General features: G+C 39.7%; 1 protein-coding gene across 1 annotated transcript; it reads left to right on the plus strand.

The window, feature by feature from the left end:
* Positions 1–99,636: 99,636 nt before the first annotated feature.
* Positions 99,637–229,858, plus strand: LRRC1 (leucine rich repeat containing 1). The gene is made up of 14 exons (XM_090280483.1): positions 99,637–99,853; positions 149,304–149,421; positions 180,797–180,875; positions 183,990–184,079; positions 199,857–199,913; positions 200,180–200,243; positions 200,575–200,649; positions 203,016–203,160; positions 205,357–205,475; positions 206,952–207,035; positions 217,896–218,011; positions 225,807–225,976; positions 227,104–227,240; positions 229,447–229,858. The coding sequence occupies exons 1-14, from the start codon at positions 99,695–99,697 to the stop codon at positions 229,603–229,605; spliced, it is 1,572 nt and encodes a 523-aa protein (XP_090136609.1). The 5' UTR covers positions 99,637–99,694; the 3' UTR covers positions 229,606–229,858.
* Positions 229,859–288,358: the final 58,500 nt, after the last annotated feature.

The raw sequence follows: 288,358 nt of genomic DNA on the forward strand, positions 1-288,358 counted from the left end.
TCTGGGTAGACGCGGGAAGCAAGGGTCTGCAGGCGGGCAAGAGCGACCCGGGCGAATACTTTGCCGACGACGCTGAGGAGAGAGATGCCCCGGTAGTTGTTGCAGTCGCTGCGGTCTCCTTTGTTCTTGTACATGGCGATAATGTTGGCGTCTCTCATATCCTGGGGGATGTAACCCTCCTTCCAGCAGCGACAGAGTAGATGGTGGAGCGGCTGTAGCAGGACTGGTTTCCCGCTCTTTAGGATTTCTGGAGGGATTCTGTCGCTTCCTGGTGCTTTCCCGCAAGCGAGGCGGTCGATGGCTTTGCCGAGCTCTGCCGCAGTAGGTGGGGTGTCTAGCTCCTCCATGACTGGTAGGTCTAGGATGGCGTTAAGAGCAGTGTCTGTTACGGTGTTCCTCATCGCGTACAGCTCGAGGTAGTGCTCGGTCCACCGCTGCATTTGCTGTTCCTGGTCAGTGATGACCTCACCTGTCTTGGACTTAAGGGGGGCGATCTTGGAGGGGATTGGGCCTGTTGCCTTCTTCATACCCTCATACATTCCTTGTGCGTTGCCTATATCGGCGGCTTCCTGGATGCTTCTGCACAGGTTTAGCCAATAGGTGTTGGCACAGTGGCGGGCGGTCTTCTGGACTTTGTTCCTGGCAGCCCGTAGAGCTTGAAGTGTACTGGGAGTGGGTGTGGCCTTGTAAGCCAGTAGGGCCTTCCTCTTAGCCTCGATCACGGGTTCCATTTCTTCCAGTGAGCCTCGTACCAGTCAGCGTTCTTCCGCTCTTTCTTCCCGTAAGCAATAATGGCGGAGTTGTATATGGCGTCGCGGAGACGTGACCAATTGGATTCGATAATGTCGTCTGCCGCCATTCCCTCGCCGAGTGCATCTTCCATCCTGTTGATGAATTGCTGGGTCTTAACTGGGTTGCTGGCACAACTGGTGTTGATGCGTGCGTGACCCTTCATCTTGGAGTGGTGCAACCTCTTCGACGTTATGCGCACCTTGCTTACCACGAGGGCATGATCCGTGTCGCAGTCTGCACTGTGGTAGCTGCGGGTGAGGAGGGTGCTGCCAATATCCGTTCTTCTGGTGATGACGAGGTCAAGCTGGTGCCAGTGGCGGGAGCGGGGGTGCCTCCATGACACCTGGTGGATCTCTTTGCACTTGAAGAATGTGTTTGTCACGCACAGGCCGTGGTGACACAAAAGCTCAAGCAGTCGCTGACCATTCTCATTGATCTTTCCTCTCCCAAAGTTTCCGAGGCAGGTGGGCCAGGCCATGTGGTCGGCTCCTACTCTTGCGTTGAAGTCTCCAAGGGGATAAAGAGCGTTACTTCTGGGGATCTTGGATAACGCTTCGTCCAGTGCATGGTAGAACTGTTCTTTCTCTTCGGTGGTGGCGCAGAGGGTTGGGGCGTAGGCGCTAAGAATGCTGACTGGGCCGAAAGTTGTTGACAATTGGAGGGTAAGTAATCTCTCTGTGCCTCCTGTGGGTGGCTCTATGGAGTTAACAAGCGTGTTCTTCACAGCGAACCCAACACCGTGCTGTCTTGGTTGGTCCGGAGACTTCCCTTGCCAGTAGAAGGTGTAGTTGGTTTCTCTGATAGTTCCGTTGTCGGCCAAACGGGTCTCCTGTAGAGCCGCAATGTCGATGTTTAGTCGTGCCAGTTCCCTGTCGATGACGGCGGTTTTCCTGGCATCATTGATCCACGGAAGGTCTGCAGTAAGTCCGGGACACATGGTCCTGATGTTCCAGCTAGCGAGGCGAAGAGCTGGAGGCTTCTTTCTTGTTTTTTGCTTGGAATTGTCTGGTGCAAGTGTTTTGTGGCCCACTTTTCGAGAGACGCCTCTCTGATCCCCACGCACCCAGTGGGGCAGGCGAGCCATGGCGAGACGGCACCTAATTGGCTGGGGGCTGCCCAGCTTGAGGCGGGCGGTAGCTGTCCAGTGAGGTGCGATGACCTCTCCCACTGTCAGAGGAGACCCCTGGCGCTCGTTTCCTTCGCCAATCGGATGAGCTTATAACCGGTATCTGTCTCCTCCCGTGTTGAGTCGACATCTTGCGATGACGCTGGAGTGTCCTCTCCAGTGAAGCTACAAAGCCTGGGCAGGGTGATATGGAGGGTCTACTGTTGCCCATGCAGCAGACCCCCCCTCTCTTCGCAGCTGAAGGATCCAAGGGAAAGACGGAGTCAATACAGCTTGGCTTCAGGTGCGCCGCAGGAGTTGCCGGTGTTGACTACAACGTCAAACCGCCTTAGGGACTCCGGCTCCAGATTTTCTGTCGGGGTTTACTCCCTTAGCCTTTCCCCTGAAGAGGTATGCCGCAAGGCAGCGGAGGTTTTTTGGAGTCAGAGTTTTCCTTCTCTGATGTGCCCTGACTGGAAGATCGAACCAGCGACACTTAGCTCGCAGGCCGACGCTCAATCCACTGAGCCAAACCAGCCAGGGCTAAGAATATAATAAATAACAAAAAAATCATGAGTTCATGAAGCTACAAGTGAACTGCATGATGTAACCTTAAAAAATGAATTGCATGAGAGATTAAACTTCAACAGAAAATGATGCTTTGAAGGAAACTTCTTGGGTGTCTCATCTAGTTAGGGGAAACAGCTGGTGTTCCTGAGAAAGAGATGTTTAAATAGATAGCTGAAGGACCAGTACGAGTCCACAGGGCAAAACTTGGGGAGAAAGTCCCAAGAAGAGGGAAGGGGACATGCAAAGATTGTGTGGAGGGAGACACTGGGGGAAATGCGAGGAGGGGAGAGTGTGATTGCAGTTGAAATGAGATCAGAGAGTTAGGAGGTGGGGCTAGACTTCATGCAATACAGACAGGAGGGGCAAAGAAAAACAGACTAAGCAGAATTTGAACATAAACTTCAAAAGACATCTGGGTGAGAGTTGGGGAAACTGGGATTCTTCTATAATGCTGGAGGGCACCCTTCTAGAGTACAAAGAGGCCAAGCATGTTACAGCCCTTTCCCTTTGAAACAAGAGCTCTACTTCTAGGAACTTACACCAAGGGAATAATCAGATAGGGCACTAAGACAGTATTATTTAGACTTTGCACAAAAGAGAATTTCACAAATGGAAGATTGTTATTTCTGTTCTGAAGGAGTTCCTCTTAATTTTTCTTTCTGTGTATACAATCAATTGATTTGTTTGAACTTATGTGTTTTTTCTGCCCAACTTCATAATGAAGCATTGTAGTCTCACAGTTTTTTCGGGGGAGGGGGTAGGAGTGGGGATAGCACATTCCCTTCACTTCACCAAAAGAATCATAATTTAATGCCAGTTCCTTGGGGAACTGTGGCTTGATGGATTTACTCCTCAGCACAAATAAAACATTGTCAACTTGGTCAGTGTTAGGTGATGCCAAAAATAAGACCATTTGTTAAGAATGTACACATTTTTTAAAACAATGAATCCAAACCACATGTCTTGGTGGATGTTGTTATTTAAGGTGCTGTTCAGGAGTCACAAATCACTGCCTGTCCATGGCAACTGTTGAAGTTATGTGACTTTGTAACACGGCAACTTGGACACTAGCCTGCTCTTGCCTGCAAGTGATAGGGGTCATGTTTCCTGCCTAATACGATATGGTGCTTTGGGGAGGTGGATTATGAGCCTTCAGGTCTACAAATCTGACTTTTTAAATGTGGTTAAATGGGGTCCCATGCTTTTTGCAATGTTCTCAAGAAATAGTGCTAAGAGTAGATACATTTATGTTAACATTCAGCATTGCAGGTCTCAATGGGATGCTAGCAAACCGTAATGAGCCCTAACTCAACCCTGGGATTGAACAACAGATTCTGCCCGCTTCCAAGATATAACTAACCAGGAGACAAGAGATAAATTAACATCTCTGAATCTGTTTTCTTAACTGCAAATTGGAGATAATAATAGTATTCTCCCATCAGGTTATTTATGGAAATTAAATGAGCTAATGCAGGGTTCCCAACCCTCAGGCCGCAAGCAAAGCACCTCTGAGCTCTGTCTCCACCCCCCATCAACCTCCCACTTTCCCACCCTCTTCTTCCACGAAACTGGTCCCTGGCTCCAAAATGGTTGGGGACCAGTGAGCTAATGTACCATAGGTCCCAAACAATATGAACTGCCCCTATCCGCAACAGAGAGACACCATGAGAGATGATTTTTTCCAAATTAAAATGTCTTGAATCCACTGGGAGAAAAATGTTGTGATTAAAGAAAAGGGAGCCATGTCTAAGTGTACACTTGAAATTCCTGCTCTAAGCATCCTGATCCTTTTGTTGCTAGCTGAAAAGTGACAGAAACAGAATTACCAGTTTTGGGGAATGAGAGGAAGGTAGAAGCCAGGAAGGCACGGGGGTATGAGAAGTCACCAGGGCTAACAATATCTTCCCACTAAGGGGGCTGTAAGAGACAGTTTGTGAAGGCAAATTTGAAGGAAGCAAACTTTAACTAGACAGAACTAATAAATAGTTCTCTCTGAAGATGTCATCTCTAGATAGTCCTGGGCTCCATGATTTTCCAGTAAACAGAAGCCTCCAAAATCCTAAAGTCTTCTCTTGAACAGTTAGTCCCTCCTTGACTCACAATGAACACATTTCAAGACCCCCCAATGGATGCCTGACATCTCAGATTATACCCAACCCTATATATACCATGCTTTTTTTACATGTACATACCTATGATAAAGTTTAACTTACAAATCAGGCACAGTAAGAGATTAACAGCAATAACTAATAATGAAATAAAACAATTATAACTATACTGTAATAAAATTTAAGTGAATGTGCTCTCACACTCTCAGAATGTCTTATATTACTGGACTCACCCTCCTTGTGATGTAAGATGACACCAAGCCTACGTGATGGGGTGAAGTGAGGTGAATGGTGTAGGCACTGTGATGTAGCGTTACGCTCCTACTGACCTTCTGATGGTAGGTAACAAGCACTTCATGGCGTCTCGAAATCACCAGCATTTGGGGGCCATTATTTAATAAAATAGCTTGATTTGAACACAAGCACTGTGACACTAGGACAGTTGACCTGATAACCAAGAGGGCTGCTAAGTGACTGAGCGCTGGGTAACCGTATACAGTGTGGACACTCTGGAAAAAGAGATGACACCTCTCAGGAAGCACGGCATGAGATTTCACCATGTTACGCAGAATGGCGTGAAATTTAAAATTCATGGATTTTTCATTTCTGAAATTTCCCATTTAATATTTTGGACCATGGTTGACCTTGGGTAACTAAAACTATGAAAAGTGGCATTGCAGATAAGGGGAGACTAATGTATTGGAAGGTCTGTCTTTTCCCTGTTGTTACTTCACGTCCTTCAGGTGGACAGTTTGTGGAGGTTCAGCGCATAGACTGTGAGGTTGGAAATGCCTAGATTTGTAGCCTGATCCTGCCATTCTCTTGTGATCTCTATGTGATCTTAGGCAATTTAATTAACCTCTCTGTGTTATGGGTGGTATTAATTACATCTACCCCATTCAGCTGCTGTGAAAGGAGATAACTTATGTAAAGCATTTCACCATTGACTAGCATTTATTAGAATGCTAACTGTTATTAGTCATAACGTTATTTCTTTTTTTATCCTCCATCACCTGGACCCTTCACTATTTTTATAGATGCTCAGTGCCCGTTTGGGTTGTCTTTTCTCCCCAGCAAACCTGGTGCTCAGACTGTGGTTTTGTGGTAACATCTTCTAACACTCTGGAATGTGCCACCATGATCCAAAGGTTAGCTGCTGAAATAGGTGCTGTGATAATTAAACTGAATGTCTGTGTTGTCAAATGGAACATTAACATTTCTGCAATGATGCTGAGGCTAATACTATTTGAGAGCTCCAGCTATGGAGTCACATGGACCTGGGTTCAAACCCTGGCTCTGGTATTTGCCAGCTTACATGAACTTACACTACATAGTCTCAGTTTGCTCATCTGTCAAATTGGGCTACAGTATGTGCTGTGCTGGACATCGCCTATGTGCTCCAACAGAAGTTGCTGTACCCTTCTCAACCCTGTTCTGTGTCCCAAAAGTCATCAATAAGCACCCTTGACTTCTGGTTTCCATATGGGAGCACCCAGTGGTCAGTTCACACATCTGACTCAAGGGTGTGGGGTGGGGGTGGGGCCACACATTTGTTCAGACTTCTTCAAATACAGCTGTAATTTCACTGGTTTGCACAAAAACTTGAGCATGGAGGAAGTCTATATTTATAGCCTGTAACTGAACATATTTCCTGATCCAATAGGCATGTAAGCTTGATCTCCTCCTATTTCTCTGATGCACCCTCATGCTGATGAAACAAAATTACTCATTCATTATTTCCTGAACATGTCCATGCAATTTCCTACCTTCATACCTCTGTTTCTCTGCCCCCTGCCAGGTCCTGAATGTACCCCACCAAATGCTACGCTTTGCTCAAGGATTGGTTCAAATGCCTTCAGGGCATGCCCTTGCCCAACTCCCACACACAGGAAATTCGTTTCTTGCAAGAACTCCCGTATCACTGTATGTGTATTTTTCTTTCAGCATTTTACCACTTCCTTCTTGTATTATAATTTCACGTTTTATTTTCCACTCTGTTTTCTAAATTCTGTGAGGAAATGTCTGTGTTTTATTCATCCTGGGCCCCTCACCTTTGCATGCCCACAGAGGCTGCTCAATAAACATTTCATGAATGATGTGTGTGGTTTTTGTTGGTGAGTAAAGACCATAAGCTGGTTGAAAGAGTGATGTGAACTCATGTTAAGGATGTAGTTAGACAACAGTTTCTAACAAGCCTTCTTTTGAGTGTTCTTCATCTATGTAAGTATTGTGCTTCCTTACAATACTGCTCAGGGTGGAGGAAGAGGATGAGTAAATTAATCTCTAGTCTCTCTTTTGGATCATTGCTACTTATAGGTCATGACAAACAACTGTCTCATATAGCTCACTAGGGGTAACCCTGAGTGAATGATGATACTCCAGAACAGATGGCAGGTGTTGGGTGACGCGAAAGTATGAAGGGAGAGTATAAATGGAAAATTTCACTCTGCCAACCAGGAAAATAGAATACATCCTCTACCTTGGTATCTCTGATTCCACTCTTAACATAGGACACTGTGTGATGAATTAATGTTTATGCCCTGATAAATTCAGCCAAAATATATTGATGAATTAAATTTGAGCTACATGCCCTGGCACTGCCGTGTGCTTTGAGGGATATCAAGGACTGGAGGCAGAGTCTCTGCACATATTTTATTGCTCAAGCTTATGCGATCTAAACATTACCATCCACAGTAAGGAGGCATATGGGTGGGTTCATCATTTGATAACTCTCTGACCTCAAGCCTTTCATGACTTGAAAGTATTTTAATATAATTTGAGTCACATTATGTAAGCATGCCTGAGTTACTCTCTGCAAAGAAATGAGGTTCCTTTAAGGCAGCCAGGGTAAAAATAGATTACCATGGACTTGAGTGGGGGCCAAATACTTTACCTCTTATGAAGCAAGTTTCAGTGGCTACCTGCCTTTCTGGCACCAGACTGGCCCTTTTCTTCTGTCCCTCAGCTCAGAAACTCACACTGACACTGTTGGTCTTGGCTGTTAGAGGGACGTGCCGGAATGGTCTCAGATCCTATGGGCAGACTGCAGAGGCACAGGGGGTCCGCGGGGGCTGCTGCAGGTGGCAGAGAGGAGCAGGGTCGGTTACCAAACACCCAGCAAGTAGAGCCCATGTCCCCCTTTCCTCTGAGTTTCCATTTAACTTGTATTTCAAATTGACTTACATAGTCTATGACTTGGGAACAAAGAAATAAAACTTCACATTTCCAAAGGTCACTTAATCTGCTGGTAACCTCTTGGTTCTCTCTGTCCTTGCTTGTTTTCCCAGCAACCCACTTCACAGGGTGCTTGGGCAGCTGGGCTAAAATAAGCTAACTTGCTTCATAGAGTGAGAGCACATAGTGGGCACACAAAAGTATTAGGCTTCATATAGAAAACTCACTGCTTGCCCCTGTGTCTCAATGTGTTAACTCCTTCAAAACAGCACATACATTTGAATCCTCCTTGATTACAACCTAGTACAAGGCATGAATCTACACTTTACTTCTATTAAGTCTTTAATATTATCTGATGACATATCTTAAAGAAGCAATGTTTAATATTAACTGCTATAAATCAGGGCTCTTCCTTTGTCACACCTACATTTTGCTGGTGGCTATCCCTCAATCCAGCACCAGCTGATTCAGGAGAGGGGACCCTTGATCTGTCAGCCAGCAGGGCTCAGCTGCATAGCGCTGTATTCAGAGTTGCTCAAGGACGACCTTGGTGCCCCCTCACTTGTGAAGGTGTTTTAGTCACAGAAGACCAGACATCGGCTCTTGCAGCTGCTCTTGTGGCCCTGTCTAAAGGGAAGCCATTCTAAAAATAGAACTAAAGGGAATAACAAATGGTCTGTCTGATAGACTCTTCTGAGGGGCAGGAGGTTGGAGTTTTGAAAAATGAAAGTCTGTTATTAAGCATTAGGATAAGCATATGGAGTTTGAAGAAGTTTGGGGTGTGATTTAAACAAAAAGGCTCAATTAGCCAAGTTTATGGCTATGTTCCACCTGGAAGTATTAGTTTAAACACATAAAATTGTCAATATGAGATACGACTTAAAGTGACATATTTATAGTAAAAAATGATCTGCTATTGATCTCACATTCAATTTTAACTGGGAATCTTGTCTACAGTTTACAAACATGTTTCAATATCTGTGCATTTAGATGTCCCTCCATTTGTTTAAGATGGCTGTGTTCTACACACCTAAATACAGCCAGGCAGTATCTCTTGGTCATAGAATTACAGGTAATTTTTCTCTTCTTAATTTTCCTCATTTGTCATTATTAGTTTATCATTGTAAGTGCCTTATAAAGAGAATAGGTCCTGCTAGTTAGAAGGCCTCTTTGTCTGTACCTTGATTGGTGCGGCCAGGAAAGCCTGGGAGTGAGACTGTGCAACATCCAATTACTTTGCTTTCTGGAGGGAGAAGACTCCTGGGCAATCCAGAAGGAAGTAGGTGAGAAGACCAATCCAGCACCTCAGAGGGTTCTGCACTCCAGAGACATTCTCAAAATCTTCTAAGCAGTCCTTTAGTGCCTGGGACTGATGGGATGGCAGGATCTTGCAGGTGGGGTGCCCTGAGGCCAGACCAGGATTTGTATGGAGCCTCAGGGTCCCTATGGGTCCTGGCCCCTATTTATCCTTCTGGGGACACTCCCCAATCCTCTAGATTGATTGAGTAGATGCCATGAGGAGCTTGGGGAATTTCATGCCACTGGGGCTTTGGGGCTTGGCCCTAGTTCAAGAAAGGAGGCTTAGCAACTGGATCACCTCCATGGTTCACTACAGTATTTCCGACATGAAATTGCATGAGAATGGGCAGCCATTGTGGGGCTGACACAATACTGAGTGATTCAAATTGTTTATATATACAAGGCCTTGGCCAAAATTATTTGTCCTCCTCCTGCCAACCACCACCCTTGCTAGGAGTGGCCCTGGAGAAAACAAGTGAGAGGAAGGAGAAAGAAATGGGAAAGCTAGAACAAAATAGGTTCCAAATTGACAAAGGACCTGAGAAGAAACCCAGCTGTGAAGGATTTTGGAGAATGTCTAGTAATAATAATATATAATTAATGATAGCCAATAAACAGTATCCTTATCATGGCCAGGCATTTAAGAATTTTGCATATATTAACTTGTTTAATCTACACAAACTTAGGTGGTAGGAGCTATGACCACCCCAAATGAAAAAAGAAAGGGGTAAGGAACACAGAGAGAGGGAAGGAAGAAAGGAAGGATGAAAGGATGGAAGGAAGGAAGGGAGAAATTGCGGCCTAGAAAGATCAGGCAACTTTCCAGGGTCGCACAGGAGGTAGGACGTGGCAGAGCTGCACTTTGGCTCATTGGCTTGACTCTAGCATTTCCGGTCCAAAACATTTGGCTCTCTGTGTCTAGTTGGGATTTTTAAGCTGTCGACTATATGGCATGGGATATAACTACTTCTCTTTATGCCCAATGTTCCAGTAAACACGCATCAATGACTTATTTTTTTTAAATGTAGCTTCATTTAGAAACCAGTAAAGTGGCTATTTCTTTTTATTTTTTAAGTATATTTTATTGATTATATTGTTACAGTAGTCCCAATTTTTTTCCCCTTTGCTCCCCTCTGCCCAGTATGCCCTGTCCCTCCAGAAATCCCACCCCACTTAGTTCATGTCCATGGGTCATACATATAAGTTCTTTGGTTTTACCCTTTCCTATATTATTCTTAACTGCCCCCTGTGTACTTTGTACCAACCAATTATGCTTCTTAATCCTTGCACCATTTCCCCATTCCCTCTCCCTCCCCCTCCTAGCTGATAACCCTCCAAATGATCCCCATACCTATGATTCTGTTCCCATTCTGATTTGTTTAGTTGGATTTTGTTTTTATTTTTTAGATTCAGTTGTTGATAATTGTGAGTTTGTTGTCATTTTAATGTTCATAGTTTTGATCTTCTTTTTCTTAAGTAAGTCCCTTTAACATTTCATATAATTATGGCTTGGTGATGATGAACTCCTTTAGCTTTACCTTGTCTGGGGAGCACTTTCTCTGCCTTTCCATTCTAAATGATAGTTTTGCTAGATAGAGTAATCTTGGTTGTAGGTCCTTGCTTTTCATCACTTTGAATACTTCTTGCCAGTCCCTTCTTGCCTGAAAAGTTTCTTTTGAGAAATCAGCTGATAGTCTTATAGGCACCCCTTTGTAGGTACCTCTCTGCTTTTCTCTTACTGCTTTTAAGATTCTCTCTTTAGCTTTGACCATTGGCATTTTAATTATGATATGTCTTGGTGTGGTGCTCTTTGGGTCTAGCTTCTCTGGGACTCTGTGCTTCTTGGATTCATATGTCTATTACCTGCTCCAAATTAAGGAAGTTTTCCTTCATTATTTTTTCACATAAGCTTTCGATTTCTTCCTCTTCTCCTTCTGGCACCCCTATGATTCTGATGTTGGCACATTTAAAGTTGTCCCAGAGATTCGTAAGCCTCTCATTTTTTTCAATTCTCATTTCCTCATTCTGTACTGTTTAACTGTTTTTTTCTTCCTTATGTTCAAAATCATTGATTTGAACCCTGGTTTTCTTCCCTTCACCATTGGTTTTGTGTGGATTTTCCTTCATTTCATTTAGCATAGCCTTCACTTCTTCCCTTATACGTTTGCTATAGTTAAGCATATCTGTCAAGCCTGTGATCATCTTTATCATTAGTGTTTTGAACTCTACATCTGTTAGGTTGGGTATCTCCTTGTTTGTTAGGTTGGTCATCTCCTCATCGCTTAGTTCTCCCACTGGAACCTTGATCCATTCCCTCTTTTGGGCCATACTTCTCTGTCTCCTCATCTTGACAGGTTCCTGTGTTTGTTTGTCTCTGTATCTTACATAGAACTGTCACACCTATTACATTTTAAGGGGAAGAGCCTTAGGTATTCATCAGTAGGGATGACCCGTTTCACCACGTTATGGCACTGTGTGTGGAGGAGGGGCCTGAGGGGGAACAATGCCACTTGTTCAGCACTCACCCCTTTTCCAGGCACTTCATCCACTTCTGTATGGGACTGGCACCCATCTAGCTATTGCTCTGGTCATCGTTCTCAGAGTGGGTGGGTCTGCGGACGTTCTAGGACCATGGGGCCCTTTAAACAAACAAACTCTGCTGAGAGACCAGCAGTTTCTTCCTCCACCCCAACCCCCACTGGCTTGCACAGCCAGAAGCAATGAGGCTTGATTTTCCCCAGTACTGGAACTGTGAGCTGTGTGGTCTGGTCTGGTGCTGGGAGCACTCCCCAGGTGTTCCTCCCTACTTTTTAAAATGTGTGACTACACTTTCTGCTGGCCTGCTGCTGCTGCTGCCGCCGCCACCACACCACATCCTCTCTGCCCTGTTTCTGCCCCTCCTACCTGTCTGGATGAGTATTTCTTCTTTATATCTTTGTTTGTTGGACTTCCATGCAGCTCAATTTTCTGGAACTTCTGGTTGTCTCTAGTTTTGATGTAGTTGTATTCCTTCTTAGTTGTGGAGGGAGACACAGCATGTCTGTCTAGGCCTCCATCTTGGCTGGAAGTCCAGGGATTGAATCCTTTTGGGTGCTTTATTCAGATGGTCAGCAATATGAATAGACAGTGGGTATGTACCCTAATAGACTGTCTTCAAAGTGACCATTTCTTGTTTAGATCTATAAAGGAAAGAAGCAGGAATGCCTGGGCAGCAATAAACATGTGACCATATGACTTTCTGGAGTCCAAAGAAATCTTTGGGAAGGCCTATATATCAGTCAGGATATTAACAGGAAAAGAAGGTATTCTTCAAGGGTTTAACTGGGAAGAGTTTAATGGGGGGGGGGGAGTAAAGTTAAGAGGAAAAGCAAGGAAAGTGAAGCCCTCAGGGACCAGCAATAGAGATAAGCCTTTAAACTTCTAGTGCTTAAGGTGCAGAAAAAGAAAACTGTGTTACCTGAATCCACAGAGTGCTTACAACCTTGGAAGACACACTGTCTTCCCAGACTGTAGTATATAGAGCCATGGCAACACAAGAAAGAAGCAGAGAGTGTAAATATATATTCCTCTTTCTTTTTCCACTCATTTCCTGCAGGTGTTTTTTTTTTTAATTGAATTTTATTGGGGTGGTATATGTTAATATAATTATATAGGTTTCAGGTACACAATTTTATAATACTTTCCCTCTGGTAATCACCATAATGTTTTCTGTTTCTATGAGTTTTGTTTTGTTTTGCTTAATGTCTTTACCTTTTTCACTCAGGTCCCCAAGCCCCCTTCCCTCTGACAGCTGTGAGTCTGTTGTTAGTTTATTTTGTTCATTAAATTCCACATATAAGTGAAATCATATGGTACTTGTCTTTTTCTGACTGGCTTATTTCACTTGGCATAGTATTCTCCAGGTCCATCCAGGCTGTCACAAAAGGTAAGATTTCCTTCTTTTTTATGGCCTAGTAATATTCCATTGTGTAAATGTACCATAATTGTTTTATCCACTCATCTACTGATGGGCACTTGGGCTGCTTCCAAATCTTGCCTATTGTAAACAATGCTGCAATGAACATATATCCTTTAGAATTAGTGTTTCAGGTTATTTTGGATAAATTCCCAGAAGTGAGATCACCAGATCATAAGGCAGTTCCTTTTTTAATCTTTTGAGATAACTCCATACTGCTTTCCACAGTGGCTGCACCGATTTGCATTCCTACCAACAGTGCAAAAGGATTCCCCTTTCTGCCAGCACTTGTTGTTTGTTGATTTATTGATGATAGCAATTCTGACAAGTGTGAGATGATATCTCATTCTGATTTTAATTTTCATTTCTCTGATGATTAGTGATGTTGAGCATCTTCTCATATGTCTGTTAGCCATCTGTTTATTCTCTTTGGAGAAGTATCTATTCAGGTCATTTGCCTATTTTTTAATTGGTTGTTTGTTGTGATGTTGAGACTTAAAAGTTCTTTATAAATTTTGGATATTAACCCCTTACCAGATGTATCATTGGCAAATATGTTCTCCCACTCTGTGGGTTGTCTTTTCATTTTGTTGATGGTTTCCTTTGTTGTGAAAAATCTTTTTAGTTTGATGTAGTGCCACCTGTTTAATTATTTTTTCTTTTGTTTCCCTTGCCCAAGGAGATATATCAGAAAAAATATTGCTACGAGAAATGTCTAAGATTTTACTGCCTGTTTTCTTCTAGGATTTTTATGGTTTCAACTCTAACATGTAAGTCTTTAATTCACTTTGAGTTTATTATTGTGTATGGTGTAAGAATGTGGTCTAGTTTTATTTTTTGCACATATCTGTCCAATTTTCCCAATACCATTTATTGAAAAGACTTGTTGACTTTCTGTCTGGAAAAATCTATCCATCAATGTTAATGGGTTATAAAATTCCCTACTATGACTGTATTACTGTAAATCTCTCCCCTTATGTCCATCAAGATTTACTTTACATATTTAGGTGCTCCTATGTTGGGTGCATGAATGTTTACAAGGACTATTTCATCCTGTGGAATTGCTTCCTTTGTCATTATGTGGTGTCCTCCTTTGTTTCTAACTATAGCATTTGTTTTAATCTATTTTGTCAGATATAAGTATTGCTATTTCAGCTTTTCTTCCCTTCCATTTGCATGAAATAACTTTTTTTATCCTTTTACTTTTAGTCTGTGTGTATCTTTCATTCTGAGATGGGTCTCTTATAGATAGCATGTATATAAGTCTTATTCTCTTATTCATTCAGCTAACCAATGTCTTTTGATTGGAACATTTAAGCCATTTACATTTAAAGTGATTATTGATAGGTGGATATTTATTGCTATTTTATTCTTTTAACTATCTTCTGTTGTTCTTTTTTTTTTTCTCCTTCTTTTTCTTAAAGAAAGCCTTTTAGTTTTTTCTCACAATATTGCTTTGGTGCTAACCAAGTCCTTTAGCTTTTTGTTGTCTGAAGAGCTCTTTATTTCTCCCTCAACTTTAAGTCATAGTTTTACTGGATAGAGTAGTCTTGGTTGTATGACCTTGCTTTTTATCACTTCGACTATTTTATGCCAATCCCATCTGGCCTGAAATATTTCTATTGAGAAATCAGCTGACAGTCTTATGGGAGCTCTTTTGTCTTTCTCTTGCTGCTTTCAGGCTTCTATCTTTGTCTTTAACCTTCGCAATTTTAATTTTGATGTGTCTTGATATGGGCCTCTCTGGATTCCTCTTGTTTGGGGCTCTGTGCTTCCTGTACTTGTGTATCATTTTCCTTCACCAGGTTAGGCAAGTTTTCAGTCATTATTTCTTCAAATGGTTTTCGATTCTTTGCTTGCCTTCTTCTCTATCTGGTACCCCTATGATACAAATATTGGTACACTAAATGTCCCAAAGGTCTCTCAAACAACTCTCATTTTTAAACTTTTTTTTTTTCTGCTCTGATTGGGTCTGTTCTGCTACTTTGTTCTCCAAATTGCTGATTTGATCCTCTGTTTCATCCAACCTACTGTTTATACTTTCTAGTGTATTCTTCTCTTAAGATATTGAACTCTTCATTTCTAACTGGTTCTTTTTTATGGTTTTCATGTCCTTTTTCATGCTGCTATAATTCTCAATAAGTTCCGTGAGCATCCGTATAACCATTCTTTTGAAGTCTCTAGCTGGCAAATTGCTTGCCTACATTTCATTTAGATCTTTTTCTGGAGATTTATCCTATTCTTACACTGGGACATGTTTTTTGCCATTCAGTTTTAGATGCCTCTTTGTATTTGTTTCTACGTATTAGGTAGATCTGTTATGACTCCCAGTCTTGGTAGGGTGGCCTTATGTAGTATGTGTCCTGTAGAACCAAGCAGTGCAGTCTATTTGATCATCTGAGCTGGATGCTCCAAAAATGTCTTTTGTGTGGGTTATGTTGTCCCCCTGTAGTAACTGAGTCTTAATTACTACTGGCCCATTTGTGTGTAGGGTCAACCTTCAGGCTGGTTGACTGTGAGAATCAACCCTGACCACAGTATAGTGCTACCATGCAGGTGCTGGTACTAGCTGAGATATGTCTTGAATACACTTCTTGTGAAGCTAATTGGATCCTGCTCTGATGTTATCTGAAGCAGGCCACAGGGTGTGTTTGTTCTGGGCTTCTTGGAGGGACTCAGGTATAGACCAATGTCAGATACAGCCTGTGACTAACCCTGGGCAGCCTATTTGAAGTTACAAAGTGATCCACAGTCAGTGGCTGGCTCTACTGGGCCTGGGTGTGTGTGGAAAGGAACAAGATGTACACCACACTGGCTATTACCAGCACTGGGCCCAGGGCCAAGTCAGCAGAAGTCCCAAGGCACCCCACAATCTGCCTCTGCCTGTCTCTGCCTGCCAACTGCCTGTGAGGCTCAGTCACTGAAAGAGCCTCTGGCAGTACCAGAGTTGCATGAGATAGGTTCTCAGTGAATCACCAGGTAGGGGTGAGTGGTGTGCACTGGAGTGATACAGGTTCACACTTGATGCCAGTGCTGGGTCTCAGGTGACTCAGCAAATGTCCTAGGGCATACCAAATGTAGCTGCCACCTGCTGGGTGCTCGCACAGTCATTAGGATGAGGTCAGCTGCAGTTGTTTCTATTGGCCAAACCCAAGCAAGGAACCGGAAGGCAAGGACCCTACAAAGGTCAGCCTCTGAGAACACAGAGCAGTCAGAGAAGGATGGAAAAGAAGAAGCAAATAAAAATAACTAGTCCAGGAATTGGGACTTCCACATGCTCTGGAATTGGAGGTTCCAGAAAATTTCCCCATGTTCTCAAGGAGGGAGACCCCAGCTGATACCTAAGTTAGACTTGTCTTCTTATATTTCTACAGTGAACATATGTGTGTGTTTGTGTGTGTGCTTCTGTGTGTGTGTGTGCCTGTGTATTCATGTATATTTCTGTGTATATCTGTTTATATGTCTTTGTGAGTATGTGTAGAAAAATGGTAGTTTGGGTGTGAGTTCAGGCTCTGTCTAGGTTGGGTTTCAGATGTTTCTATGTTTCACTAGAAGTCCAGGTACATCCTAGGAAGACTGAGCTCTCTGAAGGGATGTGCTTGGACAACTGCAGGAGCTTGCATACATCCTGAGGTCTCTCTGTGACCGAGAACACCTCTTGTGCTGCCCTCGTCAGGATGCAAACCCCAGGGCTTGGCCTAAACCATCGGGCTTCCTGAGGCCATAGCCAAGCTCACTGGTGTCTTTCCCCCTCTTGACTGGACCCACTGTCAGAGCGCACATTCCACTCAGATGCCAGTGATACTGATGAGCAAGGCACCACAGACCATTTCCAGCTGTCAGTCAGTGTTCTCCAAAACGCTGCACAGCTCATGTAAGGGACACTACTTTTTGACTCATTATTTTAATAAGTACATAATGGCAATTGTAATCTTAACATGTCATGTAAGTGACACATGATTGTCATTGGACTGGTTCTTTTAGGTGAAAACTTCATTGAATATAGTGGTTACCTAAACAGTTTCACTGATCTTAAGACAAAAAGAACTTTTGGGGGCTGTGGTTTCATTCAGAATAAATTTCTCTTGCATAAGCCTTTATTTATTATCTTAAAAGTTCTACTTGTTTGAACTTTAAGCCATGTCATTTGAAATCATTATTGCCATCTTGTGGAATAGGGCCAATATTCTATTGAGCACAATAAAACGTGACTGCCCCCTTGTGGTTTTCTCTCTACCTTGGAAACCTGAAAATTGGAACAGAGAAAATTCCAAACCAGCTTTCGGGAAGCTAACTGTTACTAAAGCCACAGCAACTCATTGGCAAGAACCTATTTTACCAGAAAACGTCAGACATGTGCTGGCCATCTCTGTTCATTGGAGTAGAGATGAAGATTAACTCCTTGAGGGTGGAGAAGGGAAGGATTGAGATGGGAAGGGTGACGTGTTGATGTGGATTTTATTGGGGATGCTTAGTCCAGATTCCAGTGACAGTATTGGCTTCTTGTGGCTTTGCTGAAGCCTTCTAGAACTTTCTGCTATTACTGTAACTAATCTATGTAAGAGGGTGTTTCATTCGATTTTGATCTGAATTGCTGCTTGATGCAGTGAAAAATCCATGATAATGTGGCTAATGTGATGTTCAGAATTTTGTGGCATACTGTGATGCTGTACTGTGTGTGCTCTATGAGAACACCTTAGAAGTGCTTGAAGTGTCCATTCATTCTTAGCTTTTCAGAAGAGAAAGGTTGGCCCTTTGTATAAGGGATTTTTTTTTTTTTTTCTTTTAAAAAATCCCCCTGTTTTTCAGTGCTCCTTATCCTCTTGGCTTTGGCTTTGTGGTTATTTTAAGGTCACATGTGCCCAAATACTTCTCAGTGAACTGACCCAGCCTCTTGGTATCATTGCTTAGGCCTAGAGAGCTCCCAGGGGACAAGGAGTATAGAGCAGGCCAGAGGAGCTAGGGGCGGGAGGATGAGAGGACCAGGTGTTCTGAACTGCCACCCCACTAAAACCATCCATGTGAGGGATAAATTACAGCAAGTGTACCTTTTAATGCATTGCTGAATGTTCAAGATATTAAGGCAATCCCCAAGGGCAAAATTCTAAAAGATAAAAAAACAAACCAGAAATGAGCATGGAAGCCAGGGCTGTTTTGGGAGCCAATACTTCCTACACATGAGTCATCTCAGACAACGTCTGTATGTTACAGAAACAGGGGAGTCCAAAATCACCAGAGTTGAGGCTGGGGGGTGGGGAGAAGGAAGCAGCTTTCAGAATGCCTCCGCATGCCTGAGGCTGGTGGCTAGAGTCTTTGTTATGCAAAATGGCTTTAATGCATCCAAGGACTCAGGTAGATGGGAAGGGTCTTGGGCCAGGGGATGGTGTGGAAAAGGCACACAGAGCCTGCGTGAAGTTCTGTGAATGGTCAGAACTGGTTACCACACCCACTGCATCAGAGGACGTAGTCAGGGATTTAAAAATAAGCGGCAGACATCTTAGCCAGGCTGACTGTGCGGTTTTAACTGGGGACAGGCTGACTATGTGAATTTAACTGGGACTGATGATGCAGTTTTAAGGAAGGGACGTACCTTGCTGCTTTGAAAAGGAACAGACTGACCATGTGGATTACAAAAGGACTAACTATACAGTTTACAAGGAGGCTGAGAATCCACGAGGTTCTGGATTAAAAGCTGGTGGGCCCCATAACACAGACAAGGTCTCCCCAATCAGAATTGAATGATTGGCAGCTACTGGTAAAGCTGAACTGTGTTTGGAAAGTAGGGAAACGGTTTCTCTAACTTTTCTAAAACTAGCCTGGTTTGGTAGGGGGAGGCAAGGATATGTGTTTATGGGTGTTTTAAAGAACATAAGACTTAACAACAGAAATCCGCAAATAACTAAATCTATATAACTGTTAAGTAAACAATTTTTCTTTTCACTAAACTCTGGTATTGAGAGTTATAATTCTGGTGGCGGGCAATCGGGCCCCTAACTAAACAGCCCGTGGGTTCTGTTTCAGTTGGAGTAGCCCAGGGGTTCTGTAACATGCAGACAGAAAAATGTCAGTGAAACGGAGAAGTCTCTTTGCCTCATACATGATTATCCCCACCCCCCACCCCAGAATGTGAATGCTTTGTGTTGCAAATAACAGCAGCTTCCACTGACAGTGATGGAGGAATTCTGTGGTGTGCATGGAATGCATTCACCTCAAATTCTTCCTCTTGGATCAGTTTGGTCATTTGTTCTGTCATAGAAGTCCTAATTGCACAAAGCTCTTGATCTTTGTGCACAAAAAAAAAAAAAAAAAAAAAACATGCTAGACAAAGACCCAGAGCATCTGCCTCTGGCAGCCCCGCGCTTCACATAGAGCCTGCATCAGCTTCTGAGAATGCGGGCTTTCTGTTTTTGCTCTCCAGATGCAGCCTGTCTTAATCCTTCCTCACTCTCTTGTGTCTAGCTATTTTCACTTCTCTTCAACTAAAGCCCTACATTTACTGTAGTATTTCCTATTTGTTTGGCATTTAACATGTAGTTCTGTTAATTTTTCAAAAGATTTTTAAAATTTATTTTTAGAGAGATGGGAAGGCAGGGACAAAGAGAGGGAGATAAACATTGATGTGAGAGAGAAACATTGATCGGTTCTTTCTTACATGCACCCTAACTGAAGAATGAACCTGCAACCCAGGTATGTGCCCTGACTGGGAATCAAACTGGCAGCCTTTTGCTTTGTGGAAAGATGCCTAACCAACTGAGGTGCACCAGTCAGAGGAGGTTCTGTTAAATTTTTATAAAAATTTGTTTGTTTCCAGGTTATGGAGTCATATTTATTGAGTTGCTTATTTCTCCCTCCATCCTACCATAAGCCATGTTGTTTTAATGTATGATATTATCAAATGTGAGGTGCTTATTTTTAAAAATATACATAATATATATATCAAGTTTTGGTAGAAATAAGGAATTAAGAATTAGAGTGTTGTGGATGAAGGACCATGGGTGGGAGAATGGGAGGACAGGACTGGGTCTACTCGAAGTGGGGAAGCTGAGGCTGAGGACCCCACACCACTGTACAGTCAAGATGCCACATTGTCACTGAAGGTGTAGGCCTGGGAAAATCTGCCATGCTAGAAAAGGCACCAACAAAGGAAACTTTGGTAGAACAAAAATGGTGATAACAACAATAATATCCACTCTAACCTGTAGTCAAGGGCCTGCTCTTTCAGGGATCTGGGATTCCATTTCATACCATGTACTCAGTCAGGGATGCCCCATACGTAGAAATAGAAGTGACCCCAGGATAGTGGTACCCTGGTATACATGCACATCCATCTGAAGAGAAATATTCTCAGTAAAATCCCCAAAAGTTATAAAAATATGAACTTATAATAAAAAGATTACCAAATATTTTAGGAAACAAGACGCCATGAGTGAGACTCAGCAGAACTGCAAGAAACAGTTCTAGTCCTCTGTAAGGTTGCAGATGCTGAAATGATCAGATATAGAACATAGAATAATTATCCATGAAATACAAGTGCCTATTTTCATGTATCACATTTTTAAAGTATATTTTATTGATTATATTGTTACAATAGTTCCAATTTTTCCCCTTTGCTACGCTCCTCCCAGCACCCCCCTCCCCCAGCAATCCCCCCCAAATTCATGCCCATGGTTTGTACATACAAGCTCTCCCGCTTCACCCTTTCATATATTCTTCTTTTTTTAATTAAATAAATGATTAATTAATTATTTTAATAATAGAAAATAACAATCCCTCCCTCTCAGATATTAAGACCCTTTATAATCTTATAAAGGACAATGGGTGAAGGTCTCAAGCTCCTCTAGCTGCTTCAAGCTGGACATGGTCATCATCTTACCTACCCTTGCGTCCAGAAATCCCTAACAAGAGTGAAGGTGTGGAGGGGAGGGTGGCCTTCCCACAAGGGGAAGGATCATGCAGACTCCAGGTCAGTTGGCTGTCCCTGGATAACGGCGTGCTTAGTTTAACAGGCTGGCATCCTTGTTGTATTCTGGGGGCAACAGATTTGGCAAAAGGGTTAAAAGGCATCATTCACTCCATAACTACTAGATGACAAAAGCCAGGGATTAATTTTTCAATGTCCCACATTAGGGGAAAAAAAGGGCTTCTTTGGAGCAAGGTGTCCCAGGCACATCTCACCTGTCTAAAACCCTTTTGCCCATTATACTTAGTTTGAGCTGAGGGAAATATTTTAGGTTTCCCCCCTCTCAGGCCTCTGGGCTCTTTCTGTCCAAGCCATTAGGATAGAAAAGAGAAGCCAGTTTTAAAGTGAAGCCCACAGACCACCCCATTCTTCAACAACCCAGCCACTTAGTTCAGCCAAATCATTGAGTCTCAGGAGGCAGTGATGCAGACAGGATTAAGTGAGGCCTATATGTACAGACAATCACTCAGGTAATGAGATCATAGGCTTATGCCCTTTGAAAACAGAACACACATGTTAATTTATATAACATAACCCACAAACAAGTCTCTAAATCTGTAAGACTGTCTTATTGGAAAGATATCCAGTTGCAAGGCATTTGACATTCTTCTTGCCTGTAAATTAAATATCTTTGATGATACCACATAGTATAACTTTCAAGTGAAAATGTATTTTAAATGAAAAGAAACTTTAAAGACAGTTAGCTGCACTACTTTATAGTCTACCACTGATCATTGTGATTTTCCCTGAATAATGATTTTTCTCCCTAAGATTACCCTCCTTGTCATTAAAGGGACTGCATTAAGTCCATTTTTAATGTATCCTGTTCATTTGCATAAACACAACAAGAGCAGCAAATGATTACTTATGATCTTTAGTTCTGCTTTGCTGGAACTTACGCAAGGACCATTTAGGGTGACCTTCAGTCTGTCCTTCAGGGCACAGAAGCTGAGCCACATACCTGGCATTCAGTCTTGCCTGTAAACAGCTGTCTTTTCCAAGTCCTTCTGGTTTTCCATTGTGCCTTAAGATCCCTTCCAGCCATCCTTCAGGAAAACAACCTTCATTCCTTCCCTGGAAAGATTGCTGTGGACTGCACAACCAACCACGGTACCAGGCCTGTATCACATTTTAAAATAACTACTTTCCAATGAAAAAGACAGAACCAAAAATACTAGACAATAATAATAGTACATCAACTGGGAAGAAGTGATTGGAGTTTAAAGCAATGTAAGATCTCTGTATTGTTTGGGAGCAGAATCAAAATTATTTATTTTATACACATATTTGTTAAATTATATAAAACATTTTATGTGTAAACAGTAAGGTGAAAAGAAGGCCAAAATACATCAGGAAAAAAAACCCAAAACAAATGAAAAGCACAACAAAGAGATTACATAGTAAGATAGCAGAAATAAATATAAACTTACCAATGGTTACAATAAATATATACCAAGTGTTTACAAACCTCAAAAATAATGTTCTAATTGTGAAAGTGCCTTCGCCCCCTGTGTGTGGCCTTGGAGGAGGCCACACAGACGGTGATGCAAGAGCACAGATTGCTTCTTCCCACACCCTGGTCGGTCCCCTGGCTGTCAGTTCCTGAGGACCAGCCATCACCTCAAGGTGCCTGGACTGAGGTAGCCATGAGCTGCAGCTGAGGTATTCATATTGGTGGCAGATTACATGGCGGATGTCCCTCTATTATAGCATCTCTTACAATGCTTGTGCATGAGGCTAACTCTGTATCCAACATAAAAAAAAAAAAAAAAAGGAAACCTGCTTCAGAAGAACCAAGGGAGGCTGAGGCATGGAACCTCTGTTTCCAAGGATGAGATTCTCCAGACAGGTGGGAGCAAACACTGAAACACACAGAGTACAGAGAGCCCCTCAGGATTTGAGAGCAAATCTCATTCTAGTGCAGATGATAAAAATGAAGGGACAGCAGAGCTTTAAAAGGTGGAAGGATTAAATGTTGGCTATCCAAAACGTTAGGAAAAAGAAGAAGAAAAAAATTAAATAATCTTCTAAAAATTCTCTGAGAGAATTAATATTTTAGTGGAGCAATTTGGAAGAATTTTCCCAGAGCTGTTACATGCATTTTAACACAAAGAAAAGCAATACTTTGCTGATGCTTTCCCCTTTAATTCACAAGATAAGGCTTCTAATAAAATGAAAAGGACCGCTTATCCACGTTTAGGGCCGACATGAGGAGTACTGCCCACCCCATTTTAATGAACTCACTTCCAACCGGCCTGCATTACCTGGCGAAGAGCAAGGCTGCCACCAGCTGGTGGACCACGTTCATGCCTACTCTTGTCCACTTAAGCGTACTCAGCTTTTGTATTTCTAGTGCTTAGTTTTTGGAAGTTTCCTCTCTTTTGAAACAAAAGCTCAAGTCTACGACCATACTTTAAACATTCCAACGAACTGTCTGTTGCTATTTTCCACCAAATACAAAGGTTTTAGAGCTCAACGAAGGCCACTTCTGACATCTAGTAACCGTCAGATGACCTGAGGGTCCTTGTCATGTAAGGTAAGAAATTCAACTCAAACTGGCTTACATCCCAAATTTGAATTTATTTGCTTCTGCAACTAGAAATCCAATTCTGGAACTGGTCTCAGAGGCCCCTGGGCCCAGAGACACGTGCAGTAGGACAAACAGGGTGTCGGAGAACCGGGTCCACTCTGTTGTCCTTTCCTCACACTCAGCACTCTCAGTGCCTCAGAGGTAGCCTTCCCCCAGGAAGGATTGGGATTCCTGCAGGAGGAATGCAAAGAAAAAGAGGCAGTCACTGTTCATCTTTTCAGCGTCCAATATGAAAATCTCATAACAGAGACTGTAAAAGACAGAGCTTTGGATCTGCAAAAGCAGACCATTTCTGAGAAGAGAAAGGCTTTTTACCATCAAAAGAGCTAATCCCTGAAGGGGTACGGGGATAGGGTCTGTGTCTTAACAGTATGTAGGAGAGGAATTGTTAGTTGTTCCTGGCCTGGCAGACTAAGTCAGGACTGTCCAGATGTGGAGGTGGAGTTGGGGGGTTGGGGGGTGGCATAGATGGACTGTGATCTGGAGGAAGGCTGGCGACCCCATGGAGGGGGAAGTGCAGCTGGAGGGATTTCCCAAGGGGAAATGGGGTCAGCACAGGGAGACTGCCCAGGCTCTTGCTCTAGCAGGATTAGAGACGAAGTATCTGGATTGAGTCTTTCACTGGAAAACAACAGCAGCAACAATGGCAACATATGTTTTAAACAATCTTCTTAAAAGCATTGATTTCCTGGAAGAAAATAAAAGATAATTGGGACAAAAGGTACAACAGGAACATAGAGTGATAAGTACACAGAAGCTGTTCTTATCAAACACATAAAATATAAGCTTTGAGTTTTAATGGGCTTACCAGTTACAGGGTACAAGAGAAAAAGCCCTATAAATTAGGAGACATCACCCTATAAAGCTGAGGTCCCTAAAGAGCCACATTCTTTCTAGAACCAGCTCCATAACTGTTGGGTCCCAGTACAAAATGAAAATGTGGGGGTTCCTTGTTCAAAATTATGAAGAATTTCAAGACGGTGACAGCAGAGCATTAAACCAAATAAGGGCTCTTCTGAGCTCATTGCCCAGTGCAACCTATCATTGAAGGGCAACCCTGATGCCCACAAACACCAGCAGACTACCCAGCTTTCATGTGGGTTTTCAACTTAAAATCATACTATATGGATAAACCAAAAATACCTCCAGCCCAGAATTTAGTATAGAGGAGACCTGGGTTGGTAGTACCATAAAAAACCAGTCTGGTGTGCTTTAGCAAAATGTCTCATTACTGAGTAGTGAAGGTGTTCTACTGCCTGTTGTATTTTTTTTTAAATCAAAACATTAATTTTCTTAGAAGTATTCTATCTTCAATTTTTAAAAATTTATTTGGAATAAGTATTTATGTGAAACAATTTTATAAAGTTGCAAGGCCACTTTTAAGAAAATAGGATTAAGAAATCTCTTTTTACATGTACAAAGGATGGAAATGTACTATTTCCATAAGAATGTGCTAAGGTCGTACTGTTTTTCAGTATTGAAGTACTGTTATCAATCTCCTCTGAATTTTCAAAGCAAGATGACTTGGCCTCCAAATACAAATGGGTTTGGCTCAAAAACACAGGTCTTTGTTCAGAATACTCTGGGAACACTGAATGCAGAATTATTCATTTTAATGATGCTTTATCAGAAGCCTGAGGTAGGAAGACTGAATCATGAAATTTTTTTCACCCTCTTTACTTTTTCTGTTTATCAAAAGACTATTTGTAGAAAAACCTTCAAAAGCAGCTTTTACAAAATGATTTTTAAAACAATGAATATTAATTCAATCGTTCAATCCAAAGAGGTATAAAAACAAACAAAAACATGAACTTTATATCTCCACCACTTGATTCACTTATAAATTTAATCTGTACTGAACAGTACAAAATGAAAAGTGAAAGGATTCTCCCCAATCTTGCCCCCCTTTTTTTGACAGTATTCCATGATAAAAAGCACATATCCTAAAATAGGTATCTATTTTCAGACATATACTGATTTTTGCACAAAAGCTGTTACAGTGTTCTGCACCTTACTTTTTATATTTAATAGTATACAAGAAAGGTTTAATACCAGGTAGTTCTAACTATTTGAGTCACGGTTTTAAAATAAAAAAGAATAAAAATTTTAGGATGCTTACAAAGAATTTTTGGCCCAGCCTGAAAAAGTCAGAGGGAAATGGCATTTTAGATAACTTTATGGACTGCCTTTCTGGCAAGAAGAGTATTCTCTGTCATGGTCCAGAGTACATGTTTTGGAGGTAGACCTTTCTGTATTTGAACTGAAGCTATAGAATTTACCAGTTATGTGTCCCTGGGAAAATAACAGCCTCTCTAAGCCAAAATGTCCTTACTCCACCCTCCAAATGCAGCAAACATCACCTAGATTACAGGGTTGTTGTAAGCATTAATGAGATAATGTACTTAAAGTATTCAGTGCTGTGATCACCTAGTAATCATTCAGAAACTGTAGCTCTAATAAAGTGTAAGTGCATAGGAAGCCTCCAGTTTCCACACTAGTCTTACATCTTCTAGGAAAGCCATCTGGGTCCTTAGCAGTAAACCCTTTCACATTTTGTGTCATAAGTGAGTATCCAACATAATGTTTTTGTCCACCATAGAGCAGTTTCCTGTGCTCTTCAGTCATGACTAAGTCTTGATCATTTGCATCTGAATTTTCTTTTTAACATTTTTTACAAGAAGCAATTCCTCTTCTTTGGCAGAGCACTGACAGTACCCATCAGGAGCCTTCAATGAGTGGCCGGTCACAGAGAAGCCCAACCCCAACAGGTGTCTGTCTGGACATGGCATGGCTCACACTGACCAGCAATACATGAAGAAGACCAGATTTGGGATAGAGAACATGGAAGCAAAGCATAGAGAAGGTAGATTTCATCTTAGTGTGTTGTGTTTGATGTATCAGTGGGGAAATGTCCAAAAAGCAGGTGGATTGTGGTCGTTCAGCCTAGGAAAAAGACCTGTTTGGAATTTAATTTAGGAGTTATCAGTACACTGAAGAACATACTTAGAAAAAGAGACCTGGATAAAAATTCTAGATTGAAAAACATAGGGCAGAATCTGCAAAGGACTGGAGAAGATAAAAGCAGAGGAAGAATGAAGAGCAGAAGTTTAGTTCTCAGAAACCAACAGATGAGAGTTTTAGGAATCAAAAATGGTCAACAATGTCAGATGCTGCAACGAGGTCAAGTAACTGAAGAACTAAAAGGTGTGTGCTTTTTATCACCCCACAGAAATCCCTCATGCTCTGTCATGCTGATGGTGTATACGTTCTGACACCACTTCTCTGACAGCAACTGGATTTTCAACAATTCTATTCTGAAGTTAGCATGGACCCATAAGTTAAAGACTCAGTTCCACAAGCCCCACTTCAGATGGCAGCTGCAAGTCTCAGTTATCCAAGCTACCTGCACTTCTGCCTGCAGCTGACTACAAACTGGGGAGCCCTCATGATTCCCCCCACTAGGTGCAGTAATTCACTACAACACTTCACAGAACTCAATGAAAATGCTATACTTATACAACTAAAGGTTTTATTATAAGGGATCTAACTCAGGAACAACCTAAAGAAAGAGAAATAGGGACAGGTGTAGGAGCAGGGGACATAGAGCTTCCAGGCCTTCTCGGGGTGGGCCACCTTCCCCATAATCCCCATCAGACTCCACCAACAGGACGCTTAGCCTTATTTTCCAGGGTTTTATGCATGGTTTCACTGTATAGGTGACTGATTGAACTCAATCTTTACACCTTCTGTTACAGGAGAAACTCCTAGAAACTCGGTTCTTCTTGTCAATGCAATAAAGAATTACAGATCAGTGAGTCTATTATCGTGTAACCAAGCAGAGTTTATTGGTGATATGTTCTCATGGAAGAGAATGGGCCTTGCCAAGGTGGGGGAGAAAGGCAAGCGAAAAAGAGAGAAGGGCAGGGGTGAAGAAGTTACATATTGATTGACAGGTAAAGGTAGTGCTAGTTTTCCAGGACTGGGGTGTGAACACCCAAAGATGTTAATGGGCTTCTTCCTTTAGGCCCTATGGGACCTTTTCAGCCTTTCAGGCCTTGGTATGAAAGCACCGTTTCAAAGGCTTTCCTTCCCAGGTAATGGAAAAGATAGTACTGCTGATCAGTGGGTGGGCATGTATCCCTCCTCTCTGCCTAACAGTTCTCCCCTCTCCTTGAAATCAAGAGGTGAAGCTCAAAGTTCCAACATTTTCATCATGTGGTTGGCTTTTCTAGAGACCAGCCTCCCAACCTGAAGTTCCCTACAGACCCTGCCATAAGTTACCTCATTAGCATAAATTCAGGTACCATCAAAAGGGACTTGTTATGAATATCAAAAGACACCTCTACCACTCAAGAAATTTCCAATTCCCAAGCTTTGTGACAGGAACACAGGAACAAAGATCACATGTATTTTTTTTTTTTTTTTATTATTACACCACGGAGTTGTTGATTAAAAGTCATTGAACTATATACTTAAAACAAGTGAAGTTTTTGATTGCAAATTATAGCTCAATAAAGATCTTTTTATTTATTTTTTAAGTCATAGGAAATGTTACAGAACAGAAAGTGTTCATCTACCTGGCAGCAGCAGAACCAAACAGCAGGCACTGAGAATTGTAGTGGAGAAACACTGGCTATTTTATAGTGAATGGCTCCATCCAGGAAAACAGGAAGCCAAGACTAAAAAGCTGGAATACTTTGATGGCACGTAGGTTACAGGGCAAAATGACAAGATATTGTGGATGAGGGGATCAGGGTCCTGTTGGGAGCTGATTGGCTGGAGGTGAGGTAAGGGTAATAAATCATTTCTTCAGGTCTTGAGGACATCTCTGAAATTTTCTCCCAGTATTTCTTTGTCCAATGTCATGAGAAATTAGCCAGGGAATGGTTCCACCTTAGGGCTCAGTAACTACTACACAACTTAGGTCAAGATGTTATCTTTTGCCTCCAGAGATCTGGACCCTGTGGCCATTAGTCAGGCGTGGGCTACACTCTGCTGCTGCCTCAGGTGTTGCTGATTATCCATGGGCAAGGCTAGGTCTCTGAGGTGAAGGGGAGGGGAGATTATTTCTAGAATTAGGATTTAAAACTAAATTTAATCCAATTTATAAGGACCCTCAGTTTCAGAAACTCCTATTGAAGGTTGATTTAGCAATATCTATCAAAATTACACAATTATTTTTTTTTAAGAGCAGCTCAAATAAAGTCAAGGCCTCTTACTTTAAAATAGGGAGGTCAGGAATTCCAAGAAAAACTCACCTAAGTTCACCCAGTGCAAAGCACGTAGCAAGTGGGGCACAATGGGCCTTTCATGGTACCTAGCACTAGGTCCAAGTCCATAGGGTGGTCCTGGGTGGGCCAACTAAGCCAAGTTACTGTCAGTGTAAGAAACGTCCAGCCCTAGCTGGTGAGGCTCAGTTGTTTGGAGCATTGTCCTGCTTTGGTTACAGGTTCCATTCCTATTCAGGGCACGTACCTAAGTTGCAGGTTTGATCCCCTGTCCAGGTGCATTTATTCAATCACTGGTGCAGGGACGTAGAATTCCTGGTCTGCGAGCACATGGGAGGCAACCAATTGATGCTTTTCTCCCGCATGGATGTTTCTCTTTCTCCCTTCTTCTCCCTCTAAAAAAGTTATGAAAAGACATCCTCAGGTGAAAATTTTTTTAAAAGTCCAAACCTATAAGAATTTTTATGAGTTTATTTGAGCCAAACTGACAAGGGCCAGGAAGCAATATCTCAACAGATGGAGGAACTGCTTTAGAGAATGGCAATTATGCAACATATTCCATACATTAGACCAAAGGAGGAGAGTGGGTTACAAGAAATCCACTAGTGGGAGGTTAAAGGGGTAGGAGAAAGCAGAGCGGGGTAATCTCTAAGACTGGATAAAAAATAAAATGGAGAGACATATACTTCTTTTACATTGGTGGGTAGGGGATAATTAACATTTACAGCACACAAAGATGGTATTTGGGGAACAAGATAACAATGAGGGGTTCTGCAGTCTTGTGCTCAACACTTCCTTGTACTTGCTCTGAATTCCTTTAAGTTTCTCATTGAGGTTGGAACCATTCTTAGAAATCTCGGCATTGTTGCAGCACACCGATTCTGTCCTGGATCTTTCTCCTCTGCTTCAGAGCTCTCCAATCTCTTCTGCAAGTCTTGCAAAATCTCTTGTAGTTGCTGGATTCTGATATCGCTGTCAGTAGTGGATTTACTCAAGGAATGGGTTCAGGCAGGTGGAGGGGGTTTGGAGTCGGGGAGCTGGCAGGGGAGGGGGTTTGGAGTCGGGGAGCTGGCAGGGGAGGGGGAAACGGTTCACCAGGTTTGCCCAGGAGGGGGCCAAGTCAGTGTGAGTGGAATGGTAAGACTCAGAGCTCAGGCCAGCTTCAGCCTCCTTGGGTGTTTTGGCCTGTAATTTATCACAGATTTTGCTTGCAAAAGAAAAAGAATATTTTGTTGGTGCACTTCAGAACCTGTATCCAATAAGCTATCAGCACCTGTAGTGCTGTCACTCAGTCTGTCTTTGCTCTCCCGTCATCTCAGCCTGGGAGGTGCTTCAGTGAAACATACTGATTCCAACCCGAGGGTGGTGAGATGTCACTGACCTTGGGGAAGACACATCACTCAGCTGGCCAGGACTCATAGGACTCATAGGTGGTGGGGCTTTGCAGTTTTTGGAGTTCCACTGCTTTCTGAGCTTATATTAAATATTAGAGACTTGATTGTGCTGCTTTGGTTTCAATACCAGAGTTTAGTGAAAAGAAAAAGAATAGTTTATTTAACAGTTATATAGATTTAGTTATTTGCGGATTTCTGTTGTTAAGTCTTATGTTCTTTAAAACACCCATAAACACATATCCTTGCCTCCCCCCTACCAAACCAGGCTAGTTTTAGAAAAGTCAGAGAAACCCTTTCCCTACTTTCCAAACACAGTTCAGCTTTACCAGTAGCTGCCAATCATTCAATCCTGATTGGGGGAGACCTCGTCTGTGTTATGGGGTCCACCAGCTTTTAATCCAGGACCTCGTGGATTCTCAGCTTCCTTGTAAACTGTATAGTTAGTCCTTTTGTAATCCCCACAGTCAGCCTCAGCCTCAGTCAAATCAGCACAGTCAGCCTTAGCCTTAGTTAAATCCGCACAGTCAGCCTGCCTAAAATGTCTGCCGCTAATTTTTAAATCCCTGACTATGTCCTCTGATGCAGTGGGTGTGGTAACCAGTTCTGACCATTCACAGAACCTCACGCAGGCTTCTGTGTGCTTTCTCTATACCATCCCCTGGTCCCAGTCCCCTCCCATCTACCTGAGGCTTTGGATGCATTAAAGCCATTTTGCATAAAAAAGACACTAGCCACCAGCCTCAGGCATGTGGAGGCATTCTGAAAGCTGCTTCCTTCCCCCGATCCCCCAGCCGCAAACTCTGGGGTTTTTTGGAACACCCCTGTTACTGTAACAACATCACAATACAACTTCATATTATCAGACATAAAGAAAAGTTCTTAAAAGCAGCAAAAGAACATATAGATTACCTACAAAGAGCTACACTTACACTGAGAACAACCTCTCAGTACCGTGATTCCTGTGAAGAAGCGATTCTCACCCACCCGCCAGCAGCCCTCACATTCTCTGGCGACTGTCCAGACCAGCCTGCTGTATTCCCTGGCACACCTCTGCACACACAGTGGGAATGACATTCAAATGCTTATTTCAGGTTAATGGGATCATCCAGCTTGATGTCTTCCCCAGAAGTCTGACCTGAGAGGATCCTACCAACCGAATCCATTGCATTCTGGTTTCCCATTGGGCTCAGACAGTGATGACCACAAAAGGACCCAGAGAGAGGGAGGACTGTAAGATCAGCATTTTCACAGTCACATGCTACGTAATGACAAATTGGTTGATGATGGGTGGCCCCATAAGATTGCAATGGCACTGAAAAATTCCTATCGCCTTGTGACATTGTAGCTGCCATAATGTCACAGCGCCACACAGTACTCACGGGTTTGTGGTGATGCCGGTGGAAACAAACCTGCTGCGCTGCCAGTTGCATAAAAGTACAGCACATCCAATTATGTACAGGACATAGCGCTTGGTAATGGCTGACTATACTGCTGGTTTATGTACATCCAATACTACACTTTTTATTGTTATTTTAGAGGGTACTCTTTCTACTTATGGAAAAGAGTTTGCCATGAAAGTGTGATGCTGGCAGTAGCCTCATGCATCTCAGGTTTCCTGCATTCCTTGATTGCATAATTTCCTCTTGTGCTTGCTTTAATTGCATGTTGATTTGTACAGTAACATGCTGTACAGTCCGTAGTCTAGGAGCAATAGGCCGTACCATCTAGCCAATGGGTGTAGTTGGCTTTATGTTCTAGGTTTGTGATGTTTACACAACAATGACATGGACCGAGGAGACATTGCTCAGTTGCTGTCTCCAGGGTTAAGCGTGACTGTATTCCCCTGAGCTCCCCCTGAGTCAGCTGGGGCCAGCTGCAGCCTAAGGCAGCTGCTCCTCAGAGTGGGCCTTCTGTGCATGACTCTCTCCTTCAGCATTCCCATTACTATTCTCTTAGTCCTGGATTCAGGGGTAGTGACCCCTCTACTGCTAAGGCTCTGTGTTACTTCCTGCATGAGCTCCTCTGGGTCCACTACACCTTCCCCACACATTAGTAAGTAAACCCTCCATGAATTACCCCAACCTGGGCATGCCACCTGTTTCCTGTTGGGGCCCTGCCTGAAACACTCTCCAGCTTCTCCAAGACTCTATGGAAACTCTTGGAGAGTAAGAACACCCATTTCCTTGCTTTTGATTCTCTTACAAAGCTGTGTGCTCAGGGGAGAACTGTTAAGGGTGGACTAGTTCAAATGTAAAGCAAACCTTTATGTCTATGGTTTCCTTAGGGTTTGCTGCATGAAATTGGGGCAAGTGAGAGGAATTGTTGAGTGTTTCATGGGACCCAGGAAGGTCAGTGCATCCCCTGGGCAGCTAACTTTATATCTCTAAAGTGGACATGTGCCAATCTCTATTAAGGTAAAGCACTTATACAATGACCTCAAAATTCCCTTCTCTCCTTACCTCTAGAGGTGCCTATGGTCATGTTCACTGCAGGAAAGTCTCATTACTCAAACGCTGTTCAAAGCAAATGTCACCTTTTACCTTTAGTTTCTACTCTTCTCCTGGTGAAATTCCAAAGGAACCTTCCTTGCTGGATACTTTATTTTGTGCGGGTCACTGACAGCTACAGCTACCCACATAGGGAGCCCACAGCATCCTGTGCTTGAGCTGCTGCTCTGCCTTGCCCTCTAGTGGCATGAAGGTGTCAGAGCAGCGGCTCCTCTGTGAGGCCGTCAGTGATGAAATGTTCAGCGCTCGCTATTCCTCAGTAAAGCTCTTGCTAGGGTTCTTGCTTGTTGCATCGTTCTTGCCAGCAGCAGCTTTCTTGCCAGGAGAGGATCAACATTAATGAACAGCAGCTGTCCTGGGACCTAGTTTCAGTCAAAGTGCCCAAGAAATGCAGGACTTCCTGCTGCACAGAACATGCCACTCTGGAGTAACAATGATCCAACCCCTTAGCCATGAGCCTCGGATTCAGTCAGAGAGATGTCGCAGGGCCAGATGTCCCTTCTTTGTCACCGCCTGTATCTTCATCCTCCTTTCACATTTTGTCCTCATGGAAAACATATCAGTCAGGGGGCGGGGCTGGGAGGGAGGGGGTTCAACCTACCCCTGTCTTTTTCTCTACTCTGCAGGTTGGATGATGCCCACCCACATGGGCAGGTCATTCTCCTTGACTCAGTGCATCAAATCAAATGCTTATCTCTCCTGGAAACATCCTCACAGACACCCAGAAATAACATTTAACCAGATTATTTGGGCGTCTTATGGTCCAGTCAGGTTGACATATAAAATTAACCATAACAGGCAAAGATTATCTGAAAGACAAAGTAACATGACAAATTCAAGTGTTATGTGTTAGCGTTTTAATGAGAGCGGGTAAATGGCAGCAAAAGAAAGTCTCGTAGATGTTCTAAGATGAAGAATTCCACATTGCTGTCCACATGTACTTAAGAAGGAAGCACAGTGAGGGCTGCCACCCAAAGTCCAAGATGAAGCCAAGAGGAAGCTTCAGAGGCCAGAGCATCTCCCTCTCCTGTCCTACCCCCAGGGGCGGACAGAGCATGTGGAGGGAGGAACTGTCAGGCGCCCAGTGGAGTGGGAGCTCTAGAAATTAGGAGGTGACTCATGAGAACCGTAAAAATAAATACTTTGCAGCACCCTCTACTTTATTCATTTTATTTTAATATTATTTTTCGTTGTGATAAGATTTTACCTACACACCATTCCAGGTATTGAAGGTGGAAGGGAAAGTTATATGGAAGTTTCAATTCATTCCTGGGGCTCAAGAGGAGAAAGTGATAATGCCCATCCCTAATTGGAATGTTTTGGTTCACCTAATGAAATATAATCAATAGGCCTCCACTCTTACTTCATATAAAAATAATCTAGAGAATTTTCAAAAATTAAATCTCAGTTAAGTAGGGGCAGTGGGTCTGGACATTTGTGTTTTCCAGAAGCTCCCCAAGTGATCTGAAGGTGTAGCTAGGATGAAGAACCCTTGTGTCAGCACATAGCTCTCCAAACATACAGAGGGATGAAGTCAAGAGGTGCAAAGATATCTAAGTATACAGGTCTGCCCAGCATTTAGCCCTTAGTTCCTTATAACTTTCCTTAAAATTTTTTTTTTTGATTGATTAGTGAGAAAGAGGAAAAGGGAGAGAAAGAGAGAACCACCAACTTGTGGTTCCACCCACTGACGCATCAAACCCACAACCTGGGTGTATTGGGACAATGATCTAACCAACCCAGCTATATGACCAAGGATAGTTCCCTACAACTTTCAGCTTCACCTCTGGAGGAAGCTCCTGAAAACTGAAGTGCTTTGTTCCGCCCTCTAGTGGTGATCATGTTGCAGACCACCCTCAAAGAATAACAGGGCATTACTATGTAAAAGTTCTCCAGAATGGTACAGTATTCTCTCACTTATCGTGGGTATTATGTTCTAGACCCACCCGCGATAGGTGAAAATCCTCGAAGTAGGAACCTTACATTAATTTTAGTATTTACATGTATTTTAAGGCTTTATAAACCCTTCCCACACACTTATAAACCGTTCCGTCCCTTATTAACCTTTCCCACTCCCTTATTAACCTTTTCCACACTTTTATAAACACTGCTTATGTTCTTAAACATTTTCTACACTCTCAAACCTATGTAAATTTAACAACATACATATATACAGTACCGCAAAATCCGTGATATAGCAAAAAATCCGCAATAAATAATTAAATATAATATTTTTTAAAATCCTGCGATACAGTGAAGCCGCAATAAGTGAACCACGATACAGAGAGGGACTAGTGTACTGAAATGCCAGCCTGTATAATAACCTGTGTGTTACATATCCAGTTGTTTTCTCAGCCTCCTTTTGCTATTTTCTGTAAGAAGTTTGTGATCCTTTGGTCCAGGGTCTGTAGTCATGTTTATTAAGAGTGTCTCCTAATGTATTTAAGAATAGATTCCTCATCACTCTAAACGTTAGGGTCCCAGCAGCATCCCAGAGGCCACTTTAAATAGTTCTCTTTTTTCTGCACCCCAGATATTTTCCCATGTGGGATAAGGGCATCTGTACAATCCAGCTTTCCAAGGCTCCAGGTATTATTATAACCCCTTAGGTAAATATTCAAATAAAATTCTACAGTAACAAAGCAATGTAGCTCAATACAACTTATCCAGTATGCATCTGAGGTATTTAATGAAGCCTCATCAAGATAAAGACAGTTACTTTTGTTTCTGAGTATTGTTGTTGATAGTGGTGGTGTGGTAACTTTTTGGTGGCTGGATTTTTAATTCATAGAAAGCTATTGATGGGACTTTGGGGAAGAGATTTGAAATACTACTAAAGCCCACAGCTTTATGGAACCAACTACACAAAATCTGATCTGTTGATGAGGGTAGAAATGTTCTAATTTTGATTTGACTTTTCTTCCTTCCTTCCTTCCTTCCTTCCTTCCTTCCTTCCTTCCTTCCTTCCTTCCTTCCTTCCTTCCTTCCTTCCTTCCTTCCTTCCTAGATAGGAGCTATGTAGAGAATGAGGGAAAGAAGGGGAAAGAACATAGTATCCGCAAAGAGAGTATGCCCACTGCCGGTGAACAGCGCTGGTTCCCACAGACTGCATTTTATCAGCTAGTTACCAACACTCTCCAAATTACAGGCACATTTTTGAGTCCTGACAATGTGGTTCAGCAAGCAATTTGTCACCACAGTTTCTTTTACAAAATGATGATGTTTAAGAACATCTTATAATTAGGTCAAAGGAAAACAGTGTTTATTCTAAGAGCTGAGGATAGGATGCAAGTCTGAGTTCTAATTAGCTCAGTGGTTGATTCGCTAATGCCAAGAGTCTATTGTCAAAGAATACATGAAAGCAGTTCCATAATAACATTTTGCAATGGGTTTCTTTGTAACAGCAGGTCACTTGGGCAAATGATGATGACAATCCAAACTCTAATCCAGTCTGATGAAATGTGTACCCATTAACTGGATATTTTTCACCCGAAACCTACTTGGGGGAAAATAGAGATTTCCCCCACAAATGTGTATAGTGAGGTCCCTGAAAACAGGCAAGTTTTCCCAGATGAAAGTATTAGATCATGCACTTTAATGAGCACAAACAGCAAGGCTCTAGAAAGAAAGCTATATTTTTCACTGCAAGATCACAGTCGACGTCTTCAGAGCCCCAGAGAGCCGAAGTCAGGACAGGCTGCCTGGGGAACTCTGGTTCCACATTATGCTTTCTTTCTGCAGAGTTAAGACTTTGACTGAAATGCTAATTGTGAAAAAAAATCTCCTTGGGAAACTTCAGGGTTCCATTTTGTCCCAGCCCCAGGGAAATTAAAATGTTATGACAGTTATGAATTCTTTTTCTGGTAAAACTCCAGTCCTGTGAAAAGTGTCAAATGAGATTAATTAATGAAAAAAAAAAAAAAAAAAAAAGAACGAGAGTGAGAGAAAGACAGAGAGAGACAGAATTTTACCTTATAAATCAATGTTGAAGGCTGGAGTAGAAAATTAACCTTAGTCATTCCAGGGTGGCAGAAAGGCTAATATTCCTGCTGCCCAAATTAGTCCATTCTCTTTAGTTTTTCTCCAGTTAATTTTTTAAAATATATATTATTGATTATGTTGTTATAGTAGTCCCAATTTCTTTTCCCTTTACTCCCCTCTTCCCAGTACCCCCTTCCCTCCAGCAATCCCCCCTCCCCTTAGTTCAAGTCCATGGGCCGCATATACAATTTTTTGGCTTCACCCTTTTCTATACCATTCTTAATTCCTCCCTGTCTATTTTGTACCAACCAGTTATGCTTCTTAGTCCCTTCATCATTTCCTCATTTCTCCACCTTCCTGCTCTCCCAGCGGCTAACCCTCCAAATAATCCCCATACCTATGATTCTGTTCCTATTCTGGTTTGCTTAGTTGGGTTTTGTTTTTATTTTTTAGATTTCAGTTGTTGATAATTGTGAGTTTGTTGTCATTTTAATGTTCATAATTTTGATCTTCTTTTTCTTAAGTACGTCCCTTTGACATTTTATATAATAATATTTGGTGATGATGAATTCCTTAAGCTTTACCTTGTCTGGGGAGCATTTGGTCTGCCCTTCCATTCTAAATGATAGCTTTGCTGGATAAAGTAAATTTAGTTGTAGGTCCTTGCTTTTCATCACTTTGAATACTTCTTGCCAGTCCCTTCTTGCTTGCAAAGTTTCTTTTGAGAAATCAGCTGATAGCCTTATAGACACTCCTTTGTAGGTAACTCTCTGCTTTTCTCTTGCTGCTTTTAAGATTCTCTCTTTATTTTTCACCTTTGGCATTTTAATTATGATTTGTCTTGGTGTGGTCCTCTTTGGCTCTAGTTTTTTTGGGACTCTCTGTTCTTCCTGGACTCGTATGTCTATTTCTTTCATCAAACTTGGGAAGTTTTCCTTCATTATTTTTTCACATAAGCTTTCGATTTCTTGCTCTTCCTCTTCTCCTTCTGGCACCCCTATGATTCGGATGTTGGTACGTTTAAAGTTGTCCCACAGGTTTCTAAGTCTCTTCTCATTTTTTTCAATTCTTGTTTCCTTTTTCTGTACTGGTTGACTGTTTTTTTCTGCCTCATACTCCAAATCATTTATCTGAACCCTAGTTTCTTTCCCTTCACCATTGGTTTTGTGTGGACTTTTCTTCATTTCATTTAGCATAGCCTCCACTTCTTCCCTTATGCGTCTGCCATACTTAAGCATATTTGTCAAGCCTGTGAGCATCTATATCACCAGTATTTTGAACTCTACATCTGTTAGGTTGGCTATCTCCTCGTCACTTAGTTCTCCCACTGGAACCTTGATTTGTTCCCTCTTTTGGGCCATACTTCTCTGTCTCCTCATCTTGACAGGCTTCTGTCAAGGTGTTTGTTTGCCTCTGTGTGTTAGGTAGAGCTGTCACACCTGTTATGTTGTAATGGGCAGAGCCTTTGGTATTCATCAGTACAGGGTGACCCATTTCATCATGTTGTGGCGCTTCGTGTGGGGGAGGGGTCTGAGAGGGAACAATGCCACTTGTTCAGTACTTGCCCCTTTTCCAGGCACTTCTCCCACTTCCATATCGGACTGGCACCTCTCTAGCTGCTGCCCTGGCCGTCATTCCCAGAGTGGGTGGGCCTGTGGACAGTCTAGGACCATGGGGGCCCTTTAAACAAGTGGACTCTGCTGAGAGACTGGCAGTTTCTTCCTCCACCCAACCCCCACTGGTTTGAACAGTCAGAAGCAATGAGGCTTTATTTTCCCTGCACTGGAAACACGAGCTGCATGGTCCAGTCTGGTGCTGGAAGTGCTCCCCAGGTGTGCCTCCAGACTTTTTAAAACATGTGGCTGCACTTTCTGCCAGCCTGCCACTGCCACTGCTGCTGCCATCACCACACTATGTCCTCTCTGCCCCGGTTCTGCCCTCCTACCTGTATGGATGAATGTTTCTTCTTTATATCTTTGTTTTTTGGACTTCCATGCAGCTTTATTTTCTGGGATTTCTGGTTGTCTCTAGTTTTGAGGTGGTTGTATTTTTTCTTATTTGTGGAAGGCGATGCAGCATGTCTGTCTAGTTCTCCATGTTGGCCATAAGTCCTCCAGTTAATTTTTTGAGGTAATATCCTTGGTCTATACTTTATAACACATTAAACACACATACACACACACACACTCTCTCTCTCTCTATTTTATTCTGTCTGTCTCAGGCTATTTCCTTTCTGATGTTGCTTTATGTGGGAGACAGGTCAAGGAGAGAAAGGATTGATTGTCTGAGTGAAGGAAATAGTCTGTACTTAAGAACTTGAATCCTTTTGCCAAAGGCATATACCTGGATATAGTGTATAATTACACTATACCTATACTATACACTATACATTACACTTTACATATCTGCCTCCATAATTAATCAGTAAGTTTAGACATGAACTCAGATCGGAGCTGTCACCTCAGTGCCTCCCTTCCCCTCCTGTTCTGAGTTGTCCATCCTCATTCCTGTCTTCTTCTTACTGCCTTTTGCTACTGTCTTCCTTCTGAAGGAAAGATGATCTTGGAATCATTTTCTTTCTCTACCTGCTTCTCTCAGGTCTTGACTAGTAAGAAAGGAGTGGAGAAAACACTACATGGGTAATCTAGCTTTGAGTTTGGGATATTCTCTCTAACGCAGTTAGTTGTCTGAAGCCCATCAAAGAATCTCAAGAGATCTTTCACTTCATAGACCCTCTTTAATCTTATTGTGAGATAGGGGAAGGTCAAGTATGGTTATTTTCCATTTTAAAATGTGGGTTATTGAGGCTAAAATTCTGAACAGAGCTAGCCTAAGCGAAACTGTGAAATAGGTATCTGGTATCTTCCTTTACTTTTTACCTTTTGGCTCCCCTTCCTCCTCCCCAATCCTCTCTTGATTATTCAGTGCAGAGCCTTCTAAGAGAAAATTCTCAGCTATTTCTCAGCCCTTCCAACCTTTCACCTCTGTAGCTGATCACCAGTAAGGTCCAGATGCACACTGCATTTTATTGGATCAGCCAAAAGATTTGTTTGGTTTTTAAGTAAAAATAAAAGGCACATTTTTCATTTTCACCAATAACTTTATCAAACATCATATTCATTGTTTTGTTCCACTACCTTCTGCACCTTTCAGATGACTTCATAATTCCATCTTCCCAAAATTTTTTATCTGTTTGATCAAAGAACTATTCCAGGTGTCTTTTGCAGTCTTCCTGGGAATTGTCTTTTTTTTTTTTTTTTTTTCCTATTAAGAGAATTTTGTAAAGAATAAAATAAGTGGAAATCCAAAGGTGCAATCGCTGGTGAATATGGCAGATGAATCAGAACTTCCCAGCCAACTTGTGACAATTTTTGCCTGGTGGCAGATTATGCATTTCCCGTTGACTAATTATGGATGCTTTTGGTCATGTGCTGCTTTCATTTGGTCTAATTGAGAGCAGTAATTGTTGGAATTAATCATTTGCTTATTTTCTTCCACCTTCAATATTAAAATGGCTGCACAAAAAATTCACCAATTTTGATGTTTTTTAAAATGCACGCTGATATGACAGCTGTTACAATACAAATCTAAGAAAATTGTTTCAAATGAAGTTAAAAACAACTAAGTGCTACTAGAACCATATTATACAGAAAACAACCAAAAAACTTTTTGGCTAAGCCAGTACAAAGGGGTCTTAGTTCCTAGCAGTGACAAGCCAGAGGGTAGGGACCCTCTTTGTCCCCTGGGATCATGCTCCTGTATGAAGAGGCTGGCTTGGAATGGATATAGTCAAATTCTCCCTGGAAAATTCAGTCACTCTGAAAACCTGTCCTTGGACTCTGCTCCATCAACAGCATAACCTGCAAAATGGATTTTCTTTAAACAGAAGTTTGACAGTAGCTACTGATGTGACATTTCTCTGTCTAAATTTGCTTTTTGATCTCAGAGGGATTTCTTACTGCTATAATCAAACAGCTACTCTTTCACAGGATTCAACATTTGTTTCAGGTACAATTTTTTGGGGGTTCGTTTAAATTAAGGAACAAGGCTAGGGGTACAAAGATCTGGGTTCCCATTCTTATGTGCCTCTTGGTATCTGAGTGACCTTGAGCAAGTCACATCTATTTATTCTACACAAGTGGGAGTGTCTGCTGTGTGCTAGGCACTTGGGGTATAGGTGAGGAAGGCACAGGAGATCAACTGAAGAGACAGGTCATTTCAATTTGCTCTAAAGGAGGTTTGTCCATGACACCCAAGAACAGAGAGGAAAGCACTTCTGAGTTTGTTTGGAAGAAGAAAGGACCTTTCATAAAACAGGTAGAACTTCAGCTCTAGTGCTGTGAAATACTTTGTCACCTCCACTAAACCACAAGCTTTTTGAAAGCACCTTATTGGTTTGAAAATTATGTTTCATTTCTATTGGTGGTGATGATTACAATTTGATTATGCATATGTGATTTTAAAAGTCTAAAGTTAACAAATGTCTCTACCTCCTAAATAACAGACTTTAGAACACTCTAGGTCTGTAATCTCCTTCATATTGTTTGTATTCCATTCTATTTTTATAACCACAAATTAGTCATTATTAAGTTGGTTTATATGATCAAGGCCTATTTAGAATTTTTTAAGTATTTAGTTATTTCTTTGCTTACCATGTCTTTTTTGCATCTCACTTCTTCCTGCTGAGTTCAGTTTTGTTTTTCCTGAAGTAGTACAGTCTGTTAGGGGTGCACTATCAATTATTATTATTATTATTGTTATTATTATTATTATTATTTTAATGATAGTGGGGCATAGAATTTTAGGTTGATGGCTATCTTTTCTTAGAACCTTGATGACATTAGTGCATTGTCTTTTAACTTAGGGATGTTATTAAGAATTGTTATATTTATTTTATTTTTCAAATTGAATTTATTGGGTTGACACTAGTTCACAAAATCATACAGGTGTCAAGTGCACAGCTCAACAAAACCTCATCTGCACACTGCATGTGTGCCTACTGCCCCAAGCAAAGTCTCATTCCTTCCTCATTTCCCCCCACTTTGCCTATTTAGCCTCCACCCCCCTTTCCCTCTGGTTATCACCACATTGTTATCTGTGTCTATGTGTTATGTAGATAAGCTACTTGGCTATTCCCTTATTTATTTATTTTAAATTGTGATAAAATTGACATATTAGTTTCAGGTATACAACAAATGATTCAATATTTGTGTACATTGAGAAATGATCACCATAAGAAGACCAAATTAATATCTACCATCATACAAAATTACACATTTTTTCTTCTAATTTTTAACATTTACTATCTTAGCAACTTTCAGATATGCAATACTGTATTGTAAACTATAGTTTCCATGCTGACTGTTACATCTCTAAGACTTTCTTATTTTATAACTAGAAGTTTATACCTTTTTATCACCTCCACCCGTTTCACATCCTTCAATTACCACCTCTGGCAACCAATGATATATTCTCTGTATCTATGAGTTCATTTTTTTGTTTCTTTGTTTGTTTTTGCTTTCTTTAGATTCCACGTATAAGTGAGATCATATAGTATTTGTTTTACTCTGTTGACTTATTTCACTTAGCATAATATCTTAAAGGTCCATCTAGGTTGTCGCAAATGGCAGGATTTCCTTTTTTATAGTAAATAATATTGCATTGTGTGTGTGTGTACACACACTTTGGTTGCTTCCATGTATTGCCAATTGTAAATAATGTTGCAATGAACATAGGGGTGCATATATCTTTTGAATTAGTGTTTTTGTTTCCTTCAGAAACAAAAGTGGAATTGCTGGGTCATATGGCAGCTCTATTTAAAGTTTTTTTAGGAACTTCCATACTGTTTTCCAGAGTGGCTCCCCCAATTAACATTCCCACAAACAATGCATGAGGATTCCCTTTTCTCAACATCCTAAAATTTTTTATATTAATCTATTCATTATTCATTTTATGTAATATGACTATCTGACTTTGCCTGGTAAAATCTTTGTTTTGATATTCTGTTTTGCTACAGTGTATTTAAGAACAGATTTAGTTTTATCTTTTTTTGTTTGTTTTTAGTATATTTTATTGATTATAGTGTTACAGTGGTCCCAGTTTTTTCCCTCTTTGCTCCCATCCACCCAATATCCCTTCCCTTCAGCAATCCCAACCTCCTTAGTTCAGGTCCATGGGTTGTGCATATAAGTTCTCTGACTTCACCCTTTCCTATATTATTCTTAACTTCCCCCTGTCTATTTTGTACCAACCAATTATGCTTCTTAATCCCTGCACCATTTCCCCATTTCTCCTCCTTTGCTCTCCCAGCTGATAACCCTCCAAATGATCCCCATACCTATCATTCTGTTCCTATTCTGGTTTGCTTAGTTGGGTTTTGTTTTTATTTTTTAGATTCAGTTGTTGATAGTTGTGAGTTTGTTGTTATTGTTATATTCATAATTTTGATCTTCTTTTTATTAAGTAAGTCCCTTTGACATTTCATATAATATTTGGTGATGATGAGTTCCTTAAGCTTTACTTTGTCTGAAGAGCACTTGGTCCGCCCCTCCATTCTAACATTCTAAATGATAGCTTTGCTGGATAGAGTAAACTTGGTAGTAGGTCCTTGCTTTTCATCACTTTGAATACTTCTTGCCAGTCCCTTCTTGCCTGAAAAGTTTCTTTTGAGAAATCAGCTGATTGCCTTATAGGCACTGCTTTGTAGGTAATTCTCTGCTTTTCTCTTGCTGCTTTTAAGATTCTCTCTTTATCTTGAACCTTTGGTATTTTAGTTATGTTGTGTCTTGGTGTGGTCCTCCTTGGATCTAGCTTGCTTGGGACTCTCTGTACTTCCTGGACTTGTATATCTATTTCTTTCACCAAACTTGGGAAGTTTTCCTTCATTATTTTTTCACACACCTTTTTTTAAAAAAAATATGCTTTATTGGTTATGTTGTCACAGTTGTCCCAATTTATTTTCCCTTTGTTCCCCTCCACCCAGTGACCCTCCTCTTTCCAGTTGTCCCCCCTACTTAGTCCATGCCCATTGGTTGTGCATATAGTTCTTCTCAACATCTTCCTGTCTACTCCACTCCCTCCTAGTATGCTTATTAATTCCTGTACCATCTCCCTCCCTTTACCCCCTTCCCCCTCCCCACTGACCTCCCCCCAAAATGTTCCCCTTACCTATAATTCTTTTCCCACTCTCATTGCCTACTTTGTTTGCCTTTGTTTTGATTCCCTAGCTTCTGTTGTTGGTTGTTGTGATACAGTTTTCATTTTAATGTTCATGGTTTTGATCCTCTTTCTCCTAAACAAGTCTCTTTGACATTTCATATAACGGTGGTTTGGATGTGATGAACTCCTTCAGTTTTATTTTGTCTTGGAAGCACTTTCTCTGCCCTTCTATTCCAAATGACAGCTTCGCTGCATAGAGTAATCATGGCTGTAGGTTTTTGCTTTTCATTGAATATTTGAATATTTCTTGCCAGTCCCTTCTTGCCTGCAGAGTTTCTTTTGAGAAATCAGCTGATAGTCTTATTGGGACCCCTTTGTATATAATTCTTTTCTTCTCTCTTGATGCTTTTAAGATTCTCTCTTGATCTTTAATTTTTGACATTTTGATTATAATGTGTCTTGGTGTGGTTCTGCCTGAGTCCAGTTTTTTTGGAACTCTCTGTGCTTCCTGGACCCGTAATTCCATTTCCTTCCCTAGGGTAAGGAAGTTCTGCTTCATTATTTTTTCACATAATTTTTCAATTCCTAGTTCTTCTTCTTTACCCTCTGACAATTCTATGATTGGGATGTTGGCCCACTTATAGCTGTCCCATAGGTTTCTGAGCCTCTCCTCATTTTCCTCACTTTTCATTTCCTCTTTCTGTAGTGGTTGACTGTTTGTTCCTTCCCAATGTACCAATTTGTTGATTTGATCTCTGGTTTTCTTTCCTTCACCACTAGTTTTGTATGTTTTTGTTCATTTCAGCAGGACTAGCCTTCATTCCTTTCCTGTCTTGTTTAAGACCTGCTATTAGGTCTGTAAGCATTTTTATAACCAAAGCTCTTAACTATGCCTCAGAAAGGTTTCCTTTCTGCTGAGACATTAGATTAGATATTTGCTGTCTGGTCAGCTGCATGATTGGGATCTCTATCATGATCTGTGCCATCCTGACCATTTTGTGTTTACCTTTGCTTCCTAGGTGGGGCTGTCACACCTCCTGTGCTATAGGGGGCAGAGCCCCGTGCATTCATCACAACTGGGTGACCCTTCTCACCACACTGTGTCATTTTCTGTGGGGGTGGTGGTCCAAGATGGATTCCTGCCATTCACTCTCTGCTGAGAGACTGGGAGCCTCCTCCTCCGTCCCCACCCCCTCCTGCCCTCACAGTGCAAGGCAATAGGGGTCTGTCTTCCCCTGTGTTGGAATCGCAAGCTGACAGGTCTGGTCTGTAGTTGGGGGTGCTCCCCAGGCGATTCTCACCTCCCCTTAAATACGGGTGTCTGTGCTTACCGCTGTCCCACCATAGTTGCCGTTGCTGTCGCTGCCACCACAGTTTGACCTCTCTGCTCCGGCTTTGCCCCTCCTACCCATCCAGATGAGCACCACTTCTTTATAACTTCATATGTTGAACTTCAATTTATTTTCTGGAACTTCTGGTTATTTATGGTTTGCAGTAGTTGTATTCCTTCTTAGTTGTGGAGGGAGATGGAGTGTGTTAGTCTAGGTCTCCATCTTGGTGAGAAGTCTCCTGTGTGTGTCACATAAGCTTCTAATTTCTTGCTCTTCCTCTTCTCTTTCTGGCACCCCTATAATTCGAATGTTGGTATGTTTAAAGTTTTCCCAGAGGTTGCTAAGCCTCACCTCAGTTATTTCAATTCTTATTTTCTCATTCTGTACTGGTTGACTGTTTTTTTCTTTCCTATGTTCCAAATCATTGATTTGAATCCTGGTTTCCTTCTCTTCACCATTGGTTTTGTGTGGATTTTCTTTCGTTTCACTTAGCATAGCCTTCATTTCTTTCCTTATGCATTTGCTATACTTAAGTATATCTGTCAAGCCTGTGAGCATCTTTGTCACGGGTGTTTTGAACTCTACATCTGTTAGGTTTGCTATCTCTTCGTCTGTTAAGTTGGATATCTCCTTATCCCTTAGTTCTTCTACTGGAACCTTGATTCATTCCCCCTTTTGGGCCATACTTCTCTGTCTCCTCATTTTGAGAGGCTCCTGTGTTTTTTGCCTCTGTGTCTTAGGTAGAGCTGTCATACCTGTTATGTTGTAGGGGAAGAACCTTTGGTATTTGTCAATACAGGGCAACCCATTTCACCATGTTGTGGTGATGTGTGTGGGAAAGTGGTCTGAGGGGGAACAACGCCTCTTGCTGAGCACTTGCCCCTTTTCCAGGAAGTTTTCCTGCTTTCCCTATGGGACTGGCGCTGCTCTAGCTGTAGCCCTGGCCATCGTTCCCAGAGTAGGTGGGTCTACAGACCAGCTAGGACCATGGGGGCTTTTTAAGCAAGCAGACTCTACTGAGAGACCGGCAGTTTCTTCTTCTGCTCCAACCCCCACTCAGTTGCACAGTCAGAAGTATTGAAGCTTTATTTTCCCTGGTGCTAGAAATGTAAGCTGTGTGGTCTGGTCTGGTGCTGGGAGTGCTCCCCAGGTCTTCCTCTCTACTTTTTAAAACATGTGACTGTGCATTCTGCCAGCCTGCCACTGCCGCTGCCGCTGCTGCTCCCACCACCACACCATGTCCTCTCCGTCCCAGCTCTGCTTCTCCTACCTGTCTGGATGAGTATTTCTTTTTTATATCTTTGTTTTTTGGACTTCCATGCATCTCAATTTTATGGAACTTCTGGTTGTCTCTAGTTTTGAGGTAGTTGTATTCCTTCTTAGTTGTGGAGGGAGATGCAGCATGTCTGTCTAGTCCTCTATCTTGACCAGAAGTCCTAGTTTTGTTTATCTTGATTAGAATATCTTGAACTTCCTAAATCTGACAATTTATGTGTTTCATAAGTTTTGGAAAATTCTTAGTCATTGTATCTTCCACTATTGCCTTTCCCCTGTTTTTTAAGTATATTTTCCTTCAGGAAGTTTTTATAGATATTTTTTCATCCTATCCTCAATGTTTCTTTATCTCTCTTCACATTTTCATTTCTTAATCTCTCTATGATTCATGCTCACATCTATCTTCAGTTTGCTAATGCTTTCTTAGCTCCTTCTAATCTGTCTATCAGGTTTTCAATTTCAGTGAATGCATTTTTTATTTCTCAATATTGTATTTGTTTACTTTTTGTCATTTTTGCCATTTTATTTTCTCCTGTTTTTTTTAATTTTAATTTTAATTGGTTTATATCTTTGATTCTTAGGCATTCAGTCATGCTGTTTGGAGCACCTGCTGAGTCTGCTCACTGTAGCTTGTGTGTTTATAATTTTAGATTGTGAATTTAAACCCAGTGAGCCTTTACCTGTGAGCATCCTGTGAGGCCTGGACTAGAGGTGTGCTCTTCAGCAAGGTTTTATAGATGCCTCTGTCAAATGCCTTGGGATAAAAAAATCTGGATCAGTTTTTACATGAATTGCTCAGACTGCAAATTCTTAAGCCACAAGTGTGAACCCCAAACCCATATTAGGGCAGGTCTTGATTATGAATTTTCAGAAGAAACACTCTTTCTCTTCACTCAGACCAAAACTGAAGTAAACAAACTTCCTAGTCATCTTCCAGTGATTTGATGGATTCATTTATGGGCATCTCAATGACTGAACATAGAGTTCTTCAGGTCCCATTCCAACTTGCAGCCTTAGGTAGACCCAAGTCTCAGCTTCTGTCTCCATGTGTGTATTTACATGCCATGCACTGGGCTAGGCACCATCTTCCTGTCTCCCTCCTTCTCCCAGGACAACCACATAGTTACCTCCTCCACACTGCTCTGGTTTTCAGTTTCAGCTCCTGAATATTTCCCATACCTTCCTGTAACTTCAGCTTTATAGTTAGAAGAATGTTTGGTATAATTCCTCCAGCCTTTCTAAGACTTTTATAATCAAAGGCTCTACAATTTTCTATGCTGTCAGAAATGTACATCTCTATATACTCTAAGGAACAGATCACAAAATAAAATTAACTGTATAAAATCATTTTGTTATGGGAAAGAGTGACCATATTAACTGCCTAATGTGCTAGAGTATTAGGCATGGTTAACATATTGTTACCTAAAAAATTGAGAATGGGGGACTAGTAAATAGAAAACAAAACTAATCCTTTTGAGGAAAGAGACAATCAAACAGAAAATTGTACAACTGAAGGGGGACTTGAAGATTCATTTGTTCGTTTGTTCATTCATTCATTCATTCATTCATCAGTTTACTATGACCCAGAAATTGCTGGAGATGCAATCCCTCCATTTACATACTCTGGTTGGCAACAGTAGCACACAGTGGACAGTAAACAAATGAACAAGTAATATAGTTCTAGATAAAGTTGGTGATGAAGGCTGGGAGGAATGCAGATGGAGAAATTGAGAGGTATTAACTTTCAAGAAGAGTAACAATTGCGCTGACCCTAAACAATGAGAAGGACCCAGCTATGAGAAGAGCTAGGGAAGAACTCCCAGCATGAAGACATTAAAATGCAGCTAGCAGACAGGAAACTTAAGTGAGAAACCAGAGCAGGAACACAGGAACCGGCTTTGCCACAGTTGGCTCCAGTGGGGAGAGCTGGGCATATGACCACACCTTTTCTATTCTCCAATCCCCAGCCTTTCACATGCCTTTAATCCTTTTGCCAGCTGTCCTGTTCAGCCACGTCTTTAAGTAAGCTGTCATCTACCACATCAAATAATTCTAAGTGCTCACATGATCCATAAAAATACCTAGAACACCTGCTTCTGCGGGTATTTTGGACCTTTTGCTCCAAATACTCAGAGCCTCTACAATTAATGACTCTATCTATGAGTTCTTGCACCTGTTGTTTTATATAATTCTGTGCCTTATATAATTATGTTTTGGTATAATAAATATGAAATATGCTATTATGGCTTAAGAAAACAAAGAAAGTGCTTGATATGTTGACAGAAAAATCTTTAGATTTAATTGTAAAATTCTCATGTACTTTTGTTATGTATAGATTTATACAGCTCTGCTTTAAGTAATAACAAGAGCTAATATATACACATATAAGTATACATATGTATTTATTAATAGTACTAAAAGGAAACACTGGAATTTTATTGCTTTCCTTCCCTTATAATATTACCGATTAATAAATGTATACTCTTAATAGTTTTTAAATTATTGTTGACTTGATTTTACTTTATTTTTATAATAATCATGTAGGTTAAGTAATATTATTTCCCATCTTTACAAAGACTTGAGAACTGAGTCCAAAATAGATCTGATTTGTCCATAATGTCTCAACAGAAAATATTGCTGAGAAATGAGGATGGGTAAAATGTGCAGTCTGTTTCTGTACAAAATGAACAACATCAACATTTGTACCTTAATTAGCTATGTAATTTCCTACCATTAGTAGGGAGGATGCTATGCACGAGTTTTCTGTTAAAATAAGCATTCATTGACCAAGATTCATTATTAGCTACAATAGCAAAATTAAAATTTCCATTTTTTGAACTCCCAAGCAAAATAGAGACAGACTCATAGATAGAGAGCAGGATGACAGCTGTCGGGGTTGGGGAGCAGCTGGATGGTGGCAGTGGAGGGAGAAAACTCATGGACATGGACAACAGTGTGGCGATTGCCAGGGGGAGGGAGGTAGAGGCAGGTGGAGGATGGTATAAGGGTATAAATAGTGGTGGATGGAGACTTGGCTTGGGGTGGTGAACACAATGCAGTGTACAGGTAATGTGTTGTAGAATCGTGCACCTGAAACCTGTATAATTTTTTCAACCAATGTCACCCCAATAAATTCAATAAAAAGAAAATTTTTTCCATTTTTTAATACTTAGACACGTATAATTTTATGTGTTTATTTTTTAAAGGCCTTTCTATAGAAAGTCAGGGTCTCCTATGAATTCTGGGGTGTAATATATTTCTGAGACATTAATTACCTTAGATGGAGTTACTGTCATTCAACTTTTGTGTAGCAACCACAATGGACCTAGAGCTGAGTGTTAAAAACATTAAGCTTAGAAATGACAAACATTCTGTAGGAGGAGCAGCCCAGCATAGTTATGTTTTCCCAGGGCACAGTCTTAATTTAATCTTTGTATCAGTGCCGCAAACCAAGCCGCTCTTTGCACTATTAGCATTTGTCAAGTGGCTTTTCTCAGTAACAGTGTTGCCTCCCTGTTGTCTCTGACCTGCCCATCCTGTAAAACTCTTCAATATGCATTTCAGGACAAGTTCGAACACAAACCAGGGACTGAAAAGCTTTCTGATGCATCTACATTGCATTTTGGGTTTCACTTTACTTGCTCTACTTAAGTCTCCTTACATTCGGTCCTTGATGGCAATGCACTCAATTTCATGCTAGTTTTCCATAAAATGTATCAATTGGGAAAATAAATTGTTATGAATTATACACATCTGATTTCTAACCATCCTTTTGAATAGCTAAGCTTTGGGGGGTGAAAAAAAACTTAAAAGAAAAAACAGCTCTTAGAAGTAAAGCAGGGATTAGAATATAAGGTCCCCAATCACCCTTTTCTTAATCTTAATGAGTTTTAGGTATCATGGAGAGAGATCAAAATCCCAGCAGCCACTGCTACATTGTCTCTCGATTGGACAAATTTTTGGAAACAAAGACAATACTTGTCACAAAAAATTAGAGAGGGCAGTGGGTGGGGGTGTAATTACTAGGCTGGGTTGGCAGGTAAAAGTCCTCTTGTTTCCTACATCCCTACATCTCTCTTAGGGCAGAATTTTGAATCTTGGATTATTAGAAAATATAATAGAAATCAGAAATTTTCTAAATTAATAATAGCTAATTTTTACTATGTGACAAGTATGTACCAAGAGCTTTACATGTAATGTCTTGTCTAATCCTCACAACAACCCAGTGAGCCTGCAACCTCTATTAGCCTTTGTTTACAGGAGAGGAAATGGAGGTGGAGAGAAGTTAAATACTTTGCCCAAGGTCATATACTCAGGAAGAAATGAGGCAGGATTTGAACCCAGACAGTCTCACCCAGGGCCTGAGTGCTAATCACCAATAAATGCAATGTTTGTCCTTTATGTGCAGGGCATTGTTCTGGGTACATGCTCAGGAATCTTACATTGTAGTCAAGAGGGAAGTCAAGAGAGGAGGCAGGATGCAATGTCCAAAATCCTTTGCCTAGCCCTCACAGTTGTGATTCAACTTATTTTTCTAACCCAATCACTACCATGTACCATTTTCTCACCGGAACCCTGACCGCATGATGATGCACCCCGGGAAGCATGCGCCTTCACAGTTCCACCCGTGCATGGTGACCCCAATGGCCCTGCATGGGGCTCTCCTTACATGTGAGCTCACAGTGCTCCTCCCCACCTCTTACAATAACTCCTACACTGCAGGTATTATTCTGTACGCTTCATATCTACTTCTGATGCAAGCCTCAAGAATACCTAGAAGAAAAGTGTTTTAGGGATACGCAGTGAAAATTTCAAAGGCCCCAAGGCAGGAGTGTGTTAAGCACGTACCAATAGCATCTAAAATAGCAGAGCAAAAATGAGCCACATGCATGCTCAAGGCCAGCAATTTTTCCATCATCACTCCAGGCCTGCCTTGATACCTCAACACTCGGGCTTGCGTAGTGGAGTGAGTCTTTGAAATCTTATGCTATAATTTTCCAACATCACATGTAACCAAGATTGGTCCCTCTCAGGCTGGTAGAGAAAGGATATTGGAAAGTGATTGGTGCTCAAAGGAAGAATATAACTGAAAGAGGGGAAAAGGAAAAAGGGGCAATTTTATCTAAATAAATGCACAGAATAAATATGAACTAATGAGCAGAATCCTTATATAGACCTATTCAACATAAAGAATTAAAAAGCTTTGGCCAGGTAGCTCAATTGGTTAGAGTGTCATCCAGATACGACAAGGCTGTGGGTTTAATCTCGTGTTGACATAGTAACATAACCTCAAAGTATATAAAATAACATTTTTAGAACTAAAAGGTGAAATAGACAAACCCATAATCACACTGAGAGATTTTTTAACACACCTCTTTCATTAAAGGGTATAGATAGAATGAGAAGGAAAATGTAAAAATATGAGAATTTGAATATGATGAACAAATTTGACATAATATATACATAATGAAAAGTAGACCCCAAAACTGCAGACTACACATTTTTTCAAGTATATATAGAACATTATAAAAATTCTGACCATATACTGAACCATAAAGAGAGTCTTAACAAACATCAAAAGCTGAAATAATGTAGAGTATGTCCTCTAACCATAATGTAATTAAGCTACTAATAAATAACTAAAATATCAATACAAAACCCCCACAATTTTAGAAAACTGCAAGACATTACTAAAAAACCCAGTGGGTCAAACATAAAAATAAAACACAATAGAAATTAAAATATAGTTTTAATTAAATATATTGGAAATATGACATATAACTTTGAATGTGGGCCGCATCCAAAGTTATGCTGCAAGGGAAATTTATAAACTTAAATGCATTAGAAAAGTGGAAACACTGAGAATGAATGACTAAGTATCATTTCAAAAAGTTAAGAAAAGAACAGCAAACTCAAAGAAAGTAGAGAAGGTAAATAACAAAACAAAATAGAAACTAATAAAACAGAAAATAAACATATGACGAGGTTTAACTAATCCAAAAGTTCTATCTTTAAAAAAATACTACTTAATTAACAAACACCTGATCAAGGAAGGAAAGAGTGAGGAAGTGAGACAGAGGGAGAAAGAGAGGGTTAGAATTAATGTGCAAATAACTTTAGGAATAAAAGTAATAAAAAATATTATAGGATGTCCATGTGAATAGTTTTATGCCAATGATTTTGAATATTTAGAAAAAATGAACAAATTCTTATAAGATCCCAATGTTCCAGAATGGACACAATAAAAAAAAGGATTTAAATAGTCCTGTATCTATTGAAAAGTATTAGGCTTTAATTAAAATCTTTTCCACCCTAGATGCTTCACTAGTGAATTCTAACAAATATTTAAAGAAGTAGCTACATCAATCTCATACAAACTTTTCTCGAGAATAGCAAAAACAGTATCTTTTATGATACCCACCTAACACTGCTACTCAATCCTGACAAGAACATACAAGAAGGAAATTACATGCCATTCTCTCTTATGAACGTACATGTAAAAGTTCTAAAAAAAAAAAAAAATCAAGTATAGTGATAGGTAAAAAGAATAATATGTAAGGGCCAAACTATATTTAGTTCAGATTTGTGAGATTGATTTTAAATTTAAAAATCAATATAATTCACCACAGTAACAGATTAAAAAATCACATAATCATCTCAGTAGATGTAGGAAAAGCTTTTAATAAAATTCAACGCCCACTTACATTAAAAACTCTTGTCTTCTGCAAGGTTTCTAGAAAAACCCACAAGAAATATCATACTTAATAGTTAAACATTGAAAGCTTTTTCCCTGTAATAAGAAACAAGACAAAGATGGCTACTTTTATTTGATATTATATCAGACATTCTAGTCAGTACAACAAGAAAAAAAAAGAAAAGAAATAAACTCTATTATGATTGGAAAATAATAAATAAATCTGTCATGATTCATGTATAAGGTGATTTTATACACAGAAAATTCTAAAATATCTACAGATAAGCTATTAGAATTAATAGGGAAATTGACAGTACATGGCCAATGAACAAAATCATGTATTTTGTTTCTATATATAATTAGATTTCTATAAACCAGCATCAAACAATTAGAAAATAAAATTTTAAGCATAATATCATTTATCAATAACATTTAAAGCTTACATGTTCAAGAACTAATCTAAAAACAATGTGCCTCTTACCCAGAAAAACACAAAAGATTGTTGGGAGAAACTGAAGAAGGTTTAACTAAAGTAGAGATACAGCATGTTCATGAAACAGATTGACAGTATAATAATGTTTTGTTACCACTCCAAAAAGTAGTGGCTTGAATCAGCAGTAATTCTATCACTGCTCATGGTACCAAGGGGTGACTAGGCTCAACTGGGAAGTCCTGCTGGTCTCACTGGGCTCTCTCAGCTGCAGTTAGATAGCAGCTGGGACTGGGACATGCAAGATGGCCTAACTCACGGAGACCTTGGGGCTCAGTTGGGATGACTGGACTTCGCTCTCTCTTTTCATGTAATTTAGGCTTTTCCCTCTCCACATGGCCATTCTATATGGTCTGTCCAACAGGGTATCTGAACTTATATGGCAGCCTGGGGACCCCAAGAGTGTACAAGTAAAAGCTGTCTGGCCTTGTTAAGGCTTTTGCCCAGAACTGGTATAATGTTATTTCTGCCATATTCTAATAGTTAAAGCAAATCTTAAAGTTAATCCAGATTTAATCTGGAAGGGGATAGACTACATAAGGGCATGAATACTGGGAGGTGTGGTTCACTGGGAGCTATCTTTACAGATTAGCTTCTACAATGTACTTTCTAGTCTTCAAGGATTCACATGTCTCACAGGTAAAATACACGTATACCTCCCTCTCTCTGGACCCCCAAAACCTCATCCCATTGTGGCATCAGCTCAAATCATGCCATCTAAATCATGTTCAAATTCAGATGGGGCTCCTCAGATGTTTTCCCTTGGTATTGCCCTTCAGGTGTGTTTCCTGAGGTACAGGTTCTGAATTGTGCAGATTGTGGATTAAAAAGACAAACAGTTTTTGCCCAACCCCGCCTCTGCACACATATGTACACATTCAACACAGAATCACAAAATAGGGATAGGATAACCAAAATAGACAACCTGCCCCTTTCATTAGAAATGACCCATCTGCCCCTGAGAAACTTTCTTTACCTCCTTCCTTCCTTCCTAAACAAGTTTAATGACCCAGAGACCTCTTTTCATTTTGAAGTGTCTCTGCCTAAGCTGATACAGTTCTTTAGAAAATTATGTGCATTTTTGATATATCAAATGATAAGTTGACTCCCTTAGATAAGTCTCTCTTCAATTTTCTGCTTCACTTACATATCGCTCTGTAACAAACTGCCCAAACTAAGTGGCTTAAATTAGCAATTTATTTCTTATAATTGTGTGGGTTATCTAGAAAATAATGATAAGTTAGACTACATTAAAGTTCTAAAGAACTCCTAAAAAATCAATGAGAGAGATAACCTTAGAAAAAAATGGGAAAAGATGTAAACAGTTAACTTCAGAAAACTAGATACTTAAATGGCCAATAAATATATAAAAGAATGTTCAACTTCATTAGTCATCAGAGAAGTTAAAATTAAAGCCACAATAATACCACTGTATACTCCCAGAATAGCTAAAATAAAAAAGCTGATTACAAGCAAAATTTGTACAGCCACTTTGGCAAACTATAGTTACTGAAGTGAAGCATCTAATATACCTTATGACCCAGCAATTCCACTTTTAGGTGTATGTCCACCAGAAATGCATACACCTGTGCACCAAAAGGCATGTGTATAATTGTTTGTAGCAGTTTTATTTGTAATGCCTCAAGGTAGAAACTCTAATATCCATTAGCAATTTAAAAAATATCCCAGATCAACACATGATGAACTCATAAATGTGATACTATACAGTAAGGAAAATTAATGAATGCTATATAAAATGGCATGGATAAATCTTACAAATATAACAGCAAGGAAAAGAAGTCAGGCACAAAATGCACATATTTTTGTATGACTTCATTTATATCAAGTACAAAACAACAACAACAAAAAGACTAAACTAGTTAGCAGGGAGGGTAATAATAATGTTCTAATTCTTGACCAGGGTAATGGCTACAACAGTCATTTGTAATAATTCACCTTGATCTATTCACCTTGAAGAGAAGTTTATTTTAAAAAGGAAGAAATGTTTTACACTTTTAACTTATCAGAGCATACAGCAATCTATTATCCTTGGGAGAGGCTTCCTGGCAGAGTTAGGAGGGAGCAAGAAATGGGTACCAGGCCAAGCAGGGGGAAGAAAATATTCTGGGAAAATGAATTCCTTGAGTCCCAGAATGAAAGTATGACACAGTTTGCCATAAATTTGGGCTCTGCAAGAAATTTCATATGGCGGGCTAGGAGGAAGGGAAGGTGAGATGGAAGAGAAAGGAAAGGTCTATCTCAAGTGATTCGGAGTTTATGATGCTGCTCAATGAAGATTTCAAGAGGTTTTAGTGTGGAAGCATAGGTTGCAATTTGCATTTTTAAAAATCAGCTGACTGCAGGTTGAGTTGATAGCGTTTGCCTGGTAAAGCATGTCCACCTCCATACACCTGCTCCCGAGTTCTCCTTTCACTCAGCTCCCGAGGATGAGTGAATGACGGGTCAGATAACAATAATCCCAGAATATAATGATGCTCACAGAGGCATGCTCAGCCTCACTCTGTGTCCTTGATCATTAGCCCTAGAAAATCTCAAGACGATCAGAACTAGATGACATGCTTAGAATTCTCTGTGAAAATTGCTCCACTGAAGTGTCTTCATGGTGATGACTGAATGATTGTCCCCAAACTGAAATACCAGGAAAGACATGCATACACTGAAGTAACTGCCTGGGCATTAATTTGCTACAACTAGCTTTTCCTGTCCTTATTCAAGTCAAAACTAGCTATTCTTAGGCTTTTCCTCATCAAAACCAGTTAGACCTGTTACAATACTTTACCTCCTATAGCTAGATTGTTAAAGACATATTTTCCGCACAATTGCAAATGGAGAAAATCCGCCTTGTTAAAGTCACACAAATGGCAATCTAACAAACCAATATTAATCAGAGAAATGCTAATTAAAAGGAAATAGTTCACAGCTATCAAAGTGGTCAAAAAGTAAAAGTCTAACAATGTAATAATGGGAAAAAGGAAATTTTCTTGTGCTGCAGATGAGGTTGGAAATTGATCTGACCATTCTGGAATGTGAATTGTTTATACAGAAATGACACTTTTAGGTAGAAACTGTGCAGAGATTCTCAAACTGTCTATAATAGAAACCAAGTTTATTTTGTTTAAGTTCCAGCCTATTGAGGCTCAATATTTTTGTAAAATACAATAAAAATTATTAAACAAATAAAATTAAAAAACAGACATGTAAAATACAAGCCTGAGTACTTTTTAAATTATTTGATCCAATAGACATTAAAGTATTCAGTTGAATTGCTTTTAAACTTTCTGAATGTTTATTCTCAATTTCTGTACTTACCTAGTCATGCACCAGAAGTAGTGAGCTGTCCACAGTTGGAGGAGCAGGGCTATAGATCTCTCCAGCCCACAGGAACAATGAGATAGATGCATTTAAGGAAGAATGTTCATTGTAACACTTTTAAATATAAAAATAATTTTTAAATCACTATAATAGGGGAAAATAAACACTATAGCCATACAAAAAAATACAACACAATAATGAAATGAATAAACTAGATTTACACATACTAACATGGATAAATCTTGAAACCAAAACATTGAGTGGAAAAAATTGTCAGAAGAATATTTCTTGTGTGGTGCCATTTATATAAATTTCAAAAATACTGAAAGTGACATTATATAAAGGTCTTATGGATATTAAGGAATAGGAGATTACAAACCAACTTCAGGTGAATTATTTTCCTCTAGGAAGCGTGAGAAAGAATATGAGACTAGGGAACTTTGATTTTATCTGTAATCTTTTATTCTTATAAAACATTAAAACAGATATTGTACAATATAAATATTTGTTTAATCTAGGTATTAGGTACATGGGTGCCATGTTATTTCCCTTTCTAAAAATGTTTTAATTATTTCATGATTTTTAATTAAAAAAGACAATGAAAACAGTTCAAAGAAATTCACTACATCTTTGAAATATTGAAACAGTTTTAAGTGTCAAAGTTTATTTTGCCAGACTATGTGTAGCTTTAGAGATGTAAACTTTACTTAGGTTAACCTAAACCTTAATTTAGGTTTTTGGCTCACAGAAAAACTGAGGGGAAAGTATAGAAATATCCCATATATGACCTGCCCTACATATTCCTAGCCCTCTCCCATCCCCCAGCCCCTTCCAGAGTGGTACATCTGTTACAACTGATGAACCTAGACTGACACATCGCCCCAAGTCCATAGTTTAAGTTAGGGTTCACTTGGTGTTATTCAGTCTACGGTTTGGACAAATGTATTAATTATGCAGTTTTTATTCCATAGTTCTGTGTTAAAACTGGAATTATTCACAGACTTAATGGGCTAATAGGAAAATTTGCTCCCTTCTGAATACAGACAGTCTGTGTCCCAGTCCCAGCTCCTCCTGCACCAATCTGTGTGAGTATCAATGTCCCAGATTACAGAGGGAAACAGGTCACCCGCTCCACCTCCTCATTATAAAAGAAACTAGCTCAGAGATGCAGTGAATTGCCATAGGTCACACACTGATTGTTGGTGAAACTAAGACTAGACCTAGACATTTTCTCCTTCAGGAAAGTCACCAATCATTCTGAAACCAACAGAAAGCATGGTATTGCAAGGGCTCCTTGTTTCTACAAGTCCTGATTTTAAATCCATGGAGCCCAGACTGCTGCTTTTTGAAAACTCAGCAGAAGGATCTCTGGCCCATGGGAAGCAGGGAAAGAGCACTGACTTGGAGTCAGAAGGTCTTGATGTGAATTCTAGCCCCATCTTTTGCCATGAGCTATGTGACCTTGGCCCCACGTTTACATATCTCTAAGCAGGGGGAAGAATAACTTACAAATCACATATAGAGTTTCTGGCACATGATAGACACAAAGTGTGTCTAGTAAATATTATTTTCTTTCACCATTCTTAACAACTAAGGCACAGAGCATAAAATGACTCTGTGCTGACCTGGAGGTGGTAAGGTAGATATGCCACAAACAATTGCTATGGAGTGAGACAAGGGCCAATCTAGATACATTCTGAGTACTCTGAGGTAATTGAAAAAGCAGCAAGTTAGTGCTATGCTGTGTTGCCAGTGAACAGATCTGGATTTCAATGTATTTACTCATAAAATAGTTGCCTGCTTACTGTTCTATTGATTCAAAAGTGAGAACATAAAAAATGAAAGTGTCGGCATGTCATAAAGCATTATACTAATATGAGGCATTGCTCATTCTGCCCTCCCACAGGCCCCACCCAAGAGCCACATGGTAGGGAGACTAATGGCCTCTCAAAGGTGTTCACATACCTATGCTACATGGCAGGGAGGAATCAAGGTTGCAGGTGGAATTAATGTTGCTTACCACCTGTTCTTAAAATAAGATCAGCCCGGATTATCTGGGTAAGCCCAACAGAAAAGCAAGCATCCTTTAAATGTGGAAGAAGGAGGGAAAAGTTCAGAGTCAGAGAACATTTTGAAGATGCTCCACTGCTGGCTTTGAAGATGGAGGAAGGAACTGCAAACCAAAGGAATGTAGCTGGCAAAGGCGAGGAAACAGACTCTGTCCTCCAGTCTCCATGAAGAACGCAGCCCTGCCAACAGCTTGATTTTAGCTGTCAGGCCCATTACAGACTTCTAACCTTCAGAACTGTAAAACAATAAATCTGTGTTTTTTTAAACCATTAAGTTGGTAGTAATTTGCTTACAGTGGCAATAGGAAACCGATAGAAACTACAACCTCCAGCCTTGGAAGAAAGCAGCATGAAGAATGGATTCATGCAGAAGGCAGCATAAGAATGCAAGTCTTATTTTTCTTATTTTAAATGTTGTTGTCATCAAAATGGAGACACTGGCTTAACATGGCCTATTCATGGTCTATCAGTAGGAGGAGGCCTTTCATTAAAGCTCTACCTCTGTCTACCTCTGGCATGCAAAGGCCACATTAACCTCTATACACTAATGGCCCCAGTCCACTCCCTGACAGACACTGAGCATGGATTTCCCAGAACAGTTTCAACTCCTATTCCTCATTTCTTTTAGGTCAAATACTGTGCACCAACATTCCTTTATTGCTCCTTATTTGTATTTCAGATGTTTAGACCCACCTCCTAAACTTGTAATCATCTCTCAGAATATAGATCAAAGGTTCTCTCCTGTGGTAAGTTAAATTTTGGGTCCCACACCCAAAATCCACACCCACATCACGGAAAGGCAGAGGATACCTCCCTGTCCATTGATGTTGGGCTTGGCATGTTACTTGCTTTGTTCAAGGGAATTTAGTGACTGCAGCAAAAGCAAAGAGTTGAACTAGTTTTGCACAGTTGGGCTCTGGCTCTTGACTGACTCTCCATGAGAACATACTCTGATCTAGGGAGAATGAGAGCCATGTGGAGCATACCTGAACCCAATCTGCAGCATGGAACCTGGAGCTCAAAGCCTGGAGTCAAGCACAGCCAGGGAACTGGCCATCATCTTGCAGACCATGAGCCTGCAAATATTGTTTTAAGTCACTATGTCTTTGAGCAATTTGTTGAATAGCAATTTTGTAGCAATAGCTGACTGATAAACCTTCTTTATGAAAGCTTTTCTAACTACTCTCCCCCAGTAGAACTGACCACATCCTCTTTGTGCCTGTTGGACTGTTAAAGATTTATTAATCTGTCTCCCTAACTGAATGTAAGTTCCTTGAGGGCAGATACCAGGTGTTTGTTGATTTTGTATCTATGACCTCTCACATGATGCCCAGAATATTGTCAACTCCTAATACTTTTTTAATGAAAAGAAACAATTAAATAAACAAATGAGTGAAAACAAGGAGCATGCTATTCTAGGTCTGTGACTTTAAAGTAGGGGCAGTGACAGGAAGGCAAACAGCCCATTAAATACACAAGGGGCCAAGCTTTGCTGGTTGCCAGAATAAATCACATTCTCAGGTATCCATAAAAGTTTTTGTGATTAATAAAACAAGAAAATTTATTTCAAAGTAACAAATGTACAGTTGCTTGTTATTATGTATTTCCTCAAATAATGTATTCAAAAAGAACAAGTCATTTCATAGAAGGACTGAAAAGTTTTGACATTAAAAAGACATCTTCATATTCCATCATGTTGTAGACTATTCCTTGGAAAGACGTCATGGAGAATTCAGCACTGTGCCGAGGGTCTCTTGCTTGTTGACTGGTAGTCCATCTAACAATGACTTGGTGGGTGTGTTTGTGGCTTATTCTCTCCTGAATCTCCATGTTACTGCACATTTACATCACAAAGGCAGGGCTTCTGTCAGGCTTCAAGACAGCTCAAAGAAAATTATAAGCTTTCTCTCTTTCTCCACCCTTCCTATCACAAAAGCTGTCACATCACTGCATTTTCCGGTTCAGCCTTGGGTTGTAATTATAGTCATTGCCATAAGAATTCTTCTGAAGGAGAGGCTTATTTAACAGGGAGCAACTCACACATAAGACTGTTAGTATAGGAGTAATGATAGAACACTGATAGTTTAAAACAAAAACCACACAGTGAATGTGGCAGGGACTTGATTTAAACTATGTGCCTTTGTCCTACGTATTTATTGTAGCAAAGAGGTTTCTATGCAACCGTTGAAGCCCCTTCTTCCTCTTTAAGCGTGTTTATTTTCTTTCATTCTAACTTACTTAAAGGATGACACCTCTAGAATACTAGATAAAAACAATAAAGGGTTTAGAGGCATGTTATCCCCATAACATGAGAATGGAGGTTGGGAAGAGGGACACAATAGACCAACAGTGACTTTGCTTAGAATCTCTATCTACTCACAGGCAATTTTCAAGATCTTAACTTAAACCATGAGGCAGACATTAATCTCTGGGGCTGATAAAACTAATAGGAGACTCTGGAAAGGATGTTAACTAAGTAGTTGTTGACAAACATGTAATGAGTAAATACCTGGATGCTTCAGCCTAACCCTTCACTCTCACATGCCCTCAGCCACCCTCCCTTGAGCACCCCATGCTCCTGCAGCACCAAACTGCCTGCTGTTTCCCAAGCATCAAGCTTCCTCTCGCTGTAACTTCTGGCTGCCTCATCTCCCCATGCAGCCTGGCAAGTTCCCACTCAACCTTAAAGTCATGACACAAGCTCCATGCTCTGGCAGTACTTTACGTGTGCACGTAATGGCACAAAACTCATTTTGTTGTAGTTCTCCCAACTCAAGTGCCCAAACAGTGTATTTTAATCACCGCAGCTAAGCTATTGGCTTGGTGCCTGATACATCACAGGTATTCAATAAGTGACCACTGAATAACCTTTAGGCTACTTGACTTTTCCAGTGCTTTCCAAATCAGGCTATATATTATATCACTGGAGGATAACCTTTTCTACAATTATTTACTTATTTGCCTTTCTTCCCTAGAACACACAAGCTCATCCTGGCCCAGAATTGATTAAGCAGCAAGAGGAGTAAGACATAGTTCTTGGCATTGGGGTTAAGAGAGGGAGGAAAGACCATTCAGAGAAGTTCACCTGGGGATGACATCATCAGGTCTACCTGTGGAAAAGAAATATTATTATTTAGAGAGAACAAGATTTTAAAGTAGACAGGAAAGTCACTGTGATAGTCCAGAAAAAAAAATGGTCATAAATTATTACAGATATTAAGTAGGATCAGGGCAGTGGAAACAGAGAGTTGGACATATATATTGCAGATGGCAATGATAAGATTTCGTGGCTGACTAAAATTGGCACAAAGAATGCAAGAAGTGTAGGATGACTCTAAGGTAGTTAGCTCTGGCAACTGTGTGTCCTTCAGTACAATGGGGAAATACAGTAAGATTATGTCCAGCAGAAGGGAGAAGAGCCCTGAGTTCAGTGTTGCTTTTATTGAAAACAAGGAATTTGTGGTTCATCCAAAGGATAAGTACCAAACAGTAGACAGTTCTGGAGCTCAGCAGAGCAATCTGAACTGAAGATACAGATTTCAGAGTCATTAGCAAGCAAGTGATAGTTGAAGTTTAGATTATGGCTTATTTTTCCCAAGGATATTGTATAGAGTAGAGGTCCTGTGGGGTTGGGGTTACACGGGAGTTGTCCTACCTGAAAATATCAGGGAATTGACTTAAATTACATTCCTTCCCTTGCTAAATGTGTGGTAGCAGTTTTAAAGAAGTGAGAATTATTAAGAGTGTAGCATCCTCTTCTACAGGTGACTATGTATGACTTGAAAAGCTCCCTGTGTGTGTGATATAATCTCCCATCTTGTGAACCACTGTGGAACATACAATACTTCTATAACACTGGATAACCTATTTACATATTTGACTTTACTAGTAGATTCTGCTCCATTTGAGGGCAGGGATTTTATTTTGCTCAAGTCCATGTCCTCATGCTTAGCATGGTGTCTGGCACACAGGTATTCAAATGTTTTGAGTCAAATGATATCACTTATTGTTGGTTTTATGAGGTGCAGTTTGTCACTGACATTTTAAATGTGGGGAAAGGAGGTCTCACAGGATTAAGTAAGCTGAGCCTGTCAGATGGCTAATAAGTGGTTCAGCAGATCCCTTGCCCCAATGTCAATCAGCTTTCTTCCCCTACAGAACTTTGCCTCTGCTCAGTCCTAAATCTGCCACCACCATCAAAAGGCAGGATAGGAAGATAAGTTAGCACTAGCAACTGGCTGTAGCAGCCTGTGGAAAACCTCGCTAAATTAAACCCAAAGAAGTTTCAGCTGAGATGTGTGCCGCTTGCCTTCTCACTTCAGGCTACTTGAAATATCAAGTGAAAGAATATGAAGATAGGGCTATTTCATATTGGACTCGCTATGGAAAAACACTCAGCCTAGATGGGAACATAGATGAAATGACTAACTGAAGGAGAAATGTGTGTCATAACTCTTGATAAGCCTCACCCCTTTTATCTGATTAAAAAAGGAGTTTGTTTTCACATGCTTCTTGAATGAATAATACAATTTCTTTTCAAACAGGAAATTTAAAACTGCTGCTTTTTAAAAACTCTCCTGTATTAAAATTTGATATGTGGATGCTGTATTTAATATAGAAAATGTACACTAAGAAAAAAAATTCATATTCAAATTCAAATCCAAATCTGTCTACACCCCAAATCTTCCTCCAGAGATGGTCTGTCTCTCCTGAGGCCCAGAACCATGTCTTATTCATTGTTTTCCCTTCAGCATACCTAGCATGGTGACTTGCATATGGTAAGTACTCTACACATATTTATTCAATTGATTTTGAGTTTGTTGATCTTTCTCTGAGGGTGTCAATTTTTATTGAATTGACCTCAGGGTATTAACTGAGAACATAAGTTATTCGGGACCAGAGACAAATCTTGTCTTCCTTTCAAAATCTCTGTTACCTCATCCACACACACACCTGCATTCCATTGGACTCCAGGCCTGGATGCAAGGCTCCATTTCAGGACATTGGAGCTGGCTTCCTGAGAGTGTCTGAAGAGCAGATGAGGCAATACTGAAATGTGGGGTAATTAAGTCCCCATGAGATGAAACTCAATCAAGGGTAAATGGGAGAGAGGAGGGAGCCAGGCAATCTTTCTGGAGAAAGTCCTTAATGCTAGAGAACAGAACCATGCTCAGCAAAGTGCTGTGCTTTCTGCATTATTTGGGAAGTAACTGCCAGCAGGGCAACTCTCTGCTTCACAAGGCCTTGCATTTTCTCTTATCTCACTTCCTTATTTCCTTACCTACACTGTTAATGGGCTTGCACCTTCCAAGGAAAGGAGAGAAAGAATAAGAGAGACATTCTCATCACATTAGGAATAATCCAAGAAACTCTAACAAACATGTCCTCATATGTACCTAGCAAAAAAGTCATGAACTATTTATAAAGGAAAAAATATTGATGCACATATAGACACTGGTAAACTCTAAATCATAATGGGAGATTTTAATACACCTCTAAGAAGCTGATAGAAAGATTTCAATAATCCTTCCTTTGAAGGTGAAAGATCAAGAAAAAAAGTAAGTCTATACCAGATTTAAATGAAAAAAAAAAAAAAAAGATGCAAAATATCTTTGAAAACCCGAAAGAGCCCAGAATCCTACTAAACAATCATAACATAATTTCCATAGAAGTATAGGGAAGTTAAAACTATCACATTTTAGGACTTGAGAACTTTATAAGTAAAGGAGAACTCAGTCTTCAAAGTCAGGTTGCCCTGCTCTGGCACCTCTGATTCCCTGGCCCCAGGCTCACGATTCACTCTACAAGTAAAAATTCCCAAGGAAATGAAACGGTGCTGGTCAAAGCCCACGCTGCGCTGTCCGACTAGAAGATGGGCCTTTGAAGACCTGTGGTCTTTGCCTCAACCACCCACTCCTTTAACTATCTCCAGGTGATAAATCTCTACTTTCCCCGCAAAGTTAACTCCATGTGCCCTGTGAGAAAGTTGATGTTAATGCTTTTCCTGAGCTTTGTATTTGAGATTCTTGGTGGTCTTTTAAGAGTGAATAAGCACAAAGTTTACCCAGTCACAGTGTCTCCTCTACTGTATATTCAGTTAGTGTTAACCTGAATTCCTTTCTCCCATTGGAAGTTTTCCAACCACATGTTAATTTTAAAAAATACTTTATTTTTTTCTCATTCTAAAAGCAATACCTATTCATTGTAGAAAATTTAATAAATAGAGAAAAGCAGAAAGAAAAAAATAAAATTCATTCCTAACCTACCATCCTTTTTACATTTTATTTTAACCCTGTGACAACTTTTTGAAGCTTAATGACTACATTTTTTCTGTGGTTCTTGGGCCTGGCCTTTTCCTCCTCCCACCATCCTTTCTTTCTGTCCTTCTCCTTTGTCTCCCCGTCCTCCCATTTCTTTTCCATATGCCAATTCAGGACTAAATGACAAATAGCATGCCAAAATTAAAAACTTAGGTATAATAGATCCACAGTGAAGATATGAATTGTCCATCACATTTGTTATTAAAGATAAATACTAGCACTAGTCATCTAAGGTATGAATTGGGTGAGAAACAGGAAAGAATCAGTTTCTGGAGTTCCCCAAAAAGCTCACTTCTCCCCAGATCTACAAAGTCAACAGTTCAGATCTCTCTAGAGCAAAGGCTACCTCAGTAAAGACAGGGAATTTATAGAAAATGTTTTTCACTACCAATCACAACTAATTTGGCTTTGTAGGCCAAACCTCATTATGAGTCTTTTCCAATCTCACTCCCAGACTTAAACATTTACCGTGCACTTGACAGCATGTTTTCCCTTTTCTGCTTTATATCTCAATAACAGAAATAATTGCTGGGTAGGAAGCCCACTCGGGTGATATTTCTCATTTCTGTTTTAGACTGGTAATATGCATCATTTTCTTATTCATGGCCATTCTGTATCATAGAACTACTTAAAGTTAAAAGAATTGCTGAAGTAATTCACAATGCAAAGAAAGAAGAAAACCAACATGCTAAGTCAAAACACTTCCCTGAGATTTGTGTGTAAAGGCCTAACTGAATAGCTTTTTCATGTTCTTCTACAGCTATTTTTGGTTTAGCCTTTTAATTAAACAGTCATAAGTACTTTTAATTTATTTTTTAAAAATCGTAGTTTTCAATTACAGTTTACATTAAATACTATTTTATATTAGTTTCAGGTGTACAGCCTAGTGGTTAGAAAATCATATACTTTACAAAGTCTTCCCTTTGATAATTCAAGTACCCAACTGGCCCCACACATAGTTATTATAATATTATTAGCTATATTCCCTACACTGTACTCTACATCCCTGTGACTATTTTGTAACTACCAATTAGTACTTCCTAATGCTTTTACCTTTTTTACCCAGTCCCCCAACTTCCCTCACTTCTGCCAACTATCAGTCTGTTCTCTGCAACAATGAGTCTATTTTGTTCTTTGATGTCCACGTAGAAGTGAATTCATGTTATTTGCCTTTCCCTGTCTGACTTATTTCACTTAGCATAATAACCTCTAAATCCATCCATGCAGTTGCAAGTAGTAAGATTTCAATCTTTTAAAACATATATGTATTTTCTTTCTTTCTTTTTTTTAACTGAATTTACTGGGGTGACATTGATTCACAAAACCATACAGGTTTCAAGTATACAACAAAACATCATGGCTGAGTAATATTCCATTGTACGTATGTACATCTACTTTTTTTTTTTTAATCGCACTTCTGTTGATGGGCACCTGGGCTGTGTCCATATCTTGGCTATTGTAAATAATGACCAAAATGAATATAGCAGTGCATATATCCCTGTGAATTAATGTTTTTGGTTTCTTTGAATATATGCCCCACAGTGGAATTGCTGGGTCACAGGGCAGTTCCATTTTTAATATTCTCAGGACCCTCTACACTGTTTTACACAGTGGCTGCACCAGACTGCATTCCCACCAATAGTGCAAAAGGGTTCCCTTTTCTCCACATCCTTGCCAACACTTGTTTGCTGATTTATTGATGATAACCATTCTGACAGGTGTGAGGTAATGTCTCATTGTGGTTTTAATTTGCATTTCTCTGATGACTAGTGACATCAAGCATCTTTTCATATGTCTATGGGCCATCTGTATGTCCTCTTTGGAGAAGTGTCTATTCAGGTCCTCTGCCCATTTTTTAATTGAATTGTTTGTCTGTCTAGGGTTGAGTTGTATCAATTTTGGCTATTAACCTCCTATCAGGTGTATTATTGATGAATATCTTCTCCCACTCAATACGTTGTCTTTTTGCTGTCATGTGTACTTCTGAAAAATCCTCCTCCACCCTCTGTCCATTCTGAGGATTAAGAGAAATTGCATATGCATCTCAAGATTTCAGTGACTACTTTTGACTCAAGTTTATCTGTCAGAGACATAGGGAGCTCATTTGTGGGCTTCTGGGGATTAGTGAACCACCTACTGTTGTATACAGACTGTTGTATACAGACTGTTTAATACTAGAAAAATAGGCATTAGCTTTCATTTCCCAAAAATTTGTGACCTAAACACGGACTTGCTCTTAGAAGCAATTTAAGGAATGTGTGTGCTCTCTTCAGCGCTAACAGTGCCCTCAGCATCCCATCCCTGGGCATCAAACTGGCAGCACTCTCACTCCCAACTCAATTTAGCTCACATTTCTTAACCTGCTTATCTGCAAGGCACTTTTAGGCTCACTGGGTAACAAGAAAAGTTCTAGTCTAGCCTATGTCTTATAGGAGTTACAGTCTAATCAGACCTTAATATGTGAGAGAGTCAGCTGGGGATCTTATTCAATTGCAGATTTTGATCTAGCAGTTGTGAAGTGGGGCCCAAAATTCTCTATTTCCTTATATACAGAAACAATAATTATTAGTGGTATCAAACACTTAACACCTGTGTCTCACTTTAAGTAAACAAACTCAATGTTAGCAAATCTGGATTTACTAAGCAGGTAAACCAGGAGTATATCATTTGTTGTAGTAAGGAATATTGATTCCTCTTTGCTGCACATTGAAATCACCTGGGAATCTTTACAATTTACTGATCACTGGCCTCCGCCCCCAGACACACTGATGTAATTGATAAGGGTGCAACATAGGCAGGGCATGGGGATTTTAATAAGCTCCAAGCAATTCTAATCAGGAACCATCATCCTTGTTTTCACATCTAATAACATCCAAGTGATTAGCAACTTATAATAGAAAAAACTATGTGCCTGAGCCCTGAGACTTCTCCTGGAAGAGAAACACTGAGCTTCCAATTCGTTACCAGAAAAGAGGCTGGGCCAGAAGTGGGCCTACCTTGGGCTGGCCTCTCATATGTGGGTTCTTGACTAGGTGCAGGAAAGATTTCAGGTGATGTTGAGAGGATGTTTATTAAAGCTGGGGACAGTGAAACAAGGAAGGGCCTATGGTAGAAGAATAAACAGGAGCAAGCTTAGGCCGTGCTCCGCTTTCCCTCTCTAGAAATGTTATATGAAAGAAGTGAGTCAAGGCAGGGCTGCTGTCAGCTCACTCAAAAGTCTGAGAAAAGAAGTGGGGTTAGCTCAGGATGAACTGCCGCTCCTCCAGTTGCAAGTCTTGTGGGGTCCCTTTTTGAGTTTAGGAGATGAACACCTGTGAGGGAAGAAGAAGCAGAAGGCAAAGGCGCTGGCATGCTCCCAGGAGGGAAAGTGTGTGTGCCAGAACCTGCATTTTGAAGGCTTTTAAAGGTTGGGAGTTTAGGGAGGTCTAAGGGGAGAATCTCAATAGAATATTCATCGGTTTTCCAGGCATGTCCTTTCAGGGCCATGGTCTCTGCTGATTGGTCAGTGCCAGGGCAGGGGATCATTAATAACTGCAGCTGGTCCTGGTATCACCTGCCTGGTTTTGCTGCTTTTCTGGGCCTGGACCTGAACTATAACCGAGGCCTAGATGTTATCTCTAGGGAGGAAGGGTAAAGGGTCTACACTGCATGACCCGCAATACGAAAGTTCAGGGGGTCTAAGCCACATGGCCAGTGATATGCCAGAGGAGGAAAGGCCACCCTGGGGGTGAGGACCTGCACCAGATTTGCCTGCTGCTAGACAACTGGGGCATCCCGTCCTGGTGAGCCTCTGCATCTGGCTGTAATTTGCTTGGCCAGGGTGTTCATCTATTGGTCTCAGTTTCCCTGTTCCACTTCCCAAGGAATTTTCCTAGCTTCTTACTATCCTGCTTCAAACTCAAACTATCCTGCTCCATTTTCTGTTAGTTTCTCTGATCCCTTTTCTAGATTGTAACTATTATATTTTCCTACTATGATAAAGGCCAGTCTTAATAGCCAAGCACAGCCAGAAGAAATTAGTTATTACATAAAAATTAGGGTAACATAAAATCTATAGTACAACATAAAATCTATAGTGCACATAGTCCTAAATGATGCAAAGAACTAAGAATAGTTCACAGTAGCATTAACGACTGCTTTGTAAACCAACAAACAATGAAAACTTCCTACTAAAAATGGGTCTGGACCCAATTTCCAATATGTGTGTAATTGGGGGTGGGGGGTGGTTCCCTACACCAAAAAGCAATCCTTGAACTATCAGCTGAGTGACCCACAGTTCGGCTCCATTCTGAGACTAGCTACCTGAGGAGAGCATCAGTCTCCACAGGTGAAGAGATCAGTCCTACAACCTGCCCCCATTTCCAACAAGCTCCTGGTGCTGCCAATGCTAATGGCCGAAGGCTACCGCACTTGGAGTTGAGAGGATCTAAATTTCCTCAGCTGTGAGAGTTGTTAATACTTTATCCTCACTTGGGGCTCTACCAACATTGTTCTTTCTCTGTCTCTGTAGCTTCTTTCACACTTTCAATTGCTTATATCTGAATTAATTTCAAAAGAGAAAAGGTCCAATTGACTTATCTCAGGGTGATGGAAATATAGGCACCTTTTAAAACAATTGTTTGCATCTTTTACATGTTCTTTAATGAGCTGGCATTACTTATATATATTTTGTGCTATTTGTACCTAACAACAGTATCATTTTGGCTGCCTGGTAAGCCATGTTGGCCAAACTAAAGCCCTTCAGGAACCCACAGAGCTGAGAGAAAAATACAGATTTAGGAAGCAAAGAATAGCACCCACTGCACTAAAGAACACAGCCTAAGGACACCACCAGCATCGTTGGAAGGCAATGCAGGATTCCAGAGGACCCTACAAATTGCCTGCAAACACAAATAGCCCTGCTCTCCTGGACTGAGGAGATTCCTAACATTTTTGCATGTCAGTGTGTCCAACCATGCACTGAAGCTATGTGGGCTCACTGTGGAGAAGAGCAGGAGAGCTTTGTCACTCTGCAACTTTGTCCCTCTTTACACAAGCTTACAATAACTGCACTGCCTGCCATGCATGGTCCTTTGTCAAAAGGAGCAAAGAGGCTTATCTGAGAGTGTACATGCAGTTAGAATTGGCCAGTGAGTAAAAGCCTAATACGTTATTTCTGCAGATTTGCACTAATTACTGGCTCAGGGCTTAATCGGCCCAAGATAGTATGTTTTACTAGTATTTTCTACTTTGCACTAAGTAACTTGGTCAGAGTTATAGTTATATAGTGGGATGTAAATCAATTTACAGCCCTCCCCTTCTGTGGGAAGCTCTAGTGTTTGACTGAAAACTGCTTTGTAAAATGGTCTAGAGAGCCCCTGCCTCACCCACCTCTCTGTGGTTCAGAGCTGAAGGGTGGTACCGTTTTTGCTAGGCTTTTGACTTTGTTTCAGTAAAAGAAAGGGGTTCTCCTCAGCCAGGGGCCTTGCCCTCACAGCCCATCATTAGTCTTTGATAGCAATTGCAGGAGAAGCAGTAAGTGTGAGTAAATTGTTACCAGGACTGATGGGGCTGGGAAATGAGCTGATCTTGCCTCAAGAACATGCACCTTCCGCTCCCACTTGCCCCCAGGTACCGACTGCACTTGCTTGAAGATTTATCCTAAAGTTCTCAGCCCATAGTTCAGCAGGAAGACCACCCCTCAATGCTGTCCTTTCAATGGTTCTGCCAGGGCCACCCCAGTTTGCCTTCTGAGGGTGTTCAGGGCACACATCTGCTGTTAGGAACATTTGTGAGCTGCTGAAGTACTGAGAACCACACTGTGTTTACCAATTCAGCACAGGAATCATACAGCACAGTGTAGACCATTATCTCATTGTATAATCTGAGCCAATTGATAGATATAGCTATTTACAACTTATCTATATAAATAGTTTTTCATGTTGGTTTGTGTTGCCGGCATTCACATTTTATCCTTGAAAATCCACAAACACCCAGCTTATATTCCTTGATGTAAAAAGACTTTATGTGGTGGTTTGAGGTTATTTATTTCCTTTTTCTACGCATTGCCAAAGTGATTCATAGAAATCAAAATTTTTTAAAGAAGAAAAATCAGTGTACATCAGTAGGAAGGGCAGAGAAAAAAAGTGCCCACACTTGTGGCAAGGCTGAAGAGTGTCTTCAGGAAAATAGAATGTCTAGTGGGTCATTTTTAAAATGAAGGTGTGTGATGCAAACTCCCTCTGTTGTTTCTCCCACAAAATCTTCAGTAAAGTAAATGGTACTGACAATTTTATGTGAATGAAACAGTTGAGTATGTGAATGTTGCATTCCATGTTTTGGTGGGAGTGAAGAAAACAGCACTCCTGGGCACAGGAGCTGGGAGCTGGGGGCCCCTGCGTGTGTTTGTCTAGGTGGCCCACTATTTGGAGAAGTGCTACTTACATTGTAGTATAGGTGAGTGTTGCCCCTGTTAGGTCTGGCAGAGTGAGAGGAGAAACGACAGGAGAACAGGTAATGAGTTTAAAAGATTTATTTGGCCAACTGCAAACAGGTGGGCTGAGACCAAAAATGCGTCAGCCCCAAACAGCGGCAAGGCGGAGGTTTCTAAAGGGAAGCAGGGAGTTGGCGGGACTCCCTGCAGATGGTTTGACTGGGGAGTTGATTAGGAGCAGGGGGGTTGGTTCTGAGAACAGAGAAGTTGCTAAATTCTTGTCTGTAGATAAGGATATCTTTGAAGGACATAAGCAGTCACTGGCGCCTGCAGTTACTGTGGGGGCGACAGATTTATTGGGGGCTTGCTAAAACCAGACCTGAATTCCTGTAACTCAGGTCTTTGCCTAAGGGCCCCCTAAAATTGTGGTATTCCCAATCTGCACAACCATCAGTGGTGGCTCTAAATTAGGGATCAGCTGATAAGTGGATTTACTTTTTTAAAAACCATTTTTTAAAAAATTGTATTTATTGATTTTTTTTAGAGAGAAAAGAAGAAGAAGAAGAGGAAGGAGAGAGAGAGTGAGAGAGAGAGAGAGAGAGAGAGAGAGAGAGAGAGAGAGAGAGAGGGAGAGAGAAACATTGATTTGTTGTTCCACTTATTTATGGCATTCATTGGTTGCTTCTTGCATGTGCACTGACCAAGAGTCTAACCTGCAACCTTGGCATATTGGGATAACACTCTTACCAACTGAGCTCTCTGGCCAGGCAGATTTGCTTTTTTATGTCCACACATGTATAGAGTATCTCCTATGCATATGGCTGGGGTTTTATTCTTGCCTTGGAGTTTACTATATGTTATAGGGAAGGTTAAATTAAATGTAAAGCTGAAAATGTAACTTAGTATATACCAAGGACCTTACGAGTAGTGCAGAAAACTCTCCTGAGAAACACTAGTCCTATTAGATGCTCTGTGAAAAGTGTCCCATGGTCAAGTAACTGGGGGAAACATGCATACACTGCTTCTTTCTCAGAGACTTTTCATGAAGATTAGCATATTAAAGACTGGGGGGGGGGTGGTGCTAATCACAACGTAATCTGTATACATTTTGGTAACCCAGAATTCCCCATCTACTCTAACATAGAAGCCACTTTTGTATAACATCAATTAAACTTATAAGAAAATGGGGCAAGTTTGTTGAAGATAGATGCTGAGGATAAGAAAGGAAGGAAGGGAGAAGTCACCCTGGGCTAGAATGACTGTTCTAGGGAAGCATCTCAGGGAGGCAAAGGAACAGCAGCACAGCCTCTTGAGATAGGCAGCATTCAGATGAGCAGAGCCAGCACGGAAAGAGAATGCTTGAGAGCCATGACAGCAAGGCAGGAAGGTAGGAACACACACACACACACACACACATACACACTAAATACCCTTGACTCATGATTTTGGGAAGGGGGTGGGGAAAAAGTTGAAGAGGTAAGTACGAAGCAGATTTCGAGTCTTAAATATCAGGTGACAACTTTACCTTCCTTCTGTACATCACAATAAATACTGAAAGTTTTGCAGAAAATTGCTGTGTACCAAACAATATTTAAGAATGGATATTGGAGGAGAAAGAGTGTATATAGAAAGGAGACCAGTTTGGAGTCCAGCTAGGGCAGTGGCTTCAATGAATGGTAAGCAAGAGCAGATGTGAAAGAAAGATCACACTGCTAGAAAATTGTATAGTTGAGAGCACCTGGGTCTGTTTGATTCAACACCTGTGCTCTCTTTCTTCCTTTACTGGAATCCCCTTGGAATTTTGTTTGTGATTCTTTTTCTCTTCTGCTTTATGCTCTTTGCTATTTATACATTTATTCTGTCTCTATTAGCTTGAAACACCTTGAGTACAAGTATAGTTTCTGATTTAACTTTGTATATTTCTTGGATTTTCAACATGCTTCTTTTCCTCATCCAAGGATATCTTTTAGTATTGATTTTTTAGAGAGAAAGGAAGGGAGAGAGAGAGAGAGAGAGAGAGAGAGAGAGAGAGAGAGAGAGAGAGAGAGAGAGAGAGAGAGAGAGAGAGAAACATCTATATGAGAAAGAAACACTGATTGGCTGCCTTCTGCTGTGCCCCAACCAGGGACTAGGGATCGAACCTAAAACCCAGTAATAGGTATGTGCCCTGACCAGGAAGCAAACCCAGAACCTTTGGTGTATGGGATGATGCTCCAACCAACTGAGCCACCTGGCTGGGGTGAGCATGCTTTTTTCTGTAAGGTCCCAATAAATGTTGTAAAAATCAAGGAATTTTTAATACCTCCTTACACTGTTCATGGAGGAATGGAGAAGCAAAATGAATAGGCAGCCATTTGCTTTATTGATTTGTATTATAATTGTGAATCATATTTGGTTCCAAATTGATTCAGCATCTTACGACGTCATGGACCAGCATCAGAGTCTCACCTGGGAGCTTGTCAGAAACACAGAATCTCAGGCCCCATTCCATACCTACTGAATCAGAATCTAATTTTAACAAGATCCCCAGAGGATTTCTATATACATTAAAGTTTGAAAAGTCCTGATAGACACCCTAAATTTCCACTGGGGTCTTAGATTAATTCTACATCATCTTTAAAATGAAGAAATTGAGTAATTTCAGAAACCCCAAGGGTTCTGGGATAAAGATTGTCCTGGACCTATGCAGAGCTTCCAAACTGCCTTATATCAAGGGATACCCTTGGGAATTCCCTTGAAATCCTTAAAGTCTGACAAAACAACAGAATCTTCAGGCACCTGAACCTGTTTTGATTGTTAAAGTGAGTGAAAATCAGAACTACTCTCTGTGAATTCTCCTTTGGCATTTGGAAAATTCTCCTCCTCCATCTTTGAGCATCTGCAGTGGTAACCCACGAGTTACGTATACAATATTCATTGAATGCTGACAGTGCTTCAGTCACTGTGATAGACACACAATGGCAATAGGGGACTCTCAGATTTAAATAAAACTGCTTTATGAGGATGTAATTTACTGAGCCTGAGTGAAATCGCTAAGTCATGAAGATAGGATGTAGGGATTTTCTTTTCCTCTCATTAACCTTTGTGGCATGAACTCCATCTCTCTTCAAAAACCTTAGGTCTTTGTTGCTGCTCCCTAGTGCATTAGGCAAAGTTGCTACATCAGGGCTCAGACCTTTTCTGATACCGTCACTGTAGGTCTTCAAATCGCTTTACCACAGGGGTTTCGGTGTCCCCAGGTGTAAGTGAGGAGTTGTGTTGAGGTTGCCTAGCAGATCCCATTAACCTCTCTTAGTGTGTATCTTAGGCCCTGGCATAACCATTTTAGGGGGAACTTTTGAAATAAAGTAGTAAAATTGCTACTAAACTTAGATTTCCAAAATACCTTTCTCTTAAAAGCAAATCAACAGGTGAATGGTAAGGCATAATGGCACAAGTTGTTATTATTTTTATCAATTTGTTTCTAGTATTTTTAAAGATATCTAGTGTGAGGAAATTGGCATTGCTTAGTTGAATTAAAGCCCTCCCAGTCCCCCACTAATTAGCTAAACTCATTAGAAATCACTTAGGATAACTCTTTAGAAAAATAAATAAGATTAGGAACTTTATTTCTATTATACATTTAGGCAAGGCAGAAATTTTGTGAGGCTTTTAAAGGAAAGAATGAAACAATAAAATGTATGGTACCAAACTGAACACAATCTATACCAACACTTTATCATTCAGAGCAGTGATTCTCAACCAGAGACAATTTTGCCCCCAGGGGACATTTGGTAATATCTGGAGACATTTTTGGTTGTCACAGTTTGGGAGAGGGGTGCTATTGGGAGGCAGATATGCTGGTCAGCATTTTATAATGCACAGGACACTGTCCACAACAAAGGGTTATCGAATTCAAAATGGTAGAAAACCTCTGATTTCAAGACACAGACAGGGTAGCTCAAACCTGTCTTCTATGATAGTTTCTAAACTGAAGTGCTTCATGGGTATATGAACTGAGTTCTTATTAAAAGCCAACAAAAATAAAAGTCACCACATGCAGCTTCTCTGAATTTCACAAGGATCATGTTAGTGGCATTCAGCTGATGATAATTAACCATCACTTATGACTATTTTGGGGCACAGGCCTTAATTATGTACAACAGCACCCCATGGTGAGAAAAGAAAATTGTCAGTGACAGTACAAGAAGAAATAAACATGCCCAAAAGTCCCAGGAGACTTCTAACAACAAAAGTAGTAGCCTGTGGAAATCCAAGTAGATAACTGTCATCCTGTCCCTGAAACAGCTGAAGCCTCCTGGAGGCAACTGCCGTCAGTGTGCTATGTCCAAAGGACCTTGTCAAGCAAAGGCTGTAATTACCAACAGATTCCCTGGGTATGGGGGAGAGGAAGAACTCAAAGTTTTCCATCACTCTGTGACTTGCTCTAACACAACACAAAGGGAGGTGGCTGTGGCAGCTTTTAAGCAGATAGTTGCTCCAGGTGAGCCGGGGGTAGAGTGACCCTGCAGATTTTCAATTAGCCCAGGAGAGGACACTTGGCTTTGTTTCACTAGACTGTTTTCACAGTCTACAGGATGGTGGGTAAGAAGCTCAGAATGGGAAAAATGTGTCTAGTGGGACAGAGTTTGGGGGAGAGGCACACACCTGGGGAATTGGCCAAAACCAGCACTGGTTTCCAGATGCTGATTTTCAAGGTTTAAGGGGAAGCAGCCAGAGATAGGGGTACATATGTCCCAGCCACTAGCCCAAATGCAACTCTGTCTAAATTAGAAAAGAGGCCCCTTCCTTAGAACACTTTTCTGCTGTCTTTCAGAAATTGTCATAAAAATTACACGGCTACAGTGAGTACCGTGTCAAGCCTCCCCGCTACCCCCTTCAGAGTTGTGCAAAGCAGAATTTGTGAAATCATAAAAAACAGCCAGGTGAAGATATCAGTGGCCATCAAAGGCTGAAATTTAAAACTCAGTGGTCCTACCTCGTCACCAGTTCAAAAGGTAAAGCTTTTTCTTCACAGAACAATGCCAGCTAACAACTTAAGGAGGAAGGCCGGAACTAGAAAAAGCACCAGTTTGGTAGTTCCATTGAAATGATTGGTTAAGGCAAGGATAGTCAATGAAAGCTACAACTACTTGTGAAGGTCTTTGGAGAATAATATTTACATGGTGCCTAAGTATCACCTTACAAATTACTTAAAAAAAAAAAGAAAGAAACAAGCATGTCTTTTCTTTTTTTCATTTAACTCTTCCAATATATTTTTACTAATTTACGTATACATTGTAATCATATAGGAATGTACCAATGTATTTCTAAAACACACACACAGGAAAACAAATATAAAAGAGTGAGATTAAAAATAATTAGAAAAGTATTTATAGATTTTCCTCCTCATACCCCAAATTATTGTCTTTCAAGTGCACTATGGAAAGAATCAACTTAGTCTATTACTTTGTGCCGGGAGAAGGTGTAGATGACAAAGCATTTCTCTGAGTGTTGAACCTAATTGGCCAAAGCAAAAGAAATAAAAGGCATGGTCGAACAACTTGAGAAGGGTTCAAGTCTTCCAAAAGAATCTCCTTCACCCCCCTGAATGGTGAAGGTGAATCTTTCTGACCTGAAAGGAGACAAATAAATGTGTTATTTCCCCTGTCTCTCTCCATTTCTAAAGATGGCAGACGTGGATATGATTTTTATGCCTTTCTCTCCAGTTCACATTTTGAACGCGTTGCTCCTTTTTACCATTTGCTTTAAGTTTCATGTCATTCTGTTGCATTCCCTTTCCTGGGCTTTCACTCCCACCTTCAGCTGGTTCATTTTCACAGCAACTTGTTGTATTATCAAGACAGAAAGTGGGCCACTCTTTAAAGAGGCTGGAGAGGGGACCAGAGTAGGCATCTATAGACTGTGACACACTTAAGGTATGAGAGATTTATGTGTTATTTTTTCAAACATGTCTTTATAATTGAGGAATCTGATGGTTACCACCTTAACCAAGAAATGACATCTAACATCACTAATCTCCTGAAGAGTTGGAAAATGAAGTACAAAGCATCACCTATGAATTACACTTCCCAAAAATGCTTAACTTAAATCTAATTAAGCCTTTATACCCAATTTCCTTTTCATAGGAAATACAACAGATGAAGAAACAAATAAAATAACACTGAGAGGAAAGAGTAAGATAAATCCAGAATGCAGATCTGGTCTCTGAGAAAGTTGTCAAAAGTAGCATATTGTTTTGTACTCTGCAACCTTGTTGAACTTGTTTATTAGTTCTTATAGTTTTGTAATGGATTCCTTACCATTATCTGTATATAAGATGGTGTCATCTGCAAATAAACTCTCTAAACTTGAATAATTCCAATATCCTTTTTTTTTTTTTAATTTTAGAAAGATCTTTTAGGAATCAATATGTTATGTGTCAAGATAAATATACCTGAGGTTAATAAAGGCGCATGAGAAAAAAAGGCCTGGTACCTTGGCTGGTTGTGCAGTCCATGGCAATCTTTCCAGGGAAGAAACAAAGGTTGCTTTCCTGAAAGATGGCTAGAGTGACCTTAAGGCAAAATGGAAAACCTGAAGGACTTGGAAAAGACAGGTGTTTACAGGCAAGGATAAATAGCAGGTATGTGGCTCAGCTTCTGTGCCCTGAAGGGCAGACTGAAGGTCCCCCTAAATGTTCCTTGTGTAAGTTCCAGCAAAGCAGCACTAAAGATCATAAGTGATCATTTGCTGCTCTTGTTGTGTTTATGCAAATAAATAGGATAAATTAAAAATGGACCTAATGCAGTCCCTTTAATGACAAGGAGGGTAATCTTAGGGAGAAAAATCATGATCCAAGGAAAATCACAATGCTCAGTGGTAGAGTATAAAGTAGTGCAGCTAACTGTCTTTAAAGTTTCTTTTCCTTTAAAGTTTCCTTTCATTCATAAGTTAAACTAGGTCTGTGGCATCATCAAAGATGCTTAATTTATAGGCAAGAAGAATGTCAAATGTTTTGCAACTGGATGTCTTTCCAATAAGGTAGTCTTACAGATTTAGAGACTGGTTTGTGGGTTATGTTGCATAAATTAACATGTGTTTTCTGTTTTCAAAGGGCATAAGCCTAGGATCTCATTACCTGAATGATTGTCTATATGTATAGACCTCACTTAATCCTGTCTGCATCACTGCCTCCTGAGACTCAATGATTTGGCTGACCTAAGTGGCTGGGTTGGTGAAGAATGGGATGGTCTGTGGGCTTCACCTTAAAACAGGTTTCCCATTTATATTCTAATGGCTTGGACAGAAAGGACCCAGAGGTCTGAGAGGGGGGAAACATAAACTATTTCCCTAGGCCCAAGCTAAGTATAGTGGGCAAAAGGGTTTTGGACAGGTATGACGTGACTGGCACACCTTCCTCCAAAGAAGCCCTTCTTTTTTTCCCTAATGGGGGACATTAAAAAATTAATACCTGCCTTTTGTCATCTAGTGGTTATGGATTGAATGATGTCTTTTAACCCTGTTGCCAAATCTGTTGCCCCCAGAACACAACAAGGATGCCAGCCTGTTAAACCAAGCACACCATTATCCAGGGACAGCCAAATGACCTGGAGTCTGCAAGATCCTTCCCCATGTGGGAAGGCCACCCTCCCCTCCAAACCCCTACTATTATTAGAAAATTCTGGACCCAAGGGTAGGTAGGACGATGACCATGTCCACCTTGAAACAGCTAGAGGAGCAGGAGACCATTGCCCATTGTCCTTTATAAGATTATAAAGGGTCTCAAGTCTGAGAGGGGGCAATTGTTATTTTTTTATTCTTATAAAAATTAATTAATTAATTAAAAAATAATATAGGAAAGGGAAACAATTTTAGAAGGATCTTTTAGGAATCAATATCTTATGTGTCAAGATACATATACCTGATGTTCAGTAATTCTTTTAATTTACCTCTGGCTTTTCTCTGGTTAAGTTAAAACAAAATCAGATCACATTGTTTATGTATTTACCAACCTTCTGTTTCTATATATGCATAGAAACAAGTCTGTAATAATGTTTCCCAATTACTAATAATGGTAGGAATGGAGGTGCTTTAAGACTTCTTTTAAATTTTTTGATTGACATTTTAAATAATAAGCATGTATTATGTTTTTCAAAAGTAAAATGCAAGAGCAAAACTCAACCCACTAACAGAGCCTATCAACTGAACAGTCAGGGCTGGGACTATGGTGAGGCAAGTAGGCAGAGAAGGGTCCAATATTTAGGGAGCCATTTTCTTGCAGGGTCATGCAGGTCCATTCTCACTTTCCTCACCTGTAGTCCTGGACAACCCCGCAAACAGCACAGGGAGAACTGGCAGATCAATGTAGGTGAAGAATGGCATGTTTGCAATTCTGGGTAAGGATGAGAAAAGCATGCTCTTCTTTTCTCATAGTAAATGATTTTTTAGTACCTTTTATAGCAATCTGCAAAAGAAATCAGAGCCTTTATGTTTTCAAAGTTTAATTGATCAAGCACTCTGAAATTACCCAACACCTTAGTCTTCCCATTCATTTCCTCTCGCTGGGTTCAATACAGGAGTGAGTGTGTGGCAGGCTCTGGGCGTGGGTGGCACTGAGGGGGCTGCTGATGTCAGCTCCAGGGTCTGGCTCCTCCTTCATCCCCGGACTTGCTGAATCACTTCAGTTAACGCAGCACAACATCCTGCTTCGTCTTTTCAGACTTTTTTCCTGCTTTAACATCTCCCCAGCAGTTATAACATCCCAAGTGTATTCAAACTTTATGTGTGTAGTTTTAGTTTGTGTATTATGTGTAGAGTTGCCTTCTTAGAATATAAGCTCTACAGTGCTACCCTCATGGTAACATGATGGCACACCCTAGGTTTCTGTTAGTGTTTGCTGAATGGAAGAGTGAACGAGCTCATTCATTTATTGAATGACTGTGGACCTGATGCTGTTATGGCAATATGAAGATGAGTAAAATGCAGTCTTTGCTCCCTACACAGAGATCCCCCTGCCAGCCTCCCTCCCTGCCTCTGCTCCCAGAGATGATCATTTGCCTTACACAGTCATCTCACAAACACATACCTACTGTTTTTATCCCCCTTCCTTTTCTCATATTCTTTGTCTCTTTGTTTTTTTTTTCCCCTCAAACTCTTGCCCAATTATTGTAGGGAAACATTTTTTCCTCCCTTACAAAAACACACTGACTGGTGATCATAAAAGGTGGTACTGGTAATTATACATTTCATTAAGAGAAAGTCAATTTTGAAGAAAAATACAAAAAAAAATTAAGTGTTTACTATATACATGACTCTCTGCCAAGCAATTTATATGCAATTCCTCATTCTATTAGTACAGATAATGAAACTATGGTGGCAAGAAGGAACTTGTCCAAGTCACAGAGACAATAACTGCTCTGAATCCACGTGGTCTGATTCAGAGCCCAGGCTCTACCATGGGTAACAGAAAGACTGCTGTTCATTCCTAATGTAACCCCTCTGTCGGGTTTTCCCTCCATCCCTTCTCCCACCACAAGCAGTTGCTCTCTTCATGTTGCTACAGCACTCTGCTCATATCCTGCTCTTACCACAGAAAATGTTAGATAGGTGTCTGAAAGGTTTATATATATATAAATTCCAGAGTTCAACATCTGGTGCTCGCTACCTGTTAGTGGTATAGAGTGAGGAAAATTATTTCACCCTTCTGAACCTTAGGTTGCTCAAGTATAACTGGGAATAATGATGCCAGTGTTACAGGATAATGAGAGTTCACTTGTGTCTGTAAGGTGCCTGGCACAGTGCCTAGCACAACACAGCTGCTCAGTGAGCACTCGTCTCTTCATCCTCTTCTGTTCAGTCCCCTGACTACCTTGATTCTGCCTCTTCTGCTGTATCTTACATAGCATTTCTGCTGGTAGGTGTTACCCGTTATGGTCTGCACTAGTTATCTATAATTGTACAACAAATTACCCTCAACTTAGCAGCTTGAAACAACAAACATTTTTATCTCAAAGTACCTATGGTTCATCTATGGTTCAAGGATCCAGGAAGCTTAGCAACGTGGTTCTGGTTCAGTCTCTCCTGAGATTGCAGCCAAGATGTCAGCTGGAGCTACAGTTGTCTCAAAGCTCAATGGGAGGAGAATCTACTTTCACATTCACTTATGTGGCTGTTGACATCCTTTAGGAGATTTGCTTCCAAGCTTACTCATGTGAGTCTTTCCATAGGCTTGTCACAGGCCAGGAGAGCTTGCTTCCCCCAGAGTAAGCAATCCAAGAGAGAGCGAGAGAGAGCACCCAAGATGGAAGCCATATTTTTTTTAATAATCAAACCTTGGAAGTGACATTACATGACTTCTGCTACAATATTATTCTTGAGACACAAGTCAATAAATTCAGCCAACACTCAAGAGAGGGAAATAATACAGAAGTATGAATACAAAGATGTGGAAATTATTGGGGCTCTATTAGTCTGCCAACCACGTGGTTTAAATAGTGTTATAAAGCCAGCCTGGGGATTGTGATAAGTCCAATTGTATTTTATTACTTGTATAGAAAAGTTAGTTCTGTCTTTATATAAGAAACTTACACACATTGGGAACATAAATATTGCTTAGCAGTGTAACTGGCTGTACCATAAGAGAGCTTTAACATACTCCACAATATAAAAACAATAATAATGACTTATTTTGCATAGTCTTAGGAGTTATCCCACTATCTCCAACTTTCAGTTTCCATTCTATGCATAATTATACTTTTCCTCCGAGTTGTTATATTTCTTAAAAATCTCTCCTTGGCTCTATTCTTGGTACATTTTCTACTTCCTTGTCTTTGATCTATAAAAACATACACACACACACACTTCAACTTTCTTCTTCAGGAGGTGCCAAAGATCACTTAGATAGTCATGGTGATATATAAATACCACTGCCAGCCCCCCTTTGAAGGGCAACTTGTTCGTTATTCCCACTAAGTCACAGTGTACTCCAGCCACCTTCCCAGAGCGAAGTGTCCTGCCTCTTGATCATCTTAGCTCTTCTTACCCCTTTCACCTGCTGGTTGCCCTTAGTTATGGCACTGCCTACTTGCATTAGCCTCCCAAGAGGGAAAAGTATAGATCAAATTTTGATATTTGCATCCTTTCAGGTTTAAAAAAAAGGCTTATATAGACACTAAAATATGTATGCTATAGCTAGTAAGGCATCATAAATATTCTATTTTTATTGTATAAATATTAAAACATGTATTTTATATAAATATTATCTGGTTGGAGATGAAAAAGGTAGATCTAACAATGATGGTTTGACATTTTGTGTTCTTTCATTTCTACAAATTACTGAAAGTCTGTTTTATTAGTGAGAGCATTTAATTATTGGGTTGTCTATGACCATCAATCACTATTAAACTTAACAGTTTCTATTTTTGAAGTGTTCTTTCTCAGTAGAGAGAAATTAGGAGCTAGATGAACAGATAAAGAAAAGAATATAAGGGGCCATGGACAGGTAAATATTCTGAGGTAAATAGATTTGATGATGACAGTTACATTGGGAAGGAGGAAAGAAACATAATAATTAAAAAACAGGTTTTATTAGGCTGTGACTCAAAACTGAAATGTTTACAAAAATGAAAACCTGATAGGATCAAGACTTTGCACCATTTACTTTTGCTAAAAGGTATACTGAGCAGAACATTTCCACGAAGAAAAATCATAACCCTTTTAGAGTTGTGATAAACATTATATACTTTCTTATTTCATCTGCTCTGGTTAGAGATGAGAAACTGAGGCGCAGAAGAGGTGAGTATTTTTGTGTCTTACATTACTTTGTTGAAGAGCACATCTGAGACTCACTGAATTCCTAATTCAGTGGCTTTTTTATACTTTATGGTCTGGGAGAGAATTGGTTTAAGTTTTTACTTATAAATGTGAAGGTTTTTATTTTCTATATCACTTAAAATATTTAAAAATCTGGAATAAATCTGTAAAGTGAGCTTTTCTAATATTCTATATGTATGTGATTTTTAGCAAGTGTGATTTTAATGTGACTTTTCCACAATTCCTGTTATACAGTGTATCTAAGAGAGATTAAAACAGTTTGGTGAGGTTTCATGTTCTGATTGGCTTAGGACTTACAAAGAGTAGTGTGTCACAGGTGTTTGTTTGCTTAACTGTTCTCAAATAACAATATTATATGCCAGAGTAATACAGTTATTCTGAGTTTTGTGCCTTAGATATGTACCTACAAAATTGTATAAAACAATTTTCTGGTAAATAAAATTCAATTTCAATGCATTAAAATAATGATTCATTTATACCCTGCAGTAAATCCTTTTGCCATGCAACTAATCCTGAGACAGCAGGAATCATCTCCCCACTAAAATTTAAGTATCCTCATGCTCAATTTTCTTAAAGCAGGATATCCCTGTAGTGTTTTCTCCCTATAAATTGATTCAACTTATCCCAAAGATATATTTATAATAATATTAGACACTGATATTTCCACCCAAATACTTTAATTTTTACCTATTTTAAGATAATGGTAGAATTTATAAAAAGAAATTTACTGTTTATAAGTTATTCACATTAAGAAAATATATTTTTTACAACAAATTGATGCTTTTTGAAAACATTTCTCTTTTGTGTGTTGTGGGGGCAAATGGGAAATAAAGATTTGTTAGTTGATCTAATAATGAAAGAATCAAGGAGACCTTTGGCTGTCTTTGAAGTAAAGAAATATAATTGAATAAAATCTAAGTATTGTACTTTTAAATATATATATATATATATATTTGTCTTAATGTTTTATTAGTATTATAATTGGGAAAAATATGCTGTCTGATAATTTTAGAGAGTTAAAACATTTTATTATAATTGTCAACCTAGAAGTTCCCTGTTTTCTTTCTTTTCTTTAAGAAAGACTTATTGGAGTTCCAGTCTAAGATGGCAACACGGGAGGCTCCTTAACTCATTTCCTTTCCTGGACACACTAAATCTATGGTTACACACTGAGCACTTTCTTCTAAAAGAAGTCCAGAAACAAGCTGAGTGACTCCTACACATCGGATGAATGAGAGAATACCCACATTAAAATGGATCTTGGCACACCCTCAATTACTGGAGCCTCTAAGAACAAAGAAGGCCACTTGGACAATCATAAAGATTTGAGAGACAACCAATAACTCAGGCCAGGGTGAACAATAAGGTTAATCTCTCCTGGCTGCTGTGGCTCAGTGGCCTGCTAGCCAAGTGTTGCTGGTTTGATTCCCAGTCAGGGCACATGACTAGGTTGCACATCAGATCCCCAGTTGGGAACGGGAGTGAGAGGCAACCACACAGTGATGTTTCTCTCCCTCTCTTTCTCCTTTCCCCTCTCTCTAAAAATAAAATAAATAAACAAATTAATTAATTAAAAAAAATAAGGTTAATCTCTTACATAAGTCCACTTCATTAAGACTAGAAGAGGTGACTTATCAGATGTACAGAAATTAGCACAGAGAATCAAGAAAACTGAAGAAACAGAGGAATATGTACTAAACAAAAGATGAGGTAAAACGCCAGAAATAGACCTTAAAGAAATGGAAATAAAATGATTTACCTGGTAGAGTTCAAAATAATAGTAACAAATATGTTTTCCTGATATCAGGAAAACAATACATGAGAAAGTGAAAATTGCAACAAAGAGAGAAAATACTAGAAAGTATCCAAAAGAAATCACAGAACTGAAGAATAAAATAATTGAATTGAAAAATTCAATAAAGGGGTTCAATAGAAGTACAAAAAATGATCAGAGAACTTGAAAACAGGGCAGTAGAATTTATCCAATTAGAGGAGCAAAAATAAAATAGAATGAAGATAACTTAATGGCCTTATCGGTAAACATCAAGTGGAGGACTAATTTTCACATTATAGAAGTTCCAGAAGGAGGAGAGAGAGAGAAAGAGCAGAAAACTTCTTTGAAAAAATTATAGTTGAAAATTTCCTTAACTCGGGAAAAGAAAAAGACATCCAGATCCAGGAAGTGAGGTAGTTCTAAATAAGATGAATCAAAAAAGACCCACACCAATAAACATTATACACTCGACCCTTGAACAACACAGGGGTTGTGTTACTGACCCTCTGCATAGTCAAAAATCTGTGTATGACTTTTGATTCCTCAAAAACTTTACTAATAGCCCACTGTTGACCCAAAGCGTTATTGATAACAGTCAATTAACACATAGAGTCTGTGTTATATGGATTATATACTGTATTCTTATAATAAAGTAAACTAGAGAAAAGGAAATGTTATTAAAATCATAAGGAGAGAAAATACATTTATAGTATTTATTGAAAAAAAATCCATGTATTGGTGAACTCTCAATTCAAACTCGTGTTGTTTAAGGGTCAACTCTAATTAAATTGTCAAAAGTTAAGACAAGAAAAAAACTATTAAAAAATAGGGAGGAAAAAATCTCATTATGTACAAGGGAAACTTCATAAGAATTTTCAGCAGAAACTTTGCAGGCCAGAAAAAAGTGGCACAATATATTCAAAGTGCTGAAAATAAAAAAAACCCTTCTAATCAAGAATACTCTACCCAGTAAAATTGTCCTTCAGAATGGAATGAGAGATAAAGAGTTTTATAGACAGGCAAATGGTCAAGGAGTACATCACCAGCCTTACAAGAAATGCTAAACAGAATTTTTAAGCTGAAAAGAAAAGCATTAATTAGCAACAGAAAAATATGGTAAAGGTAAATATATAGTTACATTCCAAATAATGTGATGTTGTCAAGAAGTAGTTATAAATTACTTATAAATCTAGTGTGAAAGCTGAAATAAAAAAGTATTAAAAATAACTATAACTAGCCCTGGCTGGGGGTCTCATTTGGTTGGAACATCATTCCATACACCAAAAGTCTGTGGGTTTGATTACCAGTCAGGGCACATAGCTAGGTTGCGGGTTTAATCCTCAGGGCATGTATGAGAGGCAACCAATCAATGTTTCTCTCTCATACTGATATTTCTTTCTCTCTCTCTTCCTTCCTCTCTCTCTAAGACCAGTAAATATGTCCTTGGGTGAGGATTTTAAAAAGTTAAAAAATAACTATAACTACATAACTTGGTAAAAGATACATAAGACAAAATATGTACATTGTGACATCAAAAACAAAAAACGTGGGGGGTGGAGAGTGAAAATATGGAACTTTTGAATGTGTTCAAAGTTGAGTTGTTATCACCTAAAAAGGACTGGTATAAATAGAAAATATTTTATAGAGACCTTATGGTAACCACAAAGCAAAAGCCTAGTAATTACACAAAAGCTAAAGAGGAAGGAATCTATGAAAATCACTACAGAAAATGACCAAATCATAAAAGACAAGAGCAAGATAAGAAAACAAAACAAAACAAAAAAAAGGAATTACATAACTTCCAAAAAACAATTACTCAAATGGCAATAGTTATACATACCTAGCAATAATTGCTTTAAATGTAAATGGACTAAATTCTCTAATTAAAAGCTATAAAGTGGTTATGTGGGTTAAAAAACAAGACCCAACTATATGCTGCCTATGAAAGACGCGCTTTAGCTTTAAGGACACACACAGATTAAAGGCAAAGGATGGAAAAAGATATTTGATGCAAATGAAAACCAAAAACACAGGGGTAGCAATACTTGTATCAGACAAAATAAACTTTAAGCCAAAGACTGTAGTAGGGTATAAACAACATCATTATATAATGATAAAAAGATCAATCCAACAAAAGAAAATAAATTTATAAATATTTATGCACACAACAGGGGAATACCTAAATATATAAAGCAAATATTAGCATACCTGAAGGGAGAAATAGACAGCAACACAACAATAGGTAGGAGACTTTAATGCATTTAACAATGGGTAAATCATCCACACAATCAGTGAGGAAACACTGGACTTAAACTACATGTTATACCAGATACGGTGGAATAAAATAGAGAGAACATTCTGTCCAACAGTAGCAGAACACAAATTCTCAAGCAAATGTGTAATATTTTTTCAGTTTTGATTATATGTTAGACCACAAAACAGATCTTAATAAATTTAAGAAGATTGAAATAATCACAGTATCTTTTCCAACCATAATGGCATTAAATTAGAAATCAATTATACAAAGAAAACAGGAAAATTCACAAATATGTAGATATTAAACAACATGCTACTGAACATATAATGGGCAGAAGAAATCAAAAGAAAATTTAAAAATTGAGACAAATGAAAATGGACATGAAGCATACCAGAACATATGGGATGCAGCAAAACTGTCCTATGAAGGAAATTCATAGTAATAAATACCTACATTAATTTAAAAAAAAGATATCAAATAAACAACCTAAGTTTACACCTAATGAAATTAGAAAAAGAAGAAAAAAGAAAAGCCCAAAGTTAGAAGAAAGGAAACAACAAAGATCAGAGCAGAAATAAAAGAAATAGAGGCTAAAAACACAGCAGAAAAGATGAATGAAACTAAGACTGGCTTTTTGAAAACATAAAAAAAATAGACAAACTTTTAGCTAGACTTACCAAGAAAGAAGAGGACTCAAATAAATAAAATTATAAATGAAAGAGGAGACACTACAATTGCTACCACAGAAATAAAAAGGATTATAGAAGACTACTATGAACAATTATATGTTAACAAATTTGACAACCTAGAAGAAATGGGTAAACATGCAACCTATCAAGACTCAATCGCAAAGAAGTAGAATGCCTGAACAGATCAATTACTAGTAAGGAGATTTAACCAGTATTCAAAAACTTCTCAACAAAGGTCCACAACCAGATGGCTTCACTTATGAATTTCACCAAACATTTAAAGAAGAAACAATACCAATCCTTCTCAAACTCTTCCAAAAAATAGAAGAGGTTGGAACACATTCAAACTCATTTATGAGACCACCACTACCATGATACCAAAACCAGACAGGGAAACCATAAGAAAATAAAATTACATATCCCTGGTGAACATAGATGGAAAAATCCTCAACAAAATACTAGCAAATTTATATCAACAATACATTAAAAAAATTATACACCACAATTAAGTGGGATTTATTCCAGGGATACAAGGACAATTCAACATCTACAAAGCAATCAGTGTGATACACTACATTAACAAAATAAAGATTAAAAAATCATATGGTAATTTCAATAGATGTAGAAAAAGCATTTGGCAAAATTTGACTTTCATGATTAAAGCCCTCAACGAACTGGGTACAGAGGTACCTCAACACAATAAAGTTCATATACATAAAAAGCCCATAGCTAACATTATACTCAATGGTGAAAAACTGAAAACTTTTCCTCAAAGATGGGGAACATGGACAGGATGCCCATTCTTTTTTAAAAGATTTATTTATTTATTTATTTATTTATTTATTTATTTATTTATTTTTAGAGAAAGGGGAAGGGAGGGAGAGAAACATTGCACACCTCCAACTGGGGAGCTGGCCTGCTACCCAGGCATGTGCCCTGACTGGGAATTGAACTAGTAGCCTTTCAGTCTGCAGAGCAATGCCCAACCCACTGAGCCACACCAGTTGGGGCAGGTTGCCCACTCTTGACACTTTTATTCCATATAGTACTGAAAGATCTAGCAATAAGGCAAAATGTGAAATAGAATAGAATAGAATAGAATAGAATAGAATTTCCAAATCAGAAAAATGTGACACTGTCTCTATTTGTAGATGATATGATATTATATGGAGAAAACCTTAAAGAATCCATAGACCAAAAAACTAGTTAGAACTAATAACAAATTCAGTGATGTCACTCAATACAAAATATGTAGATTAAAATTAGTTGTGTTTCTACACACTGATAACAAACTACTGTATTAGAAATTTACAATTACATCAAAGAGAATAAAGTATGAGGTCTGTCCAGAAAAAGTCCAGCCATTGTTACTATAACAAGAATGGTTTGCATGGCATTAATGTAACCTGCCAGCCAAAGACAATGGATCAGAAAGCATATATGTGAACAATGACAACTTCACTGTACTAGTCAGTGGGGGAGGTAGAAGCCATTGAGTGAGATTATGTACTGTGTGACCATTGCATTCAAAATGACTGAGCGAGTAGAAAAATTAATCTGCATCAGATTTTGTGTTAAGTCATGGCTGGTGTGGCCCAGTAGATTGAGTGCTGGCCTGCGAACTGAAAGGTTGCGAGTTCGATTCCCAGCGAGGGCACATGCCTGGGTTGCGGGCCAGGTCCCCGGTTGGGGGGCATGCAAAAGGCAACTGATCAATGTATCTTTTGCACATCGATGTTTCTCTTCATCTTATTCTCCCTCTCTTCCCCTCTCTCTAAAAATAAATAAATAAAATCTTAAAAAAATTTTTTTTTGTATTAAGCTTGAACATTCCTCTGTGGAAACTATTTGCATGATTCAGAAGGCTGCAGCTATGGGCAGCTGGTGATTGGCAGCTTCAACACAACAACATGCCTATTCATGCATTGCGTCTCATGCAGGTTTTTTCTGGCAAAACATCAAATCACCCAGGTGACTCAGCCTTCCTACAGCCCAGATTGGTGCCCTGCGACTTTTGGCTTTTTTCCAAAACAAAAGTCACCTTTGAAAGGGAAGAGATTTCAGATTGTCAATGAGATTCAGGAAAATACAACAGGGAAGCTGATGGCAATTGGGAGAACTGTGTGCGGTCCCAAGGCATCTACTTTGAAGAGGACTGAGGCATTGTTGTTCTGTGCACAATGTTTCTTGTATCTTCTTAAATAAATGTCTCTGTTTTTCATATTATGCAGCTAGGTACTTTCTGAACAGACTTCATATGAAGAAATAAATTTAACCAAGGCAGTGAAAGATATCTATTGAAAACTATAAAACATTGATGAAAAAATAGAAGACACAAGTAAATAGGAAGATATTAAATGTTCATGATTGGATGAATTAATATTATTCAAATGTATAAACTGTCTAAATTAATCAACAGATTCAATGCAATCCTTATAAAAATATTAATGTCATTTTTCACGGAAACAAAGCAAAGAATCTTAAAATTTGCATGGAACCACAAAAGACCCCAAATAACAATGCAATCCTGAGAAAGAACAAGGTTGGAGGCATCAAGCTTTCTAATTTAAAACTATATCACAAAACTATAGTAATCAAAACAGTATAATATTGGCACAAAAACAGACACACAGATCAATGAACCAGAACAGAGAGCCCAAAAATAAACACATGCATACATGGTGAATTAATTGATGACAAAGGAACCTAAAATATATGATAGGAAAAGATAGACTCCTTAAAAAATTGTGTTGAAAATGTTGACAGCCACATGCAAAAGAAAACTGGACCCCTGTATAACACCATTGCATAAAAATCAACTCAAAATGAATTAACAACTTATATTTATGACCTGAAACCATAAAAGTCCTAGATAAAAAACAGAGAGTAAGCTTCCTGACATTGGTCTTGGCAAAGATTTTTTGGATTTGGCACCAAAAAGAAAAGACAACAAAACAAAAATAAACAAGTGGAACTACATTGAACTAAAATGTTTCAGCACAGCAAAGGAAACCATCAACAAAATGAAAAGGCAACCCATGGAATGAAAGAAAATATTTGCAAATCCTATATCTGATAAGGAGTTAATATCCATAATATGAAGAACTCATACAGCTGAACAGCAAAATAGAAAACAATCTGATTTTAAAATGGGCACAGAACTAAATAAACATTTTTTCTAAAGAATATGCCCAAATCTCCAACAGATACATGAAAAGGTGTTAAAAAAATAACCCATCATTAAGGAAATTCAAATCAAAACCACAGTTGAAATCACAGCTGTTATAATGGCTATCACAAAAATGAAATAACAAGTGTTGGCAAGTATGTATAGAAAAGGGAAGTCTCTTCTACACTGCTGGTGGAAATGTAACTTGGTCTAGACACTATGGGAAACAGTATAGAGGTTCCTCAAGAAGTTAAGAAGAACTACCGTATGACCCAGCGATTCCACTTATGGGTATGTATACAAAGGAAATGAAAACAGGATCTTGAAGAGATACCGGTACTCCCATGTTCATTGTAGCATTGTTCCATCCAAAAGATGGAAACAATGTGTCAGTAGATGAATGGATAAAGAAGATGTGGTGTGCATATATTTGCAAGAAAATATTATTCAGTTATGAAAAAAGGAAGTCCTGCCATTTACAACAACATGGATAGACCTTGAGGGCATTACACTAAGTGAACTAAGTCAGAGAAAGACAAATACTGCATAGTATTACTTATAGGTGGAATTTTAAAAAGGTCAAACTCACAGAAACAGGAAGTAGAAAAGTGGTTTCTAGGGACTCAAGCAGGCGGGAGGGGGAATGAATAGGAAAAGGTTGGTAAAAGGACACAAACTTTCAGCTTTAAAATGAGTAATTTCTGAGGGTCTAATGTAAAACAAGGTGACTATAGTTGATTACATTGTATCATAGAATTGAAATTTGCTGAGAGAGTACAACTTAAAAGTTCTCACCAAAAAATGACAGATGAGTATGTGAAATGAAATATGTGTTAATTAACTAGATGGAGGAATCCTTTCACAATATCAAATCACCATGATGTACACTCTAAATACCTTATAATTTTATATGTCCTTTAGACCTCAATAAGGCTGAAATTGAAAAAAAAGCTTTTTCAATAACTTCACAATATTTTATTCTGACACGGATTAAAAGGTGTTATTTACCAATCAAGTTTAGACCAATTTTATAGACGGTGCAAACTTAACTGGGGAAATATGGCATCTTTTAAATTTATTTTATTTAACTAATCAACATACTGTTATTAGTAGCAGCATTTGAATTGTCTGGATGGCACTGCTCATTATGAGGAATAAATTTCTACTTATTAATATCTTTTTCTCTTATTTGTATGAAATAGGTCTTGGTCTTCAGTGAAGATTAAGTATCCATGTTGATTTAATTCATATTATAGGAACCATAATTATTAAATAAGCTGGTCAGTATGATATTAAATCCTTTGTGGATCAAGGTAGAAAATAAATGAAGCATCTGTGTTTACTTAAATGACTGAAAGTACATTTTGATCAATTAAGATGATATATGTTAATGGATATTTTAAACAATAAAGCATTATATAAATGTAAAGTCCTGCCACCATCTGAGAAAGGCTGCTTGTGAACCTCCTTTAGGCTTCACCCACATGCTTCTGTTTTATTGGGAAGGACACTGTAAGGCAGAGACAGAAACCTGGAAAATGATGGATTCAGTGGCAGGTGCTAGTTTTGATTGAGATCCTCTGGTGTAATCTCTTCAAGTTTCAAATACTTTGCAGTCTCATTTCTATCAATCCAATTATTTATATATTGTTTACCCAAACAGAGCACACACATGGCAGGCTTTCTTTTGGCTGGTGACTAAGAAAGAAGAATTGCCAGTGACTAATGCCTAATGTGTAGCTTTCTGCAGTACAGAAAGATCTTTCCATGACATTGATCTACAATACTTTCAACATTTTTTTGAGGGTGACATTTTTCATCTCTTTTGTAGAAATAAAGAAAATGAATTTTGAAGTTAATATATCATTTGCCCAAGATCTCATCCCTAGTAGCAGCAGATGCAAAAATTCTATGTACAATTGAGTTCTTTATTCCACCCCCATATGAGAGACAGTGTTTGGCTCATTTCTACCACAGCAAAATGTTCAATATTTGACTCATCATTCACACATTTATTAAGTGATTGAGAAACATAGAAAAACAGATGAAACTCAAATTGCTCATTTATAACTTCTCTGAACAGAGTAGATTAAAACCTTTATGATATGAAATTTTGGATTGTTCACATACTATTACAATCTGTGAAACTGAGTAAATCAATTGTAATAAAAAGCAGGAAAGTGTGGTTTTCTTTCAGTAATGAGTAAGTGGTTACTACCAAACATATCTTCCCACAGATAACAATTATAATGCTTGAAAAAAATATTTTAAAAACGATCTGAAGGTACTGGAGAGTGACCAAAAAGGAGCATAAACTGAAGGAAGTCTATGCTTGGAATAAGGAAATACCAGTGGGTGAGTTTTCTGTTTTATAATTTGGACATGTAAAGCCACTACTCTCCACTACATAAAACAGATAAAATATACTGTATAAATTAAAAGTTAATGTGCAGAGCAGTCTGATTGACTTGAGGATCCATCCATAGCTCAGAGCAGGCGTAACCATGGTAGCTGGAAAGTGAGAGGGAAAACCACGGAATGGATTGAGTGTATGGAAGCTGCAAATTCTGCATATAAACTATCGATATTTCTGACCCCTTAGTTATGCATGTGTAGTTCAGCTTTCAAGCAGTTCAGTTAAGAAGGAAATAACTGAAAAAAAATTTCAGCTGCCATCTACCACACAGAAAATAAGGTGCTATAAACTAAATATTTGTGTCCCCCACGCCCAAATTTATATGATGAAGTGTAATCACTGATGTGAGGGCATGTGGAGCTAAGGCCTTTTTTATTAGTGTTTTCTTGGTTCTATTTTTTAAAAGTTTATTTTAATCTCACCCAAGGACATGTTTATTGATTTTTAGAGAGAAGGAAACAGGGAGAGAGGGAGAGAGAGAGAGAGAGAGAGAGAGAGAGAGAGAGAGAGAGAGAGAGAGAGAGGAGGGAGGGAGGGAGAGAGAGAGAGAGAGAGAAAGAGAGAGAGAGAGAGAGAGAAGGAGGGAGGGAGGGAGAGAGAGAGAGAGAGAGAGAGAGAGAGAGAGAGAGAGAGAGAGAGAGAGAGAGAGAGAGAGGAGGAAGGGAGAGAGGGAGAGAGAGAGAAAGAAAGAAAGAAAGGAAGGAAGGAGGGAAGGAAGGAAGGAAGAAAGAAAGGAAGAAATAAAGAAAGACATCAATATGAGAGAGAAACGTCAATCAGTTGCTTGCCCTATGCACCAGAACTGGTGAGAGAACCCACAACCTAGGTATGTGTACTGACTGGGATTTGAATCCACAACCTTTTGGTGTATGGAATGGCACCCCAACTGAGCCACAGTGGCTAGAGCTCTTGGGTCTATGCTTTAATTTTCTTTTCTTTCTTTCTTTTTTCTTTTTGTTTATGAAAATTTATTCTTTTATGATAATTATTTATTTGTATTTCTAAATGCTCAGTGCTATACTTCTCTAATTGTCTATAGATAGCTTTGTTCTCTATCAAAATATTAGCACTCAGGTGTCTAGTGTAATAAAATAATTACACCATATTAACATTTTAAATACAAAGCTTTTTGTAGATTCTGGTATGTCTTGCATTCTTGAAGTTAACTATCATATCTGTACAAGACCTAAGATTACTTTTGTTTTAAGTATAAATTAAGTTTTAATTGATTTATATATTTATGCATCATATGAGATTATCTTAGTGGTTTTTATTTTATTTTTTAATCCCAGTTTACAACAGTATTTTGTATTAGTTTCAAATGTATAGCATAGAGGTTAGACAATCACATATATTACAAAATATTCCCCCTGATATTTCAAGTACCTATCTGGCCCCATATGTAGTTATTACAATATTGTTGACTATATTTCCTATGTTTTACTTTACATCCCCATGACTATTTTGTGACTACCAATTAGTACTTCTTAATCTTTTCATCTTTTTACCTGGCTCCCTAACCCCCCTCTCCTATGTCATCCATCAGTCTGTTCTCTGTATCTGTAAGTCTGTTTCTACCTTGTTTGTTTACATATACTGAAGAACATTTGTACCATTTTCCATAGTGGCTGCATTTTGTTAGCAGTACATGAGGGTTCCCTTTCCTCCTCACAGAAGCGGATTGAACAGCAGGTGCACCGGGTGCACGCCCTGGGCCCTGACTTCTGAAGGGCCCCACAAAGCCCCAACTTTACACTTTTTTCTAATGACACCAAGTTTGGTTTCATTACTACACTGCATAAAATATGGTTAACATGTATTTTTACTTTCCCTGTATCTCTCTCTTTTTTAAGGGGCCCAATATTTTCTTCTGCGCCTGGGGCCTCAACCGACCTTAATCCGCCTCTGCCTCCACATCCTTGCCAACCCTTGGTGTCTGTGGATTTATTGATGATAGTCATTCTGACAGGTGTGATGTGATATTTCATTGTGGTTTCAATTTGCATTTCTCTGATGATTAGTGACCCTGAGCATCTTTTCATATGTCTGATGGTCATCTGTACGTCCTCTTTGGAGAAGTGCCTATTCAGGTCGTTTGCCCACTTTTTAATTGAACTTTTTTTTAAGTGTTGCATTGTGAGAGTTCTCTCTCTCTCTCTCTCTCTCTCTGTGTATATAAATCATAAATCACACGGTATGTACTCTTTTTTGTGTCTGGCTTCTTTTGCTTAGCATAATGTTTTTGAGATTCATCCTAGATGTTATACATATTAGTAGTTTCTGCATGAGTTGCAGTTGCTCCATATCTTCAGTAACACTTGATACTGTCAATCTCTTTTTTAGTCATTCTAAATGGGTAGGTGGTGGTGTCTCATTTTGAAATTCACATGCTGAAATCTATGAATCCCCATTCTGTCCCTATCTTACCAGCTATCACTTTGGACTTTCAATTAAAAAAAATTAATGACAACAATCATGTTCAACAAAATTAATGATAGAACAACATTAATTTAGCATTTATCATTCTCCTCGCCTTGGAGTATAAACTTCATGAGGGCAAGACCTATCTGGTTCATTGCATTTAACACATTTTTAAATTATCTGTTGCTATGTGATAGATTACCCCATATCTTAGCAGCTTAAATAACAAACATGAATTGTTTTTGCACAATTTCTGAGGGCACCAGGAATCCAGGAACAGCTTAGTTGAGTAGTGCTGGGTGGGTCAAGGTCTCTTATGAGGTTGCAATTAAGCTATTGGCTGGTACTGCAGTCATTTGAAGGCTTTGCTGGAGCTGAAGGATTGACTTCCAAGATTATTCACTCACAGTTATTGGCAAGTGGTATCAGAGCCTTGCTGGCTCTTGTCAGCAGTCCTCAATTCCTTGCCATGTGAATCTCTCTACTGGGTTTCTTAACATAGCAGCTGGTTTCCCCAAAGTGAGTGGTCCAAGGGACACAAAGATAGAAGTTGAGTACACAGACCAATCAGGAGATGGAGATGGTTGGGGCCATCCAGAAGGCTGGCTAACACAGTGAACAGTGAATATTTATTGATTGAACCAATCAATGTGTGCCTGACACTCTGCTAAGCATTTTACTTACATCATCTCATTTAATCCTGATAACAACCCATGGACCATTGTTGTTATTTAAGATTGATGAAACTTAGGCTTATAAAAGTTAAGCAACGTGTCCAATTCTACAAAGCTAATAGGTGGCAGAACCAAAGTTCAAAGATAGACCTCTCTAGTCCCAAAGGCTGTGAAAAATGGTTCACACTGAAAATGAATGAATTGCACTATCCAAAAAGAAATGGATTTGGGCAGTCTTTTAAATTTGTTTACATTGAGTATAAAATTCATTTCTATCTGGGAAAGAAACTAGAAATTATATGAACGTTGGAAACTTATTCTTCAGAAGAATAAAAAAATTGTTTCCCTGTTCTTCAGTTGATAAAGTGTTCTCATTTTCCCCCTCTCTTAACAGACTAATGTTTCAAAGTCTTGGCAGATCCTTGGAAACAAGGGGAGTCAAGAATTCTGCCACTGACTTTCCACAGAGTCAGCACAGGTTTGCTGATCATATACTGTGCATCTGACACTGTGGTAGTTATAGAGATCTACAAAGCAAGTGAGACTGTTCTGGTTTCCAAGAGGTCACAGTCCCCTTAACACAAGGAAGTATAAGCACCATGGAGAGGCACACAGGGAATGCTTAGTGAAATTTGAATCTTTAATAAGACTAGCCACATCTTTAAAACACATTCGGTGGTTATTAAAATAATCTAGTGTAATAATCTCTGGAAGTCAAAAGAAGATTAAGATGAGGGAGCCTGGCTTCCAGCCCTTTTCCTTTCCTTCCCTTCCCTTCCCCTCCTTCCTTTTACACTTGAAAAACTTGTGAAGGCCATGGTAGACTCAGATTCTCAGTTAGGAACCACAGCTTTCCGCTAAAGGTGGCACAAAATGGGTTTTGGAATGCAAGGATGAATAGCTAAGATTCGGAGTCCAGATAACCTTTCCTGAGAATGTAGGAATCACACAAGGACAAACAAAAGAGTGTGAAGTGGGTAGGGCATTGGAGTTCAGGGATTGCTTGGGTTTAAAGAGTTAAAGTGATAATGCTTGGGTAGAAATTACTTCCTAGTAGAGTTGAAATGAAGAGTCCCCCTTCCACTCACCCTTGGGCACCAGCACCGGTTTGGTGGTGTGTGTGTGTGTGTGTGCGTCCTGTGCACAGTTGGAACTAAGAGGAGAGTTTGTGAAGCCACACATGTCTTGCAAAAAACATGTTTCAGACCAAAACTTACTTTGGTCACTGAGCATGCTCACCTTTCAGTCTTCTGCAGAAATGCAGAATTGGTGGCGCTAGATTTTATCTTTGGCACCTGGAGGCGGAAATGAAGGTGGCAGAGGTGACAGGTGGAACCTGGTGTTTGAGTACACTAGAAGGAAAGCCTGAGGACTAGGGCGCAGCCAGGAGGGCAGTCACAAATCCACTGATTGCCTTTGACCTGATGGGCAGCCCTTAATGAAGAAGCCAGTTTGGTTATTCCGAGATAGTGAGCGCTATACAAAGAGTCACAACAGTAGAGGGGCAATTTTGGGTTCTGGCCCCTGTCCTTGGGTATGAACCTAGGTCGAAGAATGGTCGTTATTACCCATTCTCTCCAGGATCCTCCCAGCTACTGTTTCTTGGGCTGCAAAATACCCTTTGCAAAGGACTGCGTGTCTATGCAGACAATAGGAGCTGGATGGAGATGCTTACCAGGCAGTCCCCGCGCCACCTGCACCTCCTCCCACGCCAGTCGCCAAACATCTGGCCAGGTTGAACAGGCTCAGAAACTCACCTTTACCAGCTCAGTTTTACATTTGAGCTCCTGATGGGGTACATCCACACCTATGAGAATCTCTCAGACTTCACTCCTGTGCTTTTGGTGGCACGGGGATTTCCTTTTTATGTATATAAATAAAGGATTACTGAAGATGTGCTCCCAGCCTACATAGCCTGCAGGCGGTGCCCGCGGACCAGAGGGCACTGCAAGGGCCTGGCCGAGGTGCGGGACCCACGCTCTGGGGCTCCTGCCAACAGCGAGCCCACAAGTGGCCAAGGAAGCAGCAGCCAGGGCTGCGGAGACCCCCTCGCAACCACGCCGCAACCCATCGCTCCGGGGGCCCAGCGCGCACAAGGTACGCCTCGGGGCGGTCCTGCCTGACCCCGGAAGGGAAAGTTGTTTTGGGGAAGGGGAGCGCGCGAGGGGAGGAGAGCCCGTTAAGTAAAACTAAAAATCAAAGTTGTTCTGCTCCTCTCAGGCCGCCTGTCCCCTGCCTGCGTTATCTTTGCACTGGTCTCCTTCGCGGTTTGGCTTCCTCAGAGGGCCAGAGGCTCCTCGAGCTGGAGTCTAAGCAGGGGGACGGCGAGCGCTCGGGCCGCAGGCTCCACGACCCTCCCCGGCTCCAGGTCGCTGGGAAAACCCGGAGCGGAGCATCCCCGGGCGGGGAGACGCCCTCGGCGCGGGCCCGCTGGCGCGCATGCTCCGTCGCACGGGGCCAGCGAGTAGGAAGCTCGGCGGGGCAGTGTCCGCTGCGGCGCCGAGACCGGAGGGCGGGAAGGCACGCGCCGGCTGGCTGGCCGGGGCGCGGGGACGAGGCTGTGGCTCCCGCCCGAGCTTCCTGCGAGCGCTTCGGGCCGCGACGGGCGGCGCGAGGAGCGAGAGGGCACTGCAGCCGACTAGCGCGGGGAGGGCAGCGGGCGGAGCGGAGCCGCCGGGCGGAGCGGGCTCAGAGCCCGGGTCTCCGCGGCTCGGGACCCGGCGGCGACGGCGGCGATGTTCCACTGCATCCCCCTGTGGCGGTGCAACCGTCATGTGGAGACCATCGACAAGCGCCACTGCTCGCTGGTCTACGTCCCCGAGGACATCTACCGCTACGCCCGCAGCCTGGAGGAGCTATTGTTGGACGCCAACCAGCTCCGCGAGCTGCCGGAGGTGAGTGCCCGGCCTCACCTGAGTGCGTCGTGCGGGAGCGCGGCCGAGCCTGAGCAGCCCGCGCCGCCCCCTCTCCCTTCTCGTGTCCCCTCTGCTCTCCACTCGTCCCCCTTTTCACTTCCAGATCCGGCCGGCAAGTCCCGCTGGAACTACCTCTACCTGCATCCACCTGCTGCTTTTTCCTTTTACTCCCCACCCCCACCCCCCGGCAAAAGTTTCTTTTCATTTTATGCGAACCGACTTGATGTTTTTTAATTAGTCATTAGAGCTTGTGCGTTTGGGGAAATACTCCGAGCTGATAAGTGGTTGAGATACACGCCTAGGTACCAACACCTGGCACTTTTGCCCGGGCAGGTGAGGAGCCAGGTGGTTCGGGCTGTTTCCTGCTGGGAGGACCGAACGCCGCTTCCACCTCCCGGGGCCAGGCCCCTCGCCCCGCAGTTTCCCAGCCGCTAGCCGGGGAGTGCCTCCCTCTTTGACCAGGGTAGGTCCTGGAGAAGGTGTGCAGGCGCAAGTGAGCCGCTCTATCTCGGCATCTTGCGAGGAATGTGCCCCGGGCCTTATCGCGGTGTATCGTGCGTGGGAGACCTGTAGCTTGGCCGGCCTACGTAGTCCCAGGAGAGGCCGCGCGGTCGAGGGCTGGGAGTCGGGGGCAGGCGGAGAGCTGGGCGCAGGTGCCCAGGTGCCCGCCGCTTGGACCTGCCTGCGTGGCCCCGGGGTGTGGAAGCAGCCGCGGGGAGCGTCAGCAGGGGCTCTGCGCGGCGGGCCAGCCTCGCAGACCCGTCTCCCGCAGCGGCCGCAGTCAGCCTGCTGCCCTCTGCCCTGGCAGTGATGCGTTACCGCTTCAGAGTTGTTTGTGTGAATGAATCAGTACGCTGCGGCCGAACTTGTCAAGCGACACAGGCTGATTGTGCTTTATGGTGGGTCAGGAACGGCAAACTTTTAACCTTCGAACTTGCCTCAGAAACTTGGCTTGAGTAACCCTTAAGGAGGAAGGTGTCCCAAATCCAGGGATGTGCAGGAAGTCAGGGTGCAACCATCAAAGGTGTGCAGGAAGTAGGGAGGCTTCTGGGGGTCGGGAGAGAACTTGAGGTCCTGAGCGTTGGAACGCAGATAACTTGCTTGTCCTTTAGTTAACACAAAGCCAAGACATTGTCACACCAACACGGAATAGTCAAATGTTCTGACTTGTTCGAGTGACCTGATATGGTCTCCAGCGCTGACAGAGTTTTAAAAAGCAGAACTGTGTGTTTTTTCTCAGTATTTCAAGTGTTGTTATTCTTCTTGGATTAATTTTCCTTGGTTCGTGTGAAATTGATTGGATGCTTTGCTCTGTGTAATCAGAGGGATTATCCTCACTAGGATCCTTGCAAAGCCCCCAGGCTTTATTTAGCTTAGAAGCAGAAAAGCTATACAGTTGTCTCAGGCTTTTATTATTTTGCAGGCACTTTCAAACTCATGGTTTTGCCTGGCCTTTAGCTCTCTTAAATTTAACTTAAAAGTCATAAGCGTAATTGCTGCTTTAAATTGTAATAAGTTTTAGCTGTTAAATTGCCAGAAATATATTCAATAGAATATGTAATTCAATAATTTCCAAGGGCTTCAGAGTGAAGTTATTAAAGATTGGGTGAAAAGCTGTTCAACTAGAAATGTTTCAGTGCTCTTTGTGGTGTTTTTGTTTGTTTTCTTTTGTAAAACTGGAAAATTTTCTTTGACTAGATTGGCTTTTCCACTCTCTTCAGCAAAGGTTGTGGGTTTTCCTGTAAAGTTGGGGATTTCAGCTTGGTACGGGAATGATCGGTTTTGGAAATGTCAGTGATTTCTACTGATCCTAAATGGAAACTTTTGAGAGGCTCAAAACACAGTTGGATCGCACTCTGTAAACACAGCAAACACATTTGGGATCTTATGGGTAGTTCTCTCTCGTACAGCTCTTAAATTAGTTTTTTAGTTTTCAGGTGGTATAAAATCCTATACCCTCTCCTATACCACTCCTATACCCTCTTCCACCTCCATCCCCTCCCCGCCAAATCACCACACTGTTGTCAGAGTCCATAAGTTCTTTTACTTTTTCTCTCTGCCCCCCCACCCCGCCCCCAGCTGTCAGTCTTCTCTCTATTTCATTCACAGTTCAAGTCTTTCCTTGGGCCATCCAATCTGATCTTTCACCTCTGATATCTGTATGACTCAGCACTGCTCACTGCTGTCCCTGCCCCCTCCACCAATCTCTGTCTCCCTACCTGCCACATCACTAGTGGGCCTCTATGCTGAGAAACCTCCAAGGTTCTTGTGATGGTGACCATACCAGCTGCATGTTCTCTCTGTAATATGTTTGGAAGCACAGCCAACGGGGAATCCTGTAACCCTGATCTCAACAGCAAAGATACATACACTCTCCAGGCTTCAGCTTAATGAAGAGCATCTCTTCTCCACTGAAAAGTTTGCTACCTCTGATTTGCTCCAACCCTCTCATTTCACAAATTGAGACTCAGAATTGAAGGGACTTTTTCAGATCTATCCAGCTGGTTGTCCTCCTGTCCACCTGTCCACCAACTATAACAGCTTTGTCTAGCCTAGTGGGAATCTGGCCTCACACCCATCAGACTGTCAGTATTTCAGCCCCTCCTGTTTTACTCATGTCATTAAAGCTGGGCCTCAATCAAAAATTTATTGACCCTTTGTTATCTGCTAGAGATTAAAGAAGGTATGTTTCTTATGAGTTCACAGCTTTGTGGGGAGACAGATGATTTTAGTACAGATGTGGTTACTGCAGGGTGGAGCAGGCACCACAGTTATCAAACTTGATGGTTACTTACCTAATGTTCTAACCTTTTGTTGAACCTGCACCAACTGTCCTCAGCAGTGGTTCCACCTTGTGACAGCTTCTCAATGCTGCTATTCTGCAGGGAAGGTTTAGAACACCTGTCTTTAGCCTGGCCCCAGTTGGATGGTAGTTTCACCATCCCTTTCCCATCCACTTGCTTCTCTCTGCCTTCTCCAGCTCCATCCTTTTGGGATGTGTATTAATAGAGACGGTCAGACTTGAACCTCTTCCAGGTGCCTACGTGTTAATTTTTCTCACCCTTGCGATCACTGAGCTCAGCACCCTGCAGGTCCTGCTTAATCAACAGCTGTTCATCTGTTGAATGAATGTTGTTAAATCTAATGCAAATCTTCCTCCTCTGCTTCTTTTACTTTCCTTAAGCATATCACTGCTCCAGCATCTGTGCTTTTCTGATATGCTGAGAAAATATTCAAGTGGGAAATGACTTCAGAAGTAAAGATCATCTAGTGGTGAAGTTGTTTTGTCTTCTCTGCAAGATCCTCTCCTTCCCCCCTGTACTTCCTCTGTGTGTTTGATGTCATGTTTTCTCCTCAGTGTGTGCTGATTCTCGAATACCTTTAAATATGTGTGTCTAGTCTAATAGGCAGCAGATATTTTGAGTGAATGCTTTCAAGCCTTTATAGCATAAAAGCTGGTTTCATCTCGTCACCTCCTCTTGGAGTTCAATTAAAGTTCTTTGCACAATTTCTAGATGACATTATTTTAAACACCTTCCCCTTCCCATCATCCTGTCTCATATTGTGCTTTTATTTTATTTTCTAGCCCTCGGAGCACTTATTGAAACCTAACTCCAGACTATATACTTACTTGCTTACTTTTTCTTTGTCTCCCCAGCTAGAGCATAAGCTCTGACGAGGACAGGGATATTTTGTTCGTGGCTCAACCTAGGACAATATATATCTGGTACATAGTGAGTACTCACATGCTTGTTGCATGAATGAGTCCTCACATGGTGTCATGGGTAGAGTGCCCCTGTTTCTTAGCTATCGTAATTCCCCTTCCTACAGTCTGACTTATGCTGCACACCAGTCTGTTGAAATTAGTAATGACAGTCAGTTAGTTCAGTGGTCTTCTCTTGCCAGTCTTTGTTTGCTATCTCTTCTGTGCTGGACACTTTTTACTTCCTTATAATTTTGAAATAATATTTATGAATGTGACATCAGTATCTCCAGCTGTGAGCTCATTAAGAGGACATCTACCTCACTTGGAATAAGTCCCTTTTGTCTTAAACTCACCAAGCCTTGTCTCCTGACCTGGCTTCTTTTCCCACCAGTTTCATTTCTGAAGGATGGGGCAGCCATTCTTCCTGTCTCACAGGTTCATGGACTTAACCTTCTCGCTATTCATCTTGTCACTAACTCCTGTCATTTTTTCCTTCAAAATGGCATCTTTCCTCTCTCAGTCTCTCTGTTGCACCTGGCTGGTTTCCTGTGGATTCCTGCTCTTCATTGCTGGTGTTCTTCTGCTGAGGCTCACAGGGCTTGTTGTGAAGGAGCAGAGAGCAAGGGTGCTGGAATCAGTCCACAGCGGCTCCAGCACTACGATGCTTTCTTCAAGCCTTGGCGTCCTCACAGGTGATAGTAGTGCCCACTTTGTAGTGCTCTTCTGGGGATTAAAGAGATAATGTGTGCAAAGCACTCATAGTTAGGTCTAAGATGTATAAGATCTTTCTGGATATTATGGCAAGACACTTTTATTATAAAACATTTTTTTCTTGAACTGGAGTTTGAAGACTTTTTTTTCCTGGGAGTTTGTAATTCATTTTTTAAAACGAGAATTAAAATTTTAATCTTCTTTTAAATAACTTTAAAACTAATAGATTCTGTAATATCGAGATAACTTTACAAAGGAGTAGTACTGTAAGGTTTTAGTGCCCATGTTTGGTTTAGCACTTTGATTGTGGTGAAGGGGAGGAGAACAGATGTGAACTTACTGCAGAAATCACATGTTCGGGTCAAATGATGGCTGGAAGTTGTGTGAACAAAGGTTTCAGGGCAGTTCATTAGAGAAGAGTGATGAAGGGGTCACAGAGCCCACGGTGGTGCAGCCGTGCAGAGTATCAAGGAACCTGCTCCGAGGTGGTATTGTATTTACTACATCTTGAGCAGCCATGCCGTGCTGTGTCTGTAAAATTGCATCACCGTCATCTGTCATGTTAAATAAATGTTGAGTTATCTTTTATTGGTTTTTACCAGATTTTAAAATGCTTCACATTATAGTTTTATAAGAGTTAAGCATAGGGAGGACATACCTAGTTTGATGTTTGGACATACTTAAATTATGTTGTAATAAAAGTAATTTAAGCCAAAGCTTAGGAGGAAGGGAGTCCAAGAGAGTGCTTTCCCTTCTTAGTGATCACGCATTTCTCAAGTTAGGGAAAGAGTTCTTGTTTCTCAGATATACTGTTGTTATTACACAGTCTAGCACTTAATTGTTTTCTGATTCTTTTATGGTTCTTCTTCTTCTCCTACACACCTGCCCTCTCCCCTCTCCTTTCCCTTACACTTTACAGATGAGGAAACAGACCTAGAGAAGTTGTAAATTTAGAGTCTCTTTGATTAAGAAACATTTAATGAGTATCTGCTACATATTAATAATAATTGTATTAACTATCACTTACTGAGATTTTACTGAGTTCCAAACATTGTATTAAGTGCTCTACGTAAATTATGTTATTCCTTAAACTGAATAACAATTAACTTTAGCCATTATATTTTCAGTTTTACAAATGCAGAAACTGAGACTTATTTAAGAAAGTCATTCAAGAGGCTTGTTTAAGATACTTAAATGTAGTCAATAATATTGTAACAACTATGTATGATGCCAGTTGGGTACTGGAAATATGAGGGGGGAACATTTTGTAAAGTATATGATTGTCTAACCACCATGCTGTGTACTTGTAACTAATACAAAATATATTGAATGTAAACTATAATTAAAAAAAGACTTTAAATGGAAAGGCAAAAGAAAGAAAGACAGAAGCTTGGTCAAGGTCAGTTCTGGAGTGAGCATTTGATTCCAGCTCTGTGTGCATTCACAACCTGGGAGCCCACCTGGGAAAGAGGAGGCATGGCAGCGTGACGTGCTAAGGAGCGAGCCTCTGCAGACTCCAGTGAAAACTCTGAGGTGTCTCACATTCTCTGGGGAGCCGAGGGAAGGCTTTAGAGGTGGTGACATTCACACTAGACTAAAAGGAGAGAAAAAGCATGTTGCTGTTGCCAAACCGATTCTTTCCAAGTGGCTTGAATGAGCAGTGTCTGAGTGATGGGAATTTTGCTAAGATGATCCCTGCAGAGGTGGCTTGTGGATGGTGGGTGTGTAAGCATAGGTGCAGTACGGTTAGATCTCTGTTTTAGAAACATAGTTCTGGGTCACAGTAAAGTATGGCATCGGGGAGACCTGTCAGGAGCCCGCTGCAGTGGTCTAGGCCAAAGGAAAGGGTAATGGCACCTGTGGGATGGATGGGGGGTGGCTTTGTCCAAGATGTTAACATAGGGAGTTTTGGGTCCAGTGCTCTTTCTACTGTGCCACCTTCCATGTCCTGCTAACCATTTAAACACTTCATTAATCCTCGGGGGACACTAAGTATAAAGCATTTGTCTTGTTTTTGTGGACACGTTTTCCTTGATTATGGGTCTGTCTGCATTCAGTTTGTGAATTACTCCCTAAGACATAACAAGTTGTTTTCTTTTTTAAAAAATTGATTTTAGAGAAGGGAGCATTGGTTTGTTATTCCACTTATTTATGCATTCATTGGTTGCTTCTGGTATGTGCCCTCGGGGACCAACTCTGCAACCTTGGTGTATTGGGATGATGCTATAACCAACTGAACTACCCGACCAGGGTCAAGAAATGGCAAGTTTTTATGTAGGCATTGGCTTAGGGGTGGGAGGAGGGCAGATGGACAGCCAGATGTGCTGTGGATGGTAAAAGTTTATTCTTGGTTTCAGATAGATGTGGTCATCAAGTTTATAAAAATGTACTCACAGTAACACTGGTAGCCTTGTGGGTTCTGTTTTTCTAAGTAACATGATTATGTACTGTGTGTACTGTATCATGAACTTAAGTTTATCATCCTTTGGTGGTGTTTTAAAAGACTAACATTTGGAGCATTTTTGTTATTCTAGAGTAACTTGGAAGTCAACTCGTTGCTGGCATGTCTTTTAAAATAAAATAGCTCAATTCTTTGAGAAAAAGGAAAACTATTCACTTAATGAAGTTTTTCTAAAGTTGACAAAATTGAGTCATGCTGGTAAACTAGCAACGTGAGCCTGCTGCCGCAGCTCCCCTCCCTTCTTCCTGGTGGCTTCTAGTGAGAAGGGGCTGTCTCAACCCCTCGTGGTAACCTTCCCGTGTATTATCTTTGCTGCCAGAATTTGCAGCTTCTGTACTGTGATAAGTAGGTCCTTGGGATTTCCTTAAAAAGGACCCTTTACCACAGACTTGAAATTAAGAGGGGAAAGCATAGCTGATATTTATGCAAGACGGTCAGAAATAGCAGCATAAACATTTCTTAGCCATGATGACAGAAATCCCAACCATGATCTTTCCATGCCGTGGAACAGAGGCATTGGGCTCTTCTGGGTGAGAATCTAGTGTGCAGTGCAGGCTTCTCTCTCTGCTCAGGGAAAGTTTGCCTATTTTAGGACTCTATCCAGAACTCAGGGTTAGAAGTGTTTGTCCTTTACTTCATATGATAGTTATGAGGGATGATGAGATCATGGGCCAGATCTTAGTAAATGCATAGAAGAAACTTCTGGATGTCCATTTACTTTCTCTTGGGTATTATTTAGTGGACAGGAGTGGTAATTTACTATTGCATGTGGTATTTTAGAAATCTAATGATGTATGTGTGTAGTGTAAAACACTTTGATCTCCTTGAAGATGGAATATTTGAAAAATATTTATTATCATTATCTAGGCTGTAACTTCTAGATGTCAGAGAAATTGACTCAGTTGTAAGAAATTTGACATTTCTGTTTCCAAGAACTAAAAGAAATGAATTTGTCATTTGGTGGGTGGAAGGAGGTGTTACACCTAATTACAGCGTGTTCCGGGCTGATTACTGGATATTGTGGCCTGATGAAGAGGACTCTGTCTACCCTGACCACTCTAATCATTTTTCTTTCCACAGTCCTCACCCACTTCTTGGGAAAAGGTCATCGGGGGTGCTGCCAGCTGACTTGCGGTGGGAACTAGGAGCTCACTCACCTCTGATGAACAGGTCTGAAGGCCAGAAAGCAGTTTCTGAACCCCTGAGGGTGTGAACTGGGCTCTCACTGCTTGACTTGATTTGGAAGATTCTTGACTTAATTGAGAAGACGCTGAGACCCTGAGGCTCATGCTGTTAGTGCAGGTGGCCTGGCTTTGGACCATGGTGTGGCCTTGTTTTTATCTCATTACTCTGTGTTGGATGGTTAAAAGAATTCAAACAGTTTTTAACAAGTGACACTCTCCTTGATTCCCATTAACCATTTTAGAATGTATCCTTTTAGATTTTTTTCTCTTCACACACCATTATATATTTATTATTGTTAAAATTGACAGAGGACTCCTACTATATAATTGCTATTGCTATTTGCTTTTTTTTTCTCACACTGTGTCCGGCACCTCTTCCATATCAGTATGTATAGATGTATTTTAGCTTTGTTACTGGTGCTGTAGGATTCCATAGTATTGGCTATAGCACAACTGGTTTCTTAAACTGTTCTCCTATTTTTGAACATTTAGATTGTTTGTAATGTTTTGGAATGATTAAATGTTCTTGTACATACTACTTTGTGCACCTCTGCAAATGTTTCTTTAAGATAAACTTCAAGAAGCATAATTGTTAGATCAAAGGATATTCATTTTACAAATTTTAACAGATGTTTGTAGATTGTCAAAGATTTTTTAAAATATCAATTGGACGGAGGCCTAGAGGTTATAGAAATCTACCCACCTTACAGCTAAGGGAACGGAAGTCTAAAGTGGTAAAATGATGTGTCAAGGCAAAATGAAAACATGGGCTGTTACATCTCCAACTCCTGACTCCAAGCCCTGTGATCCTTCTGGGGGCTGAAAAAATAGGCCTTGGGACTGCTTCTGTCATCTCTCTCCCTTTATCCTTGACTATGACGTTCTCATAGGCCTCGACAAGCCTTCAGGTAGGCTTTCTCAGTTTATCAGATATTTGTTCCAGTCTTTGGAAGTCTGACATCTAATTCTTACCTTCGAGTAGCCTACAATCTTTAGTTGTGGAGAGGAGTGCAGCATCATAAAATTCCTAATGTAGCTCAGGGCTTTAGAGGTCTGCAAAGCAGGAGCTGCTGTGGACCTTTGGGGCCTCGGGAAAGCAGGACTCTGGTTTTCACTGAAGGGAGGTTCAGGTGGGCCTGAGTAACATGCTGTGTAGTGTGTGTGCGCTGAATCATGGACTAGGTAGGGGAAGGCAGGCACTGCAGACAGGGAGCTTTTGGGAGGTGATACAATGTTGTGTTATGGAGCAGAGACCCTTCCTGTGGGTTGACTTGGTTCCATTTCTGGAGAGAAGGGCAGGGCAGTGTGCAGGATGTGGGGGAACATGAATCTTGGGCATTAACTTCTGATGATTGTGTGCATCATCCCCTCCCTCTGTCCCTTCCACTGAAGTGTCGGTTCAGGCCTGAATTCTTTGCTTGAAGAGAAAGTGTGTTTAATGGTTAGGAGATTAACTTCTGAGTGTTGACACCTTTGACAAGTAACTCAGCCTCACTGTGCCTCAGTTTGCTCATCTGTAATAAGAAGGTAATAATTGTCCCTACCTCATGAAGGTGTATGAAGATTAAATGAGTTAATAGGTATAAAATGCTGGGAACAGTGTCTGTTATATAGAGAGTACCCAATAAAATTTGATCATTGTTGTTATCATTCTTGGCCATTTTATGGTAGAGGCTCAAACTCCTTCATTCTTGTCGCCTTCAAATCCTTTCTCAATACTTGGTCAGAGTGATCTTTCTAAAACCCAAATGTGCTGGTGTGACTTCCTGCTGCACTGGCTTCTCACACCTGCAAGATAAAACCTGGCAACATTTTTGTCCACCTTATCTCCTATCTCTTTCCAACTTGAACCTTGTGTTTCAGCAACAATTAGCTGCTCTTAGTTACCGACATATCATTTCTTGCTTCTGAGTCTTCATATTCCTTCCTCTGTCCACTGTCAGTTTCTCTTTCTTTACTTCTTTGCCTGGTTCATTGTTCTTTATCCCATGGGACCTAGCTTAGGCGATAACATTCCCTCAGAAAGTCTTCCCTTACCTCCTCTCTGGATTCTGGGGACACCTGTGTCATTACTTGCGTACCTCTTCGTAATTATAAAAGTGAGTTCCTTAAAGCTGCACACTTTTTCTTCTTTGCATTCCTGCTGCCTAACAGGGTGGTTGGCACAGAGCAGACATTTAATACATATTTGAGCAGCATTCTTGGGGAAGTTTGCAGCCCTGTTGGGGAGTGGATTGAGAAGTGGGTTTGAGCCAGGCCTATCAGTGAGAGCTTGAAGATTACTCCAGGAAGAGCTAGGCTTTCTGCAGTTCTTGCATGTATGGCTGGCATCATGCTGGAGTGAAGTCAGCCCTGGGTTCTTGTCCTTATTCCATCCAACACTAGCATTGTGACCTTTGGCAAATCACGTAATCTCTTGAACCTCAGTTTCCATATCTGCGTGACGAAAGGATGATGTTGGTGATGTTCAAGGCCCCTTGGGATTCTGACTTCTTCAGATGGTAATTTTAGGAAGTTTTTATGACTTGATGCCACAACACTAACCTTAGGAGACTCTCACTTGTGCACATGCTCTGTGAGGTTGCTCGGTTAGGATTAGTAGAACCACAAATCTAGGCTTAATCATTATAATCAAGGATTAGATAATAAAGAGAAGCTGTTCCAAATACTTAACCTCCTGTGGTCAGTTGTTGATTCCCAGAGCCAATTAAGGGAAAAAAAACAGATTTTCTTGGATTAACACACACACACACACACACACACACACACACACAGAGAGAGAGAGAGAGAGAGAGAGAGAGAGAGAGAGAGAGAGAGAGAGAGACAGAGAGACAGAGAGAGACACAATCTTTGAACACTGAATCCTTTCCTGTGTCTGTTGCATTTTCCCAGGTTTCGGAAGTGAGGTTTACCTCACTCAAGCAACTTGACTAGGACTTGTCTCCATATTAAATGGATTCAAGCAAATCAGAGATGACTGTTTGAAATTATCACTGGGTTTATTCAAGTACCTGAGAGACTATTTTGGGAAACTTAGCTTGGGAACAGATGATTAAGAGTAGCTATGGGTTAATGGCAGACCAAGGTGGCTTCTCAAGGAGTATATTAGGATCAGAGGCTACAGCTTTCAACCTACTGCTGATTGGTTGGTTTTTCTGACTAGATGGTGGTGTCAGGCTTCCCAAGCAGCATGATTCAGGAATGGGGACTGCGACTAGATCTCTATGGATCCTCATAGACCTCCCTTCTCCTTCCCTGTTCACTTTGCATATTTATCAGTGTTGGTGTGCTTCAGGAATCGTTCTGTCTAGCCAGGTAGATATCTTCCCTTGTCCTCGTGGAGCTTCCATTCTAGGTAAGGGAGATAGCCAGTAAATAGATAAGCAAATAAGAATTTCAGGTAGTGATAAAAACTATATATAAAAACCAAAACAAAACAGGGAAATGCTCTAGAGAGTGACACAAGGAGGTTTCTGTTTAACTCTGGGAGGGCCTCTCTGAGAAGGTGACCTTTCCACTGATGTGGTGAGGCCACCTTGTGAATATGGAAGGATCCTTGCAAAGGCTCAGGGAGGAGTTTGGTGAGTTTGCAGGCAGAAAGAAGGTCAGTGAGGCTGGAACACCTGGTATGACAGGGAGGGAGTAGGAGATCAAGGGGAAGATGTTGGTGGGGCTCACAGATGCAGGGCTTGGAGATCCCGTGAGGAGCTTGGATTTCTTTTTTGTCAGTTGAAAGGGTTGGGGGCAGGGAGGTCATCAGCTCATAAGGTATCTGATTTATGCTTTAGAAAGTTCACTCTGCCTGCTGACTAGAGATTAGTTTGCAGTGAGGAAGAGAAGGAAGTGGGGAGACCTGGAGAGGAGGCTTTTTATTGGAAGGTTCTAAAGAAGAGCTGATGGTGACTTGGACTAGGATGGTGGCAATGCGTAATGAGATATATCTTGGGGGTAAAGTTGACAAGACCTACTGATGTTATTGGATGTAGGGTTTTGGTTTTTCAACTTGGGGGATGGCATTTATCAGGTTAATGAGGACTAGGAAAGAGGATATGACAGTGTAGGAACTGGTAAGTACTTGAGTTGGGGGCATGGTGAAAGTTTTTATGAGACAGAGAACTTAGGATAGGAAGCCTGGGTAATGATAATTTTAGTAAAGACAGCAAACATTGTTTGAGCAATGTGCCTCACACTGTTCTAAACACTTCTCATTTAACCCTCACAACAACCTTAGCTTCATTTTACACAAAAAGCTTTATTTTACCATTGAGGACACAGCAGGGACACAGAGACAAATTAATTGGCTAAGGTCACACAGCTAGTAAGTAGCAGAGCTTGGGGTCAAACTGATATGGTTTGGTTCAAGAACCATTATTCCTAACCATAGGGCCTTCCTTCCTCAAGGTCAAACTTGGGGAGACCATGTTGTCTGCACCAAAAGCCATCTGATGAACTAGCAGTTGTTTTTGGTCTGTGAACGGGAATAGAGAGACACCCAAGACTGGGGTTATTTTTGCATCATTAAGAAAAAGACCACTGAGCTGATAGGAGGGGGAAGAGATAGGGGGAAATGGTGTAGGGATTAAGAAGCATAATTGGTAGGAATAAAATAGGCAGGGGGATGTTAAGAATAATATAGGAAAGGGTGAAGCCAAAGAACTTACACACATGACCCATTGACATGAACTAAGGGGGGTGGGATTGCTGGAGGGAAGTGGGGTATTGGGAAGAGGGGAGCAAAGAGGGATAAATTGGTGCAACTGTCATGGTATAATCAGTAAAATATATTTAAGAAAAAGAAAAAGACTACAGAGTTGAAATATTATTTTAAGAATTAGGTCACCAAATAAATATTAATATGCTCATTAAATCATAATCTTTCAAAGAAGATTAGTGGCACCCATTTTTTGGTGCTGGACTTTTTACCTTAAGAAAGTAACTTATAGCTGTATCCTTGCACACTCTTAAAAAATAATCTGTTTGGGAAAAGGAGGGGAGTCTTACTGAATATAATGAGCACTGGTTTTATCATATCAGTGCCCCCGTTATAATTCTGCTCATAATTATTCAGCTAGTACACTGTCTGTTGTCAAAGTGTGATATCAAGGGATTAGCTGAGGCAATTATTAGTCTTGACTGTAAAGGTCAGTATTATAAAGATGTTCTAATGTACTTTCTGGACTGTACATATGCGGATACTGAAAGGAATGAATGCTAACAAGATTGAGTTAATAGAAAATATGCATTTTACAATAGACTCGCCGTACCTAGTATCATGTTATGGTTATTTCCATACCTGATTCTCAATATAACTTCATTCTAAAGAGGCAAGAGGAGAAATGGGGGAAGGGTTATGCCCTGCATAACATATGCCCTGCATCTCTTGTACAGTAACTGGTGGTTCACTGAGGACACACAGAGGCCAGGAAAAAAGTTAATCCAGCCCCGACTCTTCAGCCTTACCCATCTCCACCCCTCTTTAATGACTAGTGTTTAAAAAGAAAAGGTGTGTCGATATTTTGTAAGATAAATATAGCAGGGGGTTATTGAGTGTGATGTGTAGTATATGTGGTCTTTTAAAATTGATATGTTCTAAAATGTTTTATTTCAATTTTCTGGTTTCGGTTCTAAATAAATTTGGTTGAAGAGCAGTGTCAGGTAACTTCAGTGGTTTCAGTTCGCTGGTAGTTTCCCCTTATGGAGAGAGGGAGGGTTCAGCCTTGGAGAAACAGAGGAGTGGAAGTATTTGGAATACTCTTGACTGCAAATAACACACCTCTCAACCTAAACTGCCTTAAATGAAAGAGGTATTTAGTGATCTCACATGTCAGGAAGCTTGGGTTCAGGAGAGTGGTTTCAGGGTTGGTTTAGCAGGTTGACAGTGGGCCCTGGTGTGACTTCTGTTTGACTCGCTGGGCCTCTCTTCTGCCGCTCCTCACAGGGGGGCATCCAAAGGAAAAGCATGGACAGAGTCCTGGGGCCAGCGCTAGTTTGTTTTCCCCTGTGTAGTGGGAGGAAGGCAGGCAAGGAAGGTGTGGAATAGAAATGAGGGGGGTGGGCATAGGTGTGGGGTGCAGTGTCTGCTGCAAGGAAAAGGAAGATAGACATACAGTGTGAGCCTGCCTGGTTCTGCAGACACCTTCTCTCCCATCAGCGAGTAGGAGATGGTTATGTCTCTCTAGCTGAACCCTCTGTTTTCTGCCAAAATCACAGAGACCATCTGCTCAGGAAAGTCTGTAGCAGGAATAATTTCTGTTTTAAAAATTTCTTAAAAAGAACAAAACAAAACAAAACAAAAAACTTGTAAAGGTACACATTTTTCCTAGAATTTGTTCTCTCTGTGTGTGAGAGAAATTTTATGAGAGAAGACAAACATAAGCAAACAGGGTATTATAAAGATTAAATTACCACATATACTTATTTTCTAAATTGTTAAATTCTGATTTACTTTTAATAGTTAAATTTCTATGACTTGGTGGTCACATGTTCCAGACCTCAGTGGCTTTGTCAGTGGTGTGTGGCCTGCTGGGAATGCTCTTCTCTAGTGCAGATGCTGCCTCCTCTGTGAAGCCCTCCCAGATCTACAGTCATGGTCCAGTCTCAGTGCTCTTCCAGCCCCTGAAGCTCACACATCTCATTATGTTCATCAGGGTCTGACCTAGCTGTGCATCTGTTTGTTTCCCTTAGCTTGTCATCAGGGACTTACTTTATGTGTCTCTGTTCCAGGCATTTTAGGAATTTGGGGCCTTATTCACAGGAAATGCTTTAAAAATGTTGCCTTGAAACAATTTTTTTTTTGTATGCAGTAGTTTAGATGCATAGAGCCTTAAATACTTCTCATTGTGCCTTGGCATAATGAGTTATTCTGAGGGTTTGATCGATGCCAGCAGTATAGCTTCAATCTAGTTGAGTCTGAGCCTGGCGCCTCCTGCCCGGAGGAACTGTGTGGCCGCAGACATAGAGCTGGCTCCCCAGGCATATCACATCTTTTCTGTCTACCTGAGAGGGGGCGGTGGTGCTGGCTGAGTCAGCTTGTCCTGCTGGCAGAGGGTCAACAGTAGCCCAGAAAGATAACACACCATTAGTCATGTTGACAGAAGGAGGGCTCCTCTCCCTCTGGCCTCTTAGTAGAGGTGTTAATGAGGAGTAAAATGGCCAAAAGGCAGGAAGTGTTTCTGAAGCCTTGGGCCTGGGCTGCCCACACACTGGATAACCTGCCCTCCCCTTTGGAAGAGCGGAATGAACTCTTAGGTATTGTTTTGATAAAACCAATAGTAATTCTCTACTGACTGCCTGCGGTATTCCAGATGGACCACAAGGCCCTTAAACAGAACTTACTTGGTCCTCGTGTAACCCTTACATGGGAGGGGTTTTAAAAGTCCTGTTTTACATTTGAGAAAACTGAGACTGAGCTCTTTACTAAGGTCAGTCAGATGAGAAATGACCTGGCTGGGTGGCTTGGACTGATAGGCTGATGCTTTTTCATGCATTATGCGAATTTGGCAGACCCACTCTGGTGGTGGCCTCAAGTTCTTCCTGTAGCTAAAATGCATTGAAGACCTGCTGTGTTATCAGGCACTGGTGATGCAAAAGTGGGTGACAGACCTTGACTCGGGGTTCCAGAGTTTGGTGATGGCACCCAATACCTGAGCAAATTGTGATGGAACTTGGGTTGTGGAGCTGGCAGCACAAGCTTCCGGAGGTGGAGGGCAGGGGGCACAAGGCAGCCAAGTGCTGTTGCCAAGGTTGTCAAGGGACAGGCAGCAGGAACGCCAGCTTAGGGGGCTTAGCCTTTATTTTGTAGGGGGAAGTGTGTCATCAACAGTTGAAGTTCAGGAGTATTTTGTCAGGCTCGAGTTTGGAAAACAGCCTGGTGGCATCTTGTGGATGCATTTGAAGGGAACGAGGCTAGAGATGGAGACTATTTCAGAGGCACTCCAGGACCAGGCTTTGGTGATGGACTGCTTTGGAAATGGAGAGTCTGGTGGTTTTAGGGATCAAGGATGGTAGTTGAGTGTTTATAGTTTGAGTGACTGGGTTCCACCTTCAGAATTTGAGAAGTGAGGGGAAGGATGCATGTGGCTAAATAAAAGAGCAAGCCTGGTGGCTTTCGTTCTTTCCAACGAAGGATGGAGATAGGGCAGTCCTCTAGGAAAGGAGGCGGAGGCTGAACAGGGGTGCCTCTGGGGTGGTGAAGGTGGAGAGGGAGCTACGGGGCATTGCCAGGGTTGGTGTAGATTTCAGGTGCTGCAACCCTTCTTTTTTTTTTTTTTTTTTCTCTAGGCTCCTCAATCCTACAGGCCTAGAACAGAGAAAGGTGGGTTGTAGCACGGGTTCCCCCTATAGAATAGAGGGGAGCAGGACAGGAGGGTATGGGTCAACTGAGGTTTCTGATGAACATGTATTTGGGATGCTATTTAGGCAGAGAAAGAAGAGAGTTCCATCAAGGGGTGGTGCTCACAGAAAAAATAGGGAATAAGGCCATGGGAGAGGTCACGGCCAGATCCGGAATATTGGAGTTGAACACACATGAAAGGAAGCAGCTCTGGGTGAGGTCAGTATTCCAGGGTGTGACCTGGGAGTGGATGGTGACGCGCAGTGGGTGTGGAGGTCGTCAGTTTCAGGATCCCAGTAGCTGCCAGGCTTGCTTATTGGATGGAGCCACAAAGTCAGACACACCTGTGGCCATGGGCAGGTGGACAGTGGAAGATGAGGTCTAGCTATAGACAGACTCATGGCGAACCAAAGGGCACATGCCCCATCGGAAGAGGGCAGCTGCCACCTCCTGCAGTCCCCACCTGTGCAGTGGGGATGTGGCCTGCCCTTACAGCGTCACTCTTTTTTTTTCCTGGAAATCAAGATTTTTATGTTGTCTCCTTTTTTTTCAAATGTGTTGTCACCTTATTCAGTGATTTAAAAAAATGGGCTGTGGGCTATAGCATCAAGCGTGTAGATTGAATTTGGCTTTGTGGGCTGCCTTTCTGCACCCTCTGCTCTATCAACACTGAGAGTTCCTAGGACTGTGGCAGGAGGTAGGAATTGGATCCCAGAGTCTTGGTAACGCCTTACCTTCCTGGTCATCCCATTCATTTTGGAGGATGGAGGTTTTAAAGATAAAGAGCTAACTAGCTAATTAGTTTTTCTGTGGGAGCTAATAGGAGATGATAGTAATCTGAAGCCTGTGGCTCAAATGAACTGCAGATTGTGATAAAACATTTGCCAGCTCCTTCTAAAACTTCTGCATCCTTATTCCTTTTTGCTATAGAAAGAGCCTCTCTTTTGTTTCTTTCATTTTTTCTTCTTCTTGATTTGTACTTCCTCTTTTGTGTATTTACAGCATTTTCTTTCTTTAATTTTTTTTTAATTTCTTCTTTCTGTATTTGTTCAATTCATTTTCTTTTTTTTAAACTTTTTATTTTTAGTTACAGTTGATGTACAGTATTATATTAGTTTCAGGTATATAACCCAGTTATTAGAGGCATTCTGGATATTTATCTGAAGAAACCCAAAACACTGATTTGAAAAGACATATGCATCCCTGTGTTTATTGCAGCATTATTTACAATAGCCAAGATATGGGGCAACCCAGGTGCCCATCAATAGACGAATGGATAAAGAAAATGAGGTATATTGTATACACACACACGCACATGCACACACACACAATGGAATGTTACCATTTGCAACAACATGGAGAGAACTATAGGGTATTGTGCTAAGTGAAATAAGTCAGACAGAGAAAGACAAATACCTTATGATTTCACTAACATGCAGATTCTAGAGAATAAAATAAATGAACAAACAAAACACAAATAGACTCATAGACACAAAGAACATTTCAATGGTTGGCAGAGGGGAGAGGGATCGGAGAGCTGGATGAAAAAGTTGGATTAAGAAGTACAGATTGGTAGAAAATAGTAACAGGCATGTAAAGTACAGTATAGGGAATGTAGTCAATAATATTGTAATAATTATGTATGGTGCCAGGTGGGTACTGGAAATATCAGGGTGATGTCTTCATTATTTTAGCTCGAGTTAGCTGGTTAAAGTAATGTATAGGTCAAGTTCTTTTTTGGTATAGAGTCAATAAAATTTTATATTCTCTTTGATTTTAAATTTGGTGAATTGACTGTGTGAATTGTGATGACAAGTTGTGAAACTTAGGCACTTGCACATCTAAGACATGTAAGCCCTTCAAATTCATTAATTAGTGGGTTTTACTCACATTTCAAAATACTGTTTATCCTTGGGGCACCTACACATAACTTTCTTGGACCATCACATGTGTTGCAAATCTTTGTTCCTTTGACAAGGTATAATATATTTGATGTTTGTTACAGGCTAAGAGTTAAGTCTAAAAAATGAGGTTAGGGATCAGTCTGAGAATACCATAGTTCTGTGTACGAAGGAGATGAAGCACTGCCATTCTCTGTTGGAGTGTGCAGCAGTGAGTCTCAGAGGTAGCTCCAAACGGGGGGGCACACAGATGTTTGAAAACCACGGCCTGCTTGGGCGTGTGTCACTGGCCCACACATATTTTCAGCATGGCTTTGAAGACTTTGCTTCTGGACACACTGTACTTGTTAAGTGGCTAACAGTTCAATTTTTCCTTTTCAAGAGACATTTAGGTGAGTGATGCTGGTGTTCCTATGGCCATACTATGAGAAACACTGGTGCAGTGGGCTTTGGGATCACCAGACTTAGGTTCATGTCTTACCTCTACCTGCTACTGACGAAGAGATCTTTCAGTTACTTAACATCTCTGAGGCTAAGTTTTCTTGTCCTTTAAGTCAGAGATTTTCAACTGGTGTGCTGCAAGAATTTTTAAAACATGCAATAACTGACTGTTTAGTCAGGAGCACTGATCTCTTTTCCCTCAGTCAAAAGAAAAAATGACATCGGCCAACACAACAATAGCTGTCTGGTGTGAATGCCCTGTCTTGAACCATACATAAAAATATATAGATCATATAATAGGGTTGCATCTTATTGGTCATGTTTCATAATGAGGTTGCCTCTGATTAATTCTTGGTACCAGAAACCCTTATATACAAGTATAGGCACTTGATTTTTTAAAAAAAGTCACTTTGGAGCAAAGAAGGTAGATAATTACTATTATTATTTTTTTGTAACTCAGTTAAAATTATATCTTTTTTTTTTTGTTGGATCAGCAGAAAATATATTTTTTGGTGTGCTGCAGAATTTTAATAATTAGTTTGTGTGTGCCAGGAGATGAGAAACGTTGAAAATCGCTGCTTTAAGTGAGACTGGTGATACCATCAAGGGATGGTGGTTGTGAGGATTGCCCTTAATATACGTGAAGCACCCAGCTCTGTTTGGCACATATCATTATGTTAATTGCCTGTGTTTGGAAAATAAGGGTCCCCAAGCCTACTTTGAATTTCTGGCATATTTGTCAAGAAGGAGAGTATAACCCCTGAGGATAAGGATCACATCTATGCTCTAGAGCAGTGATTTTCAACTTTTTTCATGTCATGCACATCTAGACTAATTACCAAAATTCTATGGCACAGTAAAATAAATAAATAAATACATACATATTTTGCTGATCTGACAAAAAATAGGTATGATTTTGATTCACTTACATCGGATGTCTATTTTTGTGTTGACATTTGTCATTTCTTTATTTGGCAGTCTAAGGAAAAAGAAGTCAGTGCCCCTGATTAAATGGTCAGGTACTGCACATTTTAAAAATTGTTCCGGCACAACAGTGTGTCTGCTGCAGCACACAGGTTGAAAATCACTGCTGTAGAGTCCAGTACTATCCGGAGTGCAGCGCAGGGAGGATGGCAACCCCTTTGTTCTGTTGAATGCTGGTGTTTATGATGTTGTGTGTAGTTTCAAGTCAGGCTCTACCATGGGCCCCTTAATGGGCAACAACTTGGGATTGCCTTTCTCTTGTTCTCTTTTCTTCCTCTCATGTACTTGTGTGTGTGCGTATGTGTGCGCGCACACACACACAAAGACAGACACACACAGCTGAGCTTGTTCTCAGTAGCTGTATCTGAGGCCTAGCTCAGGTTCAGTCCTCTTCAAGTCATTGAAATGTGGTGACAGTTGTGCATAAATCTGGCCTGTGAAGGCTGAGGGACTCTTGAGACTATGACTTGGTCTCTGCTTATTGTGCCTGTAGGGAAATTAAGGTGTCAATTTCAGTGGACAAACCTGAGTTAAGTTCTCCTTCCCCTGGGTCCACAGACACGTGAAACAAAGTTCGTTGTGCACAGACAGTTCTCCCTGTGAAACTTTTTGTTTTGGCCAAGGTAATCTTGATCTTCCTGGAAGACAAGCGGGCTAGTTTTTAGAAAATGTTTTATTTTTGTTTTTAATGCTAGCACTGAAAAATAATGCCTTGGTTTTGGCCCATGGTTCTGTCAAAACAAAACACTTCCTGTATCCAGGATATAAGCAGGTTTAACGAGTACCCAAGCATGTTGCTGCTTTTAGTTTTCATCCCCCTTTGTAACTTTTGAAGTGGAATAAACTCTGCATTCTTTTCTTGCTAATCATTTAAAATTTTAATTGAAAGTTTTGCTTTTATAATGTGAGCTCCTTTGGCAAATGCATGAAGGTGTGTCTAATGCAATTCTAGTTTCAGAAGCAGTTTTGCAGTGAAAGAGACTTTAATTTTCAATGTCTTTGACGCTGGGCTACTTATTGAATATTTTTAGTATGCAAATTGTGGTGAGCATGGTACCAAAAAGTGCATCTTTTTTCTTGTTTGGTATATTTCCTTATTCTTGGCTTAGTAATTATATTCAAGATAGTTTAGGCTTGGACTACAAAATAGATGTTGGATCTATGTTCTCTCCTTATTATATAGTAATAATTCTGTGTTAATTACATGGCTGAATATATAGATGTATTCTGGAAATCTGTTCCCTTCATATCTCTCCCAACAGGTCCTTGAATTTTATACAATAGAAACATGTGGGGAGATGGAAATTCTAAGTGCCTAGTGACTGTAAATGTCAGTGAAAAGCCTTTTTGTGTTCGTTTAAATTTACCAAAGTCAAAATGGAGCTAAATTTGTAGTCATCGCTCTTGCATATAGCTTTATTACAATGAATATATAAATAGTATATTAAACTACCTTATTCAAGATTTTAAATATTTTTTAGGCTACATTGTAACCTAACAATTTTTGCAAGTAACCTCATAAGGACCAGAGGGAAGGATAATGAACATAGGTAACACCTCTCCACCCCCATCTTTCTTGTTCTTTCTGATTCCTCCACTACTTCTTGTGAATGCTTTTATATATGCTGAAACATCTGAAACAGTTTGAACACCCTCTAAAAATCCAGTTCTCTTCCCTTTTAAAATATTTCAGCATGTTAGTTTTGTGTTCATAGAGTGAGAGAAAAGAGGTAGCCAGGATTTGAATTAGTGCTTTAACTTTTAAGTTAAAAAGTGCATTTGAGTTGATATTTTTGATACAGGCAATCAATTTGGAGGGCGGGGTTTGTGTGCTCCTGACTATTACAATGGTATTGATGCCCATTTTGGAAACCTTGACAAATACAGAAATGTTTAAAGAGGCAGAAGAAAAAAGTCACTCTATGATCCCACCTAAGATTTCCACCTCTAATTTCAGTCACAGGTAGTGAATGTCTAATGCCTCACCTGCAATACCAACTCTTGAGTGAGTATTGCATCCTCACCCTCAGCATCCTAGCTGTCACCTGGCACTGTGAATATCTGGCGCATAGGTCTTTTTCTCTGCTGGACTCTGAGCTCTTTGAGGGAAAGTACTGCCTTAATTTTGTATTCCTAGAATCTAGGGTAAGGTAGGTAGGATTAAGCTAAATTCTATGCACTTAAACTTCACATCATTTAATTGCATATAGCCAATGCTGTATGGTGGACTTACGATGGGGTTACATCCTAATAAACCCATCACATAAGTTGAAAATATCATTAAGTCAAAAAAACATTAAATATACCTAACCTACTGAACACCATAGCTTAGACTAGCCCACTTACTCATGCACACTTACATTAGCCTACAGTTGGGCAAAATCATCTAACACAATGCCTATTTCATAATAAAGTGTTGGATATCTCATGTAATTTATTGTGTGTATAGCTTTTGTACTGCCATGAAGTTGAAAAATCAAAGTTGGACCATTGTAAGTAAGGGGCTATCTATACTTGTTTTTAAGAAATGTCTACAGATACTTCAAAGAATATTTTATATTTAGAATGTGTAATATATGGATATGGTAAAATATTAAAGACAGTACAAAAAGTGTACAGGGAAAAGTAGGTGTCTCCTTTACCCCTTTTAGTTCTGTACTTTTCTTCAGAGGAGAAAGCTGTTTATCATTTTTATTTCTTTGTATCTTTCCAGAGATAGTCTGTGGATATACAAGCATTAATACAATTATCTTTTTAAAAACTTGCCTTTGGAATGGAGGGCGGTGGTGGACATGCTGGTGATATGGCCCTTTTGGAACCCATTCTAGCCAATCTGTTAAAATTGAAAATCTATCCCAGTAATTCCTGTCTGGTATTTGGTATTAAAAATAGAAACACCAGTGTTCCTAGATATATTGACATGGCCCAAAAGTTCATTTGGTTTAAAGTAAAACTAAAAGACACATTTTTCATTTTCACCAATAACTTTATTGAACAACATATTCACTGTTTTGTTCCATTACCTTCTGCCATCTTTGAGGCAACTACATGATTCCATCTTCCCAACCTTTTATCTTTTTGAGAAAAGAACTGTTCCAGGTGCCTTTTGCAGTCTTCCAGGGAATTGAAATTTTTTTCTATTAAGAGAATTTTATAAAGACTGAAATAATGGAAATCTGAAGGCTCAATGTCTGGTGAATATGGCAGATGAATCAGAACTTTCCAGCCAAGCTATAACAATTTTTGCCTGATCATCAAAAAAAGAAAAAAAAAATATGGTCTTTGCGTTATCCTTATGGAAGGATATGCATTTTCTGTTGACTAATTCTGGACGCTTTTTGTCAAGTGCTGCTTTCAGTTGGTCTAATTGGGAGCAGTACTTGTTGGAATTAATCGTTTGGTTTTCTAGAAGGATCTCATAATTGAGGACTCCCTTCCCCTCCCACCACATACACAACATCACCTTCTTTGGATGAAGTTGACCTTTGGCGTGGCTGGTGGTGGTTCATTTTGCTAGCCCCGTGATCTCTTCTGTTCCAAGTCATTATAAAGTATCCACTTTTCACCACCTGTCACAATTTGTTTTAAAAATGGAATGTTTTTGTTACTTAAAGTAGAGAATCACATGTGGAAATACGATCAAGAGGTTTTTTTTCCGCTTAATTTTATGTGGAACCCAAACATCAAAGCGATTAACATAACTAGGCTGGTGCAAATGATTTTCAACACTTGATTTGGACATTTTGAGTATGTTGGCTATTTCCCATGTGGTGTAATGTTGATTGTTTTCGATTAATGTCTCGATTTGATTGCTATCAACTTCAACTGGTCTCCCTGACTGTGGAGCATTGTCCAGTGAGAAATCTCTAGCATGAAACTTTGCAAACTACTTTTGACACGTTCAATCAGTCACAGCATCTTCTCCATGCACTGCACAAATCTTTTTTTGTGTTTGAGTTGCATTTTTGCCTTTCTTGAAATAATAAAGCAGAGTGTACTGAAAGTGTTGCTCATTTTCTTCTACCTTCAATATTGAAATGGTTACATAAAAGTTCACCAACTTGGATAAGTTTTTTAAAAAAATGCATGCAGAGTCCTGGCCGGTGTGGCTCACTGGATTGAGTGTCTGCCTGTGACCCAAAGGGTCCCGGTTTGATTTCCAGTCAGGGCACATGCCTGGGTAGTGGGCCAGGGCCCCATTTGAGGGCATGCGAGAGCAACCACACATTGATGTTTCTCTCCCTCTCTTTCTCTCTCCCTCCTCCTCTCTCTAAAAATAAATAAATAATTTAAAAAAATGCACACTGATATGACAGGTGTCACAATATGATCTAGTAAAATTGTTTTGAATAAAGTTAAAGAAAACTATGTGCTACTAGAGCCATTCTATAGAAAAATTGAACAAATTTTTTGGCCGGCCAATAAATGGAGGGATTTTTATTAATGTATATTTGTAGTTAGGAACAGGAAAAAAGAGGAAATAAAGTGAATGCTGTCAGGGAAATGGTTGAATAAATTGTGATGCACACATGCCATAGCTCTTAGTTATCATGGAGGAACTTTCTCAATGTATTTTTAATGTAAGAAAAGAAAGTTACAGATAATATTGTACATTATCTACTTTTTTTACAACAGTGATGAACTCTACATGTGACTGTGAATATGTGATATTATGAGCAAGGAGAAAGATATAGGAGGGAGTATAAGTTAAAAACACTTTGTAAACTTAAATTTCTTGTTTTAAAATATGCCCTTGATTCTTTCCTGAGATAGGAAATCATATCATGGTAATTGAAGTGATTTGCCAAATTCACGTCCTTACCCATCTCGGAAATGGCAGTGGGTACTTAAGTTCTCACTTACTCTCAATTTCATGAATGCTTTTATCTTTTGGGGTATGAGTCATCTAAGACAGAGCATTGGAACTCATGGAGAGCAGCTGAATGCTTTGGTAGAACACCTGTTTGGGTTTGAAGTTGTTGGGCAGAGCACGACCCTGCCAGTGGCTGTGAACGTGGAGAGAGCACTTGACAGGCAACTGCACTGCAGGCTGAGAGGCTGGGAAGTGGCAGCAGTGATTCAGGTGGGGGATGATCACAGCCTGGACTAACGCTCTGTAGGATCAAAAAGAAAAAAGGAAAGAAAAAAGAACTGCTGAGAGCTGTGGAAGAGAGAGACAAGGGGTCAGATGATAACCGGGACATCCTACTGGGAAGGCAAGTCAAGTGGCTGAGTGATGAGGCAGTGAAGGTTAAAAATGGAAAGGCAGTTTGGAGCAGTGATGTTCAGATAAATCTTTTCCATTTATATCTCAACACATCTCTTTGTTGCAATTCACATTTCTGTTCTAATTCTTTCCTGGATTTATGCTTCTGGAAGAAAGAATTAGGAAGGAGTGGGAGGAAGATGCCCTTCAATGGAGCCTCGAAAAGTACTTGAAAAACCCATTATGTACCTGCCCTCCTTCCATAGAGGCGCCTAAATGTTTACTGAGTGAATATATAGTAAGCTCTGTGGCAGAAATCTAAAGTGTTATTTGCAGAACTCTAAATTATTCAGTCTTGGATTGAAAAAGTCCCGTATCTGCTCAGACATCTGTAAAGGAGTCTAAAACCTCACCTCTGGACCAAAGAAATGTAAAGTCACATGGAAGGGATGAGGGCAGCAGATGCCCTGCATGTGTTTGAAGGAATGTATGCCACCACCCTCTCTGACCTTGAATTTACCCTACCCTCCTGCCCTCTTCTGCACACTTTCACTTTGAATTAAAAATTTCTAGTTCACTTATTTTGCCTAGTTATGCTTCTAGAGAGATGTTACATTTTGCCGAAGTCCTTTTTAAAATGCAATTATCCCAAATGAAATTACCAGCCAAGGCAGAGGACATTCACCTCCCTCCTCATTCTGGGCATAATACTTTTATGAATGCAGTCTTCGAGCATATAAACAAACATATAACTTTGGGATTCATGTTGAGCTTATAGATAATGTGTCTAGTTTGGGGACCATAACTCTTGGACTCACATTAAACTTTATAGTTAAATCCATCCCCAAGTCTTTGTGCCTTTGTGCCAAGTCTCCATTATTCTGTACAGAATTTTAGTTTTTTTGGATCCAAATTCAAGACTTCACATTTCTCAGGGCTATATTTAATCTCACTAGATTAGCACGTTAGCTCCACTGTAGCTGTCTGTAATAAGATCTTTTTTCCCCACTAGATTTTCATACAAAATACTCATTAGTTTCAGGAACCCTGAAAATGAAATAAATGTGTCATCAATGGGAAGAAGGTAGGAGCTAGAGACTGAATTTAGACTCCTGTTCTGCTGTTTGTTGTCTTTGACCTTCAGGAAATTGCTTAACCTCTGAATTTTCATATATATATATATTTTTTTTCGGTAGAAAATGTAAAAAGCTCACACAGGATTGTTATAAGGATAAGGTGAATAAACAGAGTGCGGCAAAAGTAGGTTTACAGTTGTGAATAACACAAGAATAAACACAATTTATTCTTGTGTTATTATTAATTATTGTATTGTTTACCATATGGACAACTGTAAACTTACTTTTGCCCCACCCTGTATGCAGATAAAGTATCTAGTACTGAGCTTTGCATATAGTAGGCACACCGATGATGAATATCAGTTACTATCGTTAGTTAAAGTATTGAACATTGTGAAGCCCTGCATCATACCCCCATCATCATTCCAACAGGTAGTTAAGGAGCCTACTTGCCAGCATTCTTTGAATTTACTCTGATTGCTCAACCAGTTTTGAATCTTCTGCTTTTATCCTTCAGTCCATCTCTCTCCATTTTGTCCAGAAATTCATATCATGTACCATGTTGAATTCTAGATGCTCTGTTTAAGGACATAGGAAATTATTCATGATGTAATAGTAATATTATACGAAAAAGGCAACACATAGAAGTGTACATGTAGTGAAATCATAGCTTGGAAAAATTTTTTTCCCATTTTTTTCATTGTTGTTCTATTACAGTTGTCCCATCTTTCCCCGATTGCTCTCCCTGCTCCGCCCACCCTCCCCTCTCTCACAGTCAGTCCCCACCCTGTTGTCCATGTCCATGGGTTCCTTGACTAGACCTTCCCCTTTCTTTCCCCTCTTCTCCCCCTTCACCCTACCCCTCTGGTCACTGTCAGTCTGTTTCCTGTTTCCATGCTTCTGGTTCTGTGTTGCTCTTTGTTTGTTTTTTCCTTGAGGTTCCTATATTAGGTGAGAGCATATGGTAAAAAAAAATTCTTTTTAAGTGCAGTACTTATGACCAGAATAGAAAAGAACAAGGGAATACACTCGAATGTCAACACTGTTATTATAGGGGCCGTATGGGCTACTACTCATTTGTGTCCCACAGTGGCAGCCACATAGGATCTCCTTAAGCAACGGTCCCCAACCTCTTTGGCACAAGGGATAGGTTTCATGGAAGACAGTTTTCCCATGGACCAGCATGGAAGGGGCTGGGTTCTGGGTGATAGAAGTGCATTTCATTCAAGTTCACCTCTTGCTGTGTGGCACCATTCCTAACATTCAGGGACCAGTATCAGTCCATGACCTGGGGATTGGGGACCACTGTCCTTAAGGATCTGTTGACTAAACTTTTTCCAGGTACCTGAGCTCATTTTCTATTTATCATTTAAGAGAACATTTAAGAATCTGTCACCTGCACCAAGCTTTCTTTGAACAGTTGAAAGCAAGATTTATTTTTTTCTTTATTACGTGCCTGTTGTAATATGCAGAGTTCACTGTTCAACTTGGACTGCAGAAAATCATTTGTGTTAATGCTGTGTATCATTTGAATGCCCTGTGGGTTTGCATGTATCTGCCTTGGACCCTGAACAATTTGTCTTGCGGGCACCTGTTTTTTCTCAATGGACAGAGACAAATATGACTCTCCTGGGCCCTAGTATAGGCACTTTACCTCCATAGGCCCCTTTCTTCATAAAAATATTACTAATTATATTTTATGATGGTGATAGACAAACATAATCCAGGCTAGCTTCATAATTATATTTATTTTCTTCTTTTCTTAAAAGAAATGAAAACATTTTTGATGGCTTCCTCCACGTATCCTGGGTGTTCAGTACTGTGCCCTCTGTGCCTAACGGTGTTCTGGGGCTCCATACTGCCCATCACTGAGAGCCCCTGCTGTATGTCATTGGAGGGGATATGAGTTATGATGGGGGTGCGTCTTCATTTTATGTCCTCATTTCCTCTGAGAATATTGATGGTCCTGAATATTATCTCAGAAGTAATCACTTGCTTTTTGTTTTTAAGTACATCCTGTCTACTTTTGCCCAGGTTATTGTGCCTTGAGAGCCTTTTACAAATTCTCTGCAGATTCCTGCACTGTCCAAACGAGGGCTGCAAAAGGGGCATTTTTTCAGGGGCTGTGTTGACCCGTTATCAGTGCTGCATTGTGAGACTGACTTTGGAAAGACATTAAGGTTAATACTTTGCTTTCTAATGCTACACTTTAATTTTCTTTTTTTTAATGTTGTGAGATTGTTCTCTTTTTCTACTTTTTTGAATGAGGCCAGTCACATATTTAGGCTTTGCCAATGACTGTTTTGAAATTAAACCTGTTAGAGAAAATATGATTACTGCACTTGTCATGAATTGAGACCGGTTTCTCTTTGTTCTTACCCCAGCTGGATATTTCTAGGTTCTGTAAGAACAGCTCATTTACTTGAAAGTGTCAGGTGGCTAGGAAGGAGTACAGATCCTTGACAAGAAGAACATAGCAATCGAGGGAGGAAAATTGCAGAGGAGTTGGGGAAGATACAGCAATAGCAAAGCTCGCATGCCAGAGAGAGACCAAGGAATGCAGTTTAAACTTGCCTCTTGAGTGTTTAAACAGATGGGCAACACTAAAATAAAGGCCCACAAAAAGCCATAGAAAGTGCACAGGAGTGAAGTAAATACCTTTGGAATGAAAGAGGTCAAGGAGAAATAAGATGAGGCTTGTTCCATCCGGCTTGCTGTAGCCTAACCCAGGAAGATAGTGTTGACATTTTGAGAGCCAGGAACGTTGTTGGCGTTTCCATTATCCTTGTAAGTAAGTGACTGTGAGTGAAGAGAACGTGTCTTCCTAGAGGCTGCCAGGGAGGGCAAGTACCCAGTGCTTGTGTGGCTGCCCGGCGCTTGGCCAGGTCCTCTAGGCCTGTGGACAGTGAGTGGGTGGTTCACATTGCTACTGTGGTTCACTCAGGATTATCAAGACAAATGGCCACCTCATCTGTCACTGGCAAAGTATCGAAATCTCATTGACTATAACTAAATGCTTTCTCATTCCATTTGTCCATTCTAGGTCCTGGTGGAATATGCTTCTTTATAATGTGATGGAAGACTGAATGGCTGCACAAAGAATTCATTTTCTGTGACTTCCTTCTCTTGCAGACATTTACCCCGTGTCTGCTCTTGGGAGTTGTGAGCCTGTTCCCATGGGTGGGGAAGGCTGAGCACAGTTAAGGTGTGAGCCTCCCATGTGCTAGAGTGAGCAAACCCTGTTGGATGAGGCATCCCTATGGCTCTTTCAGCTCATTCATCGCAAATATGCAAAAACAGATAGAATGCTAGGATGTATCTCCCAAGTTCAAAGTTCACAGCTTTCTGAATTCTCCATTTTCTCTGACCTTCACTGTGATCATGCCAGAGTTAAAGTTGTGGTGAGGATACTCTTGGTTTGGTGCCTCACAGGACTTTACTCCCAATGTGCCATTCCTGCTCATACTCATCTATGGGTGCTTGTTTTTTAAATTAAAAATAGAGCAACAGACCTCTGTTAGCATGGAAAATATTGATAGGAATCAATTAAAATTCCATATTTAGAAGTGGTTTGTAACTCATGAGGGGAGGGCATGAGTCCTTTCATAAAGAACTTACTACATTGCAGCGTGTGTCCTCATGAAGAAGCCAAGTTGGTGATACTGTCTTGGCAAACTCTTCTCCTTCCTTCTAGTATCCGTGAAAAGTAGTGCTCTGTTTCTGCTACCTGACTTGGTCAGTGCTTCCTTTATTTTTCTTCTAAGTCACCAGGGGATGTGACATCATGTTCTGACTTCTGGGATGCCATCCGCTGAACCCACATAAACTGTAGATTGCTTTGCTGCATCTTTCAAATACTGTACTTGGTGCTGGTTAATTATAGGCCAAAGTGCTTATCACAAGGTGTTTTCTAAGAACCTTGGTGCATTTTGAGTGGGAGGAGGAGAATGCAGGGAAAATGAGCTTACGGAATCTCAGGGTCAAGAGGGCACTTTTGCCCTGACAGGTGTGGCTCAGTTGATTGGGTGTTCTGCAAAGTGAAAGGTCACCTGTTTGATTCCTGGTGAGGACACAAGTCTGGGTTGTGGGTTCAGTCCCTGGTTGGGGCATGTATGAGAGGCAACCAACTGATCTATCTTTCTTACATTGATGTTTCTCTCCCTCTTTTTCTCCCTCCCTTCCTCTCTCTCTCAAAAAAAGAAAGGCACTTCCTAGATCAACCATCCATCTGATTCACCAGTTACCTTCATAAAACCATGCTAAGTAGTAATATGGCCTGTGCTTGAACAGAGAATTCACTATATTCCCAGGAGACACTGTTACATTTTAGTTTAGTAGTTAGAGGGATGTTTTTCTGTCATTAGTTTCCTGGTATTGGGCTGTACTGAGCAAGTCTAGTTATTTTACCTTGTGATAGGTCTTTAGAAATTCATAGGCCATTTGACATTCTGCATATCCAGCTCTTTCATTTCTTCATGGGATATGACCAAATGTCATCACCAGCCTTGCTGTTCTGGTTACTCTGTACCTAGCGTGTCCCAGTATCCCATGCAGTACTCATTCTTATTGGGCAGCCATTCATAGGGAAGAGCATGACATTTTTCTTAGACATTTGCTTTGAGTGGTTCTTCAGTACACTTCATGATGGCAGCTGGTTCCAAATCTTGACTAGGTAGTGGGGGAGGAATATACTTTTTGGATGTGGAGTTTTGTGGGTCTTTGTAGAGGAAGAAATCTTTAAAAAGTGGTTCTAAAATTTGGCTGCCTTGTAGAAATCTGCTAATTTGGATAGCCAGTCTTTTTAGTCTGAGGATGCTGCGTTGTTAGCTCTCCATCTGCTGTTTAATGAGTTCTCTCTACTGCCATTGTTCTGTAAATTAACACTAGGAATTGGCAGAAAATCATTTGTGTGGAAATTAGGAAGTGTGATAAATGTTATAGGTGTGCTTTCTTTTCCTGGAGATGTAGAAACAGGGTAGCACACTCCAAAGTTGTTAGTGGCTTCAGAAAAAAGAGTTTTTTGACTAGTAGCTTTGGCAGTTGTACTGTGTCAGGTTCAGAAATGGAGAGCGGCAGTTAGTGAGGAGCTGGAAGACCTTCATATGATGGGGAAGAGAGCTGGGTTCTCTTGTGAGTGCTCTGCTCTAACCAGTTGGTTACCATAGTTCCAAAACCAGATCTACAGCTGTGTCCCTCAGACCTGGCTGCCCATCAGAGTCACCTGGGGAACTTGATCAGCCCGCATGCATCAGCCCCCTGCAGGCCTGCTGGATCAAACTCTCTGAGGATGAGTTCCAGGACTGATGCCTGTGCAGCAGACTGAGAACTGGTTTACAGGGTTAAGTGGTGACAGGAGGTGGGCCAGCTTTTAGGGCTGTAGACAAGATAATCTTTAAGCTATTCTCCAGCTCAAAATTATGATTTTTAATATCCTTTTGATTATATTTTCTGTCCTGTTATGTGTGGTATGTGCTTTTATTGCATTCCTCATCTATAGCTGTGTTTTCTCTCTTTCCTTCTCTGCTTATTGCTGGCTTCTACCCATTTGAATACCTTACTGGCTGAGTGAGTGTCCTGAAGGATTTTGCAAGCAGAGGAAGGGCATGATCATAGTTGCCTTTCCTCTCCTGCTCACTTGTGATGACCACTCTCTCCATCAGTGTCAGAAGAGCACTCTAGATCATGGGCATCCTGTCTCAGAGACTCTGGAGCTGCCACCTGCTGCCGCCAACAGTCTACCTCCACAGCGCTTGATCAGGCATGATCTTTGTTTCTCTGGATTATACATCCTGATCCCCACAGCTGGCCAGTCTGGGTGCTTTGGGAGAGGCTTACTTGTGAAATGCATCTGGGTTTTTAACTTTGATCCTATAGAGGCCACTCTTCTGCCAAACTAGAGCCTCATTTGCATTTACGTTAAGGATACAGGAGTCTTTTCTGTCCTTTAAGCAGCTTGAAATAAGAAGGGATATCCCACCACACTATGGCAAAAGAAGAATGAAGAACCCCCAACAGTCGCTATTAGCGAGTATTAAAAGCTTGTGTTTAATAACATGCATTGTTCTGAAGGTGCCCATATCATGTTTGTACCTGTTCCACAGTTAGCAAATCTTTAATCAATTCACAGCACCTGTAGGACAAGCATTTGTGGTGAGGGGGAATCTTTTATGCAAATATCAAGTTACTCACTTTGTTTACCACTTTTAACACAGTGCTCCTCAACCTTGCATTAATCACCCTCATGCGCAGCCCTAGCCTCTTTAGGCATATTTTTCCTAATTGTACCTTCTGTCATGGAAGTGTAATACCACAGATGTACTGTGGACCACAAACCGTCATAATAGCTAAGACTTTTAAAACATCCCTCCATCAGTCTTCACCCCCTTGGGGGCTATGTAACCCCTTGCTGATTCTAATATGCAGTCAGGATTGAGACCCAGTGATCAAACCCAAAACTTGCTTGAGCAAAAGAATGAGCTGGGAGCACTTGTTAAGCCATGAGATTCCCAAGCCTTTCCCCCTGGAGATTATATATTGATAGGTCTGAGGTGGAAGCCTAGGAATCCACATCCCTAACAATTGCCCCAGTAATTCGTCGTCTTCTTTTTTTTTAAATAGTTCATTTTTTTTTTTTTTTTGCCTCAGTAATTCTTAAGGTTTAATGGGTTTGATTCTCTGTGTTCTGACATAAATGCTGCTTCCTGCCCCCATTTTCCTCACTAGGGGTTGTGGGGGTGGATATGGGGTTGCTTACAAAGCATAGATGTGCTCTAAATATCTTGAATTGAAACTTAGAACTCATATTCTAATAAACATTTTAATAAAAAAATAGTCAAAATAGTGTCTTGCTACTTCCATGGACAACTGCACATTGAATGTCTGTTGTGTAGCAGAACTGTGTTAGGTGTTCAGAGGGACATGCTGGTGTGTATATGTAATGTGTTTTATTGCCACAGGGGATTTACTAATCTAGTGAAGGAACAGAGAAGTGGTTATAATTTTACCCAGGTGATTGGGTAAAAGGTTTCTGAGAGGTTGTAGCATTTGAGGATGAGTAAGATGTTGATAGCTGGAGAAAGGTGTTGGGGACAATAAAGGCACGGTTCATGGCAGGTGATTCACTGGGGCTAGGGCATGGGGTTGTGGACCTGTTGGTGTGGAAACTGAAGTTAGAAAGGCCATTGGGGTGGTTATGGGGCAGAGGTTAGACAGGACCTGGGACTTGAAGCCAGAGAGGCTGGGTTTAAGGTGTCGCTCTGATGCTTTACATGCTGTGTTACCTTTCTCAAGTTCAGTTCTTAATGATGTATTGCTCACTGGACAGTTGTGTTGATGGCATGAGATATGAGGAAGCACCTACAAAAATGTTGATGTTATTAGAATATGCTGAGGTTAGGAGACCGCTGAATATGAGGCTAAGGAGTATGCACTTTGTTCCATAACTAGAGGTCAGCCATCAGAAAGCTTTGAGAAGACACATTTATACCGCTAGGGGAAGAGTAGATTTTAGTAGGCTTACTTGAACATTTAATCATAACACGTAATGTTTCTATGCATGTGGAAATCCATTCTGAGTTTGCAGCTCTAACCTATAAATGAATGTTTGGAACATAACCCATTGGAGAGTTGGAGGCTTTCAGTTCAAAGGCCAAGAAAAAGAAACATGGGTAATTTGTCTCACTTGCTTTCCTTTTTTATAATTAGAATCTCGGGCTGTTGGCACTGGAAGGTGCCCAGAGGTCTACTTGAGTCTGTTTGTCATCTTGAGCACTCAAGGCTTTGCTGCTTGTTATTTGCAGGGCCAGGACTAGAGGATCCTGCCACAAGGCAGCACCCTGTGGTCTGAGCCAGGCAGGCCATCAGTGGCGGGGCTGGTCCCCAGAATGGTCTCCATCTTCTCATGTGCACAGCTATCTCCCCTCTCACCCCATTTCTTTTTGTGCCCAGATCAGGCCTACACCTTAAGTCTGGACTTCTTTTTCACTGTCTGGATTTGGTTTATGAAATACCCATTTAAAAAATTTACTTATGTCATGATAGTAACTTGAGTACTTGGTATATTGTGGGTCACTGGACTTGCTAATTAGTCTCTAGGTCTCTTCTTGAAGCTTGTTAAGCATTTGGTCCCAGAACTTTGTTTATTTATGTGTCTGACTTTTTTTTTTTTGTTTGATTGTTTGTTGTCCCTCTTTGCTTTTGAAAATGAAAGGAGACTTAACATTTCTTTTTTAATATTTAGCTCTATCAAAACAGTATATTTCAAGGGCAGCAAGGTGTTATAACTGGATCTGTATTTTACACTTGAAGAGTTTTAGTAAGCTTGGATATATAGGAGTGTGTATTATGTAGTGACATCATAGTAATAATTTTAGCTAACATTTATTAAGCATTTTTTATACACGTCAGGTATTGTTCTAAATTTTTTACCCCTTTTCACTCATGTAATTATAGCTGCTATTCTCTGAGGGATAGGTGCTATTATTACCCCTCTTTTACAAATGAAGAAACTCAGGCACAGAGATGTTAACTTGCATGAGGTCACATAGCTAGTCAGTAAATTGGAGAGCTCGGATTACAGACTTTGGACTCCACAATGCTTCTTTGCCTTGCCGTTTATATAGACAAGTAGGGATTCTGGACACAAGTCTGACTCCTGGCGTGACACATCTGTATAAACTGGGCCCAGAGTGGAACCTCTTTGTGCTTCAGTTTCATTATTTGTGAAATTAGAGTAGCTGCCTGGCTCAGGGTTGTTTTTAAGATTAAATGAGATAATAAATGCAGAGTCCCTAGCCTAATACCTCTTACATTAGAAACAGTTCTTATTACTTTAGAACTGCTTTTATAAAAAGTAAAGTGTTGGAAAGCTTTCCAAATTAGATTTTCAAAGTCTACTCTGGTAATGTAGCATTTTAATTTTAAATTGCTTTCACCCATGCATACAAACTATTCTTTCTTAAGAAAAGCCTTTGATGAGTCATCAGCCAGGAATACCAGGCTGTTTAAGGTGTTTTCCTGAGAGAAAAGTTGGTAGTGGTACCAAGTCAGGGTCAGCCCCCATTGGTGATAATATCTTATAGTGAGCCATGACATGGATGAATGAATTTTAGACACCTGGGTGAAAAGCTGGACTCCCAGCTGAGAGTAGGAGGCCAGGGAAATAGTAGCACAGAAGCGCTCAGGACCACAGAGCTACCTCAGAAAATTGCCCTGGAAATTCTTCATGCCATTTTGTCTTGATAGTTAGGAGCTGTTGCTTGTTTCCTAGAAGTCCAGAATTTGAAGAAATGGCTCTCATTCTTTACTTGGAGATTCATGTTTGGGAGTACGAGGTCTGTCTAGAAAAAGTCCAGCCGTTGTTAATATAATGAGAACAGTTCGTGTGACATTGATGTACCTGCCAGCCAAGGAGAGTGGACTGGAATGTGCACCTGTGAACAGTGATGACTTCACTGTACTAGTCAGTGGGGGTGGTAGACACCGCTGAGTGAGCGGTGTGGCTGTCACATTCAAAATGACTGAGCAAGTAGAGCAACAAATCACATCAAATTTTGTGTTAAGCTTGAACATTCCTCTGCAGAAATTATTCAGATGATTCAGGAGGCTTTCGAGGATGATGCAATGAGTGCAGTGCAAATAAAAGTGTGGCACAAATGCTTCAAGATGGTTGAGAACCTGTTGAAAGTGATCCATGTTCTGGAAGGCCTGCCACAAGCAGAACACCTGAGAGTGTTGAGTGTGTATGGGCTGCAATCAACAAGGATCTGTGTGCGGTCCCAAGGTGCCTCCTTTGAAGAGAATTGAGGCATCATTGTCCTATGAACAGTGTTTCTTGTATCTTGTGTCTTCCTCAATAAATGTCTCTCTTTTTCTTATTACATGACTGGATACTTTCTGGACAGACCTCATCGTATCTCATAGGATTCCAACATTTCCTTTTTCTTGAATGTTCTTTTTGATCACATGTCACAAAGAGATTTTGAACTGAGAACTCTTGAGGTGATACACTGAATAAGTACTTAGTATTTTGTCTTTATCCCAAGAAATTAGCTGGTCAGCAACATGAGCACACGACCAGAACTTCTTTGAAGAGCTTAGTTGCAATGAAAGAGTCATGTCCTTAGATGCTGTGGTTAGTGAGTGGAGCAGCTTATGGTGTGGCCACCATCCGGCATTGCTGTACATTTGTATATTAAATGAATGCTAGGAATGTCAGTTTGGCTTCTTAACTGGTTGTTGGTAAATAGGAGAAATAAAATTTAAAGAATGTCAAAAAGAGCAGCTACAAGAAGTGGCTCTGACAGTCCTTTGCCTGTCCTCTTAATAAAGAAAGCAGACTTGTTAGACTTGAGCATTTAATCAGACGTAACTGCAGACCATGGAAGTTGAGCTTTTTCTCTGGGGCACTAATGGCTTCTCTTTCCTTAAACAGTAGGGCAATTCAGAAAGTTTTGAAAATTAGGCCCTGTGTTTGTGGTTCTTCATCTGGATTAATATTAGAATTTAATATTTGTTCAGTTTTTAGAGCTAAAATGTGGTGATCAGCATGAGCTCTGTTTTGTTTTTGTAGAACTGTTTGTGAGTTGCTAGGGATTCTCCTCAGTTTTTTCCATCTTGCTTTTCACTTAACTGTTTTGGTCAGCCAGTAGGACACAGTGTGAATTTAGTATGTGTGAGAAATTTAAATATGAGAGATTTATTTTGAAGATGCAAGGCCACTCTTACAGGAGCTGTAAACACTTGGAACACAAGCCTGTCTGGGTGGAAAGATACACTTCTCCTAAAGTTATTCAATTGCATAATTTTAATCTTAAATTGTGTTTGTAGACATATGAAAATATATATTGTGGCTCATGTGTATTTAGAATATATTAGAAAATGTGGGGGTAAGTTAAGCCCTTCTCCACTCTTAAACTCTACAGTGATCATTATATTTTAAATGCCTCGAATCTGGTTATGTCCTAACAGTGACTTCTTAGTCTAGGGAAAGACCAAGTTACATATTTAAATTGTTTGGAGTCTTGTGGGACCTCAGGAGGTATGCATCTGATGCTTGGAATATTTGTTTTGTCAGTGTTTGCTCTATTTTACTGCTTGTCCATACACTCCCTCCTCTTTTGGAATAGTACTTTGGCTATTTCTTGAAAGAGATTCTCCAAAACAAATATAGTAGCATCTTGACTATGACTGCAGAGCTTAATCCATGCAGCAGTTTGTTAGAGATAGAGTCTTGGCTGAAATATGTCATATTAATCAGATTCCTCTCCTGCCCTTCAAAGTCTCTTGATAAATGGTTTCCAACAAACAGTTCAGTGATTTTTAGCATTACTCAGAAAAGAGATAAGTCCTTTGCTTTCCTCTTTATTTATGATTAGTATGCACTAAAAGTGTCATTAAACGTTGCCTTAGAAAATGATGGGCCACTCTTGAATGATTGTAATCTGGTAACTCAGAATAATTTTGTAAGTACTGTGTCAGTGACTGAGTGCCTCCACTTCTTGCTTGCTATCCAGAAAGATCAAACTTTGGCTAAGGGCATTAATTTATTACTTTAGGATATGCAAAACATCAACTAATAGGCAGCCCAAGGTATTCTGTTTATCCAACTGTTGCCCAGTTCCTTTTTTTTTTTTTTTAGCTGAGCCTGTTACTTCAGAAGAACTTAAGTGTTGATCCAAATGTTGTATTTCCTATGAAAATTGAGAAGCAGTCTCCCTAACACAGTTTCTCTGAATAATGTATTTGATGTCTGAGAGGAATCTTATTGGTGTGGCATGACAGACCATGAAACTGCTAATTGACTTCTCTTTTCCCCTGAAGGACTATAACAGATGTAGTTATGACAGAAGACAGTTACTATCCTTTCATAGCATCTTTGTGCATCATTTATTGTGATTCACTTTCTCCCTCATATTTTAACTTCTGATCCACCTGTCTTGTGTTGTCAGCCCTTGGACATCCCTTGAAAGTAAAGACTGCATCTTGTTTGAACATTGTTTTCCTCCACTTTAAAACCCTGCATATAGGAGGAATACTATATATATAATGCTTGTTACTGCTATTAGCTTGGGTAAATTGTATTGAATCCAAGATAAAATGCCCACTAAACAAAATTTTATTCTATATGTAATGCTTTCCTGAGTACAATGTATGAGAAATTTAATCTTATTGAAAATTCTGTGTCAAAATATAAGACCACTTTAATGAACTTGAAATGAGTATCTGTTTGATTTCTTGTTGGAAGAACTTTTTCTTTTTGTGTGTAAACTGGTTACCCCTCCAACCTTCAAGTTTTGCTTGAAGATACAGTTGGTTCAAGTTTGAAGGAAAAACATGTCTTTAATGAGATAAATAAAGTCTGTTTTTCTGTGGTACAAAAACACAATGAAATAATCTTCTATCATTAGGCTTAAGTTCTTTTTATCTCACCAGATTTGCCTTTTTAAAAGGAGTTTTTCCCCCTAAAATTCTAATTACATTTCTAAAAGCAAAAATAGGGATTATAGCGTATATGCAATTTTATTTTTTTTCATAACCCTAGGGCACATGTATGTATCATATTATTAAATAGTCTCCAGAAACATGATTTTTAATGGCCATATACTAGTTTATTGTTTGAATTTACCATCCTGTGTTTAAACCCTTGTATTTTTTTGTTCGTGTTTCAGGTTGGTATCCTTCTTTTCACTTTGTCATATGTATTTGACCCTTCCTTGTGCTAAGCAAATCCTGCTCAATCTAAGTCTTGTAGTTCTCCACCTGTGTCCTCAGCCTATTTTTGCCCTGTCCACGGCTTGTCCCCACATTCAGGTACTCAGTCAAGTAATGCTGTTTTGATCCATCTTATTTTTAATAAAAGCTTCTTTTCTCTAAACCATTGTAAATACCACTACCAGCCTTATCCACTCTTCTGATCATGACACAATAAATAAATAATTTCTGGTTTTATGATTTTCAAAGTGATTCACCCCTGAGGTATTTTAATTTGGGGAGCTGGTGGTATTCTTGGGGCATTAATATTTTTGTTAGGGTTTATTAATGATAACAGCTTGATAATATATAAAAGTACCTCAAAAATGTGAAAATATATTAGCCAATGAGGGAGGATAAAATTTTTTATTAGTGGAGGCCAGAAGACAGAAAAATTGGAAAGGAAATATTTCAAGCAAAGTAAATTGTAAATATCTTTATTTTAAATGCTCAAGTATATGTTCTAATCTCAGTGGGAACTAATTTGCTTCTCTGAAATTTGACTTCCTCTGTGACTTTTAAGGGCCATGTAAGGAAAAGAGTACCCTCTTCTTTGTTGCATAAGGAAAGGGTACCTGTCCTGCTGAATTATGGACAGATTAAAAAGTCATATTTTAGAACAGGAGACTTATTCTTGTGATCTCTTTCTTTTTTCTTTCGTTCTTTTTTTATTTTTTATGTTTTATGGGCAAATAAGTAGTCAAGGAAATGTATTTCTTCCTGCTCCAGATTTTAGAAGAAGTGGTTAGTTTTATGGAGGGATTGAGCCTTTTACCTCATTTCACATGTTATGTTACCTGGCCCATGCAGCAGTGTGCGGATATAAGCTTTCTATTTTGTAAATCAATGTTTCAGATTCTTAATTATTTGTAACTCTTGAATTTCATTCTGTGTCTATCTGGAAATAAAAATTTGGATTGTCATGTGAATGGAGAGTGTAATTAGTCTCTTTTGAATTTCATCAGGATTGCCCTGCTGCTGGGTGATAGCTGCTCTTTCACCTCCAAAACTAGACCAAGGCTTTTATTTTTTCTTCTTTATATGCCTTTTTGCTAGATTATATTATAAATTTACGTCAAATTTTTGTCTTCAGCTTTCTGTGTCTGTTTCAGTTTTTCCTTTGCTTAAGGCTTTATCTGGAGGTAGGTGTCCATGCCCATGATCCTCTAGAACAGTGATTTTCAACCTTTTTCATTGCGTGGCACACATAAACTAATTAATAAAGTTCTCTGGCACACCAAAAAAATTTTTTTGCCTGTCTGACAAAAAAAAAAAAAAAGGGTATAATTTTGATACATCCACACCTGATGGCTCTTGCTGTGTTGGCTATTCTAACTTTTTTTTTTTTTTATGACAATCTAAGGGAAAAGAAGGTCATTGCCCCTGACTAAATAGTCAGATATTGCGTGTTTGAAAAATTCTTGCGGTATATGGGTTGAAAATCACTAGAAGTTGATTCATTCCCGTATATGTGTTGATTTCTGTCCTTTCACGTCTGCTCTCTGCCTGGGTGAAACTGGCAGCAACACTGCGTATGTGCCCTTGCATGCAGGTCTCAGTAGTTCTCTTTTCCCTCTCAACTCACTAGTCAAGGTGGAATACAGCATTAGCACAATTTTAGCAGTTACTCTTTTTTAGCCTAAGTCCCCCCTTCCCCATGACTTTGTTTTTATTTCTCTTATTAGAAGATAGTTTCACTAATGTATTTTGTTTGCCTGATAGTTACCCGAAAACGTGTTACTCTGTGATCCTCCCACGTGGTTGTACTTTTGGAATTTTTCTTCAAGAATGTTATTAACTTAAACCAGTATCGGGGTAGTCCCTAAATGTTGCTGAATCTCAGGGTTTTTTTCATCTGTTAATTGGAGAAAGGAAACTTTACCTCACTGGTACGCGTAGGGATTCAATTAAATTAAAGTATTCAGTATTCCTAGCTTAGTCTTTTATTACCAAAAGGGTTTCCTTTTCATTAGATGCCTACCAATTCTATACATGATTTGACATCTTTGAGATATAATTTACATACCATACAGTTCACCCATTCTAAGTGCATAATTCAGTTTTTTTTAGTATATCAGAGGAGTTGTGCAGCTATTACCAGTCAATTTTAGAACATTTTCATCACCCCAAAAGAAACCCCATACCCATTAGCAGTCATCCCCCATTTCCTAGGCAACCACTAATCTCCTTTCTGTAATTTTGAGCATTTTTTAACCCCATACTTAATATATTATGTACTAATAGGATTTTCTTTTTTCGTAATCGTATATTGAAGGTATTTTGAAATGCAATCCTATAGTTTTTAGAAGTAAAAAGAGCTCATTGCTCATTTAATGTTTATTTTTTTTTCTTTACACAGGAAAAGAGAGGAGCAGAGAAGTCAAGTGATTCACTCAGGGACATTCCCATTCCACACCTCTTTACCAAAACACACTAAAAAATGTCTTAGTAACACTTATTTCATCAGTACTTTTTATTTTTGAGTGTTTGCTAAAACATTTCAAATTCAGATTCTGATGTGAAATACTTGAATTCTCTCTGGTGACCAACTGATTAGTCTACTAGTCTGTGAATATTTCTTGGGCTTTTCTCTCTATCTGTAACCTTCTCATGTATCAAAAATTATATCTTAGCCAAAGTTTATTTAATGTATTATTATATTTTCTGTTAAATTTTCTTTAGAAAAGTAATTATTCTGTGATCAACTATAAAATTTCCTAGGATACTCTGTCTCATTTTGTGGTAAACAGCCTGCCGAATTTTTCCAATCCCATGCTTCTTTTAGTGTGATTTCTCCTGCTGCTTCCCTGACTGGGACAAATGACATTATGCAGATGTCTAGGCCTAGGCACTAATAATCCTTGCAGCCTCTTCCTTTGCACCTTTGAATACTCTGTGGACAGCATCTAGGGAAGCTACTCCGTTATTATAAGGGAGTGGACAAGAGCCCTTGTAGAGGACAGAGGCGCGTCCCCCGACAGCTGGTACTAATTGCCAGACCATAAGACCAGGATGAACCTTTCAGCTCTTCTGTCCCTCCGTCTGTAGTTGTGTGAGTGAGCTCAGGTAACGGCAGCAGAGGAATTGCCCAGCCAGTCCATAGAAATATGAGAAATAAAATATCTTTATGTTTATCTTTTTGAGTTATTCAGTTTGGGATAGTTTGTTATGCATCAAAAGCTAACTGATACGGGGTTGGCTAAAAAGTTCATTTACTTTTTTTCGTACAGTGGCTCTAGTAGTGCTTAGTTGTCTTTAACTTCATTCAAAACAATTTTGTTAGATTGTATTGTGATAGCTGTCATCAGCGTGCCTTAAAAAAAACTTATCAAAATTGGTGAATTTTTGTGCAGTCATTTTAATATTGAAGATGGAAGAAAATATGCAACATTTTTGGCATATCCTTTATTATTCCAAGAAAAATAAAAATGCAACTGAAACGCAAAGCTTCTTGGTACTGTTGACATTTTGGCCAAATAATTGTTTGCTATTGAGTTGTCTTATGCGTTGGAAGATGTTTAGAAACCAAAAGGAGAAGATAGCCACCATACTCAAAAAAAACCAAATCAATAAAGTCACTGGTGAAAATGAGAAAGGTGTCTTTTATTTTACGGAAAAAAAGTAAATGAACTTTTTGGCCAACCCAATACATGTAGGTTTCAGCATTGTGGCAGTGTTGAGATAATTAAAGAATGCCATCCATATAAAGTCTTTAGTTCACTGCCAAGCACAGAAAATCCCTCAATAACCGTTGATGGCTATGTCAGCATAATGACAATATCATAACGGCAATAGCATTATTATTATTCATATTATTGTTTTAGTTACTGTGGTCACTTTACTTCTCCTCCTTCTCCAGATATTGTATAATGCCAGTGTTTTCATTGTAATGAATTCTGATGGGTTAAAGCAGTGATTTTCAGCCTTTTTCATCTCATGGAGGACATAAACTATTTACTAAAATTCTGTGGCACACCAAAAAATAAATTTCCTGCAGGTATAATTTTGACTTATTTATACCAGATGACTATTGTTGTGTTGCCTGTTGTCATTTTTTAATTTGACAGTCTAAGGGAAAAGAGGTCAGTGCTCTGACTAAATAGTCAGGTATGCTTTTAAAACTCTTGCGGCACACCAGGATGCCTGCTGTGGCACTCAGGTTGAAAATAGCTGAATTAAAGAATTTGACTTCTCGTGCAAATTGTCTGGCATTCCTTCCTGATTAGAAAGTAGTTTAAAAAAACTTTTCTTATGTGGCAAAACAAATACGTAGAAAAGTGCATAAAGGTGTAAATATATAGCTTATAGCAAATTGTTAAATGAACACGTGTAACTACTGCTCAGGTTAAGTAATTGAACATTGCCAGGACTCCAAAGGCCCATTGCATGCCTTTGATGATCACAGTTCTCTCTCTCACACTAGATTTTATATCATCACTAATCTGATTTTATAGTAATCACTTCTTTGCTTCTCTTTATAGTTTTGGCCACCTCTGTGGGTATCTTTAAGAAAAATTGTTTAGTTTTGGTGATTTTTTCAACTTTATGTAAGTGGAATAATGCATTTCTTTTGTGTCTGTCTTCATTTGCTGAATATTATTTATAAAATTCCTGCATATTATAAATATCAGTAAGCTTTCATTTTCATTGCTGTTTAGAATTTCATTGTTAAGAATATTCTTCTATCAGATCTACTGTTGATGAGAATTTGGGTTATTTACAGCTTTGGGCTATTATGAATAGTTCTGTCAAGCACATTCTTGTGTGTATTGTGGAATAACATATATGAGGGGTTAAACAAAAAGTGTATACATAGGATTGCTGGGTAATGAAGTCACAGTCACTTTTTATAAGTCTTATTGAAAAGAACATTGCCAAATGATAAATACTGTAAAAAGTGTTAATCTTACCTCCAGAGTAGAATCATTGGTTGATTATATCTTTACCAAGGGCATTACCCAAAACTGCAGTTGAAGTCAGTCGGGGCAGGAATAGGACTGTAATGAGAGTTCTGTAGGGTGGAAAGGTCTCAACATTTAGTTTAAAAGTTGGACTATTTCCAGAAAGGAAATCTGCAAGTAAATTTGGTGTCATTTATAAGCTTGGAGTCAAACAGTTTTCAGAAGTTTTACTAACATGGTTTTTACACTACTGTCCTCTAGGTGAATCTACCACATTGGTTTATGTTTTCTCAACATTATGGAGGAGACATTTAGGCAATTGAGGGTACAATTGACTAATCCTTGGCCTTATAACAATAAAAAGGTAAACAGCTCTGGTAGGACAGATTTCCTCATGTCTCTTTCTAAGAAGAAGGGAGATATTAACACTGTATCAAAAGAGGAAAGAGAATCTTGTTAAAAATGGAGATTGGGAAAGAGAAACATTTTGTTCAGCCAAATTAAAGACTCTATCTGTTACAAACAATGTGGCTGTAAGAAGAATGTGAGGTAGTCTAACAAGCCAAGGCAATTTCTGTTTCTTTGCATATAATTGTACAAAATGTGCTCTACTGGGGCAAGTGTGCTATAATCAAATGTGGTATAGTTGAAGAATGGTGTCTGTGTGTTCCATCACATGATTACTCGGTGCTGAGGCGCCTTGCCAAGAGAGCTACATGAATTGTTCTTCATGTGCCCTGGCTAGTCTCAAAGAGAAGGCAGAAGGGTTTATAGTTTGCTGTGTGTGTGTGTGTGTGTGTTTCCCTCTCTGAGATAGTTGAAAACTTGAAGATTTAATAAAGTGTTAGTGCCATTGTGTTAGTCCTATAAGAAAATAGTTTAAAGCATTTGGATACCAAATTAAGATCTCATCAGGATAATGAGGGAAGGGCTGAGGAATTACTATTTTCATATGGGGATCCTGCAGATAGGGTTGTTTTTCCATTTGGCATTTACTTCCAAGTAGAATAAAGTAGTATTTGTGACAAGCTCTATTTAAGGGTGTTTTTAACATGCAGAACAAAGTATTAAATTTGCTTGCTGTTCTGATTTCTATTGGATGTAGGGATTTGTAGACTGTCATTTCCACAGACCTAAAACTAATTTATTATTCACTGTAGAGGTAAGTACCTTATTGACTTGGTTTGTTGTATTATTTTTGAATGGTCCCTGGATGTATGGAATTGGTGATGGTTTTTGTGCTGTTGCTATTATGTCTTTCCTGGAAAACAAAGTGAGCTTTTCATGCTTGAGTAAACACATTGAGGCATTATGAAACTATCAGACTCTTTGAACAATTGGCATGAGCTTAATTATTCAAATACGGGCTCTTTTGAATGGTTTTTGTGTCAGCTAATGCTTTAGTACAAGTTGCATAAAGACATTTCAATTCCTTTCCTTAAGAAATTAAATCTTTCAACTGTATGATTAACGAAATCCAAAGGATTAGTCCTTTTGTGAGCACCTTAATTATAATATCCAGCTAATTGGTAGCATTCATTTTCAGAGATTCATAGGTCATTTTATTTTAAAATATCTTTTTAAGTAAAAATTTAAGTTGTTTATGCGTTTTCCTTATCACCTAGCACAGCCGTTTTTCCTGTTTTCTTCTTGTCAATAAGCACACATACTTTTTTACATAGTGTACCTGCAATTTTGTTTCCTTTTAAAATTATATTTGCATTGTAGATCTTTTTCAAGTACTGTGGCCTTTATAGTAACTTCTTTTATTGCTTGCTTAATATCAAGTTATTTATTAACATGCTGGTCATTTCCCTTATTTGACATGCATGTTTTCCATTTTTTACTCATAATATTAAGACATATCATGCATTGTAGCTTGTTATTCTTATTTTCAGTTATATTAGGACAGTGTTCCAAAGTTACATTGTATCAGTGGACTTGAAAAATTATATTTTATGGCTTGCCCAATTGCTTTCCAAAATATGGTGCCTTTAACAGACTGATGGTTGCCAGAGGGGGGAGAGGTTGGAGGACTGGGTGGAAAAGGTGAAGGGATTGAGACAGATTGGTAGTACAAAATAGTCATGGGGATGTAAAGTACAGCAGAGGGAATATTGTCGGTAATATTGTAATAGCTATATATGGTGTCAGGTGGGGAACACTTTGTAAAGTATATGATGGTCTCACCACTAGGCTGTACACCTGAAACTAATAAAAAATAATATTGAATGCAAACTGTAATTTAAAAATTAGAAAATTAAATAAAACAGTAAAAAAAACCAAAAAAAAAAAAAAAACTCCCATAAAAGTTGGTGTTTTCTTTTTGATCACGGAAATATGCACAATTCCTTTTACCAAATAAATTAAATGAAATAAAAAATAACATGAATATTAGCATCCTTCAAAATTATCATTCAAATACCCTATTAGTAGAGACTTTTTACTGTGTAAATTCAGTTTCTCTTTTAACAAAGTAATAGATGCAAATAGTTTTTAAAAACCCAATAAGCCATGTACTGTGACAATGAAGAAAAGCAGCCTTCCCCTTTTCCACTCCAGTTTCGGGCTTTGAGAACCTTCATCTCCCAACTGTTTCTACTGATATTTATTTGCCTTCACTTGCTAAATGGCTTGCTTTTACGGTTTGATTACTTATTTTCACTTTTAAGTTTACTGTTGATTCCCTTCTATTGAAGATGAGACTTTAGCACTTAAGAGTTTCCTTTCCATTCTTTCAATATTGACATAAGATAAATTTTGGTTTTGCCAACATATAGATAGTAAAATAAAATGACTGTGAGTATTATTCACAACCAAATCTTATATTAGGAGTATATCTTCTTATACTTTGTATTTTTTCTGGAAATTAGTAACTCCTTTCTTTTTCCTTGCTTTCTTTTCTCTATTCCTGTTTCTAATAAGTCACCAAACAAATCATCTCATACTTCCAAACACATCAGATAATTCATCAGATGTTTGTTTGTTTGTTTATATTAAAAACTTTCTTCCAGGAGCCTCCACATTTTCTCCACGGTAGACTGCTAGCTATTAGGGCCTGCTTGCTTGGCTGACACCTTGGAATTCCCTTTGCTGTTTTATCCTGGGTATTTCTTTTGTGTCTCTATTTGTTTTGTTGATTGTCTGATTTCCGGGTCTCAGATCTTACTCCTTTAAATTTACTTCCACATTTTGGTGGACTCCTGAGAAAAGGTATAAGGAATATATATTTTTAGAGACCAGGAATATCTGAAAATGTCTTTTATTCTGTCATCACATTTGTTTGGTCGTTTAGCTGAGTATGCAGTTCTAGGTTAGGAATTTTTTTGAATTTTGAAGGCTTTGCTCCATTGTCTTCTCACTTTTAGGGTTGCCATTCTGATTCCCAGTTCTTTGCTATGATTCCCCATCTCCCATCCCCTGATCTCTGGAAATGGAGAATCTTCTTTCTGGAGTTCTGAAACTCTACGATAGTCCTCGGTACCTATTTTCATTCATTTTATTGGTCATGTAGTGGGCTCTTTCAAACTGGAAATGCATGTTCTGCAGTCCCTTGTGCTTTCTATCTTTGGATACCTGTTAGAGGATAGTACCTTGTAGACTGATCCTCTGATTTTCCTTTATTTTTTCCTCTTTTATTTCTTCATTTCATTGTCTTTTTAACTTTAATTTTCACTTCTTTTATTGGAATCTTTTATTGATGCTACAATAATTTTTAATTTCTAAGAGTCTATTTCTACTTGTTTTTATGGCATTATTTGCTTCGTCTGTTATTTCTCTGAGGGTACTAATTATATTTTTAGTTGATGACGTTTTTTCTGCTCCCTGCATCATATTTGTTTCTTCTGAGTTGTGTGTGCTTGCACACTTTTCTTTTTTGCATGTTAGGCACCTTCCTCAAGTGTCTGGAGAAATGTGGTTATTTTTAAATGAGAGATGCAGCCACTTGAAGGGAAAAAAAAGATGACTGGAAACTCTGTGTACATGGGTGGGGCTTACAAAGTGGGGCATCTCTATAGTATAATCTGCATCTATTGATCTGTCCTCATGTCTGGGAGCCTGGCTGTGGTGAAAGGCGGGTGGGTTTCATTGAGTAGGCTTTGACTCAGTCTCCCTGTTTTTGGTAGGGTGCCTCACGCCTGCCCTGAGCTGTGCTTAGAGTCACCTCTTCCAGAAGGGAAATTTCCTGGCTTGATATGAGGGGTAGAGGAAAAATACAGGGACCTAACTATTCTTTATGTATGTATTTTTTCAACCAGTTTCTTTTCCTTCAGAGGTACATGGACCTAAATTCTTATTGTCTATTCCACAGGCTAAAATTTCAGCTTTGTTTTATTTTTTGTTAGTTAGCATTTGTTCATTTGTTTTCTAGCTTCAAGGATTTTTTTGCATTATCTAGTTTACATTCTTCTCCCCTCTTTTATTTGTATTTATGAGTTTATTCCATATTTTTATGTCTGTATGAAATTATTTTAGTGTCATTTTTGTACACTTTTTAAAGAGCATGGAGGGAAAAAGGAATGTGCTCAGTCTGCCATGGTTAATGGAAATATTAATGTGGGCTCTTTTTCAGATTGGTCTAAATAATTTTTTCTCCATGACATATTTGTGGGACATTTGTATATTTTGTGATACACAGTAATTCCTTTTAAAAATGTTTTAAAAAGATTTTATTCTAATTTTTGCATATGTTTATTTAATATTGCAGATTTTTTAAACTCTCATTCGAGAGAGAGGGCAAGGGAGAGAGAGTGAGAGAGATATTGATGTGGGAGACTGGGGATTGAACCTGCCACTAGGCATGTGCCCTGATCAGGAATTGAACCAGCAACCTTTTGTTGTATGGGACAGTGCTCCAACCAACTGAGCCACACCAGCCAGGGCAACATTGCAGATTTATTGGTTTGGCCAAAAAGTCCTTATGGTTTTTTTGTGTAAAAGACACAATTTTCATTTTCATCAATAACTATTGATTTGGATATTTTGAGTATGTTGGCTCTCTCCCGCATGGTATAACATTGATCGTTCTCAGTTAATGTCTTGATTTGATCACTATCAACTTCAACTGGTCTACCCAACTGTGGGGCATCGTCCAGTGATAAATCTCTAGCAGAAAACTTAGCAAACCACTTTTGACACATTTAATCAGTCGCAGCACCTTCTCCATATTGCTGCACAACTCTTTTTTTGTGTTTCAATTGTGTTTTTACCTTTCTTGAAATAATATAGCATAAATATGTTGAAAATGTATATTTTCTTCCATCTTCGGTATTAAAATGGCAGCACACAAGTTCACCAATTTTTTTTTAATGCATGCTGATATTACAGCTGTCACAATACAATCTAACAAAATTGTTTTGTGTGAAGTTAAAGACAACTAAGTACTACTAGAGCCATCTTATAGAAAAAAATCAAACAAACTTTTTGGCCAACCCAATAACAGCAGTTTTCTTAAGTAGAAAATGTGATCACCTACTAGATAGCTTAAAGGAGTACTTATTTGCATTGAGTTACTCATTTAAAAAATTTTTAGATTTTGAGATAATTATAGATTAATAAGGGAGTTGCAAAAATAGAACAGAGACCACCTTTGTACCCAGTTTATCCCACTGGTGACATCTTCATATGACTATAGTACAATATCAAGGTCAGGAAATTGATACTGGTGCAATTCCTGTTAATTTTTAAAAGACGTATTGTTTTAAATTTCATATTAGACAAAAAGTTTATGTTGCAAATATATGTGAGACCTTTGTGAAACTATTTTGTCTTACAGCAATTTTTCCAGCTAGTCAAATTACGAAAGCTTGGACTTAGTGATAATGAAATTCAGCGGCTCCCTCCAGAAATAGCAAACTTCATGCAGCTGGTAGAACTGGATGTGTCTCGAAATGGTAAGAAAAAGATTCTACTTGAATTGTCCATTTGTCTCTTCTAATGCCGGGGAGATTTTTAATAAATAAAACTGGATAAATGTTACTAGAGGTACTTTTCCTGATGGTTATGGGAAAGCTATGTATAAATTTTGGGGTGAAATTAATGCCATTATCGAATAGTTTAGTCAACTTACAGGTATTTACCAAAAACTTTTCATAACACAGTTTTTAAATGATAATTTTTCTCAGAGTGGGTTCAGGCTGACTCATAGAGTTCGAGCATTGTCTGAGAAATTACGTCATCTAGCTCCCTTATTTTACCGAATGTGACATTGAGGGCTGGCAGTGTGGTCATTTGTCTAGTACTTAGGGACTGATGAGGTGAGTGGAACCTGCCAGGGCCATGGCTGGCGTCTACCCCTGTGGCTGAGGTGCCTGCGTGCTCCTGTGAGAATCTATCTTCCTGCAGCGAACAAACCTGCTTGCTGTTCAGGCATCTTCTGTCAGTTTAATTTATTTCTAAGTAGGTCACTGGTGGGCCTGCCCCCTGGAGTTTGTAGTATATTTGTAAGTTTCTTTTGATTTCCAGATTTCACTATGATGTTGCTTTGTTTTTATTGAACGTTCTAATAGGGCATTTGTGTACTGTTTAATCTTTCACTTATAAATGAGTTCCCTGGTTTAACCTTGTGTTTCATTGTCCTCAGAGCACTCCCCGAGTGGGTTGTAACCCTGCTTGTTATTGCAATGTGATTAATTACTTTAAGTTAAAGTGGCAGATCCCCATGGCCCTGTCTTAAATGATGGGATTCAGTTCTTGCAAGGGCTCTGGAATAATTTCCTCTGGAATTATTTATAAGAATGATCATCCTTGCCTTTCTCTCATGTCACATACCTGCTTTGTTTGGTGTTTTCCTATAAAATTCTCTACATTTCTTCTCAGTGAACTCTGGCTCTGGATCTTTCCATCTCATGCCTTCCACAGAAACTTCAAGGCCCAGATACAGTATTTTTGGGTGGTCATTGTTATAAGGCAGCGATGATAATCAGTAGTTGATTGAAAACAGGATGAAACAAAAAGGATTGTACACCTCACTTGTAACAGGTTTTAAATTGCTGTCATCTGTAACATCCCATAAATTGGAAACTGTCTTTAGGCTAAGCCATGTGTTTTTTGACATAGGATTTACTTTTATTTTTCGTGAGAATTATTTCCTACCTGGAACTAGTGGAAAATTTGAAAAAAATATTTGCTTTGGGGGCATGTTTTACAGAGGCTTATTTGGTTGCAGAAGACCCTCATCTGCTCAGGTCAAGGGGCTTGATAGTAAGAGTGGGCACGAAGCTGACATTCAAAAGCGTTGGCATTGAGCTGGCATCTGACATCGCCTTAGGGGTTTAGTGGCCTCTGTGTTATAGTGTGTCTGTTTCTGCTGGTGGGTGCTCTGTTCTCCCAGTGCTGACTTCTTCTGTCTTGGAACAGGCCTCTCCAGATCCAGTTTGTTGTGGTCTTTCTCCTGTACATTTTGGCTTCTGTGCCTGCTTTGGCACCTGTTTGACACATTTCTCAGTGAGGAATGTGTCAAACACATCATCATTTTAAGCCAATCATAAGCCGTAAGTCGTAGATTGCTGGACACCCTGAAGATTGGCTCTCCCGGGACAGGGGTGGCAAGCCATGCTCCCTTCCTCAGCACAGACTCAGTTGATAAGCAGTTTCCCTTACACTGGAGTGTATATTTGGAGCAGGTGTCTAAGGCCAGAATTGCTTCTAAGGCTATTCCGTATCATACTTATCTAAGGTATACATAACTCAAACTGCTTTTTCTTGCCTTAGCAATTATCTCAGTTATAAAGGGTGGCTGGCTTTGCAAGGAAGCTGTGACTTTGTAAAATGCTTACTGGAATTATACAATCTGAAGAAGCAAAATAGCTATTTGGAAATTGGCGTGAGGAAGGAAAATAAGCAGGAGTCCAGAAATACTTGAGAAGGAGAAGTATTGGCTTTAATTGTTTGGGAGGAGAGATCACATAGAGCTTAAAAGTTCCCAGTTGCGTTATTAACTAATGGGATGGGATGCTCTATAGAAAGTCGGCATTGCCAGTCGCCACTTTCACCAGTTCCCATGTCCACTCTTTTCAAACCTTCATATCTAGAAAGGATGACCTACATCTGTGTGCATTTATACCTTCTAGCATGTTGATAAAAGAAGCTAAGCTTTTGCCGAAGTCAGTGTGAGGACACAAAAAAGTGTTCTGTCCTTGGGGTACCTGTCTTCTTTTTCACGCTCTCCTCATTTACAACCTTCCCTTCTGCACATGGTAGAGTTCTGTGAGGGGTCCTGCAGGTGTTTTACTTTTTCTCTCAAATCTTTTAGACAAGCTGAGGGGGAATTGGCCCTTTTCACTACTGGCAGAGCCTTGCTCTGGCTTAGTGGCATGAAGGTGTGTATTTGGGGTTGTGTGTGTGAAGGGTGCAGTGGGCAGTACAGAAGAGAGAGCAATGTTCAGGGCTTTCTTTAAGGTTGTGAAAAAACTGCAGAGATGACAGAACAGAACAAAGTCACTGTTTATTCTAACCAACAGGAACATGGGTCTTGGGCTGTTTCCAGGTCAGGTAAATCTCACTGTTTCCCCTCTTTTTTTTTTTAGCATATAAAAATCTCATTAATGTGAATTTCCTAGGTAACTGTCATTGGCAGCCGTCCGTCTCGAGAGACGATGGTGTAGCTTCTTAAGAGTCTATCTGCACCGCCGAGAATGGTTGTGCAGTCCGACTCGGGAGTGACACGGTATCTGTCTCCTCCCGTGTTGAATCGACATCTTGCGATGACGCTGGAGTGTCCTCTCCAGTGGAGCTGAAGCTACAGAGCCTGGGCAGGGTGATATGGAGGGTCTGCTGTTGCCCATGCAGCAGACCCCCCCTCTCTTCGCAGCTGAAGGATCCAAGGGAAAGACGGAGTCAATACAGCTTGGTTTCAGGTGCGCCGCAGGAGTTGCCGGTGTTGACTACAACGTCAAACCGCCTTAGGGACTCCGGCTCCGGATTTTCTGTCGGGGTTTACTCCCTTAGCCTTTCCCCTGAAGAGGTATGCCGCAAGGCAGCGGAGGTTTTTTGGAGTCAGAGTTTTCCTTCTCTGATGTGCCCTGACTGGAAGATCGAACCAGCGACACTTAGCTCGCAGGCCGACGCTCAATCCACTGAGCCAAACCAGCCAGGGTAACCTAGGTAACTAAGTAGGTAAATAAAAGTTACAAAGTCTGCAGTCTGCGAACCCCTACTTTGTGTGTCTACAGGCATTGGTGAGGGTTTGGAGCTCGGGTCTGGAGGCCTGTATGAGCATTTAATCTTCTCTTGTACCAGCTGAGCTGCCTGCTCCAAGATCAGAGGTTGTTTCTTTGAGTCCCTGTCCAGGACCATAGCCAGGGCTGGCCTTTGCCACAGTAGGACCTTTATTTCCTGCTGTAGGAATTAAGCATTGCTTGATTATGGAAGAGGAAAGCAGGATGCTGGTGTCATACCTTTCAAGTCCATTGGATCAGTGCTTGCCATATTTGAACACGCAATGAATTATCATAGGATGTTGTTAAATTCAGATTCTACTGTAGTAGATCTGGAGCGGGGCTTGAGATTCTGTGTTGCTGAGGATCTCCCAGAGGATGCTGACCCTGCTGGTTCACTGAACACACTGAGTAGCAAGATCTTACATGTTGTCCCCCACAAGTCCCCTTTGTGTGGTCATGAGCACAGGTTCACTCAGCTTCTGGAACTCCTGCACATTCCCATGAGGAATGTGGGAAAGGTAAGGGTAAGATGCTATGGCTGACTTAAGCTCAAGTTGGTTTTGATTCTAGGAGCAAAATTAGACCTTTCCTGATGTCCCTTGCTCAAATGATGGAAAAAGACAAGTTTTGTGGGTGCCCCCTCCCCACCAAAAAAAAAAAAAATTGTGCATGAGGAGGAGAGATTTTATTACAGCCTTGTTTTCTAGGCCAAAAAGAGCTGCCAAGACCTCCAAACCCTGACTTTTGTGGCTTTGTTTTCTGATTTTTCAGGCACAAAGTCAAGGGAATTGTGTTTTGTGTTAAAAAAAGAGAAGAGTGAGCTTTGGGAAAGAGAGGGCAGTGCTTATTGGTTATATATAGGCTGTGGGGACCTTTTCTGAGGTCAGAGTAGGCTTGGGATGAGCACAGTATCTACAGTTTTGTCCCCAGAATGGCTAGATGTGCTCTGCCACTGCCCACCCGCTGATTTCGGACAGGCCCCAGCCCACAGAGCTGAACGTGCTCTGTGAAGAAAGGGGCAAAGCCCCGCTTCCTTACAAGCCAGTGAGAAGTAACTAACATGACAGATTTCTCATGCAACCAGCTAAAATATATATGTAATAAAAGAGGCTAAGTGTTTTCCTTGAACACAGATTGAAGGATGGAATATTAGTATCTGAATATGCTGTTCAAATTTCTAAAAAAGCATGCAGGTTTGTATTAAGGTCTGAGCTGCACATTCCTAAAAGCCTGGACTTGGTCTTTCTCTGCTCACCAATTCTTGGCTGTGTGAGGAAAATGACTCTGGGTATGTGAGAAGAGTTAATACTCCATAGTACTATCTTGTTATCCAAAAATTTTGGGCAGACTTCTCTAATGCATAATGAATCCTGCCCGAAGGCTTAGTCATTTGAATTTTATAGTCTATACTGCAATTTGACTTACATCACAGTACTATATCATTACCTGTTTAGTTCAGTTTTTCCCAAAGTTTAATACAGAATCCTAGTGAGAAAGTTACCTTTTAAAAATTATTTCTTTTGGTTGCCTTCTGTAAAATTTTATACTGCTATATTGTATTTATTATTAATTTCTCTTCTGTATCTTAGGGTGATAGTTCTTATTCATGTTAGTGATTTAAGGAAATTTGCTTCCTTTAAAAATAAATCTCACTCCAAATTTAAAAAGGCAGTTTAAAAGAATGAGGTAAATGATACAGAATACACATGCTATATACCATCAGTATGGCAAAAGTCGTGAAGGTGGAACAGGGATGGCTGGAGCTAAGGAAGCACCGATTGGTAGTAGCATATCATGCCAGTGAGGTCATGAGTTTATTTCACTTATGGTGCAAATAGTGTTGCATTCAGAAAAACATGGCTAGAGTCTGTGCACCCTGGCTAATTATCTTGCAAACTCACATTAACAAGAAACTAAAAGATAGTTTTAGTACAAATGATTCCTAGCACTAGGACAACACTTCAGAGTTAGTGGACGAATAGCCTGTCTACCAGTCGGGTCATTGCCCCGTAAAGTCTAGAGGCTAGACTTCGATGAAGGACCTGGCTTAGTTGGTTTCCATCCACCCATGAGATGCCGATCAGTGTCTGTGGGTTGTTTAATGAAATCTAAAGCCAATTTTGAAGCCTGCCAAAACGACATTGGGTAAGCTCGCTTGGTATTTCTGAGTATGTCCCAGAAAAAAGCTCTTTCTGGTTAAGCAATAAATCCAGTGTAAATTAGAAGTCTTCCTACTTAGTTATGAACAGTTAGCTTTTTAATTTTTTTACACCACTACATATACTCATGCCACAAGTGTGACAGAAGCCAGTTTTCACCCATGCAGACTTCTTACTTGCCACAGGCCAGCCATTGTTCTCTCCTTTCTCCCTGCCTGATTTGAGCTCAAGTTTAGTGCTCTCTTTAGCACACTGCTCTAGTGACTGGACTGAAAGTTAAAGTAGGTGAGTTTGTGATTGTTAAAAGTATTACAGGAGACATCCAGTGAAGATAAGCCCCACTGTGCTACTCCACCTGACGGTTGGAGAAGTAGACAGTTTCCAACCCAGAATTTGCTTTCTTGCCTTTCCAAGTACTGCTACTGCCCTGTTATGAGCCCTTTCTCTGTCTTAACTTTTACCTTCTCTTTTGTCAGGAAAAGGGGTTAATATAGAAAAAACAGTACCTTCTACTCACATTTTAATTCCAGGTAATATTATTTTTAAATTGGAGATGGAAGGAAAGTGGGCTTCTGTGCTATTTTCTCATCACCTTTCTGTGCTACAGTTTTTCCAGGGATCATTGTTTAAATGTGAAGATGTATAGAGACCATTTTATACACCAAAAAGGTTGGAATAAACATTACAAATAGATTCTTTCCCACCTTTTTTTTTTTTTTTTGGGGGGGGGGACTGTATAAAGAAGCATCAATGATATTTTAGCAAATAAACTTAAAAATCCATGCAACTTAATGTTCCAAATTGTTAAATAGGAAGGGAAATTCTTACAACAGTGTCTTTACTCAAAATGTTTTTGGAACTCTTTCTGATTTGTAGTATATTATTTTACTTTCCTTCAGACTAGTAATTTCACTTTCTAGAATGAATTTGTTCAAAAAAACAACCAAACATTATTTAATGCCAACTTAGGTAAATAAACCAGGACACTGAAAATTTTGTTACTCAAAATCTACCTCACATAGCAATTTCAAAAAAATATGAGTAAACTGTTGTTACTTATAATGATGTTAATATGGTTAATTTTATCAGAAAGATTGTGACTGTGCTGAATAAGTTGTAGGTTTATATAACTTTCTCTCCTGCCTTTTTGAAAAATTAATAGTTTTGTAATAGAGATGGTAACCTCTGAGTTTGAGAACAACACCTCTGAATATATATTTTTAGGTCAACAAGCTCTTCAGTTAGTCCCACATTCTCTAACTGCTTTCTCTATTTTAAGTATCTTCTTCTCCTCTGCCCCCCACTTAATTCGTTCACTCAGTTTTTACGTGCTGTGCTGTTTGTTAAATGCTGAATTTTCAAAAATAATGGTGGATTTGCACAGAATAGGCTAAATTAGAGAAACAAAAATAACTGTAGTGGCTTCTCCTGAAATAAAACAAAACCCCAACATGTGGTATGACAGTTCTTGCTCATTTTTTAATTGGGCAATTCATGTCGGTATTGGTTTGACAGTTTCCAACTCTGAAAGTGATTGAGAAGGAACAAAAATATTGCTTCATTTTGATTTTGAGGTCACCTATTTTGTCATGTGAATCTGGCTTGAGCCAAGTGATGCTGAGCCTCGAGGCAGATGAATCCTTATGGCATCTCCTTGTCAGGATAGTGACAGCAACATGCTGTTCTGACTGCAGGCAGTGCTCTGAGATTATTCAGCTAGAAAAGACACATCATAGAAAGGGATGAAGGAGCCAAGAAGGAAAGAGTGAATGGGAGCAGTGCTGAGAACTATAACTTGAGGATTATATATAGAAATGATTTGATTTTCAAATTAGTTTTCTAAGTGTTGAATAAATCCTCAATCTCTCCTGTCTACTCAAAGCCAATGAATTATGATTCTGATTTCTTAATCATTTTGAAAAAGCCTTGAGCCCCTGCCTTTAAAAAATGCTTCAGTTATCAGCTATATTTCAGAATTATATTTTTTACTTAAAGCAAAATTTATTGAGCAATTGCTATATTTGTGTAAGGCTCTTTGCTGAATTTTTCTATCCTTTATGTAGGTAAATCTGCAGGTAAAACAGACATGTGTGAGGAACTGCATATTAACACCTATTATATGTTACATAAATAAAGTGCTCAGGACATACAGAGAGATGTCAATAACTGTAGCTGATTTGAAATAGTCCTCAGGAAGGAATTGGGGCACTTTTGGTTTGCGGTTGAAATCAGGCAGTCTTTAAAAATTCTCATACTTTAGTTGCAAATTTGGAGGGAGTTAATGAGTAGAATCCTTCACTTAGTGTCATTGTTATTGGAAATATTTTTTAACATGCTTGTCATATATTTCCAGAGTCAATAGTGTCATTAAAAATGCAAATATCTCAATGCTTGTCTATGAGATATTCACTGAAAATTTTAAGATTCATCAAAAAATCAAAGAAGAAGCACCCTGTACACAACAATAATTATCATGGGATTTTTTTTTTCTTTTTTTCATGTACAGCTAACTGCTGCTGTGTTGTAAAGGATTTGCTCTGATGGGTGAAATACTAAGCTATTTTCTTTAGTCAAGATAGACTATTGAGTTTTAAAAATGCATAGATCTGAAGGGCTCAACACAATAAGGAACTTCATTACTGCCCAACTTACAGTCCAGTGTGTGTGTCAGGCAGTGAGTATAGAATGGGAAGGTGCGTGGTGAGAGGCTGTGTTCTATACAGTCAAGAATCCAGGCTTTTTCCTTCTTGTGGTGCTACATCCTCATTCTATGAGTGGACTCCAAGGTCCTTGTGGGAAGAGGAGAAAATGGGGGATTGTACATAGGCAGTTTTTATGGGCCATGTCAGAAGTGGTGTACATCATATCCATCCAAGTTCTGTTGGCCAATTTTATGTCCTCAACTTCACTGAAAGGACCTGGGAAATGCTGTTAAGCATTCATACATGAAGAAGAGAAACCTGGATGTTGGTAAGGTGCTAGCATCATCTGCCACAGCTGGCACTAAATTGAATGAGTTGTATTACTTTTATGCCTCTGATCACACATAGACATAGTAAACACACACATGCATACACACAATTCTCTTACCCTGTAACAACCTTCCAGTGAGTGAGAAATTTATAGGAAATACACAAACTCCCCAAAGAGGACAGGGTAGCCTTTCTTCCCACATCTGCACAAAAATGTTTAAACCCAGATGTAGATTAACATGATTGATGGATACCTATTTGCAAATACTTAGCATAAAATCTTTGTGAATATTCATAATTTTTCTTGAATATTTAGAAACTGGTTTAAAGTATTCTTTGAAAAATTAAAGTTTTATGTTTGAGAAATGGCTGTTGAAGCATTTGTTCTAGAAGGCAATATGGCATCATTATTTTCAAAGCAGAATCACCAGCTTGGACAAGTTACTTAACTTCTCTGTGCCATCTGTAAAATGGAGATGATAATAAACACTTCATAGAATTATTGTGACTCTTAAAGAGACTGTGTACGTCAAGTACTTAGAACAGTTTCTTGTACTTAATGAGTAGCTCCTGTAATTAATCCTGTTAATGTCTTTCAGTTTGGGTTATGAAGATCTGAAGTAGGACTGTGAGGGTAAGCAAGCGTACAGGGTGAGGGTGAGGACACAAGTGGCTTCGAAGGAGTGAGTGGTACAGGTGAGGGAGGTTGCTACCTGAGGTGATGTCTAGATACTGAGTACCCTAGTCCAGGCATTGTGCTGTTCCGTCACATCTCCGTTTCATCTAATCCATGTACTAATCCTGTGAAGTGGGTAGAAGCATCTCAAGATGACTGATGAAGAAATTGAGGCTTGAAGAAGTTATGATGTGCCTCCAAATCACACTTCTAGACAGTGGGGGAGCTGAAATAAACCCAGAAGAGTGGACTTTTAATTATTTTTGGAGCATGTTGAAGATAATAAAGGTAGGGCTGATGGTTTTAGTCTGTTAGAGAAAGAATAAAGACAATATCATGACTTGGTACTCTTTGAATCTGGAGATAAAAATGGAAAAATCATTCTAAGACATTTAAAAATCATAGAAATCTACATAGCTAATGAATTGAATCATGTGGCCCATCCTAAGATGTGGTTTGTAAATTTTATGGCCAGAAATGGAATATCATCTAATGAGAGATGGTAAGGTGTCCTGCTGGAGCTCAGCTCCAGGCAAGTTTACTTTGGACTTGGCAAGACTGAAAAAATGACAGTGGAGTGTTGGAGAGGGAATTCATACCAAGTTTATTCTTGTGGTGGTGGGTGAGTACAGGAGCACAGGATCCCCCACCTTCATTCTTGTGGCGAGGGAGGATGGAAATCAAATCATCCACCTTCAGTCTTGTGGCGGGCGAGAACTGGAGCCAAATCATCTGCCCTGCCTGAACAATAGGGGCTCATATATATGAAATTCAACAGAAGTGGCACACAGCCAACCAGAACTGTGAGACAGTGTAACACTTGCTCACTAAAGGCACTCTCTTAGATAAAGGTGACCTGGGAGAATACATATGCATGGAGGTGGGGATCCTGGCTGTGGTCACCCTGACATGACAGTAGGGCTTTCTCAGTAAACTCCAATGTAATACTTCTAAGGTCATTGTTGTGCTGTCTTGGCAAAAGATAGGTGAGTTGCCAGCAGAATAGAACAAGGAAAGCCAAAAACTTAAGATTGTGTGGGGTTTTACCTTTGAAAGAAAAGAGATTAGACAACATGAATGTCCCAGGTCCCTGGAAACAGGCATACTCCTCCCTTATGGAGATGACTTTGTCACCTTTAATTGCTAATGGTTAAGATCATTCATTGCATGCTCTTTTCTTTGGGTGTGAATATCCCCAAGCACTGTGATGGGGGCAGTTCATTCTTGATATGGACTTGAGGAGAGGTGATATGCTGACATGCTGACATCAGCACCCAGTTCTACTGGCGTTCAGATTAGTCACTTGAATTTTCTTAGTGTGACACATGTTTTTATAGTCTTATCTTCTCTGAGAAGACTGTCACCTGGCAACTTGATGACTCTCACCTGATTAACCCCAAGGTTCATCTCACCAGTAAGGCTCTCTGTCTGGAGCAGCCAGCAAGTTTCCCTCTTTGAACTACTACTTTGTAATGTTGAGTAGCATCAACTTAGTAGGTTTCCTATTTTTCTTGTTGTAGATAAAGTGCATTACATTTGACGTATCCTTAGAAGACTAGGAAGATATTAAAAGCACCTTGAGAATGGTAGAGAAATGAATTATTAGGATCATTTTCTTCCCTGTTTATGTTTTTTAAAGCACATGTTTATTGTTGAAAATTAATAGTAGTGAAACATAAAGAAACACTGTTGAAAAACCAAGAGAACTATGTAAATCTTTATCATTAGGATATTTATTGAATGCTTACTCTGTACCAACTATGAGGCTAAGCACTCCCTGTGTATTATCTCCTTTAATCCTTAAACTATCTCTGAGAAGTAAGCTCATGCTGTCTTATAGGCGAGAAAACCCAGTCTCAGGTTAAAAAACTTTGTCTTTGAATACAGGGCTAGTGTGTAGTAGAGCTGGTATTTGATCCCAGGATTATTGGACTCTAAAATCACAATTGTCTTTCCAATATAAAAATTTTATATCTTACTTCTTAGAAATAATCACCATTAACGTTTTATGTATTTTATTTATCTTTTTTCTTTGCATTAACTTTTTTTCACAAAATTGGAAATATACAAGACATAAATATCTCTTTTATTCACCTAACTTATGTTGTGAACATTTCCCATACCATTACTGTTAAGTACTTAAGTGTTTAAGAAAGGCAGATTAATCACTAACTGTTACATTTTTGTCTTTCTGGCGAATATATGAGCTGATTTATGACTTTAACACCAACAGGAAGCTATAGATTTTGAAGGTAGGATTCGAAAAGATAGATAACCGACAAGATGGGAATTTCCAGAAGAATATAATGAGTTAAAAATCAACCAGACAGAGTGAAAGAAGAGGTGAGTAAGCGGTTTAGAAGTCTCTATCTGATTTAAAATTCCTACGTTGAAATAAATTAGGGATGTACAATTAGCCCCTTGGGCCATGTAGTTACAAAGGTACATTCGGAAAGAATGTGGACAGAAGCAGATCAAGCATAAATGCTTGACTGCTCTTAAAGTACTATGATGCTATTGGGTCTTTGTTTACCTAGCATATATTCTTTTTTGTGAAGGTGCTTGGTAAAAGTACCATTACACATGAATAGTTGGTATCTTGAAGTATTTAACTTTGTTGTTCAACCTTTGTTTGATGGTGTTGCAAAATGTTAAAGAATAGGCCTTCCATTCAGCAAGGCTGATGAGTGGTGGGTTAAGATGAACAAGTGGGTCTCAGCAAATTAGACGAAAGTGGGAGGACCAAGTGCCAATAACTTGACATATGTCCACAACAAAAGGCAGCCCAGAGCTGGGGGAAACTGGAGTAATGCCAGAGGGCCCACGGGGACTGAGATCTCTGGGCAGAGGCCTAAACCAAGTCAAAGGCAGCAAGGACTTAAGGGAACTGAATGAATCATTAGTGCCCCTCACGTCTTCATCCGAAATGGACTTTGCTATTTACTTCATGGTCTCTGTCTGTTTAACTGGCTAGAAACAACATGGCGAGGGCCTAGACCACTTTGAGGTTAGCCTTAAGTGGAGTCAAGTGACATGGAATGTGCTTTATCATAATCACAAGGGAGCACCTTTGTTGCAAGAACTGCCTTCTCAGCCCATGCTTCCACCAAACACACACACACACACACACACACACACACAGACACTCTCTCTCTCTCTCTCTCTCTCTTTCTCTCTCTCTCTCTCTCTCTCTCTCTCTCTCTTTGATCCTTACTCTCCGGGGTGGGAGGGCTTTGTACATTGGTAATTAGAGAGAAAAGGTAACTACAGCTGTTCCTCTACATCAAGGTCCCTGCCTTTGGCTTTTGTCATGGACTGGTCAGCCTTTAGGGTTGACCAGTTGGAGCATGGCAAAGAGATCTCCTTGTAGGTCTCTGGCATTTTCTGAGCAGATGCTTTAGTCTTCAGAAGAGCCCTTTCCTATTGCCAGTTGCATTTATTCTTATCTCCAAAATCCCTCTTTGCTGTGCTAGCAACTGTTCTGACCATTTTTAGGGATCCAAATGCTAAGACATAAACTCAAATGTTCTAAATGAAGGCAGCATATTTCATTATGGAAAGTACAACAAAAAGCGCTAGTGAAGTCTTGGCTAAATGCATATTTCACTGAGATAAGGAACATAAGAGCAGCACAGAGTTTTAGAATGAGTTGTATTCATTTCTCAAACATTTACCTAGCACCAAGTATTGATTTCTGTGCTAGGAGCCAGAGACAGCAAGTCAGTTTAGCGATGGCTCTCAAGGGACTTAGGGGACAAGGGTGGAGGGACCAAATCCATCTGGGAGGCCGTGGCGGTGTGCAGAGTCCTTTCTCAGAGGTATAACGGGAGGAAACCAAGGGCAGGGTGGGGAACAGTATTAAGACTTACTGAAAAAGATGACATTTACTCAAGCTCTGACTAGTAGTAGGTAGAGAAAGTGTGGGAAGGACGTTTCTGAGCAGATAAAATAACACAAATGTGTGTCTGACACTTTGAAATAGCATGGTGAATTTGGAAAATACAAGATATTACTGGAGTACACAGCAAGAGATGAAGTTAGAGAGGTGGATGGCAGTGAGATCCTGAAGGGCCCATGTGCTTGGCTAAGGAATGTTCTCTTGAAGGCTGTGGGGAGCCATGAAAAGGTTTCCAGTGGGGGAGTGGCTCACATGTCACCCTCGCACTAGCAGGGAGCCCGGAGGTGATTGAGGGCCAGATGCAGGAGGCCAGGCATCCATGCTGAGGGTTGAAGGGGAGAGTGGGAGAAAAGGAGATGCCGAACCAGGCATGAGGGTGACAAGTGGGAAGCTTTGGATGTGGTGGGGGAGGGCAGTGAGAGGTCTGGTGTGGGATAAACTACTACTACCAACCTCAGGAGAGATACAAGACACTGGAGAAAGTTATCAGATATGGAGGAAAGATGAGTTTATTTGTGGGTGTGTGGAGAGTGAGATGCCTTTGGGGTATGCAAATAGGGTGTTCAGTAGCCAGATGAATATAAGGGTCTGAGGCTCAGCGGAGAAATTTGAGCAGGAGATGAAGTGTTTGGAGTCATTCTTGTGTGGGTGATGGTGGAAGCTGTAGTTGTGAATGAGGTCGCTCAAGGAGAAGAGAGGCTGTGGAGTTAGAAGGGCAGATGAGCATGCAGAATACCATCACTTAAGGGGCAGCAGAGGAGAGGGGCCCTTGTAAGATTCTGAGGAGCACAGCAGGAGGATTTATGAACAGTGTTGACTGGTATTGTGGAAAAGGGCCAGAAAGTGAATGGCTGAGCAGGTCATTATGTTAAACATCACTGAGGCAATTGATCCCATTGGCTAGAGCTAAAGCTTGCAAATCAATGGGTGAAGTTATGGATGAAAGTGTTCAGGCACTGGCTGTAGAAAGGCAGGACCTTGGGAAGCAGCATCATTTAAGGGCTGATGAGTTAGTTGATGAATGAAACTTGAGAGAGACTGGGAAGGGACAGGTGGAGAAACAGAGTCACAAGAGCTTCACCATGGAACCAAAGTCAGGGAAGCACACCCAGAAAGGCTACAGTGTAAAATGGGGCAGATGGTCAATAAGTGTGGACCAAAAAGTTTCCATTGGGCTTGTTTGGCATCTGAGAGGTCATCTGTATCAGCAAAAGCAATGTCAGAAGAGCTGTACAGCACACATTGCTTTTAAAATATTTTTTATGCTTATCCTTTGACTCTGAGAGATCAGAGGAAGGCTTGAAAAACACCAGCAATCATCATTTCCTGGAGGAAACAACAGCAATCACTGTTTCCTGCTGGATCTGCCAGTTCTATGGGATGTGAGCAATTATGATGATGGTGTATGTCTTGGACATCTATGATATAATTAATGGAGGAATTTCATAACTTCCGGTCATAATGTGCTTGATCAGTGTCTGTTGTGGAAATGAGCCATCTAGGCATTGCTGTTGCCACAGTGAGGCAGACCCAGAAGGCAAAAGGTGGGGGTAGCCAGTCACCAATATTCTTTTTCAGGAGTCTGGTCATTAGCTATGGTGGGACCAGAGCAGACTCTGGATGTGTTAAGCCTGGTTATTCCTTATTAAGGATGACATACAGATAATGTTCCTTCCCTCACACCCTTTAATAGTTATGTTTCCAAGTTTATTTCACCTTGAGATTTTTTTAAATTATAATAGCAGTATGTGGTTGTTATAAAAAGTCAGTGGAGGCAAGTAAACGAAAAGTCAAGGACTTGCCTTTCCTATTTCCAGACTCTCCCCACCCTGGTTGAGATGGCCAGCATTGGGTATCACACAATATAGTACTAATTAATAATAAATTAATATTAATGTTAAAATATTAGGTATTTTAAATATAATTTAATGTTAACTATTAAATATTTTAAATATAAATTAACATTAAAATTTTAATGTTAACATATTAAATGTACATAAATATTACTATTTAAATTAATATTTAAAGTAAGTCCCAGTGTAGGGCTTATTTTTATGGTATACCTCTTCCCCATTGGATTCTGAGATTAGATCATAGCAGGCCAGCACTGTGCCTCTCTTGTTCACTTTTGTAGAACTTCTTGCTTTCAGCCACATAACCTGACATAAATAATCAGGGTCCATTAAATATTAGTTGCTTAATTAATCAGATAAATGAACAAATGAATGAAAAGCGTGATCACTTGGGCTTTGCTGCTGGAACTGTTATGTCCACCATTCCATTGTAACTTCAGAGAGAAAATGGACAAGAGGAGAGCAACCATTTTTGCCACTTTTTAATTTGTAGGAGCACTTATTATATGGAAGGCGCTGTGTGACAAGGTATAGCGTCTGCAGCCCCTTTATCCATCCAGATTTCTTGAATTATGTAAATAAAATTAATTCAGTAACTGGTAGGTTACAGGCACAGAGCAGATCAGAAATGATAGGCTTAGCACTTCCACGGAATTATAAGATGTGATAATTAATTATAAGCACTTTAAGTTTTTAAAATGAAGCACATTGGGATATCTATGTTAAGTTTAAACAGCCTAGGACCTTTTCCTATGTGTTCTTTGCATGTTAGGGCTGGGATGTTACCACAAGTATAGCAGAAGGAAGAATCCTGTCCAGGAGATGACAGGCTATAGTCTACTCCCAGAGACGTTTAAACCATGTGAGCAGAACCATATTTGTAGGTTTAAAAGGGAAGATAGAGAAAAAAAAATGACAAAGTTCAGTAAATCAGGATGCTCTGCTGATTATCAGACCACAGAAAAAGGGGCTTTCAGATATGATGAAATTTAGACTTTGGATTATGGTTTTTCTGCCTGCACTTGGAGCACTGTTTCTCCAGCTGGGCTCTGGGACCGTGCACATTAGAATCCTTCTTAAAATTTCTTATTTCCACCTTACTCAAGGACTACTCTATCAAAATATGAAGATCAGGATCCTCAGAGTCTGTATTTTTATCTCCAGAAAAATGCATGTAAGTTAGAATTGGAGCTAGGAGCCACTCATATAAGAACCTAAACAGATTAAATGGCACTTAGGCTAAAAGGTGTCTTTATAGTCTGACCTTTCTAATCTTCAGCTGAATCCATGGAATAATGGCTTAAATATAGAAAATGATTTTTGCCCAGTTAAAAATTCAAGTATTTATTATAATAATGCAGATCACCCCCAAACCAAAGCAAACATTTTACTTTCTCTCTCTGTTTTTGCCCTAAAGTGGGATGGAGGTGGGGGGCTGTGAGGATTGCTTTAGGACATGGAACTAGAACTAAACTTGCCAAAATATTGGGTTGGCCAAAATTCATTTCTTTTCATGGGATAGCTCTAGCAGTGCTTAGAATAGTATTTAACTTCATTCAGAACAATCTTGTTAGATTGTATTGCAACAGCTGTCATATTAGTGTGCATTAAAAACATCAAAATTGGTGAAATTTTGTGTAGCCATTTTAATATTGAAAATGGAAGAAAATAAGCAACATTTTTGGCCTGTTATGCTTTATTACTTCAAGAAAGGTAAAAATGCAACAGAAATGCAAGAGGAGATTTGTACAGTGTATGGAAAAGGTGCTGTCACAGATTGAACGTGACAGAGGTGGTTTGCGAAGTTTTGTGCTGGAGATTTCTTGCTGGACAATGCTCCACCGTAGGGTAGACCAGTTGAAGTTGATAGCAATCAAATTGAGACATTAATTGGGAACAATCATGTCATACCACACAGGAGATAGCCAGACTACTCAAAATATCCAAATCAATAAAGTTATTGGTGAAAACGAACAAGGTGTCTTTTGTTTTACGGAAAAAAATCATATGGACTTTTTGGCCAATCCAATATATCATCTTCAGAGTGAGATTCAGTTGAAACCCAAGGTATATTTTTATACTGGTCCCCAGTCTTGAATTTTCTATAATTCTCAGAGGCAGCATTTGTTGTGCAAGATATTCTCAAAATATTGTTTGGAAAAATACTCATTGTATTCTAAGAGAGATCTCCAAAACATTCATCCAGTGTCAATGCTAGAATATATATGCATGCTTCAAATGATGAATACATTGTCTGTCTAGAAGGTATCCAGACATGTAATATGAAAAACAGGTATTTACTGAAGAAGATACAAGATACAAGAAACATTATGCATAGGACAGTGATGCTTCAGTCCCCTTCAAAGTAGGCACCTTGGGACCTCACACAGTTCTCCCAGTCGTCATTAGCTGCCCTGTACTATCCTGAATCTCACTGATGGTCTGAAATCTCTTCCCCTTCAAGGTGATTTTAGTTTGGGGAAAAGCCATAAGTCGCAGGATACCAAATCTGAGCTGTAGGGGGGCCGAGTCACTTGGGTGATTTGATGTTTCACCTAAAAACTCTGTATGAGATGTGAGGGATGAGCAGGCACATTGTCCTGATGAAGCTGCCAGTCACCAGTTGCCCATAGCTGCAACCTTCTGAATCATTCGAATAGTTTCCGTAGAGGAATGTTCAAGCCTAATGCAAAATTTGATGCATATTCGTTGCTCTACTTGCTCAGTCATTTTGAATGTGATGGCCTCACAGTACCCAAGCTCACTCAATGGCGTCTACTGCCCCCACTGACTAGTACAGTGAAGTCGTCATTGTTCATGCATGTGCATTCCAGCCCATTCTCCTTGGCTGCCAGGTTACATCGATGTTGCACAAACAGTTCTCGTTATATTAATAATGGCTGGGCTTTTTCTGGACCGACCTTGTACTTTAAGGGGATAGTACCAGTTTTAATGTATAAGGTCTTCTTTGTTTCTTTTTAAGAAGTTAAAGGTATTATAAATGTCATACCTTTTCATCTGTCAGGCGACAACTTATAATTTTTAAGCCCTTACATTTTTTTCTGCAGTATCTTTTTGAATATTTAAACATGTTTTTAAGGTCTTTTTAGAATACCTTTGCACTTTGTTTTCTAGTTTAACCTCTTTCTTTTTAAGGGTTACTTTTGAAAAAGTGTACTTGTGTTATAAGTAGAGGGATTTCTTAAAACACTGATTTTGTGTAAAAATGGGAAGGAGGCAGTTAAGTTAGATTCAAACAGTCCCTGTTTCCATCTTTTTTCCACCTCTTTCTTCTACTCCTTTCATCATCTTGAAACAAAATAGCTTTCCCTTGTTACATTGCTTCGCTGCCTCCCATTTGAGGTGGTCTTACAAAGCCTTCAGCACAGGCAGCCTTTAAGTGTTGGCTTTGCTTCAGTCTAAGAGCAGAAATAGCTTTATTATGGAGGTAAAATGTGGATGGGAGTCAAGATGCATTAAAATGACTGGAGCCTTATTAACATTGGTTCTTAACCTGGCAGCATCACATTCACCTGAGGTAGTTAAAAAAAATACTGTCCAAATCCTGCCCCTAGCTGACTTACGGAATCTCAGGTGATGATGGACCCAGATGATTCGATACACTGTCAGGCCTCAAAATCAATTAAATGCCTCAGTGTTTCTCAGAGGCGGTCTTAAGACCCTCTTTATCCGAATCTCCCAGGATTGCTGGGTTAAAATGCAGATTTCTTCTCTGGACACTAGACCTAGTGAATCAGTTGCTAGGAGTGGGGCCAGCCCTTTCATCAGGTAAGTGCTCTAGGTGATTCCTTTATACTCTGAAATTTGGGAATCCCTAGCCTCTGGGATACTCAGTGGTTTTATTAGACCTGGATTAGAATAGATGTGCTTTGGAAAAAGCTGGTGAGAACTGTTCAGAATCAGCGTTCTGGCTAGTTTATCTGGGCCAAATGGCTTCTCCCTGTACTTCTGGAGAACTGTATTGTTCACTTCCGACCCTGCACCCTCTCATCTGTTCTGTACTTTGCCCAGAAAGTGTTTTTAGGAATCTGAATGACTCATTCTGTCCTGTGGTTGAGTCTATTAGTTGGCAAACACTGTGCATGATGTGGGAATGTGAGGCGAACACCCAAGTTTAGTAGAATGTTTATCCCAGCTGACAAGAATTACAGATTCTATTTGGAAAGATAAGATATACTTAAAAAGGTAACACAAGACAGCATGGAATCAGGCCCATAGAGTTCATGCAAAGGAGTGGGCCTGAGCACACAGGCTAATTTGCAATTCAGAGAAGGGAAAGACTCTTGTGCTCCATGGAAGGTGGAGGAGCCTTGGGGGAGAATGAGACTTAATTTCAGGATCAAGGCATTCATCCATGGGAAGACTACATTTTTCTAGTGGATTTTGATACAGAAATCAGTAGTTGTAGTTTTGTCCATATTATATGGGAATAATGAAAATGAGTTGGCATTTTGAGTGAATGAAGTAGCTGATGAATACAAATATTGTTTTTTAGTTTTTGGTATTTAGCTGCTGTTATCTTGAGTTTTAGGCAGACATTATTTCAGAATCATATATATTTTGTTTGGGGAGAAGGGTAAGTTAAAAACATGCCAAACTGTCCACTTCCTTCCTTCATATTATCTGATATGAAACCTAACATTCAATATTCTGTAATTTTTTTTCATTTTTTTGTTTAATCTTTTTTTTTTTTTTTTTGGAATTAGGATTCTGTACACCCAAGATGTGTTTGTGTATATTTAGCCAACTCTGCTGGGGAGGAAAAGCTGAGGTATTAAGGTTATTTTGGTAATTGTGGCTGTATTAGGTGAAAAACTTCTGAAATAGGAAATATTTTTGCTAGCATATGTGCCAAGACTGTAAAATAAAACTTTGACAAAGGCTTCCACTGTCCAGTCTTCCATTCTGCATTGTGTCTGTGCCCATCTTCCCTCACAAACATTGGACGGCTGCTTGGGCAGGAATTATGTCTTTTTCTACAAGGCTGGCCGTCTCCTGGGTGAGTGTGTGGTGGTTGTAATAATATGATAAATGGGATGATGCCTTTGAAAAAAATCTACTTTTAGCTATTTTTTCCCCCTTCACACCCAGAGGAACAGCTGTGGCAGCAAATGCAGACTTGGATCATGCATTCATATTTAGTCTTGTTTGACAATCCCAGATATTTTTAAGCAGGATTGAGTCAGGCAACCAGCAGCATAGCATTCAGACTGTCTTAATCAGCCCGTTTGGCACACGAGGACCTTGTTTTACCCAAGTTGTAAATAATTCTAAATGAAGCAGTATGATGCACTGAGTATGCCCAAAATCACAACATTGAGTATTTTACTACAGGCTGTCAGCATCTCTTTTTGTATGCTTGTTCTGTTTACTGCTAGTTGTTTATTTCTTGTAGCCTTTGAATTCTTTCTTTGGCCAGGTCTCTATTCATGGGTTTTATACATAATGGGATCATACATTTCATGCCAATGTGACCCTCCCAACCTCCTCGAAGCATTGCCTGAAAGATGCAGTGTTTTTTTTTTTTTTTTTAAACTGGGAAAGTTTCATATTGTAGCAACTCATTGGCTTCTTAAAAACATGGGATTTTGCCGTTTGCCTCTACTGTGGATTGGTGGAACTTATCCCGGGAGCCTGCTCTCAAGTTATGGGCCTTCTTGCACAGTCTGCAGATCGCTGCTCCCAGGCTCTTCTTCACATAGGCCAGGACTCTGCAGTCTTTACTCTCCCCTCACACGTGTGCTACCATTCAAGTTGGTTTCTGAGCAAAAATGGGAATGAGCTTCCACCGCTTTCTTCCATCCCACTTCTAACTGTTGCTTTGCTTACCCAAACACAATGACCTTATTCTCCTCAAGCTAGAAGCCCTTTTTCTCGCGCCCTGATGGCCAGACAAACTCTACCCCAGGTTCTCAGGATTTTAGATTTAATGGAGCAGTACAATTTTTTAAAAAATGGGATTGTGACACAGGATTGCTAACTCTTTATTTTGATTATAAAGACTATCATTGTCATTTAATAAAAGAGAGATTTCAACCACCCAGTTAGGATATACTTTTTGATGAAACAACAGCCCTTTTAAATAAATAAATTGGGCTTCATGATCAGAAAACTGTATCAGCTTCTTTCCATTTTTCTCGTCTCGCCAACCATGAATAGTGTGTCTCAGACTAGACTTTGGCAACTACTGTTCTATACTCCCTTCCCCTTCATCCACCAGCTTCTTGGCCTTTGCGGTTTGTCTTCCCCTCATGCCGCTCTGTTTGTGTCCTCTCGAAGATGACAGCGGTTTCCTAATACTGAGGTCCACATCTTCCTTACCTGGTGGTTGACACATGACCAGCCCTCCTGGTGACTCTCTTTGCTCCTTTGTCATCTTGTCTCTGCTCCCTCAGTTCTTTTTCCCTTTGCCCATTGGGTGCCCCCTGTCCTCATAACAGGAGATTCCCTTGCTTCCTCTCCCTTCAGACTGCTCCTCCACATGGTGTCTCAGGACCTCAGGCTTGTGCTTCTGCCTCCTCTGTACCGTGTGCATTTCCTCTTGCATTTCTTATTCTTCTAACATATCTGGAGCTGATTGAATACGACTATCCAGCTCCTCAATGGTTACTTCACAGTCTTCCTCAGCTGTGAGGCAGATGGACTGGGGTTTCAAAGCTTTACTCCTCCAAGTGTCAGCAGAGTGATCTTTGGAAAATTTAGTTAATGTTTCTGAGCCTGTTTCTGCATTTGTTAACGAGACCACTACTGTTTATGTTAAGGATTAGTGATGATGTGTGCAAAATGCCAGTCGCAATACCTGGTACATAACAGGCTCTCAAAATGCCAGCTCTTCTCTCTTGGAGCCACATAGTTGAGTGGTATAGCAGGGCTTGGAGAGGAGTTGTTCCTCTCTTCAGAGCCATTCCTGCTCCTTTTCCTGATCTTGAGTCTGTCCCCTACTTTCCTCTCAGTGCCTAAGGCTTTCCACTTATGTCTAAGGTAAGTGACAACAACTGTCAGGGAACTAATTTCAAAAGAGGCTTCTGGAGGGAGCAACAAGCAGTCAAGTAGCAATTTCAAATCTTTCTCTAAAGTAGAAGTATTGTCCTAAAAAGTATAAAGTGTCTCTATGGCTGAAAGGGTATGTGTGTGTGTATACACAGGCATGCACATGTGCGTACACTCTTGATTTCATCGTGGCCAGCTGGAACATAAATGTCACCTCAGTACTGGGCAGGGTGAGGCATGGTCCACATTTTCTTACCAGGAATTGCTGTAGCATTTAGAGAATTCAGTGTGTGAACAAGAATATTTATCTACTAAGTTAATGCCTCTCTAACATGATGGGACAATGTTAGGAGAAGAAGATCGAGTTCTTTCTTATCTTACATATTTGCTCTTGTCATCCACAGCATTTTCACATTGTTAAATATAGAAGAAGTTTCTTAATATAAATGTTGATCGTTTCCTTGAGAAGGAAAACCCGAATGGGCTTACTCATAGGTCATGTCTTAAACATTTTCTCTTTATGGACCAGAAACGCAAATGTAATTAAACTCTAATTGGAAATTGTTCATCTTGAACAAGTCTTTTTAAAGTTTTTAATTTTTTTATCTTGGTCATTGGGGCATCTACACTGCTGCTTGGATAGCAAATGTTCTCTCACATCATCTGCTTGAACGAGTCTTAAAGTGGCTTTTTGAATGCCAGTGCAGAGTTTAGGGCACACTTAATGTCCATGTGCACACTGGTGAACTGCTGGGTTTCTTCCCGTTAGTTGTCTCTGCCCATGGATATCTTTGTAGGGCAACTCATGGGTTTGTTTTTTTTCTTTTTTGTGTTTCTACTGTTTGTTTAAGCTATATTATTTTTTTGTTTGTCTTTGATTTGGTTTAACATCAGTGATGTGGTATTGTCCTCAAATTCTTTACTATTCACGCAATTACACATTTCTCTAGGATTGGGTTCTAGTAACAAGAGACTTATTTAAAGACCCAGTTCTTTCTATAGTGACAGAGTTGTCTTTTTTTTTTTCCTTTAAATTTTTTTTGGGGGGGGCAGGGGAAGGGCACCACACCTCTACACAATTAAGAAAAATGTGTTTATCAGTACAGAGGTCTTTTATTTTTTTCATACTTATCATGCCACGAATTCCTAGGGAATGGGTTCCAGCAGCCCAGACTTCTTTCCATTGGGTCTCACACGGCGCGCTTCTCTGGGTGGAGCAGACTACCACTTCAGTTGAACCCAGGTACCTTTCTCTTTGGCTTCCTTCTTTTTCTGATCATTTTCCTTCACAAGATTCAGGAAGCTGTCTTGGCTCTTATAGTGCTTAGTGTGTTCAACACGTATATTAATTCCCTTGGTAAGAATTTTGCCCTTAACTTGTTTGTTTACAACAATGCCCACTGCATGCTGGGTGACATTGTAGACTCTTCCAGTTTTGCCACGGTAACATTTGTGGGGCATTTCTTTTTGAACAGTGCCCATTCCCTTGAGGTCTACAAGATCATCTTTCTTGAAGATTTTCATGTATGTGGCCAAAGAAACAACTCCATGTTTTCCAAAAGACTAGAGAACATATAGTCTCTCCTCTTATCCTTTGTTTTAGTCATTTTTGCGAATTACTGGAAGATGGGACTTCTAGCCAAAAAGCCATTGACAAGAGTTCTTGATGATATCTTTTCCCTCTGGTCTGAGTATATGTTGGAGATGAGACGAGGGCAGGAAAACATATGCCCCAAACTCTACATGTTGATACAAAAAGTGACCTACACTCAACAAAACCAATCTGGACCAATTGGGGAGAATTGCCTTCCTCTCGTTTCTTTTTGTTCTTTTCATTTGTGTACTTTACCAAGTTATTGTGTATATAATTTTATTCTGCCTGTCAGTAGCCCTGGTTAGTGGATGAGGCAGAGAACCCAAACACCCCTTTTATGAGGAAATGGAGGCTCGGAGCAGTTGAAGTTTACCTAAACTAGGTGAGGATGCTGGCTCTGGAGTCCATGTTCTGACCCCAGGCCCAGCGTTGTGTGTAAGTATTGCTGAATTTCTGCTAAGTGCCTGTGCTCTGCTAAGTACTGAGGAGACATTGGGGGACAATATTGATCTGATCCCTGAGCTAGTGGGGGATATACATCTAGTAAGGAAGCAAGGTATTGAGTAAATTTTATATACTTGAAAGCAAAGTGCTTAAAAGAAGTATTGGGCACTATGAACGGCCTAATCTCTATTTGTGGGGATTCAGGGAAGACTTAATTGAAAGCTTAGGACACCATATTGCCTTTCTGTTGGTAGTGCTAATTACATTTTTTCTTTCCTTTTGTATGAGCTACATTAAGCAAGAAATAATTATGCATGTTTTACTATTAGGTACTTAAATAATATACCGAATTTCAATACTAATTCATAATCAAAATTTGATAAAGGTTAATCACACCACAGCATAAAAATTTTAAGTTTCTTCTTTTACTTTGATATTTATGAGGTATATTGTGTTATCCTTTTTGTTATATTTTTTTCCACTACCATTTAGCCTCCTTATACCCCTCTTGCCCTGCAGTCACCACTCTGTTGTCCATGTTTATGGGTCCTTTTCCCTTTTTCGCTTGATCCCTCCACCCCTCACCCTAGCCCCCATAGCTGTCATCCTATTCTCTATCTATGAGTCTGTCTATTTTGATTGCTAGTTCTGTTTGTTCATTAGATTCCATATAAGAGTGAAATCATATGGTACAGTAATTGTCTTTCTCTGACTGGCTTCTTTCACTTAACGTAACATTCTCCAGTCCATTCCTGCTGTCGCAAAGGGTAAAATTTTCTTCCTTTTTATGGCTGAGTAATATTCCATTGTGTAAATGTCCCATAGTTGTTTTATCCACTCATCTACTAATGGACACTTGGGCTGCTTCCATATCTTGGTGATTGTAAATAACACTGCAATGAACATAGGCTGCTAATGTTCTTATTGTGTTATCTTGAGAAAAATATTAGTTTGGCTTTGCATAAATAAAAGACTTAGTAAAGGACAAGATTAAATCTGGTGTAAGAGGTCAGATGAGATGGTGCATTTCCCCCTTGGCTCCCTTCTACGGAGGTGCCGAAGACTCAGAGACAGCATTTTCCTTGGCTTTCAAAAGTGGCACACATCAGTGGCTTGTAGCAGTAGGGTACTTGGGTTGTTTGGTGGTTTTTCTTGACCTCACTTATTCTTTATAGAGACGATATAACTTTATGGTAAAGAATGCAGACTCTGCGGTGAGAAGGCCTAGCTTCAGATTCTGGCCCTTCTATTTAGTAGCTGTGTAAACTCAGCTAGGCCCTTACTGTTTGGTGCCTGAGTTCCTCATTCCGAGAATGGAAATAACAGTAACCTTAGAGTTGTAAAGATTGAAATGAGTTAATTTGTACAAAGTGCTTAGAATTGTGCCTGAGACTTAGTACATGTTCAATAATGATCAGCTTTTGGCTGTTTTTCAAGCACAAGTTTTTAGGCAAAGGCTCCTCTGAGTGCAGTGAGGTTGGAAAGAAACTGGTCTATGTTTGGACTGCATCCAGGACCTTGTTAGCACCTTGTACTAATTAAGCTAGCACAGTCACTCTGCTGTGGGGTTAGCAGTGCTGATGCAATAAGTAGAGGTGATTACTCTTGCCTGGTTTTTAATAATAAACTTTCAACATACTAAACTGTCCATATTATATTTCCTGAGGTTTAAAATATTATTCTTTGCAGCTTTACAAAAAGACAGATTAATAGGTGGAGGTAATGATTTGCTTTCTTTGAGCATTTCTAGTTACCTTTAACTTTCTGTTTCCAATGCTATCAAAAGGAGTTAGATAATCGTAGAGAATAGCTGCAAAAGTATGTAAGACCTAGACAATGATATACTTTACAAAGTGGTTTCCCTGATATGTGATTGTCTAACCACTATGCTGTACACTTGAAACTGATACAGAATAATATTGAATGTAAACTGTAATTGAAAAATAAAAAAATAATGTAAGACTTGTTTTCTTAGCATTTCATGGTCCTCTCAGTGAATAGAACCTAGTATTATAATTTAATAACATCAGATAGGTCTTGAACCCAGGAGAAGAGATACTATTTATATAGAACAAGAATAAATGCCAGTGAGTAATAAATTTATTCAGTAAGAACTTATTACACTTTGCATGGAGTTCTGATCACAAACAAAACAGGCTGTTTGTGCACACTCCTCCACAAAACTGCCCTGGAAGTTTCTAAAAATTCACACCTATTTGGAAGAAACTGAGAGGTCGCATGTTCCAATCCATCTTTGTCAGCATCACAAGAGGGGCCCTTAAATGGCAATAGTTTTTCAGAAAAAGGCATGGTCCATCTTGAGGATGCTAGGCATTGTGGGAGGAGAGCCCTGATTCCTTAGAAAAGAATCTAGGCTAAGCCTGTGTGTTACTTGTGTAGGGGTATGGGTATGTGAAGGTGGGATTTCAGCCTGATATGTTAAAAATGGATGCTGAGAAAAGCATATGAAGGCCAGGAAGGGCAGAGAATGTTCTTTTAAATCACTTTTTCAGTTACAGTATCTGTGGTGAAAGCTGTATTCTTGGGCTAATGGAGCCAAGATTGGTATTGACAAAAGATTTTTGAGCTGATGGAGTTTAGGGCTGATTATCTATTTTCCTGTATGCCAGCTACAGTAATGGTCATATTGGTAAACTACAGATTTGGTACTTTTACTTTTAAAGTATAACCATATCTCACTAATTTAAAGCAATTTTGATTCAGAAATACGATAGCTTCGAGTGGATCTCAATTAAAGGCTATCTTAAGAAACTTATAGGGAAACATAACTTAATTTTACAGTCATTATCAGACATTTTATAACTATCAAATTTCATGCTTTTATTTGTGTACATACATGAGACAAAGCCAGTTTGAATTAATGAAAAAATATGATTAATTTTTTTTTTTTGTCTTATGTGGAAGCTTTGAGGCAGGATAGTAAAAAGCTAGGAAAGTTTCTTGACAAGAGAAATGGGAAAACTGAGACAGACAGCTGAACAAACTGGCCAAGCAATTTACAGCCAGATACAGAAGGTCACTTGGGCAGAAAGCCCAGGGGCCTAGCAATGGGTAAAACTGGTGCCGGTCCTCATCCTGAGGGTGGCCTTTCCTCCCCTGGCATATCATTGGTCATGCAATTTAGACCTCCTGACCTTTCAAATTGCTGGCCCTGCAGTTTAGACCCCTTTACCCTTCCTCCCTAGAGATAACATCTAGGCCTCAGTTGTAGTTCAGCTTCAGGCCCAGAAAAGCAGCAAAACAAGGCAGATGACACCAGGATCAGCTGCAGTTATTAATGATCCCCTGCCCTGGCACTGACCAATCAGCAGAGACCATGGCCCTGAAAGGACATGCCTGGAAAAACTGATGAATATTCTATTGAGATCCTCCCTTAAGACGGCCCTAAACTCCCAGCCTTTAAAAGCCTTCCAAAAAAAGAAAAGAAAAGAAAAGAAAAGAAAGGGAAACAAAGGTTCCAGTGCACATGGTCGCCCTCCTGGAAGCATGCCAGCGCCTTTCCCTTCCACCTCTTTGTCCCTTGCAGGTGGCGTCTCCTAAACTACAGGAGCCGTGGGCAGTGGCAGCTTGTCCGGGGCTCATCCCCGAACCTGCCACCGAGGCCCTCTTTGCTCTGACTTTTCAGTGAGCTGACAGCAACCCTGCCTTGTAACTTTTCTGGAGTCAAAGCCGCTCCACTTAGTCTTTTGTCTAGCAAATTAATTGTAAACAGCTCAATCTGGCTTTCGGTAATTGGCTTTGTTTCCAGCCTTCTCCTCCAGATACTCCCATTTTGATATCCTAAAGTTTAGGCAAACCCTCTCCTCCTTTGCATCCAGTGTTATATTCATGCCTATATTTCTCCTCTGCTCTTAGTAATTTGGTTCAAAGCATAAGTGTCCTTTGACTAATTTATTCCCTTCTCTGAACTTTTGCAGTACTTAAGGTATGCTATGCTGGAGTTATTTACAAATATCTATTGATGATCCATTTGTCAGGTAAGGAAATTAAGGCATAGGGAAATTAAGTTGTTTGCCCAAGAGCACAGACCTGATAGAAAAGTGCTGCTGATTGCTCTTATGGCTGTTTGGATTTGATGGAGGCAGATCAGATACAGGAAGAGACTATCTAAGACGATATTGTAGTCATCTCGATGATTGGGGCCAGAACTAGATTGATAATAATAAGAGTGGAAAGAAAAAGAAGGCTAAAAAAAATAGAGAGTATGAAAAGGTTTTGGGAATCGATTAGGAGGCTGCAGAGGAAATGGTTCAAATTATTTTTTTTTAATTAGGTAGGTGGTTAGTTTAGGCTTCATTGAGAAAGTGATATATGTATGTATAAAAATTATACATGTATAAAAATATACATAAAATGTTCATATAAAATTGTATATAATATATAAATTATACATATATGTATAATTTTTTCATATATTTTGTCTTAATTCTCAATTTGTCCTGAGCAAATATTTGGAAATCAGTTAAAAGGGATTTCAGCTGGCAATAATCTATAAACTTTAAACTTTCTCTTGTAAGACGTCTTAGATTAAATAGTTTTCTTACTGGTAAAGTAGACATAATACCTACCCTATAAGGATATTTTATGACCCAAAGGAGAGATCGATTGTCCTTGCAGAGGCTTAGAAATGTTAGTTTCTCATTCATTCATTCGGTACCTATGGACTACTTATACTTAATACTGTGTCAGCTCTAGGGAAATAGCCAGAGACAAGGACAGCATAGTCTTTCTTCCCAATGAGCTTAGAGTTGAGTAAGGGAGATTGACCATCACCAGACAATTATTTAATTAAAACTAATAGATCTCACAAAGGTGAAGCCCAAGGAACTTGAGAGTGGGGGATCCAACTTAATCTTGGGCCCCCAGGGAGGTATCCTTGAGGATGTGACATTTCAGCTGTGTGTTTAAGGACGAATTAGATGTTCCCCTTCATTAGTTGTCTATTCTGATATCTTTAGTATCCTAAAGCAAACTATTAATCAGGACTCTTCAAATCATGCTCTTTCTTGTCTAAACTTCTTATTTTTTTTACAAGCAAATACATTTTGGGGATGGGGGTCAAGTCAGGAACATGCATATGTTGAAAAGAAATGGTCTTTGTTCAGGAGACATATCTTCTGTTTGCTGATCTGCTCCTTCTTCTGTGTATATAAACAGGTTAGCCTAAGGGGAGGGAATGTCTTTCCTTCCTGTCAAACCAAACCTCTTGGTCAGCTCTGTCTTGACTGAGTGCTCTTTGGTAGCTGCTTTTGTTATCCTCAGATCCCCAAATGCCAGACCAGCCCCGACCAGTTTCTTACAGCCAGTATTCATGTGTTCCTGTGGTAGGCCCTTGTTCCCAAGTTTCAGTGATATTTCTAATGCTCTGAGAAATATTAAAGACTTCTACTTGACTGATGTACCTGTCTTCTTTCTTTGTTTCCTTGATCCTTTTCTTGGATAGAGCAGCAAGCTGCTGTAAAATTTGTATTTTAATGTCCTGCTTGGTTTTCTTCCTTGGCACTTGCGAGGTCAGCACTTAAACCTCATTTCTCAGTCTTACCAAGAACTGCGCATCAGGGCCTGAAGTAGTGGTGGAAGAGGGACTTTCATGGTGTACTCAGGCCAACCAGCACTGTTCAGATCAAGGCAAGCCATGGCGTGTCGTTGCCTCACTTGCCTGGATAGATAGCTGTGCTAATCCTGTAATGGGTTCCTGTATGTTCATTCATCCATAAGCATGATAGGGCCATGACCTCAGTATGGGAAGGCTAGCACTCAGTGAAATAGGCCTGTAACGACGGGCAAGTCACTTCATCTGTCTGAGCCTTACTGTCCATTTTGTATAATTATTTATAAATTAAAATAATTTATGTTGAGATTAAATAAGGAAATGCACATAAAAGGATCTGCCATTGTGTTTGTACCTTGGGTTCCACAAAATGTTTGTGTCTTAAAAATCTATTCCAGACTCAACTGTGGATAAACTATATATATTTTGCTATCATATTTATGAAACTAGGATCATAGTGTTTGTTCTTCACTTCCTTATATGACTATGCAAGGCAGAGAGTCGTGTGAGGAGAATGCTATCACACATTGAAATGTTTTTGGCTTTTAAATTTGAACTAAAAGCTTTTATGTAGCTTCTAACTAATTTCTGGTTGTTGGACTAGGGTGTCCATTTTTCCCTTTATTTCTCCCTTCTCTCCGCCACCCCCAATTTAAAAATATTAGGTATGTTTTGGTTTAGCTTGCATTTGTCAAACTGGTGGAAGAAACAGCATGGGACCAGGACAACCTTTTCTATTTTAACCTTTCTTAATGTTAATGTGTCCAAAATAAATCTGTTCTTGAAATTAAATGCTATGAACTAAACTTTTAAAGCCCTAAAAGCTATAATCTTAGGTTTTGTACCAAGAGAAAGTGAAATTAAAATAGACAATTTTCGTCATTTCAAAATCAATATTTAGTTACCAATAAACATGGGGGAAATATTCAGCCTCATTAGTAATAAAAGGAATATAAAACAAAATAAAATGTTGCTAGACTGTTTTACCAATAATATTGACAGTTTTTAAAAAGTAAGAGAAAGAGAGGAGGGGGAGAGATGTTGAATTGGGTACTTTGTACAAGCTGATAGACGTGTAAATATGTATAACTTGCCCTCCTCTAAAGCAATTTAACCATGTCAGGTGCTGTAGGGATGTTAATGCCTTTGACACAGTAATTACACTTCTGGGAGCTTAGCCTAAAATAATAATCAGAAATGGACATAATGCAATTATACTATCAGGAACTTGGAAACAACATACATGTCCAATAGTTGAATAAAATATGAAATTATATGTAGTGGGCTCTTCTGTTGTTAAGAATGGCAAACTATTTGGAAAACTAATGACAGGGAAACAGTTTGTAAAATAATGTAAAGTGAAAATAACAAATCAGTACAAACCTAGTATTTTGAAATATAATTTATTTATACACTATGTGTGTGTGTATGTTTGAATGACAACTAAAGCAATACATGTGAATAAAATCTTATCTCTGGGTAATGGGAATATGGTGGTTTTTATTTTCTTCTTTGGACTTTTATTTTCCAATTTGTTATGTTTATAACCGGAAGAAAACCTACTAATTAAAAAATGCATACTTTAGAATCCTTTGTACTGATACAGTCATAATGAAAACATAAGGGAAAAAATGCCTAACAGGAATTACAACAGAATGCCATCAGTGATATTTTATAGGGTGATGGGACTTGGTTTTCATTGTTGTTTTTAATATTTTCTTTAATGTGCTTCTGTTACAGAGCACATTGTCTTCTAGTAGGAAAGCAAATATAAAATAAATGTGGAAAAACACTGTAGAAATTCATGTCACGTTTGAATAGAGACATAATTTTTGGATATTCTCTTATGACTGTGGTCCATTTGAGGGTGATAAAAACTGTTAACAATGGTGGTAAATGATAGCTTTTTTTTTTTTTTAACTTCTACAGATATTCCTGAAATTCCAGAAAGCATCTCATTCTGTAAAGCACTACAGATAGCCGACTTCAGCGGAAACCCACTGACTAGGTAAACTTCCTGTTTGCTTTTCTGTCTATAGTACTAAGGCTTTCTTTTTTGAGAACCAAGCAAAGAACACAACCAGTTTATCCATCCTGGAGGTACCTAGATGGATTATAGTCTTTATCAAGGATGGTTGACCTTCACAGATATTTACTTATAAGTAAGACTGTACAGTGAAAGGCACATAGTGCTATTGATGGGACATTGAAAGGATGTTGGAGGATTAGGGGAGACACCCTGGAGTGTACAAGACAGAAGTGAGGAGTGCATTTCTGAAGTAATACGAAGAATTGGAGTAGTTTATGAGTCCTCTTTTGATCCCTCTTGTCTGTGGGATAAGACTGAGTTCTAAACTCCCATAGAATTTACTCCATAGGTATCCAAGGAAAAGTCCTGTTAGAGATACTTTTTCTACTCCAGGAATGAAACATATTCAGTATCTCATCTTTCGTCTCCTGACACCATTATTTTCATAGTTTAGCAATTGTATGAAATGTGGGGTTTTCTTTGGGTTTATTCCTCCAAATAAAGCCACCTGTCACTCTTTACTTTTCCTGCCCTCCCCTCCCCTCCCTGCTTCCTTTTTTGTTTTTTTTATTATAAGGATATAGGGATATCAAGATTTCAAGATTAAATTAATATTTAGGATTTTTCTCAACCATTTCATAATTGCTTAGGACTTTTTGGGTACGTAGTGCTGGGGAATGTCCTGTTTAATTTTGTTTTTTTCCTTATCTGCTTATTTTCAAGAAGTAAATATGTTTTTAACAATATTTCAGGCTTTACCCTTTTGAATTTCAGTAATTAAGTTACTAATAGCATTTATTTATTTTTATGAAAAGTAAAGATTTCGTAAGCTCTAACCTAGTAGCTTTCTATCTCATCATTGCCCCCAAGTCTTGTCCTCTTTCTTAATCATCTTGCATGCAGTTTTTCCTCTTCTTCAAACCTTTCAGTAGCTTCTGCTCCTATAACATAAAGCCTGAGCTCCATCTCCCTTACCCCCTCTCTCTGACCTTGGTCTGTCTTTCCCCTTCATTGCCCCAGTTGCCTGTGGCAGACCTTATGCTCTGCTGTAATGAAGTGCTTGTAGGTCATTCATTTCATACTTCTCTTTGATGATGGCAACCCTTTCACCCTCTTTAAGGTACAGCTCGAACGTCATATGTCTTGATTAATCCACAGTCCCCTCCTCCTCTGGTCTTCCATAGTCTTCTGTGCGTACTTATTTCATGAACTTGAAATTTACATTTAAGTTCTTTCTTTGACCAAGACTCCTGGACTAGACTGAGGAGGCTAACTTGTAGTCCTCTATTATTTGTTGATATATTTCCAGCCCTACTATAATTTCTGGAATGAAGTAGGCATTTAGTAAATGTTTGTTGAACTCAACTGAGCTATTTATCCGTAAGGCAGTTAGTAGAGTTAGGCATCTGGGAAATATTCATTATGCTGCCCTTGAGTTTTTTTAACCATTCAATTGCTTAATCCCTTTTTGTACCTCTTTAGCTGTCCTTTTCTAACATCTGCTGGCATAAGACTTTACCATTATCTTAAAACTCTCTCTTCCAGAACACACCCACATTGTATGAGGATTTACTGGGTTTTTCCCTGGCCTCATATTTGGCAGGTTTCTTAAAGTAAAGCCCCTTTAATTTGGCAGGTGTGCTGTTTTAAGAATTAAGACGGTATTTGTGAGTTGAAAGGATTTTAAAAATTATTTAGCTTGGCATGCTTCTTCTGTGGCTGAAGAAACTGAGGCTCAAATAATTTAAATGGCCTTCTGAGATCATGAAGCCTGTGAGTGGCATCTCAGACTTTCTCCTGACCTTCAGCCTGCTTCCTCAATATGTCATACAAGTTTGGCTCCTAATGTTCATAGCCAGTAAAAAGCAAATCATCCATTTAAAAATACATTTTTCTTATATTTAGGGTCATTTTACCTATTTTAAAAATTATAAAATGATACATACTTTCTGGTAAAAACTCAGGTAAGAGGTAAATTGTGCCATTTTAATTGAAATAAATAACATCTTTAGATAAAAAAGTATGTCACCTCTGTTATACTATGGAAGAAACTTCAACTTTATAAAAGCCATTGCTAAGACTATATTTCAATGATTATGAAAATTCCAGTTGAAACTTTTATCTTGCAGGGCTTGGGTTTGGTTTTGAAGTTTGGAATTATCTATATTAAATGTCAAACAGTAACTTAGTATTTGTTTTTTCAAAAAGGAAGTGTAAGGAGGAAAAAAATGCTAGATTTTAATCTAGATATTATCACTGAAGCACAAAATCCTCCTGTGCCCTCCCCCACCCCACCCCCGTAAATTATGTGTTCTGTTGTCTACGTTAGATTTATGTATAAAGACCTTCAGCATTTTAGATACAATGAGATCTTTTTGCCTTCAGTTAGTTTTATTGTTTTATTTTTTTATTTCCTTCCTAAATTCTGGTAACCATAGAAGTATTGAAAGTAAATTTTCTTTGCAAGTTTTAAATAATTTATTATGAAACTTTGCTATTTGATAGAGTCTAAGGGAAGTATGAAAAAATTCTTTTGTGTAGAACATAGCGAAGCATATAATTATCTCAAGTGAATGACATCTTAAGTCAAATTAAAAGAAAAATATTAAGAAAGTAGTTGGCTATCAGATGATCAGTTCTCAGTAATTTGTAGCTTTGCTGTGGATATTATGAACTACATGAAAAAAATATTGAGCAGCTGTCATGTGTTTTATTATAATTGTGTGGGCTAAAATTTCTCTTTTTCTGCTAATCAATAAAGTCTTTTCACTTTTAGCTGCAGTGACTATCATTTTCTTTCATAGAGCACTCAGTAGTTGCACATTTTCCTCCCTTTATTCTTAAAGCTTGCATATGTTTCTTCTTTAATTGTTTCTGGATCACGCTATCAACAAATATTTATCATGTCCCTGACCTTTCTTTGCCCCCCCTTATAAGTGTCTTAGATATAGAAGACAAGGCAAATGTGCTATGCATAATGCAGTTTTTAAGAGATTATTTCAATTAGCATATAGAAGAAATTATAATTATGTTTAGTATACACTATATATGCACTTTTATTTTTGAATTTACAACAGTTTTTGTTTGTTTTAGATTACCAGAAAGCTTTCCTGAACTACAGAACTTGACATGTCTTTCTGTAAATGACATCTCGTTGCAGACCCTACCTGAAAATATTGGCAAGTAAGTTTTTCTGTGAAGTTTGTGTATATCAGGACAAAAGGGTGCCTATATCATCTATCACACCCTCCTTCCCTTTTAAATTTTTATTTTTGTACTCAGAAAGGCATTTACCTAATCTTCACTATCACCCTTAAACAAGTTCATAGCCAGCTTCCTGTGTTTTTACAACCAATTGCCCCTAAATTTTAATGGTTAAAAAGGATGCTGCTACTTGTTACTGGTGAACATGCAAATTTGTTTGGAAGTTCTCTTTTACATTGATGGGTTCCAAAGTATTTAAGCAAAGTACCATGTGTTACATAGGTGGTAAGTAAATACTGTTAGAAACTACCACTCTGGGTAATTTTAAACCATGTTAGGGAAGAGAGCCAATGAAGGGCTCCCCTGAAAATGTAGGGAACGTGCCCCTAAACGACAGCTGCGTCTGCTGTGTTTGTGTGCTGTAGGACCTGAGGACAGGGAGTGAGGAGGGTGTGTTTGGAGAGTGGGCGTGGAGTGGGGAGAGGGGTGGACTGCTGGGGGCACATTTCCATGGTGTTGGCTTAGCGGTTGGGGAGGACAGCCACAGCAAGAAATAAAATCCTTTGAGGAAAATATATATATTCTGCTGAATAAATGTTCTGTTCTGCATTTTCAGGGATGAATTAATTGGATGGTCTTAGCAGATCTTTTCCATGCCTCTAGGAGATACAGTAGGTTCAGTCAGGCTGGTGGCTGATACTTAACCACTTATAATAAATGCCCAGCATGGCCCACGTGACCTGGTGCACCCATGTTCCCTAGTATCATCAAGGCTTTCCTCTGTGTTTACCTGTCCTGCATCAATTCTAAGACAAGACCGAGACTTGTTTTTTGAGAACTACAGTGTATCTGACAGATGTCTGTGCTGCAAAGTTTCTCTTTCTAGATGTGTACTTTCTCAGTTTATGGTACCAGCTGCAGAGGAAACAACAGTTTTATTGTGGATTCATGCACTTATGCTTTACTTTTACTGTGTTGAGTTTCATATGTTTCTAATTAATATAAGAGGGAAACCCCCAAAAAACGGAAGTTATCTTCTGGAGGGCAGGCCCCTTGTGTTATAGGGGCTTGGTAAGTGCTCTAGGAACCCATCTGTATCAGTATACCAGTATACTCGCTGGCGTTGTTGTGAGAGGCTGTGTTTGGCTTCTGTGATTTTTTTTTTTTTTTTTTTGGAAGATTTTTTCAAGGCATTTGCCCATTTCATGATGAGTCATTTATGAGCAGATTCTTCCCACCCTCCCTATTCACCCAATCTTGATATTGCCTCAATCGACTTTGTTTTTTCCCCTGGATGAGAAAGGTCCTCAAAGGTGAATGTTTTACCAATGTGGAAGAGGTGAAACAAAAAATGGCAGAAGCACTAAAAGGCATAAAAATTGATGAGTTCAATAACTGTTTTGAGCAGTGTCAGAAACATCTAGATAGATGTATTGCATCAAACGGAGAGTACTTTGAAGGTGACTGAAGTTAAAATAAGTAAGAATAAATACACAGTTTATAAATAAATTCTGTTTTTGGAGGGGTCCCACCCATACAGTGTGGGGCTAAAGTAGGTTTACAGTTACTTGTATGGAAAATAATATAATAATTAATAAATAATAATATAAGAATAAACTCTGTTTCATGTACTCACAACTCTAAACCTACTTTTGCCCCACCTATATTAGTCAGGCTGACACTGCCCTCCTCTCCTCAGGGTCTCTGGAATATAATGCCCTTGTGCCTTTTCTCGTCATCTTTCCTGGCCTATCACTGCCCTTTTTTCCTGATTCATGTCTTTCGTACCATGTTTAATGTTTTGAGAGGAAAATATGTTCTTAATTAAGCCAGGGTTCCCCCTCACTCCCCACTGCATTATTTCAGGGGAAAATATTTATTTAATAATCATTTTTAAAATAAATTACAATCTTTATCCAATTTTTAATCTCATCTTTTCTGATAATATCTGTACCTGTTTTTGTCAATTTCTAGGATTTCTCATGTATCTGCATTTTCTACCAGTAATAAGAGTAATGGGGTTTTTGTTTCTTTTGTTTTGATTTTAGACTTAATCAGCTTGTGTTACTGCTGTAGCCTTGTGTATACTGATTGTTCCCAAAATAAAATTCCACTTTGAGTTTGAACCATATGGTGAATAATCACGCAGGAAGTAAGAATATGGGGTGGCCCTAGCCAGGTGGCTCAGTTGGTTGAAGCAGCATCCCATACACCAAAAGATTGTGGATTTGATTCTGGGTCAAGGCACATACCTAGGTTGCGGGTTCAATCCCTGACTGGGGCCCATATGGGAGGCAACCCAAGTTTCTCTCCCACATCGCTGTTTTCTTTCTCTCTCTCTTTCTCTCCCTCTCTCCACTCCTTCCTCTCTCTAAAATCAATAAACATATACTCAGGTGAGGATTTTTAAAAAATAAAGAATATAGGCAGCGAGGGAGGGTCAGATGAATTGAGTCAACTGACTTATTAGGGTAATTTGTGAAATTAAATGGGAAATAGAGAGTTTTCTATTCCTGGTTTTTAGTAATTTTTGTTACCATAGCAAAATACTTTATGATTTCTACACCTGTTGGATTTAAGATTTATGCATATTAAAGTAACAGCCTTTTGTGCTTAGTAGAAAGAAACAATCAAAGAACAGTCTGCTCTTTGGAAAAGATTAAGCACCTCTGGTTTCTTAAATCATGTTGCAAACATACTTGAAAGTGGAACTGGTGAATTGTTGAGAAAATTACAAGTATGCTACACTTTAAGCAAATTATTATTTGAAAAATTATTATTTGAAACTTAACTTTACTGATGGCAAAGATTTTTCAGTTTCCCAAAGAGGATTCCCAAATAGTTTCTTGGAGCTATTAACCAAAACCAAACAACATCTCACAGATAGTATGGTTTTGAGAATGAGGCACCAGAAAATTAAAAAAGACAGCTGAGGCGGCTGAAGGAAAGCAGGCAAAGAGATTAAGCAAAATTTATATACTTAAACCTGACAACAGTGTTGCGATGGCCAGAGGGAAAGGTGGGTGGGGGTGGGTGGAGGTGGGCAAGGAGGGGGGTGGGAATAGAAAGGGACTTCACTTGGGGCCATGGGCACTTGTAGTGTGTAGGTGATGTTTTTTTGAGGTATAGAGTTGAAACCTGTATGTTTTTATGGATCATTGTCACCCCAGTAAATTTAATTAGAAAAAAAGGAAAAGATAGGAAATGACCACTTGAGTGATTGATACTTGTTGTTATCCTTCTGGATTCTGAAGTGGAGGTTTTTGCATAAATTCACCCGCTTATTTGGTCACATGAGTCAGCCACCTCATTGTAGGTCTTCTGAGCATCGTGTAGCTAGGATCTGTTTCTCTTTTTGCCACCTAGCAGAGTACGTGGCATTAACCAGAAAAGTATGGATTTCTAAGGGACTTAGGCCCCCTCAGGATGGGCAGGAGTGCAGCCTGAGGAAGAGAGCCACGCCTTTATGTAGGACCTTCAGACTTGCAGCACCTGGAGCCGGGGCACTGGCACGCGTATGTCCCATAGTGTGTTTGATTTGCCCGCAATCATTTAATCTGGCAGAGTTTGATGGCAGAGTTGGAACTGAGTACGGCTCTCCTGGTCTCAGTCTTGTGTTTTTCCACTGCTTTACCCGCTACCACCACAGGAGAGTCGGCTCCCGGGGCCCTTTGGGGCTCAGTAACTTTTTCTTACTGCCCCTAGCAATACCTAGTTGTTCCATTTATTAAATAATTAGGTCCAAACAGCTTGATAATTATTTTTGTCCTAACAGCCTAGTAGCTGTTTGAAAAAGTAATACAAATTGAAAGAATATTTTTATTTTATTGTTTCATATCCTCAATTATTTACTATGGGATGTGGGTACCAGTTGGGCGCTGCTCATTGTGTCAAACTATAACTCATTTCCTTTTCTGCATTGATTTTTTCACCCAGTGCCTGCCTTTTATCATAGCAATTGCTGAAAGCCCAGCTTGCAAAGCTACAATGTCCTTGAAAGGAATGTAGTGCTTATCTAAGTGAACCTGAACTACCTGAGCCAGTTGTTCCCATGGTGTGGACTGACCTTGAGTGTGCTGTGTCTCTCTCAAATGCAAAATTTTCAGCGAGGCTCCAGTCAGCTTCTGCAGCTTCCCTGGGCACATTAGTGCGCAGCAGCCATACTTGGTGCTGTCTTGAGTGTACTGCTGTGAATACTTGTGCGTGCACAGCATCAGTTGGTGTGTGGGAAGAAACTGGGCATCACGCTGCTTGCTCTCCTTTCATTCCACTGCAAAACGTTGTGTTTACCTCCTGTACTACATGGCTACATGCCAGGTAAACATTAGTGTGGTTACTTTAATAAAGCAAGTCTTTCAAATAGTAGAATCTCTGTAACACTTTGTAATGACACGAGGATTGGACATGAGAATCTTTTGAACCACACAGAGGTATGCTGGCTACCTTGTATAAAATCACACATTTTTCTTTTACTAAGATAAAAGTGTCCCAGATTTGCTGACCCTTTTTTTGTGATGGTGCCTTAACACCTTACTCATTCCTTCAAAGTAAAGGTAAGATTTAACATGGGGTGAGAAAGTTACTCACCTTTAGTGTATTTTTAAATTATTTTAAAATATTTTATTTATTTTTAGAGAGATGGGAAGAGAGGGAGAGAAACGACAATATGAGAGAGAAACATTAATTGGTAGCTTCTTGTACATGCGCCCACTGGGGACCGAACCTGCAACCTAGGCATGTGCCCTGACAGAATTGAACCAGCAATTTTTTGGTTTTGTTGTAGGCTGATGCCCAACCAACTGAGCCGCACTGGTTAGTGCTATTTTTAAAATAAATAAGAGACTTTTGAAGGTATACTCTTAATTGCACAGGGGACACCATTCTAGAATAGAATGTTTGGGAGTCAGTTAAGCTCCCAACCAGTGGGTCTCAAACTCTGCCTTGTTGGGCCCGGGGGATTCCACTGAAATCCCTCCAGGCCATTGTGGAGAATGAGAATCACTTCTCTGGTATGTGCTCCCTGCTGATTCCTGTTTGCATCAGCATAGCTCTATTATTAGCTTAAAATATTTTTTGTATTGGTGTTGCATATAATACTTGCTTTAAATAAGTCTGTTGCAAATATTTTTCTATTTAAGTTTTGAGACCACTGTTTCAGACACTTGATAGTATTGGGTTGCCCAAAAAGTCTGTTATGTTTTTTTCTGTACAGTGGCTCTAGTAGTGCTTAGTTGTCTTTAACTTCATTTGAAACAATTTTGTTAGATTGCATTTTGACAGCTGTCATATCAGCATGCATTTAAAAAAAACATAAAATTGGTGAATTTTTGTGCAGCCATTTTAATATTGATGGGAGAAAATATGCAACATTTTCAGCGTATAATATCATGCTTTATTACTTCAAGAAAGGTAAAAACACAACCAAAACACAAAGAAAGATTTGTGCAGTGTATGGAGAAGGTGCTGTCACTGATTGAATTTGTCAAAAGTGGTTTGTGAAGTTTCTTGGTACTATTGACATTTTGGCCAAATAATTCTTTGCTGTGGGGCTGCCTTATGCATGGGAAGATGTTGAGCAGAACCCCTGGCCTCTACCCACTAGAAGCCTATAGTGGGAGATAGCCGACAAACTCAGCATATCCATATCAATGAAAAAGTTTTTGTGAAAATGAAAAATGTGTCTTTCGTTTTATGGAAAAAAGGTCACAGACTTTTTGGTCAACCCAATACTTGTTTATTGTAGCAGATGCATTGTTGGGTATTTACTGTGATGCGGATCCACAGATCTCTGCTCAAACCCAGTAGAAAGCTTCAGAGTCCTTCATAGAAGTGAATTTAAAAAGTTTTTACCTGCTTCTCTTTCCAAAATGACAGATTTTTTTCTTACTTAATGTTTAAAAAGTCTACCTCTTTCGTCAGTCCTTCTCCAGCGATTGGAAGAGGTGAAACAGATTGCAAATTCGCAGGTTCCCTGACCATGCCCTTTACTTCTCACATAATAAGCACCTCAGACCTCTGTACACAAAAGTCTAGTTGTTCAGTGCTTGCGCGTATGTATAATTAGTGTCTGTACCTGGATCACCTTGTGCCCTGGAATAGTGGGGGTCTCAGTTGTTAAACTCTCTCTGTGTTTGTACTGAACAAATACGTGTGACAAAGCACGCAGTGTTACCTCCCACACCATGCTATCTTCTAATCTGCCATCATAGGTAATCCAGTTAAGTTCTGGAAGCTTCGTACTAGAACCACATTAGCCTGCTCCTTCATAGTCACTTTTTTGTGTTACTGCTGTACACTCAGTTTGTGTATAAAAAGTTCCTATGAAGAAATAGCCATGAAATAAAACTGCTTTCGTTTTCTCTAAAACCTTCTAACGAAGAAAAATTACTCTCAATATTGGTTAATTTCTCCTAATATAAGGAGCTATTAGGGAGAGATTTTAAAAGTATGTATCTTTAGGGAAAAAATACCTCACCGGAAGAACTGGTGAGCTTCTTTCTTTTAGTAACAGTTCTGACATTTATCACACTTGCTTTTCTGCTTATGTTGCAGAAAGCTCAAAGCTAACTACACTGATCAGTGAGAGCAGCTGTATTAATTCTATATGGCAAGGGAAGTAAGGAATTGGGGGGAGAGATGTTCCTGGCATTTACAGTGGGTGGGTGCTCTGTTAGGCACATACAGTCCCATTATAACACCCGTACTCATAGCGTTAGTATTAACCACCCTGAGCTTTAGTAGCTTTGTCTGTGAAAGAAGGATAAGTAATCTGTGCAGGTTTGTGTCGCTGGTGGCTGGTGGAACTGGGATTTAAACTTCACGTCTTCCTTGAAGAAACTGCATTTTCTTTGCTTCATGTTGCCTCACAGTGGGCACATTAGTTTCTTCCTCCCATGTCCTTAATTTTTTATTTCATGAAACATTTTACATATTTGTACTCTTTAAGAATTCTTTAAATCTCTTTTAGAAAAAGTTGGAAGATAGATAGATATGGTCTGTCCAGGAAGTATCTAGCCATTTAATATGAAAAATAGAGACATTTATTGAAGAAGATACAAACTACCAGAAGCACTGTACATAGGACATTGATGCCTCAGTCCCCTTCAAAGTAGGCTCCTTGGGACCTCACACAGTTCTCCCAGTCGTCATCAGCTGCCCCATCGTATTTTTCTGAATTGCATCGAGGTCTGAAATCTCTTCCCTTTCAAGGTGATTTTCATTTTGGGAAAAGCCAAAAGTCGCAGGGTGCCATATCTGGGTTGTAGTGGGGCTGAGTCACCTGGGTGATTTGATGTTTCACCAAAAACCTCTGCATGAGACATGATGCATGACCTGGCACATTGTTGTGATAAAGCTGCCAGTCACCAGTTGCCCACAGCTGCAGGCTTCTGAATCATCGGAATAGTTTCTGAAGAGGAATGTTCAAGCTTAACGCAAAATTTGATGCAGATTTGTTGCGTTACTCGCTCAGTCATTTTGATTGTGACGGCCACACAGTGCCTATGGTTACTCAACAGTGTCTACTGCCCCCACTGACTAGTACAGTGAAGTCATCCTTGTTCACTCATGCTCATTCCAGTCCACTCTCCTTGGCTGCCGGGTTACATTGATGTTGTGCAAATAGTTCCTGTTATATTAACAACGGCTGGATATTTTCTGGACAGATTTTATATATATATATATATATATATATACATATACATATATATATCACTGAAGATAGCATGTTAGCCAATTAGCATGGAAAGGCAGCAGTTGGGGAGGAGGGAAGCATTCATAGGGTCTTAGAGAATCAAATTGCAAGTTTTGGATAGGCTCTCGGAAAACTATCTGAATAAAATGGATTTTTCAGGTATGCCCTTGGAAACAGTGCCTAGTGAACAATGATGTTTTACTGTACTATCATTAAAAACACTTGGAAGATTTCCCTTAAAGCCAGGAAGGAAAATTTTGCTTTGAGAAGTTTTCAAACGTTGACACAATTTGAAAAATTTATCTTCCAAACAGCATTCTAGTACTGAAAATATTTTTCTTGAGGTTAGTTATATCAGTTTCTGCTCAAGTAAGTCACACACTGCATTTTATTCTTTTTCTTTTTAAAAATGAGTTGGCTTGCAGATGGGCATGATCTGTATATAGAGAATTTTAAGGAATCCACAAAAACCATTAGAGCTAATAAATGAATTCAGCAAGATTACAGTATATAAGATTAACATATGAAAATAAGCTGTATTTCTATATACTAGCTTCGAACAATTCAGAAATTAATAAAAAATTCAGTTTATGAAGCACCAAAAATAATAAAATAGTTAGGAATAAATTTTAGAGAAGAAATCTATAACACATACACTGCAAACTACAAAACATAGTTAAAGAAGACCCAAATAAATGTATTGGGGGACTTTATGTTGTTAAGATAGCAGTACTCCCCAAGTTGATCTAAGAATCAGCTCAACCCTATTAAAATCCTACCGGGCTTTTTAGCAGAAATTCATGAGTTGATCTTAAAATTCATATGAAAGTATCAGAGACCCAGAATAGCTTAAGCAGCCTTAAGGAAGAACAGCAAAGTTGGAGAACTCACACTTTCAGATTTTAAAACAACTGCAAAGCTACAATAATCAAGACTGTATGGTACCGGCATAAGGGTAGATGCACAGATCAGGGGAATAGAATTGGAAATTTAGAAATAGACCCTTGCATTTATGGTTAATTTTAACAAGTCTAAATAAAACAATTCAATGAGGAAAATAGTCTTTTCAATGAATGCTGTTTGGACAACTGAATATCCATCTACATGCAAAAGAATGAAGTTACACTCCTACTTCACACTACATACAAAAAATAACTTTATATGGAGCAAAGACCTAAATGTAAGTGCTAAAACTCTCATAAGAAAACATAGGGGTTAATCTTTGTGACATTGAATTAGGCCTTGGTTTCTTAGAAATAACACCAAAAAAGCCCACACAACAAAAGAAAAAATGGATAAATCGGATTTTATCAAAATTAAAGACATTTGTGCATCAGAGGATACTATCAAGAAAGTGAAAAGACAACCTACAGGTGGGAGAAAATATGTGAAAAATAATATAAGGGTCAAAATCACAATCATATACCATTTACACCCACGAGGTGACTGCAGTCAAAAAGAATGATTACAAATGTTGGTAAGGATGTAGAGAAGTTGAAACCCTACTATGTTTTTGGTGGGAATGAAAGATGATGTGGCCCCTCATTTGAGGCAGCAGGTCTTCCTCAAAAAGTTGGACATAGTTACCATACGACCCAGTAATTTCATTCCTAGTTATATATACCCAAGAGAATTGAAAACATGTCTACACAAAAATTTATGCATATTGTTTGTAGTAGCATCAGTAATAGTACTTAAAAGGTGAAAACAACTCAGATTTTTATCAGTCGATGAACTGATAAACAAAATATGGTTGGCATATCCATATAATGGAATATTATTCAGCAGTAAAAAGTAATAAGATACTGATATATACTGCAACATTGATGAATCTTGAAAACATGCTAAGTAAAAGAAGCCAAGCAGGAAAGGCCACACATTGTGTGATTCCATTTATATAACATGTCCAGTGTAGGCAAATCCTTAGAGACAGAAATTAGACTAGTGGTTGGCAGCAGCTGGGGTGCAGGGGCAGTATAAGGAGTGACTTCTGAGGGCATGAGTTTATTTTTGGGTGATGAAAATTTTCTGGGACTAGGTGGTGGTGCTGTTTGCACAATCTTGTGAATATACTAAAAACACTGAATTGGACACATTAAAAAGGTGAGTTTTATACTATGTGAAATATAACTCAATGAATAAAAGAAAAGGGTAGGCCTTGGGCAAATGTGGTACTGCTGAAGGATGAGTCTATACCTGGGAAACTGACCTAGTTTATTCTTACCGGAAATACCCTGTATTGTAGCCTTATGCGTAATGTTGTGAGTTGTTCGAGTTGTCTCAGTTACTAGCACCTGGTGACCAGGCAGGTACACGTAGCCAGGGCCTCCAAAACGTTCAGGTGATGCTGCTTTGTCTTTATTTTGTGTATCTGTCTCTGGGAGATTCCATGTCCTTGGTGATAAAAGAAACTAATACCTTCAAAAAAGTGAGTTAACCTAAATATATCTAAACATCTTTGCTCTGTTTAATTGAAAAATTTTTTCTTAAAAAATAGCATTTTTAAAGGAGAAAAAAATACATGTAATGGACTGGCACAGTACTCAAAACCTAATTGTCAGTCACTAGATGGTTATTTTCAATAAACATTTAATTATGACAATTTGCTAATAAGTAGAGCCAGTTGATAGCCCTGGGTTCTCTGGCAGATTGAAATAGAGCATGTGGGTCTGACTTTGTGACTGTTGCCCTAGGGGATGTGACCTTAATTTCAGTGGGCTTGACCTCAGCGAGCCACGTGGCCCTCATGATAGGCTGCTTACCTATAATGTATTAGTGCATGTTGCCTAAGAGAAACATCTTTTTGAAAACTGCTATCGTATTTAATGCTCTTTTGTGAGGTCTGGGAGTTTCTATAAGATATATTGTTTCAAAAACAAATAAAAATATTTAGAAAAATATCTGAAACAAAGCCACTGTAAGGAAATAAGTAACCAGAGATTTCTTAAATACTAATTTCACATTTAAAAAGCAGAAATAAATAAATATTTAAGCAATTCCCCCATCTCCATCAATATTGTTTTCCCCAAATATCACTGCCAGAGATTGAGAAGAATTTATATTTTAATAGCTTTATAGTGTACTGCCATTTATTATCTTGGGATACCTTAATTTATTTTATTCTTTACTTTCTTAATGATTTTGGCCACCAAAATGGGAAAAATATCCAAGTGGACTAAAAGCATTTTTAAAATATAGTAGAGAACAGATGTAAATTCTTTAAAGTAACCACTCACCCAGTCCCTGAAATAGAATCCTAAAAATACAGTTGACCTACATTCTAACTTATAAAAGAGTATCACTTTTGTCCCTGCTATCATTAACTGGGTAAAACTTTTAGCATTAGTGTGCTTAGAAGAAAGGCTTCAGCACTTTTCCTGCAAGGCTTGTTAGGTTTTGTTTTAACCCCATTTGGTGGTAGAAAAGGTGAGAGTGACAGTGAGAATAGAAAATCATGTCTTTTTGTGGGAGGAGGATGAGGTCATTCATAGAAATTTAATTTGCCAGAAATAAAATCAGAAGGCAAAATAGCTATTAATAGGGGAGTGTTTAAAAAAATTAAGGTATGTGTCGATGGTGAGATATGGAGTTTTAAGGAAAATACTGGTTTGTACAGAAAAGTGAGACAAAAATCTGTTAACGGAGGGAAAGCCAAGTGTCGGGAATGTATAGGATGCTACCTTCCATGTGACGAGGGGGAGAATGAGACTATACATGCATGCCTGCTTGTCTTTGCATCAAAGAAAACTCTTGGGGGAATGCAGAAGTACCTAACAAAAATGTGATTTCCCTTGAGAAGGGTGTCAGTGGTGGGGACCTAGATAGATGGGGGACAGAGATGGGAGGAAAACGTATTACTGAATACTTTGTTTTACATATACATTACTGTATTACTTATTCACAAAGTTGGCTTAGAAAGAGACCACAAAAGATGGTCATTAAAAATGCAGATTCCTTTCCTGGCCCGTGTGGCTTGGTTGGAGCGTTGTCTCCTAGACCAAAGGGACATGCGTTTGTTTCCCAGTCAGGGCATATACCCAGGTTGTGGGTTTGATCCCTGGTCCGGGTGTGTACATGATGGCAACCAGTTATGTTTCTCTCACATTGATCTCTCTCTCTCTCTCTCTCTCTCTCTCTCACTCTCTCTCTCTCTCTCTGCCTACTCTCTCTAAAAGCAATGAAAAGATATATCCTCATGTGAGGATAAAAAATACAAATAGAAGTACAGAGTCCTGGCTTTGCCACTCACCAGTTCTGTGAGACCTTGTTCAACTTCCTTCTCTGTGCCTTAGTTTTCTCATTCATAAGGTTAATTCTTGTGAAGCGCTTACAACTATATGTGTCATATAGTAAGCTGCCAGTATCACTGTTAGTAGGAATATTAAAGATCAATAATTCTCCTGTTATATCTCCAGTGTCTGATTTTTGTCACACTTGTAAAAGTATTAGAAATACCTGTTAACTTCTCTTTTGTCCACATGATGTCATGTTGTAGCTGAAATGGCTGCTAAGTGCGTGTGGAGTTTGGGTTTTCTTGTTGCTCTTGGCCCCTGAAGTGGACAGAATTGGGTTCACATCCCCTAATCCAGCACTTCTCAGCACTGTTCTTTCTTAGGTGCTGTAAGAAATGCGAAGATGTTTGTATTGGATTGAACAGGTTGCTTTGTTGGGGAGGGCACTGTACTGAAGTCTCAGTTGAAGATGCTGTATTCTGAAAGACTAGGAAGGGAGATCATTCATTCATTCGTTCATTCACTTTTTAATTAATGTCTCTGTTCTAAATCTGCATTCAGGCAGATCCCATCTTATATCAGCTGGTTGTAGACCAGTCTGGAGAACTACATTTTGAGGTGGGCTGGTAGGATTCTGCACTTGTTCTGAAACTTTCTAAGCAAGAATTGATGAGCACCAAACCCTTGCTTTTATTTTAGAATCAGTAAAAATGATTCTCTGAACTAAGAATGAGTAGTCCAGATTATACCTGAGGTTTGGGCTCATATGGGAGGTGGGAGCCTGTAGTCAAAGCTGTTCTTTTGTTTTCTATTCCTTGTCCCTCCCATTGGTCACCGATTATGGACAATGTATGCTTAGTTAAAAGCTGGTCAATGCCAGCGGCTCACCATTTGTAGGGCCTGTTCTTTGAGGAGTGTTCTGTGGTGGGGTTGACTTTTGCGATTAATGGCATCTTTAGCAATCTTTCAGAAGACCGTGACTCGAGTACATGTCATGCACTTGTAAGGTACCTGACTGTGCTTAGGAACAGAGGCTGTCTCGAGGCAATGCGGCACAAAGCTGGCTCTGTAAATGTGAATGGAAAATATATTATGCCCTATTTGCCATAGTAGATTTGATTATATTCATTTTAGGGGAAATCGAGATATAGTGGTGAAGCACCTCAGCTGAGCAAATGCAGCTCATTAGTGAGGGACAGGCCAGGATTTGAGCCCGAGCCTCTGGCATCTCGCCTCTGAGACTCAACATGCTCTTTCCAGAGGGACGCTTTTCATCTGTGTGTCCACGGAGTCTGATTATGGTGTTTGAGTTCTTCATTTTAAATAGTTTAACATTATGGGGAAGTGTTGCCTCAGAAAGGCTTTTCTTGTATATACTTTGTTTTAAGTTAATTTTTGAATTTGAAAGGTTACCAAAATGATACTTCTTGTTGTAACACCTGTTCATTCACCTTTTTCCTACAATCCAAAAACAATAGAAACTAAGGTGCTTTGTAGTCAGACCCTTTCTACTTAAGAGGATGTTATATTTGGGTGTTAACATGATAGAAGTGGGAGCTATGCATTTAATCTAACATGACGTTATTTTTGAGTTACATATGTCCACAAATCTGTTGGCATTTTTGCTCAAGCGTTATTTGCTTTTAGTAACTGTGGCCTATGCCTTTTACCTTCCAGACAAAATTTAAAGATAATTTAAAAATGTGCATTATATTTTTAAAATGACATAAACCAACAAAAATTCCACTGTCCTTGCTGTGCTGAAGAAGGTAAGACACACTCAGAGTTCCAGAGAACAGAGTTCCAGAGAACAGAGTTCCCCCAGGGGCCTCAGGGCAGTGAAGCAGGAGGTCAGCACGGTTGGCTTTCATCCAGATTTGAATTGTGGCTTCGCTGCTTTCTAATAGACCTCACAGAAAGCCTCACATTCCGAATCGTGTTATCCTAGTGCTGGACTGTTACTAATTAAGAGATGACGCGTGTAGGAGCCCTGCTCAGCACCTCCTGCCATAGGTAGCAGCAGCTGTCTCCCCAGCTCTAGACTGTGTTTCAGGCAGGAGGCCCAACAAGGCTACCGACCTTGGTACAACACTCAGCACACTCAGCACCTAGGCCTGTAAAACCGCTTCGTAACATGCCTTTGATGATGCCAATGAGTCAAGTGTTAGAAGCCAAGGAGAATTTTTCCTCCTTGTATTAGTGGATGTCTTTAGTGTGTCAAAATAGGTGTGAAAGTAATGAATGGATAAAATGACAGCTCTACCAGTGAGTTTCAAAATACAAATGTGAAATTAGCCAAATGAGTACTACTCCCCAATAAAATTGGCTAAGGGTTACAGGAAAATTTAAAACTGAAAACAAAGCCCTTGGTTTTGAACTCTTTACTTTTACAATGACTTTTACAATCTTACTTATTACCCTTATCTATTGATTGCTTTTGGAAGCAATTGTTATTTCTTTTGTATAAACACTTGGCCCAGAGAAGGTAGACCTAGATAGCTCCCAACTTTCCACCTGGTTACATTTTATTTGGATAATGTTATTAAATTCCTAATTACTTATTAGCAGGGATTTTTATTTTTCAAAAATAATGTATTCTAAACAGTTTCATTTATTTGCTTTTGCTTTAATTGTGAGGACTATTAAAATTGGAGAAGGATATAAGGAATTTGTGCATGTCATAGTATAGTTTAAAAATATTTTAAGCAAATGGCCTTTAAGTATGTAAATATACTGCTCATGAATATCAATTTTACATTTTCCAGTGTTTTGAAACCAGCTTTGTTAGTACATGATTCTGGCTTGTATGTTGGAAGAATAGAGGATTAAGGCAGATTAGAGTGTTGGGATAAAGCCTGACTCCTGTGTTCTGTGCGCTGACACATAAAAACTCTCCAAATCTGGATGTTACTATGGTGATACTAGCAAAAACTTGAGTGTTCAGTTGACACAGAGCTTAGTATAGTGCTGATTGGAGTAATGGACAAATCAGCCATCGTCTCTGTGCCAGGGCTGACATCACTTGGATTTTGAGGTTTATGGAGATGCAGAATTGCCACCCAGGTAATCAGTGTTTGGGAAGGACATCTGTTTTCTTTCATGGTGCTCTTAATAGGCATAAATGACACTGAAGAGGCAGTAGAATCTGCTGAAAAGAGTACCATTCAGGGGGTTAATAGAAATAAAAGCAACATTTCTATAGCTACATTTATTGAGTCAGGCTTGTGATCCAAGCACCATGTGAGGTGCATTATTACATTTTCCCTAATGCATTTAAATGGCAGTTATTTCTGTAGAGTTCCTGCCACTTGCTCTGTAAGTTTAAGATCTAAGAAGAGCACCTGAGGTCTGGATTGAGATGCCCACTCCTTTCAAACAGGAATGGTCTTGCTGATGTTGGGAAGAAGACCTCTGAGCTCCATGAGATTAAAGGCGTTTACTGGTTTTTTTTTTTTAATTTTGTTTTATAGTAATGGTTCATTTTTGACTTTTTGAAGTCTAGGCACATATATGCTGCTTCTCTTGGTCCTGGGAGAGGTTGTCTTTTGATGACTACTAGTGAGTTTTTTTCACATATTAAATGAACAAGATGTTTGAACGAGGGTGCCTTATAGTGATGAAACTACTCCTTTTCCTTTAAAATTAATAGTTGGGAGGTAAAGATTATGTTGTTTTTAATGGGAGTGGGTGGGATGGTGGTGATAGTGTTCCCCTGGAAAGTGACATACAGGTTTTATTAGGAATTGCACTTACAGGAAGTTTGTTATAGGGAGAGGAGTAGGAAGAATCTCAGGAATTTTCCTTATACCTTTTTCTTCTGTTCATTTCTAGTCTTTATAACCTGGCTTCACTGGAACTGAGAGAGAATCTTCTTACATATCTTCCTGAGTGAGTTTCTGGGGAAAATAATGGGGGTTTTGTACCGAATGAATATCTTCAAGCATTAAAAAAAATGTACTACAGTATTTTGTGAAAAAGAGGTTCTGTGTCTCATGGAAAGTTTGGGAGATGTCAGCCTTCTCTTAATGGTTCTTCTAGTATTAATAAAATCCAAATGAATCTTATTTTTGGAAACTAGCTTTAAGTGTGAAATATACATTGCTCAGCATTTTCTAAGTATTTTCTAAGAGCTCTCTCTCTCTTTTTTAATATAGCTCTGTTGCCCAGCTACGGAGACTAGAAGAACTTGATTTAGGAAACAATGAAATATATAATTTGGTAAGTCTGTATTGGAGAGTGATTTGAATTTAACTTTTTCTGTAGTTATGAACAGAAAATATTTTGAGGGAGATCTATAGAGATGCTTACAAACCAGTATTTCCACATATGTAGCTTGGCAACATTAAAGAATGTACTCCAGTTCACACGGATTAAGAACTGATTCAGAGGGTCAGGACTGGAGATGATGGGCATCAGTGGGAATGACTGGTATTCTTGAAGAGTGTCGGTGCTTTTAGGAAGAAGGCTTGATATTGGAGAAATTTCAACAAACATCCTCTATGTTACAAGTTGGATATTTGTTACCGTAACATTATTCTTTTTGTTTTAGCCAGAATCAATCGGAGCTCTCTTACATCTAAAGGATCTTTGGTTGGATGGAAATCAACTGTCAGAATTACCTCAGGTAAGTGGTAATTTCACATTTTCTCTCCCAAAACATAAAACAGTGGCCGCCACAACCCTCACGGACTCCCTACTTCTACATGAGATTTTCTATAAAATGGGTCTTGTCAACCAAAAACTTTGGTTGTAAAAAGCACATTTGGAAAAATATGTTGAACATGAATCATGCTGTATTGCCATAGAAAAACTGAAAACCTCAACCCACTAGCTCTAAAGATAGTAAATATATCTTTTAGTCTATGAAGTTTTAATCCTTGCTACCCATATGGTTTACTTCAAGACCAGCAAATTGTAAATTACTGGGACCCCTGATTCTGACGGTATACATTTCTGCCACTCTGTGGTGTGCCTTTTTGGCATAATTTTGATCACGTTTTGCCTTGTAATAGTTGGTGTAGCTGGAACATCATGATATTCAGGTTCTTTCTACTGTTACCAGGTAGGAAAACCAAATAAAATGAAGCCTTATGTAGACTTCTAAGTACATAGTCATCCTGTGGTGTCCCAGTAAGCAGGCCTGCCTTCTGGTTAGTTGAGAGAGAAACTTAAACAAGCAAGCAAACAAACAGCAACAAATGGGCATTTTCCTCTTATTTTTTTCTAACTATTAGTGAATTGTATTCTTTGATGTATAGTATAGCTCGTCTTACGAGTCAGGATAGGTTTCATGATGGTCAAGGTGGTATTTGAGAGTAATTCTGACAGTACCTCTCCTCAGCAGTGAGAACCAGTTATGATGGGCACTTTAGGAGGGGAACACCCTGTCAACGCAGGGAAGTCTTGACACTAGAAAATTCCCAAGTAAAAATTTAATTGTTGTAGTGATAGCACTGGAATTTCTGTGACATCACTTACAGCTAATGGAAGTAGGAACTAATTTGGTTCTATTTCTGAGGTTTTGGCTGCATTTGGGAAAAGGAAAGGACAGATCAGCAACTGGTGTGGGTGAGGATTTGATCAATACTTAGATTTCTCTAGAAAAATATGAGAAATCCTGACTTAGAAAATTCTAGTTACTTCAGGAGTCAAAGGATGGTGCTGGGGGTGAGGGAAAATACCAGGAATTTGTCAGGAAAGTAATAAAATACCAGCTATTAGGCATGATGTGGGGAGAGGATATGTGTGTACAGATATGCATAAATGATTATGTGCAAAATGCCACATCTAACTACAAAGAAATTAAAATACCAGTGATTGTATTATAAATAATTAATTAAACATCTCATTTCTTTCTCTTGTATAAACATTTATTAAATCAGGACTGAACACGTCAGACAGTCTCTAATAATCAGAATTATTTTTGTTTTTTCGATGACAGAAAGAAAAGGATACAGTGGCATCATTAAAAGGAATTAATGAAAAAAGTAGAACAACTTCAGGGTTCTGGCATGAAATTAGTTGAAATGTAGTCTGATTTTTCTGGGCAGGTCATAAGATGCATTTTTACTAAGAGATAATCTGGAAATAATATTTAGATTAGACTAATTAAGTCCAGATTGAGGAGTTTGTACTTATGCAGCCATTGGAGAGGCACTAGACTTTTTTTGAGTAGAAGGGTGGTCTGATTACATGACTAGAGCTTGCTGTGTTTCCAGGAGGGAAATATGGAAGCACACTTTGCAGAACAGACCTGGATAGAGAGAAGCCAAGAGGCAGAGCTAACAGTCAAAGTGAGAGGGTAATGAGTGTGGGAATTTAATTGAGTGGCAGCAGAATGGCAGTTATAGGAGAGGAAATATGCATTTTTGTGAATGGAAGGTAAGGTAACTCTTCAATAGACTATTAGACTCATTCAGGTACTTGTCCCGCTCCTGGGTAGACTGTTTTCCTTAAAAAGAGTATGCTTCTCTTTTCTCTTGATGTTTAATGTGTCATTGGGTCTGTATGCCCCAGTTTTTCTGGGAAGCAGCTGCATTGATGTTTGTTGTAATAAGTACTACCTGTCATGGGAGATAAAAGGTAGATGATTTCTCAACAGAGAAAAATCTCAGGGTCACCCTAAAGGGTAAGATGGTTACTGAGTAATTGAGTCCAAACTTGGAGAATGGGATTCCAGCCTTTTTTTCCCCCTAATTGTGTTACCTTAGTCATTTGTTCTCTCTCTCAGTGCCAATCTCTTCATCTGTTAAGTGAATGATTCCTTGCCTGCCTGAGTTGGAGGACTTGGCATCCCTCCCAGCTCTGTCTGCTTCATACAGCTTCCTGTTTTCATTGGTAGGGGGTCTGGAAATTTACTCCAGCCTTCCCATTTAGGAGAAACATCCTTAGGATGATTTTAGGAGGTGATTGCAAACTATCACTGTAGCAAATTTCTCTGTACTATGGCGGGTTTAAACATGACTTTCTTTTTCTCTGTCACACGTGTAGGAAATAGGAAATCTGAAGAACCTGCTGTGCTTAGATGTCTCTGAAAACAAGTTGGAAAGACTTCCTGAAGAAATCAGTGGCCTGACTTCATTAACAGATTTAGTCATTTCCCAAAACTTACTAGAAACTATTCCGGATGGCATTGGTAAGCACTGAAAAGCACTACTAAGGTGCTGGATGTTGTCTCGAGGATTTGGAGGATACACTGATGCTTTGGTCACCACACTCAGGAGCTGAGGATGTGGTTCCTTTAGTTTCCTCCCCCCCTTTTTTTTTTTTTTTAAAGAAGGAATGCAAAAATCTGTACAATTTAAGTTTTTCTATATGCAAGTATTTCCTTCAGCCTGGTTTGGTAGCAATAATAGGCATTATTGCTTATAATTATTGACTCATACCTACTTCATCCATACCTTGTCTCCATGATTTCAGTATAGATTAGCTCAAATAATAGTATGTGTTGGGGGAATATGAGCAATCACTAAGAAATTTCTAATTGAGAAGCCTAAATAGTTGAGGAGAAGTAGCTTTGACCTGATTACATGACCTGGGGAAGGGCTCTTAAAGGTAGCATGGTGTGCTGGAGTGAGCCTCTTCTGATACATGAGAATAATCTTTTCTGTTAATCATCCTATGCTATTTCCTTTAAAAAAATTAATCAAGACACTTCCTTTACCATAAAGGTATTCAGTCCAGTTTGAAAAATCAGCACAAACAGAGAAGGTATAAAGACATGTGAACTGGCAGCTTCACTGTAGCAAAGCTGATTAGAAATTGTAAGAAGCTATATTTAGCTAAATAGTTGTCATAGGATTGTTGTCTTTGACCTTTATTTAACTTTCATTCAAAACATCAAAGGATGTGCTTTGAAAGATTTTCAGTAGTTGGAGAAGCTGTATGACAGAGGACCATTTCCTTTTTGGTGTTTGGTCAGGATGAAAGTGGTAACCGGTAATAGCAACTTGGCAGCAATATAGACATTGCCTTTTGGTTAAGGCTGGTTGGAAAATTGATGGGGATTTTGACTTGAGGTAGAAATGTTCACTGAGAATAATCTATGGCATCTGAAAGCAGTTGTGGGAACTGGGGTTGTTCTCTTGCTTGTAACGGGAAGAAATAGGAGGCATGAGATGGCTGACTTCAGGCGTTTGAAAGGCTGTCGTGGAGGAGGAGGAGGTTTATTACATCTTCCATTTCAAATGGTGAAATGAAAGGATTGCAAATCTCAACATGATTTAAGAAAGGGCTTTGAAAGAAATATTTGTTTTGAATAAGTGTGGGCTGCTTAGTGAAGAAAGGAGCGCCCTGTCACTGGAAGTCCTCCAGGAGAGGCTGCAGGACCCCTTGCCACTAATGATTGTTCAGGGGACTCCTGTGTTGGCTGAGCTGCCTCGGGGTGCAATTCATTGTGCCCTGCAGAGAATGCTAGTGTGTCTCCCAACAGGACAGGTGGAAACCCTCTGGGGACAGTGTTGGTAGATTATTGATTATGCTAATGAAGACCTAAGAAGTTGAGTTCTGCTTTGACCTGCAAGGGCACGCAAGGCAAGTTAATCTTTCCGACATTTCCCTTTCTCCAGCTTCATGTCTCTTAAGATAGGGGCTGCTTTCTGATTTTCCTGGAGAACATGTTAATCATGCCAGCCAGTTGGAGTAGATAACAAAGGACATCTGCTCAGCAGGCCGAGTCCCCTGAGTTGTGGTTGAAGATGAGAATGTGAATGATTTAGGACTTTCTTCACTCAGTGGGTACTCTGAGGAGGTTGCAGTAAACAATCTTCTTTTCCATGGCCTGAAGGCATCACTAGTGAGTCCATCTTCCTGCCTGAGTGTAATAGACCCAGTCCTTCACTTGGCTTTTCAAAGGTTACCATCTTATTCTGCATATATATAAATACTTCAGTATAGGGATCTTCACTAAGTCATTTTCATTTGTAAGTGAGAGAATAAATTGCATTTTATTGTTTTTTTGTTTTTAGTAAGGAGAATTCTTGGACTGAGATACAAGTCTTTCTCCTCCATACACAAAAATCTCTTGTTTTTAAAGATCCTTTAAGAGCCAGATCTTTGTTTTTCTTTAAATTTTCTGGTTTTGATACGCTATTTTTAGGTAGTGACTTTTAAAATGATTTGTTTTTAATTGCTGACTATTTTTGATGTTCTGAACAAATTATTTTAACTCTCAACCTTTAGTGATGGAAATGAGAATGATACAGTTTCATTGTGAACAGCTGGGTGAGGAAAAAAGAAATAACTATTTAAAACAAAAAGAGCAGCAGATAGGAAATAAAGTGATGATTAGGAAAACAATTGTAACTAATGAGTTTAAATAACGCTTTTACAGGAAAACTGAAGAAACTGTCGATCTTGAAGGCGGATCAGAACAGACTAATGCAGTTGCCGGAAGCAGTCGGGGACTGTGAAAGCCTCACTGAGCTAGTTCTTACAGAAAACCGGCTCCTGGTACGTGCGGTGTGCACAGTCAAATGACTACTGATCGTGGGATTGCTATTTGATAAAGACTTAGCAGGGTAGATTGTACTTATTTGTCATTTGGGTGGACTACATGGAAATTTCCTTATGTTAATCTGAAGAAGAAACTTCTGAAGCAAATACATGCCATGAAGATGAAAAAAATGGTGCTTAAGCTCCCCCGTCAGAGTGTGTGCTCCTTGTGGTGCTCACAGTGCAGGGACTGGACTGACACCGGACCAGTCTCACCAGGGAGGTGTAGGGAGAAGCCATGTTGGTGGAGGTGCTGATGCCTCTGATGCTGCGTCCACAGGCCTCCAGAGGAAATGCTGTTCTCTCTGGATTCATGGGGAAATGGAAAGAGTGGGAGAGAAGAGGAGGAAATGGTGGTTGGCCAGGGAAAGCCTGGTGGGACTTGGGGAGGAATGCTCTTTTGGAGGGAGACAGAGCAGGGCTGGGATCTGGGATCTCACCCAACCCTGGAAGTGGAAGGTGGGAGTGACACAGGTGTCCCACATTTGGACCAGACTCCCTGTCCTTCCTGGGGCGGAGGCCTTGTCATGTACCACCTTCTGGGACAGGTCAGCAGGGTTACAGCGAGCCTCAGCTGCCTTCTCACTGTCTGCTGCTGCCTCTGCTGTCATCGGTCCACCATTGACCACTTCCTCTCCTTTTTCTCCTTTTTAATGGTCTTGTAGCCACCATTTTCCTTCAGTTTACCTTCCTTTTTGCTGTCTTTACTTCGTCACTTTATTTTTACTCAACTTTTCCTTATCCTTGTTCTTTTTGTCCTTTTCTTTTTTCTTTATAAAAAGAGTAAGTAATGGTCTTTAGGTGGAAAGAGCAGGAAAAGGACAGCAAGAACTCATCAAAGACAGACAATCAGCGGGGCTGGTGGTGGTGGGGGTTCCAGCAGCATCTCCTCTCAGGCAGGTGTGGTGGAAGTGACCAAATTTCTGCCCTAGTTTCTGGAGTTAAGCTTACAAATAGTAATCATAATAATTTTCAAAATAGCATTCACCCTCGGATTCCCTGCGAGTGTTGAGACCCCCATGTGGGCCGTGGTCCTCTTCCTGTAGGACCCTGTGCTCTGCACCCCAGCCTGTGCAGCCCCAACTCTTCCCCTAGTGTCACAGCACCCTGCTCAGGGTTGAAGTCCCTGCCCCAGCACTGTGGCCTCCACCATCAGCCAAGCAATCATGTCGTGTGGTTCTCAAAGGTGTGTGCAGGGAAGGGGGAATCTTGAAGAAATTAAATTCCCTTCATTACCTGTCTACTAGGTGTTGCTTTGTTCCCCGTCAAAAGGCAAAATATTAAATTCCATATCCCCCAGGTGAAATTTACAAATATCTGATATTCAGGAAGAACTATTCTGTTACTGGATGAGATTGTATTCTTTATGTTTTTGAAAAGATCCGTTTAACTCTGCTATGGTAAAAATTAATAATAAAAATGTTATTTTAACAGACCTTACCTAAAAGCATTGGAAAACTTAAGAAGTTGAGCAACTTGAATGCAGACAGAAATAAATTAGTGTCTTTACCCAAAGAGGTATGTGTTTTAAAAAAAATAATAAAGTAGTAATTATAAAGAAATAATAACACAGAATGGATCAAAAATGTCAAATACTTTTTTAAAAAAGACTTAAGTGGTGTTTTTTCAAGGCATGAACTCTCATCTTAGAGTACAGAGATGGTTGGAGGAATTATGTCAAAGAGTGATCATCAGTAACACTGAAGAAAGTAGGTGGGTGTCTTTCTTTTAAGAAAGTGATTGACGTTTTGGGCTTGACCTACAGAGAACAGTGATGCCATCTACGGGGGGGGGGGGGGGTTGGGAGTTTGGCAGAGGCAGTGCATGACTTTGGGTTTGATAATGTGAAATTCAACTGCCCCATAGCCATTGAAATGATAAAAATGGGTCTTGATGCAACCCTGTTTTCCTGGGCAGAGATTGACCCTGGGCAGCATTCATGTCCAGGAAAGTGAGTGAGCTCTTCACAAAAGCATCCACCTAGAGGAAGGCAAATGGAGGGCAGAGCCAGATTTTTAGGGTACTTTCTTCTTAGTGCTTCAAACAGGGAAAAGGAGACAGTGTCCATTGTGGAGAACAGCCTTGCGCACTTAGAGCCGGAGTGAAAATGCCTAGAATGAGAAGGAAGCCCAGAGCATATTAAACAAGGAGGCGTCTAGTGTGTTGTTTAAAAACAAAGCTTACTTTCTACTAGGAACTAGAAGAACTTGATTGGAGATGGGTAGTGTCAAGCTTGAATTTTCATTAGCAACATAGCCTAAAAGTAAGTTAAAGCTACCATTTTCCCCTCCATCAAATGTTGGTGCGTCCACTCCCCTTTGTCAGGGCCTCGCATAGAGTGTGGGATTATGTGATATAATCACCGGTGAGATGCATTTTCCTTTGTATTTCTCTGTTTTGACACTTCCCAACATCTGTCTTGGAATAATTTCGAAGCTGCCATCTAACCAGCTAGAGCTTGAGGGGTTCTTATTTTCCTGGGATACTTCTCAGGATGTTTGAACTTGGCCTGATTTCTTCTTTCCTTTCCTTATCTTGGTGCTCTGCCCTCTGTGTTTCAGTCTGCTCTCTGCCTTAGACAGCAAGCATTCCTGAATGGAAGCACAAGGACGTTTATTAGGCTAGGTTGGCCAAAAGGTCCATTTAGTTTTTTCCTTAAAACAAAAGACATCTTTTTCATTTTCACCAATAACTTCACTGATTTGGATATGTTGAGTATGTCTGCTCTCTCCTGCTATTGGCTTCTAGTGGGATGGAGGCCAGGGGTGTTGCTAAACATCTTCCCACGCATAAAGCAGCCCCATAGCAAAGAATTAGTTGACCAAAATGTCAATAGTACCAAGAAACTTCACACACCACTTTTGACACATTTGATCAGTCACAGCACCTTCTCCACACACTGCACAAATCTTTTTTTGTGTTTCAGTAGCCTTTTTACCTTTCTTGAAGTAATAAAGCATAATATACTGAAAATGTTGCATATCTTCTCCCGTCCTCAATATTTAAATGATTGCACAAAAATTCACCGATTTGAACAAGCTTTTTAAAAATGACCCTGACATGACAGCTGTCCCAGTACAATCTAACAGTTGTTTCAAATGAAATTAAAGACAATTAAGCACTACTAGAGCCGTCATATAGAAAAAGCGCAACAGACTTTTTCACCAACCCAATAAGTGTGACCACATTCTGACACATCCTTAATCTGAACACTGGCATCTAAATAAAACTGTTTCTGACTGTTTTAAATCTACATCTCAACCTAACTGGGACACACCTAAGAGATTCTCCTAATCAAAACATTTTGGTGATAAACCAAAACACAGAGCTGAACATTATTCTGAAAACTAAATGTACTCTGTTGAATAGTACACATAGATGGGTAATAAGATTAGACACTAAACACACGCACAGAGAAGTAGAAAATATTTATTAGTTTCTCAACGTCACGTGCTGACGAGGTGCTTTCATGTATGTTATTTCATTAAATCCTCACCACAGCTTTGAAGGTCCTGGGGATTTCCTCATTTCACAGATGAGGAAACTGAGGCCAACGAGGAGCTTTTCTTACTGGGACTCCCATTGCTAGGAGTCCATGGAACTGGGCTGCAGAGATGTGTCTCCCGACAGCCAGCTCCCTGCTCTCCCGTGGCCACTAAGCTGATACTGATTCAGCCCAGCCTTTGCATCTGTGTGACCGTGCCGCACGGCAGGACGTTAATTTGGTTAAAAAAAGGCCACACTGTCTTTAGTTTGGACCTTTTGGAAAATTAATACATTTTAGGACTATCTCAAGGTAAATGCCGAAGAGAGCACTTTTAAGTATAACGTTAACAATCCCACTTTCACCCGCAACTCCCCTCCTTTGATTCTCTCCTTCAAAGGAACACATACATTCTAGACAAGAATTTCAGAATTTTATTTTTGTAGGACTGTCACCATCGTTGTAGCTTCCGTCCTCTGCTCACTTCAAGAGAATGAAACTGCACTTCGTGGTTCTTTATGCCTAGTGCACGTTGTGTGTCTACGTAAATTTACCAGAAACAGCTTTTCATGATTTGAAAAGTGAAAGTATTTCTAGCGTCAAAGCATTTTAGTTAGCTGTCAATGTTTTGTTTTCTGAGAAATGATAATTGGCATCTAGAGTTTGATAAAGGAATGAAATCTGTGTTTGTTCCGTCAGCTGCCTGATAAAGTAGAGAATGTTTAGGCTTTTAGGAACTGGGTCTTTTCCGGCACACCTTCACTCCCCCTCACACACTCAGCTCCCAGAATGGGAAATGCACAGAGCATATGTCTCCAATTCTGCTGTGGGTCACAGCTCGGGAACCCAGCAGAAGTGGTTGAATGCTTGCCTCTGACCATCGGGGCTGAGCAGCCAAGCCCCTTAGGGCCTCCTGACCTCAAATTGCGTCATGTTGGTCTGGGCTGTACCATCGTGGCATGAGTCTCTGCGCAATGAATGTGGTAGGCATGTGACCCTGTGTATGTGTGCGTGTGTGTGTGTGTGAGGCTTGCCCAGTGATCATGTGTGTGTACCTACTCTGTCTTCAGACTTGATACCATTTGATCAAATTCTGCACTTTCCTGATTGGATTCTTTTCTGTCAAAACTTTACTACTTTCTCTTGAGCAGTTAAGTTGCATGCATGACATGTCTAAACAGAAATGCTGACCAATTTAATTTATATGCCTCATATCCTTAGTCGTATTAATTGTTTTTGGTCTGGTGTACTGTCTAGTTCTGCCTAGTTTTTGTCTTTAAAAATTTGATAGTGTTGTATATTATCAATCTTATAGCACAACTTCTTAATGTTTAGCAGCATTTATTTGCATTTTTTTCCCAAATGATTGAGGGGAGAATGTTTCTACTGTGTGCGTGGGTCACAATAATAGATTGTTTGTGTTTTGTGGTGTTATTTGTAGTAAACATTTGCAAATCAATGAATGTCTCTTGTTTTCTTAATTGTTAGCTGCTTGGAAATTTAGAAAAGTCAGGTAAACTTGTTATCTTGTAAGTATTGTTCAGACCACAGTTACATTTCTAACTTCCATTTGTTTTGTAAATGCATGAAGATTCAAATCGGCTGACTGCTTTGTGTGTATTTCATTGTAAAATACTGGGCATTTTCCTCTAAATTCAGTTTTTTTCTTTTTTTTTTTAATGATTGCATGGCCTGTAACCTATTTTGTTATGTCAGATTTGTTCAGATTATTTTCCCTCAAGAGAATGCTTTTCTATGAATTTTAAGTTATTCAGAAGCTCTCAAAGGCATAACTTGGCAGCTCATCTGTCTTCACTAAAGTCTTAGTTTGTTGATACCATTCTATCTTTAATGGAAAGGCTAGATTTGCTTTATTTGCTACATGTATGGGCATGCTTTTGATTTTTCAAGCAACTTATTTGTATCTTTTGTTTCTCATTCTGTTGCTTAAGTATGTATACTTCTGGGAAAAGGAGGTTCCCTAAAAATCTCATAATTTTGGTAGAGGGAAGAATAAAGAAGAGACTGTGTTGCAGTATGATTTGTGGGTAGACAGGGAGTTGGTATATGTGTGATCATGGGTATGATGAAAGACAACCATAACTTCGTAATATTCTCCAAACAGATCTTTAAATAGCCTGGACCATAAAGAGTTTCTGACTGGAAGAAATCGAGTGTATTTCCAACTTTAGACCCCAGTCTTTTGTCTGCATTAAGTTAAAATGGTAGTGACCCTAACTACATCACACCTATCCAGTCAAATGAGACAAATAGAATTTGCAGATCATTCATCAAAGTTTTTCTTTATCGGCGATCTGTCAACATTAATTACCCATAAATGTTATTGTGGTGTTCAGAAATGTTGCTAGTGATCAGGTATTCATTTTGTGGATTGCTTTCTTCCTTCTTATTATAATTTAAAATTATTTTAGTGAATAATTTAGGCCATTCCCATTATATTTTACATGATTTATTGTTAAAAGATAATATAAAATCTAGAAATACTAGGATAAAATACAGTTCACTATTGGATTTCAAGATGGAGAAAGCATTCCTAAACCCGACAGAGGAAATAAGTCATAAAAGAAACAGTTGATGCATTTGTCTATATAAAAATGAGATTTCTGATCTTTAAGAAGGTACAGACAGCTTGGGAGACAGGGGGACATTTACAACATTGCAAACAAATGAATTTCTTTTAGAAATTCATATCATTGAGAAAAAGATGCTTCCACTATAGAAAAGTAGACAAAAAATGAAAGCAAAGAACCCCCTTTTCCAAGAATCAGTAAATGATTCATAGAAGAAAAATTAGAAATGGCTATAAATATGGAAAAAATTTTTCAGGATTCACAGAAATGGTAATGGAAGTATTTTGACCATCAGATTTTCAATATTTAAAAAAATATATACAATAATGATACCCAATTTAGCAAGGCTACAGGAAAGTGCATATTATTATGAAAGTATAAATTATTATGGTTTCTCTGGTAGGGAATATGATAATATTATTAAAAACTTGAAGAATGTGCATACCTTTTGATTCTGCGATTCCGCTTCTAGGACCTTTATCTTAAGAACACAATTATGGATATGCCTCAAGAACGATGCACAAGACTGTTATCACAGTGCATATAGGAACGGCTAATATGTGCCAGTCGCCATGCCAACCATATACAGGGGCAGCTAACATGTGCCAGGCACTGTTAGTCTTCCTGCTTATTCTTGTCTAATTTTTACAACAGTTCTGTGGAGGTAAATCATTATCCATATCTAACAAGTTGTGAAACTAAGAGGGGTTGAATAACTTGCCCATTGTATGTGTGTGTGTGTATAGGGTTTTTATTCTCCAATCAGCATAAATTGCTTTTATATAATTAAAAAAGAAGAATATCATAGCTATTAGTGGGTATTGTGTTGTCAGTGGCCCAACAATTCAGCATCCCAAAGCCATATGGTTTCCGAAATATATACGATGTAGGAAACATTTGAATAATATGCCATGGATCATGATGTTTTCAAAAAAGCCAAAAATAATCTCTGGTTTCTAAAATTACACATCATAATATTTCTCTTTAAATTGTATTTTGACCAGATTTTTGCTTATTGTACATTTTCTTTTTTGCCAATGAATTGTGGGTTTTGTTCTGTTTCAAATGATATTGAAAGGAAGATGCTAAGGGAAATGCAAGCTCCTTTATACTTAAGACAGGCATTCACAAAGTGGAATATAGGCGGACAAAGGTAGGCTTTCTCTTTGAATCACTGAATCTGTCTAATTATCTTCTCTAGGGTAATGTAACCTGCAGGCAATAAATAGTTAGTGAAAGTTGACCTCACTAAAGGTTTGCTTAATGGTCCTTGAGATGGATTAGATCAGTGACAAACAGGTAAGGACAGTATCATCTTGACTTAAGGGACACAAAACAACTAAATAAGGATTCTCAGTTATATTCTGTAATTCCCAGAGGACCCAAGTACAACCTCTTATATCCTGGGAAAGTGCTATTATGTGGTTTAAGGGAGGTTTAAAAATACCAGCTTCCTACATTACTGGTAATAAGTTATTTAAACAGTGACTCTGCTTCCCACAATTTCTAAATTATATAGACATTTTATCCTGGGGGCCACTTTAAGGAGCCTGTAAACTCTTCTTCCTGAACCCCAAAGAGAGAGCAAAAATACATGTGAATGATACAAATAATATAATACTGAACTGATACCAACTCCTCACTGGTGTTAACACAAAATATCATTATGATACATGGCCAGGGAGACAGTGCTTTACTTATTTTTTGTTTTTTTAAATTTTTGCTTTTTTTGACTTCATATAAAGCATCATATAACATGACTTAAATGACAATGAATACGCCATAATCTATAAAATAAGCTTTGTTTAATTTTCTGCCTCTGAATTTTAAATAATCAAATCAATGGAAAGAATCCCTTCAAGTACTACCTCATATGCTTTATTTTAAAAAATCTTTCTCAAACAGAATAGATTTTTCATCTTTTACCAGGCTAATACTTGGAGTATTTCTTTGGCAATTACGGTACTTTCTTGTGCCATTAGAAATTTGTGTACTTCTCTTATCTCACATTTAGATTATTTGTCCCATAAGGGTTTTTTTTTTTTCCCCAGTATTATTTTTTTTAATTTATTTTTTAAGGAGCCCAAGTGTCCATCAGTAGATGAGTGGATAAAACAACTATGGGACATTACACAATGGAGTACCATTCGGCTGTTAAAAAAAAGAAAATTTTTACCTTTTGTGGCAGCATGGATGGACCTGGAAAGCATGATGCTAAGTGCAATAAGCCAGTCGGAGAAAGACAGATACCATATGCTCTCACTCATGTGTGGAATCTAATGAACAAACTGCACTAACAACCAAAACAGAGACAGACTCGTAGGTACAGAGCAGGCTGACAGCTCTGCGGGGGGAAGTTACAGGGTGAAGGAATTGAGAAAAAAAACAAATACTCATGGACATGGACAGCAGTGTGGTGATTGCGGGGGTGTGGGGCAGAAGGGGAATAAATGGTCATGGGAGACAATGTTAAAGAGTACAGGTGGATTCAGGGAAGAGCTTGTAGCATCAGCGCCGCTCCAGTGTAGTAGGCACCTGGCGCCCAAGTGGTGATTGAACTTTACATCTGGGTATGGAATTTTCACTTCTTTGAAAAACAATAGCTACCACATTTATTTGGCAGCAGCAATAGACTGGTTCTATGATGGGTGCTAATTATTGTGTTGGCCAAGGAGTCCATATATTTTTTCCATAAAATAAAAGACAATTTTTCATTTTCACCAATAACTTTATTGATGTGGCTATTTTGAGAATATCTCCCACTATTGGCTTCTAGTGAGTAGAGGCCAGGGGAGCTGCTCAACACCTTCCCCACATAAGACAGCCCCACAGCAAAGAATTATTTGGCCAAAATGTCAATAGTACTAAGAAGCTTCACAAATCACTTTGGACACATTCAATCAGTGACAGCACCTTCTCCACACACTGCATATATTTTTTTATCCTTTCTTGAAATAATCAAGCATAACATGCTGAAAATGTTGCATATCTTCTTCCATTTACAGTATTAAAATGGCTGCATAAAAATTCACCAGTTTTGGTAAGGTGTTTAAAAAATACACACTGATATGACAGCTGTCACAATACAATCTTACAAAAGTGTTTCAAGTGAAGTTAAAGATGACTAAGTGCTACTAGAACCATCCTATGGAAAAAAATCAAACTTTTTTACCAACCCAGTATATTTGTGGTTCCATTCAACTTAATCCTTATTGTTATTTTTGGTTAAAGTATTATATTCAAACCCACAAAACACAATCAAGCATAAATTCTCATCCAGGTGTGTGTGATCCCAAAGCAGGAACTCCCTGCTTTGCACTGCATTCCTCTGACGTCTGTAAAGCACTATATCTTTTGAGTTAAGATTTTGACTGCTCAATCTTTTCTAAAAGCCAAAATATCTGTGCCATCTCTTCTTGGCTGATTTGGAAAGAGGGCTCTGTTTGTGTGAATGTGTGCCCTTGGCCAGTGATTAAGGCGTCCCTGGCACTCTGCAACAACACTCGCTCTTTGTTGGCCTTGTTTTCCACAAACTATAGACAATAGAGATCAGAGGTCACTCTGCCTGCTTTGACAACCCACAGTGCCTAGGAGGCTCTTGAATAGAATTGCTTTCCACCCTTTGACCTCTCAAATCGGTGTGAGATCAGAGGGGGGAAAGGAAAAAGAAAAAAAATGAGACTATAAACACAGTAAACAGCTCACACACTCCACTGGGAGTTCACATTATTTCCCCCTAAACACTTAAAGAATGATCACTTGTCTAGTACTTTTATTGCACCTACAACTTTCAGAGCCCTTTCTGAGGCAGTTTAATTAGTTAATTAATTAACTTTATTTTGAATATATAGTGTATACACATGATACAAATTCAGAATGTTTGCACGGTATAATAGTGGGGCCCCCAAACAGATATCCTACAGGTGGCTGGGACAGTGGATAACTTCATGGCAAAGTGCCCCAAATCACAATGTGGTCTTGTTTCTATACACCCTCCAGGAACTTCCTGTCCCATCAAGAGGGTCATGTATGAGGATAGCTGATACTGTCTGCTTTGCCTCCCTGAAGGAGGATAGTAGGGCTGAGGGGTGCCCAGCCTCAGCCATGTGCTGACCTGCAAGGCCTGCCTTATGACCCGTAGTCCCCCGCCAAGCCCAGACCGGAGTGCAGATGCCCCTCCACAGGACACAGCGTCAGGAGTGCTTTCCATGAAGACCTTGAGTAGTCCGTCCCATGAGCTGGTTTTTGTTGTAATCCGTCCCATGAGCTGGTTTTTGTTGGGATCGTCTAAGTTTATCAGAGTTGAGTCTCAAAAGATTCAGGGTTTTGATTTCTTTCCTTCTATAGTATTCCTGGGCACCCAAGTAAAACTTGACAATGGCCTTTGTCAAGGGAGGGAAGAAAGCCTAGCCCCACAAAAGATCCTTTCAGGACAGATATTAGGGCCCTATATTTATAAAATGTAAGAGAGGCCACTTAAATGATTCTTTCTAGAAAAAAATGCTACATATAGCTTCAGAAAATAACTTTAAGTAGCAGCCTTTCACTAGGGAGTAAATTAATAAATATAAATGTATAAACATACCTAAATGAGAAATGTCGGTAGGTAGATAGCCTTCACAGGTGAGTAGATAGGATGGGGACTGTACTTGCCAAGCACCCTGATTATATATAAATGTGCAAATTAAACAGTAGCTCAGTCAAAGGGTTTGTGTAGACCATAATTGTGAAAGAAGCGCGGACAGCAATGTATCCGTGTGGGTCAAGGGGTTCTGGAAAGACTATCAAGCAGGGGGTGTGTAGCTAATTGTGGATGATTGGTAAGATTTAGAAAGAAAAAAATAAAGGGCATTTCTGTAAGAAAGAGTTGAACCAAAAATATAAGGACGTATCTTAGAGGACAGTGAATAAGCCAGTTTTGCTCAGATGGGAAATGTGAATACTGAGAAAGGAAGGGAACAGTCAAAAAGCCTTTCTACATATCTGGGTATTTTCCAGGTGATGAGAGATGAATGTTAGTCCATGTTTTCTTATGTTTATTTTTCTTTTATATCCATCATGGTTAAATACTATGGTTAAAGATACTATTTCAAAATTTTTATATTAACTCCAAAAGGAAGATGTAATAAGATTTTGTATAAAGCAATTTCATAAGCATGTATTCTATGTTTTAAGATGTATACATATACTAAACAGGTATATAAATAGAAAAGGTCAGAAGATATATGCAGACTTCACTGAGGATCCCATCTAGGCTTTTGCCCCTCGTCAGGTAGAAGGCTGTGGAGTATTTTTCCATGTGTCACAGAGACATCAATAGGTCCCTTCATGAGCCTTTTCTAGCAATTGCTCTTAGTCAGGATAGTGAGCATAGGAAGAATGTGGTACTCTATGGAGTTCTGCAGAATGTTGTGTCTGAGATTGGGTTATTTTTTTCACCCACTTGGTGCAGCTTGCTGGACTTTAGAACCTTTAGCCAGTTTGTTCAAGGGAATCATTGAATTATTTTGTGTTTATGTTTCTTTCTGTTGAAGACCAGAGTTACATGAATCTCACTTACCTTGGAATTGCTTGCTTAAAAGAAAAAGAAAATGATAATCAAATTTGGTGTGGATGTAGATATTGACATATGCTTTTACCAGCAGGTCATAGCTGAGGAGATTAATGTATATATTTACCAAATTCATTATTGGCTAAAATTTTGTTTATTTTGCAATGGTCAATGGAAAATGAATTTACCAAGCTAGGTTGTGAATGGAAGCTGTTAAAAGTAGTTTGGTGGGATTAATATACTGTATCATCTATCAGATGAGTCCCCCCGACCCCCTTTTTTAAAAATAAACTGAAACACTGAGAACACTGAAGTTAACCTAATGGACAGGCCTTCAAGGGTGGGTGTGTTTTTTATCTTGGGTCTAACTTTTGAAACCTAGAATTCTTAAACCTCTGTATGACCAAATAACATTTGTTTGGATCTGAGTGCTTGGTTAACATACTTAAAAGATGTAGTTGCACTGTGGCCATGGAAAATGACTCCTTTCTAGAAAGAAATTTTTGAACTGTATTGTTTATGTTCTTGATTTAATTTAGAACATGTGTGTTTAATGTTTTACAGAAATTTTTATGAACATATTAGACTACTCTGTTTTGTATGATTTAAATTAATCTTAGTTGGTCATCAGTGAGGCTTAAAATCATGTGGCATAATTTTATGCATCATCTTTGTGCCATTGGATAAACAGGCCCACCACCCTTTCCCCCCAGAAAACCTGAAAACAAGTTGTGTTTTCTTCCCTCTTGCAGATTGGTGGGTGCTATAGCCTCACTGTGTTCTGCGTGCGTGACAACAGACTAACTCGGATACCTGCTGAGGTGTCCCAGGCCACAGAGCTTCATGTCCTGGATGTGGCAGGGAACAGGTAAGCATGTTCTGTTAGCTTTGCCTGAAAGAAACAACTGTTCACATACCTGAACTTTTGCCACATGGCTTAGCCATCTTGCTTTGCTCCATCTGATAGAATACATACCAGCGAGTCAAACAACCCAGGCCCCAGAAGTTTTCAGTCCTGGTGCTGCAGTGACAGCCTGATGGAGTGGAGGGGTCAGGGGCAGCCTGAGCGTGGGATTCTTTGCAGTTTAAGTGGACGCTTCTGTAGACATGCTTCCCCGAGCAGCAGGACAGTGCTGTCAGGGAAGGAGCATTGCCTGAGAACTGAGAGATGTGGGTTTCATTCCAGCTTTTTAAGTCATTGTGGGCCCCCCAGTTTCCTCACCTGAAAAATGAGCTTGCATAACTTTGAATCGGGGGCTTGAGATGCTCTGCTGGTAGCTCTGAGCCCTCTGAAATTGTAAACAAGGTTGCATTCAGGGACACTTTCCTGGCAAGAGGTTTCACAACTAATGTCAGAATTGCCAAGTGATTCATAATCCGAAAAAAAGTGAGCCATTAGACTGGTGTCCCCAAGATCACAGCAGCAACATTTCCCAAGTTCTGGGGTCAGAGGTCATGTTTGACTGCACCAGTTTCTGGACTATATCTTCTCTTCACCTTTTAGAATATTGATTCGTTTTAGCCATTCTGACTGATTTTATCACCTTAAATATATGCACTTTCTTCCCCCCAAACCTACACAAGCTGTTCTCTCTAGCTGGGACCTTCTTCTCTATTTTCCTACTTTCATTCTTCATCACTTATGTTTTTATTTTCTCCAGAAAGCGTTCCTCTCTCCAAATCTGCATTTTTAATTAACCCTAACATAGCACTGTTAGTTGCCGGTTGCCATTATGTAACCCTCCTAAACCTAAATTACCTAAAGTTGGAGATTACAGTTTATGTGTCAGTGTATCACATCCCTTTGCAGCACCTGGCACGTAGTAGGTACATGGGAAAATGCTTAAAGCGTTAGTTTTGCAGCATGAATAGCAGGTCCCTTTGAAATACCTTGTGTCCCAGGCATTTCAAGAGGAATTAAAAACTACTGTTAAGTATTACATAGTTAGCTAGGAGAGAAAGTGTTGAAGCAGGGATGATGATCCAGAGTGTTTGGGGGATTGTGTCCTAAGTGCTGATTAGCTGGTCACTCAGGGCAGGCTCACCCACCATTTTTCTTTGTGCTAATGGATTATAGGCAGCTGTGTAAACAGCAGCACTCAGTGGAAATCTGGAGATGAGCTATGTCCTCAAGGAGTGCTCACCCTTTTAGAGGGAATGCTTTTGGGTCCTCTTGATAGATTCTTAAAACCACTGCCTGGTGACTGAAAACTTTGGATTAATTTGAGTTGAATGTTGCATTTCTGTTGGACTTAAGCCTAACATGCTTGCAAAGGGTGATTGCCCAACCTCTCATCTTCAACAGTAGAAACTCAGTGACTCCCAGCATCCCCTGGTACTTGCCCTACTGAGGAGCATACATTTGCATCCCTAAGTCTTAGGTGGAAAGATTGTACTAATGTATAAAAGCTGATTTTCTCCTGAGTGAAGTTTCCATTCTTCTGTTCTTGGAAGAAGAGAAAGTTAAGTTTTTATTAAGCTTGGGCTGGGGTGGAGAAAAGCCAATTAAAAAGTCGAGTTACATAGGTGTCATCTGAGTCAGCCAAGTGTATCATTTAGTCTATGCACATATAAATTAATAACAATTTTAAGCCTATTAAAATATTTAATTACTACTTATTTTAAAGTATCAGTGTAAAAACTAATAAAAAAAGGACTACCATGTCAGCTTTTTAGCTTGCAGAAATTTCACTCATACCATGAGAAATCATACCAAGTATGAGAGAAGTTTCTGCCTCTTCTCTGAAACATATAAAAATAGCACATGGCACAAGGAGACTACATCTTAGTTTCCAAAAACTTTCTTTGATAAATTTGATGCAATAAGTTACAGCAAGGATAACTATAAAACACCACTTGGAAATGAAGTATCAAACCTCTGGTATATTAATGGAGGAGGTGTCTCATGTCATCAGCAACTCGTGGATACAGTATATACATTGCTTTATATCTTACACTCTTCCCCATAGGACTATCCACCAAACACACAAAATTGGGTATTTGTGGGTCTTCTTTGCAGTATTAGTAGAACAAAATACTAGAAATAATGGCTGTCAATGGGGAAATAGTTTACACCTTTGAATTTTATAATACAAAAAATTAATTTAAAATTATTAAAAGATATCACCTCACAACTGTTAGAATGGTTATTCTGAAAAAGACAAGAAATAACAAGGATGTGGAGAAAAGAGAACCCTTATGCATAGTTAATTGGGAATATGAACTGGTATAGCCACTATAAAATCAGTATGGAAATTCCTCAAGAACTTAAAATTGGAAGTACCGTAAGATCCAGCAAACCCACTTCTGGGTATATGAGGTCTGTCCATAAGGAATCCAGCCAAAGCCCTTTATTGAAGATACAAGAAACATTGTACGGCCTTGGCTGCTGTGGCTCAGTGGATTGAGCATTGGCCTGTGAGCTAAGTGTCACTGGTTCAATTCCCAGTCAGGGCACATTACTAGATTGCATGTCAGGTCCCCAGTTGGGGGCGCAAGTGAGAGGCAACCACACAGTGATGTTTCTCTCCCTCTCTTTATCCTTTCCCCTCTCTCTAAAAATAACTAAACAAAGAAATTAATTAATTTAAAATAAATAAAAATAAAATAAATAAAAATATTTAAAAAAAAGAAACATTGTACGTAGGACGGTGACACTCCAGTCCCTTCAAAGTAGGCACCTTGGGACCTCACACAGTTCTCCGAATCCCCATCAACTGCCCTGTCATATTTCCCTGAATCTCATCAATGGTCTGAAATTGCTTCTCTTTCAAAGGTGATTTTAGTTTTGGGAAAAGCCAGAAGTTTCAGGGTGCCAAATTTGGGCTATAGGGGGGCTGAGTCACCCAGGCAATTTGATGTTTTTTTAAAAAATTCTACACAGTACGTGATGCATGAGTGGGTACATTGTCGTGATAAAGTTGACAATCACCAGTTGCGCATAGCTGCAGACTTCTGAATCATCCGACTAGTTTCCACAGAGGAACGTTCAAGCTTAACATAAAAACTGATGCAGATTCGTTCCTCTACTCGCTCAGTCATTTTGAATGTGGTGGCCACACAGTACACTTGCTCACTCAGTGACATCTACTGCTGACCAGTACAGTGAAGTCGTCATTGTTCGTACATGTGCATGCCAGTTCATTCTCCTTGGCTGCCAGGTTATATCGATGTCATGCAAACTGTTCTTGTTATATTAACAATGGCTGGACTTTTTCTGGACAGACCTTGTATACCCAAAGGAAATGAAAACACTATATCAAAGAGATATCTGGACTCCCATGTTCATTGTAGCATTATTTATAATAGCCAAAATCTGTCTAAGAATCTATCAGTAGAAGATGTGTGTGTGTGTGTGTGTGTGTGTCTGTATAATACATATATATGATATATATAATGGAAAAATATTCAGCCATTAGAAAGAAGGAAATCTTGCCATTTATGACAACATGGGTGGACCACAGGGACATGAAATAAGTCAGATGGAGAAAGACAAATATTGTATGATCTTACTTACATGTGGAATCTAAAAAAAGTTGAAGTAATTGAAACAAAGTAGAATGTATAATAGTTGCCAGGGGCTAGGGGAGGGTCGTGAGGGAAATGGGGAGATGTTGGTCAAAGAGTACAAACCTCCAGTTATAAGATGAGTAATTTCTGGGGATCCCATGCATAGCATGGTGACTGTAGTTAACAGTACTGTATTATATATTTTAAGGTTGCTAAGAGAGTGTTTTTACCACATACATATACACAAAATGGTGATTATGTGAGGTGATGGAGGTGTTAACTAAGCCCTCTGTGGTAATCATTTCACAGTATATGTGCATCGAACCATCATGTTATACACCTTAAACTTACACAGTGTGGTATGTTAATTATATCTCAGTAAAGCTGGGGAAAATAAAAAATAGTAAAAGAAAAAGCACAGTACAACAGTATAGCTATATTATAAAATACCAAGCAATTAAAGAATGGGATCATTCCCTGTGGTGACACAGGAGGCCCACCATACAGAATAATAGAGCAAGTATACATGGTGTTCTCATTTTTTGTTCATGTTTTTTAAAAAACTTATCTATGCAGTACACCAAAATATTCATAATAGTTCGCTACAGGAAAGGTGGAAACTTGGGGGTATGGGGGGCTTTCACTTTAGATGTTTTGGTATTGTTTAATTTTTTTCATTGATTATGTTCTATGTATATCTTTAAACATTTCTGAAAACTTTTGAAACCTTTGCCTAAAACTAAAAGTTCTAGTAGGTGGTAACAAACATGAAACATTTAATTGTAAAAAGTAGGCAACCATCAGGCCACTTAGTATTACACTAATCAGTAGACCGTGTTTAGTTCTTAAGTAAATTTCACAAGCAATTGCTGTAGTAGTTCTGAGGTGGGGAAGGTCACTTCAGGTTGGATTGGTCATGGGCATAACTGGAAACGACAGGCTCATGATTTGCTTATTCATTTGCTTTCATCCTTGTACCATTGATGTAAATAGTAAGTCTGGGCTTTTTAATTTGAGGTGGGGGCATGTGGTCCTAAATAGAACATAGAGATGTGTACAAATTGAGCTATGGTTTATTGTGTTGATTCTGTAGTGTACAGAAGGTCCCAGAATAAGCCAAAAATGTATTTTTAACTCGTCTGGAAAGCAGGGATGTACAATATCTATCTATTTTCCACTTGAGTCTGGGGTGGTTCACTGAAGAGAAACAGAGGAGTATGTGTGTCTTTTTTTCCCCAGGCTGCAGACAGTCAGAGAGAGGGTCAGCCCAGCCAGCACAGTGTGTGTGCAGACTGGGCAGGAAACAAGGCCTTTTTCTCTTTGACATCACAGGACACCTCTGTCCACAGGACACTTACGAACAAACTCATCTGTTGTGTGGGCTTGGGCAGCAACAGCCAGATTCAAGCTGGCACTTTCATTCTTTGCAGGAAAACTGGCATTTTAGACAAATTATTCTTACATGGCTTGTTTGAATGTGATCGTAAGATCTTTTGTTGTAGAGTCCAGTAACCTGCTTTAGCTTTTACCATATGGTTTTGTCATTGTCAGAAGCTGTTACGTATTTTTTATTGATGCTGTTTGGCCTTTTATTTATACCTTTGCTTTAGCATTGAACTATGAAGCCAGTTGTTAGTCTGAGAAGGTATAATGACCTTGTTTGAGTATCTGTGTTTTGTGTCAACTTTCAAATCTCAATTTTTTTTTTTTTATGTCCTCATGATTAAGTCAGGTAGAGATGCTGACTACAGATTTCTTTCTCGCCCACTTTGAAACTTTAAACATTCTGGAAGATATTAGCTTAACTCCTTTTGAAAAAGAAATAGGAACACACTTTCAGAGAAATTATCCTTTTGTTCAATAAAATGAGAAAGAGTTGAATGTACTTTAACCTTTCATAGTATATTAGTGTTCTTTTTAAAAATCACTGTCACAGTGCCTGGCAAATACTTATCTTATGTCTTTAACTTCCTTGCCTTTGAGTGTATGTATGACAGCCTTTGGGCAGGGGGAGAAATACCCTGTTGTGTAGGCAGGAGCGATTTCACTCCCTGCCCCCCTTGAAGAATCAGTACCTCAGAACAAGGAAAAGTGGAGTTGGGAATCTACTGTCCCTGCAGGTCCCCCGGGGCACCCTTGTCATGGTCTGAGTGTGTATTTCCCTGCACTGGGCTGATTCTAGCATTTAAAAATATATACTTCTTACCCTCAGAGAAGGAAAACTCTGACTCCAAAAAAACCTCCACTGCCTTGCGGCATACCTCTTCAGGGGAAAGGCTAAGGGAGTAAACCCCAACAGAAAATCCGGAGCCGGAGTCCCTAAGGCAGTTTGACGTTGTAGTCAACACCGGCAACTCCTGCGGCGCACCTGAAGCCAAGCTGTATTGACTCCGTCTTTCCCTTGGACCCTTCAGCTGCGAAGAGAGGGGGGGTCTGCTGCATGGGCAACAGCAGACCCTCCATATCACCCTGCCCAGGCTCTGTAGCTTCAGCTTCACTGGAGAGGACACTCCAGCGTCATCGCAAGATGTCGATTCAACACGGGAGGAGACAGATACCGTGTCACTCCGAAGTTGGACTGCACAGCCATTCTCGCGGTGCAGATAGACTCTTAAGAAGCTACACCATCATCTCTCGAGACGGACGGCTGCCGATGACTTCTTACCCAGTTTGGTGCTCATTGGTGAAATATTGTAATGTGTAATACGTAGAGACTTTTTAAGGGTACTTAACATAGCAATTCTCATGGATGCATTGACTTCAAACCTAAGTCCCACGTAAGATACAATTCCACTGTACTTTCCACCTAATACATACGTGTGAGATGGATCAGTCTTTACAGGACTCATTGTAAAAAACACAACCTCTGTGAAGCACAGTAAAGCAAAGTGCAGTAAAACAAGGTATGCTTTTGTATGTTTAATAATGCAATAGCAATCTGTTGGTAAGATGTACTTGCATAGATTGATATCCCTCATATGTTAACTGGAGATTGGTGTACAATTTTATAAAAGAAAGAACCCCAGGAATACATGCTGTTCTATTGTTCTTTATAGGATTAACAGGCTACAGATTTCGTTTAAGAAAATATGCCTCATATACTAGTTAGCTTATTATTATCTAGCTTATGAAGTCACTTCTAAGACTGTTTCATAATGTAATGCATGCAGCCATCCTTAGAGTGAAAGTACTTTATCAAATATATCTTGTCTGGTTGTTTTCAAAGTGAACTAGTAGCCTTGTATAAAGCATTGGTTTTTACTGAAGCAGTGTTTTCACCCATGATGGGGGGCTGCCCTATCCATTGTAGGATGTTTAGCAACATCCCCTAGCCTCTACCTACTAGGTGCTGTAGCACCCCATAACATGTCTACAGACATCACTGTATGTCCCCTAGGGGCCAAGTCAGCCTGGCTGAGAACCACTGCACTGAGGTCATCTTCGGCAAGTACCAAATACGTGGTTTCTGGTGGTCATCTCACTGCTTGCAGCCAAGCTGTGAAATATGTGTGAAAACATATTAATAAATAAGAAACTTAATTTTTAGGTGTCACTTTACAGCGTTGAAAGTGCTTTATGTACACTTCCTCATTTGAAAGTGAAACAATCTGATATGGATATTAATTATCACCTAGGAGTCTGAGAAGTGGGAGCTTCTGGAAACTGAAAGATAAAAGTTTAAGATGGAATACTTAAAATAATCTCCCTAGAGGAAGCAAATGGAGGCCATGAAAAAAATATTTTTTAGCTTTTATTTTAAATGCAGCTTAAATTCTTCAGCACCCCACGCATCTCCTTCCTCTTGTCCTGATTTGCCAGGTGCTACTGGGAACGGGAATCCACAGGCTCTGCCAGTCCTGTTGGTGAGCATGTTGCCATCGACTGCATGAGAACTCCACTTTCACAATTACACCAACTTGGTTTTTCTCTTTAAACCAAACTTCATAGCACAGGACTGAAAAATGTGTTCTGTGATTTCCTCATTGAGTCTACTTGCAAAGAGTAATCAGTATCTTATTACAAACATTAACATCTTCTTAAATATTGAACCCAATCCCAGGAGGTTGTTTTCCATTATTTTTTTTTTTTTATTGACAGAAATTGATTTGATTACAACATATGAGATCCTGATGTCTTCTTTTGTTTTAAATTAGGTTGTTGCATCTGCCCTTGTCTCTGACAGCCTTGAAGTTGAAGGCTCTGTGGTTGTCTGACAACCAGTCCCAGCCTCTGCTCACGTTCCAGACAGACACAGACCACACCACAGGAGAGAAGGTTTTAACCTGTGTCTTACTTCCTCAGATACCTTCTGAGCCTTTCCAAGGTAAATTTGAGGGCCATATTCATTTGGCCACAAGAAGTGTTAAGAGTCAATATCTCTCCATGATCTCTCTTACTCTCACATGTGATTGTATTTTGTCCAATTCTGCCCCTCGAGCCAGTCCAGGTGCAGCCACTCTGGGTCTCCTCTGGAAGGTTCCCTGCATCTTTACAGAAAAAGTACCACTCACACCTATTTATCATATCTGAAATTCCTTAAACACACTTTTGGTGTTGTATGATAGCTAAGAATGAAACTATAAATACTCCTAAGAAATGTAATGGTCACTTAAAATCTAAACTGATGGTTTGGAGGATTAGTATTGAATACCACTGCCGGAGTGTTTTTAGGCCAGTGAGTTGTTTTGATTAATTCTACATTTGTTTTGTAAATTATGTGTAGTTTTAAAAAATATGTGCACTAACATCAAATTGACATTATAAATCATTTGCTGAGAGTTGATTTTGATGTAAGAGACCTAGAGTGCTCTGGCAGAACAGGAGTCCCCTAAATGGAAGGCCCCCAAAGCCACCTTGCCAATCCCACCCTTGTTAGATGAGCTTTTAAGACCCTAAGAGAAAAATGTGCTAGAATGTGTTACTAAGGTAGGTACTAGAATTCAGGATGTCTAGCCACATGACTCTCATGAGAAAAATTTTGAAGTTAGTATATAGAAAAGAATCGGGGAAAAAGGACTCTGGATTATTATTCCATTCTGTAATGAAGTCATAAACATTAATTTAGCAGATATTTTATATGATTTCAAATAGAATTATGCATCATTGTAAAGAAAGGGCAATCTGTCCCAGGCCTTTTTGTTTTTAATTTTTTATTTTATTTTTAAAATTTTATTTAATTTTAGAAGGGAAGGGAGGGAGAAAGAGAGGGAGAGAAACATAGATGTGCGAGAGATATATCAATCTTACCTCTTGGACGCCCCCAACTGGGGACTTGACCTGCAACCCAGGCATGTGCCCTGACTGGGAATTGAACTGGTGACCCTTCGGTTCTTAGGCCGGCACTCAGTTCACTGAGCTACACCAACCAGGGCTGTTTTTAATTTTTTAAATTACTGCATAGCAGTTGTCATGACCCTGAGCTCCCTGCTGATGTAATCTTTGTCGTGACAGAGAACCTGCCTCGCTGCGGCGCTCTGGAGAGCTTGGTGAATGATGTCTCTGACGAGGCCTGGAATGAGCGTGCAGTAAACAGAGTCAGTGCAATCCGATTTTTGGAAGATGAAAAAGATGAAGAAGACAATGAAACGGTATGTAAATAGAGATTCTTGGTCTCTATGGAAGTTCAGGAGATTAAGAATGGCACCTAATAAGGATTTCTTGTATCTTCCGCTAGTCTGATTTTTGTTTTGCCTTTAGTATTTTAGAATTTTTAGAAGACAAAACTAGGTACTTCTAGATATGGAGTCACCAAATATGTTTAAGGCAAATGGATTCACCTAATGTGTTCAAGGAAATGAAACTTTCGTGGGTTTTTTGTTTGTTTGATTAGTTTATGGTGCTTCTTTTTCTTTGTTATAGTTTCCCTTCACACGCCCATTTGTTTTCTTAAAACCGATTTTTCTTTTTGTTGTTCCCAGTGAATTAAGTCTCTTCCCGCCTTCCACCCCCATTTATAACTATATCATGTTGATTGACACTTCACCAGGTGCTGTTGCTTGCATCTGTTACGCTGGCCTTCTCTCTTTTCCATGTTACCCTTCTGCTCCTCCCCTCTGTGCAGAACGCTTGTGATGTTAGTAGGATTACTTAATGAGTCTTCATTCAGAAATCAGGGATAGATTTGGAAGTATTTCTCAGCCTTTTATCCACACTTCAAAGTGTTTGTCAGCTACCCAGCATCTCCAAGAGTCAGTGACAGCTCTTGAAATCTTCCCACAAGTTGACTTTGGCTTCTTAAATTCCTTCCTAATTGAGGTTTTCATAAGCAGAGCTTTGAGGGAGTACTCGCAGCCCTCAAGACAAAGGGTGGTTTTTAAATTATTATCTGTTAGTCTCTGTTATTTCAGCTGCCACCAAATGGGATTTTATCTACTTACAACAGTAGAGTGCAAAATAGGAATTAGGCCTGACAAAATAACTTCCACATAAACAACTCTTAAATGCTTACCTGATGACTTCTTTGAGGGTGCTCTTCTCACCAGTTACTTCCTTGCCTCTATGTGCTCTTATTTCATTAGCCTACTTTAGCTCCTACTGAAATTCCTGGACAGACCATTTAAAAGATGTAAATGCCCTTTTATGAGCTAAAGAGCATGTCGTCGGCGGCGGCAGCCGTCCGTCTCGAGAGACGATGGTGTAGCTTCTCAAGAGTCTATCTGCACCGCCAAGGATGGCTGTGCAGTCCGACTCGGGAGTGACATGGTATCTGTCTCCTCCCGTGTTGAATCGACATCTTGCGATGACGCTGAAGCTACAGAGCCTGGGCAGGGTAATATGGAGGGTCTGCTGTTGCCCATGCAGCAGACCCCCCCTCTCTTCGCAGCTGAAGGGTCCAAGGGAAAGACAGAGTCGATACAGCTTGGGTTCAGGTGCGCCGCAGGAGTTGCCGGTGTTGACTACAACGTCAAACCGCCTTAGGGACTCCGGCTCCGGATTTTCTGTCGGGGTTTACTCCCTTAGCCTTTCCCCTGAAGAGGTATGCCGCAAGGCAGCGGAGGTTTTTTGGAGTCAGAGTTTTCCTTCTCTGATGTACCCTGACTGGAAGATCGAACCAGCGACACTTAGCTCGCAGGCCGACGCTCAATCCACTGAGCTAAACCAGCCAGGGACAAAAGAGCATGTAACATGTGAAATAATACAATTAAAATTTTTTTTCTTTTTTCTTGTTGTTCTATTACAGTGTTCCCATTTTTCTAAATTCAAAATTTTTGCTCCTACCCTGTTACTTCCCTTCTGGCTCTGTGGTCTCGATTAGAAGAATGTGTCTCTATTAGTAAGGCACATAAATAGCTCACGCAGCAGCAAAATAAGAAAAGAAGTCCTTTTCTCTTGCTTCCCTTTTTCTTCATCTCCCATGCCTCAAGGGTTAAAGGAAGCCAGAGCCACTCTGGGAGATAGAACTTACTGTGATTTTATTTTAGAATTTTTTACCCCTCCATTTTTTTTTCCTTCACACCACAAATATATCTTGCACATTTTTTTTTTATTTTTTTTAATGGTTCATGGAACTTTATTGTTATCATGCAGTAATGTCATATTTTAAGAAGTGTTCTTTTATTCTGAAAGTAATCCTCCATCTTGATTAGATAATTTATAAACAACACTTTCATCTTCCATTAACTACTAGTAAGCAGTTGGTAAGTGCTCGTAGGTCCAAAGAAAGCTTTTCCACCCCCTCCACCTCATTGTCTGTAAGAAGGTAAGATTTGTATTGGAATGCTACTGCCTGGAAGCTGCATGTTTGAAAGAGTAATGGAGTAAAACCAAAGCACTCACTCCCCTGTCTGCTTGCAGAGAACACTTCTGAGGCGAGCCACTCCACACCCCGGGGAGCTGAAGAACATGAAAAAGACAGTGGAGAATTTACGAAATGACATGAATGCTGCTAAAGGGCTGGATTCGAACAAAAACGAGGTCAACCATGCCCTTGACCGAGTGACCACTTCTGTGTAGAATTTCACCTCCTGGTTTTACCTCGCGTGTCTTCCCCTGCTGTTGAGATGTTCCTGTATGCGAGGAGCCTCCTGCAGTTCCTCTGTCTTCACCAGAACCCTGCACATCGCCTCCCCATGTCGCGTGTCTGGACGCTGCTCTCTGCAAGGAAGTGCCTTACTCTGACCCATCAACCAGTGGTCTCCCAGAGTGATTTTTTCTTTTCCTAAACTTCAGTTGTTATTACTAAGTAGAATACACTACTGTAAACATCTACCTTTGTTTTTGTTTTATGTTGGGGTAAGGCAGAGCAAGGAGGGGAATTTTATCCTCCTCCCTCCATGAAGTGCTGGGACATATTGAACCCAAGTTCTCTTGGACCTACTGATGAGAGAGAGTTTTATGTAAGGCAAAAATCGATACTTTTTTAAACCTTTTTGGCAGCTCAGATGGTGTAAATTTTAAAATTTTGTATAGGTATTTCGTAACAAAATATGTATTTCTTTTTTGGTTATTTTTTCTTGAAAACGGTACATATTTTAGTATTTGTGCAGAAAAAAAGCCCTGAAGCGTTTGTTTTTATTTGTACCATCCACTGTGCCTTACTGTGTCCCGTGTCATGTCACACCAACTACACACAGTGGCATCCTTGAGCAGGGAGACGGGATGAGGAATGTGGTACTTTTTAAAGCGGTGTGGGATTTCAATCAGTGATCTACCCGATGAATTTGTTTTTAACCAAAAAGAAGAGTTACCACCAATTTGTAAATTATATTGGGTGACTTTTTGAAAGATAAACCAAAGGACTAGGCCACTAATATCTTATTTCTTATACTTTAACTTTTCATAAATGAAGATCTTATAATGAGTGCAGTGTCTGATTGTTCCTGCTTGGAAGGTATGTGCCATTTGTAAAATAAAATAGAGCAGAAAAGCACAAAGAGAGAAAACTGGTTTTGAAATTCAGTGGGTAAATAAACTGTATACTGCAAAAGAAAATGATTTTTACTAAAGAAAGCTTTAAAAGTTTTATATTGAGATATAAAACTACAATAAAGCAAAATAATCTATACCATATTAGAAATGTTGCTGTCTTTGTAAGTGCAATTTAATTTGTAAATAGTTTGAATCCAAGTGTACAAAATACTGCTTCAAGCTTTAATTTTAATTCCGCTAATTTAAGGAGTGTGGGATTTATATTGGTGTGTTTCCAATGATTTTTTTTTTTTTTTTTTTTGGTATAATGTGATAAAAGAGGAATGAAAAGTGCCATCACTATGTGGTGTCTAGGAAAATCATGTTGTTGTTGTTTTTTTGTTTTCTCTCCATGAAATAAAAGTCACCTGTACATTAGCCAGACAGCTTTTTAAAATTAATTGTCACCTTGCATATTCCAATGAGGGCAGGTGGTGGAGTTTTTTGACAATGCACTGCCCTCCATGACATATCTAAACTACTGCTCAGTTTTGAGTTCACTGCAGTGGGACTCGCATTCACTGGTCCTTCTCCCGCACAGGACAGAACCCAGTTGCCCTCAGCTCTGGTTCCTAACTGTGGGTTGTGGCATCTGGCCTACTCCTTAGAAGCCTGCTTTCAATCATCAGATTCAACACTTTCTTTCACTACTAAGCATCTCCTTACTGAATTCACTTTACTTTTTAGGTTGTTAGTATACATGTGTATATATATATATTTAAAGATTTTATTTATTTTCAGAGAGAGGGGAAGGGAGGGAGAAAGGGGGGGAGAGAAGCATCAGTGTGTGGTTGCCTTTCACACCCCGCCAAGTGGGGACCCAGCCTGCAACCCAAGCAGGCACCCCGACTGGGAACTGAACCGGTGACCCTTTGGATTACAGGTCAGTGCTCAGTTCACTGAGCCACCTCAGCCAGGCCCACGTGTATATTTTTAAACTATCGTGTTGAAAGTACATGGTGCATAAGTGGAATTTGATTTGTTGATTTTATACCTTACTCCCTAATCTGGGTACCCATTTTCTTTTCTCCGGTTTAAGATTTTGGCCTACTCTGTTTTGTTTGATAGATGATGTCACTACTCATGTGCTGATAGATAAGCACATTGGTTTTTGTTTGAGGAAAGCTATCTTGACCCTGAAGAACAAAAAAGAACTTCCATAGTGTTTCTTTTCTGTTTCTTTTCATGTAAATCCCACACTTTACTACTCAGTACATCATGGTTTTAGTGGATTAGAGGTGCACAGAATAGTGAGTGTGTTTAAATTTTCCTAGGAACTTTTATGTACCTAATTACTTGTTTCCTTTGGCCTGTCTCTGGTACCTCACATTCACCTGGGTGATTTCGTTTGTTTTGTTTTTTGTTTTCAGTTTTTGAGATTTTGTTTTCTCCCCTTTCCTTGAGAGGGAAAAGTAACTTTTCCCTGTGTATTCTGGGTGGCCCTGCAATGCTCTTTACCTCTGGGTGCTGGGACCAGACTTTCAGCTTCACCATGGAAGCAGCACCAACCTAGGAGACCCAGCTGGAAAACAGGCCAGCCTTTTCCAAGAGGAGCTCTCTCTTGATGTTATGAGGAAAACTTAATTGTGGGAAAGGTTACTTTCCCTTGTGAGGCTAGTGCCGTAAGTGTCGCACCTCTCCTAGAGCTCTGTGTGATGTGCAGGTCGGCCGCAACACCCAGTCTGACCCCCCTGTAGGACGGAGAGGGGCCTGATGCTCTGCCTGTTTGTCTTGGGGTGACAGGTAAAAGTAGGAAAGGTAATACAGCCTGTTCACCCACCTTTTTCATAACCCCTTATTTCTGCTTTTTAGCAAGGATTGTCACTGGGCATGCAGTGCCTCTAAGTGGATAAAATAAATAGTTACACCTAAGTAAAATAAATAGTCAAAATTCAGAGGGGTTAAAATAATGCAAGTCATTGATGATGGAAAGAGTGACACGTCAGAAAACTAGAGCTAGCATTTACCTGGATGTTTGTTTTTCTGGAAAGTGCCGAGGAATGGGCCGGGCCAACCCCACCTGTGTTCCTGAAAACTTCCTGGTTAGAGCTCACGGGGAAGGAGCGCAGCCGTTCAGAACTGTCCTGCCCTCTGCTGTGAAATCCACCACACCCCGGAGGACAGCTCTGGGGTGGAGGCTGGGAAGAATTCCTGCTGTGTCAGAAAGCTACCTGAACAGGCGGTTCTCACCGTGGAGAAGTGACTGTGACTCCTGCTCCGGGCGCGCAGGCCAGTGTGCGGGGAGGCCGACCAGGGACAGCATGGGAGCGGCTGCCGAAAGGGGGCCATGAGGGCTACTGCCCCTGTCCGACGTCCCCGGGGAGCTGAGATCTCTCTGCAGCAACTTTCCCAAGAGCCAATTAAAATTAAAAAAAACAAAACAAAAAAACCCCAAAGCTTTATTATGAATAATCAAAAAATACAAAAGTTGAGTTATATAATGGACCCCATACCTGTCATCCGACTTGAACAACTACCAACACAAGACCAATACTAAGCCATTTTAAAGGAACCCAGTTAACATTTACAATACATAAATAAGAACACTGCACAATGAAATAATTTTTTAAAACTCAGGAAAAGCAGAGTGCAAGTACACACTTTAGCACAGGGTTAAAAGTGATGCGTCAGCAGAGCCCAGCCATTGGCATCTTAGGGACATGGATTTAAATCCCAGCCCTGCCCTGCGACTTTGGATAAACTTAACCTCACTGGTCTCAGGTCCTTCATCTCTACTGTGGGGCTGTCTAACCTCTTACCAGCTTAGAGTGAGGATTAATTGGAATACATTAAACAAGGTCTCATGAAGTGGGTGGCTGCTATTATTGTAGGTCTTGATGTTATAGTCATGTCACTAGAAGCTCTGCAGCTCCTACCTTAGAGCCAACAATGTTTGATCACGAGGGAAGTGTTCATCAGGAATGAGGACACACGCTAGCTCTCGGGCAGGTATCTGAAAGCTTTCTCATCTGTTCTATTACATATACACCCTTGAACTATGTAATGGGTGGGGAAAATTTTAATGTCTGAGGTCGGTTCACTTAATGGCAAGGTTAGCAGTGGTCTTGTGATAACCCCTTTATTGTAACTGGGCTTACTAGCTAAGCTGTCCTCAAGGTAAAACTAGTTTTGGTGAAGAAACAACTAACCTTTACTTAATTGAAAAAAGGGCCTCTCCTGATTTCCACACAATGTGCCCCTCTTTATCACTCCCTCAGTTTTCAGGGAAAAGGTGGTCTATTGCACACATTAACTATCTTATCTCTATTTCACATTTGATTTTTGTAACTCCTTTTTTACCTCTTGCTGTGTTGTCTCCTCTCTCAAAGGGAGACCTCTGAGGCTTTTATGTATCAGGAGAGGCAAGTAGGTTTAAGAAATGGGTCACCCACAGAGAAGAACCTTCTGAGTAAAATAAATAAATGCAGCCTGACTTGGGGAATGTAGAGGACACGCCCATCTTTCTGCCTGTTTTCTTTTTAAGACGCTGACAGCTGGCGGGGAAGGGAAACCAACCAGAAGAACCTGATCCAGTTGCTTTTGTTCAGCAGGCTGCGTGGAAGGCTGTGTGGAGTTTTGCACCTCACAGTTGGCCAGAAGAGCAGTGTAACTTTATGCTGTGAGACTCGGCAGTCACTGGGCCGGGCCAGGCCAAGCTGTATCTAGAGTTTTAGCCAAGAGCTCTTATTCCGATGGGTCAAGACTCTGATTGGGTTGATCCTCCGAGGTCCTTGTGTGAGGAATCAGCATTTAATTTATAAAAAAGTACCGTGGACCCTTGCACAGGGGCCCTGATCCACGTGCAGTCGAAAATCCTCCTAACTTTTGACTATATTCAGCCCTTTGCATCTGCAGATTCAACCAACTAGGATCCAAAACAGTGTTTATTTTGGATCTGTGGCTGGGAATACAAAAACATCGTTTTTGATCCAGTTAGTTGAATCTGCAATGGGAAACCCACAGATAAGAAACCTGTGAACACAAAGGGAAAGGGCTGACTATATTTATTGAAAAATAATATTCTTATAAGTGGACCCATGCTGTCCTAATTCACGTTGTTCAAGGTCAGCTGTAATGAGCTGTCTCTTGGTATAGTGAAGCAGTAGTTACAATGGCTGCTGTTTACTGAGCACCTACTATGGGCCACACACCGAGCTAGCTGAAGAGTGCCAATTTTCCAGAACAACCCCATGAGGTAGGTGCTTGCATTTGATCTTTGCAAAAAACAGAATTAAGAGTCCATTAGTTTTAATCACTTTCAAGCTCAAACAGTAAAATGACAAAGTTGGAATTCAAATTTATATCTGTTAACTAGAGTCTATGATCTCAGTTACTCCTTATTGCCTTACCTCTCCCTCAGCTAAAATACTGTAAACCTATAATTACATTTAGAGTTGTATTTATCATAGTGGTGATAGTTGTTTTAACTTTTTGCAGTTATTAGTTATGAACAAAGGCTGGTGCTAAACTTGGTGAAGCTTCAGCAGCATATATGCAGACCTGGGCCTTCCTATGTGTCCAGTCGTGACAGCGAGAGCTATGACTCTGCCCATCCCAACCCTCCCACCAACCCCCTCCCCCTGCCCAGCCCATATCATGTCCTATGGTTAAGTGCTGTGAAAACGTTCATGGAGACTTTGCTCTACCATCTCAAACTGCGTGCAAATCTCAAGAAACTTGGGGCATAAAATATATGGTTAGTGGGTGACCAGAAAAAAAAAGGGATGTTGTTTAACGTTGACTGAAATAGCAGTTTGGTAACTGGCTCTCTGAGAGAGCTTTAACTTGTTCCAGGAATTGGCAGTTAGCTCTAGAATGAGCTAATTAGTTAGGAATGATTTTTATCCTCACTACCTTTAATAGCCTACCCTTGGAGAGAAGACAGATAATGAACACTTGGAAATCAATAGTGCTGCAACATGACCTTAACGCCGTTTGGGGAACATAAGAAAGGTGACTCATGATTTATTATTTCAGATCCTCCTTTCCAAAAGTGTCATTGTGAAAGAGGTGATAAATAATGACTGCTCCCATTTAGGAACTATTGTTGAATCAAAGAAGCAGAAAACAGAAAGAATAGGAAACTTGTGTGACTAAGCAGTGTTAAAAATTTTTTTTTTGAAACTGGCTCTAGCACCCGGGTGGTAGAAAGAGAAGGCTATTGCGTTTTTCACATGGTGAGAAATGCGGCTGGCACTGGGCATAACAGCATGACACCCTATGCCTGGCACCAAGTAGACAGACTATAAGCACTTCTCTTTTGGCACTTCTCAAGGTAAGACATAAATGAAGTCTTCTCTTCCAAACTGTTGCCCCATCACCCTGCTACAGCACTTACTGAGTACCTAAGAATCATGGGGTCTTCTGGGAGACAGGTTGTTTCTGTCCAGACCCCAACTGTCCCGTGTTCACGTTCACACACTAGGCACTGCTTTCCGCCCTTCCCCAGCTGTAGGAGTGAGTGCTTGGGGAAACAGCACACTTACTTGTCTGGGCATTGAGTGTTCTTCCTGAATTTGTGTCCTGCCCATTGTCCTGGAGGCATAATGGGTGGGGTGAGTTTCGGTGTCAGTTTGGAAATTTCGAGAACAGGCTGTGGGCTGGGTCTGTTAAGTCGGGGCTGCTCTGGGTTTTAATGGTTTGGGAAAGTCTGAGGCCAGGGAGCATTGCCGTAGATAATGGGGGCTATGTTCTGGCTCTGCCTGTTTCTCACATGAGGGCAGATGCACCTGGAGAGGCATTTCCTAGGGCCCTGACAGGTGTTAGGTAACTCTCATCCATATTGTGTTCTCACGTGGACACCTGGAAGATGGGCAGTGTGAAAAAGTCATTAGTTAGATGAGTAAATGAGAGATCTGATGTTAACTCCCTCCACATCAGTGGCGGCTGGCCTTCATCCCCTCCTCCCATGGATGTCCACCCTCAGATAAAGGTTGTGCACCCCCAGGGCTGTGTGGGTAGAAGCAGTACTTCAGGAACCCAGGGTTGGTCACCTGTGCTCACTTGACCCTGAGGGAATTACCGAACCTCCTATTCGCCATCTCAGAATAGCGATTTCATGGCACCCATAGGCTGTTAGAGGAAATGATGTCAACAAAACATGATGAAGCTCTTGTATGGTTCTTTCCTCTAGTCGCAGCTCCCTGTGATAGGATAGCTTTGCTCTTCAAAGAGCTGGACTTCAGGTCACTAGAAAAATCAGTGTGTCTGACTGCCCTGTCTCCTTTCTTAGTGCTTTGGGTTAGTTCTGGGCTGCTCTGTGGGGGTGGGCATATTCTTTCTTGCTCTCCAGGCTATAACCTGACACCTACTATGGTATAGCAGGTTCTTGAATAACGTCATTTCATTCAATGTTATTTCAATATAACGTGGATGAGATGCCACAGGAACTTAACTCTTGTTTATATCAGTTAGCCTATGGTAAAATGGGTTCTGTTATACTTGTTTGCTGTTTTGCTTAGTCACAGAACCTATCAAGATGATAAGTGAGGACTTACTGTAGCCTGTTTTTCTGCAGTACCTGCAGTGGTTTTCAGACTTCAGTGCACATCATGATCCCCTGGTGTCCATGCTCAAGCAGGTTACTGGGCCTCTCCCCCGGAGTCTCTGATGAGGAGCCCTGGGTTAGGGTGAGGGAATCAGTGTTTTTAACAAGTGCTGCTGTGTCTGGTCTGGAACTAGACATGGAGAACCACTGTTCTAATGTATTAGAGGGGGCAGAAGCTTTAGAATTAACCTGAGCTGGATTTAAATCCAGCTCTGGTATTAATTTTGTGACATTGTGTGAGTTTTCTTAATTTTCCCAAGTCTCAGTTAACTCATCTCTAAAACGGGAATAAATCTACTCCAAGAATTTTCAGAGAATTAGGTGGCAAAAATGGCACATGATAGGCTTTCAGTAGTTACCAGCTTTCTTTTCCTATCCTGAAGTGTGTGTACAGTTGTTCCACATGTAGGCAGAGAGCATTTTAGGCTCCTTTTGCTAACATATATGAGGGGTGACCAAAAAAAACAATTATCTCCTGGCAGGAGAGCCCCTTGTAGTACAGGCTTCCCCTGCTAGGTGAGTGTTCTGGGAACCCACCTGTATCAGTGCACCGGCTGGCATTGTTGTGAGAGGCTGTGTTCGGCTTCAGTGAATTTTTTTTGAAGACTTTCAGTGTGTTTGCCTGTTTCATGACGGGTGATTTATGAGCGCACTTGCCCACACCGTGCTGAGTGTTTAGCAGTTTTTGACCCAAAAGGGCATAACCCCCATGTCCCACCCTCCCTATTCACCTGATGTCCCCCCAAGTAACCTTTTTTTTGCTTCCCTAGATAAAAAAAGTCCTCAAAGGGAAACATTTTGCCAATGTGGAAGAGGAGAAACAAAAAATGGCAAAAACACTGAAAGACATCAAAATCGATGAGTTCAAAAGCTGTTTTGAGCAGTGGAAAAAAATATCTTGATAGGTGTATTGCATCAAATGGAGAGTACTTTGAAGGCGACCTTAGTTTAAACATGTAAGAATAAATACACAATTTTTAATAAATTCTATTTTTGGGTCCCCCCCCCCCATAAGCTAATAGGAGTAGAGGAAGCGATAACAGAAGTAGAGCTATGCTTACCTGTGGACGGGTGCCCAGGGGGAAGGCTGGAAATGCGGCTGCCCATATGTGGTTAGGATACATTACCACTTCCTTACTTGCCCCATGACAGGAACTGTGTGTCTGTGTCTGACACTCAAGCCAAAAATTTCCAGACTCAAAATCTGCTGTTATAGCTGGGCTGTTGAAGAAAAGCTTTCAACTATGGTATCTCTAAAAATTCTAGGATCCCAAATGTCATCTGTGTTCTTCATACAGTGCAACCATCCTATCAGAGTCTTAGAAACTGAAGTCAGTTTGATTCACTCAGATGTTCTAAGTATCCATTACTCTCCCCAATCCATTGTGCCCCTCCTTGTCACCTCAAACGTGTTTCTCAAAATGGATGACTAGTGTGTAAATGTATAGTAATGCATAGATCAACACATACATCTTAAATAAGTCCTGTTTTTATCATCTAAAGCAAAATTATGTAAGTACTGTAAAACTATTTTCCTACAGTTCTGAATAGTAGTGCCAATCATTTATCATATAATTTCCAAATAAGTTTTTTTGTGTTTAATACTTGTTTAATGTAATGATTACTATATAAATGTTGCCTTTTTTGAGCCATAATTTTATATGGGAACATTATAAAATTTTTTGATAATATTCCTAATGAAGTACTCAAGTGCAGGGGTCCTTAAACTATGGCTCACTGCCTGCTTTTGTAATTACCATTTTGTCGGCACACAGCCATGCTTTTTTATTTCCGTACAGAGAATGACTGCCCTCAAAGCCAGAAATACTATCTTTAGTCCTTTACAGAAAATGTTGATAGGGGTTTCTGCTTCTAGTCAGTAGGGCCCACATGGTACTTTTTGCCACCAGAGGGCGCTGGATGTACAGCCTGCTTATCACAGCCAGACATCCATCTGGATGGACACCCTGGTTTCCCACAAGGGTTGAACTCGCAGATCCTGCACGTTGGTTCCCGTCACCAACAGTATAACCTGTCCCGCCACTTGCTCTGCCAGCCACATGCTCAGGACCACCGCTTCTCAGATTGCTCAGGGGCTGGAGCACGCCCTCGACACCGCTTTGGGGCCCCATTACCATTCTACGCCTGGCTGAGCAATATCATCACGTGACTTGTAGTCGCCATAGTTGAAATCATTAGCATCTTGTAGTTAAAGCTATAGTGTTTCAAAAGTTGTAAAGGCAGTATGTTTGGATACGGTCTGAACGTCAGCCTGATTTTATGGAGGAAACTCAGGCTTTCACATGTGAACGGCCAGTCTTCATTCCCCCACCTGCACCTGTGCAGTGTCCACGCTGGACTCTCCTGTCTCCAGACCTCGCTTCGTGGTCACAGCTTGCTCCCAGCCACTGTGCTGAGCCTTTCTTTCCCTGAGCTTGCTCCATCAATGACTCAATCGATGTTCCACTTTGCCCTGTGTCTCAGATGCTTCTATAAACTTGTTTAAAACCTGCCTTAAATAAGCAATAAACCTTGACCTTAATTCCCCTCCGTAGCTACGTATTACCCCCTTTCTCTGCCAAGCTTCTTGAAAGTAGGTCTATTCCTGTTCTCTCCCTTTCCAAATTCCCACACTCCTCTCCACCCAGTGCCATGGACTCTCTCACTCCAGTACAGGTGGAAACTACTCTGACCAGGTCCCCAGACTTTGGGTTGCTATAGCTGATGGAGATTTTTTTCCTAGCTTTATTGAGATATAATTGACATATAACATTATGTGAGTCTAAGGTGTACGATGTGTTGACTTGATACATTTGTACCGCAAACTGATTCCTTACTATCTACTGTAGCTTTAGCTCAAGAAGGACATTTTGATTCAGCTTTCGGCTGCCCCCAGAAAAGAGGCATATACTTGGGCAAGGCAGCTCCCTGCAGTGGAGGTCATTTCTCCTGGCTGGGGTGAGGGAAGGACCGGAACTCTGTGAGCAGTTAGCTGCCGACTTGTACTGGACAGTGGACCTTGAGCACCTTAGTTCTGAAAGGTGCTTCTGTGCTGTGTGCAGCACCCACAACAGGCCTGTGTCTGCCCCAGTGATCTTAGACACTGGTTGTTTTCAGAGTAGTTGTTCAGTTTTAAATAATTTTTCTTCTAGAACTCAGATTTTTCTTTTTTCTCATCCCTAGGACTTACTCATCTTACAACTGAAAGTTTGTTAAAACATACTTTTTATTAGCATTCATTGTATCTCATGACAGATTAGGAATCACTGATTTATTAAATTACACTGTTTCTAACTCCACAAGCCCTAAACTGTATTTTGAGCCTGAAGTACATAGTTTATATTTTTTCCTTCTTTTTCTGGTTGTTACATAGTTTATTTTTCACCTGGTGAAGGCCTTTGCTATCTTTTACCTCTTAAGTCAGGACTAAATTACCGATGATACATTTTATTAGTGATTTTAGCTAAGTGAGATTATTTTACTTTTTATTAGAGAATATTTAAAAAGTAATTCTACAAAATGATAGATAGTTGCTCAACCTACTATTTTCTTGATTTCCCATAGTCTCTGTTTCTATATCATCAACCTAAAAATTATAAAATCAGAGTGTGCTTTCAGGATTCAGCTAGAGATATGCTAGAAAATAAAGAAATGATCATTTTTTACCCTGCTGTTTTCAATGACATGGCCCTTTGATTTTCATCCAATATATATGGTTGCATTTCATGTACATTTCAGACAATGCCATGTAAATTTCTCTCATTTTGTGTGCAGAAAAATTAAACAATTCTGACCATCCCTAGCCGTATCCAAAAAAGCTTGCTAGCAGAGCGAATGATAGATTAGATTTGTGCTATTTTCATTTCATAGCAGAAGTTATCTTGTAAACAGAAATAGCTGCTCTCCTCATTACAATCATGCGAGCCACACTGTTTATGAGCATTGGTACTTCTGCAAAGAATTTTCCTGTAAGAAAAGCTCAACTTCTTTTTCTTTTTTTTCCAATCCGGTAAACAATGTTATGCAACTATTTACTATATGCTGGTGCAGGTGCTGGAAAACATGCCTCTAGAGCAAAATGTGGAACAGAAATGTGAGGAGAGATTGTACAGGGTGCCAACAACTGCCATTGTCACTAAGGAGAAAACTATCTGCAAAGTATTAGCTCTTAGGCTTAGAAAACGCAAGGCAACAGTAAAATAGGTTCCCTCTTCAATTACAAAACATGTATGACTAGAAAAGGATAGTGGGAAAATGTTGGCGACATGGCCATAATATCAATCCCACCCTAATGAGGCCCTGCATGTACAATGCTTGTATGTTTACACATTCTGGGAACATCTCCAAAATTGAAATGTATTTCTATGGAAAATTGAAACTGGAATCATGGGAGTTCTGAAGCATATGAAACTTCGGGAATGCATCTCTCAAAGCGACAACCTTTATTTTAAAGGTGCTGGCATTTTTGTTTTATTTTGTGTTGATGTTTCAGTGTTTATGATGGTGCTAAATCCCTCCATTTGTAATTGGTGTTAGGCCATTCATAAGAGGAGAAGATGCAGTAGATCAAGAAAGGGCTACAGAATGGAGGAAGAAGGGTGGAATGAGAAGGGAGAGAAGTGAAGGAAAGGGCAGAGGAACTTGGGGGCACATCCTAAGTGACATCTGGAAACAAGAAGAGAAATAGTGCTAAATAATAAGAGCTGTGTGCTCGTGAGGTGGTCTGGTCAGCGGAGAGTGGTCTGATGACCCAGGTTCAAATCAGGCTTAGCTCCTCACCATCCAGCTGAAGTCTGTCAATCAGCCCACTGATATGTACTGAGTTCCTTTTATGTGCCAGGCTCTGTTAGACACTGGAAATAACAGTGGACAAGACAGACAGGATTCCTGCCCTTGTGGAGCATGCTAGTTTTGTTACTAGAAAAAAAAATAATGTCGAGAATAACAACAACAGCAAAAAGCTGCAAGGGAGAACAAGAGGGTTTTATGGGAGAATCAGAGAGGGTGTCATTGCCTAAGTGACAACATGAGACCAGAAGACTGTCCTGACTCCTTCCAGGCTTTGCATCTGCACCATGAACATGACAGTGCCATAAGGCCTGGGAATGACAGGTGTAGGTCCGAGTGAAATTTTATTTACAAAACAGGCAGCTGTCCAGATTGATCCCCCTGTCCGTACTTTGCTTACCTGGACATCAGAGGCACGTGTCCAGTCAATTATTGTCAGGTTGCTCACTGGGACATGCTATTTGTATCCAAATATCAAGGACCTCACCTTTCCTCCTTCCGTTCCCAATTGCTTTTGAATGGTCTTTAAAATGTAAAAAAAAAAAAAAGTGTTTTGCTGGCCATAGTTAGGGTGTTTATTTTCTGGCCCTTTTCCTCCTTTTTCTGTTGAATGAGCAGATACCTCAAATATAATACCCCCAATAGGCAAATGTTTCTCCACACCTCACTCTGAAAATCTATTTCTTTTGTGTGTGTGGGGATGTTTTCTGTTCTGTTAATAGCACTGCCGCACTCCAAGTTATCCCATCCAGAATTGCCTGCTCTGTCTATCCATTCTCATTGCTGCATCCTGGTTTGTGCCCTTGTCACCCCTCACTCAAGACCATGCTGACATATGTGGCTCCCATTGCAGTCAGAATGTTTGGAGAACCTTCTCACTGATGTTTTACTTTTCTGTTCCCATTTTTTAGAGGATGGGGCTGTATGGAAGAAGGTGGGATCGGGGGAGAAGAGCTCCGGGCATGCACTCTGGAGCGATTCCATGCTGCCCTCCCCTCCCAGACCACTTAGCACAATACATGTCCAGCAATACATTCAGAACACTCCACCCCATGTATCCTGAGAAGGCAGTTTAGTAGTTTAAGTATGCACCTCAGGGATCTCGCTACACAGCAGCTCTCAAAACACTTGTCCCAACTTTGCTTAATCCTCCTCTCACTGAGAAGAGTTGGGGTTACATTTTGTTTTCTACATCTTTTAAAATTCTAGTGGGTGAGCCCTGACCTGGTAGTTTACTCAGTAGGTTAGAGTGTCTTCCCAATATACCAAGGTTGTGGGTTCAATTCCTGGCCAGGGCACATACAAAAATCAACCAATGAACACATAAATAAGTAGAACAACAAATTGATGTTTCTCTCTCTCTTTCCTTTCTTGCTCTCTCTAAAAAATAAATAATAAATTCTAGTGGATGTCTTAACACCTGAAGTAGAGTGCTAACCTGTTTGCTAGTATGCATTCTTTTTTTATTGTCTTTTAAAAATATTTTTTTAAATTTATTTTTAGAGAGGGGGAAGGGAAGGAGAAAGAGAGGGAGATAAATTTTGATGCAAAGAGAAACATTGATTAGTTGTCTCTTGTATGTGCCCTGACTGAGGTCCAAACTTGTAACTCAGGCATGTGCCCTGATCAGGAATCGAACCGGTGACCTTTTGCTTTGCGGGATGACGCTCAATGAATTGAACACCAATCAGGGCTCCTTTTTTATTCTTTTACCATATTTTGTACAGTCTAAGACATCATCTTTATAAGATGCACCATATTTTATCTTACCACTAAGAAAGAAAAGGTCTCATTAATGGGGAGTCTAAGAGGTAGCCCCCAAACTATGGTGAGACACCAAAGGACTGCACCTCGGTGAAGAGGAAGGGAGAGGTACACCTCACTGACACCTGGGGTGGCAGGGAACATGTCACCTGCAGGTGGAGACAGAACAGAGGGCCACTTCCCTTGAGAACTTGAACCAGCAGCAGCTATTACTCACATTGATTTGTGGTCTGAATTCATACTAACTGAGTTTTAAAACAACCTCAAGCAGAGAATGTAATTGCAGGTAGTATCCTGTTGAGAATATCCCTAGATTACTGGAAGAAAAGGATGCAAATCAACTGAAAAAAATGTAACTTCAATCCAGCTGACAGTGATTGTAAGATGAGTGCTGATCTCAGAGACATGAAAATAGGAATATTGTATATATGTGCTGAAGAATAGATGCAATGCAGTAGTGATTAATTTCAGTTGGCCCATGGCCAAGTGTCTAGAGAGTGCATTTCCCAGCATCCTCTGCTGCTGGAGAGCAGGCTGTTTCCCTACTGGGAAATGGTGACAATTGTCATAACTTTCCTAGACCCAGTGTCGGAGGTCCATGTTGAAGATAACTGAGCTCACTCCCTTGCCCCCATTCTGGGTTCCTGGGTGACCTGAAGCTCAGTGACATCTATTTTCCCTAGAGCAGAGGTTGGTTAGATAGTAAAGGGTCAGATAGTAAGTAATTTAGGCTTTTATGGCTATATGGTCTCTCTTGCAATTATTTGACTTGGCTGTTGCAGAGTGAAAGCAGGTATGGACAGTAAGTCAGTGAATGGATGTGGCTGGTTTTGATAAAAATTTTATTTAGAAAATAGGCAGCAGTCAGCTGACCCCTGCCCTAGACCATCCACATGTTTGCTGCACTATGTGACACACTGAAACATCTAAATTAAGCCACAATGTTTTCAGTTTCCTTATTATAGCATCTTAGCCTGCATACTAATTCACACCGCTTTCATTATGGATGAACTCTTCAAGCAGTTTTCCTACTGGTCCACTCACCTGGTTCTCCTGTGCCCTAGACATGCAGTGGTCCTCCCTTGGCACTCCTGCTTCCAGGTTCAAAACCTGCCACCGAGATGGATCTTTTAAAAACAAATGTCTCATTGGGTTTTTGCCCCCTTAAAATGCTCTGTGCTCACTCATTGCAAAGGATGAAATACAGTCTCTTAGCATAGGAGACCCTGCTGTAACTGTCCCTGCCCAGGCATGGTTGACTTTCCAAGAGTTTTCCGTTGGTGCAGCGCCCTTTGGCTGGAATGGCCTTGTCAACAGAGTCCTAGTGCACCAATCATCTGTCACGGCTGGGGCTGGGGCTCCTTTTCTAGCTAGCCCTGCTAGATTCCCCCCAATATGAAATGAACTAGTTGTGAGCTGGGGGACCTGCATGCGGGTGGTTTTTATTCTTCTAGGATCAGGCACAAGGTTGATTTATATTTTATTTATTCATCTCACATCCCACCTGTTGTGAAATGCTATCCTTCTGAATCAACAGACTCCTTCTACCTGTATCTGCAGTTCAAATCCCTTCCTGCATCTTAATGGTTTTGCACTGACACCTGCAGTGCTGTCCTTGAAACACTGCTGCCCAGATCACCTCTGGCTTCTATTCTGTGGCTTGGTCCTTTCCTTTCTTGCATTACTTACCCAGCTACCCTGCACACATGTCTAGTTCACTCTTTACCCAGGGAAGGGATGTTAAGTGAAACTTTTGCCCAAGATCCTAAGACAATCAACGCAAAAGGAGTTGAGAAAGAGAGCAACCTCTTTTGTAGAACTTGTGAAAAGTTAGTGGTTCAGAGCTGGATGGATGATTTGTAAACCTCATTTGTTCAGCACCAAGGATACGAAATGTTGGGAGATCAGAGAATGGGGCAGGGTGGGGGATACGTGGAAAGAATTGCAAGTGTGCTGTGAATTGGCCCCTTCTCCCACCAGCACCCACCAAGAAGGATGGGTGAGGGTTGTCTGGCCCTTTCTTCAAGTCCTGCAAGAGCAGCTTCAACAGTGCCACCCTGGAGAACGAGATGCGTGCCCCTTAGAGTTCTAGGGTCAGCGGGGACTGAAGATGGACAGCCCCCTCCTAGAGAAAGGCAATGGTCCAGCTGGGTGGGTGAGTGAAGGAGAGGTGCTACCGGGCTGGGATGGACCAGATGTCCCAGAGTTTGTCACGAGTTCTCTCCTGGATGATATCCAGGTGCCAGTGAGAGATGCAACCTGGAGTCATATCAAGCCTTGTCCTAGGGAGCCACCTGGAGGGGCTAATACAGCTCAACAGAGATCAGCAACCAGGATGGAGATGCATATGCCTGGGTCCAGGGAACTGGAGGGGAAGGTCTGCGTTGATGAGGGGCATTGCTAAAACACCCTCAAAAGCACCAGGTTTAACCAGTCGCCAGGTCGCAGGAAGCAGAGTGCCAAAGGAGGCCGCACTTCCCTTCCCCCTTGTTCTTCCTTTCTCTCACAGGTCTTTCTTTAGCACCGCAGAGGGCGTGGCCCCACACAGGTGAGCAGGCTGGCAGGGGAGGAGGAGGCAGCTGCGTGGGGCGAGGCAATGGCTGCTTCCCTGTGTCTGGCTGGGGGTCCCGCAGGGGAGGGGTGGGATGGGGCAATGCCCCGTTAGGGTGGGGGAGGAAGGGAGCTGGAGCTTCACTTGTCGGGATTGAAGATATTTGCATTAGCTGTGGGTGACCAGAGAATCCTAAGGACAGCTAAACTTTCAGGGTCTGGAAGAAGAGGGGACAAAAGCTCTTCTATGCTCTGTCTCCCTATGTCAGGCTTGTTTAGTAAATCAGTGAAAAATTCCCTGCCTATATTCTTAACTGGTAAAGCCTGTGAAGTATTTATTATTATAATATATAAATAATAATAATATTTATTATTTTAACTACGAAAGGCTGTGGAATATTTAATTTTTGCCAATTTAAAGGGAGGAATATTGAGAGGCAAAAATGCGCTTTGGAACTGGGGAATTGGGGGTGTATTTGCTAAAAGTGAGAATCACAGGGACATGAAGAACCGAGACTATTTTCTTGTTAACTACATTCTCACACGCCTTCGTAGTATTTCATAAAAGTGTCTTTCGCACCTGACCTGTCTCTGGCAGTGGAAGTCTGCGCTCCTCTCCACGCTGGCTCTGCGCGCCTGGGGGAAGGAAGGCAAACAGTCACGGGGACGCTCTTCCGCGTGAGACTCCGTGGTCGCACAGAGGCCATCCTGGGGAGGCGGGCTGTAAATTCCGGGCTCTCCCCAGGGAAGTATCCCCGTTTGAAATCCTTTTTAAAGCCAAAATGCCGCAAGGGATCAAGTATCTTCAGAGTTGGCTGTAGCTGGGCTGCTGCAAGGAGCCAGTGGAAGAAAACAGGCCTCTGGCCGAGGGTTGCAGGCGTCTCAGGTGTGGGAGGGACGGCGGTGCCGGCGGCCGTGGCATCCCCTTTGTTTTGCCACAAATCATTTGCAGAATGGCGTCCTTGCACAACAAGCTGTGTGTGGAATGAATACTGCTGTTGCGATGGATTTAGGGAAGGAGACAGAAGTCTTGGTTTCAGAGGGGAGGCTCCGTGGCGGCGGGGCGGAAGGGCCGGCTTGGAGCAGAAGTTCCTCACCTGCCCGGCAGCGCGGCAGCACCCGCCGGCCTCCAAGGGCACGGAGGCCTCCTCTCTCTCCAGGATGAGCTTCGGGGACTGGCCAACAGCCGTCCTTTAGAAAGCAACTCCTCTACCTCGAGAATTATTTTTATATCAGTAAATATATAACACACACAGAGTTTACATATGCGTCCCTTTAAAAGAATAATAAAAATAAAATGAGCCAGTCGCACATAAAGTCCAGCTTCAGAAATGGAACAGGGTGACGTTTTTGGTGTTTCTGAATTCCCCTCGTGTGCCCTAACTGATCACGTCCTTTCCCCTCCGCCCTCCAGGGGATCCTCTGCAGAACGTGTGGTGACCCCTTGCTTCTACTTTACATTTCCCCACGCGCGCAAACTTCACTAACCAGTACTTTCAGTTTTGCCTGCTTTTGAGCCTTGTATAAATGGAACCATGGTCTGTATTCTTTTGTATTGTTCTTTCACACGATTATATATTTGAGATTCCTCCTCGTTGATGTGTGTGGCTGGCCTTCCTTTCCACCACTGTGCAATGTTTTGTGGTCTGAATATATCAATGTTTATATATTAGCTCTATTCTTGATTGGTATCGAGATATTGACTTTTTTCTATTATGAGTACTGCTACTGTGATTATTCTTGAACATGGATTCTTCAGTGAAACTATAATAATTGCTCTTGACTACAACTTGTAGAATAGAATTACTAAATGGTTATATATATATATATAAAGTTTACTATGTGACACCAAAATATTTTCCAAAGTAGTTGTTCCAATTTATATTCACACTGGCAGCATGTAGGAGTTCCCACCATTGGATGGTCTTGATTACCATTGGTACCATCAGACTTTATGTTTTACATTTTTATATTTTTATCCTCACCTGAGGACATGCTCATTGACGTTAGAGAGAGGGAAAGGGAGAAGGAGAAACACTGATGTGAGAGAGAAACATCAATTGGTTGCCTCCTATATGCACCCAGACCCGAAACTGAGCCCACAACCTGGGTATGTGCCCTGATTGGGTATCAAACCCAAACCAAGAGCTTTGGGCTTATGAGATGACGCTCCAACCAACAGAGCCACACCAGCCAAGGCAGACCTAGTTTAGTGTTGTGTGAAATAATAGCTAATATTTCATTTGCATTTTTCTGGCTAATGCAATTCCTGACTAATAAGGTTGAGCATCTTTTTATGAATTATAAGTACTTCTTTTCCTCTTCTGTGAAATTACTGTTCTCATCTTCTGCCTCCTTCATAGGGTTCATTTTTCTTATTGTGTCAGAAGAACTATGGACATAGCGTCAGATCCTGGAAAGGGAAATGCCTAGTTATAAGTCACTAGCATCAGGGAAGTTCGCACAATATATTTACGGTTTATTCACAGCTTTCCAGGACAAATACAGTTTATCAATCAGGGCTGATCTTTATCATAAACACTGCTGCCTTGCAACATAGCTGAAATTCTGCCTTTATAGGTTTCAAGGTAAACAGAAGACAAAAGGTAACACAAGGCCAATTTCTTAGGTTAAAAGCGAAAAGGCTGTATTGTGTTAACCCTTTCTCTTCCCTCACTGTCTGTGTATGTGTGTGTACAGCGTATGAACAGGGATCTATTTTTATTATTTTACATTTTAAGTTTTATTTTTCAACTATAGTTGACATTTAATATTGTTTTCTATTAGTTTCAGGTGTATAGCATAGTGGTTAGACAATTATGTAATTTATGAAATGCTCCTCCCAATAAGTCTAGTACCCACCTGGCATCATACATAGTTATTACAATGTTATTTACTATGTTTCCTATGCTGTAATTTATTATTTTCTTTGTGGATAACAGGCTCCTCCAGCACCATTTGGTGAGTAACTCATCTTTGCCTTACTGACCTGCAATGCCAGATAAATAATTATTTTTCAGGTTTCACTGTATATGTTTTATTAGCTGTCTATTCTTTTCCATTACTACCTGTGCTACTCACTACCACATAGTTATAATTAATGCAGTGCTATCACAAGCCTCCATAGCTGGGAGGTCAAGTCTGCCTATTTCTGCAGTTAAGTCTTGTTTATTTGTGATGGCCTTTTTGCTCTGTCAATTTAGCTAGGCTACAGTCCCTGTTATGCAATCAAATACTAATCTAGGTGTTGCTGTGAAGTTGCCGGTGTGATTAAAGACCCTAAACAGTTGGTTATAAGGAAGGTCTTGGATTATCAGGGTGGGCAGGACTGAATCCATTGGAAAGCCTTAAATGTAGGACTGAGTTTTCTTCAGGATAGAGAAGAAATTCTACTGTGGATGACAGCTTTGACCAGTGCCTGTGGAGTTCCGCTGTGCTTATGACAGTCTCCTCTATGGATTTGAAGTTGCTTAGCCAGCCTCTAATTCCTTATAATAAATATTTCTCAGTAGATAGCTAGGTAGATTCTGCTTCTCTGTTTGAACCTTAGCTTATATATTCTTCTTCTCTTCTTTGTTTTATTTTAATTACAAAATCAAGTTGTTAAGTTGCACAAAAGTATATTTGGGTTTTGATTAAATTACAGTGACTCTATATGCTAATTTGAGTGGAATTGGTATCTTTCTAAAATCGAGTCTTCCTATCCATGTTTTTCTACTTCTTTAGATCTTTTAAATATCTTTCTATAAAGATTTATAATTTCTCTTTTAAAATCTTATTTTTGTAGTAATTACAAATGCTATTTTTAAACCTCTTTCTTATTAAATGATACACATATAAAAATTACACATCTTAACAACTTATTATAAAGTTAAGCCATGTAATACTACTCAGGTCAAGAACTATAACATTGTCTTAAGCTTGCTGAGTGCCTCTCCCTGTCCAACATCCCCCTCCCTTCCTCCCTCCCATTCTTCGTTCCTCCTTCCTGTCCTTCCTTCCTTTCATAGTTTTACCACTTCTGAAAGAATTTTCAAATAATCTGGTTTAGAACCTTATATAAATGGACTCGAACAGCAGGTATACTTCTGTGGATACTTGATTTATGATGCAGTGTAAGGCCATGTTATATTTAACCTTCACTCTTCCTGGTGAAATAAATATTTTATTATTATGAAATGTCCTTTATCTCTTAAAGTTTTTTTTTTTTTTGCCTTAAAGTTTACTTTGTGTGATATTAATACCCTGCACTAGTTTCCCTCATTTTTAAATTTTTAACCTTTCTGAATTCCTATGTGTGGTGACCTCTCTGGCTTCCATCTTTTCCTATATATTTCCCTAGAACCCTTTACTATTTTATTGTCTTTCAACCTAGAAAACATTTGATATTTTTTATAGATTTTCAGTTGTCTTAAGTAGGAGGGTTAGTGCAACTTAACCTCATCTGCCATCATTAGAAGTGGAGTCTTTTCTTCATGGCTGGCTTGTAAAATTTAATCATGCTGTGTATTGATCTTACATCCTGCAGACTTGCTAAACTCTAGTATTAATTCTAGCGTTTCATGTACAACTTCTTTTTGGCTTCTACATAGATAATTATATTATCTGAAGATAATGGGAAATCTCATTATTTTCAGTCCTTACAACTTGAATTTCTTTTCTTTGCCTTGCACTGGCAAGTACCACTAATATAATAAATAGAAAAGAGTAATATCGGACATCTTTTCCAGTTCCCAATTTTAAAGGGAATTCATTTAATGTTTTGTTATTAAGTAAGATATTCACTGCTGGTTTTTAATAGATAAATTTTATAAGATTAAGCAGGTTCCTTTTTATCCCCAGTTCTTTAAGAAGTTTTATTTTTTAAGTCATAACTAGTTATTGAATTTTATTAAAGGTTATTCTGCATCGATTATAAAGATTATATGGTTTCTGTCTTTGAATGTTATTATAGTGAATTATATTACTAGATTCTTCTAATGTTTAACCAGTTTTACACCCTTTAATTCCAACTTGGTGATGATGTGTTACTGTTTTTATACATTTCTTGATTTGGTTTGCTAATGTTTTGTTTAGGATTTTTGCAGCTATGCTCCTAAGTGAACTGGTATTTAACTTTGCCATAATATTTATGTCTGGTTTTGGTATCAAGTTTATAGAGGCCTCATAAAACAAGTTGGGCCCTGGCTGGTGTAGTTCAGAGGATGAGCACTGGCCTACGAAGCAAAAGGTCACTGGTTTGATTTCTGGTCAGGACACATGCCTGTGTTGTGGGCCAGGTCCCCAGTTGGGGGCGTGGAAGAGGCAACCAACCCATCAATGTTTTTTCTCCCTCTCTTTCTCCCTCCCTTACCTTCTCCCTAAAAATAAATAAATAAAAGCTTAAAAACAAAAATACAAAAACAAAACAAAACAAAAGAGTGGGAGTGTTCCCTGTTGACCTTTCTTTGAAAGAACTAAGATAAGCCTAGAATTATCTGTTCCTCAAACTCTCAGGAGAGCTCATTTCTCAGCCATCTGGTGTTGTGTGTTCCTTGTGGGAAGTTTGTAGTTATTGGTTTAATTTATAGGCTGGATAGTCAATCATTCAAGACTCCTGCCTGGGTTGTGCCTGCTGTTAGTAGAGCCAGAGCTGTCTGACTGGCAGCCTCCTGTTACCTGACTGTCCAGTTGCCCTCCCCAGCTTGCTCAGAGGTGAAATACACGTGGGCTGCAGCTGCCCTGGTGGCCACAGATGGGTCACTCTGAAGGACAGCTTGTTAGTGGTGGGCTTGTTAGTGGTGGGGCAAGCAGCTAGGCACTGGCCAATCGCTTGTGTTCCAGCATGGCTGCAGGGGTGTCATCTTCCCTGAAGGGTAGTGGCTTGCTCCAGCCAGAGGGAAATGAGAGGAGAGGGAATGACAAGCGGGAGCCAAGGAGGGCTGGCTGGTGGGTGAGGGGGCTGATGAGTTGGTTTCCTGGAAACGCTGGCAACAGAGGGAAGCCAGAGGTATAGTGGTCCTTGATAGAGGCTCACTGCTGTGCCACACAGTGACATTTAGTAACTAGACCAGGGGCTATCCCAGGAAAGAGGCAGTGGTGGCAGGCCCAGTGGAGGGGTACCTGAGTAGGATGTGGAGTTCAGTGTAGCAGCTCTTTATCAAAAAAGAAGGGAGTTTTTCAAAATTTTAATGTCTGTTACTGGTGTTCTGTGCACCAGCAGTGACCACCACATCTATGTTTCTGGGTTTCTTTTCAGCTCTTTGAAGATACAGTATTATATCACAGATTTCTGGTTTAATTATTCTGTGAGAAATTAACTATTAGTCAAACTGGAAATTCTTTGTGGATAATTTGTCTTTTCTCTTTAACAGTTTTAAAGATCTTTTCCCTCTTCTGGTGTTTGGTAGTTTCATAACGATCATATCTAAATGTGATTTCTTTGTATTGATTCTGCTTGGGTTTTCTGAGTATTGAAATCTTTCATCAGTATTAGAAAGTTGTCAGCAATAATCCCTTGAATATTTTTCCTTCCCATTCTCTCGATGACCTTCTTCTGGATTGTATATGGTACCTTCTCGCTTTCCCCCCATTTTTTTCTTTTTTTAATATGCTTTATTGATTATGCTGTTACAGTTGTCCCAATTTCTTTTCCTTTTATTCCCCTCCACCCAGTGACCCCTCTCTTTCCAGTTGTCTCCCCCCCACTTAGTCCATGCCCATTGGTTGTGCATAGAGTTCTTCTCAACATCTTCCTGTCTACTCCACTTCCTCCTACTATGCTTCTTAATTCCTGTACCACTTCCCTCCCTTTCCCGTCTTCCCCCTCTCTCCTGACCTCCCCCCAAAATGTTCCTCATACCTATAATTCTTTTCCCACTCTCCTTGCCTACTTAGTTTGCCTTTGTTTTGGTTCCCTAGCTTCTGTTGTTGGTTGTTGTGATACAGTTTTCATTTTAATGTTCATAGTTTTGATCCTCCTTCTTCTAAACAAGTCCCTTTAACATCTCATATAACAGTGGTTTGGATGTGATGAATGCCTTCAGTTTTATTTTGTCCTGGAAGCATTTTCTCTGCCCTTCTATTCTGAACGACAGCTTTACTGGATAGAGTAATTGTGGTTGTAGGTTTTTGCTTCTCATTACTTTGAATATTTCTTGCCAGTCCCTTCTTGCCTGCAGAGTTTCTTTTGAGAAATCATCTAATAGTCTTACTGGGACCCCTTTGTATGCAATTCTCTTCTCTCTTGCTGCTTTTAAGATTCTCTCTTTATCCTTAATTTTTTAATAAAATCATTCATTTTATTAAAAAACTTAATAATTTAATGATTTCTGTACTTTTCCTTATAAGAGTAAAATAAAAGGTGACAGCTGATGTTCAAAACTGGAAACCACGTAATCAGACAACCCCCCCCCCCCACACATTTATTGTAATAGCTTCAAGTGCAAATACAAATCAGTTCACAAAGTTTCCAGATATAGCTCTAAGTGTAATAAAAACCTGATTTTCAAAAATTAAAGGGTAAATAACAGAAATAAAGCTTCATTTTAAAAAGAATTCAAGAAACATGAAAATTTTTAAACTAAAATATTCCAATTACATCAATTCAGAAATACCTAGATGCCAGCAGTACACTGGAACCAAAAGGACTTCTCAAAGGAAGAAAAATCATCCAAAACCAGTCAGTTCCAGGCCAGAGAGGAAATTCATGGTGCTGGCCAGTCCTCATTCTGCAGCCTCATCCACACTGTATCAATTAATGTCAGTCAACCCACGATGTTTTTATTTTTAGGCAAACACTAAAAAATGTTTACAGTTCAGTATAAGCCCAACATCCACTATTAAAGGTTTTGAAATGGTCACTGTGTATTTAAAGGATTTGAAGACCAATTTCAATTTTAGGCCTATGGTGTTATTGGTGGGAAAAAGACATAGATCTTCTATTACTTAAAACCTTTTCCTAAGGTTCTACGCATACAGAACTTGAATGAGAAGTAGAAAAAGTTCTCACTAGGAAGATAAAGGTTGTTAATTTTTATCACTCAGTAGACAAGACATATGCTTATTTCTGCTCCCTAGAAGCAATGTTAGCTACTAGTTTTAATTCATGAAAATGTGTATCTTCAGGAAGTGTTACATAAATATTTATTCAGTCTTTTTCTCAATCTTCTTCATCCTTTCATTATATGCAATAAATTGAGAGTCTGTTCCAAAAATTCTATCCCACCATGTAAATGTTAATTTTTCGCATTTTGATTACAATGTGTCTTGGTGTGGCTCTCCCTGGGTCCAGTTGTTTTGGAACTCTCTGTGCTTCCTGGACCTGTAAGTCTACCTCCTTCCCCAAGTTAGGGAAGTTCTGCTTCATTATTTTTTCACATAATTTTTCCACCTCTAGTTCTTCTTCACCTTCTGGCAACTCTATGATTTGGATGTTGGCCTGCTTATAGCTGTCCGATAAGTTTCTGAGCCTCTTCTCATTTTCCTCACTTCTCATTTCCTCTTTCTGCACTGGTTGACAGTTTGTTCCTTCCCTATGTTCTGATTTGTTGATTTGATCCCTGGTTTTCTTTCCCTCATCACTAGTTTTGTATGTGTTTTTGTTCATTTCAGCAGTACTAGCTTTCATTCCTTCTCTGTCTTGTTTAAGATCTGCTGTTAGGTCTGTAAGCATTTTTATAACCAAAGCTCTGAACTGAGCCTCAGAAAGATTATCTATCTGCTGGTCTGTCAGATTAGATATTTGCTGTCGGGTCAGCTATGTCACCAGGATCTCTATCATGATCTGTGCCATCCTGACAGTTTTGTGTTTACCTTTGCTTCCTGGGCAGGGCTGTTACACCTCCTATGCACTCGTTACAACCAGGCAACCCTTCTCACCACACTGTGGTGTTTTCTGCAGGGGTGTGGGTCCAAGATGGATTCCTGCCATTCACTCTCCACTGAGAGACCGGGAGCCTCCTCCTCTGTCCCCACCTCCTCTGGGCCTCACAGTCCAAGGCAATGGAGATCTACATTCCCTGGCTTTGGAATCGCAATCTGATGGGTCTGGTCTGCAGCCAGGGGTGCCCCCAAGGTACTTCTCATCTTCCCTTAAATATGGGTGTCTGTGCTTACTGCTGTCCTGCCGCTGTCATTGCTGCTGTCGCCGATAGCACAACTTAACCTCTCTGCCCCAGTTTCGCCCATCCTACCCATTTGGATGAGCACCACTTTTTTATAACTTCATATGTTGGACTTCCATTTATTTTATGGAACTTCTGGTTATTTCTGGTTTTGCGGTAGTTGTATTCTTTCTTAGTTGTGGAGGGGGACAGAGCATGTCAGTCTAGGCCTCCATCTTGGCTGGAAATCTCCTGTGTGTGTCCCCCCCCCCCCCCATTTTTTTAAACACTTCATTTCTCTATGATGTCTTCTGGATAATGTCTTCAGATCTAAATTCTACCTCATTGATTCTCTCATCAACCATATCTAATGTGATATTTAACCTACATATCGGGTTTCATTTCTTTTTAGTTCTTTTTCACAATGGCCTGCTCAGCTTTGATGATCACTTGTTTCTTCATTATATTTTTAATGATCTTTTATTTCTTTTAAATCTTAAATATGTTTATTTTAAATTGTCTATGCTATTTCTAATCGTTGAAGTGCTTATGAATCTGCTTCTGTGATTAATCATGTTTATGCTAAAGGTGGCTTATTGCCTCTGTGTTCACTAATTTTTTACTGTAAGGTCTGAGTCTTTACAAATTTATCTGTAGGAAATCATTGAGATTCTAAGTTTGAAGTGCTTGGACCAGGGATCTGACCTCTTAAAGAAAAATGTTTATATTGGGGGTTTAGAGGTATCACACAAGTAGTGTGAATTCCATATCCAAACCCATGTGATTGTGAGCTGATAGTTAATAATTTTTGGAAAAGCTTACCTCCGTTCCTACCAAGTGTACCCAGAGGCAAGGCAGAAACAGCCAAGGGGAAGATTGCTGCCTGCTCTTTCTGTGGAGGAGAGTCTGGGGAGGCTCGGTTTTATTCACAGTGGTTGTCACCCTTTGAGAGTCTCAGTGTTGGGTGTCATGATTCTCCTATCTAACCTCCCAGGCTGCCTGCCTGACTTGGGCCTGACATTCTACAGAACCAAATTAATCAGATTTTTCTACATGCTATACCAGGTAAGGTTTCACCTCCTGTCTTGGCAGTCATATTGCTGAGAATGGGTGTATACCTCATATTAAAAAAAAAAAAATACAAAAAACTTTCTTTATTCTCTCCTCTCTTCCTCCTCCCTTTGCCTGACCCTACCCTTTATTTGGCAAGTTATATGACTCTCAGCAAGAGTGGTGACTCTCCTCCCTCCCACCAGGCCTTTTACCCAAGTAGCTAAAATTGAAAGAACAACTAATCACTTATTTAATTATTTAACTCTGAAAGACTCCAGAGATCCTGTTCAGGGCATTTTATTATAAAACATGCACATAACATCTGCTATGTATTACACAATGTCCTACGCGCTTTATAAACATTAACTACTCAATACCTGCAATAACTCTGTGACCTATTTTTGAGGTTCCAGTAAATGTATCTGAAATGGACTAATGTGAATAGAATCCTCACTAAATTTGTCAGTGAATGAATTCGAGATAGGTCAGTAGCTGAGCTGCAAAATTTTAGGGAAACAAATTTTTGATCATTTGGGTAAATAATGTTTTTGAATTATATGATCTTTTCTTTATTTTCTATGACTTTTTTCATTAACTTTTTATTTTTCTCAAAGAATTTTTCCCTGACTGAAGAAGTATGTTCGTGATTGATGATGGTTAAGACTCCAGACTATCAGAATTTGACATTAACATATAAGTATTCCATTCTTTGAAACTGCAAGAAATATAATCATATTGGCCAACCTGTAATTTGACACAGAGCAGTCTAATCCCTGTTTTTAGGAATTCTTGTCCTCTTAGGAAGCTGAGTTACAAATTATGTGATTAGCAACTTGTTCACTTATTGTATAATGTAAGTGAAAATAGTTTTTAAAAAGTAGCTGGTGTTTTACATGGGTGTGTGTTTGTTAAAACCAATCAAATGTAAGCTTGGGATTTGTGCATTTCACTGTGAATCTTATCAAAACAAAAACAAATAAAAAGTAAACAAATATTGCATTCTAGTGGATGGTATATATATGGAAGCATTTAAAGTGAAGTATACCAATGTTTATAGTCTCCTTTGAAATATATTTTAAAAATCAAACAAAGAAAAATGTTAACAATTGGAGAAACTAGGTGGTGGGTATTTGGTGTCCACTGTTAAATTGTTTCAACTTTCTTTTTTTACAAGATATTATTTATCTTTAGAGATAATGGAAGGGAGAAGCAAAGAAAATAGGGGAACATTGATGTGCAAGAAAAGTATCAATGGGTTGCCTCTCAGCCTGCAACCCAGGCATGTGCCCTGACTGAGAATTGAACCAGCAACCTTTTGGTATGCAGGCCAGTGCTCAATTCACTGAGTGACTCCAGCCAAGGCTCAACTTTTTAATATGTTTCAACGTTTTCATAATTAAATGTAGCCAACAGGGGGAGAAAAGTAGCCAAGGGTGGATACCCACATCATTGTAAATTCTCTTTGAGTGTTTTACTTCTCTTTTTGTCAGCAAACATATTGAATATTGTATTCTGTACCCCCGGCTAGCCCACAAAACACAGAAAACTAACAACACAGACAGGCAATGGGAGCTCCCTGAGTTACAAGAAATAGAATTGGAGTTATGAGCCTAGAATACCTTAATAAAAGTGCAGCTATTCATTCGATGTTTGTGTGTGTTAAGCTTTGCCCTAAACGGTTTTGAATGCCACTCATTTTAATCCTCACAGCAATATTCTAGTTGGAAAAGGTAGAAGGCATTCTTTTCATATTACAGATGAAGGAACTGAAGCTAGGTGAGGGCAGTTCTCTTCTGGATTTTAGGAAGCCAGAATGATGAGAGAAAATGTAACCAGAAATTAGGTAGCAGCGGTAGCCCAAATTTCACCAACAATTAAAAAGGCTTTAACATCTAACTTGTGATTATTTTTCAAGGAAATCAAACAAAAAAGAGAGAAGGGTCACAAATTTTAGGAGCCCGGAGTTTGAAGCTTTCTAAGATGGTCAAAGGAAACAGTGTTGATTCATCACTTAGTAAATATTCACCGAGCACCTGCAATATTCCAAGTATTGTTCTACTCATAAGGAATTTAGCAGTAAACAAACCAGATCAAGTCCTTGGCATTGTTTCAGTATTTGATTACCATTGCTTCAGTGGGATTTCAGTGTGTATGTATGAGGTCCCACACAGAGGGCAGGCCTTCTCCTTCCCTCTGTGAGAAATGCTCACAATAAAACACCAGGACAGAGGACTTTAGCAGTAACCGAGGCGGTTGTTTATTCACAGATCTGCAGCTCTGCGTGCAGCCTAAAAGCTAAAAATCAAGGTGCGCGCGGAAAAGACGGAGCCAGCTGTTTTTACCCTAACGCGAATAAAGCGCCCCCCTTCCCCTCTCCCCCTCCTTCTCTGTTTTTCCGTGCTGGATACTACTCCGGAGTTAGAATCTAACACTATTAACTAAATTAACTGAGGGTGCTAATTAACTCAGGGTGATCTGGTTATAGGTCTGTCTCCAGCTCTTCTTTGAAATTTCCCTATCTTGTTTGCTGGGCCGTCTAGCTACATTTTCCCATTTCCCAGAGTTTGGTGATGAATATCTCCCCCTCTTTGATCTCAGATATTCTTTGTCCTCAGAAGCATTTGCACTGAGCTGCAGAATGCCCTTTTTCTGATTTGTAAATATGCTAATACTGTTAACTCTGGCTCAGAGACCTTCTAATTACATTTGCCCTTTGCTGCTAATTATTTTCTATTGGTTTGGGAGTCACCAGTTTCCTTGCCCCTTACACCTCCCTCTTCTTTCCTGGAAACTACCTTCCTCCCATCCTCTCAATCCAGCAATTTTGCGATAGGAGGAGCCATGCTTTTTCACAGGGTTCTAGTCACCTGGCTGGAACTCAGCTAGGCCAATCACTGAAGGAACCAAAAGATGCAGGGCTCAGAAGGCCTGCAGTTTTGAATGACCCAGAGACACAAACCCAGGGTGTTGGCCACGGCTGGTTTCCTCCCAGGAAGCTGGGAAGTAGAGGCCTGACTGCTCATCTCCGTTAGAAGTGTGTGAATCAGCCTTCTGTGAATCATCCTTTAGAATTTCAGCAGGATTGTAGGTTGGCTCATAATTGGTTGAGTTTGAGAGGTATCCAGTGATGAAACTGCCTGAAGGATCCGTACCTATCAAGGCCATCCCCAGTTATCTTCCATCAGTGTTGTCTTTGATAAGGAAATCACATTGATTTCCCAGAAGCTAGAATGTACTATCCTTGTCATATAACATGTGAGATACATAGGCTAAGCAGTATCTAGGAAAAAAATTTTTTTGACATGAGTAGTGCCTGCAACTCTTTGAAAAATTTTCCATTTGCCCAGGTTGATTAAACAATTTTTTATTTAAATGTAATTAATACATAAAAAAATAAAACTGATTATATACTCATTATGTTTATAAGGGTTATATGACTACAAAACCAAATCAAATTCATAAGTTCAATAAATAATATTGTATGAAATGAATAATAATCACACTTGTAAAGCTTTTCCTATGTGGGAGATACAGTCTAAGTGCTTTATGTCTACTTAGGTCATTTAATCATCACAGAACTTGCTCTGATCTCACCTGATTTACAGATGAGAAACCGAGGCACACAGGCTACTCAGCTATTTCATGTTGGAATTTTACTTTGAACCCAGGCAGTTTGGCTTTAGAAAACGTGCACTTAACAATTCTGCTAGGCTGCCTCTCTCTCTAAAAGCTCATGAACAACATTAAAGTGATAGATGGTGTTGATCAGTTAACATTAATTGGCAGGTAGTTGGTTTAGCTGGGGCGAGATATATGTGTGTGTCAACATGATTCTTTTAATTTAGAGCATGATGGACCATTATCTGAGTCATCATCATGACTCCTAACATTATTTTCTTTTAAAAAAAATGATGAATGCCTTAACCACGCATGTGTTATACAGATGAGTCAATTTAATAGTGCACTACAAAATACAATTCTGGAAAACTGAAAAATTATTTCATTGAATATTTAATAAACTGATTGTTTTTAAACTTTTTCAAAGTGGTATGAAAAATACATGATCTAAGGAATTTCTGACAACTGTTGTGGGTTCCTTTGATTTTAGAGGCTTAGGCAAGCCTGTCATAGGACAGCTCTCTTATTCTACCACTTTTTCCCTCATTGAACTGCAAAAAAACCTTTATTTGTGTTGTAGTTTGGTCTTCCTTGGGCATCTTATGATCATGAAGATAATGGCAGGGGTGGGACGGCTGGGGAATTTTGGATTAGTAGGTTGCCATGTAGATTCTACAGAAATTGCTTATGATAAAAAATTTTAATCATCTTTGAGAAGAAGACTCAACTTTAAATTTCTTAAAAAGTTGTGATCTCTCAAAAATATATTCACAGTGGTCTCGAGTCTTTAGTTTAAGACCCTTTGGGCTGGGGGTATGTCTTACAGACTAGAATTCGACCTGACGCTGCAAGGAATGTGGGTGAGTGGAGGGAGCTGCCTGGCGGAGACCAGAAGCTTTGCGCACCATTGGTGGCGTAAGCGCTCCGGAACTAACTGTGGGAACTGCTAAGAAGTGGGAACCGCTAAGGGCCTCTTGCTTCAATCTCTTAACAGAAATGGTGTCTCTGGGCCAGTGTGTGGGGATGTTCTGGCTTTGCTAAAGACTGCCAGAGTCTTGTTGGTCCAGGCCAGTCTTCAGCTGTGTTAATTTCATGTAATGAATCAGGGGGTGCCGAGTGTTTACCATTGGAGCCCCAGCCTCAATGTTTCATGGAAAAAAGAGAAGTGCTGCTGTTAAGAATGCCCTGATTTGGGATTGTTGAGGACTCTGGCCCACACAGGTTTCCCAGTTTGCCTTGTCACTGCCATGTCACCAGTTCTTGGCAGAACTTGGCACACGGTGAGAGCTTGCGCAACGATTCCATGTTGAGTGATGAAATGCCATTATTCCTTTTAAGGTCCGGGGAGACATTTTTAGTTTTTCTATGGCACACTGTAATGTCAGGTGGTTTAGAAATATGATCAAATGATTTAAGGAAAATTTCTGAAAGATGGCTGCTGGAAAATGACAGAATGAAATATTTTGTTATCGGACAGCTGCCCTTCTATTTACTGGACACCCCCTTGCTAAGTGTGTTCTGAACTGGTGTGCGGCAGCCTCACTGAGGGCTGTCAGCACCACATGTCAGACCAGGGCTGCCTTTCCTCCCAGGGTGTGGGTAAGAGGCCTCTGAACTTGCCAGGTTACCACTGGGGCTCATTACAGGGAGAGGAAAACTTTCATGGTGGTTTTTGGACAAGCTCAGCTTAGCTAATAAAAAAATGGAAGGAAGAATCAGTCTAGAGCAAGAAGCTGAGGAGCTAGAACTCCCACATGAGAAAGTAAGAGTATATTTCCTTTAAAATACAATATACTAGGTTTAAAAATTTTTAGTTTTAGACCCTTCTCTTTGCAGCTATAAAATTAAATACTTAACTAAAGAAATGTATTTCTAGTTCTTTTCCAAAAGAGCTTGCTATGATGCTAAGAATGCCTAGCAATCACCTGGAGCTATTTCCCCACCAAGTGGCGGGTTGCATTGGTTTTCTCTGTGCCCTCAGGACTGGCAGGACTGGCCCCCTCTGTGTTCGATAGCATGTTGCCATGGAATCGTTGAGAAGTGCTTTCCTGCTGATGGACCTGCTGATGCACTTTTCTTTTCTCAGTTTCAGGAAGGGAGTGGAGAGGAAAAAATCTAATTTCGTTACTCAAATTAATTGAATAAGTTCCATGAATGTCAGTGAAATAATGATGAAAATATTTGTATGCAGAGGAGTTACAAATAATTCCTTGATAAAATGGTATTCATGTATAGTGTGTTCCTCTTTTGCATTCTAATTTATTTATTTACTTTTTAAAATTCAATTTAAACTGTCCAATGCTCTAATACTGGAGTTTACCATAGAGAATTTCATCAGAAGGTAATCTTATTATATTTTATACAGTCAGTTGACATAGTATTGTTTCTCATAGGATATCACTTTTGCATATAAAGGTGCTTTCTTTATAGTAATTTAAAGAAATTACTATAGGAATTACTAAAGAAATTATATAGAATTTTTTTCTATGTATCCCAAAAATCATTTTTTTTTGCTGTAATTATTCACTATTGTCAGCATTGCCTAACTTTTAAAACTGTTTACTGATTGTTTTAGTATATTGCCTCTCATTTTGGTAACTCAAGGTTTTAAATTTTTACTAGACAAGTTTCAGCAAAATCCTTCTAAATCACTGTCTTCTTTAATGGCTTAATGGAATAATTAGTTCTGTTTCTAAGCAATTTATCTTTTCTTTTTTCTTCTGTACTCTACATTAAAATAACAGTTAAGCCTTTAAACTTGAAAGTACTGAAGAATAGGTTGGCCTATGTATCTTCCTTTAAGACGGGGTGAAGTTATGAAAAGGAGGACCACCTGTGAGGGTTACAGTGCTAGCAACTTGAGAATGTCAGAAGAGAAGGCAAGAATAAAACATGACAAAGATTCAAAATAATCAAGAAAGATGTGTGTGTGTGAGTTTAAATACACAATTTATCCATTACAACTGATTTCTCTGAACCCACCTATTTAGAAAGTACTAATTATTCTCAGTCTTCAAAAATGAAATGTTCTTAATCTGAAGACAGGTGGCTTAACTGCTCTGGACTTCAGTTTCTAAATCTTTAAAAGATTCAGATGCACATGGTGTCCAAGTTCTCTCTCATCCTCAAGTTTCATAGATCATTATCGAATCTGCAGGAAAAAAGAATCTCTCAAGTTTTTCTAGTTTTAGAAGCACCAATCATTTAGAGGAGCAATATATAAACATAGAAAACATCACTATATTAATGAGTTCTATAAAAACTTTTCAGAAATCCATGCATAGTTGACTTAATGGTTGCTTCATTTCTATCATAGTTGTCCAGAGAAATAAGCTCTAGACATAGGACCTTTGAAAGAGTTTTTAGGTCTCTTAGAAAAATGCTAACTTAATGACAAGAGAGAGAAAAAAAGACAGAATAACCATTTGTTACTTTTTTATTAAATTGTTAGTGACCAAAGGTTAGAAAGGGACAGGGAGACCATTTTTGCTGGTGGAATGAAATTAAATGTTTTTGTTGGTGTTAGAACTTTCTGAAAAAAATTATGTTTAAATTTTCTTCTGAATGATTTACAGTTATTTTATGAATTTTGAATTGAAACATAATCACTCACTGTGGAAAGGTTAATTTATATTGAATGAAAATTAAAGCAATCAAGAGAGGAATGCAAGGAGGGATGGGAGTACTTGGTCGGTTTTAGAGAGGACAGAAGTTTTAATACCAATCAAACCTTCTTTGTATATTATAACAAAACTGGCTATATTTTTTCTGAGACAGGCAGTGATTTTTTTTTTTTGGATCAATTTAAAAAGGCATAAACATTTTGGAAAGCAACTTGGCAACATGCATCAGTAACTTAAAAAATTTATACCATTTGACCTAATAATTATACTTTTAGAAAGCTATGGAAAAGCTATTAAAAATGGAGAAATATTTATTTAAAAAATATGTTTATTGTTAGGTGATGTTGAGTATCAGTCAGTCCCCTGATGTTTTGACTTTGTTCCTTTCTAGGCTAGATTCCATAATGTAGTATGATAATCATTCTTTTGCAAATACTGTACTTCTTGTCTGCCCTTATTTATTTATTTATTTTTAAGGTTTCATTTATTTTTTAGACAGAGGGGAAGGGAAGGAGATAGAAAGGGAGAGAAACTTCGATGTGTGAGAGAAACATTGATTGGTTTCTTCTTGAATGCTCCCAGCTGGGGACATTGCCCTCAACCCAGGCATGTGCCCTGACTGGGAATCCAACCAGTGACCTTTTTGTTTGCAGGTCGGCACTCAATTCACTGGAGCCACACCAGCCAGGGCTGCCCTTCTTTAAATCACTCATTTGGCAAAGCCTGACACTGAGTGAATCCGACTATCTCTTTACACTGTATCTGTACCTAACCCTGTCGGAGAGTGCCGCAATCAGGCAGAATAGTAGCGCTGTAAATCGATGATTACCAATCCCAACACTACAAATGTTTGTCTCCAGCCCTTCCCTTTCTCCAGAGTCTCAGATCCCAAAATTCAAAAACCTACTTGACATAGCCACTTGGCCATTCACTAGTGTCCAGACTTAACATACCTTTCCCATCTGCTTTCCTTTTAGAAAGTGCCATTCCACTCAAAGAAAACAACTTTCTTAATATTTTGGTGAATTTTATTCTAGGTAAATCAGAGTTGTTTGTGAAGAAAAATACAAGTGTTAGAAAATAAAACAAAACAAACTACAGAAATGGTCCTTGAAAGTATAGTCTTAGCTCAGGTGATTTAATGTCTTGTCCAGATACAACAAGGTGTGGGTTCAGTCCTGGGTCAGGGCACATTCAAGCATCAACCAATGAATCATAAATAAGTGGAACAATAAATCAATATTTCTCTCTCTCTCTCTCCCCCTTCCTCTCTCTCTAAAATAAGTAAATAAAAATTAAAAAACAAAACAACTTAGAACAAAAACAAACAAACAAAAAACACTCAAGAATGTTCTTATTTAAATTTATGATTTGGATTGCTTGCAGAGTTTATTAAGCTTCTAGTTTAATAAATGCATATGTTAGAAATTATAAAACATGGGACATTTTATTAAGAATTAATAATATACCTAATGGTAACTTGAATACTACTTAAAACAATAAAAAACAAACCCTTGCCCATTTCCTATGCTTTGCATCTGTAATTTAGACAAATAGGAAGCATACCAGGTGTGAAAATGGCTATTTCTCAGAGGAGTAGATTCACAGATATTCTCATGTTCTGAAATTCAACTGGAATCAGTAACATTAGCACAGACATTCCACTTATGCACACATATATTTTAAAAACATCCTAAGGCTTACAGGAAAAATAACTGCCTCTATTTTGTGTGCTTGTCCTTAGGGAGAAGCAGAGCTGATATATGAACATTAACAATATAGCTTCTTTTTTGAAAAGTAGATCAGCTCAAAATTGTGAGTCAGAAACAATTTTCTAGCTCAGTGGTTCTTAGCTTTTCAAAGTATGAGAATACCTTTCTGATATCTAAAAGAGGTACAGACATCTCCTTCCCATAAAACAAAGCAAAATTAAACTGAAACACCATACAGAATCATGGTAGTTGTTTGTTTTCATTTCTTTCAATTGAGGAAATAAATTGAAAAAACAATTTCCATGAATTTGGTAGTTCTTCATGAAACTTTTATTTGTATACTTTCCCCTTGCTTTTCTTCTATATTCATATTTACCTTTAAGTTTTATATATATAAATATATATGTAAAAATATATAAGTATAAATACATAATTTATATACATAAATATTTGTTACCTCAAAGTCTTTGTGGGAGGAGTGCACATATTAAAAGAGAAATTAATTTGGTAATTTTTTATTTGGTAATGTATTTTTAAAAACTATGAATAATTTATATTTAAATCATTTAAAGTTATACTTGCAAATAGTTTATGTCAGACAACTTCTACAGGGCTTGCAACAAAAAATATCATTCTACTGGACACCTCTATCCACCATCCGAAGTTTTACTTCTCAGCAACAACTTTCAAGTAATTGAGCTGTTTTTTGATATTTATTTCTATACCTCTGTATAGATTTATGTTGTCACTTTTTTGCTGCAACTTATTATTACTAAACCTTGCAATTTTAGTCATAATGTACTGACTGATTCCCATACTTGATACTTTTTCTTTTGACTAACTTACATATTTTCTTCCTGCTTGCCACCTTGCTAATACAGCTATAGCAGAATTTTGCTTAGATCAATGTTCAGTGTTATTTTGATCATAAAAGTGTTATTTTACATGGTTACTTTTTCTCTCTTGTAAATGCTTTTTGTCCCTTGGAGTTAACAATTATTTTCTCCATTATTTTATATGCTTATCACAAATTTAATGCCAAACTCTGTCAGTTGTCCAAATTTAGCTACATTAAGTTCTGTCTGGTTATCTTTTTGGAAAAAGTTCCTCTTGGTGCTTTTTAACTTGCTTTTGGTGTTTCTCCTAGTTACTTTCAAGACCTGTTTCAGTATCAACTTCTTGGGAGTTCTCTGTCCCATTTACCTAGAATTTTTTTTTTTCACTCTTATGTTGGATTACCTGCTTTTTGGTTCCCTTGTCTTCCTGTTTCTTAATTTCCTTTCTTGTTTTGGTGGAACATATCCTTTGATACTTTTCTGAGAAACATGTATCTGAGAAAAATTTTTCAGAATTACATTATCAGAAGTTTTTTTTTCCACTTTAACTTTTAATCAATATTTGTGTATGTAATTCTAGGTTGAAATCTTTTCCCCTCATAATTTTGACATCTAATTTCCAGAGTTCCTCTTGGGCTATCCAGCATCATTCTGATTCTTGATATTTTGTAAGAAAAAAATTGTTGAAGCTTTTAGGATCTCCTCTACATTCCTGTTGTTTTGAAATTTCACAATGTTATGGCTTTACGCAGTTCTTTATTATATATATATATATATGAGAACTTTGTGCATCTTTCAGTGTGAAAAGTGATTTCCTTCAATTATGGGAAATTAAAAAATATCTTGATTATTTATGCTCTTATTTCTATTTTTCCTCTTTCTGGGTTTTCTGTTTGTATGTTTGACCTATTGGACTTTACCACTTTTCTATTTTCCTTTTTTGTGTGTTTTTGTTTTACTTTCTGGAAGATATTTCTTCTAAGTTTTTTATTTATGCTATCATATTTTTTGATTTCTCAGAGCTCCTTTTTGTTCTCTGCATGTTATATTTTATAGTGTTCTGTTTTTGCTTCATGGATGAAATGTGTTCTCTTTAAGGTATTAATCATATTTTTGAAGATTAAAAAATTTCTGCATTGTATTCGACTCCTATAAGTTACTTTTTTCTTGTTACTTGCCTCGGTCTCTGTCTTTCATGTGAGATACTTTCCTCCAATGTCTGGTCCTTATTTGTCTGCCCATTTTCAAGTGGTTGGAAGCTCTGTGCCTATGAAGGGGGCTGGTATCCATGGTCTGACCTGTAAAGCAGACTGGCCATGTCGGTATCTTTAGAACTTTTCTCTTGGGCTGATATGAATTTCTAGAGTAGTTAGCTCTAATTTTCTTCTTGGAATGTCTGTATTCAGTTTTCAGTAGCCTAGGGAGGGATTGTCTCAAATTTCATATGTAAGCTTTTACTTAATTCTACCCATATGGTTGCATAAGATAATTTTTTTAGGTTCTATTTGTGTAAAGAGAAAAGGAGAAAAACTTCCAAGCCCTGAGAGAATTGCTATGGTCACCCTGCCAAAGTAGGAGGGACCCCAACTCAAAGTTTGGTCTTGATGGTGCCATACACACACCAGAGGGATATAACAAGGTTTAGTACTTACATAATGAGGATTTCTGCAGAGGGCAGGGCAGGTCTCCAAAGCAGGTTCAAAATGTATCGAGAAAGCAAGGAAAAAAGACTGGCCTGGGTTTTTCTTGTGGTTAAGGAGTGGCTGGGCGAGGGTTCACCTGTGAAAGAGGATTAGTGGTTTGACTCCTCCATCTATGCCAAAGCAGGGACAAACCAGGCTCAGATGATAGCACAGGGCAAAGGGAAGAGTGAGACTTGAAAGCTGATAGCAGTCAAACATCAAAAGATGGAGTCAAAATCCTCATTACAGGGCTGGTCTGAACAGAAAGAGGGCAGAACAAATATTTTAATGGCTTTCATTTATAGAAAATGTTACTAAGGGAGATTGTCTTTCCCAGGCCCAAGATACAGAAAACCTTTAAAAGTTCAGTTCTCCCATTGTATGACTAATGATAAGGCGAGGAGTTCATAGGTGATTTTATTGTTGGAAGAAACTTGTTGAAAACAATGACTTTCAGAGTGGGGCTGATCACCAGCATCATCAGCATCTTCTGGGAAATAGTTACAAATGCCAATCCTCAGGCTGCACCTCAGGCTGAACCTGACACTGTGGGGGTGGGGCCTGCCATCTGTTTTAACAAGCCCTCCAGGTGAGGCTAACATGCTCAAATTTGAGAGCCACAGGTGGAGAGCATGCAAGTTAAAACAAGTCTGGGAGGGAGCAGGAGAACTTCATGGCACAGCAAAATGAAGAAATAGGATTTTAAATTTTCCACCAGCAGGTGGAAATAATAGGTCACTGCCCTGAGAAGGGCAGGTAATGGGAAGTTTTTGCAGAGAGGCAAGGACCCCAGCCACATGGCAGAAGGAAGCTGGGGTGTGAGGGAGGAGAGTTGGTGATAATTTCCAAGAGGGAGAGACGACCAAAGAACTCGTGAGAACGCTGATATGTGTGGTTCTGTTGTAAGTTTTCTATGTTGTAATATTTTTCCTGTAGTCACAAGTCTTCATCCGAAGTTAGTGATACACAACCAACCTGTGTGGAGGAGCAGTGGAGAATGAAAGAGAGGCCAAAGGAAAGAAAATCTACCATACTCTGTGTAGAGCAAGTACCATTAAAATCTTTTCCTTACCAGTGTATGACCTGGTGCATTCAGTTTCCACTAACTGACTAAATAAATAAAGTGTCTGAGTATTTTTGAAATTTATGAAAAAAAGTAGGCATTTTTTAAAAAAGGACTGATTTATTGCTTTAGGCATCTTATGTATTAAGAATAGAAATGAAAAATAATTAGTATGCATTTGATTTTTCTCTCCTCATTCCTGCCTCTCGGTGTGTGCTGCCTCCAACGGCTGTTCCCCACTGTGTTCGTGTGCAGACATTGTGATGCGTGTTGCCTTCCCAAAGAAATTGTATGCCCCTTGAAGGCAGGGACCATAACTAAAAAGCGTGTTCCCAAAGGCTAGCAGAAAGCTGTGTGCTTAAATAAACACTGAATGTTTGAGTTGAATGGCTTATGGAGACTTTTTTCCTTTCCTGAGATGACATAGCTAATTTTCATTAATTGAAAAGTCTCCAAATCAGATTTGACTAAGTCATGACCAAATGAAAGGCAACAGTTAAGGGGTAAGCCAGTGTCTGGCCTTATTGCTCGGGTTCAGGAAGTCTGATCATTTCACAAATTATGCCATGTACGAGTAAGGAAGAGTGAATGCTTAATGAGTTCCAGTGCCTCTCCCTATTCTTTGTAGTGGAGAGTGAACTGGGGGAAGGCCCACCTGTCAGCAGATAAGAATTAACCTACCTTGACTCTCAAAGTTGCTGCAGAATGACCATGACTGAAACGCAATCACTCTCTTTGTACTGTTTCTTTCTTTCTTTTTTTTTTTTTGAACCCAAATGTGATTTGTGGGAAGAAAGTTTTGATAACATTTTTGTGTGTTCTCAGCGGGCCTTCATTGACAGGCTGTTCAAGAGAAATTCCACAGAAATGCCTGGTGTACCAGGAAGAGGCAAACAGCCACAGGCATGGCAGGGAACACACATGTGTAACCCAGTTGTATTGTATTACACACTTACTTAAACCTGTGTCACAAGTTGTACCTCTTGATATTTTTCTCTTCCTGGAATGAAACATCATAGGTTTTTTTCAGATTACTTTAAATAAGGCTAAATGGTCTTCCTTAAGAGACATTTACTTTTAAAATGTAAATATGGGTCTCAAATTATATGCCAACATAGCATTATTTTGTATTTTTCAAGTACTTTAAAAGTGTACTTTATACTTGTATTTATTTTCTCATTATCATTATTCTACTTAAAGTTTGCCTTATGCAAAACTCCTATAGAGGCACACAGACATTTTAAAAGAAATACATGATCCTTCATTTCGGGTCGTGACCTCGGCCTCCTGGACATTGTGCTGGATGTATAAACAGCCTGGGCCTGGTTCCTGCCCGAGGGCATTCGCGTCTAGTCGTGAAGGCCAGAGAGGGGTCCAGGACCACCTCCTTCAGCCACATGCTCTTCTTGCAGGTGTCCCAGCACCCTTGATAATATTCAGCTTTTGTTTATGCCTTATCGGACAAGATTTGATTTCTAGCATTATTTTTCCTGTCTGGACCCGGGAGGTAATCAGCCCCAAGGCTGCCAGTTACAGTTTGCAAGTTGTACACCCAAATGGCACTTTGCGAGGTTGCGCCTTGCTCAGCCTGTGCTCAGCACGTGATGCTCCAACCACAGCGTCTAGGTGATTTTTGCAGGTTGCCAATCTTATTTATTCTGTGTTGGTGTCACAGGTTTAATACCCAGAGTTCTGGAAGAAGTTGCCTTACTTTTATCCCCACATACAAATCACATACGATAGAAATGAAAGAAAAACCAAAACCAGACACTTTAAGCGCAAGAATATAATAAAGATTAGATGACTTGAAAAATGAATTCTCAGACTTCAGAGAGAGAGCCACAATGTGGAAATATGTTGTAGTCAGGACAGTTGATTTCTATGACTTTTTCAGTCATTAATATTCGGACACTTGTGGGCTATTTAATTTTTAGGAACCCATAGGAAGTGGAAACACCTATTTTCCCAGGTTGTTATGAAGCTCACAAGAATGTTCAAGAGAGAGTGTGGTGGACAGAAATGCTACATGCATGTGTGATGCCAAGTGGTCATCATGAACACAGGGTATTGGAATGGTCTGGGAAGGAGAGTCCTGAGCTGGGATTAAATTTGGAACTTTTTTTTTTTGTGTGCATTAGACTGAAGGCAGGAGGCATATTTTGTAACAATATCTGCCTCAAAGACTTACACATAGTTATGAACTCCATGATTTTCAAATGAATGAAAAAATAGATAAAGTCTACAGATCTGGAGAAAAATATAATATATATGGATCCAAGCTCTCAAATTTTCCAAATCAACAACAGTATTCTTAGAATGCTTACTCTGTGCCAGCCATAAAGAGAGGCACTGAGTGTATAGCAATGAGTAAGACAGAGCGGTTTTTGCCTTTAAAGGGTGTACTGTGCTGGCAGGACAAGAAGACATTTAAAAATTGATTTGAAAAATGTGTTGAGTATTATAAAGAGATGTTCAGGTGAATAATTAGGAGTCTGACAATTGCTCCTTTTAAGACTATTATTTAAATATATTGAAAGATGTGAAGAACAGCTACCTCTAAAAGGAGCTTTTAGAACAAATATTGGTAGTTATGATTTGTCAGGCTCTTCTTATTTTATTCTACAGGAGAGACTTGTTTGTAGATTCTTTATTATATATTTTTCACAGAGGCCTAATGCACGACAGCTTTTCCTAGAAAACATCTAATGGCATTGTCCACTTAAAGTTATTTATTTTTGAAGACTTTATTAAACATTTACTAAGTCCAAGGAACCCCTTAGAAATGCACTCTCTCATAAAGTCCACTAGACACATGTAGCTATTGTGTACTGGCAATGTGGCGAACCTGAGTTGAAGACAATATGAAAAAAAAAAGCATGTAAAATATCTCACTAGTAATATTTTTACATTGATTACATTCTGAAATGATAATATTTTGGATATGTTGGTTTAAATATAATATTAGCATACACTTTCCTTGTTCTTTTTTACCTTTTTACACGTGACTGCTAGTAAACTTAAAATTATATGTGTGACTCACATGTGTGGCTCATGTTATCTTTCTGCTGCCCAGTGCTGTTTCAGAAGTTGAGAGTACAGGCAGACAGACATAGAGGAAAGTCACCAGAAGTCAGTGGGACAGGTGCTTTAAGGCAGATACCTATGGTATGTAGAGGAGGGTGCAGCGGATTTATTGGTGTGCTCAGGAAAAGATTCAGAGAGGCGTACCACAAGATGAATTGTAAATAAATAATACAATTTTTAAAAGTGAACTGGAAGGGAAGGCAGGCCAGGAAGAGAGAACAGTATGCATAAGGCAGGGAAGAGACTAGTGACTATAAAAACGTCTACCTTTAAGGGGGGGCGGAGAAAAGAAGTCTGGAAGCAGTAACAGGAAACTACAAGAATAACATTTTCATCTCATCCCGCCGTATATGTAGTTAAAGCTGTGTGTAACTTATTTAGAACATTATTATTTATTTGTCTTGTGATCTGAATGAAAAGAATATTTCTCTTACACAAATTACTCAAATGTCACGAGTTTAATTATCTGAGGAACCACTAGATGGCACTGTGCTCTAGGACTGAAAAGCAGGCAGGCAAGAAAAAGTGGCAATTTCTTAGCTCATACGTGGCCTAAATTTTTCAAGAGTACAGTACCGCTGTCATTTTTGAGCTTGCCAACTTAATCTATGTGTGTCTTTTTACTTGTAATTTATGTACCTAATGCTGTGCTAATAATATTATGTCAATTTGAGACATACATATAGAAAAATGGAAATGTAAAAGGCAATGATCAAAATTAAACTGAAATTCTAACGTCTTCCCTGCACCTCAGTGGATTATCTGTGTGTGCGCATGTCCCTGGGGTGTGTGCCTCACACTTGGAAGAACACCGGTATAGTTCATGAACTGTATCGTTATAAAGGTAAAAGCAATACCCAAAAGTCTAAAACAAAACATTTTTACTACACATGAGATTACAATATGCATTAGAGTTAGCATGTCAATTTATTTACAAGCACTAACATTGAAGCCTAAAAGGAAAAAATGTCAAGACTTGTTGGCTCGAGGATCTTTATATTTTTCAGTTTTAAACCAGATATAATCTAATATATTTTGTTGTTTAAAAACCAGAGGTTATATTTTTTAAAAATGTAACAATAAACAAAACAATAGATATAAATGATATAACTAGATTAAATAGATTAGTGGTAATGCCCCATGCAAAATAAATAAATAGAACTGAGTTAAAAAAAAACACACCCAAAACCCAAAGCAAAGAGGAACCCTATCTTGACTTTATTAGATGAATACAACTAAATGCTTTTGCCTTGATTTCACAGAACTGTCTCTGTAGGAGGTTTTCTTTAATGTGATGGACTTTTGGATTTTGGATTTTGAAGAACAGGTGAGCCCTATTTTGTCCCTGCACCCCTTGGTGCTCCCTGCTGGTCCAGTCAGTGTGGCAGAGGCAGGCTGGATCACAGAGAGATAAACATAAACCCACTCCTGTGATTTCAGAGAATAAGGATTATGAAGTAGGCAGAGACCCCTAGAGGTATCATCTAGAGAAGGCTAAGTCTTGGTAATTACACTGGCACAGTATTTAAAAATTTTTTTTGTAAGACATGGACAGTGTGGTCTTGGTAAGAAAGCTGGATTTGGGCGTAGTAACGTCTGTAATCACTGTGATACTTTTCTAATGAGTTTATTCATCAGTCTAAGCTTACTGAGATTCAAACATAAAACAGTTCTTTCTCTCCCGGCACTGACTCCAACCACGCTCTCAAACTCACATGCTGCCTTTTAATGACTCTGAACAGGTGTACTAAATTTGCAGACATTATTAGGGTATTTAAAAGCCTAAGTTCAGTACCATTTAAATTGTAATTTCATATTCATCTGAAGTCTCCCCTCCTCCAACCCCCGGCCAGGCTCGTGCAGGGGACTGGGAGTGGGGACAGTGTGTGACTGACTGCCTCCTGAGGATTCCTCCCTCTGTTCTGGTCTCTGAGTCTTCTGATGTGTCGAGACTTTGAGGAGGGAGGAGGAAGGGGGCTCTTGCCGGTCCTAGTACGCACTCCACGTCTCCTCTGGTGGTGTTTGCTGCTTCTCTCTGTGTGACCGTTGACAAGACTAGCTCTCTCTTGGGGTGCATCTGGAAGCATCACTGAGGACCCGGGGCTTTCCCATTGCTCAGTTCCCCATCACAGATCCAGCTCCACCTCTTGACCTATGAACGCTCCTTGGCTCACATCCCCAGAGGCTCACCTCACAGTCCACCTGTGTGGAGAAGCATCAAGAATGCTCAAGTTCAGCTTGCTTCCAGGGTGAGTACTTAGCTCACAGGAAATTCAACATCCATGTTTATACAAACCACACGCATGCCACTTGTCCCTTTCCCATCTGCTATTTTTATCTGATTTGCTTTTTGCTGTCTAGATAATTGCAGAGTAGCTGAGCACACATCCAAATGTGATAGATGTCAGCTCCCCTTCCTGAGGTGCCCAGTTTCTTCCAAGGATTCTCTGGAAGCCTTCATTGCTGGATTTCATTTAGGAAAAGAAACAGCTCTCTTCGTTCCTCCAAATAAAAGGGAGGGAAAAACTCTAGCGTGCTCCCTCAGCTTCATATCATGGACAATTCCACCCCTTGTGCCCTCCCCAGCCTCCCCAATCATTATAATTGAGTTCTGAGCATCCTTTATACTTATCTCATTAATCCTCATATCCTAAAGGCACTTGTTACTTTAAGAGGTTTGTAAAAAATGATTTTGCATATGGCTATACTTTAAAGAAGATTAACCATGACTTTTTCTTCTGCATTTATTGATTTTAGAGAGAGAGAGCAAGAGGAAGAGAGAGGAAGAAAGAGAGAGAGAAACATCAATTTGTTCTATTTATTTATGTATTCAGTGGTTGCTTCTTGTATGTGCCCTGACCTGGGATTGAATCCCCAACTTTGGCATATCAGGATAATGCTCTAATCAACTGAGCTGCTCGGCCAGAGCCTAGCCATAACTTCTTGACACAAGGAGCCCTTCATTTAAAAGCATGCTTGAGCACATTTGATACCTGGCTTTCCTCAATGTGCATATTGGGATTAGATTTTTGATGAACAGATTGATTGCTTTATTAATTTTATGGTGGGGGTATTTTGACTAAGCATGGTTGTTAAAGAACAAAATTCAACCAAGTAAATGTGAAGATCTAATTGGCTTTATTAAGTGATTTATGAATTGGGCAGCACCCCATCTAGCAACTAGAAGGGTGCTTGAGTGTTGTACAAAATGGGAGGTTTAAATTTTTTTTTTGAATTTTAGTTGCTATTGGTTATATTAGTTTCAAATGAACAATATAGTGATTTGACATCAAAACACAAGGTTTCTGTAGGAAGAGGGGAGTCAGGGGAGCTCATACCAATAGAAGATAATTATTTGTAGAGGAGGACATCTTTTGGGGGAAAGAGAATAGCAAGGATTTTAATCATGCAGATTGCTTCTTTTTTCTATGTTGTGATAGAGAGGACCCACATGACAGATTACCTTATTGGTGTTGACCAGGAAAATTCCAGACAGGTTAAGATTATATTTCTGGGAGAAGATGAAACATCAGTCAGGTCATGTATTAAATCTAAGTTTGGTATCAAGGGCTTTAGAACAAGGGATGCCATTTTTGGCCTATGTTTTTCTCTTTAATATGGTTTATCAAAGCAAGGAGCAGAGCTTAGGGGGGGAAAGGTAAGCTGAGCACTTACTAAGGCCAATAAAACTTCTATTTTCCTTTCTATTTTCTTCTCAACCACACACCTGTGGTAGGCAATTAAGCTGATAAGTTGCAATACTTTCTTGTTCCAATCCTTGTATTAATTGTGTTAATTGAAGCACAATTTTGAAAACCTTTTGCAATTTACCTTTGCAATGCCTTTTTTTTTTTTTCTTCTTTTTAATTGCTTCAGTCCTTGCAAGTAGCTGAGGAATTGAATTTATAGCTGTCCTCAATAGCACTTTACCAAGTAGTCATGACCAGGGGGTTAGGGTTTGGCCATCCCAGCTGTATTGAATATGGAGGAAGTCAACAACTTCATGGCTTTGGGAGTAGGAGTCTGCCATAATGAGGTGAATGGGAGACCTGTAGATAATTTTTATTTTTTAAAATTCAAAGCAAGACACAATGAAATAAAAGGGACTTGATGAGTTAATTTTTGCCCCACAGGAAGGCACTGTCTCAAAACCTGGCTCACCTAATTCTGCAGATGACTCAACTCCCAAGGGCACCTCATTCCAGAAAGTGAATCACAAAATGACAGTAACTAACACATGCAACAGGGAGAGATGGCCCACGGTGCTGTATGTAAGCCAGTGCTTTACCCCCTTTTCTCTCTGTAATTCCTCAGATATGTCAGCTTTGGTCAACTTAAAGTGCTATACCTTTCTTTTCTTCTTTTTTCATACTATATATTTTTTACTTTATTTTTTATTGTTGTTCTATTACAGTTGTCCCAATTTCTCCCCCATTGCTCTCCCCTGCCTTGCCCCCCACCACAGTCAGTCCCTACTCTGTTGTCCATGTCCATGGGTCATTTGTACCTGTTCCTTGACTAGACTCCTCCTCTTCATTCCCCACTTCTCACCCTCTCTCCTCTCCTCTGGTCACTGTCAGTCTGTTCCTTGTTTCCGTGCCTCTGGTTCTATTTTGCTCATTTGTTTGTTTTCATTAGGTTCCTCTTATAGGTGAGATCATATGGCATTTGTATTTCACTAAGCATAATATTCTCCAGTTCCATCCATGTTGTTGCAAAAGGTAGAGTTCCTTCTTTCTTTCTGCTGCATAGTATCCCATTGTGTAAATGTACCACAGGTTTACACAATGGAATATACCTTTCTGATGAGGACATGGTCACTACGTTAGCTTCTCTTACCCTTGACCGTGTTATTTTTAAGATCAAAGTCTTGAATTTCCCAGACTTTAGATTAAAGAAAAACTCAATTGCAGGTAGCTTTGTTAAAAAAAAAAACAACACAATGAAATTCATCCAGGTAAAATTTGAAGATTTTAACTGGCTTTATTAAAGGATTCATGAACTGGGCAGCATCCTATCTAGCAAATAGAAAGGAGCTCCATCAAGCTGCAGGAAGTAAAACTTTTTAAAAACAGGGTGGGGTTGGAAATGGGGGGAGAAAATTATTAGCAAAGAATGCATTGTTTCAGGCAAGGTCACCCTTTTAAGGGGAATGAAAGAGGTCTCTCAGGGCTTTACCTCCAAGTTCCAGGTTGGCTGGTTAAAGGTTACATTTCTGGGGAAGGTTGAATCTGTAATTAGGTTAGGCATTAAGTCCTGGTTTACTGATGGGGGGCCTTAACACAATGATTTGACTTCATTATGTACCTGTTGTTTCTCTCTCTTTTTTGAAAACAGCCTTAAGGGGCTATCACACTATGGCAGGACTTCTGATGAGAAATATAAACATTACATCATTATGTGTGTGACATGCCAATATTTTCATGGTTTTGTATGTAGGTGACATGTCTGTTATTTACTGATATTTGTAATGCCACTAGACCAAACTCCATTAACTTTGCTTTTTGTTATACTTGATTGATATTCATGCATTTTTATTGTCTTACTGGTCTCACTTAGGATAAAAGTTCTAGAATTTTAGTGTTAGTCTGACACATGTATGCTTGGTATAGAACTGAGCTTTTAAGATCAGGCAACTTATTGAGCAACACATAATTTTCTACATGACAGTATTTAACAGAGTATATTCTCTATTCTTTATTGTATTTCAGTGTTCTGCAAACTTTTTTGGGATAAACCACTGGTATTGATGAATAATTTATTTATATATTATGTACATTTATAAATTATTTAAGTGCATCTTCATATTATTATGCAATCAAAATATATACAAAATAATAATTTCTAACAGGATGAGGTAAAAAAAAAAAAGAAATAAAAATTGAAGCTCTGATATTTTCTTCTTGCCTCTCCTGGGGTCTGTTTTCTCTGCCTGCACTCTGCTGAGGCTAACATACCTTCCATATAGCTCTGCAAACCAAAACCAAAACCAATGTCATCATTTGGAAGGAACTTTTCAGAGTCCACTTGTCCAACTTCTTGTTTTTTGGGCACAATTTTGAGATTATTCCCAAGGTGAAAATTAATTCTATGTAGTTCTCAAAGTTATAAGTTCTAAAAGAACTTGCTCAATGATGTTGGGAGTAGAGTTACCCTAAATAACTGGAAAAACCCATGAGTGTTGACATCACTCTGTGATTCATGCCCCACTGTGTGGCCTTCTGTCTCCATGGCATCAAATGTTTGCTTGAGAGCTGGTGATGCCTAGGATCTGGGGAAAAGTACCTCTGTCCAGGATCCCTGTTCTGTAGCCTGAGTCACGGGCACACAAAACCAGGGGATGGTTAGGGACACACCTAAGAGCAAAGATAGAACTTACTCATAGAAGCAGCTTCATTTTCTCACTCTCTGGCTGCTCCTATAACAATTCCTAATTCACAGACTAAATGGATAGGTACACTCATTAATTTTTTCTATGATAATTTGAGACTAACCTGAGCAAAGCTTGTTCAAAGGAGGAACAGATAGGGCATTTATTTAAATCAGCATTGCAAGCCATAGAGAAAACTTGTGTGCCTAGCATTTCCATTTGCTAATGATATGTCCAGACCTTGTTACCATGGCTTCTGAGAGCTTTCGCCCAGATACCAGGCAGGGCCTGGTCCCTGTGGGGATGCGTTCTCTGCTTGTAGATGGCCCTTGTTCAGCATCATCCTCTTTGCCAGGGCTGTTCACTCCTCACTTGTCCAGGGAGAATTTTTGTTTTTTGATTTTACATTTTTTAGGATAGCTCAGAAAGTTTTACACTGTTTTCGCAGACATCACATTATTTGATCTTCATAATCCTCCCAAGCAGATAGAATAGGTTGTTGGTGTCTCTGTTTTATGGATAAAGAAACAGAGCCTCAGATAAGTTAAAAGATCGCAATAAGCTGCAGAGCTAGGAGAACACTGACCCCCTGACTTCTCCCCAAAGAATCAGGAAAATCCTAGCACAGAAAGTATATGTTGTTGCACCATTAAGCATATTCAGAATAGTTCTAGTTCCTTTTTTATTTCAGCTGAATATGTTGCAGTTCACCTCTTGCTGTCCTGGAGTTCATTTAGGTGGAGTCTCTTATTCCCAATGTAAATGCCTCGGCTGAGGGCTGCATTTGTAGCCCTCCTCCTAGGAGGACTAATTACCCCAGTGCTAGGAAACTGATTATAAGAACATGAAGTGTGCAGTGACGTCTTAAGAAGCTCCCTTTTAAATAAAACTATTGACTTAGTATTGTGTTGGAAATGTGTCCTTCACCACAGAGAACGTTTAGCTGCCTTGCAGAGGGTCTGTAGCACTGTACACCCTCTCACCACTGGCTGTCACAAAGATAAAATTGACAGCTTAAGAGACCAGCCAGCTAAGTGATATATTTAAGCCACAACAGCTTAAACAGCCTTGGGTCATTCTGCTCTACTTTATGGGGCACTTTTGTTTGGGAAAAGGGAATGATCCCTTTCTTGCTGCCTAAGTCAGCACGCCTCTGACTCTTTTTGCTTTGGTATTTGTCTCTTTGTGCTTGGATATGCCTCTTTTTAAAATATCTACTCCCAGCTCTTTGTCTTCATCTATTTCTCTCTCCCTATGTTTTACCCCTCCTTTTTTTGTTTCTCTCTCATTTTCTTTTAATTACCTGTCACCTTGACTTTCTGTAAACATATGGTTATCACTAACAGATTGAAGAATCATATAAATGATGAGGAAAATTTAGTACAATTTCCTTTAAGAATTTTAAATCATTCTGTGTGTGTGAGACTGAAATTTATTTATTCATGTTATATCCTTAACCTGAGACTCCAAATGTATAACTGAGATATACTTGTATCTTGCTCACAGTAGCTCTTCTGCGTAACTGTCCTAATGTATTTCTTGCCAAATAACTCTGGAATTCCAGTTCACAGATATTTGCATGGGTGGTAATAGGATCTTGTGAAATATGCTTATTTCCCCAAGTGTGGCTGCATAGGAGAACAAGGCCAGTAGGTGTCAGCCTCACTCAGCAGAAGAGCTGAGAAGGGCTTCCTTGTAGTTTTTCTTTAAGGCAGTTTGTGTTTTTCTGAATGAAGTTTTGATGAACCAAAGTTAGGTTCCTGCTTGTTTTAAGCAAACTCTGGGTTGTTTTAAAGAGAAAGTAGATAATCTTACGCCCAAAGTGGTATACTGGTTAATCTCTTATTAAAAACACAGCTATTGGATTGAGATATAACCTCATTATTGTCTGGGTATCTGAGCATCAGTAAATAGGTGACTTAAATTTCATTTTTACTTGCAGGGTGATTGACTCACAATAGAAACCAGAGCTCCAGTAACGCGCCCCTTTGGACATGAGCATTAGCACCCTAGCCCCTGGAATCTTGAAGTTAGTCATCAATGCGCCAACTATACAGCCTCCTACCCCATTTTCAGATGAGAAAGCAGAAATCTAGAAAAGATTTGTTCAAAGACTCACAACTGTGGGAAGAAGACCAGAGTTAGAACCGAAATCAAGAGCCAGAGCAGCTGAGTGTTCAGAGGGCCTGAATGACAGAGCTGTTATTTGAGTCTAAAACTAGTGGCAGTGCTGTTGATGTTGGGGATTCTCTGGTGTCCGTGCTCTGTTCCCCTCAGTGTCCCCGTGCTCAGCTTGAGAGAGCAAAAGCAATAGGAGACTGGAGTGGGCTGTCAAAACGGTGCCTGTTCACAAGTGATTATCTTTTGTGTAATCCCCATAGCAACGTAGCCAAGTGCCGGCCCATGGCTGGTAAGGAAGATGATTATGCTAGAGAAGGAATGAAAATCCTTGGGCAGCCTGATTGAGGAGGGGTTGTTTTGCACATCAGCTCACAGCACTGCGTCTCCTGAGGGGGCTGCCGCAGCCCCGGGTGAGAGGGGCCTGTGGAGCTTGTTGTTTATGTAATCAACCAGAAAGCGCTTATCGTTGCAGGTCGGGAACTGACTAGCACACCAGAAGTCACTCTGGCTCACTTTTTTTTTCTAGCTCCTGAGTGTGTTTGAAGATGAAGGACACTCTGTGAACCAATCCCTAACATTTGCTATGGGGTTCAGGAAACTGGAACGAGCTACAGAGGCCAAGGAACAGATGCTCAAGGTAGTTTTTCCAGAGGAACATGCTTGCCAACCTTGGCAGGGGAAAGGACGCTTAACAACCATGGGGACACGCTCAAGGCAGGCCTTCCTAAGACTGAGTTTTCCTGTGTTTTTGAAAGTGGTCTCTGAATGTTAATTTTTTTTTTTAAATGTTTTTAGTTAAATGGTGTGCCTCTAAAAGCAGAGAATGCAGGTGCCTTTAATAGAGGCAACTAGGGAGTACCCTAGTCTGGCCCGTTAATGTCAGCATGGGAGAGACACATGGAGGCGTGTTGCCTGGGTCTTTAAGGAAGAGCCTGCTGGCTGGCTGTGGGGAGTGCTGTCAGCGGACAGCCTATGGCTGTCATATCCTTGTGTGACTGCCTCAGCTGCAGAGAGCGTCTCCCTCTGCCCCAGCAGCTTACCTCCATTGACTGAGAAGGGGCGGGGTTAAAAGCCTAGCCAGCCACTTCCACCCAACATGGGCCATGTCTGATGGGCCCTACTCACCAGAGCTCCCAGCTGGGTTGGCCAAGGCTTGTTGGGCATTGAAGTTCCTCTTTTTCCTTTGCCCAATCCAACTTTGTTCCCTACACTTCACAGGCATGCATCCCAAATCCATCTCAGCACCTGTTTTTGGGAAACCCAACCTGCGACAACCAACCAATCTCTTCTTCTTGGAGAACTTTATGGCCCTGTAAGGTAAACGCCTAAAAGCCTTTTGTGATAATTTAACATTTCAATAATAATTACAAAAGAAAGGAAATATTTACAAATCTCAGAATAGGAAAAAATAATTATCTAGAACTAATACTATAAAATAGTTATAAGTTGACTCTCAACATAGCTCACTTAACACTTTTTACAATGCAAGAAGAAGGTTCTTGAATTCTTGACTTATGTCCCCCTCAAAACCACACTTTGAAGGATTTCACACCCAAGTCTTCATTGATGAATGGGCCCCAAATTCCTTCACATGTTCCTAGTTGTGCTTTGTGGCTCCATCAAGCTTCCTAAGTAGTCTCAAAATACCAAAATATGGCCTTGCTTTTGCTGGGGATGGGGTCAACATTCTCTCCTTAGTGATTTTCTGCAGGGGGTTTGGGAGAGCAGGGAACAGTAGGATCTCTAGGGTACCAGGCTCCACTCTGTTGCCCTAGCAATCTTGTTTCCAGAGATTGCTGGATCTATACTTGAGCCTTTAATTACCTACTTGGGTAGTTTAGAATCTAACATATTGGTCCAGGAAAGGAAAAAAATCTGAAGGGATAAGCAAGCTCACCTTGAAGGTGCTGCACAAGTAATGAGCAGAGATAATGAGCAACTGATTTATGGTATTGGTACTTTTATTTTTGAGTTGATCACAAGTTAGGTGTAATCTAAAAAGTAATAAACATATGCAACAATTGAGTTACATGAAATCTGAGAAATTTATAATTTTAAAGGTATAGAGAGTTAAAGCAACAATTCAGCCCAAGTCAGAATTAGAACTGTTCTTAATATGATACCATCGGGTGATATCCTGGATCACACAGGGGCTGGATTTTGTGTGTTAGGACTAAGATGACATCTTGTTCTTATCTATATTTCAGGAAGCATTCTTATTAGAACTATCTCCTAGAAGAAAGCAAGTTATATTAAAAATATTGAAACATGAGTCAGTTTTCAGTATTGCAGAAAGATGAAAAAGCACATATATAAATCCTGAAAAATTTAGTCAGAGTAGACAAGCAAAAAAGAAAGAAAACTGGTGACCAAGAAGAGATGGTTTTTATTTCTGAAATTAAGCAATTTTTATAACAATGTATAGATATATTTCTGTCACAAAAATGTGGTTTAAGTTTTACCCAGAAAGTTGTTAAAGCTATTTTTCTTTCTCTGACATGATTCTCTTAAAGTTCATCTGATAACTAAAAAGAACAAAGTTACAAGCTTTGTGCAAAATGAAGCTCTCCTTTTACTCAGCGATGATTTAAAACATTCAAAAATATTGTCTCATAACGCCACTAAGGTAATAGTCTCAGAACTATGCGTTTTAAAGTCTGATACATTTCCAGTGTGTTTAACTCCCAAATGGGAGTTATATATTTAAATTAAGTGGTGTTGCTTTAGGTATGCTTGAATGGGCAATGCAAACATTTGTTTTGTTAGACTTTAGGGTCATACAGCATCTCCTGAACAAAACTGGATTTAAAATCAGTGGCTCTCACCATGTGTTGGCTGGGCTTCTTTGTTTGGTCCATACCATAAAAATCAGAGAGCATTTAGTCTCAGCTGACCTGTCTAGAACAAAGCCTCCCCAACTTAGTTTTTCATTTCACTCTGACCTATTTTTGAAGAGTTTCAGCTATGCACCCTCATGGTTTCTTCCTTTATTCTACCATGCATGTTAATCTCTGCTGGTTGATTTTTTTTTCTTTTTCATCCTATCATTTCTGGATTTTATTTGCCTATTTGTGTAAATGTTCCTTTAAAAAAAAATCTACTGGAAGGAATTCTTACCATGCTCACTTAAAAGTACTAGTGGCACTTTTTAGAGGTCTTGATTAGACTTAATCCACATTTCAACTGCCAGTATTTTACTTAAAGTAAATATTAATGTTCAGCTTTATACTGTCTAAAAAGATAGTAGGGAAGGGAGAGAAAGGACAAAATTACCAAATCACAGGAAAAGCTTCTTACGGGGTCACCTGGGGATATCCAGAACATCAGAAGAAGTTGTTCTTCTCATTGTTTTTCATTTGTTTATACATTAAAAATTTCCATCAAAGATGTTCTAATTTGGTCACAAAACTTCAATTTAGTCTCTTAATTTTTTCCTTGGAACTATCATGATAATGTCCAGAAGAGTCATAAAGAAATTGGAAGGAGAACCCCAGTCCTCTGCTTGCCATCTCTTTTAGAATGTGTTTATCAAATATTTGTGACTCTCTTCATAGAAGTAAAATATTGATCGTAAGAAGGAGAATATCACCTGAAGGCCTCATCTTGTGGCTTCATTGTCAACGATCTGAAATGTAAGAACAAAGCTGAACCTGTGACTCTCCTACTTTGGGTACTTTGGAAAGGTGACTCCTTCCTGGAGAACTTGGTCCTCTGGGGTTTGAGGGAAGAACTCTGAATGCTTCAGAGATGCAGGCACTTTCTGTAGATCAGTGGGGTAGCTCGTTTCATTAACTCTGATTTTTGCCACCTATCATGGTCTGACCTGTAGCTTCTAATGTGAACATTCAAATCTCTTTTCCTTCTGTTCATTTCATCTACCTTTTGGTGAGTCTACTGAGAGAGCAGCGTTTTTAATACATAAGTGTTTATTTTCATGCACATATTTTCTTCTTTAGCCTTTACATATGAAATTCATAGGTCAAGCATGAGTATTTTTTTAATTTGGAAAGGATTTCAAACACAGAAAAGCTACTTAAATAAAAACAGCACAAAGGACAACAATTAAGCCTATACCGAGCTTCATCTATTGTTAACATTTTGTGTGATTTTCTTGACCATTTGTGCATTCTCTCTCCTCTCTTTCTCCATATGTGCATGCATACACAGATATATGTATATATATACACATATATGTATAATGTGTACATACACACAATATTTTGTTTTTCCTAAAGCATTTGAGAATAACTTTCACACATCACAGCTCCTTTTACAGATAAGATTATTCTCTTACATAAGCACAGGGCAGTTGTCAACTTTGATAATATAACATTAATACTCTTATCTAATTTGTAATTTAATTTTTCATATTGTATTTTTTCCATTGCCATCTAGTCCCTAATACCCTCCTCCCTGCGATCACCATGCTGTTGTCCGTGTCCAGGAATACTTTTTCCTTTTGCTCAATCCCTCCTACCTCTCCTCTCCCCCTGCCAGTTAGCTGTCTTTTTCCGATGGCCCCAATAACGTTCTTTATAGCTTCTTTTTCCTCAAATACAGGATTAAGTCTGGGGACAGTATTGCGTTTAATTGTTATGTCTCTTTAATCCTTGAAACATTTCCAAAGACTTTGTTTGTCTTTTATGACACTGACATTTTTGAAGCTAGGGTCCCCTACTCTTTAAAAACAGTGTTCTCCTCATTGCGAGTTTGTCTGATGTTTCCGCATGAGTAGACTCAGGTTATGCATTCCTGATGGGAATGCTATATACATGATGCTGTGACACTGTATGCTTCTCAGACAGTCACATCTGGAGGCACATGATGTCCCTCTGCCCCTCATCAGTGATGTCAATTTTCATTATACATTAGAAATGTTGTTCTCCCTGGCCAGGCAGCTCAGTTAGCTCAGTTGGTTAGAGTCTCACCCAATGTGCCAAGGTTTCAGGTTCAGTCCCTGCCTCCTCTCAAGTCAACTAATTAAAAAGAGTTATTAAAATGAAGTGTAGTTATTGTTTTCTCCCTTCTAACTCATAACTAATAACCAGTTCATGGAGAGACATTCTGGGCCCTGGAAATAGCCTGCTCCTCATTAAAATTTCCCCAAGGATTTTGCCTGAGTCATTCTTGCTTATGCTGGTTGCACAGTGATGGTGGCCCACTTCAGCACTCCCTCCACATTTACCAGTCAGCATATGACATTCTACCATGTCCAGGAACCCTTCCTTCTCTCTCATGTATGTTCTTCTGTATTATCTGTACGGACTCATGCTTCCTGTTTCCTACCCCAGCTCTCCTGGCCCCAGATGGTCTGTAACTGTTGTCCTCACTTAGTTTAGAGCTCAGCTTGTCCCAGATTTGGCCAGTCGGAGTCCCTTCAGGCTGGCCCCATGTGCTCGTGTCACACTCTGTTACTCTTTTGAGCACATTCTTATCTTCTGGCGTAACAAAGTGTTCCAGGCTCATCTTGTCGTTACTTTTCCCCAGTCTTGCTTCCAGGGGCTTCTGTAAAGACCTGTGGTTCCTCTCAGTGGGGAATGGTATTAAAGTTCAAGATTTGTGCACTAGCTGTGCTCATTGCTCCTGGAATGTCTGCTTCTAGACCTCTTTAGTGGACAGAGCCAGGAAATATATGCATGCATGTAATACACATGCACATACACACATACACATGACTTGCGGATACACATACATATTCATATTTTAAATATCACAAGCCTACGCCAATATCTCCAATTTCAATTTATCTTTCTTGCATTTCCTGTTCCATGTTTACATGTCCTTTCTTTCACAGTGAGAATCCTGGCTTCCAAAACACCAGCACATTTATTCATGTGCCCAGTCCCATAGTACAGCTGAAATGGTTTTAGAATACCTTCACTCATATATACTATAAAAGACAAACCTAATAAAGAGTTCATAGTCTCCAATTTCCAGTTTTCCCATCCCTCCACCCTGCCAAAGACTGAAGGTTTGCAGGGCATGTAGTTGAACTTGTGTTTGTAAGTTACTCAAGTTTTTTTTTTTTTTCCCTCCCTGCATTGTGGTTATGGAATTTGTATGAAATACAGTTGGGTTAATTTGTTTCAGTATTTTTCTGTTTTAGTTTTTCCCTTTTAAATTTACTTTCTAGAATGTCAAACATTATCATGCTCCTAAAAGTCAAAACTTAGGAATGGGTATACTCAGAGAAATGTCCCTTTCTCAAATGTCCTTTGTTCCCTCTTCTTCATCCCCTATAACAGCGATTTTCAACTAGTGTGCCGCAAAAAATTTTAAAACATGCAATTCCTAACTAGTCAGGGGAACTGAACTCTTTTCTCTTAGATTGTCAAATTAAAAAAAAAGCCAACAGCCAACATAACAATAGCAGTCTTGTGTGAATGAATCAAAATTATACCTATTCTGGGGGTCAGACAGGCAAATATGTGTTTTTTGGTGTGCTGCAGAATTTTAGTAATTAGTTTACGTATGCCCTGAGATGAGAAATGTTAAAAATTGCTGCCCTACAGGTAACCAATTTCATTATTTCTGTGTTTTCTTTTCTGTGATTTTGTTTTTGGAAAGATAAGCAGATATACGTATGCTTTCTTATTTCCTCTTCTTTCTTAAGCAAAGTTAATGTTACTAGATATAATATCTTGTGCTTTGATTTTTCAGTTTACAAGATCTTTTGGGCAACACTCTACATCAGTTCATAAAGAGCTTCCTTATTTTTTTTTACAGTGGGATAGCAATCATTGTTCCAGAATTTATTCAGCAATCTCCTATGCTTGGCTGCTCAGGCAGTTTTGTGGAGTATTTGGTAATTACACATAATCCTGCAACGAGTAAACTGATGCATATATTCTTTATATCGTTGGAGAGATATCTTCAATATAAATTACTAGATGTGAGTTCAAGGGTAAATGCATATGTAATTTTGTTAGATGTTATCAAATTCCCTTCCGTTGTGTTTGTATCATTTACCTTCCCAACAATAATGTATGAAAGTACCTGTTTCTTCACAGTTTGAGCATTAATTGTATTGTTAAGGTTTTGAATTTTTCACAATCTAATAATGGGTGGGAAGTATATCTCATTGTAATTTCAGTTTTTGTCTTCTATTATGAATGAAGTTGCATCTTTTCAAATGCTTAAGTACCACTTTTATATCATTTAAGTTGTCTGTTCATATTTTCTGCCCATTTAGCTATAGAATTTTTGATATTTTTTCCCCCTCAATTAAGAAAAAAGCATTTAATTTTTCTTAAGTGCTATTTACAATAGACAAGTGTTGGAAACAGCCTAAGTGCCCATGATTAGATGAATGGATTAAAAAGCTGTGGTACATTTGCACAACGGAATACCATGCAGCACAAAGAAAGAAGGAATTTCAACTCTTTGCAACAGCACGGATGGAACTGGAGAATATTATGCTAAGTGAAATAAGCCAGTCAGTGAAAGACAAATGCCATATGATCTCACCTATAAGAGGAGTCTAATGAAAAAAATAAACTAATGAGCAAAACAGAACCAGAGACATGGAAACAGGGAACAGACTATAGCTGCCAGAGGGAAGGGGGGGCAGGGGGAATGGTGGGATGAAGGGAGAGGGACTAGTGAAAGAACACATATGAATGATCCATGGACATGGACAATGGTGTGGGGATGGACTGCTGGCGGAGTAGGGCGTGGGCTGGATGGAGAAGGGCAAAGGAAAATAATTGGAACAACTGTAATAGAATAAACAAGAATAAAAAAGAAGAAAATAAAATAAAAAAAGGAGTACTAGCACTTTATCTGTGATGTATATTGCTAATACAGTTGTGATTTGGTATCCACAGGAGATTGGGTCCAGAACCCCCTCTTTCATCCTACATGGATACCAAAATCTGTGGGTTCTCAAGTTCCTTATACAGTTGA

This window comes from Furipterus horrens, unplaced genomic scaffold (genome assembly GCF_987537825.1).
Source record: "Furipterus horrens unplaced genomic scaffold, mFurHor1.1.pri manual_scaffold_6, whole genome shotgun sequence".
In the NCBI taxonomy this organism is placed as follows: domain Eukaryota; kingdom Metazoa; phylum Chordata; class Mammalia; order Chiroptera; family Furipteridae; genus Furipterus; species Furipterus horrens.

What these genes read in the sequence shown, in the direction of transcription:
- LRRC1 (XM_090280483.1), top strand. Translation starts at nt 99,695, where the DNA reads ATGTTCCACTGCATCCCCCTGTGGCGGTGCAACCGTCATGTGGAGACC. An exon ending in AACTGTCAGAATTACCTCAG is followed by an intron (nt 200,650 to 203,015) that starts GTAAGTGGTAAT and finishes TCACACGTGTAG; the next exon opens with GAAATAGGAAATCTGAAGAA. An exon ending in AACTATTCCGGATGGCATTG is followed by an intron (nt 203,161 to 205,356) that starts GTAAGCACTGAA and finishes ACGCTTTTACAG; the next exon opens with GAAAACTGAAGAAACTGTCG.